At 40.2% G+C, this 288,358-nt stretch overlaps 1 protein-coding gene, 1 long non-coding RNA gene and 1 other non-coding gene across 4 annotated transcripts in view; 2 read left to right on the top strand and 1 right to left on the bottom strand.

The window, feature by feature from the left end:
* The window catches only part of LOC138834371 (uncharacterized), a 147,242-nt gene extending 39,681 nt beyond the window's left edge, over nucleotides 1–107,561 (top strand). Inside the window, exons 3-4 of one of the 2 annotated variants that reach the window (XR_011374088.1) lie at nucleotides 36,706–36,765; nucleotides 107,309–107,561. This is a non-coding gene — a long non-coding RNA (uncharacterized lncRNA). Of the gene's footprint in view, nucleotides 1–36,705; nucleotides 36,766–62,166; nucleotides 62,225–107,308 lie in introns of those variants that run through there. The other variant, XR_011374087.1, reaches the window with a different exon arrangement.
* LOC138834403 (U6 spliceosomal RNA) lies at nucleotides 4,454–4,558 on the bottom strand. The gene has a single exon (XR_011374092.1). It is a non-coding gene; the product is annotated as a U6 spliceosomal RNA (small nuclear RNA).
* A 36,443-nt stretch (nucleotides 107,562–144,004) lies between the features above and the next one.
* On the top strand, nucleotides 144,005–287,111 carry LOC138834386 (synaptic vesicle glycoprotein 2C). Its single transcript, XM_070033019.1, has 13 exons — nucleotides 144,005–144,120; nucleotides 175,180–175,858; nucleotides 207,588–207,768; nucleotides 217,637–217,788; nucleotides 260,016–260,149; nucleotides 260,592–260,681; nucleotides 265,680–265,790; nucleotides 266,425–266,513; nucleotides 272,011–272,175; nucleotides 272,835–272,968; nucleotides 274,774–274,977; nucleotides 275,421–275,580; nucleotides 285,187–287,111. The coding sequence occupies exons 2-13, from the start codon at nucleotides 175,279–175,281 to the stop codon at nucleotides 285,368–285,370; spliced, it is 2,184 nt and encodes a 727-aa protein (XP_069889120.1). The 5' UTR covers nucleotides 144,005–144,120; nucleotides 175,180–175,278; the 3' UTR covers nucleotides 285,371–287,111.
* The last annotated feature ends 1,247 nt before the right edge of the window (nucleotides 287,112–288,358 follow it).

Below are 288,358 nucleotides of genomic sequence, written 5' to 3'. Positions count from 1 at the left end.
TCTCATTGCAATCGGATTTAAGAGTTCTTTATGTTTTGGATACAAATACTTTGTCAGATACATGCATTTGCAATCTTTTCCTACCAAGACTGTGTTTTACTACTATTTTTTTTCCTAATAGTGTCTTTAAAAAAGCAGACGGGGGTGGGGGTGGAGGGGAGAGTTTGGGGAAGTGGGAAGGGAATGGATGGTAGGAGAAAAACAAAAGAGGAGGTAACAATGCTCCATAGGAAATGTACTCATTACCCTATTCATGTAACTGTAAACTCTCTGTACAGTATTTTTACAATTAAAAATATATGGACAAAAAGCAGATACTTTGAATTTTGATCATGTGTTTTGTAAATTTTTTTCCATTCATCATATTTTTTCCTTTTCTAAGAACTGCTTTTATCTAGGGTAAAATGGTTTTCTTCCAGAAATGTTCTAATTTTTGCTGTACATTTTGGTCTTCTCTAGTATAAAACAAACTTATAATTTCTCTTCACTGCTTTAGTCTCATCATTCAGGTTTTGAAATGCTGTGTTATCATTGCCATTCAGTTTGAAGTATTTTTTAGTTTCTTTTGTGATTTCTTCTTTCATCTATATGCTATTAAGATGTTTGTTTATATTCTTTCTACTTTTCTGTTACTGACTTCTAATTTAATAATCTTATAGTCAAAGAACTTGTTCTATATGCTTTAATCCTTTTAAATTTTGAATTAGAGCATACCATACATCTTTCACTGTTTTGATGAATGTTCTGCATACACATGAAATACATCTCTCTTCTTTTGGGGGGTTGTATTTTGTATATGTATATAGAAATCTTACATATATGTTATACATAAATAATATAAACAATCAAATTGGCTGGTTGTGTTTCTCAAATCTTCCACATCTGTAATAAAAGTTTAAAATACAAATTTCATTTATTAGTTACTGAAGGAAACCCACTGAAGTTCCAATTGTATTTGTGGAGTTATCTAATTTTTCTCTTAGTATTGCAACTTTACCTTCAGGTACTTGGAAAATCCAGATGTAGCAAGAGTTAGTTCTCTTGTCAGACAAAACAGGATGAAATATAAAGCAGAAAGTAGGTGTGATAAGACTAGCAAAGTGTTAAGTTACACCATTTTTGCTTTTCAATCTTAACCATTACCTGTGGACTTCTGAATGGAAGTTAGTTAGTCATAGAAAATTTGGTCTTTGTATTATTCCTGTCCTCCCAACTAACTTTCCTTGCCTTCAAAATACATGCATGCATACATACACATATACACATATACATTATTTTAAAAGAGATAATGATTCTATATTACTATGATATGCATATAGATGTATATTGATGACCCATAAAATTTTCCACCTTAACCAATTTGAGTGGATAGTTCAGCAAGTTAAGTACATGCACACCATTGTTCAATCCATCTGCAGAATTTTTTCATACCTATTAAAAACTTCCCACTTCCCCTTCCTCAGATTCAAGCACTCATCATTCTACTATGTCTATGACTTTGACTTTTCTAATGATAACTTATGTAAGTGGAGTCATACAGCAATTGTCATTTTGTGGCTAGCTTATTTTGTTAGCATGTCCTCAAGATTTATTCAGTTTGTAGTATGTGTCAAAATAAAAAGCTGAGTCATATATATGTACGTATATGATATATATCATATTTTATCCATTGAAAGTAAATATATTGTGTTGCTTTCCCCTGTTTGATTATTATGAATCATGCTACTATAAACTTGGGTATACAAATATCTCTTTGAGATCTTGATTTCAGATTTTTGGCTATAAATTTAGAAGTGGAGTTGCTGATTTACATGGTATTTCTACTTTAATTTTTTGAGGAATTTTTACACTGTTAAAATAGCAGTTGTACTATTGTATCATTAAGAGGGCACAAACACTTTGTACGGGCATTCTTGCTGTTACTCATTATTAGCTACTTGTTATTAGCTATTAATGCTAACTTTTAGCTATTAATATCAATTAGCTGATTAGAGTCCATTGTTCATTAGCATCCTTGTTAATACCTGCCATTTTCAGTTTTTTTTATTTCTAAGAGTTTTATTGTTTTAATTTTATTCTTAGTTTTTTATTTTTTATTTTATTTTATTTTTAAATCTAAGGTGGGATCTGTACCCCCTTCTTTGACTCTATGCTTAGTTTAGTGTCAAGCTGACTGTTCAGAGTATGGTGGAAATGACACCATATGACTTTCAAGGCCCTACATCTTTCACTTAGTTTTCTGGAAGAGTCACAGTTGGGCCATCATGCTGAGATAAAGCCTATACTTATCAGGAAAGCCCTGAACTCCTCAGAAGATCAGCTCTCCTGGGCTTCCAGCCCACGCAGCCTAAGTCTGACTGCATCTAGCGGGGAACTGAGCCAGAACAGCCTGGATGAGAACTGGAATTTTTGACACCCAAAATCAGGGAAAGTGCTGTCTTAAGCCACTGAACTGTGTGAACTGTCTTGTGGTACAGCTGTAGATACTTGACTCCATACCAAAATATTTTCCAGTTATGTATTTCTGTTATAGCAAAAGGCCCTAGAATTGAGTGGCACCAACACCACACTTTATTATGCTTCACAGATGCTATGGGTTGAAAATTCCAATGGCACAGGGAAGATGGCTCATCACAGCTCCATGCTACAGTGCTCCAGCTGGAAAAATTCCAACGCAGGAGTGACTAAGTGGCTGGGGATCTGAGTCACTTGGAGGCAGCTTTACTCACACAAGTTTGGGGGTTGATGCTGGTTGCTGCCTGAGACCTCAGCCATGACACAAATTCGCTCTGGGCTTCCTCACATTGTGGCGGACGGATTCTAAGATCAAGTTGTTCATGTCTCCAGGCCTAATCTTTCAGCATTACTTCTAGTCTATTCATGTGGCCTGGATTCAAGGGAGGTGAAGTGGATCCCATCTCTGGAAGGCACAAAGCTGAAGATTCTTGGAATCACTTTTTGAATAGCTACATGGGAAGGTAGTAGTTTTGGAACAGGGTCTGGCTCAAGATGACGAACTAAGCTATCACTATCCATATTCCACAGAAATAACTGTGCAAAATGACTTTTGTAAGTAGTAAGAGTGAGACACTGAGTGTTCATTATTTCTGCCTGGACTTGTAGGCTAGGAAGAGGTGTGCAGAGAAATAGTTCATTATTTCTAAAGGATGTGTTGTTCTATAGTGCATAGTGAAATGGAAATAGATAACTTCATAAAGATCTGATTTTACCTAGCCATAGAAATTATTTACATCACTTAAGGGAGGAAAATTCCAAAATTTAGTCAGTTTGAAAATACCTGCTACATATTGGAAAAAACCCACTACATATTGGTCAGATGTTCAACAGTTAAATTTCAGCTCTTTTAAAGGTAGTATTTTGTTGTTTGAGAAACTAGGTGTTATGCTAGGTGTTAAATAGGGCATTTTAATTCTGTCTACTGCATACTGTTTTCATCTAAAGTAATAATACATTGTTGTTAAGATACCATGATCAACGAAGTATTGACTCTAAGAATATAATTTTATTAGAAAGAATAAGGAATTGAGTTGTGAATTATATGTCTATTGCATTATTTTTAGAGTCTTTCTACCAAATCATTAAAATTCTGCCAATAGAGTGTTTTGAGTAGCTCTTGATATAACAGAAAGGTACTGTGTAAAGTCTAGTCAAGGAGGGCTGTCCCTGCTAACAAGGGTCACTTTCTGAAAAACTCTGGGGCCTCTTACATTTTTGTACCACAGCACACTGACATTTAATACCTATTGTAGTTACTTAACCTAATCACTGTACCAAAGATATAATTGATCTTTTTCCTGTAGGAGGAACATCAAATAACAATGCCTTAGTTTTGTACATCTCTGCTCTCTAATGATAGGCTGTCATTTTCAATAATTTACCAGTGATTACGAACAATGTGCGTGGGCTGAGTGTAGTTGCTTGGTAACCACCTTTTAAAACTTTCTTAAATGTAATTGCTTCTCTGCTAGTGAAGCATTGATCCTACAAATTTGCATGGGGCTGCTTTCTAACTAACTCAGCATATTAAATGTGCCATGCTTATTATTTTGGATCATTTGCCTTGTAAATTCTGTTAAGCTAAGCCATCATTGTTAAGATCACTGTCTTCAAACAAAGTAAGACTTCCAAATGATTATCTGTACAATGTCATTTTCCCTGTTTAACTGCATCCCTTCTCATAACTGCTTTCTTTAGAGCTGTGAATAGAAGGTTATGATGAATCATGAAGATCCTTGGGTTCACTTTCAATGAGCCTAAAATCACTTTATTATTTTAAAAATCATATTTTTATTATCTTTGGTTATAAAAGGGGCACAATTCAACATGTCAATTTATGAGCACGAGATCACACTCTCAACATTCTTCCCCATCCCTATCAAACAACTCAGTTTTCCTAGTTTCATAGGATATACCTTTAATACTATGACTGCATTAAAATATAAAATGCTTTACAAATTTGCTTGTCAACCATGCACAGGAACCATCCTAATCTCTGCATTGTTTCAATATTTAGTATATGTGTTGCCAAAGAAATCACTCTAAATTCTTTTAACAATACACCCTTAGTCTTTTCTTTCTTTCTTTTTGTGCTGCAGGGTCTGTGCACTGTCTATGTTTCTTTTTCTCAAGGCTAGTGTTCTACCACTTGAGCCACAGCTCCACTTCTGGCTGTGTGTGTGTGTGTGTGTGTGTGTGTGTGTGTGTGTGTGTGTGATTAATTAGAAATAACTCTTATGGATATGTTTCTGCCTGGGCTGGGTAGTTAGGATTACAGGTGTAAGCCACTTGTGTCTGGTCACACACAGTCTTTATATGTATATAAATCTTATGTGTCAGGTTTGTATCATATAAATATTACTAGTGCCTGCTATCTCCAATTTCACTTTTTCCTATTAATGAAACACATATTGCTATTTAAGAAATATGGCTTAGTATACATCTAGCATATTACTTTGTTTTTTTTTATGATTATGTCTGCCCATATACTGGCTGGTAAAAAGAAATGGTAAAATAATAAACCAGAATTCAAGGTGTATTTCAAATCACTAATTACTGTATGTTTCAATTCTACCTTGTATAGCTGCCCATCTTTTCCTATTTGACAGAAAGAATTTCTATTGGTGTAGGAATAGTTCACAACTGAGAACAAAGTTGACTTACTCTTTGATTCCAAGAATGTAAAGTTAATAGAAACTGAGGTCCTGAAAATATATTTGTATTTTTGACCCTAACCTTCAGACTTAATAAAAGATCTTTGTTTATTAATGTCATTTTATAATGACCAGGTCATTATTGGGAAGAAAAGCAATGAAGAAGGGCACAAGAATGGAGGGAAGAAGGGTGAGCAAACGCAATCATTATATTCAATGTGCGCTATGGAAAAATTGAATTATGTAACTTGAGGATAGGGATGGGAGGGAGAAATGGGCAAGAATGATGGAAGGGGTGAAACTGATCAAGATACATTGCATTCATAACCAACTCATGGAATGGAAACCTCTTTGTAAACTACTTAATAATTTTTTAAAATGATGACCTTCAAGGAAGAATAGAGTTTAGAAAGGAAAAGGAAATTAGAAATAGGGCAATAACCATATTTTTTTTAACTTAATCCATATGCCTGTCTCATCCTCTGACATCTTTCTCATATCTCTGGATCCTAGAGAAAAAAACCCAAATTAATTCTGGAACGACAGCAAGTCTCATAAAGAAACCCTTGGCTCCATGCTAACTTAGTAAGATGGAAGGTGGTGAATGTGGAAAAGAGTAGGTTGCAAACAATACTCCCCAATTCTTTCCGTAGATCCTGATTATCTGGTTATTTCTGGAACTTCATTATTGACACACAGGAGTTAGAAAAGAGTAAGAGCTGGTATATCTGCCAGCTTAGAAGTTCTGCAAATGAATGTTACATGTACTTCCAGTCAGGGACCAGATGGAATATAGCATGGAACCCCAAGAACAAACATCAGAGAGCAAACAGCGAACCCATGGTCAAGGGTTCTGAGCTCTGCCTAACAGCACTGTATACCCCTCCAGCCCACAGGACAGACAGGCTAAGCAGTACTCACCAGAAGATAAGGTGACCTCAGAAAAGTACATCCATAACACAGAGGCCATAATGCTCCCCAGGCTTTTCTAGGTCTTACTTACTTTCCCAGAGAGAAGGATAAAGGATGGGACATCCAAGTCAAAGATTTTGTCTGGTCTTGGAAAAAATTATATTAAGTGAAGTAAGCCAGGCCTAAAGAAACATAGGTCCCATGGTTTCCCTTATTTGCAATATCTAGTATATGTATGAGTCAAGCAGAAAAGGTCAGATAAGGTGATGTTAGGAAAATGAACCCTAAGATATGTATTTAAATGTTTTTTTTTCTTTCATGCATTTGCTTCTAACGCATTTATAAGATTATTTCTTTGTTGCTTTGTATGTCCTTCCCCCACAGTATAACCCCTGCTTTCACTGTATTTGATGTCGGTATAATTTGTGGAGGGGAAGGGGAAAAACAAGTAGTTTAAATAAGGATACAGATGGACCCATTGCAACAATGAGAAGTACAAGTTATCATGTCGAAAACGAACTTTACAACTTTGGTGGGGGGGGGAGTATTGGGGGGGCGGGGAGAGGCTGGAAAGGGATGGGAAGGGTAAACAAAGGAGGAGGCTACAATGCTTGATAAGAAACGTACTCATTATCTTGCCCATGTAATTGTAACCCCTCTGTACAGTATTTTCACAATACTAAATAAATAAATAAATAAAAAGATTTTGTCTGGTAAGTGACATGATTACAAGTAAGTCTATACTTCCCTGAGAAATTCTAGGAAACACCTATTTCAATGTTCTGTATTAGAAAATTCAGGGAAACAAATTTAATTAAGTTGTACAAGTAGGCAAAGAGAACTTATTTGCCCAGTGTTTAATTTATTCCCATGTGTCTCAGCTTCACACGTGTCAAGATAAGAGGGGTTAAGAGGACAACAATAGGAGTGGCAAAGGGATGGATGACAGATGTGCAGACAGGGGTATTGAAGTTACTTACTGTCCCATATGGGGCAGCCTTTGTTCAAATGCACCCTCTTTGTACAATCTCTTAATGATAATAAGAAATTAGATAAAGAAATAATGAAGGCAACCAGATGAGAGGGGATAAAAAGACTAGCTTCTCTGGAAACAAGCAGCCTTAGTCTGAATCCTGGCTATATTGACTGCCAATTTTGTTTGAGGGCAAATTGTTTGATGCTCCAAGTCTGATTTTCATCATGTGCAGAAATAACAGGCAACCTTATCAGGTTATCTGAGGATCTGCAATAGTACATATGAAAGTTTTGGCACATATTGTCTGTAATATAATTACAGTATTCCATGTTCTTGACCCCCAGTGCTCTTCTTTCACCTCTACCCTCTCACTCCATTCTACACCCTCCTCACATTATAAATGACTCTATGGAAGCAGAACTTCTCCCTTACATTCCTTTATATCCACATGTCTGGCACATAGTAGGTGCCAGAGTAAATCAGTTGGGATGGAGTTCTAGGGAGACATCTGAGAATATGAAAGCAATGTCTTTTCCTAGAATAGATCTCAGATCTAGAGAGAAGTGATAGTGGGTTGAATGAAATAGCATCTGATAAGAAATAGCAAATCTCAGACGAGCAGATTTTGGCCAGAGTGAAGGAAGCATCACAATCACACATACTTATAAGAGAAAATCATAAATCTATGGTCGGTATACAGACAAAAATCTTGAGCTATAAAAGATACCATTACAGACCTTTGTGTTTTCTAACAACATGTACATTTGTAGGGAAGTCTCTAGTTGTGTCTCTTGGGTATATTTTTGATGTTATAAAGTAGTTGGCCTTAGATGTTTGAAATTCACCAGATTGTTTTATTTTTAGTCTCTCTCTCTCTCTTTCTCTCTCATACACATACACACACTATCTCTATAGTTTACTGCATGCAAATTGAGTTTTGTTTGTGAAAAATGTAAAAAGAATTTAACTACATCACAAGGTCAGTACTAATGCTTTCTGAATCTTTAAGAGCTTGTAAAGATGAATACAATTTAAAAAGATTTTCATTTGACATTTCAAGACCCCTGTAGGTCTTTAGAATTCAATTAACCTTTAGTCTTGGCTCATTTATAAAATGGGTAACTGACCTGACCTCCTTGGAGTAAGAGCAAACTCTTAGAGGATAATGGGATTAGGATATAGTATACTTTCCCTCCCTCCTTCCTTCTTTCTTTTGTCCTATATTTTTCAAGATATTAAAGTCTTTTAAAATGCTATCTTTATACTTTTATTATTTTTATTATAACTTACATGTATGAAGGAAGGAATACTTGTCTGAAGGAAGAATAATTTTGAAGAGACTTAATGTCCTTAATGGGGTAAAAGATGCAGTTCAACTGTTTTTCTTTTTCTTTCTTTCTTTTTATTTTTTTTGGTCCAGTCATGGGACCTGAACTCTGGGCCTGGGCACTGTCCCTCAGCTCTTCAGCTCAAGGCTAGCACTCTACCACTTGAGCCACAGTGCAACTTCCGGCTTTTTTTTCTGCTTATGTGGTGCTGAGGAATCGAACACAGGGCTTTAAGCATGCAAGGCAAGAGCTCTACCACTGAGTTACCTTCCCAGCCCCTCAACTGTTTTTCTTAAAAAGTAATATTTGATTTTCATATGCTTGACACATGAGCAATATTCTGTGCACAAAATGTATTCTCTAATATTATGACATTATTTATCAATCTATAAATAATTGCTTTTCCTGGATGTGTTGTTGCATTCCTGTAATCTTAGATAAGCAAGAAGTGTCAGGGGAATATAAGGCTAGGTCTGGGCAAAAAGCTTGATACTGTATCTGAAATGTAAACTAAAAAAAAAGAAAAAAGTATCTGAGCCATGGTTCAATGGGTACAGAACTTACTTGCCTACAGTGAAAGAAATGTTCTTGTTTTTTGAGAAAAGTAAAAGGTTAATTCTTGGGTTCTTTTGAAAATAACCATTATAAGATAAATAAATACTTATTTGAAAACTATATTAATGTCATCATCCAATAATTTAGACCAAATATGTTGTGCTTCTTGTAAAGGAGTTCTGTAACCACAGGTAAGAAATATCTAGAGCCACTCCAGCTAGAAGGATCCTACCTGGAACCTCCAGAACCTTTGGAAGGTACACAGTCCTTCTGACACCTTATGTCAGACTTTTGGCCTCTACAACGAGGCTTTTGCTCATTAGCTGGCACTCTACCCCTTGAGCCACACTACCCTGCACCCTACAATTGTGAGAGAAGAAATTTCTGTTGTTTTATGCCACTCAATGTATGTTGATTTGTTGAATCAGTGTGATGGGGACTGAGAATCAGTAGACCATGAGTGTTGCAAATTTAGATGGAAAATAAACAAAATCCAAGATGTTTCACAAGGATAGTTTGTTTGTTTGTTTGTGTGTTTATTGTCAGTCATGGGGCTTGAATTCTGGGTCTGGACGCTATCTCTCAGCTCTTCAACTCAAGCCTAGTGCTCTACCACTTAGTCACAGCGCCACTTCAAGTTTTCTGATGGTTAATTGGAGATAAGAATCTCACACACTTTCCTGCCTGGGTTGGCTTTGAATTGCAATCCTCAGAACTCAGCCTTCTGAATAGCTAGGATTACAGGTGTGAGCCACTGGCGCTCAGCTCACAGGATAGTTTATTGCAGTAAGTTTGGACCTTCAGATATCCTAGGATTTTCAAGGTTGAACAAGAATGGAAGGAATTTGGCTTTTTTCCTGTTATTTTTTGTTGCACGGGTGGTCTCATACTGACCCATAGGGCCTGTTAACTCCAGATTAGACTCAGGCCTCAGATTCAACTTCATTTCCTAGATGGAAGTCTCTAGATGGGCCCAACCTTTATTGTCACAGCACTCCAACAACACCCCTAACTTCTATGTAACACTCATTCCCATTGTGATAATTTCTTTCAATGTCTGTCTAGAACCATGGTGAATTGTCTAAGGGCAGAGGCCTAGCTCTAGGGAGAGAAGCCAGACAAATCTTAATCATTATATCCCATTATCAATCCAGAGTCTGACATGCAATAGGTACTCAGTAAACACATCAACGAATAGAAAGTGAATCCTGCCTTACAGAAAGTGAAATTTGAGGCTTAGATTACTATTCTTAGTGGAATATTTGATGTGTCTTTACTGCAGATTCTTAAGAAACAGAGTTAGTAGGTAAAATGGGATGATAGACATAGAATAAATGATGAAGTACTTCTTTCTGTGCATGATTTGCTGTATTGAAATATATTTATAAACACATCAGTTCCAGTGATTGCTGAGATTGTGCTTTTCACTTTTGAGGATGGTTTATTTTCTGTCACTTCCTGTCATATACCTAGAAAAAAAAAGATGATACCTCCAAGAAAGCACTTACTTAAAAAATTACAAAACACATTTTTATTAGTTTTTAAAGACAAGATTTGAAACTATAGCTTCTTTTTCTAATCAACGATATAAAATTAGCTTTGTGAATAGGCCATCACTTTTTGCTTCTGAGATCAATGTGACCAATTTGTTACTATGACTACTCAACACTAGCCGGAACTGAATCCTTGAGTCTATAGCCAGCATAGACTGCTATTCAATTTTGGTAGATCACAGCTCCAGCTTCACAAGGTGGAATTTCACAAGGTGAAATAATTTTGCAGACATTATTTTGTGGCAGTAAAGTGTTCTTCTTCAAAGGTATTTCTTAAAAACTCTTCATGTACTAGATAACATTAGCTCCATGATAAATTATGTTCTAATAGTGCATAATCTAAGCTTTGAATACATGGCTGTCTAAATCTAAAAGACCAAATTCTTTTCATGAGACAAATTAGAAAATGGGCAGTTCTACTGCTCGCTAGAATGTAGAATACTTTGTCTCCCTTAGCAACAAATTTTAAAAATTCAGGCATAGACCTCACAATTTTCTTTATTTCTGTTACATGTGCCATTTATTTATTTATTTTGTACTGGGTAGACATTTAGTACAACATTGATTAAAAGTAGTAAGATAGGACATCTATGCCTTTCTTCAAGTTTTAGAAGGAATATATTTAATGTTTTTAACGTTTCATGTGAACTTAGCAGTAATTTAGAAAATAATGTATTTAAACATCTTGCTCTTTTTTTTTTTTGGGGTCCATCATGGGATTTGAACTCAGGGCCTGTCTCTGAGCTCTTTTTTCTCAAGACTAGCACGCTACCACTTGAGCCACAGTGCCACTTCCAGTTTTCTGGTGGTTAATTAGAGTTAAGAGTTTCATGGACTTTTCTGCCCAGGCTAGTTTTGAACCATGATCCTCAGATCTCAGCCTTCTTAGTAGCTAGGATTACAGGTGTGAGCCACCAGAGCCTGCCTGGCTTCCTCTTGCTCTTTAGTCAATATAAGTAACAAATTATGTAAGTGCCAAGATTGATTTAGTCTAGCATACAATACTATTATCTGTATAAATATCAAATGTATTTGTTTCCTTTTTATGGTTTTTACAGGCCAATATTAGATAAATTGTTATCAGTCTAAAATTATCTCTGTTTATTAAGGAGAAAATATCCATCTCTCAGCAGAGTACATACAACTAAGAATATGAGATTCAACTTCTGATGGATTATTAATGTTATTATTTATCATTTGAAAGCGCTCTGAGTAAAGAATTAGAATCCTGATTTATTCATCTGTTCTCTTGTTGCTTTACACATCAGGACACTTAAATTCTAGGAAGTTCAGGAGGAAAATCGAACACCTTTTCTCCAGAACTATCTTTACTCAGCTATATACCTTGTTAAATGTCTGTTTTACAAAATGTGTTATATTTGTAACACTTTTGCTTGTGTTACAGCATAAGCAGCTTCTCATTACTTGAAGCAACACAAACATTTCTCTGTTCATACTACTTGAAAAAAAAACCTAATTAACACATTTAAAATTAGAACCAACAGGAAACTAGTAGTTGCAGAATCCTTCCTTTACTCGAAAAGGAGCTTAGTGTGCTTTACTGTTTGTCTGCCTGTCTTCCTCTGCCCTAGCCATTCTCCCAAGACATTGAACCCCAAATGTCCATTTAACATGGAATAGAAATATTCTGTCTGTCTGTCTCTTGTGTTTGGTCTAAGACCAGGATGCAAACTCTGTACCTGATACTTTCCCTCATTGGCTAGCTCTCTACCAACTGAGGCACACCTCCAACCTTTAGACCTGTTTTGATGATAGGAGAATTGCAATGATTTTTCAATTTCATTTTGTTGGGTTTAGAGAGAAAGTATGCAAGCATAATGTCACTTGCCTATGCTCCACATGAACAGACTGACAGCTTTGGGAAATAAAGTTATTTAGCATTGAAACTTCATAAGGACAAAACAAATATCTAAAACCCAGATCAGGCCAGAGCTGAGTGCCTTTCTACCCAGGAAGGCCAAGGTGGGTGTCTGGCAAGTAATGAAATAGGTAGGAAAAATGAGCATTTTACAAATAAAGAAACTAAAACAATTTTTCATGTAGGCAAAATTAGCTGAACTTCAAAAGAACAAAAAATATTTTCTGTGTAAGTTCTTATCTCTGGGTACTTTTGACAAACTACTGATGGAGAAAATGGAGCTGTAAATGAAGCATCAAGGACCCATTCTTCCTTTGCCCTTTCTTAGATGAAGGACATCTGCATCCATCCTCGTTTTCCTATTGTGTTACACGACGATATCACAGTGTCTGACTAGATACAGAAAGAAGAAAACGTGATGGGTGGGAGGATGTACTGGTTTTTCAAGTTCCCCTGCCTTTCCACAATGCACTGTTGCTTGAGGAGTCAAACACATCAAACACTGTTGCTGTGACCTCAGACATCATCTGTTACACGGTGTGTATTTCAGACCATTTAGAAATTTGGTCTTTGTTCAGAACTAAGATCTGTCTCACATTTTTTATATCCTGGAAAACTGTTACCAAGGTGTGCTAGTAAATGTTGAATAACAAGTCTCCAAAAAAAGACAACATCCTAATGTGTAGAGCTAGCTATCCTCCATGGTGTGGGTGCTTCTGACCTGGCTATTTGCAGGCTGCTCATGTGATATCGCTGAACTTGAGGTTTAAAGAGATGAACACAGAATATATTCCATAGCATTTCCACCATATGAGTACAAGAGATAAGATCTCCAAATCATGGAGAGAATGACAAATTGTAGTAAAATTAGAAAATAATGAATTTTGAATATTTATTACGTTTGATTTTAATATGAGAAATGTAGAGGTAAATAGCTTATTTGCAAAGAGGCTGATTATTTCTGTACAGCATGTAACAAGTCTTGTTTTGGTGGGTTTCTTTTACCTGTGGCTTTTCCACTTTATTTTACATTTCAGTTGCTCTGGTTCTAAAAGATTTTTATGCAATGTCTTGGCTTCAGATTTTGTTGTTTTTAGTCAACGATTTGGTTCTGATTCATGTTGTTACATTAATTCCTGAGGTATTTTTAAAGGCTAACATTCTGATAGTGAAACCTTTACCTAACAAGATTTTGTGTCCAAATAGTATCCTGAGCAGATTAAATGCCATCTATATTTTTCTGTTGATTTATTCTTATGAATCAGTATGTTTGCCAAGTATCTTTAAAATATAACAGGCTTTCAATTTATACTAAATGAGGAATATAAATTTTGGACACATTTGACTTTCTGTTCATTATATAAAGAAACAAGTTATAAGTGGCCCTAAACATATAACTTTGAATTTTCCTGTTATTTTGCACAAAATATTTATAGTATCTTGTTTTATAGAGACACAGGAACAATACAAAGAACAACTCTTTCATACCTTTCCATGTTCTGCTTTATTTAGGAATAATACAAGCGTAAGCCTTTTTTTTTTTTTTTTTTTTTTGGTCGTGGGGGCTGAACTCTGGGCCTGGGTGCTGTCCCTCAGCTCTTCAGCTCAAGGCGAGCACTCTACCACTTAAGCCACAGTGCCACTTCTGGCTTTTTCTGCTCATGTGGTGCTTAAGAATCGAACCCAGGGCCTCATGCATGCAAAGCAAGCACTCGACCACTGAGCCACCTTCCCAGCCCCTGTAAGACTTTTTTCTATGCTTTTCTAAATGACTGCTGGTCCAGTGCCTATCATCCAATCCCCCATCCATCCCCCTATTCATCCATCCATTTAACAAACAGTACCTACTCTGCACCAGGTCCTTACCCCCTGTAATGACAAGCTGACATAGCAGAGGAATAGATTTGGGGCTTAGTAATTAGAATCATAGATACCCAAAGACAGAGAAATAGTCAACCAAAGCAGAACACTTGTTACACTCATTTTCCTTTAACAGGGAAATCTTAAAGTAAGGCTCAGGGTGGACATTCCTGAAGAATCTCTCTGGTCTCCTGTGAAGCTTGAGGACTGCTGCAGCAGCATCATTGCCCATAGAGAGAGGCCATAGACAAGGGAGAATTTTCAGTGACCATTATTACAGGAGTGGCAGCCTAAGGGGTCTAATCCACAGAAGGTTTTAGAAATGATCAATAGAACCTAAGTGTCTCTAGAGGCAAAATAGGAAGCAAATGACAGACCCATGCAGAGCCATTTGTACGGTGGTGACTGGTAAGCTGAAGGCAGTTGTCCCAGTAAGAACTCAAGATTCTTGTTCAGCGTTCAATTTTTTGAGACAACTTCCTTATCCGGAACCCATTGAATGAAGTGGTTGGGTCCTCACAAAGAAGAATGCCGCAACAACATGGCAAGTGCATTTCCTAAAGATTCCCTCACTCCTTCTCTATCATCACTTGCTAGGTAATTGTTCACTGGGGAAAGAGAAATGTATAAACATTTTGAGGGCTAGAAACGTGGTCTGACTTGATATTGGTACACAGAGACTAACATCAGGGGTCCATCATGGAAGTATCTGGCAGCCAGGGGAAACAATGGAATCCCAGCCCAAATGAAGTAACAGCCATTTGGACTCGTTTTCTTGTGAGGCTGTCACAGTGAGGAAAGTCAAAATGAAGCTTCTGAAACTTCCTTGGGTCACCCACCTCCTATTCAGGATAATGAGCAAAAGGTGGCTAGCAGAGTTGAAGGCCAGCTAACACACAAGTGGTCGATGGGGAGTAGGAGATAAGCTATAGGAAGACTCAGGGATTTTCTACTCAATAAAGTTTTCAGGGTCTCAGTGTTGAGAGGTATGTTAGATTATTCCTTCCAAATTCCTGCAGCTTGCATCTCCCTGTATGAGTAAGCTCAGGCCCTAATAGGCCTTATGGGGTCAGAAACAATGTATTTTATACCTCTGGCACATGCCATAAGTGACATGAGACACAGCCAGTTTTGAGAGGGACCTGGAGCCAGGAAAAGGTCTGTAGCAGGTGCTAGCTGTTGTGCAAGCAGTCCTGCCACAATGAGGTATTGGAGGTGGAAAAGGTTTACTGAGCTGTTTATGGCAAACTCAGAGGGAGAATCACAGCACAGACCCCTGGGGCTCTCGAGGAAGGCTCTGCTGTCTGTAGCAGACAATCACATGCTTTGCGAACCAGCTCTTTTATGCCACTAGGCTGTAGCAGATAGTAGCTCTTGAATATAGGGTCACAGTAATAATATGCCTGGCATTTTCTGTGTTAAGCTGGGTCTGTTAGATATGTGGAGAATACAGGTAAGGTCCAGCAGCAGTCCTTTATAAGACAGAACAGTCCATCTGGATGGTGTCTCAGCAGGGTGAAAGGTTGTGAGCAATGGTGAGCAGATCCCTATGTCAGCCTCCATGGATACATCATTGATGTTGGTTCAGTCATTGCAGGAGCCATATAAATTGTCCCATGTGAGCAACAGAAGGAAAACAAATCCCAACTTAGTTTACAGGTAGGCTAACTTTGCATGTAGGAATAGGCTGAAAAGGAACTGTAGTTTGTATTATGATCACATCTAGGAGTAGCTTTGAGGGAAGGAAAAAAGATTCAAATAATTGCCAGGGCATAAAAATATATGAGAAAGAAGAAAACATGGAATATGTCAATATATTTCAAACTTAAGGTACAGGTAGAAAAATAATGAGGAAGATTAGCACTAAATCATGAAATCTTGTATATAAGTCTTTTTAGAAACTGCTTTCCTATCTCTTGATAGGAAGGTATTTTAAAATAACAACAGCAACTCAGTAGGAGACTAATGTGAACATATTTTTTCTTTTTGAAATGAGCACTTGGGGGAGTAGTTCGGAGGGGGACAAGACTGGAAAGAGTCCCTGTATTAAACTGGGACCAAACAAAAAACAAAAGAAAACAAAACAACTTAATACCTTAACATGGTAACTGCTTGCTAAGGGAAAAATACGTTCTCTAGAAGTAAATTAACGAAGGAGTTTGCTCAGCTAGTCCCCATAAGTTGAGATTGAGAAGGTAAGAGTGAGAGGTGAGAAGGAGGTGGAGGTGCATATGGCTGAGGGTGGCAGAATCAGAGGGAAGTTAGACCTAGCACCATCTTGCTGCCCCAGAGGAACTTGACTATTGTTCCTTATACTACATCATCTGCCAGCCAGCACTCTCCTCTTCTCTGATTTCTTGTTTGTATTATAAAGCTTAGGTTTCATCTGAGAGATTCATATAATATTCATGAGCTTTTCCTTCTTGATTTACCAGAAATATTTTTTATCAAAGCAATGAGATCTAAGAAAGAAAATGAATAAAGCATGTAATTGTTTTCTTGAAAGTTTTAGCTAGAAATAACTCAAACTAGACATGAACCAGGCACTGGTAGCTCATGCCTATAATCCTAGCTACTCAAGAGGCTATGATCTGAGGCTCACAGTTAGAAGCCAGCCCAGGCAGGAAAGTCAGTGAGACTCTTATCTCCAATTAAGCACCAAAAGAGCTGAGAGTAGAGCTCAAGTGGTAGAATGCTAACCTTGAGCAAAAACTCTCAGGGACAGTGCCAGGCCCTGAGCTCAACCCCCCTCCCCACACACAGACATATAACCCAACAACAACGAAAAGGCATGATGGCTCATACTTGCGAGGCCCATTTGGGTACACAGAGCTTCACTCTGTCTCCAAAATGACACAGGCTAATGTTATAGCTCAGTGGGAGGGTGCTAACCTACCATGCCATAAAACCTTAAATTTGACTCCTAGCCCTGAAAAAACAAAACAAAAACCTGCCAAACACATTTGGTGTTAATTTCCCCTTCATTTTTCACATTTTCTTAAAACTCTTATACTTTATTTCCATACCATTGCTTTCTAGTTAACCTTGAATTCTATCAACAGGTCAAAAAAAAAATCAGAGCAATTGTACCTAGAGGTGAGGTTTTCTCTCAAGACACACACACACACACACACACACACACACACACACATAAACAGAGAGAGAGGGGGGGGGTCTGGGCAATTCGCACTGCAACACTTACCTGATTTGCCTGATTTCTCTCAGAGCCCAGAAAGGACCCCATAATGACTGTCAAAAATCCCTCTGGCTAGGCTCCTTAAGTAAACGAGATTCTTTTCTTTGTGTTCATAATGTATAGTAGCACTTCCTTCACTGCAGGCTAGAAAGAGATTAAAGGATTTCTGGACAAGAAAATAGTAGAGACTTCCATTCACATGATTGTAAAATAGCCAACGATAAACACCAGAAACTGCTAATAGAAATTATGAAATGGTGGTAACCCACTTGCCAGAACCTTTGTCAGTTGTGGTATAGATGGAACTTAGCTGAAGTAAGGAAGGGCCAGTATAAGTTAAGGATCTCAACTTGAAGACTGGGGCATCAAGAAGGACAGTTCTTGGCAGAACCTCCAACCCCATCCTATATTGAGATTTAATGACATGATGGGCTGGCAGCAAGTGACAAGGCAAGGACATGTACTCTTGGGACACGCCACACTTAGTGTGGCAAAGGATGATTTTATTCTTGGCTTACAGTAAACACAGACATCTGTTGCATACAAAGAATCTCAGCTGGCTCCTTGTGAGGACAAACTTGCCAAACAAAGAAATGGGGCATCATTGTAGCTAATTCCTGGCAGCTCAACCAACACAGGATCTCATGTCCAATCTGAGGACCATTCTTCCTGCTCTTACGGACCCTGGCTTTAGTTCTGGTTTACTGACTTGGGGCTTAATCACTCAGACTATTGGGTTATAAATGCATTTAGTGGAAAATTACACTGAATCCAAATCTATGACATCACTTTTTCATCTTGACTTGTCAGATTTGGACAAAGATCCAAATAATCTTTAAGAGAAATCATCTGAATCTCCAGAACAGGACAAGTACAGATGCTTCTTTAGGCTGAGCAGACAGGAAATCCCTTAGAACTATGAAAAGATATTATTGGTTAAAAAGAGATAGCCATGATAAAACACCAGAACAACAACTTTCTACGAACTATAGACTATTCAGAATAGAAGGTGAAAGGTTGTTTTTAATTTATCATCTTAACAAGACAGAGAAGAAGCCATTAGGTCTACAGAAATAAGCAAGGTGATCATGAAGAGCAAACCAAAGTCAGGGAAGAAAGCAAGGAAGAAGAACAGTTGACTTCCATAAAAATTTTTAAATAAATTTCAGACTGCTGTTGCAGAAAATTCAGCCAATAATGTGTATTCTCTGCACCTTCATTCAGGATTCAAAGACAAAAGGAAAAGAGATCTAAAAGAACATAAAAAACAAAACAAAACCAACAATAATTTAAAAATAGAAGGAAAGAGTGAGCCAGAAGATCTAATATGCATGTAATAGACATTCCAGAGACAAATATATGCAGTAAAGGAAATAATTTTATTTTTTCATTCATAGCATTTTACCATTGTAGTTTCCAAGTACATATGGCCAATATGTAACAACAAAACTATCTTATTTTTATATTTATTTTTTAAATTTTATTTTAAAGATGCTGTACAGAGGGGTTACAGTTACATGAGTAAGGCAATGACTAGATGCTGTACAGAGGGGTTACAGTTACATGAGTAAGGCAATGACTACATTATTTGTCGATCATTACCCCTTCCTTTATTGTTGTCACACTATCCCTTCCCTTCCCTCTCCCACATCTCCCCCCTCCCCGAAGTTGTAAAGTTTGTTTCCAATATACTGTCCCGTGGGGATCATTGTTGCAATGGGTCATCCTGTGTCCTTGTTTCAGCGTATGTTTATGTTTTAACTACCCAACTTGTTTTGTTTTTTCCCCTTATTTGGATGAGGAGTATTTCTATGTAAATGATTTTATCATTTGTCCTGAAGTAAATTCTAGATAATTTAAGTATTTGAATTATAAATAAAATTATTTAAAAGATAAAATAAGCAAATATATAATTTAGGTTTAGGTGAGCTTTTCAAAATACTAGTAAAGTTAGAAATCAAAGGAGAGCATTGATAGAAATATTTACATAAAATTAAAAACATCTGTACTTGAAAACTCTATGCTATAAAAAGCAAGATATGTTGGTAATTTATGCAACAAAAGTTATAAAACTGACCTAGCATATGTACCAACTGTAAATATTGGCAAAATATAATGAATTTGTAGAGACATGGATTCACATATAAAAATTGCAAGCACTTTTGGAAACAATGAGACTCTAAAGCACCAGTGGAAATTTAGACTAAGAACATGAATATCAAATTCACAAAACACATATGCAAGATTAACATATATAAAAGAAATTCAATTAAAATTCATTAAAAATACATCTAGTTAAAATGAATTTCACTTTTTACTAATTAAATTGACCAAGATTTAAAACAATCATAGCAACCAAGTCCCATAGATTCACACATTTCTCTCTCTGTGTGTGTGTGTGTGTGTGTGTGTGTGTGTGTGTGTGTGTGTGTGTGTGTGTGTGTGTGTGTGTGTGTGTGTGTGTGTGTGTGTGTGTGTGTGTGTGTGTGTGTGTGTGTGTGTGCCTGAACTCAAGCCTGGACACTATTCCTGAGCTTTTTTGCTCAAGTCTAGTACTCTTCCCCTTGAGCCACAGTTCTATTTCCAGCTTTATGGTGGTAGATAAAGTCTCAAGGACTTTCCTGTCCCTGCAGGCTTTGAAGCATGCTTCTCAGATCTCAGTCTTCTAAGGATTACAGGCGTGAGCCACCTGCACCCAGAAGATTCATACATTCTTATACCACAGATAATGATGTGAAAAAATTCTGGACAATAATTTTAAAATGTACTTTGAAAATCTCAAAATATTTTCAGCATTTGAACAAATCATTTGAGTTTTGGAATTTTGTTATTAAAACCCCCCAGAAAACTATAAGGCGATTTATTTATGGATATACATTCATTTTAGCATATTTAATATTGAAAATTAAAAGAAATCTTGGATGTCTAATGCTTCTTTTGAAAGTGCTTTTGTGGAGTATTTAATATAGTGAGAAAATGTTCATAGTCTGGATGAGAGCAAGAAAGCAAGCTGAAAATGGGAAGTATAGTTGACACTAACAACAAAACTTAACCCAATGATGTGCATGCTTTCTATGTGCCAAGAATTGCACTTCTGGGAACTCAGCAAGTTCTAGCTGTGTTCTCATTTTTGAAGCACATAAGCTGAGGGCCAGAGGTCTTAGATTTAAAGCTCCTTTGCTTTTTCAGGGTCCACTTTATATTATAAACTGCCTTAAAAATTTAAAATATACCCTTATTATCTGAAAACATCCATTAACATATTATTAGTGGTAAGCATATGCCAATTCTTTCTTTTTTTATAGGTTTGTTTTTCTTTTTGTGTACTTGTTTTGGGGCTTTAATTTAGGGCCTCTCAAGCTTTTTTGCTCATAGCTGTTGCTCTACCACTGAATCACATTTCTACTTTTAGCTTTTTGTTGGTTGAATGGAGATTTGAGTCTCTTGGTTTCATATGTTCAGACTGACTCTGAACCTTAATCCTTCGATTTCAAGTCTCCTGAGTAGCTAGGATTACAGGTGCAAGCCACTGGCAAATGAAATACCTTTCTTAAAACCCCAAATTAACTGAAACTAAAGCCCTAACCCATTTTCTTACTATCCCTAGCACACACCCTTTACCTAGTCCCTCATATCTCGTTTATTTATATAACAATATAAATTTTGTCCATGATGATGGTTCTCAGATACTATAAGATACTAAATAATTAAGGAGCTATTTCCAGCTAAACATAAAGCTACTGGCCATCCCACATGCCATAGTAGTTAAATGAGTGGAGTCAGGGGCTGAGTTCCAGTCCTCACTTGAATTTACCATCCATCTCACATCACACACACTGAATTTACTAGTTCAGTTAGCCTGAAGAACTTAGTCATATTCTCACCAAAATGATGGGACCAACAGTAGCTACCTCCTATCTTTGTTGTGAAGATTATGTAAGTTAATATAGATAGATAGATAGATAGATAGATAGATAGATAGAGATTATTTCCCTTTTCCTTCCTTCCTTCCTTCCTTCCTTCCTTCCTTCCTGCCTTCCTGCCTTCCTGCCTTCCTGCCTTCCTGCCTTCCTGCCTTCCTGCCTTCTTTCTCTCTCTCTCTTTCTTTTCCTTCTTTTCTTTTTCCTTCTTTCCTTCTTTCTCTCTCTCTTGTTTGCTTGCTTGCTTTTTGTTAGTCATGGGGCTTGAACTCAGGGCCTGGGTGCTGTCCCTGAGCTTTTTTGCTCTAGGCTAGAGCTCTACCACTTGGAACCATAGCACCACTTCTGGTTTTCTGGTAGTTAATTGGAGATAAAAGGAGGAGGCAACAAAATGGTTGATAAGAAATATACTCATTATCTTGCCCATGTAATTGTAACCCCTCTGTATGGTATTTTCACAATTAAAAAAAAGTTTCATGGACTTTCCTGCCCCTGGCTGGCCTTGAACTGTGATCCTCAAATCTCAGCCTCCTGAGTAGCTAGGATTACAGGCTCAAGCCACCAAGGCATGAACTGTTGTTCATTTTTAACAGCATAATTATTAAATATTTAAAATAAATTATTTTTTAAAGAAATATCTTTAGCAAAATGAATTCTTTCAGGTATATTTAAATTATGCTATGGTAGAATTGACTAGAAAGGCAACTGTCTGAATACTCTGAATTTTCACCACGGTACCAGTTAGTCTGGAAAATGGAAAATATACAAATTGGAAGAAATTTAACAAAGAAATTCATAAAGACTGGGGCTCAATAAAAGTGATCTTGAAACCTATTAAACTTTGGGAAGTGAAATCTTAGTCAAGAAGTTTTCTTGGGGGGCATACTGACAAATAACACCATGAATCCATCACACTCCCCAGGTATGAGCACCAACTTTTCAGACTCACCGAAGGGGATTGTGAAAATGGAGTACTTGATTGGCTTTACAGTGGCACTAATAAATTCTTGACTTTTGCCAATGTGGTAATTTAGGAATGATAAGTGGAACCTGCCAACAATGCCATTTTGCTTGATTGCACTGTAATTGCTTTTATGTCATTGATATCAAACTGTGCACAATTAGAGACTATTTTAACTCATAACAAATAATGTACTTTGTTTTTAAATGGAGAAATCACATCCTGCAGAAGCAACACCCTGTATCACCCTGTATTGGAGAACAGCGGCTTTATGTGTCCATTTGAGGAGTGTGTCCTGCTTCTAGTTCATAAAAAAAGACTTGGCTGATGTACCATTGTTGACTGTGTTGTAGACTTACCTACATGATGAACTTAAAACATAGCATAGAGAACTTATTGACAACAAACTTCATTTTAGCACACGTACCATATTGATTCTTCATTGTGCCATTGAAAATAAAAAAGAAACCTTTGTAATGTTTGAGCTACAACATAATACTTGAAAATCAAGACAACAAAAGGAAATAAACAATACCACACAGGCTACCTTGAGTATTTTTAATGCATTCAACTGGTTCATCCAAGAGCTGTCACACATACAAGGAATTTATGGTTTTCTTGCTTCAAAGTGTGCTTTCTGTGACAAAAACAAATTTTAGAGATTCCTAAGTAAATAATTCCCCCACAGCCCTTCCTTAATCCCTAGTTAGGGTCTGAGGATGCCTAATGTTTTACATTTATGGGGTGTTTTTTTAAAATTTTTCTGTGTGGCAACTTACTAAAATGATGTTTACCTCAGTTTTTCTTGGCTTTAATAGTGCCAGAAACTGTTTAATTACTTTCTATTTATTGACTCCCTTAATCCTCATGGAAACCCTCTAGAGTAGTGAGCTATCACTGTCATTTTATAGAGGAGGAAATATTTTATAGAGGCTGAGAATGGTTACATGACTTGTGGAAAGCAAACCCTTAATCAGCAATAGAGTGAGATTTGAACTCAGGAAGTCCGGCTCTCACAAATGGAGTTGTGAAGACTCACATCACAGTCTCTGAGAGGATGGACTGCTACGTGGAAGTCCCTAGATTGTCTCACTGAGAGAAGTCACCATATTTCTGCTTGGCGATTTTGCTATTCTTTGTGGACAGTCTGGTCACTGCCGTTCCTTTAGTTCCTTTTGTTCTGTGTCACATCACTGACTATGGGGGGTTTGACATAAGGTACAGACCCGCCAGAGTCATTTCTTTACAGATACAGTACCTAGATATGTTTTTCACATAGTAAGAATTGCCTACACTAGTAGATCATCAGTCTGTTGTCCTTTCATCAGCTTAAATCCTTTCAGAGATGAGGTGAGTGAAAAGAAAAACAATCAGCTCAATTAATCTTCTGACACGAATTTGTAGTAGGAATTATTATTTCCATTATGTAATCCCTGGGGGAAAAGGCTTAAGGAGAATAGGAAACAATGTTTGTAAAGGGAAGCAGTCCATATCTAGTCTTAGCAGCTCTGCTTCAATGCCCTGGTTTGAGCATATAAAGGCTCCTAGGAAGGTGGTACTGGGATCTTTAAGAGGCAAGGGAAGGGGTAGGATCTTTAAGAGGCAGAGCCTTGTGGTGGGGTTTGTAGGTCCTTGATGGTGTAAGGGAATGTGGGACCCTATCTATCGTCTCTGCTTCTGCTTCCGGGATCATGATGTCAACAACTGTTATTTCATGAACTTCTTTTTTTTTTTTTTTTTTTTGGTCAGTCATAGGACCTGAACTCTGCTGTCCCTCAGTTCTTTAGCTCAAGGCTGGCACTCTACCACTTGAACCATAGAACCACTTCTGGCTTTTTCTGTTGTGGTACTGAGGAATTGAACCCAGGACCTCATGCATGCAAGGCAGGCACTCTACCACTAAGCCACCTTCCCAGCCCTCATGAACTTCTTAGTGATGTGCCTGCCATCTTGCCAGAGGACAAACCATTGGGCTGCCTCATCTTGTACTTCAACCCCCAGAGCCATGAATTACACTAACTTAGTGCAAGTCAAATATGGCATGTTCTCTTTTATATAAGGAATCTAGCCCTAAAAATTAAAATATAGGCATATAAAACAGGTTCTGCCTAAGAGAAATTACAAGCAGCAGTGGCAGGACAAAAACAAACGATAGAAGATGGAGGTGAAAATGATTCAAGCATTTTCCATACAGGAGATGGGGGTGAAAATGATTCAAGCATTTTCCATGCTTCTAGGCAAATGAAACCATAAACTCTACTACAATTGTTACAAAAAAGATGTGGGAAAAAAGTGAGTGATGGAGGAGTGATGGGTTAGATCTGGGTACATTGTATGCATATGTGGGTGATTACAAGGAAACCCCTGTGAACAACTTTAGTACATGCTAATAAAAACTGAAAAAGAATATTTCTTCATAAATAGCTGGTATCAGGCATTTCATTGTCATAATGCGAGGCAGACAAATACACTGTTCCTATTTACTCCTCCTTCTACATTAGACTGCTTCTGGAGTAGAGGAGCTGGCAGGACTCTTTTGAGCTCTCTGACCAATCAGGGAGGAGACTGAATCCTGAAGAAGAAAGTAGGTGGTAGAACTCACAAGAGGACCAGCAAATACCTTACCAACAGCTCAGATTTCCAACAAATAGAAATGTCTGGAAGATCCATGATAGCCACATAATAGGTAGCAATTCCAAAAAAGAGATGGGTACTACCAAATGACTAACAACTTCGCAGGCATTAAGAACAAGGACACCCATTTGTGATGGGATGCACTACTGCGTTTAATGGGTGGAAGCAAGACATGAAGCAACCCCGTACAGTAAAATAGTTTCTTATCTGGTGACTATAAAACACATTCATACAAATCTATTTACATGTTTGAACACAACTCTGTTATGTTAAGGGCTCTATTCAGCCCTCAGGCTTCATAGTGCTTTTTTTTTTAATCATCAAAACTTATCATCCCAGTGATTTATGTAGTTTGAATTCCAGTGCACTAGGTGAAATACTGCCTTTCAAATTCCCATATTTTTACTACCAGAGTTTCCATTATTGGTGGAATTCAAGTAGGAAATAAAGTTGGAGATAGTTAACATACTCAATCTTACTAATACATTATACTTGTTTGTATAGAATAGAAAACAGGAAAATCAGCAAGCAACAACGTTCACATGCATACACACAAGCACAAGAAGAGCCCATCATTATTATGTGTAATGTAATGGAATTCTTTTACTTTATTTACTTGGCCTAATAAGCCAGCCCAACGCAACCTTACGCCAGCGAGATGACGGATACTCCCTAAGCTCCTGCACACCTCCTATCACACCACTTCCATAATATTGGCAAAATTCTTTCTGGACTCTTTCTTTTAGCTGTTTCTGCTCTAGGTCTTGCCTCTGTGAACTTAAATCATTTTGTTTAATTTTAACTAAACTTCACATTTTACCACACTTAGAGAAAATGCAGAAATCACGAATTTTTGTTGTTGTTGTTGTGCTGGTACCGGGGCTTGAAAATAGAGCCTAGGTGCTTGTCTCTAAGCTTTTGCTCAAGGCTAGCACTCTACCACTTGAGCCACAGCTCCACTTCCAGTTTTTTGATGGTTAATTGGAGATAAGAGTCTCATGGACTTTCCTCCCCCAGCTGGCTTTGAACTCTGATTATCAGATCTCAGCCTCCTGAGTAGCTAGGATTGCAGGCAACAATGATTTCCAGCACCCAGCTGGAAATCATGAACTTTTACAATGAAAAACATCCATTGAGAACAGAACATTACCATACCCTTGGAATCCCCTTATCTCTCATTGTTCTACTGTCCCAGACTAGCTGTTATCCTGACTTCTAAGAGCATGTTAGTTGGATTAGTTTTTGAACTTTCTATAAATAAAATCACACATTACATACTCTATCTGGCTGACTCTTGTTATATATTATGCTTATCCATGGTGTGAAATCTGTTATTTATCTTTCTTATCCTTATGTGGAATCTGTTAATTTTGAATAATCTGTTATGCAAGTAAGACAAGCTATATATTTTATCCATTCTATGATTAATGAGCATTTGAGTTCTTTTCAGTTTGGGTTTGCTGTAAATATTATTGTGTGTATTTTTTGTGCCAATCTTGGGGCTTGAACTCAAGGCTTGAGCTCTTTTGCTCAAGGTCAGCACCTTCCTGTTGGAGCCACAGCTCCACTTACAGCTTTTTAATGGTTAATTGGAGATAAGAGTCTGACAGAGGGGCTGGGAATGTGGCTTAATGGTAGAGTGCATGCATAGCATGCATGTGGTCCTGGGTTCAATTTTTCAGCACCACAGAAACAAAAAAAATAGTAAGAAAATAAAAAGTCTCACAGACATTCCTGCCTGGGCAGGCTTCAAACCTTGATTCTCAGGTCTCAGCCTCCTGAGTAGGAAGGATTACAGGCACCACCAGTGCCCAGCTTATTGTGTGTCTTTTGATGAACATGTGTGCCATTGTGTTGACTATATCCCTAGAAAATGGATTGTTGGGTCAGATATGTTCAGCCTTAATAGATGTTCCCAGAAAGTGTTCCAAAAAGTGCAAGTGTCAATTTATCCTTCCATCAGGAGTACTTGCCAATTCTTATTAGTTTATTTATACTTGTGGATGTGTAGAATAATATCTCATGATGGTATAATTTGCATTTCCCTTATGACTAACAAAGCTGAGCATCTTTTTGTTTATTCATTAGCTTTTTGGAAATCCCTTTTGCAAAGTGGCTATTCAATTTGTTTTGGCTATTTTTTCATTTTTAATTAAAATATTTATTGTCAAGGTGATGTACAGGGGGGTTATAGTTACACAAATAAGGTAATAAGTACATTTCTTGTCAAACTTGTTACCCCTTCCCTCATTTTTCTCCTGTTATCCCTCCCTCTATCCCCCCTTAATTGTACAGATCATTTCCAACATATTGTCTTGTGAATATCGCTGTTGCATTGGTTTTCCCCCTTGTCCTTTATCTCACCATTCTTTTGTTCCCCTTCCCTTCCCTAGTTCAGATATATTCCCTGTTGTCACTGTATTTGTTTTTGATATCCTGGTAAGGTATATAGTTTATGCATTTTATTAGCAATGTAACCTTGAGGAAATGATTTAATTTGTTTGAAGTTCAGAGGGTTTTCTTTTTGTTGTTATTCTTGTTGGCAGTACTGGGGTTTGAACTCAGGCATTTTTTTTGTTTTGCTTTTTACTACTTGAGTTGTACCTATAACCCTTTGTGCTTTAGTTTAGTTTTAAGGTAAGGTCTCACTTTTATTGAGGCCTGAACTTTGATCCTCCCATGATTCTCCCATCTCTGTGTTTTGGCCATTTTCCATTGGCTGTGTTTCATTAATTTTTCAAGTACAGTTATATTCTGAATTTAAGTCATTTATCAGATATATCTATATATTTATCTATATATTTGTTTTTCTTATATAGAAAATAGTTTAATCTATTTTATACCTCATAGCATTCCTGTGTTGTTTGGAAATGCTGTAATAAATTATTGTAGGGTACTTGGAGCATTTACAGTTGTGGAGATGGGAAAGCCCATGGTCAAAGGGTTGCCAATCCAAAGTCTGGAGAGTTCTCATTATCTGATTTGCAGATGACTTTCTTCTCATTGTATCCTTACATGGATAATAGGCAGCAGGAGCAGGCTCTGTGCATGTTTAAAATTTTTGTTATGTGACATACAGAGGGGTTACCCCTTCTCTGGCTCTTTCCCAGTTCTGTGCATTTTGAAAAGGGCACTAATCTTAGTCATAAGGGTTCCATCTTCCCAACTTAATTGTCTTCCAAACATCCCCAGACCCTAATATTGTCACTTTCAAGGTTTGGATTACAATACGTAAATTGGTTGTGGGGCCAAGATTCAAATATCTGCCTTATAGCACTATCGAAATGGTGTCTTTTTTTTTTGGTCGGTCATGGACTTGAACTCTGCCTGGATATTGTCCCTGAGCTCTTCAGCTCAAGGTGAGCACTCTAGCATGTGAGCCACAGCGCCACTTTTGGTTTTCTGGTGGTCAACTGGAGATAAAAGTCTCATGGGCTTTCCTGACAGGGCTGGCTTTGAACTCTTCAGATCTCAGCCTCCTGAGTTGCTGGGATTACAGACCTGAGCCACTTGTGCCCAGCTTGAATGGCGTCTTTTGATAAGTAAGTTTTACTTTTAATAAAGCCCACTATCATCTTTTCCTTTGAGTGTTATGTGACCTAGTAAAGAAGCTTGGACACACTCTCTCATACCTATAGTAAGCAGCTTCTTGGGAGGCAGAGAATAGGAGGCTCATGGTCCAAAGCAAGCCAGGCAAAAGGTTAGTAAGACCCCATCTCAACAAATAAAATTGTGAGGTGTAAGCAGGAGAATCTCGTTCCAACATTGGTTCAGGCAAAGACTGCTAGACTTTATCAGAAAAAGAACTCAAAGTTAAAAGGGCTGGGGCTTGCCTAAAGTGGTAGAGCATTTGCCTAGCAAGTGCAATGCCCTGGTTCAAACTCTATTACTGTTCAAACCCTTTTATTAAAAAAAAACTTAATATAATCATGATTACCTCCTAGAGCTTTTATCTGTTTTCACATAAGTTTATAATGCACTTGGAAATGTTTATTTATTTATTTATTTTTCATGAGTCTATCCAATTAATTAAAACCATTTACAAAAAAGGCTGGCCTTTCCCCCAGTGAACTATAAGGAAACCTTTGTCACAGAAGGCACTTAGATTTGCACAGGTTTGAATTCTGTTAATTCTACTACCCATACTCCCACCTGCTTTTGCCTTCATGAGTAAGGTTTCTGTCCTGTCTTCACAGTGCCAGACCACGGGCTTTCCTTTCTAGACTGACTTAACTAGTTCATTTTTATCTCCTAATATCTTGCTAGATGAAGAACTCATCTTTCTTAGGGCTAAGTACATGATACATCCTCATAACATATTTTATATGTTATGGTTTTCCCTATTCAGATCCTATTTCCTTTCCCTCTTTTCCTTTGTTTACTTTGAATAGATGGGGAATGGGAGTACAGAAGCTACACAACCTACCTTCACACTAATGCTAGGAGGAAAAAGCTGGCTTGCTTTCATGCTTGATACCTTCTTTGAAATCCAGAGCTTAAAGATCTGGGTAAGTGAGCAGGATTCAGTTCAAAGTCTGTAGCCAGCACACTGCCACTCCCCTAACATGCCAACAATTCCTGAGAGGAAGCATGAGCTGTTTCTGAACATCAAAGGGAATCAGTTACTGATTTTAAAGTCTTCATCTAATATATACAGTTAGGTATTTAGGAAGATTGACATGTACACATAGATGAGTGCATCCCAAATGAAAGTAGTGATCACCTATTATACTCTGCTACCTCTATAGTAGCTGTCATCGTAATTACAAGGGCATAGCAATAATAACAGCGGTTAATAGCAGTGCTGGGACAGCCTTGCCTCTCTGCTAAATAAACATGAAACTATATGTTTGGCTGCAGCACCATCACCACCACCCCTTTCTTTCCAGCTAGATTGTCCTGTCTAAACCCTCTGAGCCTATAGAAACTCCAAACTCACCATTGATATTATTTGCACTAATGCTTTGCTCTCTGACATTTTGAGAAGAGTTGCCAGGTCCTCCTTTATGTGTTTTCCATGCAGTATTTCACTTTATCCTTACAATAATCCCAGGTAAATGCTAGACTCTGTTAGCTTTGCCAATGACAAAGAGAGGAATTCTTCTGGTTAATATAATTGCAAATTCCAGGCACAACAGCCTAGGTGGCCTACAGAGCATCACGCCGGGCCTGGGAAAGGGCTGCACAAGAAGCTCTGAGGGGGAAGATTAGATTGGTAGATCACCTAACAGTTTTGACCATGAGGGAAATTGAACTGAGAAGCATTTTACAGAGCTGTTGTCACACTATGGAAACACTTTGGAGATCCAAGTCAAATGGAAAAGGTGATTAATTCCAGGAATGTGGGGTTAAAAGTGAATATGGAGGGTTGGGAAGGTGGCTCAGTGGTAGAGCGCTTGCCTTGCATGCCTGAGGCCCTGGGTTCGATTCCTCGGCACCACATAAGCAAAAAGAAAAAAGCCCGAAGTGGCACTGTGGCTCAAGTGGTAGAGTGCTAGCCTTGAGCTGAAGAGCTGAGGGACAGCGCCCAGGCCCAGAGTTCAGGCCCCACAACTGGACCCCCCCCCCAAAAAAAAGTGAATATGGAGGGAATATGATTATAATATCTTACTTGACCTTGGGATAAACTTTAATGATAAAAAATGAAGGAATTGAATATGAGTCTCACTAGATATGTGATTTAATGCACTCATATCAAGAGGACAGAATACAAAGATGTAGTTGGCAGCTACTGCTAGAGTTAATCTTTGTCCTCAAGACAACTCAACAGATTCAAAGAGAAACTCATAAAAATAAGTACTGTTTGAAACACACAAAGAAGGTAGTTATCAATAGAAATGACTATAGCAATTGAAAGTAACTGTTTTTCAGGAGTAGGAAATAGCTGTGAGGGAACTGGACAGAAGTACCATTTTTCATAATGAATCCTTTAGTACCATTTAAAAATTATGTACATATTATTATTATTTTGTCAGTCATGGGGCTTGAACTCTGGGCTTGAGCACTGTCCCTGAACTCTTCAGCTCAAGGCAAGCACTCTACCACTTGAGCCACAGTGCTCCTTCCGGTTTTCTAGTAGTTTACTGGAGAGAAGAGTCTCATGGAGTTTCCTGCCTGGGCTGGCTTTGAACTGCAATCCTCAGATCTCAGCCTCCTGAGTAGCCAGGAATACATATTATTGCATAAGTAAGTATAACCCGTTTAATAGGGATACAGGTGGGCCCATTGCAACAATGAGATGTACAAGTTGTTATGTCGAAAAACGAAGCTTACAACTTTGGCCAGGGGTTAGGGGGAGTGGTGGGGTGTGTGGGGGTGAGATGGGAAGGGATGGGAAGGGGAAACAGGATGGGGGGGGTGGCAGTGTTTGGTGGGAAATGTTCTCATTACCTGGCCCATGTAATTGTAACCCCTCTGTACGGTATTTTCACAATAAAAAAATAACAAAAAAAATGTAACCCAAAATATATTATTGGAAAATGCCACTCTCTAAAAATTAATAGGAGAGACAATTACATATATACTGAAATTATAATGGCTTCTATATGTGCCCATGTACACAGAGTATGACTAGGCTCCCCAAGTGTGGAGAGAGCTTTTCATGGCTCTTGGACACCTTTTTTTTTTTTTTTTTTTTTTTTTTTTTTTTTTTTTTTAAGGTATTGGTGTTTGAATTCAGGGCTTCCTATTTGCAAGTCAGGCACTTTACCACTTAAGCCATACATTCAACCAGTCATTTTTGCACAGCTCATTTTTGAGATAGAGTTTTGTTCCTTTTGTCCTGGCTAGCAAATCCTAGACATAAATCCTATTTACATTTCCCACCACAGCAAAATATAGCTTTTTCTGTTGAGATAGGGTCTCATAAACCCCCACCCCCTTTCTTTTTGGCTTGGCTTGGTTTGACCTGGAACCATGATCCTGCTGATCTCAGCCACCTGTGTAGTGAGATGACAGGTGTTCAACATCATACCTAGCTATTGGTTGAGAGGATGGGTCTCATAAATTTTCTTCACCCAAACTGTGATCTTCATAATCTCTGCCTCCCAAGTAGCTAGGATTATAGGTGTGAGCCACCTGGTTTTTGGACTTCTAGTTTTTGGACACAGCTAAATGATTTTTTTAAATCAACTTTTATTTTTGTCTGTTGATTCAAGAATATTTATATAGCAAACAGAATTAGAAAACAGTGATAGTATTTGTTTACCTCTGGGACAAAATATTCTGGTAAAATTTCCTAAGCTTCTTTTAAAAGTTTCCTAAGCTCAGATTACCTTCGCTGCAACTCAAACCCAAGTTTGTGTTTTGCATTACTTGTGGGATCTGGGGAGCGTGGAAGACCACATTGAGCATGAAGTTCATGCTGGCTACTGCCATGAGTGTAATAACCTTCTTTTTCCTTAACCCAAGAATCCTGTGTCTTCTTTTTTTTTTTTTTTTTTGGCGGTCATGGGGCCTGAACTCTGGGCTTGGGTACTGTCCCTCAGCTCTTCAGCTCCAGGCTAGTGCTCTACCATTTGAGCCACAACGCCACTTCTGGCTTTTTCTGCTTTATGTGGTGCTGAGGAATTGAACCCAGGGCCTCATGCATGCAAGGCAAGCACTCTACCACTGAGCCAACTTCCCAGCCCATCTGGTGTCTTCTGCCAACCTTTGTGAACCTGGAGCAGATTAGAAGCAGGATCACTATCTTAGATCCTTCATAGTTCAGCAGACTCAGCTGGCTTGCATACACACAATCAATGGGAAGTACTCTTGAACCAGCATTCTGCATGCATGAGAAGACAGTGGCTGAGGGATTAGATGCCCCATTCAATCCTATTATAAGAAGCTCTGAAGCCAGGATGGGTCTTGCAGTTTTCTAAGTGCAGTGAGAGGCTCAGGTCTTTTTTTGAAAATTGTTTTCATGGGCAAATCTTTGGACTTACTCTTCTCCCCGGATGGGGTTAGTTTTGGTGAGTCAACCTTTATCAGCTGTAGCGGGCCCAGGCAATCCCTCCCTCCCTGAGAGCTCCTAGCTCTCTCTGAGCTTCAGGCACCACCCCAGGTAAGTATCCTTTCATTTATCTCTAACTCAATGAAAAAATTTCTAGACATCAAATTCTCTTTTTGTTAAGCAAAGTCTCCTGTAGCCATTTCCCCTCCTTCCCATCTCAGTTTAAGACACCTGGGTGTTAACATGGCTTCCTCTCCGAGCTACCAGAGGAGCCTATAGACTTCCATTCTGTTGCCCTCACCCTGTGGAGGGCAGCTGCTTCCCTACCTACTGAGCAGAAAGATTCTTCCCAAATTGGATTTACTGAGCTAGTTTTTGTTTGTTGTTTCCAACCTCCTATCTGGACTCTAGTTTCTGTTTTGCTTGCTAAGATCCTGACTCCAGGCTGGTTCTAAGGCAGATATTTACCAAACATTTTCTGTGGTCTAGAAACTTACCCAGACATTTGGCATGTAAACAGAGATGGCCTACTTCACCAAAGAACTAGACCAACCTAGAGTCCAGCCAATCAACACATACTGACAGAGTTCCTACTTTGAGTGACTCTTTGTATGCATTTCTTTGAGACTCTTATTTTAGAATGTTTTCATCTGCAAGTATTATAGACATGATTAAAAAAATCAAAGGCCTACTATGCTGCCAAACAATCCAGGTTTGCCTGCAATGGTCATAGTTTTTGCATTAAAAATCCCATACCCAAGAAAACATTTAGTCCTGGGTGTCAGCCACCCAGAGCCTAACCAGGCATCTTGTTTCCTTCTTTGTGCATGACAGTGAAGATGGTACAGGTTCTTCTCTTAAAGAGGGTATCCTGGCAGCTCCTTAATGTCTTTCTAGAGTGGCATATTTAGAGGTTTACCTCCCACCCTGGAATGCATGTACTTCATCACCTTTGCAGCTTCTGGCTCACTGACCCTGTGTCAGCAGTGTGGTGAATGCTGTGGTGTGCATCCAGGGGGACATAGGGAAGTTCTGTAGTTTCCCCCCTCCAAATCCTCAGAACAAGACCTCCTTAGCTTTTGATGCGCTTACCATGAAAGAGCTTAGCTGCCATCTAACCAGTTTTCAGACACCCGTATTTGTCTACTGTCTATGCTGAGCCAAAACCAGAACAGCAAACAATTTTATTTTTCATTATCTATAAATACCAAAATTTATCATCTCCACTAAAATTGTCAGCTTAAAAGTATTGAATTGTTTTTTTAAAATAATGATAAATTTTATTCTACCACCATTGAAAATTGGATCTCATAAGTCATGTGCAGCTATAGAAAAATGTTAGAGCAGCATTTCTGTTCATCTCCGTTTGTTATGAAAGTCTTGACGATGCCAAAGGAAGCTTATTTACCACCGCAAAGAACTAAGCGTGCCCATCAATGTCACTGAACCAAGCCCATTCTATCTGCCACAGCACACGCCAATCACCAGACAAAAGATTTTGTACAAGAGAAGCAGACTATTCACTATCCTGACAAGTGTGTGGAGAAAAAGAGCACATCTCAAATCTGCTTCTCCAAGAGAGGGTTTGGGTATATTAACTAGCAGACGGTAGGGAAAAGTTATTGGATGTTAGGAAGTAACTATTGATCGGCGTGGGCATCAAGACCCACACATCAGATGTCTTAAGTGGATAATTTAAAACATCAACAACAAGCAAGTAACTAAGCAGGTGAAGTGGGTGTAGTCTAGAAAAGCAAGGACTTTCCAGCCAGGGATGTTGGCGTCCTCTTTTAATCCCAGAATTCAGGAGGAAGGATCAAGAGGATCATGGGTTTGAGATCTGCCTGCGCTATACAGTGAGACTTGGTCTCAGAAAGAGGAAAATCAAGTAACTATGAGTAGGTGAAACAGGTAAAATCTGGAGGGTTTATTCAGGTTTCCCCAGTTTCACCAGCACACTTCAATCAGGTAGCAGCATTGCTGTTTGTAACCTTGAAGTTCTAATTAACATGCTGTAGGCATGGTAGATCCTAAGATGAGCCAAACAATCTCCTTGCCATTGTTGAGAGGGATTTTTGTTTGGGGTTTGCTTCTGAAATTCAATTACCTTTCATTTTCCTTTGAAATAAAAATGCAAAATCTTACCATAGATTTCAATAGACTGACCCCTCATAACTCCCTCTAGTTCATTTCATGCTACTCTTTCCAATTTGACCACGCATTTTGTTTTCCCAAACAAATCTGTTTTCTCCTTATTTCTGGGTGTTTGTCTCTACTGCCTCCTCAGAATGGACAGCTCTTCCTTCGCTGTTGCATGGCTGTCTTGTTCTCAGCCTTCAGGTCTCACCTCAGTGGCTTCAATGACACATCTTAAGTGTCCTTCTCTGTTGACCTCATCTGAAACAGGTCACCTCCCACTGTCTTCTCTCTTTGACAGTGGAGGAGTTGAAATCTTTTCTGTCACAGTGGCTGCTTGGCAACACATTTTAAAGGTAGATACTTTCTTAAGCTATTTTAGTATGCCACATGTTGTTAAGAATTGTTTTTCTAGGGGCTGGGAAGGTGGCTCAGTGGTAGAGCGCTTGCCTTGCATGCCTGAGGCCCTGGGTTCGATTCCTCAGCACCACATAAGCAAAAGAGAAAAAAGCTGGAAGTGGTGCTGTGGCTCAAGTGGTACAGCACTAGCTTTGAGCTGAAGAGCTGAGGGACAGCACCCAGGCCCAGAGTTCAGGCCCCATGACCGGACCCCCCCCCCCAGAAAAAGAATTGTTTTTCTAGGGGCTGAAGGCATGGCTGAAGTGGTAGGGTACCAGCTGAGTAAGAAATGTTTTTCAAACATGTTCTTGCATTGGCCAGGATATCCTGTTACAAGTCACGTCCTGTCCCTGTTCTATTTTAACAAAGCAATAGCCTGTCAAACTCCATCATTCAAGATTGTAAACCTAAGCTCTGGCCAGTTGGAAGAAGGAGCAATACTGTGTTGGGGATTAAAACTTAGGCAGACTTCCTGACCAGTGCATTGGTTACTTGGCTTCCTGTCAGGAGCAAGCCTTTCTGCACAAGTAGAATCTTGCATGGCCTAGTTCCTTTTGAGTTGCTATCCTTTATTTCTATATGACACCCCGATATCCCAAGACATTTCCATCAGACAGCAACCTGCATGTGAGTTTCCTAGGATTTGCCATCACTGAAATTCTTTCAATTCTTTAAAAATTATTTTATTAGCTTAGTTATTTGAGGAAAGATTTCATTGTGCCAGTTCCATGCTTGTATACAATATAGTCTAATCCATACCCTATTGTTCTCCCTTATTCCTCTTCTGTTAGGTTTTTAAAAAGAGGGAGCGCAGTAGAACAGCACCACGCATATGGTATTCAGTAAGGAATAGGTTTATTCAGTAGACCTCCTGGGACCAGGCAAGGTTGGCATTCCATGCAGCTGGCAAAAGAGGGCGTCTGGCCCTGGGTTAAGCCTTATATAGGGTAGGGGCGGGGAAAGGTGTGTCCAGGTAAAGGGAAGTGGGACCAGGTAAGAGGTGGGACCAGGTGGAGAAAGGTGTGGCCACATCAGATTCAGATGTGACCTTAGCAGATGCAGATGTGACCTCTTCCAGGTGTCCCAGTTGCCTAGGTAACACAGGTACTGGGTGGGGTCTGCTCACCATCCAGGAATGGACCTTACACCTTCCTCATACAATTTAGAGGTTAGTTGTTCCATTCTCAAACAATCTCTTTGGAGTATCCATCCTCTTCTACCCTCCTTAGCCCAACTCTCTCACTAGCAACCCCTCAATATGACACCTGTTCCTACTGTTGCCATTCTAGGCTGTCTTCTGAGACCAAGCAAATGGACCAATGCAAACTTAAGAGCTGTACCTCCAAACTGTGAGTTAAATAAGCTTTCTTTCTTAATAAGTTAATTCCCGCAGGAATTTTGTTCTAGTAATAAGAAACTGATTAATACAATGATGGGGAGAGGCGGATGATTGATTCTTGTTTTGTTTCTTGCTCTTCCTGATGCCGTGTGGTGGGCTTAATATCATGATTTCTTCTGATTCTTTGGCACTTGGGTCAGCCCTCCCTCAGCAAGTCCTAAGTTTTTTCTGAAACAAGTCAGCAATTGTGATGAAAACTAGAGACTTTGAAACTTTTGTTATAACTCACACCAGACCACCAGGGTTAGCAGTGCTTACAGGGGAGAAACACAGATGGCCAAGGACACTGGCTATCTTAATCCTTGGCCAACTGCCTTTATCTTCCATCTCAGATTTCAAAGGGTATCTTTTTCTTTTTATTATTTTATTTTATTATTATTATTATTGGTCATGGAGCTTGAACTCTGGGCCTGAGCACTATCCCTTAGCTCTTCAGCTCAAGGCTAGTGCTCTACCACTTGAGCCACAGCACCACTTTTGGTTTTCTTGTGGTTTATTGGAGATAAGAGTTTCACGGTCTTTCCTGCCTGGGCTGGCTTTGAACCATGATCCTCAGATCTCAGTTCCCTGAATAGCTAGGATTAGAGGCATGAGCCACTGGTAGGTAGGGGGCTTGAACTCAGGGTGTGGGTGCTGTCCCTGAGCTCTTCTGCTCAAGGCTAGTTAGTGCTTTACCACTCTGAGCCACAGCTCCACAGTGAGTACATTTCTTTTCAAACTTGTAACCTCCTCCCCCATTTTCTCCCACTTTCCCTTCCCCCAGTCTCCCCACCCCCCCACACACAGTTATGCAGATCATTTCCAACATAGTGTCTTGTGAGTATCGCTAGTGTATTGGTTCCCCCTTTGTCCTTTGTCTCATGGTGGTATGATGGCTTTGGGGCTGCAGTACAGATAATTTGTTTCATTGAAGCCATTCCCTTCAGAGTGGAGCTGAGGAAGAGAAAGAGAGAAGTGCTCTGAGCATGGCTGTTTCTTGAATTAGCACTTCAGAAAGAGATAAAAACCGGAATTCACAGCAAGATCTGATCAATGTTCCCCTGGAATCTCACCCCCCCCCCCCCCCCCGCAAGAAGACCACCGAGAGTCAGACTCTACAGCTGTTTTATTTAAACGGGCTGCAGCTTGGGCCTCGTCTTACACTGTCCTACACTCCGACACAGCCAGCCAAGCCTAGGAGGAGAGCCCCAAGCTAAGGATTTGCAGGTCTTATATAGGCACACAATCAACCAGGTGTTTTGATTACCACCACGTGTTGCTTTGCTAGACAGAAACAAGCAACAAGTGGTGGTCACTGCCTCAAAACTTTAACCTTTCATTCCACCCTTCCCCCCTTGACTTATGTTCCTGAGCCTGTGGTTTGTTTTTTGAAGGGTTACTTGTAGATAAGAGCCCCATGGAGACTTTTCTGCTCTGGCTGGTTTCAACCCCCAATCCTCAGATCTCAGCCTCCTGAGCAGCTAGGATCATAGGCGTGAGCCATTAGTGCCTGGTTTCAAAGGGAATATTTAATGGAGAATGCTCTTCAGGCAAGTGATCACATTTTAGTAATAAAGTTGAAATATTTGTAAAGTAGATAAAATTATGTTCACTTAGGTCTCTAGGCTTATTTTAGGTAAATATTGAAATCACCATCAATTTTTTTTTTGGTTTAACAGTGATGATTAATCTGTAGATGAATTTTAAGTTAAAATAGAGTCAATACTTTCTAGGTTTTTTTTTTTTTTACCATTTTAAGCATTTGTGACCTATAATGTGCTTTTATAAAATTTAATTTAAATTTTAGAGTAGCATATATTAACAGTAAGGAAGTTTTATTGTGATAATTCCAAACATATGTACAGTACACTTTCAACAAATTCATCACCCCATTATATTCTAATCTTTCTCCTTCCTTCTCCATGTTTTTCAGTGTTTTGAAAACATTGTCAGTAAGATTGTGGCATATACAACATTATTTAACTATTCAGGGAATAAAGTTTAGAATGCATAGAAAATATCGTTCCTCTCCCTATTTGCCTTTAACAATTACAGAGGATTATGGTTAGCATGCCAAAAGATACTATTCTTTAACTTATAGATATAACAATAAATTCTAGTAATACTATTTTTTAAAAAAGAAAACATTATTTGTGTGTGAAGAGTGAAATGAGTTCATAGTGCTTTGAAAAGGTCTTTGCCACAGTGAGACCAAAGTAGGATACTCTTATGAGGGAAAACAAAGGTGCAAAAGCTTCTGATCATATAAAATAATATTTTATCAAAGAGGCTGAGATCTGAGAATCATGGTTTGAAGCAGGCCTGGACAGAAAAGTCCCCATGAGACTCTTATTGTCAATTAACCGTTCAAAAACTGGAAGTGGAGCTGTGGCTCAAAGTAGTACGATCACTAGCCTTGAGCAAAAGGGTTAAGAACAGAGCTCAGCGCCTCACTCCAAGCCTCACAACAACAACAACAAAAATGGCCCTATAACTCTGTAAATTTTTGACTCAATCTATTCTTGTGAGTTTCTCCTTTTCAACAAAATTATTGGCAACTGCAGGTTATTTCTAATGGCAGAATTAATAAACTTCATCTTCCATACTATTCTTTTACTCAAATACAAAGAAATGAAAGCCCCAAATTGTATGCATTAGGGAATACTCGGGATCTCCTGGGGAGAATAGCCAAAGATGTTTTATGTAAGCATGGATATGTTTAAAGTGTGAACAACGCATGACAGCTTGAGACAAAATTTAGGTTCTTTACAACTTACAGATGTTTCATAGATTGATGTCGTTTGATATGGTTTCAGAAAGTTAGGGAGAGATAGACTCTTCCAATTCCAATTCAGGTGATTATATTCCTGTGTGGACAAATCTCATTTCTGTTGGGGTTTTTGTTTGCTGGACAAACATTTGGAAGGCAAGAACAATGCTATCTTATTGACTGGGACTTATACCATACTTCTGGGCTGAATTACTTGGAATCAGGAATTACAAAGGTCACAATTCTGCAAAAGGGGCTGCAAAGGGGTTTAGGGTAAGCAGCTCTGAGAGGTCCTGAAATTTCTTACCTCTCATGCATGTTGATCAAAACTGTGAGCATGGGCTGTCCTCTGTCCACAGAGCCAGACACAAAGTTGATCTGTATGCATGTGCAGCAAAATAGAGTCCCAGATCTCAAGTGGTTTGTCTATCTGCATAATTTAGTGATTTGACTTTATGTCCTAAGCCATTACTTCTAGAATCGGCTCCCAGGAAAATGGTTTCCTTTACCATGTAGATGTAGGCAAACAGATATGAGAGCTGGCTTTCAAAATTTTTCACTTAAAGTGTTTATAGATAGTCTTGCTGTAATGAATAGCTGTTACCTGAGGACAATAGATCTTGGTGAGAATTATCATTCTTATAAATTCTTAACTTGGCTGGATACTGATAGCAAATCAAAGTAGATAGTTTACTTTTTCAAATGAAATTCAACTCTTATTTCTTTCTGATAAGCAAGATGATTGTAGGTAATTCAACTCTCCAAATGACTGCCAATGACAACTGGAAGTAACACATCTCTGCTTCAAAATGTTATCAGAGTACTATACTGGTTTTACTCCCATTTACTCTGGGGTCCTGCTATATGATACTGTGGCCATGAAGGAATGGGATGTTTTAAAGGACTTTTGAATGCTCTTGAATTCTCTAGTGACAGTGAACCTCTTCACCTCAGAAGATCTGGCCAGGAGACAAAGCAAGTTACTTTCTATTTTCTCCTTTGCTTCCATCTAGCAGCCATTGGTAGTGATCACATGAGAACAAAGGCTCATGAAATATAATAGCTCTCAAATGTCAAGCTTTTGGCTGCCAGCACCCTGCCAGAGTCCTTGTTCTTCTCCTCTAAGGCAAAGCAGTCTGATTAGTAAGCAGTTTGGCTAATACATGCATTAAGAAATGTGTACCCATGCCCATGCTGCGAAATAAACTGGAAAAAAATAAATAGCAGCTCCTTGGGCTGGCTTTGGTGTCTGTCATATTGCCTTGGGTAGAATTCTGGTGGTTCTTGAAATGTAATTGGCATTTGGATCTCTGAGCTGAGGCTGCAGATCGAATTTGAGGGCGATTATGGAAGAGAGGGGCAATTGTCTGTAGATGGGCAACCCAGCCTGTCCCTCATCTCCCAGTTGGCGGTGCCAAGGGGTTCTCTAGTTCACACTGTGGAGCTTCAGTCATGTCAAGGCATCCTTGGAAAAGGTGGTTTCCATGGCTGTCCTGTTTCTTTTCTTGAAGATGCTTTTAAAATGATAATACTCTAAAAATACAGAGCATTGTTCTGCTTAAACAGAACAATTCCATGTGGAATGCTATGGCTGAGTAACATATCCCCCAAAATTCACATCCCTCTGAAACTCCAAAATGTGTAAATGAACTCTTTGTGGATATAGTTAAGATAGAGTCATATTAGATTTTGGTGGATCCTAATTCTAATGACTGATGAGCTTAATGATGACAGACTCTTAAACATGTGGGCATGGGGGAAGCAGTCACACACAGGGCAATGGAAACAGTTATAGGCTGATGTCACTACACCAGAATCTGGCACTTTTCATCAAAGTGAGGAGAGGAGCATGGACCCCACTTTTTCCCTGTCTTCAGAAGGAAACCAACTAGCCCACATCAGATTCTAGACGTCAAATCCTGACCTCTAGAACTGTGAGAGAATAAAATTCCAATTTTTTTTAGAAATCCACCAACTCTGTGGTAATTTGTTGAAGAAGCTTTAGGAAACTAACACACGTCTTGCAGTCACTTGGGACAATGGCTACTTGGTGTCCTACACTGTACTAAAACAGAAATGCTGAACAAAAATTTTAAGATCTCTCCATACATGAGCTAGAGTTTTAATGAATTAGCATATATTAATAATACAAGGGAGTTTCATTGTGATCATTCCACAGTTGCATATAGTGTACTTTGAACAAGGTTATCTCCTTACCAATTGGCCTCACTATGACCCTGGACTTTTGTGTGTGTACTAGTAAGGCTTGAATTCAGGTCCTTGTGCTCTTGGTTAGCTTTGTTCTCAGAGCTGGTGCTCTACCAGTTGAGCCATGCCTCTGCTTCTGGCTTTTTGCTGGTTAATTAGAGATAGGAGTTTCTTGAGTTTGTTTTTGGGATTTGGTTTGGAACTACACTTCTCTGATCTCAGCCTCCTGAGTCTCTAGGATTATAGGCATGAGCTAGCAGATCCTGATTCATGTGTTTGGGCCCAAATGGCTTTGGAGAAAATAGTTACATGTAGACATACATGTACGTCACAAGTTGGGTTTGGTTCCAGCAGCCTTCTAAATCTAGTCCAAATGAGATTTCAAAGATGTCATGAGTCCTCTCAGTCCACCTGTAGTTTCTTTCTTTTTCTTTTTTCCACGCCCTCTCTTGCTGCAGATGGCTTCCCCTTCAGGGAACCACAGGGAACATGTGCACAGGCAAATCCAGTTTATTTTGTCCTCACAGGCACATCTTACAGCAGTGGTTCTTAACTGAGGTTAATTTTGCACCACCTCAAGGGACTTTTAGCAAGTTCTGGAAGCAGTTTGGCTGTCAGTACTGGGGCTTGTTACCACAGTCTATTGGGGATGCTGCTAAACACTCCAAATGCACAGGATGGTACAGCTTCAGAACAGACCATTCTCTAACCCAAAGAGCCAAAGGGCTGATACTAACAGAAAAGAGCTACTCTAGAGCATTTCTCCTGAAAGGGCCGGTGGAGATGTTCCAGAGAACTCTGGCCTTATTTGATCATATGCCCAAACTTGAACCAACCAAAGTGACCAGAATAATACCACCGGGCCTTATCCTAGGAATGGGGGAAAATGACCCATCTCATGTAGACCACACAGAGGAGTGCCCCCCTAAGGAGGTATTCTTAGGGTAGAAATGTGTGTACTCTCTATGAATTTGCTTCAGGAGGCAGGTGGTGGAACCCACACCCTTTTGCTTTGGAAATATTTAAAAGAAAACAAGGTGGGCTGGGAATGGAGCTTAGTGGTAAAGCACTTGCTTCACATGTTCAGGGCTCTGGCATCAATCCTTAGTACTACAAAAACAAATAAGAATGAAACAAGATAGTCTTGATCCTAGCACACCTGTGAATCAGCACTCAAAGGGCTCTATTATTGCTTCAACAAATACCTGTTTAACACCTGGCTCCAGGACAGGTGTAGGGAAGTGGACTTTATCCCTAGGCTCATTACACTATGCTGCCATTTGTAGGCCAGTTAGAGAGGAGCTGGATGGAGATGGAGAGATGGAGATGGTGAAGTAAAGTGAAAGGTGGAGAGAAGGAGGGAGGGAGAGAGGGAAGCTGGGGGAAGAATGACCCATCTTGAGTAAATGGAGCCCTTCACATCTTGTCATATCTAAGAGTACAAAATGTTAACTAGGGGTCTGGGCAGAAATGTCAACTAATAGTGTTAAAGTGGGTCAAGGTTGGCTCTAACCTAGACACAGCTCTCTTTATTTTTACATTTTAAAATTAACAACAATTAGTTGTACAGAGGATTCTGACATGGTCCATAAACACATAAACACAGCATGCCTTCATCTTTTATCACTCCCCCTCTTCTCCCTCCCCCTTCCCAGACCTGTCTCACAAACTTCATTGCTCCATTTTGACACATGCACATAAAGTATTTTGGCCATATTCACACGCCTTTATCTGCCATTAGTACTCTCAGTCCAGACAAGAGAGAGCCCCTCTGCACACAGTCATAGGTTATTTTTTCTCTCATTAAATATTTTTTTAAAAAAATTATCATAAAGGTGATGTACAAGAGGGGTTATAGGTTTTAAAAGGCAGAGAGGGTTTGTTTGTTTTGCTTCTTTAATTTGAGAAAAGTATGAAAGAAAACAGATGAAGCAAAATCTCTGAATTGTTCTAATGAAATGAGAGAAGACAGACAGATGGTGAAAAGTGCTTTGACGAAGACTAATATGGGAAGCACCTGTCTGGGTCTGTGCTCAGGTCTGAGACCTGTCCTGACACAGGCAGCCAGTCCCCAGCTTCTTCCCCTCCTAAGCTGGGAAAGGGTGCATTTGCATTACGTTCCACAGTGTAACTAGGTATGGCCTCTGACCTTGGCCAGTTATGCCAGTGTTAGCAAGGTTAGAAATGGAATATACCTTTAAAACACAACAGCTTTTTTGCATATATATACATATATATATATATATATACAAATGGCTCAGTTAAAGTAAAAAATTAATGATGTTTTTAGCATATTCATGACTACATGCAAGCATCACCACCGTCAAGTCTCAGAAGATTTTTCACACCTCCCACCAGCAGTAATCGTTCTCTATTTCCCCCCACTTTCCCAGCCTCAGTCAACTACCCCTCTCCTTCCTATCTTTATGAGTTAGCTACCCTGGATGTTTCATATAATGGACTAGCACACTATAGGGCCTTCTGTGTCCAGTTTCTTGCAGTTAGTATGTGTTTTCAAGGTTCATCCACAGTGTAGCTCATTCCTTTTTTTTTTTTTAACATTATTTTATTTTATTTGAGAACATACTGTACAGAGGGGTTACAATTACATGGGCAAGATAATGCATACATTTCTTACCAAGCATTGCAGCCTCCTCCTTTGTTTACCCTTCACCTCCCTTCCCAGCCTCCCCCCTCCCCCCACCCAATTATACCCCCCTCCCCCCCCCCACACCGACATTGTAAAGTTGGTTTTGACATGACATTTTGTACTTCTCATTGTTGCAACAGGTCCACCTGAATCCTTAAACGACTTGTTTGTCCCCATCTCCTCCACAAGTTATACTGACATCAAATATAGTGAAAGCGGGGGTTACACTGTGGGGGAGGGACATACAAAGCAACAAAGAAATAATCTTATAAATGCGTTAGAAACACATGCATGAAAGAAACGAAAACATTAAAATACATATTTAAGGGTTCATTTTCCTAACATCACATTATCTGACCTTTTCCGCTTGACTCATACCTATACTAGATATTGCAAATAAGGGAAACCATGGGACCTATGCTTCTTTGGGCCTGGCTTACTTCACTTAATATAATTTTTTCCAAACCTTTCCATTTCCTAACAAATGGGGAAATGTCATTCTTTCTGATGGAGGCATAGAATTCCATTGTGTATATATACCACATTTTCTTGATCCATTAATCTACTGAGGGGCATCTGGGTTGGTTCCATATCTTAGCTATGGTAAATAATGCTGCAATAAACATAGCAAGATCAATAGAAAGCCCACCGATTGGGAGAAGATCTTTACTAGCCATACAACGGACAAGGGTCTCATATCTAAAATATACTTGGAACTCAAAAAATTAAACCACCCAACAACAAATCCTCAAAGAAACAACTGCCCAATAAATAAGTGGGCGAAAGACTTAAAGAGAAGCTTCTCTGAAGAAGAAAGAAGGATGGCCAATAGACACATGAAGAAATGTTCAACATCCCTAGCCATAAAAGAAATGCAAATCAAAACAACATTGAGATATCACCTCACTCCAGTTAGAACAGCAAAAATCAAGAACTCTAACAACAACAGATGCTGGAGGGGATGTGGACAGAAAGGAACCTTACTTCATTGTTGGTGGGAATATAAACTTGTTCAACCACTTTGGAAAGCAGTATGGAGGTTCCTCAAAAGACTTCACATAGATCTCCCCTATGATCCAGTAATCCCACTTTTGGGCATTTACCCAAATGTTTACAAACAAGACCACACTAAAGCTACCAGCATAGCTCATTCCTTTTTATGGTTGAATAATATTCCATTATAGTGATGTACCATATTTTATGAATCCATTCATCTGTTTATGGCTATTTGGGTCATGTCCAGCAATGATGTTTATTAATTAAGTGGCTGAAGGTGCTGGTTGAACAAGTGACTGGACTGACTTTGTACCATGCTTTGGTGATCTGTGAGTCCCCCTGGCAGTGGGCTAGGAAGAGAAATACTTCGATTGACTGGTGACTTCGGGCTTGCTAAGTACTTTTCAGTCAGGGTGGGTTTTCCCTCCTCTCCTTGAAACATCTGGGTTTGACTATGCTGATGACTCAGGCCTTTCTGCAACACTGTCAGTGTTGTACTAACACTGTAGACTTATTGGCAATTTGGGGCTCCATCAGTCCCTAACTGGGCCTTTTTGTGTGCTAGAAAACCTAATTAGAGTTGCAGTATAACCTCAAATAACAAACTCCATTACATAGTTGCTGCATTTTTGTATAAAAACCTGTTTGATATTCAACACAATCACTTCCATGTTAGTGATTTTTTTTATTTTACTAAATTTTTTTCTTTTTTTATTGTGAAAATACTGTACAGAGGGGTTACAATTACATGGGCAAGATAATGAGTACATTTCTTATCAAGCATTGTAGCCTCCTCCTTTGTTTCCCCTTCCCATCCCTTCCCATCCTCCCCTCCCTCACCCCCCCACCCAATCTTCCCCGGCCCCCCCCCCCCCACCAAAGTTGTAAAGTTCGTTTTTTGACATAACGACTTGTACATCTCATTGTTGCAATGGGTCCACCTGTATCCCTATTTAAACAATTAGTGATTTTTATAGGCATCATGTTTTAGAATTGGAAAACTACCCAAAGTGATGCAGAATCCCATTTCCCTTTCATTTGCTGGCTGGGAGATAAGAAGGTGCAGGAAACACTATAACTTAATAACTAAGAATAGTGGATTCTCCCCAAACCCAGGTTTTCTGAGAAATCCTCTGTTCCTCTACCAAATTGGACCAAATACATTTCCACAACACAGTATGGCTCCACTGATCTCTATATAGCACCCTCTGTACCAGTATCTGGGGGCAAAATACACTGCTAGGACACTAATAGGACACTTGTCCTTCTTATTTAGAGACAAGGAAGAGATCTTTGTTCCTGCTTGCCTTTTCTCTGGTACCACAAGATATATTTACACTGTCACTTCCTCTACATGGGGGAGGTGAGTGGATTTGCAATCTCTGTGACTAATTGTACTTGCTGAGAACATGCTCTCATTGTTGTTGATAGGCTGTGGGAGTGCAAGGCCTGGAAAATGTAATGTCTGGGGGCAGAGAAAGACACCAGCAAGGAGCAAGATAACAGTGGGATCCAAGGAGGCTGTTGTGCTCCTGGTGGCATTTGCCTAACACTACCAGAGAATGCTACAATTCTTTCTGATTTTAGTCTCCTTCTATCAAACTACTGTTAGAAACCTCAGAGCAAAGGCATATTATAAATACAGAGTTCTCTCATTTTGAGAGGGCAGGGGTCATGGGTATTGAACTCAGGGCTACACATGTGCTGAGCTGTTACTATACCATGGGGCTACATCCTTCAACCCACATATGTGTATCTAATTTTTGTTTGGACTGTTAGTTTTGACTTATTTTTCCCTCTGAGACCAACCTATAATTAAAGCAGATGCTGTGCCTACTTCCTTATCATTTTCATTACCTCCAGGATGTAACATCTGTCTGATGGATTTTCCAGGGGTTTTCTGCATTTCTTAAGCTCTAGCCCAGGGCAGAGCAGGAAAAAAAAACACCTAGGAGTATGAGTTTCAGATATGGAGGCTGACAAATGCCTGAGTAAATACCCCAAATCCACACCTCACAGTCGAAGCTGTTCTGGGATATGGGTGTCCACCCCCCCCCCCCACAGTGTTCCCCGAAGAGCTAATGCCTTCTTTACCATAGGTGGGACTTCCTTGTAGCATGGCCTCTGTTGTTCCAGTCTAACATAGAGTTTTTTTTTTTTAAATTGTATTTTATTTTATTTGAGAACATACTGTACAGAGGGGCTACAATTACATGGGCAGGATAATGCATACATTTCTTACCAAGCATGCAGCCTCCTCCTTTGTTTACCCTTCACTTCCCTTCCCCGCCTCCCCCCTCCCCCCACCCAATTATACCCCCTCCCCCCCCCCACACCGACATTGTAAAGCTGGTTTTGACATGACATTTTGTGCTTCTCATTGTTGCAACAGGATTCAGGTGGACCTGTTGTAACATAGAGTTTTAAAAAGCATATCTTTTACTAATACCCATTATGTACACATTCACACATGCAAACATATTTTAAAAATTGGGAGAATTCAGGTGCTGGAAAGCAGGATAAGCACCAGACAGAATGTATAACATTTTTGCCCTTATTTTTTATATATAAAACCTCTGAAATAAGTTAGATATAGAATAGTGCCCAGGGTGAATTATGCTTGAAATGCTAGGAAGAGCAAAGAGAATAGAAACGTTTGCAAATGTCTGTGTACCAAGAGTTGGCACTAAGTTAGGCATGCTCACTCATCATTGTCTCATTTAAGACTCACAGCTTTGGAGAGCGGATAGTATTGCCTTGCTTTTCATCTGAAGCCATAGCTGGTAGAAACTGTAAATGTAATGTACCTGCCATTGTAACCAGTTGTTAGCACAGAGCCTGGCACACGCCGAACCATACATGCACACACACACACACACACACACACACACACACTTGTACTGGTTCTGGGGCTTGAACTTTGGGCCTAGGCATTGTCCCTGAGCTTTTTTGCCCAAGGATACTGTTCTGCCACTTGAACCATAGCTACACTTCTGGGGTTTGTGTGTGTGTGTGTGTGTGTGTGTGTGTGTGTGTGTGTGTGTGTGTGTGTGTGTGTGTGTGTGTGTGTGTGTTGTTTTGTTTTTGAAATAAGAGTCTCACAGACTTTCCTGCCAGGTCTGGCTTTAAACCACAATCTTCAAATCTTAGCTTCCTGAGCTTCAGATTATAGCCACAGGTGCATCACAAACAAATGGTATTTTAAGTAGCCTGTCCAGTGTCACCCAAGCCAGTATATACAGCTGGGATCACAGAACAACACTACTTAGGGGGGTTACAATTACACAAGTAAGGTAATAAGTACATTTCTTGTCAAACTTGTTACCCTTTCCCTCATTTTTCTGTGACTAATTAAAGATAAGAGTCTCATGGACTTTCCTACCTGGGCTGGCTTCAAACTGTCATCCTTAGATTTCAGCCTCCTAAGTAGTTAGGATTACAGGTGTGAGCCTCCAGGGCCTGGCTTCTATTTTATTTTTTTTAAAGTAAGATGGTGTGTCATCCCTGCAACCAAGTGGATGAACTTGTTAATCTTAGGTTTCTTGAATTACTTGGATTTCTTCAACTCTTTTTTTTTGTCTAACTTATATCCAAGTCAGAGAAATTAAGAGCCTCAACATATTGAAACTGCAAGATCAGGGCTCCTTGGAGTTTCAAGTTCAAATGGTCTGTATTGATCTCATTCAATTGTAGTTGACAGAAAAATAGTGATATTCACTTTTTTCAAAGTTATATGTAATTTGGGAAAGAAATTACAAGCTAGTGACAAAGATAGAAATTCTTGTCCCTGACCTTACCCAAACTCATATCTTCTCCAAAGCTAGCAGCTGCAGAAGAGACATTTCTATCCGTTTCAGTTCATTTCAATAAAAACAATTATCAAATATAATAAAACATTCTTGGAAAGACAGGAAGGATTCTCGAAATTACAGATACTATTAAAAGAACCGATGAGCTTTGCTGCAAATAATTTTGGCATTATTTACTTCACAGAATGATCCTCAATTATTAATTCTTAAACACATACATCACATCTTTTCCATTTTTCTTTTCCCTGCTTGGTGCCAGAGTGTTTTCTTGGCCAATAGTAGGATAAAATGGTCTGGCCAATTCTACTTTTTATCAGCATGTTCTATGGATCTAGTGGCTCTGAACTCAAGTCACTTGAATGGTGATGCTCTGTTGGTACACCCCAGCATGGCCAACAGCAACAACAGTCACACTGCTGTGGACCACAGTCATGCATAGATGCTGCACCCCAGCAAGCTGAAGGCATGCACAGCCAGACAGGGCCAGAATCCTTTGGTAAATAATCCTCACTCTGGGAAATAGAGCACAACATTTTAACATGTGAATTATTTGGGGAGGAAAAGCCTTCCTGTTATTTCCTTTAAATCTTTATGATGTTCCCTCCCATTCACATTAGACCAAGGGTATCAATTTCCTCTGGGAAAGAGTGTTTTAGCAGAGAAGAGATAAGAATCCATTTTGAAGTTTAAATGAGCTCTGCATTTGGAAAGGAAAAGTTTTAATTTCAAAAGCCTAGAGTTTCGATATTAAAAGACAGGCTTCAAAAGAACAGCGCTGTGGAAGTATTTCCATGAATACAGTACATTAGGAAGAAGATGTGGGCATCGGAGCATATTTTCCCCATTGGAAAGTGTGACTGTATAGTCAGTACCATTATCAACCTCAATCCCAGTGAATAGGAAAAGAATTTAGGCAAGAAGTGAATATAGTGAACATAGTGACAGTGATAGGAAAGTTTATTAAGGAAGGAATATGACAGGGAAAGGTGATTTTTTTTTGGGGGGGGGTCCGGTCGTGGGGCCTGTACTCTGGGCCTGGGCACTGTCCCTCAGCTCTTCAGCTCAAGGCTAGCGCTCTACCACTTGAGCCACAGCGCCACTTCTGGCTTTTTTCTTTTTGCTTATGTGGTGCTGAGAAATTGAACCCAGGGCCTCAGGCGTGCAAGGCAAGCGCTCTACCACTGAGCCACCTTCCCAGCCCCGGGAAAGGTGATTTTTATGTGTCATGATGCTATGGTAAGATGGCATTTCAGATTATTTTCAGTCATCCCAGGGTATAGACATTAGCATTAGGTTTCTAAATAGAGGAAGAATTAGGGGACAAATGTATGTATAGTTTAAGAGTCCCTCTTAACAGGTGTGGTCTCATGGGTCATCCACCTCCATTCTGGTTCTTAAGGATTCTAGGGAAATTATTGTCTGTCATCATTTGAGAGGAATAATTCAGTTCACCACAGATGACTTCCCTGGCTTCTGGTATAGACTGATCCTTATTAGCAATTATCCTCATTTGGGGTGATTTGTCTTGTAAGGCTCTGCTTTCCCTTAGAGGTTGGTTTTAGTCCTTTTTCATAAAGACGTTATTGATCTATCTTGTCTTTCTGGAACCCAGGGTGATTGCAAAGTGGCTGTGAAGAGAATAGCTTACAAACACAAAATAAATGGATGACAAACACAAAATAAAGGCAGAGATGGCAGGCCTCTCTCCTGCTTTTAGCTAATTTGTGGCAGCAAGAACAGTTTGAGTACCTGGTATAAATACACTTTCAAAAACTGAAAGGGAGTTGTCTCTGGAGGTAAGAACAATAGTATTACAAGATTATCTGTGAGAATTCCCTAGATCTAATGTAATGGGCTTAGGCCATTACACTAGTCTTAATTACAATATCCTCTCTTTGGGATCTCACCCCTTCATTTTAGCTTCCCTTTCCATTTCCCCATTGTTCAGGGTTAGCTGTTACCTATCAGAGAAGAGCTATAGGTCCTACAGATGAGTAGATTTGAAAGGTATATGGGTTGAATGTCTTCCCTAAAGTTTACCTGTTAGAAACTGAATCCTCTGTGCAACCATGTTGGGAGGTAGGACCAAATAAGAGGAGCTTAAGCCTGGAGGACTCTACCTTTATCAATAGATGAAGCCAAATATAAAAGGCCTCAAGCTTGCCAATTCTATCTCATGCTCAAGCATTCTTGCTCTTTTTCCTTTCGTTCTTTTGTTCTTTTGTTCTTTTGTTCTTTTGTTCTTTCGTTCTCTCTCTCTCTCTCTCTCTCTCTCTCTCTCTCTCTCTCTCTCTCTCTCTCTCTCTCTCTCTCTCTCTCTCTCCTTTCAACATGTACTTAAGAAGCTGCTTTTGCTGAAAACCACTGATTCTTTACTTGGAACAACAAATTAATTGAAAGCAGGATAAAAGCTAGGCATCCAGCCTTCTTTGTATCTATGTCCTTTGCGCTGAGACATTCTCTCCTCCAGTCACTTTGCTGCCATCTTGAAAGCCAAGACGTACCAGACAGGAGACCATGACTGGTCAAAGACTCTTACTGTTTCAAGTATCCACCTGACCAGTCTTGAGACAATGAGCTGCTTCACCTGCTGATTACCACTAGGACATGCCTGTGACAGGGTCAGCTTAATAATGGTGTACATCTCTCCTCTTGTTCTCATCTTGTCCTCCCATTTAAATCTAAGAAAATGTCGGTGCATGGAAGATGGGTTAAAATGCTACTTGCCCTCTTCTTGTGGCATCCTGTCTTGTGTAATATACCTCCTTTCTATGACCTCCACAATTTCTTGTCTCTTTATTTGATATTGGGGCAAGTGGAAGGATCAGTAGAGGTCATGAATTATAGGTCTGGGACATAAAATCTCCCATAACATCCTTCTACCATGCTATGACATAAAAAGAAAAACCTTGAGAGAAAAGCAACACCCTGATATTGGACTCTTACGCCTCCAAAATCAAAGCCAACCAATTCTTCTTTTATATAAATAGTTGTGTTCCTATTATCGCTGCACAAAACTGAGAAAGCAAGACAGAAAACACTCAATATTTATTCCCAATAAAGTGCACTGTGCACTTGAAAAATGCTGAGCCCAGGGTGGGCAACCAGAGGTGTGGGCATGTTTCAAATCATGGATAGATTTCAGTTTGTAACCACAGGCAAGATCTGTGCTTTGATTTCTGATGAAAGCCAGTCCAGGTGTCAAACATCTGGTGATATCACAGCAACCAGCATGACCTGGTAATAATAGAATAGAAATGGCTGAAATAAGCAGATGGTCTGAGGAAACCCACAGAATGCCTGAATTCTTCAGCATGGCTCATAGAGAAGCAGAATGTATATATATTTTTTCCTGCGGCCAAGAGTAGTGTGGGCAAAGTATCAAAAGCAAGTGGACCTGGAGAGAGCCTGAGGTCTGGCCAGTGGCAGAGCTGCTGCTGCCAGTCTGGAGGGTTGACAACAACATCCAGGACAAAGTTGAACTAAGGGAATGTTGGTGTAGACAATGGTGACCACAGACCAGACAGCCCTCCCCTTATTGCCATCCTGTCCTGCACCCACCTCAGTCTATCCTCTTACACATCTGTCCTCTAGAATTAAACTACAGTCTGAGCACTGGTAGCTTGTGCTGATAATCCTAGCTACTCAGGAGGCTGAGCTCTGAGGATCATGGGTTGAAGCCTGCTTGGACAGAAAAAGTCTGTGAGATTCTTATCTCCAATTATCCAACAAAATAATAAAAAAAAGCAAACTGAAAGTGGAAATATGGCTCAAGTGGTAAAGCCAAAAAGCTAAGCTAGAATGTTTGGCCCTGAGTTCAAGCCCAAGTACTGGCAGAAATAAATAAGTAAATACCAATATGGAGAAGGAGGAAGTGTGGAAAGTTTGATTGCATGAGATAATTTTCTACTATAGAGTAGGGCTTGAGGTACAAATTAAGCCTCGTTATTGAAACAGGAAGCAAATTGCAATTTCTACACATTGCATTTTAGTCTTCCATTATTCATTCAAGATGGTAATTATTTTAAGAAGAATACACTACATTTTACAAAATGTTGGCTGAATCTTAAAGCTCTGGAAGTCTTGACTATAGACAGATTGTTTGGATATTTATCAGAATTTTTTTCTGTCTTCTACTTGCAAAAATATTTTTTTAAGAATGTCTACAGATTCTCCTTAGCTTCTAGGAAAAAATAATGAAGAGAAGTTTAAGGAGACTTGATATACAAGCATCCCTTCCTTTCTCCTTTCCTGCCAAGAGCTCTTCTATCTTTTCTCCTACCCTGTTTTCCCTTCTACCCACCCTTCCCTTTCTCTCCTCCACCTGTCATCTTCTATTCTCCTTCCCTCTTTTTTCCTCTTCTTTCCCTGCAAGGTCTCCTTAGCACATTATGTCCCCCTCCAACCAGGTCCCTAGCTGATGGCACTATTTTGGAAGAGGTTCTAGAAACTTTAGGAGGTGGGTAGGAAGTAGGTCACTGGGGGTGAGTATTTGCTGGTATCTTGTTCCTGGCCCTTTCCTGTTTCCCTCACAGTTTCCTGTCAGCCATGAGATGACAACTGTCCTTTTCCCCATGCTCTCATTGCGAGGTTCTGCTCAAGTACATAGGGTCAATCAACCATGGAATGAACCCTCCTTTAGGTTATTCATGCCAGGTATTTTGGTCAGAGACAAAAAGTGACTAAGAGAGATGCAGCGTGGACATGCTTGGGAAGGGACCAGCTATATATGAAAGTAGACATTTTCATCATTCTCCATGTTATTTTGAAAAAAAAGACAAACGCTACCAATTTTTAGTTTATCTTCTTCTGTGAGCCTCCAGCAGCAGTGCTCTGGAAATTTAAGATTGAGTTCAGTTGAGGCTCACTGGTTCCATTAACAAAAAGAATTGTACAAAAGGTCTCTGTGACATATTTCCTTCATGGATCAGGAAGTGGCTCCACAGTGTGTATATAACTGGAACATTAGGCAGAATTCTCTAGAGGGTCTGTAATCCAGGGGGTTGCATCTCAAAATGCAATTTTTGTTCACTGACATTTATGGAAAAGAAAGATCTTGAAAATTGTGATATGAAAGCTGGAGATTCATGAATGTTTACAGTCTCCTAATGGCACATTTAAAGCTTGAGGGAGCTTCCAAGAAAATTTACAACGTGACTAGAGTCTACATTTAAAAAGTAAGACACTTCTGAGAATAATATGTATTTCTCTTGAGAATTATAGATATTTTACCTTTTATTTTAATTTACCTATTATTCACCTATTATTATACCTATATTACCTATTATTGAGAATAATAGGAATTTCATGGACTGCTTGCATTAATTTGATAGGGTGAAGTTATAATAATCATATAGTGTTTTTAATGTCCAATTAGATAGACTCTTTGTTTTAGGAATAACTGGCTTAGACACTGTGTCATTTCTTTCTTCTCTAATCATTTCAATGGCAATGGGCCATAGTAGCAGTGCCCACACCAAGACAGATGTTTTATTTTGGGGGGGGGGGTCCAGTCGTGGGGCCTTAACTCTGGGCCTGGACACTGTCCCTCAGCTCTTCAGCTCAAGGCTAGCACTCTACCACTTGAGCCACAGCCCCACTTCCAGCTTTTTTCTTTTTGTTTATGTGGTGCTGAGGAATCGAACCCAGGGCCTCATGCATGCAAGGCAAGCGTTCTACCTCTGAGCCACCTTCCCAGCCCCAAGACAGCTGTTTTCTAGTTCATGCTATAGTACAAAACTCTTATGTAGTCTTCAGTCTATCTGTTTTGAGACTCAGTCTTCTATGAAATGGGATGCTTGAATCCTGTATTTCCCAAGGTTCCTTCTTGCTCTAAAATGCCTTGTTTCAAAGTAGTGACAATAAAAAGTGCCTTTTAACTTACAGTTGCCTTTGCTTTTGAAAGCAATTAGCAATTAACTCTGAAAGTGTCTCAGCAACTTCGCTTCTTTGGCTCCACCTTCCAGACATACTCAGCATATGCCCAGCGATTGATTACAAATACTGTGGCAAAATTTAAATGTTATAAAATCATAAACATCAATAGGGAAAGAGTAATAATTATGGGTAGAACTATGAATACTATGGATTCTATTCAGCTGGTAAAAAATACCAAAAGCATCTAAATATACTCACAAGAACCACAGAGATAGATAAAAGATTCAAAAAGCAAGTTGGGAAAGAGCAAATATGAATATTATCATGCTTTCATTAAGAAATATATAACATTTCTATATGTGCAGGCATATAGAAGATCAGAGAAGATCAGATAGCATTTCTTCCCAGAAGGGGCTGGGATTGGCCAATCTATGGTGAGGAGATAAATGTTCTCATTCACAGGTTTTTTTTTTTTAAGTATATTTCTATATCATTTAGATTCTGTACAGTGACTGCCCATGCATGAGTTATTTTTGCAATGTTAAAAAAGAAATGAATAATTATGACTGCAAACCTAAAAATATTCAATTAGGTCAAAATGACAAGTTTTTGCATAGAGCTTCATGTGTACTACATATAGCTTTTCCTTCCTTCCTTCCTTCCTTCCTTCCTTCCTCCGTCACTCCCACCCTCCTTCCTTCACTTCCTTCAATCTCTCTCTATATCTCTGTTCTTCTCCTCTCCTTTCATTCTCTCTCTCTTTCTCTTTCTGCAGTTTCTTGGGGACTGAATTCATGTTAGGCAAGTGCTGTACCATATGAGCTATACCCCAAACCTTGCTTGTAGCATTTTAATTATGATATTATTGAGATATGGCCTTAGGGCATATTTTGTTGTAAGGAATAGAGGCCTATCAATAAATCATGAAGAAAATTAAGGGGATTATTGAAAAGATGAAGGAGAATGTTCGGATTCTCAAAATGTTACTTAGCCTCAGTGGAATTAAGAAGTTAAGAAGTTAGTCTCCCCACAATGCCCAGAGTTTCTTCTGCTGTTTCTTTCACACATCTTCACTCTTCTCTGTGACTAACCTTTTGTACTTCGTGTTTGTTTTCCATCATTTTTAGATCTATGATTTTACAAGCCTATCATTATATTAGGCTAAGGAAATTCTGTACAATACTTTGAAAGACTACTTTGTATGCATTTATTATTTTATTTTGAATTAATTTTCAACTAGTAATAATATTGAAAAGTTCATTCGTATATAGCTATGGTTTAGGTTCAGATCTTGCTACTAAAGTCCAGCCAAATTTCCTATAGAAAGAAGAGTTTAGACATAAGTTTATGGGCAGTGTATAACTTGGGGCAGGGCAAAGTTAAAAGATGAATTATTTCAAGAAAGCTTAAGTTCATATGGAAAAAAAACAATCTTCAGATGTTATGAAGAAAGAGAAGAGCTTACTTATGTGTTCCTGGCCAGGGTCTAACATGCTTACTCACTCTTCATTTTGCTTCCCCTTTACCACTTTGTGGGGACTATGCTGACTGAATCCTTATTGGAGGATTAAGAGCATCTCATGAGACAGAGATGAGAGGAGCTAATTACTTGTTGAGTAGTATGGCAAAGTTTTTCTTTGTCGTCTAACAAAATTATACTCCTCAATACCAGAAGTCTTTGTTTTATAACATACAATTGCTCATCAAAGTTAAAAACATGCTAAAATATGGTGGTAATTAATGAGAATTTGAGATTGTTTCATGATCTTTAAAAAAATATAGTAAAAATTCAAACCTTTTTTCCTATCACATTTGTGTAGGGACATGAAAAAATAATAATGCATCCTATTCCATACCATATGAAAGGAATGCCTTTCCTGTCCTAGTAAAATGTCAGGCTCTTAGTTCAGACCAGCCTTTAATGTTTTATCTTTTGTGCTTTCAATATGATCAAATATCTGAGAGTTCATCTAACATGAAGTTTTAATCTAGTGTCATTTCCTCTGGGACATCATGCTTGTCACCACAGTAAGTCACTTTCCTGACTTCTGTTGATGAAGTCACCCACCCTCAGCTCCTCTGGTAGCCTAACTAGGGCAGCAGAAATCCCCACCATCAATGATTTCTTCTCAAACTCCATTCATGTTTGACTCATATTTCATTTGATATGAATCATCATTTTGATTACTTTTTGTACTTTCCATTGTGTTGGCCAGTTTTCTTTCTTTTTCTCCACCTTTAGCTTTCAAATTTTATTTACAAAGTGTCCTATGTGTTTATCATTGGGTAACAAAGAAGCAACAAAACTATCTTCCTCTTAACTGAATAACAAGACTTTGCCAGAAGAGAGATGATTGGTCTCTGAGTGCGATGTGCATCTGTTATTTATATAATGATTGTGGACTAAATGATGGAGAGCAAAATTTGTACTGGTAACATCAGCTGTCACTAGGATACCACCTTTAAAAGGGATAGCTGGGAGGAGCTACAGACTCCAAAATATGAATCTTCTCTATTTTTGCCAAGGGAAGCATCTGCTACAGTGTGTCTCAGTTCTGGCCAGGGCTCATCTTAAATTTATTTTATTTATTTATTTTTTTAAATTGTGAAAATACTGTTCAGAGGGGTTACAATTACATGGGCAAGATAATGAGTACATTTCTTATCAAGCATTGTTGCCTCCTCCTTTGTTTCCCCATCCCATCCCTTCCCATCCTCTCCCCCCCATCCTCCTCTCCCCCCCCTCAAAGTTGTAAAGTTCGTTTTCAACATAACAGTTGTACATCTCATTGGTGCAATGGGCCACCTGTATCCCTATTTAAACGTTTTGTTTATTCCTTTCCCCTCCGCAAATTATACCAAAATCAAATACAGTGAAAGCAGGGGTTATACTGTGGGGGAGAGACATACAAAGCAACAAAGAAATGATCTTATAAATGTGTTAGAAACAATCACATGAAAGAAAAAAACATTTGAATACATATCTTAGGGTTCATTTTCCTAACATCACATTATCTGACCTTTTCTGCTTGACTCAGACATATACTAGATATACTAGATATTGCAAATAAGGGAAACCATGGACCTATGTTTCTTTGAGCCTGGCTTATTTCACTTAATATAATTTTTTCCAAGTCTTTCCATTTCCTAACAAATGGGGCAATGTCATTCTTTCTGATGGAGGCATAGAATTCCATTGTGTACATATACTACATTTTCTTGATCCATTCATCTACTGAGGGGCATCTGGGTTGGTTCCATATCTCAGCTATGGTAAATAATGCTGCAATAAACATAGTTGTGCTGGTAGCTTTAGTTTGGTCTTGTTTGTAAACATTTGGGTAATGTCCAAAAGTGGGATTGCTGGGTCATAGGGGAGCTCTATGTGGAGTCTTTTGAGGAACCTCCATACTACTTTCCAAAGTGTTTGAACAAGTTTACACTCCCAACAACAATGCAATAGGGTTCCCTTCTGTCCACATCCCCTCCAGTATCTGTTGTTCTTAGAGTTCTTGATTATAGCCATTCTAACTGGGGTGAGGTGGTATCTCAATGTTGTTTTGATTTGCATTTCTTTTATGGCTAGGGAGGTTGAGCATTTCTTCATGTGTCTATTGGCCATCCTTCTTTCTTCTTCAGAGAAGTTTCTCTTTAAGTCTTTAGCCCACTTATTTATTGGGCAGTTGTTTCTTTGAGGATTTGTTGTTGGGGGGTTTAATTTTTTGAGTTCCAGGTATATTTTAGATATGAGACCCTTGTCTGTTGTTTGGCTAGTGAAGATCTTCTCCCAATCCGTGGGCTTTCTATTGATCTTGCTAGCTATGTCCTTTGCCATTCAGAAGCTCTGCAATTTCAAGCAATCCTATTTGTCCAACCTTTCTTTGATTTGTTGTGTTTCTGGGTCTCTATTAAGAAAATTTCGGCCTGTGCCAAGGAGACCTAGGGTTTCTCCTATTCCATCCTGTAATGTGTTCAGAGTGTCTGCTTTGACTCCGAGGTCTTTGATCCATTTGGAGTTGATCCTGGTGCAGGGTGATATATAAGGATCTAGCTTTAGTTTTCTACAAGTAGTTAACCAACAGCACCATTTAGTGAAGAGGCTGTCTTTCTTCCATTCTATTTTTTTTAGCTCACTCATCAAAGATTAGATGGCTATAAGTCTGTAGGTTCATTTCTGGGTTTTCAATTCTATTCCATTGGTCCTGAGGTCTGTTCTTGTGCCAGTACCAAGCTGTTTTGATTACTATGGCTTTGTAGTAGAGTTTGAAATTTGTTATTGATATTCCTCCAGCACTGTTTTTTCTGTTGAGGAGCGTTTTTGCTATTCGGGGTCTTTTATTGTTCCATATGAATTTTTGGATTGCCTCTTCTATTTCCTCGAAGAATGAGGTTGGAATATTGATAGGTATCACATTGAATTTGTAGATAACCTTGGGAAGTATTGCCATTTTCACGATGTTGATCTTTCCAATCCAGGAGCATGGGAGTTTTTGCCACTTTCTAAGTTCTGTTTTGATTTCCTTTTTCAGGTTTTTAAAGTTTTCATCATAGAGGTCCTTCACTTCTTTGGTTAAGTTAATTCCTAGGTATTTTATTGTTTGTGGGGCTATTACAAACAGAGTTGCTTTCCTAATTTCAGCCACACTTTTCTCGTTGGCATACAGAAAAGCCATTGATTATTACATTTATTTTTTAATTATCTTTTTTAAATTATGAAAATACCATATAGAAGGGTTACAATTACATGGGCAAGATAATGAGTACATTTCTTATCAAACATTGTTGCCTCCTCCTTTGTTTCCCCATCCCTTCCCATCTCCACACCCCCCCCGAAAGTTGTAAAGTTGCAATGGGTCCACCTGTATCCCTATTTAAACGATTTGTTTTTTTTTCCCTTCCCCTCCACAAATTATACCAACATCAAATACAGTGAAAACAGGGGTTATACCGTGGAGGTGGGACATACAAAGCAACAAAGAAATCATCTTATAAATATGTTAGAAACAATTGTATGAAAGAAAAAAATATTTGAATACTTTTCCTGGGGTTCATTTCACCTAACATCAACTTATCTGACCTTTTCTGCTTGTCTCAGACATATACTAGTTATTGCAAATAAGAGAAACCATGGGACCTATGTTTCTTTGGGCCTGGCTAACTTCACTTAATATAATTTTTTCCAAGTCTTTCCATTTCCTAACAATTGGACAATGTCATTCTTTTTTAATTCTCTTTAAGTAGTTGTACAAAGGGTTGCAATTCAGCATGTCAGATTATGAGTACAATGCATCTTGATCAGTGTCACCCCTTCATCCATCTCCCCCATCCTATGGCTTATCATGAACTTTCGAGTCTTGGCAAGCACAAGTCTGTACATCTAAAAGACTTGGGTTAATTCCAGAGAATGACATAAACACATTCTTATAGCAACTACTTAGAACAACACATTTATAAATTGTTCATTCTTAACTAATTAATTCAACAAGTAAATATCCTATCTATCAGTAATAAAGACCTGCATTCGGCAGTTCTTTCCATTTCTTTTTCTCTGTCCTATTTCAGCTTTATAAAATATTAAAGGATATTGCATATGCATACACATAATTTGAAGAGTCAAATAGTTGTGTAAGGTTTGTTTCAATAATTAACAGTCCTCTGTGCACTATCTTCATTTCCTGTTTCTCAGAGGCAGTCAAGTGCAAACCTTTAACTGATCACTTCATTTTTAGTGCCCTATCTCTAAACCACATGCTTATATTGCTGCTTATGAAGCTGCTATTCACAATGAGATATACAAGACACTATGTTGAAAATGAACTTTACAACTTTGGGTGGGGGAGGGAGGAGTTGGGGAGGTGGGGAGGGAAGGGATGATGGGGGGAAAACAAGGGAGGACATAACAACGTTTGATAGGAGATGTACTCATTACCTTACTCATGTAACTGCTATTTCATAACTTAAAATAGAATTCTTAATACAAAGCTCAGTTTCTTAAAACTTTTTAAAATGGGAGTGAGGGAGGTGGAGGAGGGAAGGGGATAGGGGGAGAACAACAAAGGAGGGGGTAACAATGCTCAACAAGAAATGGACTCATTCCTTACTCATGTAACTGTAACCCCTCTGTACAGCATCTTTACAATAAAATAAAATTTAAAAAAACTTTTTAAAATGGACATTGACTTTAAAATGTCATATTTTAATAGATAAATCTAATAAAAGTTTAGATATGAAACATAAAATATGGTCTACATATAAACTTACTTCTCTATTATTTATACATAAACTTAACATATTTTATTATTTATAACTATAGTAAACATAATAAAGTATTTAAATATTAATAAAATATATCAACATATCTATATAAATTTATATATTCGGTCATTTGTTTATGCATAATTTTATCATATTGATTTTCTTTATTAACATATAATATCTGCACTGTAATAAGAAATCTAGTGCATTGCCATTTAACAAATGCTTGCTGTGAATACCCATCAGGATTCTCTGCAAATAAAAGATATTGTTTAAAGAATATAAAAATAGCTAGGTGCTGGTGGCTCACACCTGTAATCCTAGCTACTCAAGAGGCTGAGACCTGAGATCGCAGTTTGAAGCCAACTGGGCAGAAAAAGTTTGTGAGACTCTTATCCCAAATAAACTACTCAGAAAAAGCTTGAAGTGACTCTGTGGGTCAAGTGATAGAGCGCTAGCCTTCAGTACAGAGACACTCACATACAGCACCTGGCCCTGAGGTCAAGCTCCAGGACCAGCGAAAAATAAAAAGTAAAGATACAACCCTCCCCTTCATCAAAACTGCTGTGGTTACTTCTTCCAGTTGCATTTCCTATGGCTCTTTGCTCTTCTTTAATAATTCAAACTTAAGGTATGTATATGGCTGTCTAGCTAAGTTTCTGTTAAAGGCCCTATGTAAGATTATCTACCCACATGTAAGATTATCTACCCCTATTGCACTAAATCAGTGTTATAATGATAATGTGCAGCTTTTGGGATGTGCTCCTTAAATGAAAGAAATGGATCTCTCTTCCTCCTCCCTCTTAGTCACCTGATGGAATGCAGGTGTGAGGGCCCGGGCAGAAGCAACCAAGTTAGATCATGTGATAGAAGTTGGATGTGGAGCCATGAAGCAGAAGAACCGGGTCTCCAGCACCCTGCATTGCTCCCTTCAGCCTACGCTGCTATCTGAGTCAGGTATACAACAGAAATGGACTGTATTGGGTCAGAAATGGCCTTTTCCTGACTCTGTATCCCATGTGAATCACATTTGTATGCACATTTTTCTGCCATTCTAATTTATTATCACCAATTAAAGTATTATATCATCTTCAATTCCATGTTAACACTCAACTACCCTCAAAATAGAAACATATTCAAGCGTTTTTGTTAGTAACTTTTTTTGGTGGTAATGAACTTGAACTCAAGGCCTCATGCTTGTCAGGCATGTACTCTACCTTCTTCTGCCCTTCTTCCCATATTCTCTCTTGTCTTTCCTGCCTCCCTCCACTGGTCCCCTTCTCTTTCCCAAATAGTCTCCCTTGTACTTTCATGTCTTTAAAAAAATCTAGCTTCCACGTATAAAGGGAAGCATGCAAAATGTGTCTGAGTCTGATTTATTTCCCTTAAAATACTTATCTTCAGTTTCAAACATTTCCTGGAAAATGACATAATTTTGTTCTTTATGACTGAATACAATGCCTTGCTTATAGATACCACATTATCTTTACCCATGCATCTGTTGATTGGCATCTGTCCTGATTCCATTACCTGGCTGTTGTGAATAATGCAGATATTTATGTATGATGATTTACATTCCTTTAGGTATATTTAAGAAGGGCATAGTTCTATTTTAGCTTTATGGAGGAACTCCCTCTGATTTTACTTTATATTTATTGCCCTAAAATATAGAAATGAGTGAGTGCTAAATAGCACAGTGATCTCTATCAATACAATTAGAGAGTCTTTTGTTTCTGTTGTTAAAAGACTCATTTGGAGGTAGCAATACTCCTCTTAAAATCTACAAGCGAAAAACACTTAGAGATCTTGTCTACAGAGCACATGGCCCTGAGTTCAAATCACAAACTGCAAAAAAATTTAATAAAACTAAAAGTTAGTTCTTTATAAAGATAAACCTCCATCTGGACTGTCCAAGAAAAAGCATAGAAGATGCTTTACCAACATCAAAAATGAAAGGGGAAATACCATTACAGACCCTATTGACATTAAAAAAAAGATTTTCAGTATACATAAGGATTTTGTGGTTTTGCAATTGGATAATAAATTGTTGTAGCACCATTTAAGTAAAAAGACATTACTTTCCCATTTTGTGGTCTTTATATATTTGTCAAAAGGCAGTTTCCTGTGATTATGTGGGTTAATTTCCTAACATTTTAGTTCCATGGATTTACATCATTGTAAAAATAATCAGTCCCATACAGTCTTGATTACTCTAGCGTTCTGGTAAGTCTTGAAATTAGGTCATGTGAGTCTTCTAACTTTATTCTCCTTGTCTGTTTTTTCCCCTATATTAGGACCTTCTCATTACCAAAAAATAATAATAAAATATTACACAGAAATGTAAATGAATTATTGATGTACTTCAGAAGTAGATAAATACCAAATGCATTATCCTAAGTTGAAACAAGATAGTCTCATTATTTCATTTATGTAATATTTTAGAATATAAAAATTATAGGAACAGTGATTGCCAGAAGAGGAATTTGACCACAGAGTGATGAAACAATGAAAATTGGGGAGGAGAGTGTTGATGCAACTGGTCCATGTCTTATTTATGATTATTACTCACTTGTAAGAGTGAGACAAAGTATGCAATGAGTGACAGGTGCCAATTAAAAATAAAAATTTGAAGTTTAGAGTAACCAAAAAACTTATAATAGTGTTTGTCACTGTCCTTTTGTCTTTTCATTTCTTGTGAGAATCTGATTGGGTTTGCTTGATGACTATGCCTTACTTTCCAAGGTAGGGTATGGCTTTTTAATTGTATTCCAACAAAGCTGCCCACAAAATAGGGAGAATGTGGAGATGGCAGTGAGAATAAAGATAAGTACCCATGTTTTGACCTACAGGGTATGAAGACTCAGGGTGGCGTCTTCACTAGGCTTCCTTATTCCATTAAGAGCGGAGGAAGAGAGCCCAGGTTTTGAGTTGGGAGGTTATTCTGTGGCCGCTCTCTCGACATCCCTCTTCATCTCACCCTTGCTTTCTCTCCTGCAGTCTCAATGCAGGAACCAACTCTATTTAATCTATTTTCCCAATCCCTTCCTTTGGAAAACTTGATCCCCTTCTACATTAGGATGGTGTCATAGTGCTATGACTCTTCTTGTGTTTTGGATAGCCTGGCATCTCAGAGTCTGGCTACTGAGTGATTTCTTCTACACAGGTGTGGCAGGCTGTGTGGAGCAGCTGAAACCTGTGCTTTGCTTGTAGAGGGAAAGGAAGTGATGGATGTCTCGCTCCACTAGTGGCATTCACAGCTCATTTCCTCCTGAGGTACTGAAGGACAGCGTGCACCTCACTAAAGCATGTATAGTATTTTTTCTAGTGGCAAAAACAGCACATCTCAAATGAGAAAAGATCACTTCTTATTAGTATTTTTGAAACCTCTTCTTACAAAATAATCATCTTGGACATTATTGGACTAAATCTCATGTGTTTCCCCCTTGCTCTTGCTTTTACTAAGCTAAAATTACATTGTTTATGGCCACCAAAATTTTATGAAGACTTAGAGGTTCTATTTCACTCTATAAAATATCAGTGAGTAGTATTAATTTGTATTGACTGATTTACCTGCATAATAGTCAAAGTTACAGACACCAATTTTTATAACAGAACAATCAGGAATATCATCCTGGAAACACCCTTTCTAGAAGCTCCCATTTAGATGGAATTACTTCTGTACTCTCCCAGCATCCATTACCTACAGCTGTCCCATAGCTTTCCAAATTGCATTGAGCTATCTATATATGGTTCATCTACTGCATTAGACTAAAAACACATCTAAACCAGGACTTCATATTCGTAAGATTCCAAAGCATATTCAATAAGATGTAACCAGATACTATGTGTTTATTTATTCAATAAGTATTTATTGAACATGCTCTGTGTTTCCCACCATTCTTGGTACTAAGGATTATACCTCCTTGATGATGGAAAGGAGATAAGAGCAATGGAAAGGGAAAAACTTGGAGAAAATGAGGGAAGAGGTGACACTGTACTCATTACCTGGTCTATGTAACTATAACCCCTCTGTATGTCACCTTTACAATAAAAATAAATTAAAAAATAAAGTTTCCATTCTTTTTTAAATTTTTATTGTGAACATACTGTACAGAGGGGTTACAATTACATGGGCAGGATAATGCGTACATTTCTTACCAAGCATTGCAGCCTCCTCCTTTGTTTACCCTTCACATCCCTTCCCAGCCTCCCCCTGCCTCCCTACCCAATCCTCCCCCCCCCCAAAGTTTCCATTCTTAAGAGAGGAAAAAAGGGATGACCAAGTAGGGATTGGAGGCAGAGTTGGGGAGCAGAAAAACTGATCATATGTGTCTTTGAAAGTCTTACTTAGGATTGGCTTTTACACTGGCTTGATTGGTGGGGCCCATTGGTAGGGACTGGACAAGAGAGTGAGTAACATAACTGAGCTGTTAAATATACAGTAGACCGAAAGGGATGAAGAATGAAAGGAAGAAAAACAGTAGCAGGCTCTTTTAGTCATTTAAAAATTTTTATTAGGGGCTGGGAAGGTGGCTCAGTGGTAGAGTGCTTGCCTTGCATGCCTGAGGCCCTGGGTTTGATTCCTAGCACCACATAAGCAAAAAGAAAAAAGCCGGAAGTGGTGCTGTGGCTCAAGTGGTAGAGTGCTAGCCTTGAGCTGAAGAGCTGAGGGACAGTGCTCAGGCCCAGAGTTCAGGCCCCATGACCGAACCCAAAAAATTTTATTATTATAAATATGTACAGAGAGGCTATAGTTTCATAATTCAGTTAGAAGAGAGTTTGTGATGATTGTGCAAAATGGTAAAAAAAAAAAGGGGGGGTGAAAAATATTTTTAAATTAGAGGTTTCAATGATTTAGATAGATGATAAGAGAAGGAGTTGAGCATGATTGCCAAGACTGTAGCTCAAGCAACTGAAAAACTAACTTCACCATTTACTGAGAGAGAGAGAGAGAGAGAGAGAGAGAGAGAGAGAGAGAGAGAGAGAGAGAGAGAGAGAGAGAGAGAGAGAGGAGAGAGAGAAAGAGAGAGAGAGGAGAGAGAGAAGGTTGTGAGGAAAAGCCTGAATCTTGATGATGCCACCTGAGAAGCAGACCTTGCTAGACACTGTCAGTGTCTAAAAGTGAATATGCTATTCTCCTTTTTTGAAGTTTATTGAATTATAGAACTTATGGGTTATCCTACAAATCTAGTTTTTCATAGTGGAACACACTTAGGACATGAACATAATTGAGTTGAACTAATGCAAAAGATATTATGAAAAGAACACAGCTGAGAAATGGTCCATCACATCTGTGGTTAACAATTACCAAGTCTAAACAAGTTACCATTGGGGTAACATTTTACCCCAGCTAGCCTCAAATCACAATCCTCCTGATATCAACCTCCCCAGTAAGTGGGATTATAAATGTGAGTCACCATCCTGGAAAACTGTGAGTTATTTTATTGCTAAATATAAGCCAGATTTATGAAGATTCAGTTTCCTAAAACCTGAGAGACTTCCCAACTATGGATTTTTTAGAAGTATTTAAACAATTGTGATACCCTTGGTTTCTTCCTTACTGTCTGCTGTTATTTAAATATATAATCTTTACTGTTCAAGTTTTTTATGATATAGTCACATGGGCAAGATCAAATGAGTGATCCTATTTTTGAAATGATGAAATGAGATTTCATTCTGCCTCTCAGAACCTGTACTTCTCTATGTCTTTATAGTTTTGAGGACAAAAATTCCATAGGATGTTAAAGCTACCTTGATGATTATAATTTGGGTTCGAGCACATTTTCTCATCTACATGGTAGGAAGGATGAAGGAGGAAAGAATTTTATTGTCTTACAGAGAATTGAGGGGGGAAGTTGAGCTCATCTCTAAGATCTATCTTAGAGTAAGAAATTAATATACCAAGTGGACCTGGCCTGCTGCCTAATGTTTACTGTTTCCTAATTGGATGCAAACATGTCTGTGAATTTTTGGTGGCAAGCCAGCTGCTCGGTTCTCATTCTGGCTGATTAAAATGCTCTCAGTAGAGATTCTGTTCAGAATTGATCACTCTGCTCTTGCCTGCTGGGAAATGGGGACTGCCAGGCTTCTTAAGCTGAATGGAAAAATTATTCTATCTCAGCAAGGCTCTCTCATATCCAAGGTTTCTAAAAAATTTTCAAGAGTGGAAATCCTTTCCAGGTTGTTTCCCATACAAAGAAATTCCAGTCTGTCTTTCATGGGGTTTCTATGTCCAAGGTAAGAACTAACAAAGGAGATTCTGATTAAATATAGCTGTCTCAATTGATTGGCTTACCTGAACATGTAAAGATATTTACATGGAAGGAATTCTGTGAAACAATGAGAAAACTCTATAAGTGCTGTTTTACCTGTTCCTCTAAAAGCGGTGTAAGATTGCTGTGTGACAGTGGCTTATACCTGTAATTCCAGCTGGTCAGAAGGCTGAGATTTGAGGATTGTAGGTTGAAGCCAGTCTTGACAGGAATTAACAAGTAACCATCAAAAATGCTGAAAGTGGAGCTGTGGTTGAAGTGATAAAACACTAGTGTTGAGCAAAAAAGCTCAGAGAAAGTACCCAGGCCCTGTATTCAATCCCCAGGACACTCTCTCTCTCTCTCTCTCTCTCTCTCTCTCTCTCTCTCTCTCTCTCTCTCTCTCTCTCTCTCTCTCTCTCTCTCTCTCTTTCTCTTCACACACACACACACAAAGACAAAACAAAACATGGAAGGAAGAAAGGAAGGAAGGAAGGGAGGAAGGGAAGAAGGGAGGAAGGGAGGAAGGAAGGAAGGAAGGAAGGAAGGAAGGAAGGAAGGAAGGGAGAGAGAGAGAGGAAGAGAGAGAAGAAAGAAATACAAACTTGTAAGATGCTTATCTTTGATCTCTTACACCAAGTGGCTAGTGATTTGTTATCCCTGAAAGAGCCACTCATTCTAGATACGGATACTAATTTGTCCAACTTCAAGCTGTATTTGTACCTTCATTCTTGAGTACTTTATCCAGAAACTCAGAAAGAAAATTTCTCCAACAGAAATATCAGAACAAATATCTTGAGCCAATAACTGAAGGTAGTTTGTATACAAGTACTTCATACCCCTTAATTCTTTTTTTTTTTAATGTAATTTAATTTTATTTGTGAACATACTGTACAGAGGAGTTACAATTACATGGGCAGGATAATGCGTACATTTCTTACCAAGCATTGCAGCCTCCTCCTTTGTTTACCCTTCACATCCCTTCCCAGCCTCCCCCCTCCCCCCCAATCCCAATCCTTCTCCTTCCCCCCCCTTCTCCCCCCCCCCCCACCGCCCCGCACCAACGTTGTAAAGCTCGTTTTGGACATGACAACTTGTACTTCTCATTGTTGCAACAGGTCCACCTGTATCCTTAAACAACTGGTTTTTCCCCATCTCCTCCACAAGTTATACTGACATCAAATATAGTGAAAGCAGGGGTTATACTGTAGGGGAGGGACATACAAAGCAACAAGGAGATAATCTTATAAATGCGTTAGAAACACATGCATGAAAGAAAAAAACATTAAAATACACATCCAAGGGTTCATTTTCCTGACATCACATTATCTGACCTTTTCCGCTTGACTCATACATATATATACTAGATATTACAAATAAGGGAAACCATGGGACCTATGTTTCTTTGGGCCTGGCTTACTTCACTTAATATAATTTTTTCCAAGTTTTTCCATTTCCTAACAAATGGGGCAATGTCATTCTTTCTGATGGAGGCATAGAATTCCATTGTGTATATATACCACATTTTCTTGATCCATTCATCTACTGAGGGGCATCTGGGTTGGTTCCATATCTTAGCTATGGTAAATAATGCTGCAATAAACATAGTTGTGCTGGTAGCTGTAGTGTGGTCTTGTTTGTAAACATTTGGGTAAATGCCCAAAAGTGGGATTGCTGGGTCATAGGGGAGTTCTATGTGAAGTCTTTTGAGGAACCTCCATACTGCTTTCCAAAGTGGTTGAACAAGTTTATATTCCCACCAACAATGAAGTAAGGTTCCTTTCTGTCCACATCCTCTCCAGCATCTGTTGTTGTTAGAGTTCTTGATTTTTGCTGTTCTAACTGGAGTGAGGTGATATCTCAATGTTGTTTTGATTTGCATTTCTTTTATGGCTAGGGATGTTGAACATTTCTTCATGTGTCTATTGGCCATCCTTCTTTCTTCTTCAGAGAAGTTTCTCTTTAAGTCTTTCGCCCACTTATTTATTGGGCAGTTGTTTCTTTGAGGATTTGTTGTTGGGTGGTTTAATTTTTTGAGTTCCAAGTATATTTTAGATATGAGACCCTTGTCCGTTGTATGGCTAGTGAAGATCTTCTCCCAATCTGTGGGCTTTCTATTGATCTTGCCAGCTATGTCATTTGCCCTGCAGAAGCTCTGCAATCTTATGCAATCCCATTTGTCCAACCTTTCTTTGATTTGTTGTGCTTCCGGGTCTCTATTCAGAAAATTTCGACCTGAGCCAAGGAGACCTAGGGTTTCTTCTATTCCATCCTGTAATGTTTTCAGAGTGTCTGCTTTGAGTTCAAGGTCTTTGATCCATTTGGAGTTGATTCTGGTGCAGGGTGATATATAAGGTTCTATATATATATATGGATCCTTTTATATATATATATATATATATATATATATATATATATATATATATATAAGTTTTCTACATGTAGTTAACCAATTTTGCCAGCACCATTTACTGAAGAGGTTGTCTTTCTTCCATTCTATTGTTTTAGCTCCCTTATCGAAGATTAGATGGCTATAGCAGACCCCTTAATTCTAAAAGTAGAATAAATCTGGTCTGTTTTGTACCATTTCTCAGATTTCTCTGCTTGTTTTCCTTCCCTCTAATTGTGGGATTAATCACCATTAAATTAATTTCCAATTTGTGATGGAAATAGTTTATAAAATTTACCTTTTCTTAACCATGCACTGGTGGCTCACGCCTGTAATCCTAGATAGGAGTCTGAGAGCTGAGGATCCTGGTTCAAAGCCAGCCAGGGACAGAAAAGTCTGTGAGACTCTTATCTCCAATAAACCACCAGAAAACCAGAAGTGGTGCTGTGGCTCCAGTGGTAGAGTGCTAGCCTTGAACTGAGGAGCTGAGAGACAGCACCCAGGCCCAGAGTTCAAGCCACATGGCCACCACCACCACCAACAAAAATTACCTTTTCTTATCTGCATTGTCTTCTCTGTATCATTTCCCTGAATCTCCAAATCAGCTTTTTGGTCTTGAATCTATCTTAGAGTCTACTTTAGGAAGCCATTCAAGCCAAGACAATTGGTGCCAATCCCAAGACAATTGATGTCAAATGCAATTGTAAATAGATTCTCAAGATCAGATTCTGTAATTGGATTATTCTGTAGACAAGAAGGAACTTATTGCAGGATGCAAGATGGTGACAAATCCTGACATACTGAAACCTCGTAATTTCTCAGCTTCTTGTTAATGATGAATTACAATGGGATACAATAAAAGAGAAAACAATGACTTAGGCATCCCCCCTTGCACTTCAGATGTGTATGTGGCAATGTTAATTGTAGAGACTGTGGAGTTATATTGTTTATGACTAACTGCTTTAATGTATAGAAAGAGGAAAATTTCAGGCTAATCTAAAATGGCTACCAAGATTTCAAGTGACCATCATCTCTTATTGATAGAGGGTCATCCATGCTGACAATTAGGACCAGGATCTGATTATGAATTAGCAGAATTGTAAATGGGATCAATTCATAGTTCTAGCAACTCTCTCACACCCAAAGTCTAAAAGGAGTGTAACGCTGAGGACAAGAATTCTGAAAATCATGTGGATGATGTTGAGAACCTGAAAGTTCAAAATTCTCCTCTGGGACCCATATTGTTCTTCAGATGTACTCCATTGTTCACTGAGAGCAGTTTCTGCAGCCTATGAAACATGTAGTCTTCACATGGGATAGATATACCTCCTTAATACTTCCTATAGACTCATGCTTATATTTTTTTGACTTGTGTGTCATCTTCTTTCTCCCATATATTAGAATAGCAATGTATACAAGAGTGAAGTGGTATACAAGAGTGAAGTGGTAGAAGAGGTCACAGCCCATATTCATCTCATAATTGCAATGGATTTTGGACATACTCCACCATTGTTTTCCCATTTCCAGGCTACATAACTAATAATAAATAAAAGAATATGCTTCACAGTGAAAGAAATCCTTATGTTGACTCATTGACCTGTTGAGAATGATGAGAACGTCCCTAAAATTTTCTCTTTGTATAAAAATAGTAAATCTGGAGAAAGAATCCATTCTGACCGGAATGTTAGACATTTGTATTGTATTCTAAGACATAAAGGAGGCAGGGTGGTGGTTACCAGTATATCTTTACTTAATGAATCACAAAAGCTCTTGCAGAGAGAGAGAGAGACAGAGACAGAGACAGAGACAGAGACAGAGAGAGACAGAGAGAGAGAAAGAGAATTTGGTCACTGACTAATGGTTACTATAAACTTTATCAATGGTAGCTTATAGATTATAGAACAGATTGACATGCCTTTTTGGCACACAGCTGCTAATCTGGTGATTTTTGATACTTCAATATGCAATAGGAAGAAGGATCTTTGTGAATAGCTAGTAATATCGATTTGTACTCTTGGGCTCAGTCTTTGTTAGCTCTTCTAGTCTCTGTCATGACATAAATCTAAAATTGTTTTGATCAGCAAGGCATTCCATGTAAGCACAATGGTCAATCACAATGTTCGTGTTAGGTGAATTAATTGTGGGAAGTAGCATACACCAAATATTATGATTCTTGGTAAAATATATACTGCAAGGGTAAAATGAATCTGAGGGGGAAACTTCCTAGAAGTTTCCTTAGAAGCTCTCTTCTCAAAGGCAGGTTTCTCAGTAAGTTTACTCGTTTATACTCTTGAGCTTGCCATGGATGGGGTCTAATCAATTCCTGATATGCCTTCAAGTCACCTTCCTACTTGCCTCTGTGAAAATTAGTTGGTTTCTTTTTAGTGTTATGCTCTTTTCAGAAACCATATCCTTCTTAGCCCCAGCTTTATACTGACTTTTCTAGTGAAACTGCGCATTAAAAAAATCTGTCTGCTCTTATCTTTGCTCACAAGCCTCATGGTAAACTTGGCTAAATATATCTACACATAATCATGTCAGAGCCTGAATGTTGGGTTATCTTAAAATTTCCTCTGCCAGACTAGTTTGGTTAGCACATTGAAATTCAACCTCCCACTAAGTTTCAGGACATAAACAAAAAGTCAATCAAGTTTTTCCATCAGAATTTATCATAAATGGCCTCTGGTCCAGTTCCTGACAGAGTCCTCACTCTCATATGAAACTTCATGGCCGTGAGCTTCAGTGTCTATATTTCTATCATCATCTGACCGTCTGAGTTCCCACCAGAGCTGTTCACTAAGCCGAGCTCACAGCATTATGGGGCTTCTCTAGCTTACACACTTTTTAAATTCTTCTTGTAAACAATTCAAAGGTGAGAGAAGCCTGAGATCAGGTTGAGAGTGCGCAAGAACTCACTTTGCTGGTACGGATGTTCTGTTAGTTTTCTCATTTTGTGACTAAATATGGGCCAGAACCCAACTTAAGGGAGTAAAGATTTATTTTGCCTCATGGTTTAGAGGATTCAGATCATGGTTGCTTGGTTCCATGCATAGAACACCATGGTGGCAAGAATGTGCAGTAGAAGAGTTTCTTCATCTCATGGGAGACAGGAAGCAGAGAGGGAATGGAGTGATATAGACTTCAAAAACATACCCCTGATGACAATGACCTACTTCTTCCAGCTATCACCTACCTCCCCAAGTTTCCACCACCTTTCAAAAACAGTGCCACCAGCTGAGGATCAAGCATTCAACATATGAATCTGAAGGGAATATATTATAGCTCAACCATGATGGAAGAAAACTGTATAAATATGTATAAATATGCAAATGCATACATATAGACTCTGTTCAAGAAGTCTAATCTAGTGTCTATAGTTGGAAGAAATATAAACTGTGTTAGTCCTCAGAGAGAAGAGTAAGTACCCTTCAGAGAACATGACCTCATTGTTACTTCATCAGCTCTATTGCTTCCATACTTACTCTACCTTCTGTTAGTCCAAAGATAGAAATGCCTGATTTTGCCAATGTTGTTACTTCTTATAGAGGGAAAAGGAAGTATAAATCCAATTCTAGTCACTAAGAAATGAGAAATTGTACTAAAAATCAATACTCCTTAGAAGATCTGGAGCACCATTATTGCCTCTCTGACAAATTTGCAGAAATGTTTCTATTTTACTTACAGTAACTGAATTTGCTCTGAAAATTAGATTGAATGTTTGCTTGAGAGGGGCTCTGTCAGATTTTAGACCCCCTTTGCTTACCATGCCCCTTCATTATTCTAATTCTTCATGATGCTATTTTAATATGAGACCTTCAAGGTCAATCAAGTTTGTAATAAACAAGCCCTGAAAACTCAGAACTCAAAAGTATTTTCTGTAATAGCCATTTTATTGCAGTGTCTGACACTGCCTATAGCTTTGATCTTTTATGACAATCTGTTTCTGATACTTATTGCTCTGTTACTTATTGCATTTGTTTATAAACAACTCATTTATGCCTGCGTATGTTCACTTATTCATTCTTCAAACATTATAAAATGTGTGCTAGGGTAATAAGACACATGGAGTGTGGTCCCTGTCTTTCCTTGGGCTCCAACACCACATTACATACACATCTATCCTAGGCCAAACCAATAGACTGTATCTGTGAATTTACTGGCCTCCTAGGGACTCTGTTGTATTGACTGCTTCATGCCTCGTATTTGTGACCAGACCTAAACACAAATGGAAGCATATACATCATGCATCTAAACATTTGAAAGTGATCTATTAAGCCATCAGAACTTTAAATAAAATAGATGATCTTCTACTGTGCAAATATGATTTTCTGACCACAAAAAACTTTTAATGTGTGTAAAGCTATGGTTTCTATATGACTGAAAGATGGCAGGTATCAAAGATGAATGGATTTAATTATATGTTGCATGTGTCTAGGTTTTCCATTAAAGCCTGGCACTGTTCAGATAAATCATAAAGATGTATACTATTTATAAATTATTACATGTTTATCATAATAATTTATTTTTCTTACCTTCATTTTAGCAAAATCACTGATTATGTTGTTGCAACAACATTTTTAGATAATTGGTGCTCTATTAAAAGTAATTATCTCCAGGAATAAATATCAGAGGTAAGTGTAAAGTACAATTAGATTTTTTTTTTGCCAGTCCTGGGGCTTGAACTTGGGGCCTGGGTGCTGTCCTTGGGCTGCTTTTTTGCTCAATAGCACTCTACCACTTGAGCCACAGCATCACATCTGGCTTTTTCTGTTTATGTCGTGCTGAGGAATCGAACCCAGGGTTTCATGCATGCTAAGCGAGCTCTCTAACCAGTAAGCTACCTTCCCAGCCCTGAAATTTTATTGTTTTTATAAGAATATAAAGTGCAACAACAACAGAAGTTATTTGGGTTTTGACACTATTTCATTCAAAAATCACAAAACATAATTAATAAACACAAACTTTTAAAACATAATTATTTTAAAACTTAGAATTTAATTTCTGTTTTGAAATTTTAATCAAATACTCTTAAATATTATAAATCAAACCATTTTAATTCTAGTTGAATATGATAGTTGAATATTTTCTAATATTAATATACATTACTTTCAAGCTTTGTTTATATTTAGAACTAAGTATAATATTGTGGAAATGTATATTCATTCACTTGTCATAGCAATATTATTCAACTATCATATTTGACTTGCAATTACATTGCTCAAACACAAAGAGGAGCAAGAAATAAACACTTACTACCTCTTGCATTGAATGCTATTTAGGAGAAGGGAAGCAATAGGTCAATTTGTGATAAGTCTTTCTGCTGTACAGATCCTCACTATACCCTGAAACTGTGTTCTGCTCTGATATCAGCAGTGACAAAACCAACAATCCTACTATGCACAGTGCCATTTTTTGTTTTGAGGACATTAAGAGAGGGAATGTGAAATGTACTTTCCTGAGACCAAACGAATGTCATCCTGAGAGTGAATATTTACAACTACAGGTCATTCTGACCTAATACAAAGTACTAGGGCTTGAGTGACAGAGATAGCCATATGTATCTCTTACAATTTAGGAGTTTTTTTTTCAAATTACATGGCTTCATCTACATCACAGAGGGAAGACAGGGGCCTCTGTTCTTCAGATCCAAGGGTAGTAGTAATCTGTGTATATTCAGAGCTTGTCAGAGTGCTGATACGAGAGGATAAAATGAATATTCATTCTCATTTGGTTGTAACTGAATCTGACCAAGAGAATTTCTTGACTGATATAAATAAAAAGCCTGGACATAGATATTTAAACATAGCCATATTCAGAGTTTCAATGAATTGTCAGGATGTTGTTTCTCTGTTTCTCTCTTTTGCACTGACTTCATTTTTATAAAATGGCAAACATACCCAATTAGCTGTATCTCCTAGGCTTTCATACTATTTATGAGGTTAGCAATTTCAAGAGCAGAGTCTCAGAGCTAGTGTTCCCTAGCTCTGATCTGAGTGACTTGGATCATGTGCAAATCCCTAGCATCAGTTGCATAGGATGTACTGGTTTTATGGATGAGTTCTGAGGTACAGGGCCAGCCTACCCTTGAAAGCCAAGGGTCAACTTCCAATCCCACCTGGCCCATGTGGTCTCAGAATGGGAGGAAGTAGGCTCCAAAGGGACAAAAGAACTGCAGCCACAAGAAGAATGGGGAAATAAGGGTAGCTAGAATGTACCTATAAATCTGTAAGTAAACACACTGGGTAGTAGGCAAGGGGTTACAAATGAATTACCTGAAGTGTAATAGACTCTATGGAGACCATAAATAGTATAGTTCTTTAAAAAGACTAAATCAAAGCCCAACAAAATACCAAGAAACCATTTCTTGTGGGAGGGGAGAGTGGGGTCAAGGGAAGAGGAGTAGAATGAAGTGGGGAGCAGTCAGGCAATAATTCATTGCATATACCACAGAATTGATCAACATAAGGGAAGGGGTCGGTTGAAGGAGAGGTGAAGATGTGGAAGGGATGACACAGATCAAGATGCATTGTATAAATAAATCTCATCATCGAATAGCAAAAAAAAAAAATCAATATATAACCTAAAATTAAGATAAGTGAGGGAATGGTTGGGTTAGGAGAAGTGGGTGAGAATATTCAAAGGGGTGACATTGATTAAGATGCACCGTACCCATAAACTTTGTTGAATGGCAACTTCTTTGTACAACACTTAAATAAAAATATTCAAAGAAAAGGAGGAATGGGGAAAGAGTCTAGGACCAGGTCTTGAGTGACAGAGATATCCAAATGGCAAGTAAAACAAAACTGCTCACAAAATGCACTCAACAAATGTGTATTAAATAAATACCATCTACTAAGGAGAAATGTGAGAACAGCTAATAGCAATTTACCCATAATAGGACAAAAGATATGTGCTGGCTGGGCATGGTGGCTCATGCCTGTAATCCTAGCTGCTCAAGAGGTTAAGATCTAAGGATCACAGTTCAAAGCCAGCCTAGGCAGGGAAAGTCTAAGAGACTCTTCAATTAACCACCAAAAAAAGCTGAAAATGGAGCTGTGGTAGAACACTAGCTTTGATCACAAAAGCTCAGGGACAGCCCCCAGGCCCTGAGTTCAAGCCATAGAACTGGTGTACACACACACGCACACGCACACGCACACGCACACGCACACACACACACACACGATATGTGCTAAGGACAGGACACTTACAGACAGAAGACACAAAACAGGGGAAGGGGGGATGAAGAAGAATATAAGGTAAATACATATTTTATAGCTTTCAAATTATCTTATTTATTCTATAAATTACATGAAACTCTCCAGTTTTAGTTCTGTGACCATTGTTATTGAGATTCACTGAGTTGGGTTATAATTTGCATCAATTATAGTAGTCACTTTTTGTCTGCACATGCTATCTGATGGATGTTTGGAACTTTGACTCTATCCGCCCAATGGATATAATCTGAGCTCTCTAGATGTTTTTTCCTATAGGCTTTATATATCTATGATAAAGTATAATATATAACTTAGGCACAGTAAGATATTAATAATGGTAAGAATCATGGAAATAATTATTAATAGCTAGTAACAAAGTTAGAACAACATACTCTAATAAAGTTGTCAGCATCACAACTTTTGTGCTTCAAGGCTATTATTAAAAAACAATGGGGCTTGGTCCTTAGGGAAGTCATTTGCCCCTTATGCCCTATGAGGACAAGAGCCATCTATGAACCAGAGAACGGACCCTCACCAGACACTTGCATTTCCCAGGACCTTGATCTTGGGTTTCCCAGCTTCCAGAACATGAAGGGATGTCCACTCTTTATAAACCAGTTTCTGGTATTTTCTTATACCAGCCCAAATGGACTAAGAAGGTTATTATAGAATTAGAAAGTGGAATAAGTTGCTTCTCTTCTTGGTTACAATTATGACACATTTGTCATAGATTGAGCTGAGAGTTTTCCTACTATTTTATTATTGCAGGGGATACAGGAAGAATGGATATCTGGGCTTCTCAAGTGCTGGAAGATTGTCTCCAATTCTCCAGAGCAAATAAGAGAAATGAATTACTTAGTATACTTTTACTTGGCTATCAAGGATTCTCACAATCTGGAAGTTCTTTCTAACTTGTCAGCTTTGTGGAACAGTAAGAAAAGAGGCTAAAATTGTCACTGTGTTGCGCTTCTGCACAAAGCAATGTTCAGAAAAGGAAGCAAAGATGGTTTTAGTTGAATTCAACATGGCTTCCTGAACATTATTGGTAACCTCTTTTCAGTATAAACCATGTATTTAAAAACTTTAAGCTGGGAAGGTGGCTCAGTGGTAGAGTGCTTGCCTTGCATGCATGAGGCCCTGGGTTTGATTCCTCAGCACCACATGAGCAGAGAAAGTTGGAAGTGGTGCTGTGGCTCAAGTGGTAGAGCACTAGCCTTGAGCTGAAGAGCTGAGGGACAGCGCCCAGGCCCAGAGTTCAGGCCCCACGACTGACAACAAAAACAAAAAAACTTTTAAGAATTTATTTTTGTAGTTTTCTATCTACCCATCCATCTATTTATCTATTTCCTTATCTATTTGCACATCTAGCAACATAGCTGTTGAGAACTCATTTAATAAGAAATATACTGTAATAATTTATTTTCTTTTTTTCTTTGTTTTGGTGAGCCTGTTACTATACAAACAACCAAAAGGTCATGCTTCTTCAGATAAACCTTCCTTTTTAGATGATGAATTCTCTCTCTGTCTCTGTCTCTCTCTCTTTCTCTCGGTCAGTCATGGAGCTTGAACTCAGGACCTGGGCACTGTCTCTGAGCTTTTTTGCTCAAGGCTAGTGTTCTACCACTTTGAGCCAAAGCACCATTTCTGGCTTTCTGGTGGTTAATTGGTGATACAGTCTGAGTCTCATGGACTTTCATGCCCAAGCTGGCTTTGGACCGCGATCCTCAGATCTCAGCCTTCTTAGTAGCTAGGATTACAGGCCTGAGCCACAAGTCCTCAGCTTGATAGATTATTTTTATCAATGGAATATCAGCTATGTGTTAAAAAATGTTTAAGAGGTTTGAGATATATAGCAGGAGGAGCTAGACAGACAGCAGATAAGTCAGTAAAATATGTACTATGGAAAAGGAAAAGGCCAGGGCAAGATCATGAGAATGGAAGAGGCTGAAAGTTTAAATCAGGGGGCAGAGGGCAGCACTGAGATAAGAGTTAATGGAGGTCTTCAAGAGATGATTCAGTTGACTGTGACATGATTATGAAAACTTCTAGGACTAAAGCAAGAACTGTTGCATTGTATAGATTTGATGACATTAAGACACCGAAAGGTTAGGCAATTCATCCTATGCTGTGCAGCTAACAACATATAAAGATATAAAGACAGCCTGTTGTCAAAATGCTGGTTCTGAATTCTACAAACCACCTCTACTAGCAGTTTAAAAAATAAAGTTAAGGAGGAGAGGTGGGGTGGGAAAGCATCATGGACCAGATCATCTTTTTTTATATTCTAAGCTGCTCATGATGGAGAAGAGGCCTTATGAAAGATGTATTCTTTACATTTGTCTGCTGGCAAGCAAACACCAGGCATGCACACCAGGAGAGCACAGCTCCGTGGAGACTTGGATTTCCTGCCCCAGCAAACCCTGCAGTGAAAGTGCTTCCTCTGCCCTTGGCAGCAGCACTGACTTAACTGGAAAGAGAAGTAATGGAGTGTACACCACTAATGTTCCCTGAAATGTTCCCTTATTACTCGTCCCAGTTCCCCTCGTGCTCCTGGGCCAGACGGAGATGCGCATGCCCTGCCTGAGAGACAGAGAGGATGATAATGAAACTGAAAACAGCAAGGCCAAGAGAAATGTACTTGCTGTTCATAACCGAAACAGAAAACAACATAGAAGACAAAGGGGATTTTGACATCAAGTATATTTTGCAAATGATTATTGCAGACTTAGCTGTCTTCTTTTTTAATCTGTATTGTGGCTCAGAATTCAGGCCCGGAGCTCACTAGGCAGGCATTCTACCACTGAGCCATGCCTTCAGCCAACAGATTTCTTTTTAAGGAAACTACTAGAAAAGATGTCCTCCATATTGTGTGGAAATACCCTAAGTTTGGATGTTAATATTTCTGGTCACTTGGTGTGAATCTAGCAGTGATGAGTTGTTTACACTGAGACTTTAAAATAAGGTCTGAGTTAACTCTTTAGGAAATAAATCCAATGATTTAAAAACTGTCGTGAAAATATGAAATCCCTTGTTTCTAAAACTCTTACTGGCTAGATACACTTTTTAAAAGGGAGGCATATATTACTAAATCCCCAGCCTCCATTTTTGGGGGAGGAGGTTGTTCAGTACTAGGGCTTGAACCCAGGACCTGATGCTTGCTTGGCTTGCTTGCTTAGCTGGAGCTCCACCATTTAAACCATACTTCCAGCCCTGCTCTTGGCAAAGTTATTTTAGAGATGGAATCTCATGAACTTTGCTTCCCAGACTGACTTCATGAACCTCTAGATCTCAGTCTCCTGAGTAGCTGGGATTATAGGTGCTGATCACCATCATGATGGAATTTGCAACCTGACATGGAACAAGCCCTATTTTTTTCACAGTGCTATCTGATAGGCTTTTAGGATGAATGAATGAATTAATTAATTAATGAACAAATGAACAGGCAGGCTACCACTAGTAGTTTATAAAAATGAGTATGTCAATCTCAAAAGCAATAATCTTTGTATTTTTAACAGAAATATGCAAACATGAGCATAACGCTGTGGTGGAGACAATGCCCCTCAAATTTTCCATTCCTGGGCATATGGGAAAAGTCCCACCTGGTTAAATTGGGGTCTGTGTGATGAATCCTTGATTCATTGTCTGCCTTCTAGTCCAAAATGGGTAAGAGTGAGGAGTCTTCCCTATGCCCTCTCTTTTCTTGCCACAACAACTGTGGGTGGCATAGCCATAGATAGAGAAATGCTAATTAGTCCATGATGCAAGCAAGCAAGAGGTAACTTTGAGTTTAGCCATGGAGGTTTAAGTTTGTCTGTATTTTCTTATATCATATGTTACTAGTAATATTCCAGAAGTACAAAAGGGATAAAGCTAGATGGCATAAGCAAATAATTGGAAGAGGCTTTCTAGAAGCGTGGACATAGATATTTTCTTTTTCTAGAATAGCGATCCTGGGAAATGAAAGAGAATAAGAGGAGAGGTTGGTATGCATGTGGCATTTTTTTGGGGGGGGCGGGGAGGGTCCGGTCGTTGGGCCTGAACTCTGGGCCTGGGCGCTGATCCTCAGCTCTTCAGCTCAAGGCTAGTGCTCTACCACTTGAGCCACAGCACCACTTCTGGCTTTTTTTCTTTTTGCTTATGTGGTGCTAAGGAATCGAACCCAGGGCCTCATGCATGCAAGGCAAGCACTCTACCACTGAGCTACCTTCCCAGTCCATCATGAGGCATTTTGATTGAGTTAACATGATAGATACATTGTCCTGTTGATATAGTTGACATATGGCCATAGATTGGCATTATAAAAACCATATGGAACAGGATTGTAAAGCAGAAGAATTTTTGTATTGTCTTTGTCAAGAGAGATATTAGGTCTGCAGTAATTAAGTATGTGACAGAATAAATATAATTGATTTGAATGAATGACATGTCTAAGTTATACTGTCTCTTATTTGCAGTATTTTTTTCTTAGACAAGAATTTTGGGGAGTTTGTCACTATTAAAAATTAGAAATCATGAATGAAAATCAATTCTGATATTCAGGGAAAAGATCAATATCTAAACTCACTTTTTGCATTGTTATTATTGTATATATATTTTAAAACATATGTATTTAATTTTTTATCCTCTTGAATTCCATGGCAGAAGCTCAGGTTCAGACATCAATTTAATTTAACAGTATTTTAAATGGAACTCTTAGATTTATTCTAACAATTGACTAGCTTTCAAAATAAGCTTCTTTTTAACTTTTTAACTTTTGACAATTTTTAAGTTTTCTTAAGGACATGAGAGCCTCACTCTTTGAGAATGAAAGGAAATGCTAGTAACACATTAGATTCTTCCAAGCTACTTTCTTTCTTTCTTTCTTTTTCCAAAAATGTATCTTTGGCTGAAATCATAATCTGGGTTGCCATTAAGGAAATAGATCTCTACTCCTCTCAATTGGCCCTAAATGACAGCTTCTGCTAATGCTGTTTCCTGCACTCCTGGAGCTCCTTTTACCTCATTTTCAGTAATAGGAAAAGTACTAGCATGCTAAAGGACAGGGGAGCGCTCACACTTCCAGCAAGAGCTCCGCTTCCCCCTGTAAACAGGGAAAAGATAAATGTAATATGTGGATGATAATGGATTAGGTTTTTTTTCTGTACTGGGGTTTGAATTCCTATTTTTGCTCAAAGTTGGTGCTCTACCCCCCTTGAGCCACACTTCTGTTTCTGGCTTTTTGTTGTTTATTTGGAAATAAGAATCTCTTGGATTTGTCAGCAGGGGCTGTATTCCAAACTACAATCGGAGATCTCTGCCTCTTCAGTAGCTAGGATTATAGGCACTGGTGCCCTGCCAATGGATTACTGTGCACATTCCATCAAACCTTGGTTTTGTATTTTGGCCTTCATGAAGCAAGGTATTCTTGTGATATGTTAACACAGTAGTTGCCTTGGGTAAGGCAATTCAGTATTTCCATGGTTTACATTCATTAGTGTTTACTTTGTGTTAGATGCCAAAAGTTGACCCTCATCACCCTGGGGTGGGAGCAGGTTCTACAATACTGTCAAATCAGATGGAGAAAAGAGAGGCTTTGAAAAATTTGCCCAAGTCACAACCAGGCAAGTCACAGGAGCAGCAATTGAAGCTACAAAGACTTCCCCTGGAGCCTTTGCTCTTGGTATGAGAACCCACTGGTACCTGTGATGCAATGGCATTATCCATGACCACCAAATTCACCACATTCAGCCTTGTCCTAAGAGCCCTACCACTCCCAGTGTAGTATGTGGCCCTGAAGTGGTGCTACTAAAAATTCACTGGACTAACCTGAAACTCCACAGCCTTTCTATGGTCTTGCAGGCCTGGCGAGTTTCAAATATAGATACTGGGACTTCCTAGACCATAAACTGAAGCAAGATCACAGGCATGTATCCTGCAAAGCAATGTTTGCATGCATTGATGCATTGACACATGGGTTGTTTGGAATACTTACTAAATGAGGACAGCCACTATCATTCTTCAAGTCACTGTGGTATGTGTCTAAAAGGGTAAACCTGTGAATTAATGACATGAACTTGTGAACTAGGATCTCTATAAGTACATTTCATGTGTCAAGATCTTTGATCCATATCTATAGGCGTATTTTCAACTCATGAAGGAATTCATTTAAAACTTAAAGGGCGTTCAAAACCTATTCCTGACCTTTCTTGTGTCTCGTGCTACGTATGATAATGTTGTGCATGGAGTGAGACTCTCTTGAACATTCGCAAGTGCCATACAACAGTACAGACACCTTGGGGAGGGATTAGCATCCTAAAGCCTTGCCCTTTGCTTCCAAGAACTGGGATGGAAAGGATGTTCTGGTGTCTGGGAGTAATGCCTCTTTTAATTATGGTTGATATGCAGAGCCTTGGGATGCATGCATTGTGAAATGGAAATGGGGCTGGATTGGTGAGGCTCTAGGGAAAGCTTCCAAGCACCGCTGTCTTTGCACAGTGGCACAATACACTCAAGAGCTCCAAAGTTCAGTCTCTCATCCCTCACAGCCCTGCAGCTCACTTTCCTCTGGTAGAGAGGAGAACCTGAACTGATGCTTTTTAGTCCAAAAGAGGAGAGCTTAGCATCAGTAGCTGAAATCTCAAGTCATTAACTTTAAATCAACACAGCAAAAGAGCAAGGATACAAATTTATTTACTAAAATCATGCAATGGTTCAAACTAAAAATAATGTTTCAGGCATAGTTAGAAAATTTATATACAAAAAAAGAAAACAGGGGATAGGTTCAAGTGGTAGATCACTTTCCTCACAAATATAAAACTGTGAGTTCAAACACTAGCATGTTTCTTCAAAAAAGAAAATAGGATTGATACATTTGCTTAATAAGGACTTGCTTAAAAGCAGTGACCTATTATTAATTTGCTTTGTTTTTCTCCCTAATACCATTTTTTTCTTTCAAAGAAGTGTTTTGAGATTTCCCGCCCTCTTTCTTGAAGGAACAAAGCTAATCTTATATAACATAAGAAATGTAAAACTATGTTAAAAAACGAACTGTACAATTTAGATGGTGGAGGGGAGAGTGTAGTTGAGGAGGTGGGAGGGAAGGGATGGTAGGGGAAAAACAAAGGAGGAGGCAACAATGCTTGATAAGAAATGTACTCATTATGTACTGTAACCCCTCTGTACAGTATTTTCACAATAAAAACTTATTAGAAAAAGAAATGTGAAGATCATTTACTAAGAGCACAAAGACTTAAGTTTTTCATGCATTGTGTTGGCCAGGAGAAAAAATAGAAATTCAGATTCTTTATCAACTGTTGTTAATTCATAATTTTCTCTCTAATGAGATTTCAGTGAGGGGATGCAGCTTGCATTACAATCATGGTGTTTAGACTAGCCAAATATCAGTGGTTGCATTCCTTCCTTACAGGATTTTCAGAGGGGAAGACAAGGCAACACAACTGATTGGAGAATACTGTGATTTGTTTGTCGCTGTAATATTGGGGATTGAACTCAGTGCTTTCTAAGCAAGTGCTTTTCCATTTATCTATACCCCCAGTTTTTTACTTTTAGTTTATTTTTCAGACATAGCATTTCACTTTTGCTCAGCTGAGCTCAGACTGCTGATTTCTCTGACCTTTACCTCCTGAGTAGCTGGGATTATAAGGGTACACCTCTCCCTTGAGTCTCATGAGGTTTTTTTTAATTTCAAAATTCATGCCCAGATACTGCTTATAAAAATTAATTAGGCTTTCCTCAATATTTGAGGTAAGTTCAATAAATTCTTTACAGAACAAAAATATATATTAGAAACTTAAAATATTAAAATTATATGATTAATTGATATCGGGGGATATTTAACAAAATTAAAAATCCATATTCCTAATTTAAACCATTAGAAATAGAATTTTTTCTTAATTTGAAAACAGTTCTGTTGCAAAAGAGCAGCTCTACTCCTCTCAAGGAAACACCAGGTACATTTCTGGCTAATTCAATCCAGGTTGCTCACCCACACCTTCATTCCACCTAATCATAGCAATTTCTGGAAAATGCACTGCAAATGAAACAGAAATAAGAGGAATGGCTAGTGGAATTGAAAAGACAAGTATTTATGCACAAATAAGTATAGATTATAAGCCTAAGGAAATCTGTTGAATGAAAAATTGGAGTGTCTGTTGTGTTTGAACTAAACCCTAACCCTAGACCCAAACAAGAATGGAGCTACCTATGCTATGTGCCACACACCCCAAAACAGGTTTTATAAACAAGCATCCCACAAGCACCCACAGAAGGGCTCAGATTGCCTGATCTGACATAACCAGACAGTCTCCTCTGTCTTAACCCTGGAAAGAAAGTCTACTTTCTTTAGGCCCCTTTCTGCTTAGAAAGCCCAAATCTTCTGGTCAGCAACTTGCTGATTTATAAATGAGATTCTCCTTGATTCATAAATTACTTATAAAAGCTAATTAGAGCTTTATATTTCTGAAAGCTCATGTCCTGTAATCCTAGTTACTCAGGAGGCTGAGATCTGAGACCTGAGAGTAGAAGTTCAATATCAGCCCAGAAAAGACAAAATCTGTGATACTCTTATCTTCAGTGAGCCAGCAAAAACCTGAAGTGAAAGTGTGGCTCAAGTGAATAGTTAGAATGCCAGCTTTGAGCTTAAAAGCCAAGTAAGAGTTGAGGGGCCCTGAATTCAAACCCTTATACTAGCATAAGCAAACAAACAAAAAAGGAATTACTGAAGGTTCAAGCCAAATGTCCTTTGTTTATGTCGAGGACTAGCTACATAGCTGTCTTCAGAACTGAAAGAGAGACTCATTGAGATAAGAGTAGCTATGGAGAAGGAAATCTTGGCACGCTATCTTAGCAATACCCCTCCCATGCATGCTTCCTTAATGGGTAGACTGCACTTCTTTTCACCACTGGCCAGTCCTTTACATTATGCCCTCTTATCTATTAATATCCCTCCCCGCTGGATCATTACCTTCATATATAATTTTATTTGTCCCAATATAAATACATCGTGATTTCTGTTATCAATAATTCAGTTATGTGCTTAGTTGTTATTATGCATGCTGGCACAACACACCAAATGATGCAGTAGAATGGAGAAAAATTGCCAGATACCTTGGAATAAATGAAAGACATGCCAAATAAGAGAGTCTAGTGGTGAGACTGATCTCATGTCACACAGGACTGTCATTAAGTGGTCAAACATCAATTTGTCAGAAACTTGGAACAAAAATGCAGAACTTTCCCATCAAGAGCTCCAATGGTGGGGAAACAGTATGAGTTTAGAGAACAGCATAAAGATTGCAGAATGGATGGGCTGTGGCTTGGAGGAAAAAAATTAGAGACAATGAGTGGTAGCCCTCCTGCCACAATGGTACATGCCTGTAATCCCAGATACTTGGGAAGCTGCCAGGAGATCCCAAGTTTAAGATTAGTCTGGGTAAAAAAGGCAAGATCATGTCTCAAAAACAAGAAGCAGAGTTGAATTGAGGGATAGCTTGGTGGTAGATTACTTGCCTAGCCTGTGAAGGCTTTGGGTTCAATCTTCAGAGGAAGGAAGGGGAGGGAAGGGAAGAGAAGGGAAGGGAAGGAAAGAGAAGGGAAGGGAAGGAAGGAAAGAAGGAAACAAAGGACGGGAAGGAAAGGCAAAGGAAGGAAGGAAGGAAGGAAAGAAGGAAGGAAGGAAGGAAGGAAGGAAGGAAGGAAGGAAGGAAGGAAGGAAGGAAGGAAAGAAGGAAGGAAGGAAGGAAGGAAGGAAGGAAGGAAGGAAGGAAGGAAGGGAAAGACAGTGAGACAGAAAAACAGAAGAAAGATACTGGAAGTGTTGCAGTGATTTTCTCCGTGGCTCTGGAGGGCAGAGTACCTGTGGTAGCCAAACTTGTTCACAATCCTCATGACAAAGAGCCACATATAAAACTGAGGTAGAATATAAAACCACGGATCATACTTTGGTAATATTTCTGGTGGCCTTTATAGGCAATGCCAGTGTCCTACTCCCAATGTAGGAGTCATGTGTGCAGTGGCAGGGGGAAGGGCAGACTCTGGCCCTTGCCTTAATGGCAGTACTAATATACCTACCACAGCATCAAGATACCACCCAAAGAGAGTCTCTTGTCACTCCCTCTCCCCTTTCCCTTCCCCTCTCCTCTCTTCCTCTTTGGGCCTGTTTTAAGGAATTGCTTTATGCAATTTCAGTTGTGAGGACTGACTGGGCAAGCTGGGAGTCCCTGGGCAGGCTGTCAGGCTGGAGCTCTCAGGCTTTGCTTGAAGCTTCTACCTCAAGCCAAACAGATTATACACTGCAATTACAGTTACAAGATGCCTTCACAACAACACTCAAATTACTGTTCGATGGACTAAACTTGCCAAACTGACACGCAAAACTGACCATCACATCTAGAGCCATATAAGACTGAGTTTGGAACCAGATAGACTTACTCTGACATTATTGTTCATTCCAGGATAGGGTTCCACCTCATGCTCCAGTAAGGGCCTGCCTCATATTTACCATAAACACAAATAAGGCACTCAACCATTTGTCAGAAATGAAGTAAGGTATTCTTGCTCTGGATGGAGGTTAGACTAGCACACCTGTGCTGGAATTCAATAGTCAGTGATACTCAGATTTGCCTTAGGCAGTCCTTGGAAGAGCACACATGAGTGGAGAGGGATTTGTAAAGATTAACATGTGAAGTGGGCTTATTTATAGTATAGCATGGGGCTGCTTTAAAACTGCTTATTTGGTTTGAAAACATCTTTGCAATATTTATTTAACATGTTGCTCCAAGGGATCATATTATTAAACAAATGAATATGCCTATCTACATTGTTTGTAGTGTTTATATTGGTCACTCTGAAATGATTCTGAATAAATGAAGTTTTACAGTATATGATACTTAGAGAAGTAACAAATATTTTACTCATGAAATTTGGTTGGGGTTGGCTGAATAACGAATATCAGATCCTAACCCTCTGAATCTGTGAATGTGATCTTATATGGTAAAAGTTTTTTTTACAATGTGATAGGCTAAGGCTCTTCAGGTGGGGAATTAGCCTGGGTTATGAAATTGATCGGGCCCTATGAAATCACAACATGCTTATAAGAGAACATAGGAGAGGGTCAGATCCAAAATAAAATGAACCATGATGGGTACACAGAGACAAGAGTGAAGTCCTTTGAAGACAGAGAAGACTGAGGATATGAGTAGCCATTAAAAGCAAGAAAAGACAAGGAAGCCAGGCATTCCCTTGGAGCCTGTATAAGGAGTCCACCTTACCAACACCTTGTTGCTTGTTTTGTGAAGCTCATTATGGACTTCTACCTTCCAGAACTGTAAAAGAGTAAATATGTGTTGTTGTAAGCCACTACATTTGCAGTAACTTCTTACTGCAGTAATAGGAAACTAATATATTGATAGAGGATAGATTTAGTGGTTTAATGGTCTATTCTTACTAGGTTACAGACAATGTTTGAGAGCATTTTGTTGTTATTGTTGCCAGCACTGGAGGTTGGACCCAGGGCCTCACACTGGCTGGCTAGGCAAGTGTTCTACCACTTGAGTCACACCCCCAGTCACAGACAATCTTTCAAAGGCAGGGTCCAGCACTGTTGATTAGCTAACACCACTTCTATATGAAACTTTTTTTCTCCCGACCTGGAGATGGCCTTTGTTGGGAGAACAATTCTCAATGAGCCTTTTAAAGTTTCTTGGTGTCTTATATCTGTGCTTGCCCCCAGTAATCTTTTCGAGGTGTATCTGTAATGAAGAGTCTTCACAGAGAGTATCTCCCTCTGAGGCAGAAAAATGTGCTTGCAGTTCATGAAAGTAAAGATAATATTTCCTCTGAAGCACATACTGAGATGTGTGCTAGCAGCGGTGCTGGTGGCTCACTCTTGTAATCCTAGCTACTCAGGAGGCTGAGATCTCAGGATCATAGTTCAAAGCCAGCCCAGGCAGGAAAGTCTGTGAGACTCTTATCTCCAATTAACCACCAGAAAACTGGAAGTAGTGCTGTGGTTCAAGTGGTAGAGCGCTAGCTTTGTGCTGAAGAGCTGAGGGACAGCGCCCAAGCCCAGAGTTCAAGCCCCATGACCGACAAAAAAAAAAAAGTAGAGGCCTAGGCTGGGCACTAATGGCTTATGTCTGTAATTCAAGCTATTCAAGAGTCTGAGATGTGAGGATCACAGTTCAAAGCCAGCCTGGGAAGGAAAGTCCATGAGACTCTTATTTCTAATTATCAACCAAAAAGCCAGAAGTGGAGCCATGGCTCAAGTGGTAGAGTATTAGCTTGAGCAAAAAAGCTAAGGGACAGTGTCCAGGCCCTGAGTTCAAATTCTAGGATCAGCACCACAAAAAAAAGAGGATAACTGAGACCCTATTTTGTGATGCAAACCAACCAAGTTCTCAGCACCCACTGGACCTGCCTTTAAAATGTCTTGTTGTGACTGGGCTTTGGGAGGACCCAAGAAGTCAATGCAAATATAAAGATTGTGCTGCTTGCTTGTGAATGATAAGTCCTTTGCCTGTTCCACAAGTCTCATGCCTTCTTCTGTGTCCATGAAACTGTAACAGGATAGTTTGGTAGCTTGAATGTAAAGTAAAAATCCCCAGACTCTTTATTGTTCTTGATGCTTTTCCATCTGGGAGAATCTAGGTAATCGTTTCATTTGTGATATATAAATATCATGTAAAAATAGAAAACTGTTAATGATACATCTAAAGGTGGTTATCTTGGCTGCTCCATTAACATCTCCCCTTCCACTTTCCTTCTACCTGCAACTCAGACATGATAAAAGTTTTGCCTTCCATCTTGCCAAAAGCCAAAACACCAAAAATGACAGAAGAAGAAAAAAAAAGAGTCCAGGTGCCTCATGAAGTCTTTGAGCAGGAAACTAATCCTGGATCCCTCACTTCCAGACTGGTGATAATATGAATAAAAGAAAAATCCTCTTTATTTAATGTTGAACAAGGATTCTGAAGGCATCTCTGATCAAGTGTGATAACAATTAGTTCTAAGAGAAATATTTTACTCTGGCTCTTTAAACTTCCCTCTCAAAGTAAAACATAGTTTTGATCTTAATATTAATAATAACAATAACTCAAGGCTATTTAGAATAATAACTCAAATGATTTAGACAAACATAAGAACAAAGCAAATACTAGTCCTATCCTACTACAGCGATCACCACTGTTCTATATCAGTGAATGCTTTGTTAGTACTCTCAGAATAGACTGATTCCATGATTTGAGTTTTTTGTGTTATAATCTTAGTTCCATTGCCTATTAGCTTTGAGCTGAGGCAAGCTGTTTAAATAGTTGACATATCATAGTTTTTATTTATAAGATGAATTCAACAGTAACACCTACCTTTTGAAAATTATATTAGACAACATGCATAATTGACAATATACAAAAATATATTTAGCTCTTTACACTGAGCAATCATCCATTCAATGTTGTTATCATCCTTCCAAATTCTCATCTGTGCATTCATGGGCATGTATGCATCACATGTTTACCCAGATAGGAACATACACACATTTAAGTCCAAATAGGTTAGCACTTTGTTGTGGCACTGACACTTTTCTTTAAGCTTATTTTAGGAGAATGCTTCAATGTCAATAAACACATCAATGCTGTCACTTTTAGTGGCTGCCCAGTATTTCAGTATACTAAGTCCATTTTCCTTTATTTCTGATGCTCAATTAGGCTTTTTTAAGCTTCTCTCATTTTAAACAATGCTGTTACACATCATTTTAAATCATTTTGCACAGTTGTCATGCAAATTCCTTGTAATCATTTCTTAGAAATATAAATGGGTAAGAGCTCAGCTGGCATGGAGGGAGAGTTGAACCATACAGTGCTTCAGTTAATTAAAACTAAAATGAGCCAGTGAAGCCCTTCCACACTGACTAAGGTAGGAGAAGTCTAGAATGTAGGAAGTGCTGGCTTTCTCTTCTATTTTCCCCATGGAGTAGTGTACCACTTAAGGCCAGCCAGGTCATCACAGACTTGGAAATGGTTTTACCACTGTCCTGAACGGAGTCTTCAAGAAAATGGAACTTTTTACCTCCCAATGTGCCTCTTTGATTTAAAATTTTGTTTTTGAACTGCAGCCAATAAGAAACCAGCAAATACAGTGATCTACCTAAAGACAGGCTATAAATTTCCCTTCGCACACACAGATCCAGAGTCTTAGCTCAGAGCTAGAATGGCATCACAGAGATCTCAAAAGAAACTTTCTCCATTAGTTTCCTCCCCTACGTTGCACAGTTCAAAACTAAAGACCCTCTTCTTTGTTCTCTCATTTCCTATGAAGTGACTGTTCTTTATTGAAGGTGCCATGTAGGGAAAATTCTAGCCACCATTTTAAGCTTGTGTGTGTGTGTGTGTGTGTGTGTGTGTGTGTGTGTGTGTGTGTGTGTGTGTGTGTGTGTGTGTGTGTGTGTGTGTGTGTGTGTGTGTGTGTGTGTGCAGGTTCTGGGACTTGAAGTCAGGGCCTGGGTGCTTTCTTGTTAGGACTGGCTTCAAACTGCGATCCTCAGATCTCTGAGCAGCTAGGACTTGAGTTACTTTTCATTACAGTTTCGCCTGCATGATGTGCTACCTTTGTTAATAATTTTTCTTCTTGTTAATTTCTTCTGCTGTTTTAGGGATTGGTCCGAACTAAAACTCTACATTAGTTAAAGGGAAAATGATTTCTTTTCTCTTATGGGCTCTGCAGCTTCACAGACTCTGGGGTAGCAGGAAGGGTGAAGGAGGAAGACTAGGAGTAGAAAAGTACTGGCTATTGAGTCAAAGTGGAGGAAGAGTCATACGTCTTCCACTCTTCTCCATGAGGAAGAGGTGCCTAAAGAAGAACTCTGCTCAAGATTTTGCTTGGACAAAAGACCTGGGGACGAAGAAACTGAGGTTAGGAATGTGTATATGAAAAGCCCATGGCCTGAGGAAACTCAGACCTTGACTGGAACAGCTCACAAAACTTGTAATGCCCTGGCCATATACTTGAGCTGGTATAAAAATAACAGCCTTCTCCCACCACACCTGCCACATAAAGTTTTCATCATTGCTTATAGCCAGGCCTAAAAAGTCACATGTAGCTCTTAACCAGAGCCAGACTCCTCCAAAATACTGGATATAGTAAAGGTTATGCAGAGAATTTATACATAATATCCTCCATTAATGAGAAATGAACTCATTTGTCATCCACTTTCAATTATTGTTCTTTTTATATTTGGTAGCTAACAATGTTCTTCTATTTAGTCAATTTCTACTTCTTAGTCAACAGAGAAATTGAACACCTGTTTGTTTGTTCGTTTGTTTTACCAATAATAGATACAGCACAGTATTTCACCTTTTCAAATTGTCTGCATATGTGTCTTAACCATTTCCCTACTGACTTAGTTAAGTGTAAGCCATGTAGTGCACAAATATTTCTTTTTCTTTTGTGTATAGTGGAATGTTTTCTATGTTGAAAGTTTGAAAATGTTTATAAGTAATCTTCTATTTTTCTCTTATGGTTTCTGTCTTTGTTGCTGTTATTTGTTTTGCTTGATTTTTAAGACAGTCTTGCTGCTTTGCCCAGACTGGCATTGAATTCATTCTCCTCCTGCCTCGGCCTTCTGAGTACTGAGATTACAGGCAAGAGCCACCATGCTTGGCTTCTATCTTGGATAGTGTTAACTAGCAAGGCTTTATTTAATAAAAGGTTACAAAACTATATTTGTATCATTTAGCACTATCTTTGTACATATACTATACATATATATTTATATACACACATGTATGTATATATGTGGGTGTGTATATAATAGGTATATTTAGAAAGAGAGGGGTAAGGAGAGAGAGAGATCTGATAAAATATCACCCAGTGATATCATAGCTATCTTAATTTGTGTAGGTACACACAATAATGTTTGTATGACAATGCTATCATCTATTGATGCATTTCTTAGAATGTGTCTCTATCATTAAGTGACACATGAATATGTATAGTAAGCTACATACATGTATCATACTATATTACATCTATTATAATGTATGCTATGTACAATTAATACTATAGTACATATATAATGCATATGTCATAGTTTAAATATCATGTGTCCCTATAATACTATACATAGTATGCATATACATACCTGCACACACAGAGTCCTTTCTTTGCATGGTTTTATATATCTATAAAAATTTCAATCCCCAAAGTTTGTTTATGATCAGTTTCCTACAATATGGTTTAATTTTTATAGTGATCAAAGTTTATAAACTATAAGTAATTGCATAAAGTATAAAAGTTACTGCCATACCTCCCACCTACAAATTACTGTATAAACAACCAATTGAGGAATTGCTTGTGGCTAGTCATGTGTCCTTTAGAGTCTATCAGTAGCTGGTACTGCACACTGGCTCTTCAGTTAGCACAGATAGCTCAGCGTGCACGTATGCTATCCTTGTCTCCTAATGACAAGGTCAGGTGAAGTTTTGCAAAAATGAATAATTGAAAAGGGAGCTGGTAACCAAAGGGAAAGTGGAGCAGAGAAACAAGAAAGAAGACTGAGAGTGAACTGGGAGTTGAAGGTAAGGAATTGTGGATGAATTCACAGCTGTGAGAATGTCAACACTGCTGCTACTCAGGAGAGCTGAAGTCCCAGGAAGACATTGAATCTACTGACAGAAACTTCAAAAAGTAATGGTGACACGAAGGACAAAGGAGCCCAGAGGATCTACCACAAGTGAAAAGCTTCACACTAAAGGAATTCGTTGAGAAATTTCATGACACTGGAAGTATGAAAAATAAAACACTAGAAGTGGATCCAGACTTTAGAAAAGAAGAGCATGAAAATTTCCCATCGCATTGAGAAGATGCTTACTTTGTAACATAAATTATACAACAAGAAGCAACCACTGCTCAAAGTATTCTTGAGAGATCGGAATTTTAGAGTTTTTTTTGGGGGGGGAGGTCTGGTCGTGGGGCCTGAACTCTGGGCCTGGGCACTGTCCCTCAGCTCTTCAGCTCAAGGCTAGCGCTCTACCACTTGAGCCACAGCACCACTTCCGGCTTTTTTCTTTTTGCTTATGTGGTGCTGAGGAATAGAACCCAGGGCCTCAGGCAAGTGCTCTACCACTGAGCCACCTCCCCAGCCGAGATCGGATATTTTAGAGAAATAAGAAATAAAACAGTCAAATTCAGGGCTGGGAAGTGGCTCAGTGGTAGAGTGCTTGCCTTTCATTCATGCATGAGGCCCTGGGTTTGATTTCTCAGCACCACATGAGCAGAAAAAAAGCTGGAAGTGGCTCTGTGGCTCAAGTGGTAGAGTACTAGCCTTGAGCTGAAGAGCTGAGGGACAGGCCAAGTTCAGGCACCACAACCGACCAAAAAAAAGAGTCAAGTTCTTTTTTTTTTTTTTGGTCCGGTTGTGGGGCTTGAACTCTGGGCCTGGTTGCTGTCCCTCAGCTCTTCAGCTCAAGGCTAGCGCTCTACCATTTGAGCCACAGTGCCACTTCCGGCTTTTTTTTTCTTTTTGCCTATGTGGTGCTGAGGAATCGAATCCAGGGCCTCAGGCATGCAAGGCAAGTGCTCTACCACTGAGCCACCTTCCCAGCCCAGGAGTCAAATTCTTAATGTTTCTAATGTTTTCAGTTATACCATAGTATAAATAAGTGTACTACTTCTTGATCACTTACCACAAACAAGTAAGGCTTTTGATTTTCAACAACAATTTATAAATCTCTCAATTAAGTGATAAAGTTTTGCATTGAAAACAGGATTTTTCTGCCTGGTCTCAGGTTGTGTTGCCATTTTGATGATGGTACAATACTGTGCAAAGTGAAACACTGTGCAGCGTGAGTTCTGCCTGGACTTAGGGTGACAAGGAGACAAGAATGATACCCAGAGTAAAGACTCTTCTACCCAGAGAAGCAGTGGGAAGAGAAAGGAAAACCAGTGCACTTACATTAGCAGGAAAAATGGTGCCCAGGATATAACACTGGCCTACAGGATGAATGTGCTGCCAGTTACCTGGGAACACTGCTACTCAGAAAGCTCTGACCCCATAAGCAGTAGATTCAAATATAACATGTTCCTCTGAAGATCTCGTTTGGAAAAGTGGAAGTAATTTTTGGCTCTGGTTTGTGTGTTTGCGTCCTTGTTCCATTTCTTGGAGGGGAGGAGATTGTAGAGGTCAAAAATGTCCATCATCTTGTGTCGCATTAGTGCTGGGTCAGGGAGGTGCTACTTCTTATTCTGACACTTCCCTATGAAGTCATCCTAACCACTAATCTTGTACTGTGTGACACAATGAAACCCTATCAGTCTAATGTGTCCAGCACATCTCCCTTGGGCCAATAGCCAAAAATGGATTGATGTGCTGGACTAAAAGGTAATGGAAAACACAAAGAATTTTTCAAGCTAAAAGAGAAACAAGAGCAAGGAAGAAGCACAGTTTCTGTTAATGATGCTAAATGAGGACTTTTGCTTAAAAATCTCAAGGAGGCTCCACAGTGCCATGAAAGTGATTTATTAGGCCCGGTAAGAATTGGCTGAATTTAGCATAGTTATTGGATTTTAATGCCTAAAATAGGACTACTTCTATTCTGGGAAAAATAAAGGATCTGCAATGGTATACATAATATTTAAAAGCCAAATCATGCCTAGAATGTAACCAGTGTAGGGAGGAAGCAGAACAGTCAATGAGACATCTTAGACAAAAGACACAACATACATCCCTGGAATGAAGATACACGAATGGCAGAGACAGCCTTATTTATACACTCTTTGCCTCTCACTGTGGGGTCTAATTTGAGGAACTCAAAGGCCTATCTTATAAGATTTATATCCTCACTGAGTTCTTGTACTTCCTGCCTCTCTGCAGTCTTTCTGGATCTTCCTTTGACTGGCAGTATGACCTTGAGCAAGAAACTCAGACTTCAGCACTTCTTTGTTGCATAGGGAGGAAGATGGTCTCGAAAACACCATTCCATTCAATGGCTTTGTGACTCCCTAAAAGTCCACATGGAGAAATGCTTTTAGTTGGAGGAATTTTCAATATTAATAAGTTAATTTTTAAAAGATGAATTAAAAACTGTGTTCTAGAAAGGACTTAGAGTAATATACTAGGGTTCTCCAGGGAAACAAAACCAAGAGGGTACATAGAAACATAAACAAGGAGATTTACTGTAGGGACGGGCTTACAAGACTATGAAGCCCAAGAATGCCCACACACTATTGTATCTGAAGACTGAGGAACCAGGAAAGCCACTGGTACAATTTAGTTCAAGTTCAAAGGCCTGAGAACCATAGACCCACTGCTCTCTATATCACTTAAGGCAAAGGGCCTGACAACCAGGAAAGCAGATTGCATAACTTGCTGTGTGCATCAGGAGGCTGTGGTATAGTCCTGGAATTTCAGGTTCAAGGACTAGGAGCTGAGGAAAGGAGATGATTGATACCCTGAATGAAGGGAAGAACATCCTCCTCTTCCTCTTCTTTCTTGTGCTTCCCAAGCCCTCAACAGATTAAATGTCTGCCCACAATAGTGTGTCTATTGATTCCTCACAGGCATATAGTAATAGTAATACTAATAGTGGTTACTATCTATCTAGGCATTATATATATGTACTACATTGTATGTGTATATTATATGTGCTTATACACACATTATATAATGTATATATCTAGGCATTACATATGTATATATGTGTAAATACACACACACACACACACACACACACACACACACACACACACACACACACACACACACACACACACACTGAGTCTGATGCCTGAGAACCAGAAAAAAATGGTATGAATTACAATCTGAGGGCAGATGACAAAAACTTTCAGCTCAGGCAGTAAAACAGGAAAAAAAGGTGTGTGAATTCCCCCCTCTGCCTTTTATTCTACTCAGAACTGTCTTAATTCAATTGTGTCATTATAACAAAACACATAGACTGGGTAATTTATAAACAGTAGCAATTTATTTCTCACAATCCCAAGGCTGGGAAGTCCAACATCAAGGTACAGATAGACTTGGTGTCTGGTGAGGGTTGCTCTCTCTGCTTCAAGATGTTGCCCTGTTGCACCATCCCATAGAGGAGATGAATTTGTGTCCTCCCATGGAAGAATGGACCGGAGGAACAGATTCCCTTCCTAAAACCCATTAGGCACTAATCCATTGGTGCAGATAGAGTCTCCCTAAGACCCTACCTCTTCTTACTGTTACACTCAGGGTTAAGTTAATCTTGGAGGGAACAGAAGCATTCATACTATAGTAATACAATTAACAGATTCGATTGCTGTAATACGCCACTAATGCCAATGCTAATCCCAAATAAATATAGAAAGATTGAATTTGGGCATCTATGGTTCTGTAGAGTTGACACATGAAATCAATCATTCCAGATGATTACAGATGAGATAAAGATAAGGAGATATAACAACCAAATGTATTTTGTGATTGGATCCTAGATAATGAGATAGTTTTGAAGGCTACTAAGCAGTTGTACTTAAATTCCCTTCATCTATTGCTATTGAATTAATGTGGTTTCTTAGCTATGACGTGTATAACAGAGTATCCTGTTCATGAGAGATGTAAATTGGAGGATTTAGGAATGAATTACTGTGAAGTCTGGAGTCTATTTTCAGATTTGGTAAAAGGGAAGTGTGATTACATACAGTAGGGATATGGAGTGAAAGTGATAAACACTAACAGTTGGTGGTGCCAGTGTGGAATATACTGTTATAACCATTTCTCCATGAGCTTAAATATTTAAAAAAAAACAAAACAAAACATTCAAGCATCTTTCACTAAGCCTTTGAGATAGTCATCTGCTTATTGAAAGCAGGTTTCCATCCGATGTACATTTTTATCCTCCTCAGGACAAGCAGAGGCGAGAAAGCCAAGAGGGAAGCCACTGGAATCTGTCAACTCCCAGTTGGCATCACATACTTGTTTTGGCTATCTTAAAATCCCTGGCCTAGTGTTTCTCAAAGTGTGGCCTGGAAATACTGGGGCTCATTGTTCTGGTGAATGGGAAACCCAAGATGAGGGGCAAGATCCGGTGAGGGCTTTCTTCCTTGTCATCTCACAGCAGAAGGCTGCACGGCCAGGGAGAGAGGGAAGAAAGGAGCGGGGGGGGGGGGGGGGGCAGAGAACTGATACTTTTGTAAAGGAATCTGCTCCCGTGATAATGTCATTAGTTCAGTTCTAAGTGCAGAGCCCTCATACCCAAAGACTCTACCTCCCACAGCCCGGTGTTGGGGTTGTAATTTCCAACAGGCGAACATTGGGGGGGGGTCACATACATGTCACAGTCTACTCTGTGCTGAGGAAGCTGATTCACACACTGCTATTTCAGCAGATTTGTAGTTTGGTCCCTGACACAGACCTCTGACCCATTGCATTTAGTTTGTAAAAGAATCTCACCTCCATTCTCTCCCCTTCCTTCACTCACTCTCATTCCTCCACATGATTACTCAGAACACAGATTTTCCTGTTAAATGTATCAATAGCTTTCAGAGTAGTTTCTTCACACTGAGTTAAGCTTTTATATTACAGAGGGAAAGGGTGCATTCACCTAGAAATTCCAAGTGCAGTCAAGGAGTCTTGTGACTGTAAAGAGGGAGAGATTGATTGGAGTACAGTGTAAACATGTGGAAATGTTGACAATGAAATTGCCCTCTGTATAAAAAATATAAGCTAATAAATAGCAAATGAATTCGTATGTGGAAGAAAGAAGCATAGGCTATTAAGGATTGGTTGAAGACAGGCATGGACAGGAAGAAAGCACCCTGGGAGCTTGCTGGGTGATATTAGGAGAAGGGCCTTTTAAGAGGTGTGGCCTCTTAGGAGGTTCTTAGGGCAATTGGAAGCTATTAGTGAAAGGGATTGTGGAACCCTAGCTTCCTACTGGGAAACTTGACTTCTCCTTCCTGTATACACTCCTGCCTTGAAGACATAAGGTCCTCAGCAAAGCTCTGGTAATGGTGTGCCCATCCCTTCAACCTCTTCCAACATTGAGATTAAACTTTTCTCTTTAGATGAGCCTGCCTTGGGCATTTTTGTTATAGTTGTAAGTGAAGATAACCAAGAAACTAGATTAAAAAAATAACAAGACCTGTATGTTCTTTCTTTTGTATCACCTTCCCATTTCGTGTTTAAAAAAAAATAAAGTAAGCAAAGGGAATCTAAAGACAAGGTAGAAATATAGGTTATATTTTAGTCAAAATTCACAGCATTATTTTATGTGAGACAGCACATCTCAAGAGCTGATGGAGATGAAGTAAGATGAGTAAGTAGGCTTGTTCGTGCACTGTTATTGTAATAATTGACTTTTCAGAAACAAGAGTTTTTAGATTGGTACTAATAACTGATAACCTGACTGTTGTCATGGTGATGGTCTGGGGGACCTTAGAATCCTCTGCTTCATTTGTTTTGTGCATAGAAGACTCTGAACAGCAATGCCTTTTCCTTAGACAGCATCCTTAGGATTTAGGGGAGAATGGGAAGGAGTAAAAGACAGCAAAATGTGAATGGTGAGTAAATGAGCCTTACTAAATAAAATGGTGAACAACCCCAGTGCCTTTTGACTCTCCTCTGTGAAGAGTGTCCCACTGGGGTGGGAGGGCTTAGCCTCTGAATCAGGTAGTGGTGGGTCGAAACACCACACTTCCCAGGGATCTGAGGGATAGCTCTAGATGTATGGGGAAGAAATCAAAGGAAAAGTTGGGCAGACTGTCACCAACCTGGAGAGCCCTAGTAGAGAGGGAAAATTAAATGCAAAGGCCCCAGGAAAGAGCCAAATGAGGTGAGAGGGAAGCAAAGGTTAGGGAGAGCTAAAGGGTGGCTTCCATGGTCTTTGTGCTGACAGTAGACACTAGAGGGACAAGGAGGAGGAAGGAGCTGGTGAGCTTCAAACTCAGAGACTCTTGTTTCTTGGTCTATGATTACTGTTCCTAATGCTACAACAAGGAATTATTGACTCTAGTGTTTCTATCAGTCAGCAAAACCTTCAAACATAATGGTGTTTATGTTAACAGATCTCTGAGGTAGGAACTAGAGCCTTCATCACCAGGAAATTCTTTCTGATCTCAAACTGCACATTTCTCTCCTTGGCCACTTACCATAACTGTGAATACACTGGAAGCCAGCTAAGCTCTCTACAGATTTGTCTTCTCATTTGTAAAAGGGAAATTATGGATCTGGCTTTATTCGGGAAATAAATGAGCACAGGGCTTAGTCTTTGGCGCAGCCCAGACTTAGTGTTCCAGTGAACTTTGTGTTGCCCTTAGTAATAAAAGATCTGTGGTCCTGGGGTTTGTGTTACAAGGAAGCTCCTCATGGGATAGTTTAATTGTGTCCTTAGAGTTCTTAAAGATACTAGTGATCAAGAATTATAGAGAATGGACTACCAAGCGTGCATTGTATGACAGGCTCTTTGGTGTATACTTCACTATTACCTCCTTTTACCTTCATAATTATTAGTTGCTAAGGGAGGCAGGTACCTTTAGGAGCAAACTCCTATGTTAATGCACCTGCAAAATGTCTGCTCCTTTGCTAAAACATTATGATGCAAGCTGAGCATGCCCAGAGCCTTTCCTGTCTAACAATTTAACCTTTCAAACTTGTGCTCCATCATCTGGAACTTGGCATGCCAAGAAATGTGTCCTTCATCTTTTCTTCTTGAATTATGACCAAACTCAGTATGTTCAGGAATGTACCTTTCCTTAAAGTCCTCTCCTATATAACCCCTATATAACCCCTCTGGATAAAATCCCCAGTGCTTGCTCAGAAAGGGCTTTACTTTGGAAATAACTTTTGTATTCTCCTTACATGCTTGTTCCTGACCAATATATTTCCTTTGGAGAACTTTCTTCTAGTAATTCCATGTGCTTCTACAAGGTTCATTCATTCCCTAGACATGGCTCTTTATGCATCCTGATAACTAATACACAGGCAAGCTAACTGATCCAGCCATGGAGGTGTAGCTGAAATAGAACGGATTTTAGTCTTATGCTAGATCAGCATGCTGTTATTGGACAGAAAAGAGGAGGCTACATTGGTAGCAATCTTACCGGTGAAATATAAAACATGCTAATGGATGAATGAAACCATGCAGAGATGAGCAGAACCTCCTATACAGACTCCCCATTCCCATCCTTGTCCTCATGCAGGCCCTTCTCCATCCAGAATGATCATTTTTAAACTCAACTCAAAGCTGGATGCTTGTGGCTCCCGCCTGTAACCCTGGCTACTCAGCAGGCTGAAATCCAAGGAACAGGATTCAATGCCAGCTCAGGCAGGGAAGTCTGTGAGACTTTGATCTCCAATTAACCTGCAAAGGGCTAGAAAAAAGTAGACCTGTGTCACAAGTGGTAGAGCATTGGCCTTGACCAAATCTAAGGGACATTGCCCTGGCCCTGAGTTCAAGCCCCATTACCAGCACACACACACACACACACACACACACACACACACACACACACACACACACACTTCAATTCAGATCAAGCCATTTCTCTAATCAGAACCTAGTGTGACTTGCACTTCCTTAGTTCCCAGAAATGGCTACATGTCACACCATTTGTCTATGAAAATTGCAATGCACAAACTGTATTCCCAACATCATAGCTGAGGTGTCCATTGCCACTGATCACTTTCTAATAAAGTATAAAATTTTCTTGCACATTTAAGGTTTTGTCTATCTTGTCTTGCTTCTCAGCTATGTTCCCAGCACCCACCACATCAGTCATGTAGCAGGTTTTCAACACCCAGCTGATGAATTTGTATGCCATTTCTTGAGAGATAATCCAGTTGCAGCCCAAAATGGAATCAATGAGCCTCCAACCCTTGCCTCACAAGCTCGTTCCAATGTGCAGAGAGATCTGTAATTACCGGGAATCTGGCTACAGGCTCAATCTTGCCTTCCTTCACAGCTGCTTCTTGGGGTGGGCAGTCACTCACTGCGAATCATCCAGGGAAAAGACTGAATTATGACATTGCTTGCAAAGTGCAGCAATTTGCTTAAAATTGGTTAATGTGAGCGTTCAGGACTGTAAATCTTAGAAATTTTCAGATTTCTGTCTCTAGGGAATTTGTAGAATAACTTCCAGAGAGAAAGAAAATTTTCTCAAGAAATCCCTTTCACCTCTTTCTTTCTTTTTTTAACCTTTCAATGTCTTGTCAATCTTCAAGGAAAAAATATAGGAAATTAAACAAATCAAGGTAAAAGATCAATTTTAGCTATCCCAATGACATTGAAATTACTTAGGATTCTTTCTGTCACTACCATTAGGTAGACTTAAAAACTGCTTTGGCTGTATTTTCTTTGACAGCATACAGATGTTTTTTTTTTTTTTTTTTTATCGGTGGAGGGGGGGGGCAGGAAGAGAGGAGGGAATGGCCAGAGGGGGGAAAAGGAGACCACATATTAAAGTTCAGGTCGGCATAGGTCTAGGCTGTGAGTTACAAATGTATTTTTATGTCTGTGTGTGTTTAGCAGACACTTTATGAAAGTAAACTTAGGAAGGAGTGTTATAAAGGCAATTGCAAAAGAAAGTAATCAAGAGGATGAATCTGATTAATGATGATGTGTGCCATGCCATGGTAACATTTGTTTAAACAATCAACACACACCTATAACAGGAATGTAAAATAGGTTCTATAAAGGGGGGCAACTAGGGGCTGAGTACTACTAGAAGGAAAAGGGAGGATGAACAGAGTAGGTGAAAGAGGATCAATATAGTTGAAATACGATATATAATATATATGCATATATCTGCATAATTATATATTTATACATGCATATATATGGAAATTAAACAACTAAATCTGTTGAAATGGTTTTAGGAAGTAGGGAGGAGGGGTAATAATAGAGGGATTAAATCTGCTCAAGGTAACTTGCATTGTAAGAAAATGAAACTCCTTGGACAACTAATAGATGCTAATTTTAAAAAGACAAACAGAAGATGTACTTTGATGTGGACTGATAGCCTTAGGAAGCATCTCTTACTGCAGGGACCATCACCACTTCATCACCTTGACCTCAAAGCACAGCTAGAACAGCACATCCCATGGAGCAAAGCTGCCTGCTTTCAAAGAGCAGCCAGTGAGACAGGTAACAATAGACCCCCCTTTGCCTGCACTGAGATAGCAGATTATGTGGGTGGACCATACACTGTTAGTTGGAAGTGTGTGCTCACAAAAGTGGCTGTTTTTTCAATTTAGATAAGAAGGGCAGAAAGATACTGATAAAGAAATCGAGGGGTTCTATACATACACCCACACTTTTAATTCTCACAGCTAACTTGGAAGAGCTTAGCTAAAATTCAGAGATTCCCACACCATACCCAAGAAAATGGAGAGAAAAGAGCTACCTAAAACAAGGCCTGCTCTCTAAGATTCCCAGACACTGATTTCTAAATCAGTTTTGCCATGTGTTTGAGGCTTTAGAAGTGATAAAAAAAAACTTTGAAATAAATGCAAGAATTCATTTATCACTTGGAGCTAGGCTACCATCAACAATCTCATTTAGTCCTCAGAATAACTAATATGAAAGGGAGTGCTTGTATTCTGTAGATTAAGAAAACTAAAATTTAGAGAAGTTAGATGATTTCTTTGAGGTTTTAGTCTGCAACTGGGCCTCCATTCAGACCTATGTAACTCCTTGAGCATCAGATTTTAGAATATATTTCCTATTTTAAATGTCAGATCCACAGATGTTACTGTACTCCATAATTTTAAACTATACTCAATATCCCATGTATGGCTAAAAAGAAAGATAAAAGGAAAGTAATTTATAATAAATAATTTGCATTCAGATATGTAAATAGGCAAGCATGCCTACATTAGGAGACAGTGATGTCATCAAGTGCTTGCGTGTAAGTAGACAGTCATCATGTCTGTAAATATCACCAGCAATGTTGACATGGGTGACACAAATTTCTGAAATGGAAAACAATTTTTGATAAGGCTCTGAGCAAAACAAACTTCAACCTTTTCTCCATTTAGTTGTATTATTGAAAAGTGTAATAAATATTAAAGCATTTTAGATGTAAGAAATATCTTTGGATATATATAGAGACTTAGATTATGATCAACATGAAGGCTAGGCTAGCACTTTTGAATGTCAAGAGATGTGGTACTCCTACCCACTACATACCAGTAAGGTCTCTTTTTTCTCTCCAGTATTGGGAATTGAACTCAGGACTTGCAAGGCAGCTGATGCTGTGCCATTTAAGTCACAGCCCTTTTTTACTTTAGCTAGTTTTTAGATAGGATCTCACGATCCTCCTGAATGTGGCCTCCTGTGCAGCTAGGATGGCAGGCACAGGCCACTGAGCCTAGCTTGTTTGTTAACCTGAGAGAATGTGGTGGGGATGGGAGGGAAGGGTCTCACAAACAGCTTATGCTGGCCTGGAATAGCCATCCTCCCAATCTTTACCTCCCAAGTAGCTGGATTATAGGCATGAGCTCACCATGCCTGGTCCTCAATGAGTTTACTAACAAAAACAAAACCTGCAAAAAATCACTACCACAGAGTTTCAAAACACCCCCTCAGGCATTCTACCTTCATTAAGAATTGTTCTTGGAAGACAACTTTTAAGAGTTCAGACTATTTGGGGAAAAAAAAGAAAGAAAAGAAAGAAGCAACCCTAGGGGCTGAGGCATGGTTCAGTTGGTAGAGCACTAGACAATGAATAAATGCAGCAGGTACCAAGTTCAAGTTCCAGTCTAGGATCTGCAAAAAATAAAAATAAAAAGGAAAAAAGTTCAGAACACTTAAAGTATTGCAAAGCAAGGAACTATGCCAAAACGAAGTAACAACAAAAACCAATACCTGTGATTGTGTGTGTGACTGTGGGTATATGTGTTTGTACATACATGACAGTGTATGTGAATATATGTGAGGAAGCTTTCAATGTGTGTCCATTATCCATCTTCAGAGAACCTGGGTGCGCTGGTTTGTTTGGACATGGAACAGATGGAATATTTAGACTTGAAGAATTGTTCAAAAAATGCTATAATGCAATTGTACCGAGCTCTGGGTCTCACAATACCTGACTCTTTATAAGAGGTTCTGGCGAGCTGATTGGTTAACTCAAGGCTTTTGCACTAGCATTAGTTACCAGGTGGAATTTAAGAGACCCTACACCCTTTGGTTATCATACTACCTACATTTATTGCAGTCCATTTTACTGATATGATCATTCACTTTTTGCCAGGCATGGTGTCATATGTCTTTAATCCCAACCTTGGGAAGGTTGGGGCAGGAATACTGAGAGTCTGAAGCCAGCTTCAGCCAAATAGCAAGGGTCAGTGTCAAAAGCTTAACAGAGACATAGAAGATACACCTATAAACTTAAGTTGGTACAGCTGAATCAAGGGACAATGGTATCCACTCTGTGCTTTGCTCCTGGATACCATAGATGACAACATACATAACGTACTTATTGCTCGCCAAATATTACAATTCACTATCATTTTCCAGCTCTTCTCACAGTTAAGATTGGAACCATGTGACTAATTTAGGAGCATGCTCTGGGTAGAAATGACACACACATCATTACTCAATTGTAGCATAAGGTTTGAGTTCTTCATTTTCTCTCTTTCTGCCACAGCAAATAAGAAAGTTAAGTTCTCCCGGTAGTATGGCTACAGGTTGATACAGCCTCCATCCCTGAGTGACTGTGTAGAGCAGAGGTCCCCATGACTTATACTGAGCATGTTGCACCAACCCAAAATCCAGCTGACTGAAAAATAAAGAGATAAAGCCTTCTGAAATTGCTACTGTTTCTGCTGCCCAATCTATCCTTTCCTGCCCTAAATGATAGTTTAATCTTCATCTAAACTTTTTAATTTTGCTGGTACTGGGGAGTGAACTTAGGACCTTGTGAGCTCACTGGTCGGTCCTCCAGTCCTAATTTAATAAGTAAAAAGGAGCTAGTGCCCTGAATCATTTTCCCTTCACTTATAAATTCACTGCACTTTGTGCCACTCCTTAGTAGAGTCTGTGCTTTAGAGTATGTCACATGCTATGGACAATTTTAATATAGTATGTAATTGTCAATAAATCTGATTTTTGGAAATCTTAAAGAAAGATGTTTTATATTTATGGACTATTTCTTTAGTCGTTTTATTTTTAGGAAGCCTCTTCAATCATGTTATTGGCTTATGATAGGGAGGCAAACAGAACAAAATGTTAAGTGTAAAAGCTATTATAAATGTAATTGACTATGAAGGAATTTCCTAATAACACGTTACAACATATTCAACTAATGTACCTTGTGGTAAAATTATTTAAACAGTTTTTACACAAAATATTTTAAAATAATTTTGAGAATTGCTTTTACATGTAATCTAGAAACTACACATTAATAGGCTGTGTCTGAGTAGCCCATTAAATCTTATGTTTATTTCTTTTTGGAGATTGTTTCTTCCCTGATATTTAAAACAATATTATTTGATGGGAGAAACATGAGTATTAGAATCAGGATTAGACATATTTTAAGAAGCAAAAGGTTCTAAAAATGTTATTTACTTGAAAAGTCCATACTCTAGAAGTAGAGATTGTGGAGCTTTAATTTTAAAAATATAATTTAAATGATTTTTCCCCCTTATCTCTCATCTCTGATTTCCACTGAGTTGGCTTATTGTCAAAAGGCTTTTTCCTTTTGGTAGAAAAAGGAATTCAGGCGCTGGTGGCTCATGCCTGTAATCCTAGCTACATAGGAGGCTGAGACCTGAGGATCATGGTTCAAAGCCAGCCCAGGCAGGAAAGTACATGAGACTTTCTCCAATTAACCACCAGAAAACTAGAAGTGGCGCTGTGGCTCAAGTGGTAGAGTGCTTGCTTGCGCTGAAGAGCTGAGGGACAGCGCCCAGGCCCAGAGTTCAAGCCCCACGACCAAAAAAAAAAAAAAAGGAATAGATTCTAAATTGATGCTTTCAAACTTTCATACAACAAAAAAGAGAGGAAAAAGCCTTATAATTTTCTTCAGAAAAATCCACCTGTTTGTTTCTGATAGGTTGTGGTTGTATCATGTAACACTGCTGATTTCTTTTTATTTTTTAATTTGCAAATTTATTGCTCTTTTCCCAGGAGCATACTATGGGCCAGGCCTGGGTCCCATACCAACCTCCTCTGCAATCAAAACACTCATGCCATTTGGTTTGAGGCTAGGGAAGCGTTGGCTCCTTGAAGGTACTTTCACTATGATGAGAATGCTGCAAGAGTTTAAAGCAATGCATTTCCACCACAGATTTGGGCATGTTTGAATTTGAAACGTCTTCCTATCTCCATGACCTTATGTAAGTTATTTATTCTTTCTGAAACCAACCATATTCATCTGTACAATGATACAGATGGGAGGAGGAAAGCCCCTTTGGAGTTCTTGTAATAATATGATGAATAAAACAAGGTAAAGTGTCTTATTTAATGTGAACGACAGGAAGTACTCAGTAAATGGCAGCCAGAGTCCAGTTCCCTCGGTATTTATTAAAGAGTGAGTGTACATTTCATGTTTACGACTGCTGTGGTTGTGGAAAGCTTGACAGCACCCCTTGCCTTTTCCTCTCTTCCCTCAAAGAGCAAATCTCCTTGCCTGGCTGAGCAGAAGAAGGTGAGCCAGGCCATTAGCATCGTTAAATTGCACACCTGTGATACGCATCAAAGCAGCTGTGTTTATTATCATAAATCCACCAACCTTTCCACAGTAATTTCTCACTCATTATGAGGAGGTAGAGAGTTGTATTTTATTTGATTTTAAATATATCCCCTCTAATTGCTTCATGAGAAAATGAACTTGACGTTGGCCCTGTGCAACATTCATAGTCTTGACTTCCTTAGCTTCCCTAGAGACTCCATAGGCGTTTAGCTTTGCCTTTTGTACTACTTCTCTATTGAATATGAAATCTGAAGCCAGACAAGAGACTGCCATTCTACAGTACCATATATTTTGTTAATAATGATGAGCTAAATTTTGTAATCTCTATATTGAATATATTTTTTAAAAATAGCACTTTAGCATTTTCTCATTAATCTTCATAATGTAGTGTTTCTCCTGGAACTTCATTACTTAACCAATATGAAGACCATTTAACATCTAACTACCGCTACTCACTCTTAGGAATTCATTTTCATCTTATCCTGTTTTTGAATAAGAGGAAAAAGGGAAAGCTAAATGCAAACTCCTTCAAGTTCCCTTCCAGCTAAGTTTCTGCATGGGATTTAGACACCAATCAGATGCACTTGAGCACAATTTGGGAAGGGCTATGAGGGGAAGCTGCACATCTCAGCTTCAACTGGTTGTGTAAGCACAGTTAGGAGGGATGTAGATCCTAGAGTTTGGCCAGAGGCTCAGTGGATTGTGAGAGGTGTCTGTTGTTCATGCTAGTTCGATGGCATGGAAGACTTACATTCTTAGAAGGTCATCATTGTTCCATTGGTGCTGTTGTTCTGGAACTGGTGGTTTTCTGATCACAGAAGAGCCAGCATACCCCTAGGTAGCATCCTTTTATAGGATGGCCTTGAGAATTTCCTGAAAACTCATCCATAAGACTCTTCCTTCATCCATTCCAGTGATATTAAAACCAGTTGATATATTATAACAAATCTGATCCCATGTAAATTTGCACTGTGGACACTGGGTTATTTTTGCAACTTAACACTGCAATTTCATGAAAATTATATCCTCAATTGTTGATGTCCTTCATAAATTGAATTGCAGCTAGATGCAGGAATTAGCATTTCCTCCTCTAAAGAGTCAAAACAATTTCTATAATCATGACCAAAAGTCCTTTGGTTCTTTTCTAATCTCAAGAAGTCTGTTGTCTGTAAACTTTCTAATAATGATATGAATATAATGGAATTTTTCAAAAGTGGGAAAATAAGAAAATCAGTATATTTTGGAAAGGTACTTAGAGAAAGGGATGAATTAAGAGTCATATGTATAAGATATTGCCAGGTTATTTGCATTTGAAATCCAAATTCCATAATATAAGTGATAAAGATCAAGTCTACTGTTTTTCAAACTAATAATCAACTTTCCAATAATATGTTGATAATAATAGGACATCCCATAGTTTGGGAAGCTGTATTTTAGTGATATAATTTAGTGTGACAAAAGCCAAGAGGAGGAGGTTTAGAGAAAAGTGCTAAAGAAAGATGTTGACATGGCTGTTTGTGTAGAAACTTCCCATTAATTCAGAGAAGAAACTTTTGTATACGAGCTTTAAGATGTATTACAAAGGGATAATTGGTGCCTTGAAGACCAAATTAAACAACACAAATAAAAAAGAAATAAAGCTTCAGTTATTCTTTACACCTTGCTGGGTTGATAGAAAATCAAACTGAAAACAGGAAAATGTTGATTTGGGAATGTCTTCAGGGTTTCTGATCTGTAGTTGGGTTGGTTTTAAATGTAACACCAGATGTAATAACCCTCGATTACCCCTCCCTCTGTCCTGGGGGATTCTCACAAGTACCTTGAGGAGACTATGAGAGAGAAAGAGAGAGGAGAGAGAGAAAGAGAGAGAGAGGAGAGAGAGAAAGAGAAAGAGAGAGAAGAGAGAAAAAGAGAGAGAGAAAGAAAGAGAGAGAGAGAAAGAGAGAGAGAGTGTCCTTGGAAAATCTAATCAACAGTTGAGTTATTTAGAGGAAAAAGAAATGGAGTTTGGAAAGTTCCATGAGGAATATCAAGGTTTTTCTATATTCCAGAGGCCACTGAACAGAGTAATTTGGGGCCCATTTGGTGTACTTAAAGGGATTTTGATAGACATGTGAGGAAAGAAATGAGATTATGGTCTGCTGAGTGGTAAATGTAAGAAATTGAGACTAAGTATACACCCTCCTGAGAAGATAATAATAAAAGAAAGAATGATGGAGTAATTGCTTGGGCACTGTACTGAGGACATTTGAGGGTGTTCCTTCATGAAAAAGTGCCAGAGAAGACAGAGAAAACAATCTGACAAGTGCAATGAAGATAAATTATGCTTATAATAAAATGATGATTGTAATTATTGAAATAACATATATTCAAGTGCAATGAAGATTTCTTATACTTGCAAGAATATCGTTCATCTCTTTTCCCTTTTACAATTTCAGTATGTCCCCACCACTGCCATGTATCTTATGTAAACTAAACCAACTGTTGAAAAATGCAAAAGCTCCGATGAGGTAATATGTGCTCAAATGAGAGGAAAAAAATCTAAGGGAAAGCAAAGATAAGGTGCAAACAAGTGAGTGAAGTCAAAATAATATTGGGATCTGTAATCCCAACTACATGAAAGTAAGAGATTAAGAGGTCTGGGGTCAGGCTGGGCAAAATATTAGTGAGACCCCCCCCCCATTCAACCAATACACCAGGCCTGACTATAATTCAAGCTTTATGGGAGGGGATAGGTAGGTGGATCATGATTCAGGCAAAACCAAAAGACCCCAACCCAACATAACTAAGGCAAAAAGAGACATGGGTATGATTCAAGAGGTTCAATACCTGCTTACCAAGCATAAGGCCCTGAGTTCAAAACTCAAGTACTATGAGTGTGCAAGAGAAAAGGAGACTGACAGAGATAGAGAGAGACAGACAAAAGATGGTAGAGAAAGAAGGGTAGGAAAGGAAATAAACGAAATGCAGTATAAGGAGTAAATGGGAGTTTAAGAATCTGTTGCCATTCATAATTAATTCAATGTCCTTGCAAATTCTGAGCTACAAGATATGGAAACAAGAGTTTTGGGTTTTTTGGATTCTTTTTGTGTAGTGTGCAGTTATGTTTTTTCTTTCAATTTTCCCCCTTTGGCTTAACCCCTGTTGTCACTGTTTTTGATTTCAGTATCCTTTGTCTTGTATACAAGTTGATCCGAGTTGGAGAAGGGAAGGGAAATCACAGAAATGGTGAGACAAAGGACAAAGAGTGAACCAATGCCACAGTGATACTCACTAGACGCTGTGTTAGAAATAAACCTTACAACTTCAGGGAGAAGGGAGGGGTAGGAGAGAGGGAAAGCAGAGAAAATGAGGGGGAGGGTAACAATGTTCGACAAGACTGTACTCATTCCCTTACGTATAGCCCCTCTGTATATCACCTTTACAATACAAATAAAATTCTATAATGGAATTATTCTAATCTTGAATGAATGGCTTTAAGGACACAAGAATGTATGAGTCATGACCCAGATTAAGTCTCAAATAGTGTTCTCATTATGAAGCCTATATAGAAACCCACAGTTTAGTAGCATAAAACAATCTAAGCCTATTAAGGCTTTGTGGGGATTGTATTGCCAAAAATACCCCCCATCAACTCATAGTTTAAAAACCTAGACTGTAATAAGCTTGAAAACAGTCCCCAAGCTTGTACCAGCTGATAGGGCTGAACACCTCTGAGCTGGTCCACGCTATGGTAAAGACAATACTCTACGGCCTGTTTCAAGTGTGGCCATGGAAGATGACAGAGAAGGAAGAATCCTAAAAGGAAGCATTAAAGGTGATGGAAAATAATAGGAAAATGGAGCTCCTGCCTGAGTCAGGCCAAGGGCAGCCATCCATTCCAACCACAGGATACCTTCGCATGCCTATGGGATTTCACCAGTGTTAGGGCCATTGTATGTATCCCCTTCTCTACTTTTCTAAGTGTAAGTTGTTATGGCTATTCGGTCCTTGCTCTGCTGCTGCAGGCTGATGTGAGAGCATGAGGTGACTAGAAACCTGACTACTTAGCTCACAACTCATGCGAGGAGCCACATGAAGATCTGAGGTCAAGAGCAGCTCATCACCGGGACAGGCTGCACTCGGCAGTGGAATCAGTCACAAAGGGACCTTTGATTGTCCTGCTTGCTGGGGACAGGAGCGTGTTCTGTTTGTGGGAAGACTAGTAGGTTAGAGTATAGCTATCAGCCAAATCCCTTCCCTTCCCTGGGCAACGGTGTGGCTTGAACTTCCCCCCAAATGGGATAATGTAGCACAATTTATTATAAGATTTATAAGCAGATTAATTGATTTCAATTTTTTGTTTTGAATTTAATATGTTTTTTTCTGAATTTCAAAAGGTTGTACAAGGGTATGACAATTTAATGTGTCCATCTAAGTGGCTAGATCTTCCTGTTCAGAGTGTATTTCTTAGGGATTTTTATTTACCCTAACAAACAATAATGAAGCTTATGTGAAATAGTTTAATCCTTGAATTCATCTGTGTGTTTACTATCTCCACTCAGTCAATGACTTGGTTTGTTCTGCTGATCAAACTGGAAGAAGTGAATTAAATGAGTTAAGTGCAATATTTCCAAGCACTGAAAAGAACTAATGCTTGATCATAACAAATGAGTGTTCATTCAAGAAAGAAATTACATTGTTATGAATAGTATCATGTTCCTATTCAATTACCATGATATAGATCAATTTTTATCAATCCCAGCACTTACCTGGACAGCAATTCTAATGTCCCCTCTCTGTATGATTCACATTTATCTCTCCCATACCCAGCGCCCAGCAATATGTCTCACATATAGGAAAGGAACTGAGCTTAATTGGAAAATGTGAAATTTTGAGTGATACAGCACAAGACCAAGGACCTTTTAAGTATTTATTTATCTAGCAACAGTAGTTTTATTCCCTTCCTGGAAAAGTCATTTTATAATTGAAGGGACATATTTGCTGATGATTCATTTGAAATGTCTATATCTCATTTCATCCATTAATCATAATGAAGTTTTAATTTCATGTTTAAGAGGACCTAGAATAGTGAATCGTGATGAAAGTGTTTAACTAGCCTACCATTCTATTATGATGTTGAAGGAGAATAAAAGATATTTGGTCTTGTTCTTAAAAATCAAAATGAGTATTTTTCTCAAAATCATTGAGATTATTAAAGCTGTGTTGTGTATTTTTTAACTATTCTTATGTTATTTCTAGTTTTTGGTCTTCAAGGAAGGCATGACTAATTCCATAGAACAGAATGGGGATCCAAGGTGGAAATGATTTAATCCCATACCGTTTTGCAGTGAGGTAGAGCTATGCTGAGAGCTGGAAGATCACTGACAATTTTCCTCCTCTCACTCACTCCCTGGTCCTTAATGCTTAACAGCTGCATTAACTCAAGGGTGTCATTTAGCAGACTGAAGGATGCTTTGCTCTTCTCAGCATGTCTGGTATATCAACATATGCCCCCTTGGCCTCTTACCTCCCCAAGTTCCTACAGGTGACAGGTGCTTGAAGAATAGAACTGTACATACTTCAGAACCACCAAACCCAGAACCTGGGCCTCACAATCTTGTGTTTTCTCTCACCCAGACCATCTCATACCTTACAACAAAGTGAATTAGTGTACAGAAGTGAAGAGTAGTCCATTCAAATTCCTCTCTTTCCTTTATCCCAGCTTTAAAAAAAAAAAAGAATTCTCAGACACTTTTTCCCTTAGGAAGTAAAGGCTTGAAGTCAGCAACTATAACAGGGCCTTGAACTCTCTCAATGGCCAACCTTCTGTACTGGTTGTGATGTCATGAATAATTATTAGAAAACTTTCTGGTCCAATCACTCCCAAATGTGTCAGCACACACAAAACAACCTCCCAGTAAGCTTATGATTTCTGTTGTGATATTAACTCATAACTTTGGATATATGTGTATATCTAAAATTACTTGTAGGGCTGAGGATGATAGCTCAGTGGTGGAGTAATTGCCTAGTATCTGTGAGGTCCTGTGTTTGACATGTAAAACTACAAAAAAAATAAAATAAACAAGAAGTCAAAGGGCTCAGATGTAGCTCAGTGGCAAAGTGCTTGCCTAGTGAGTACAATATCCTAGGTTCGATCCCTGGTACCAAAAAGAAAAGGCAAAATAAATACAATTTTAAAAAGTCAAAAACATTTTTAAAGCCAACTCACAGCTGTTTGCTGGTGGCTCAAACTTTTACTGAAAGCTAGCTCTCTACCACTTGAGCCACAGGTCCACTTCTAGCTTTTTTGGTAGCTTATTAGAGATAGGAGTCTCATGGACTCTCCTGCCTGGGCTGGCTTTGAACCACAATCCTCAGATCTCAGCCTCCTGAGTAGATAAGATTGTAGGTGTGAGCCACTGGCACCTGCTTGAAAATGAATTTTTTTCAAGCATCTCATAGACTTCTAATTTAGCTAATAGAAATACAAGGAGTGGGGGAGTGAGGAGGGTATGTCTTCCATAACATTAACAACTTTCTCAAATAGGCAATGTTGCCACTTTAGTCAGTTTGGTTGTCAGGTTGCTAATCTCCTCCTTACTCAGGCATTACTTAATATATAATACTTAAGAAAATAGATCATGATAAATCTCACTGTTTTGGAGACATGGTCATGTCATGTAGCCTAGGCTTAATAATTCACAATGCTCCTGCCTCAGCATCCTGAGAGCTAGGATTACAACTGTGTACCACCACATCCACATATATCTTAGAATATTTCCTCAAGGCCTGTGTGTATGTGTGTGTGTGTGTGTGTATGTGTGTGTGTTTATGTGTGTGCACATACACATTTGCACATACATTTTGCAACCTCAATATTATTGATGCTTTGGGCCAGTGAATTCTTTCTTTGGAGGCTCTCCTGTTTGTAAGATGCTAGTAGAACTTTATTGTGATATGAAAAAATATCTCGGCTGGGAAGGTGGCTCAATGGTAGAGCGCTTGCCTCACATGCATGAGGCCCTGGGTTCAATTCCTCAGTACCACATAAACAGTGAAAAAAAAAGGCTGGAAATGGCACTGTGTCTCAGTGATAGTAGGCTAGCCTTGAGCTGAAGAGCTCAGGGACAGTACCCAGCACCAGAGTTCAAGCGCCATGACAAAAAAAAAAAAAATCTCCAGATAGTGCTGAATTTTCTTGGCGAGGGGTGGGAGTGGGGGGGAAGGACACTCCAGTTTGGTAACCACTAATATAGAGTAATTATTCAATCACTTTCCTATCACTGGAGATTCAGGTGGTTTTCTACTTTTTCTAACACTGCAGTAAAAATTCCTATGCAAAAAAATAGCTTTTGTTTCTGTATTATAGTTTAATCAGATGACTGAAGATCAGATGATGTGGCAGCATTGTCAAAAGACTGGCTAATGGCTTGTAGCGATTCACCCCGCTGCCACCACATCTGGGACCACTCTTGCTGTCAGTCACGGAAAAATGACCATCATAGTTTTGCTAGTCAGGTATACAGAAAATGACATCACAATGGTGTTTTTATTTCAATTCTCCTGGCTATTTATGAGCGTGTATTGCTTAGCTTTTCATGTCTCATGAAACACCTATTTGTATTCTTTGTCTCTTTTTATGGGTTACCTGTGTCTCCTTTTATCATCGAGTTGTTTGATGATAAATGGTTAGTAATATTAATTATTTTTCATAAGCATTACAAGTAGACAAGTAATATCTGTCTTTAAGATTGGATTTTAGATACAACAATTGTCTTTTAAATTTGATATTAGATGCAATATCCTCCCCCCTCTCATTTTCAGGGTCATCCTTAATATAAGGTAGCTAAAAGGTGGAGATTTGCTCAGAGTTGCAGCTTAGGGAAACAGAGCAAAGGCCCTTAAGGATCTCTGTTGGAGGCTTCCTCCTAGCCCAGCCTTGACTTCAGGGAGTTATTTTTCCCATTTTGGCTTTAGCCTTCCACACTCCATCTGTGCATGTTTACAACACAGGATAGACTCAACTTGAAAACTCAAGGCAGGGAAGTATAATAAAACAATCATAATACAAAACATCACCACTGTGTTTTCCTCACCCTTTCCTGGCAGTTCCAGCATCAAAAACAGTACTGGAAGAGAGATTGCTGTCCCCCTGGAATATCAAGGGGTACCCGAGATAGAGCAGATGGCTGTGGGGCATTCCTGGCTGGGAATTTTGCCAGCAAGCACTCAGTAAAGAGGTGCATAGATGGTCTGAGAAAGACAGCCAAGAGACTAATATGTTCAGCTAGCATAATGCCTTTTCACAAATGGCTGGGCTATTTATTCACAGCAGAAGGAAACCGGGCTTTTAGAGGCTCTGCCTAACACCTTAAGCATCATATTGCACTGCAAATCCCTTCCCTGGAAGAAAATGAAACATTCTCTGAAACATCATCACATCTGCTAAAATCCTGTTTCTGAAAACAAAATCATCCAAGTAGCTAGTCTCTGTATGAATACCTCTAGCCAACTAATTTCTACAAGTACAATTTGCAACACTATTTAATAAATGTCTGCAGCTCAAAACCTAGAAAAATGCTAAACTGTGACCAAGAGCTTGTATAATGGAACAAATAATATGGAAGCCAGATAGCACATTTCTGCTGCATCATTCTATTCTGTTTCTGCATTGCTTTGGGAAAGCCAATGAAAGCATGAACATATGCTAATGCCTGGACATTCTGAACATACATTGATACAAAATGGGTGACACACACTGGGAAATTTTAGCTTAGAGGAAAAAGAAGTGCTTTTCGGAAGTTTATCTGGATGACTAAGGCAGTGATTTTTCAACCAGGATAGTAGGAGGTGGGAGGAGAAGATATTTTAAAACTACGAATCTCATCCAGGATTCGGGTACATTCCTTTATAAGGCAACCCATCAACCACCTCCACACAAAGTGGTGATTAGGTAAGCCAGGTGGAAATGGGTGATACCTTAGGTCCGTTGGGTATTGGAGAAGATTGACAACTGATTATTTAAAATTTCGAAAAATTTTTTCAAGTAGGAATAGGTCTGACAAATTCACACATGTAAGTGTGCACGTAATTTTAGAGATAAGTAAATAAGAAATTGGCTCTTTGACAGGTCTAAGAAGACTTTGCTTGTAACAGTCCATTCATTACCATAAGCCACTAATACATCGATGTTTATTGGGGATAAAAATCAGCAGAATATCAGCTTAGTATTCAACCTTCAACCTGGCATCTTTTAAAAAGAGCTCTGGGCCAGGCACTTGTGACTCATATTTGTAATCCTAGCTACTGAGGAGGCTGAGATCTGAGAATCATAGTTTGAGCAACCTCAGGCAGGAAAGTCCATGAGACTCTTATCTTCAATTAACAACCAGAAAGCTGGAAGTAGAGCTGTGGCTCAAGTGGTTGAGTGCTAGCCTTGAGCACAAAAGCTCAGAGACAATGTCTAGGTCCTGAGTTCAAGCCCCAAGATCAGTGTACACACTCCCCTTCCCTCTTCATCCATAAAAGCTCTGGGAGGAACCATGAGGCTGATTCTGTCATCAGAACAGGTTTCTGAAGTGGGTGTGATCTTCACTTCAGTCTTGAGCCCTTTAATTCCAGAGACAGATTTCCATCCAGGAGACCTGGGATGGAGTTTCTATGGTGATTACTTCATAAGGTTGAAGGGCCAGGGAAATCATTTAAAAGAAAAATATTTTATTTTATTGTAAAAATACTGTACAGAGGGGTTACAGTTACGTGAGCAAGGTAATCAGTACATTTCCTATCAAGCATTGTTACCTCCTCCTTTGTTTTCCCCCCAAAGAAACATAGGTCCTATGGTTTTCCTTATTTGCAATAACTAGCATATGTCTGGGACAAGCAGAAAATGTCAAAAGCTATGTACATAGGACCAGATAAGATGATATTAAGAAAAATGAATCCCAAGATAGGGACACAAGTGGTTTTTGTCTTGCTTGCTATTGTTCCTAACATATTTATAATGTACCATGTGATTTTTTTTGTTTCTTGGTATGTTCCTCCTCTACGGTATAACCCCTGTTTTCACTGTATTTGATGTTGGTGCCTTGCATCTTGTATATACACTTCTCTAGCTTGGGGAGGGGAAGGAAAAAAACAAAATGCTTAAATAGGGATACAGGTTGACCCATTGTAACAATGAGATGTACAAGACACTATGTTGAAAACCGAACTTTACAATTCAGGTCGGGGGTGGGGGTGAGGGAAGGAGGGAGTGTGGGGGAAAAACAAAATATTTTAATAATTACCTATTTCTTTTCAAACATTCCAAGAAATTCTGAATAACTAAAAAAGGCTTTATTTCTTAATATATGTAACCATCAATTGACCTTGTATATTTTTTGCAAAGGATATCTACATAGTTTGTCTTTATTCAGTAATTTTCTAGCCAGACAAATTTCTTTGATCAGGGGCTTGTTTTCCTTTATTCTAATAAAGTTCCTTTTGGAAAAGTTTCCACTTTATGTATCTATGAGATAGGGATTGAGTAGCCACCCACGAGTTTTTGGAAGAAGCCTAAATAAGAGTCATTTGTTCCATGTAAGAATGATAATGATGCTGTGTGCATCAGAAAGGTCCTTAAGGGGTATGTGCTCCGCCCATCACTTCCATGGTTCCACAGGTCAACATCCACATGGTTAGCAGCTATATTGTGACTGGTTCTCTCAGGGCAATCTCACTGCGAAATGAATCTCTCTTTGAGTAGAGAAAGCTACTAAACCTTGTGTATGGATCTTTCTCTGGGTAAGACTTAAAAATAATGATATTTAACAATCAGTATGGTAGTATTAATTATTTCAGAAATCAACTATTTAAACATTTTCTTTAAATAAACTAAACAGCAAAGCATGGCTTAGGCAGATTATTATAAGTATGCAAATTATCTATCAGAGAGTTTTAGAAATGACTTGATGAATCTTCAAAATTGTAGGTATGATCTTTTGTTTGGCCTGTCATAGGTTAGGTGACGCCCTGCAGTTACAGGTAAAAAGGGCTCCATCAACCCCTTCTAACAACCTCTTGTTAGATGGATCACTATTTGATCCCTGGCTCTTCATGTGCTTTTGCAGCCAGTTACCAGGCCTCTGGCCTGCCCTTTACAGCCAGGTACACACCCGATACAGAAGCCAGCATGTTTTGAGTGATCTGGACTTAGAGAGCCTGTGTCTCAGATCCTGCTGGAAATGGCACCCACTTCGGCATGCCCTTGGCTCCTCTGACTTAGCTGCAGCAGAAGAGAGGCACTTGTTTCTTTTAGCTCTGCCACTGTTCCCTTGATCCACAACTATCTTCAGGGGTTGCTCCCAGGCCAGGTCATTTGCCTGTACTTGGGCATCAGGTGACAGGTGGTTTCAGGAAATCATTCTTGTTCAAGGTGCTGAATGCTTTCTCAGCATCTTCTAGTCAAATAGCAATTACATTTAAAATTAACCCACAGAAGACTTTCTGATAGATGAATATATTCAGTGTCCCTATTATGTGGGTCACACTGCAACAGGAGGCCCAATTGTTAATTGTCAGATGACATTCTCTAACAATCAGTTTAAATTAATGAGATGGCACATTAAAATTACATTGTTAATTTCATTTACTCTTTTTAAAAAGTGTTATATTCTTCATTATTGGTACAGAAGTGTTTCAGTACTTTAATAACTTGCTCAGGGCCTTTACCAAATATTTGAATTTTAGTTTCCCAAATGTTAAGGCCCAAGTAAGATAAAGGCAGTTTAGCCATTAGTTTATAAGATCCAAAGCAAATCTACTGAAATAGTAAATCTTTAATTACACTTGCTTCTGTTTTTCAAAAGCATTTCTAAAATCTTTTGACTAATGCAAAATATAAATATTTTTTATTAAATAATATCACTTGTAATTAGTGTTATTGGTTAACTGTTAACTGATACATAGAAAAATGTGATTTATCTAGGTGCAGGAACAATATTTTATTGTTTGTTCCTCTTCTAGTATGTAAACAGGGACCAAACTCTGAATGTGCACCATTTGTTGAATGAACAAATGAATGAATGACTTCTTAAGCGTTGTTGTCATTGAAGGTTGGGAATTGTCTTTTGTAGAGGAAACTGTGGTTTTTGAACTGTCTGGGTTTTGAGCAGAATCCTAGCATCTCTCTACACTTATCTGTCCTGTAGCCTTGGGCTTGTCATTTAACTTGTATGTGCTTCTGTTGTGTAGTGGTAATAATATTTATATTGCAGAATTATCATAATATATTATTAACAAAATGTGTAATGCTCCAGGCATATAGTAACAATGATACAATGTAGAAACCTTGTCATATTACTGATCACTCACATTATTCACTGAATATATTCTTTAAGGATAGTTCAATGTATCTCAGTACATAAAAGGAAAACACTCTCAATATACTGCAAACCAATGGGAAAAGGTTAAATTGGAATTAAACACTGTGGTTTGCCCAATTCTTAAATTGTTTGTGAAATATTTCTAAGAGAACTAAGGCTTTCTGAAGAGCAGCTCATATGGCATCATTTATTGGTGCTTTGTATTAATGGAGAGCCGGGTTAGCTGTGTATATGAAGTACACAATCAGTTCACTACCAGCTTTGCACTGGACATGCTCAGAGAAGCCCACAGGAAGCTTCGACTAGGTCTCCTTCTGCTCAGAATAAACAGCAGTGTAGCACAGATATTATATAAAGCTTCATTTCTCAAGGGTTCTCATTGTGATGTTTCTAAAATGATATTGGCTGATTCTTTTTTTAAATTTTAACAACTTCTTTATGCAGGACTAGACATTCAGGTCAGCAGTAGTCCACAGACCATTTTGAAAGAAATGGGACTACTTGGCTCAAGTCTACTGCCCAAGCTTGGTCAGCAGGGGCTCTGCTCAGTCCTTCAGTTTCTGTTTAGCTTTCCACAGCATGGACTTGATGGTTACCTGTGTCATAGCTCTGTACTTGGGCTTTTTCTACTCCTACCCTGGAAATGTAGCTCATGCTGAAGCACAGATGACCAATTAGGAGCCCCAGGAGGCATCTCATTTGCATGTAGTCACTACTGTAGTTGGTAAAGTTTCAGTACATAGAATAGAAAACATTTTTAAAGAGCTACATCTTGTTAGAAGCAGCTAGGTGTATGTGATATAAATAAATAAATAAATAAATAAATAAATAAGTAAATGTAGAAGTGCATGCATGCATATCTCCTTCTGTTGTCTTTTACATGAAGTATGTTATTGCTCTCACTGACCTCTTATTTGTATTTGGTAGTGATGAGTTAAGCAAGGGCACCCATTTTTTCCTTTCTCTTTATGTTCCTTTTAAGTTATAGAAATCTATAGGAGAATGGATATATATCCACATGACTCAAGGAGGGCACTGGCTGTACTTCTCACCACCAATGTCCTTCGTTTCTTATCTACACAAAAAGATGTTAGACTACTTGAGCTTCTTCAGCAAGTTATCCAAACTCATTACACTTCAATTTCCTCACCTAAACAATGACGAACACCTCACCTTGTCACTTGCTATATAATTAAATGATCTATGTGCCTGATATATATTAAATGTTTCATAAATACCAAAAGCCTTGCTTCAAAAGTATTTTTAATTTACTGTTTTTATAAAGGTGATGTGCAGAGGTATTATAATTACATAAGTCGGGTAATGAGTACACTTCCTTTCGTACAGTGTCTTCCCTTCCCTCACTTTCTCCTAGTCCCTCCCACCCATCATTAAATGGGTGTGTGGAGTTAATTCTAGTGTGTGTGGGGGGGGGCATGGACACTATGTAATGACCTTGACAGTTAGCCCATATTCAGAGGTGATCCATCATTGTGGAAAACTACATCAAGGTGAGGTCAAATGGAGTATATTCTTTTTTTGGGAGGGGTGCTGGACTTGGGGCTTGAACTCAGAGCCTGAGTGTTATCTTTGAGATTCTTTTTTGCTCAAGGCTATTGCTCTAACGCTTGAACCGCAGCAGCACTTCTAGCATTTTTGGTGGCTTATTGGAGATAAGAGTCTTACAGACTTGCCTAGTCTTACAGACTAGCTGGCTTTGAAGCTTGACCCTCAGATCTCAGCCCTCTAAGTAGCTAGGATTACAGGGGTGATCTACCAGCGCCTGCCAGAGTGGATTCTTTTTAAAGCCTCTTCTCTGCCAGGTACTTCACAGGTGTTCTTTGTTATCAAAATAACAAGAAAAATAAGAAAATTTAGCTTTAGGGATATCAAAAACTTTGATCTATATAATAAAAAACTATCACACCACTTTATCATGTTATCTCCCTTTCAAGTGTTAAAAGAAAGACCCAGATTAAGCTTGGTGAAAGTAAAAGAAGAAGCAATACATTCTGGAAGGGCTTTATGGAAGACTTTACGGAGAGGTATCATTTGAGTTGTATCTTTAAGAAGTAGAGGGAGACTGATCACGGAGGGACTCAGAGTATATATGATATTCATTTCATAACACTGATTATTTAGATCAAATCTCTATGAATAGTGTGTGAGGATTTTTACTATTGCAAATGGAAACCTTTGAAAAGGTTTCCTGCTGGATGGGAAATTATTTTTCTAATAGCTGCCTGAATGCTTCAGTACTGAGCATTGAAATAGGATACAAAGAAGATGTCTTGAAAGAAAGAATGGAGCTTCCAAGTCAGCATTTAAAGAAAAAAAGCTTAGGGCTTAGAGCTGAGAAAATCTCTCTAAAGAGAGTCCAGTCCTCCTGGGGGTAGAGGCTTCTACAGCTGTGACTCTGGCATCTTGGGGAAGTCTGCTGTATCATGTTGAGGTCTTGTTCAGTCATTCTGTGTTCACAACCCCTACCAGTAGCTTCCCCATCATGGAAACTGGGGATTGTTTGTTCAGGTCTGTCTTTATTCATTGTAATTTTCTGGCTCTTTCCCACTTCTAAATGTCTTCTCAACTGAAGGCTTGTATGAATTTGCCAAGGAATATGAGTTGAGATTTTTTTATTATCATTCCATGTACCTAAGTTTGGGACTTTTCTCCAATGTTTCTAATAATTTTTATATGCTTCTGATTGAAGATGTGTGTGCAGAAGTCACTTGAACTCAGAGCCTAGGTGCTATTGCTGAGATTCTTTTTGCTCAAGGCTATTGCTCTTAACATTTGCTCCCTAGCAACACCTTTGGCATCTTTGGTAGCTTATTGGAGATAAGAGTCTCACAGACTTGCCTGTCTGGTCTGGCTTTGAACCTCTAGCTTGATAAATTTTCAACGAAGTGAACACACTTCAGTAACCAGCACTCAGATTAAGAAAAGAAACTTCCAGCTGAGGGTAGTGGCTCATGCCTGTAATCTAAGCTACTACAGAAGTGGAGGCAGAAAAATTGAAGAACAAGTCTTGCCTAGACAAAAATGCAAGACCCTAAATGCAAAACAAATTAAAGCAAAATAGACTGAGAGTGTGGCACGTGCGATAGAAGGAGTGTGAGGCCCTGTCCCCGGTGATGTAAGAGGGAGGGGAAGGGAGAGGGAGAAGAAGGGAGAGGAAAAAGGGAGGGAGAGACAGAGAAAAGAAGGGCAGGAAGGAGGGAGGGAGGGAGAGAAGGGAGAAAAAAGAAGGGGAAGAAGGAAGGAAGGAAGGAAGGAAGGAAGGAAGGAAGGAAGGAAGGAAGGAAGGAAGAAAAAGAAGGAAGGAAGGAAGGAAAGAAGAAAGGAAGGAAGGAAAGAATGAAGGAAGGAAGGAAGGAAAGAAGGAAGGAAGGAAGGAAAGAAGGAAGGAAGGAAAGAAGGAAGGAAGTATCTCAACACCTAGGTACCCAGTCAAAAGCTTTTTTGCTCTTCACCAGCCACCACTATTCCTAATCCCAAGAATGACCCCAGTTGGACTCCTACTGACAAGGATTAGTTTTCCCTGATTTTGAATTTCATATAACTATAGCTGAAATCATAAAATCTATGCTCTTTCTTGCTTCTTTTACTCTCTGTGCTTTGTGATGTTCATCTAAGTGGCAGTCAATAGTTGTAGTCTGTGCCTTCCAAGACTGCAGTGCATCCATAGTGTGAATAGAAATCAAGGTTTATACAAGTTTTTCTGATTTGCAGATGGGAAGGAGAATCACAGAAATGATGAGATCAAGGACAAAGGGTGAACCAATGCAATAGTGATACTCACAAGACACTATGTTGGAAATGAACTTTACAACTTGCGGGGAAGAGAGTCAGGGGAGGAAAAGCAGAAGAAAACAAGGGAGTAACAATGTTTGACAAGAAATATACTCATTCCCTTATTTATGTAACTATAACCTCTCTGTAGATCACCTTTACAATAAAAAAATGAAGAAATCAAGGTGTCCAGCCACATCGGTGATTCCATTTGGATTGTTTCTACTTTGGGGCTAAAGCACTTAGCTGATTGCTTTACCTTCATGAAATTGAAACATAATTCATAAGAACATGATTAGGTTTTCTAATGTATACGTCATCATTATAAGCAAAGTCTAACTTAAGGAAATGATACTAAGAACATTTTGACCACAAAGAATGATAGATATGTGAGGCAGTGCCTATGTTAATTAGCTTGATTTCATGACATATATGTATATATGTATATATATATATATATATATATATATATATATATACTTCAGAACTTTGTGTTGTACATAAGTATATATGATTTTCATCTATTAATTTTAAATGAAATTAAAAGAACTGTTAAAGGTGTAGTGTGTGTGTGTGTGTGTGTGTGTGTGAGGCAGAGACAGAGAGAGAGAGAGAGAGAGAGAGAGAGAGAGAGAGAGAGAGAGAGAGAGAGAGAGAGAGAGAGAGAGAGAGATTTTTTATGTAGAGAAGGAAGACCATATTCAAGCCAGGGAGAGAAGTCTTTGGAGAAACTAAATCCACAATGCCTCAATCCTGCATTTCTAGCCTCCAGACTATGAAAAACTGTGAATTAATTTTTTAAAAAGCAAGGGGAGAAAAACTATCCATATAAGTAAAAGGCTATATTACTACTTTGAGAGCTTATTATTGATAAGAATTTTCCCCCAAAGGCTGGGTAATCGTCAACAGGATGATGGAAAAGGAGTCCCTGCCATAGGTGAGCCAGGAGAGAGGAGAAAACCCACTTCCATGCTGTACTGTATTTAATGAGCTGTCATTACACGTGTTGCTTTAGGTTGGAAGCCAGGAAGACCAGGTGGAAACAAGTTATTTTTTGTGGCTTCTTGAGTTTGACATTTTAAAAATACATTTTCATTATCTTTAAGTAGCTGTACGAAGGAGTTGTTATTTAACAATGTCATTTATGAGTGCATCTTGATCAATGTCACCCATGTCAACATCCTCCCTCATCCCTCTCAGCCTACCCTTCCCTCACTTTTCTTAATTTTTGTAGGAATTACACTGAATTTTGTAACTTCATTCTCCTCCCTTCCTTTCTTCATTTGAGTTTTTGACATTTTTGCTTTTAGTTTTGTTTCACACTCAATATTTTCCTAGAAGCAGCAAGTAAAGCTAAGGCTTCGGCGACTACTTGCCTGCCTTAGACATTTATTGTTGCTTAATTTTCATACCTCCTTTGAACAAAGTCTGCATAGTTTTGTCATATAGCTTTAGTAATATTAATTGTTTTTTAAGACAGAAAAAAGTATCAGGAAAACAGTACATCATACTCATGAGGAGCAGAGGTTTGGGAGCCAGCTGGCTAATGTTGAATCTTACCTTATAGTTCATGCTGCCACATGATCCATTGATCCAATTTCTCTACGCTTTGGCTTCATCTTCTGTAAAATGTGACCCATCTGACACCTACCTCATAGAGTTATTGAAGCATCTGAAATAAAATCTGGCACAGCAACACTTGACCAGTACTAGTCCTTGTTCTAAGTACTATCACTGATAGTCAAATGTTGTCAAATGTTTGTCAAATGTTGCCCAACTTATTAAAATACATTCTCGTAAAATGTGTGGAGTTGAAAAAAAGCTAAAAATACCTGAACAAATTGTACTCTTTATTTGGTCCCCACTTGGAGTGACCATCTTCGCTTCCACAAGTAAGCAAAGACCCAAGACGACAGTGAGACCGTCCTGGATGGGATCCAGAGTTCTCCCATCAGAGCCTGGGTAGCTGACTGGCTGAGATGAGCTCATGGAATAATAGGATTTTCTCATAAGGGTTACACTATGCACAGGTACAGCAACAGTCCGTCCTCCATTTGATCCTTGATTATTCATCCATTCCTTAATTCCTCTGTTGCTTTTTATTTTTCAGTCCAGGATTTACCACCTTAATATATCTTTCCTAATTGCAGATCAAAACCTCCAAAGCATTTAAGACTCTGGCACTAACACCTGTCTATAAAGTCCCATTTTTATTATTTCATTTTATCTGTTGTTCTGGAGTCCAAGTGCCCAAGGTCATGATACAAACCAAGTCAGAGTTATGCCAGGTGGAAGACTAAAATCAAGATGAGTGCAAAGTTTGGAAATGTATTTTTACTCATCAAATATAGATAGATATTTCTCCTAGAGAAAGCCACAGGAAGGCATGCATCCAGACTTCTCTGCTGTTTTCCTGGAAGAAAATACAATAAAGTAATATGCAGGCCAGTCACCAAGTAAAGTATCACTGCTTAGGACTATATGCAAATTAAAATGTTTAATATGAAACATATAACCAACACAAAGAATTATTAAACAATGGTACTGTGCAGCAAATGTAACAAATAAAAGGTATCTTTATAAAATATTCACACAAATAATTAAGAAAATGTAGGCCTTCATATTCAATGCATAAAAAAAATTCACAGAGAATGTCATATGACTGCTTAGCTAATATAAAAATAATGTTCAACTACTGTTGTAATAAAGAAATGGGTAATAAAATATAATAGAAAACATTTTTCTTACCAAATCAGTAGATATATGTAAGAGATAACACTCAGATGTTGAAAATGGAGGGGGTAATGGTCTAGATAAAGAATTAAATTGTATGATTTAACAATTTATATCATGGGTGTTTAAGACTTTAGGTGTCATGATTCCTCTTCTAGAAATCCTTGAAAATAGCCAAAGGGCTAATAAAATTTAATCAACAAAGGTATCTATCACAGCATTACCTAAATAGTGAAATGTTGAAAATGGCTGGGGATAGAGCACTTGAGTACTATGTGCAAGGCCCTGGGTTCAATCCCCAACACAGCAAAAATACAGAATACAAAAACTATCAACAGTGATAAATATGAAAACATGATTATGCATTCCATTCAATGCAGCAATGAGAAATGTCTATACAATTCCAATATAACAGAAGAACTTTGAACTAATGTTAAGTGAGAGGAGCAGGTCATAGAATAGAGCATGGATATGATCATGGAAAACTACATTGTAAACTAAATTTGAAAAATCCATAAACATGTAGGCATCACACAAAAGCCAGATGAAGTATATCAACATAGAAAATAGTGATCTATTTTCTGGAGGTGGTCTATATTATCTGTAATAAGGATGTTTGCCTCATATCAAAATATATTGTGTTTGTTTATTCTCTGCAGAGTAATGGGTGGTTGTATTTTGTCTACCTGAGGTCATGTGATTGGGGTATAGAAAGCATGCAAGTTCAGGACTTCATCCAGGCACAATTTCCCCCTGCAGCATATGGGCCTGAGGACCAAGTCTTGTACCTCAGAGACAGTTAAAAATTCAAACCATATGGGCTGGGAAGGTGGCTCAGCACTTGCCTTGCAAGCCTGAGGCCCTGGGTTCGATTCCTCAGCACCACATAAGCAAAAAGAAAAAAGCCGGAAGTGGCGCTGTGGCTCAAGTGGTAGAGTGCTAGCCTTGAACTGAAGAGCTGAGGGACAGCCCCCAGGCCCAGAGTTCAGGCCCCACGACCAGACCCCCCCCAAAAAAAATTCAAACCATATCCTAAATCTATAGTGTACCATGCTGTATGGTATATATTGGTATTATGCTAATATTAAAATATTAATACTAGATAATATGGAAATTTTGCAGTGACATTTTATCCATTTAACACTGAGGGAGAGATCTTTGAGTCAGAGCTTCTCTAACCATTTCATTTATAAAGTTACCTTAACCTGAAGACAATACAACATACCTTAATTACTGATTTTTTAACACAGGCAAAAATAGTAGAACACTCAAGAATTTCAGATGACTTTTGTGGCTTTTAAAAGTTCAAGCTAATATCTGTATCTGAAGACAGTGAATCTTTTCTGTTTTAGGTGTCATTATCTTTGCAGGTCACAAGTTTATGTCACATCACTCAACAAATCTTGATTGATACAGCTCTGTGATGTAATGTTAGTCTATGAAAGAGAAATACATTTTTTGTCCTGAATGTACCAGCCATCACAGCATATAGTAGATAATTCAGTCCTATGATTCCGGAGTTGCTTATGCAGCTTTCAAAGGTAGACTGAGAGAAAGTTAATTGACTCATGGTAGGGTTGATCATTTAACTCAGCTAAACTAGTCAAAGATCACTTAACGTTTTTATTCTCCACAATTATTTTATAGGAAATACTTTTACTATGAGTTTGTCCTTTACAATAATAATAATAATAATAATAATAAAAGATGTATTACTAGTTGCAGTTTGGAGCTACCATTTTGCTCAACACTCACAGTGAACTGTAGATTTTTGTTTTACTTTGTTTTCACACATTTATATATTGGATAAATATTTCTCTGAGCCAGGCTTTTTGTCTGGATTAATGCCAGGGGTACAGGTGCAGACAGGAAATTGGCTATGGAAGAAAGAGAGATACTGTGGAGGGTTATAGAACTGTCTCCATGGCTAGGCTAGGGTACCTCATTTGAAATAACTGAATAATGCAGGCATTATCTGGGTATCATGGAAAATTATGACCTGCTCCAAGTAGAGCACATTTTATTTCCTTAATCTACCCTGAGGTCCACATCATCTCTGGAATGAAGTCTTTGTGACATGTAGGTGCTTTACTACTGGAATAACACCAGACCTTCCTTATACACCCAAAGCCAGCCCCAAAGAAAGTCAGATGTATTTGTCCCAACAGGCACAGCTGACTATGTGTTTATTTCTAGGAAACAACAGCTTAAAATTTATTAAAAATGTTGGAAAAGACATACTTGTAGCTACCTATTAGAATATACATGTAGATTAAGAATTTTTAAGAGTAAAGGGAGAATATTCCAGCCATTAGCGAATACTATCTTTGCCTAGTTACAAAATTAAATTTAGATCAGAATAAATTTTGCAGGTGATTTATCTTATGAGTATGACTAGCAGCTGAAATTTGAAATTAGTGTCACAAAGCAAATCTCAACACACTTTCAAATTAAGTACATGTAGCTCCCTTATAATACTTTCCCATGATCTTATTCATCCATTCAAATTTGGAATGTTTGTACTGTGCAGGTATTAAATCATTTCCACAAAATCCTATCTTATAATGAACAATACAGTTTTTTTAATTACTTTATCAGCATCAAGTAACTGAAGTCATTTCTACATATTTTCTTAGCAGTTTCTTGAATGCTGGATTGGTCATCTTTATTTCCAACAAGGAACTTCATTTGGCTTAGTAAAGGACATGTTCAAAAGGGGATGAAACTTCCCTTCCCTATCCCTCCAATTGTATTGTATTTGGGGCATATTTACAGTTATATCTAAAATGAATACATAACAGGTATCCTTTCTCCTCTGGAGGCTCTTATTTTGGGGGATAAATGTATTGAAGCCCTGCCACCTGTTGGGTTAAATAGTATCCAAAAGATGCCCCCTAAACTTTATACCAATGTGTTCCCTCTTTAGATGTTTTGAGCAAATGCTCATCCAGACATATGCTAAAAGAGGTCAACATGCATTTGTGCAAAGATCAGCATGACATTTAGAGTATATTTGAGTTTAATTTTTAAAATCTTATTAGTACACCAATCAGAAAGTCGTGTTTAACTGAAATTATTTGAATGTTCCTGAATTTTCTTTGTCCCTGAGGCTAATAGTTTTGTAGGTCTTAACATTGATAAACCAACCTTCCTTCCTTCCTTCCTTCCTTCCTTCCTTCCTTCCTTCCTTCCTTCCTTCCTTTCTTTCTTTCTTTCTTTTTTTCTTTCTTTCTTTCTTTCTTTCTTTCTTTCTTTCTTTCTTTCTTTCTTTCTTTCTTTCTCTTCTTTCTTTCTTTCTTTCTTTCTTTCTTTCTTTCTTTCTTTCTTTCTTTCTTTCTTTCTCTCTTTCTTTCTCTCTTTCTTCCTTTCTTTCGTCAAGGTGATGTACAGAGGGTTTACAGTTACAAGTTGAACTTGTTACCCCCTCCCTTATTTGTCTCCCTCTTTCCTTCCCCCAACCCGCCAAGTTGTACAGATAATTTCCAACAGATTGTCTTGTGAGTATTGCTGCATTGATTCCCCCCTTGTCCTTTGTCTCACCATTTTTGTTCCCCTTCACTTCCTTAATTCCAGCCCTGTTTTTATTATGTTTATGTCATTGTATAAGTGAATTTCAATTCAACATATTGGTTTACGAGTACAAGGGATCTTGATCAATGTAATCTCTTTCTTCATTCTCCCTCCATCTACTTTAACCCCACCCAGCCCTTCAAGTTACCTGGCTCCATTTTCACATATATGCATTGAAAGTATGACTGTATTTGTACTTTTTATAATATGAGAAAGAGAGAATGAGGAGGGAATCTTAAAAGTAGTTATATGAACTTGAGAATTAAGGTCTGATTGTGCCTGGAAAAAATTGCAGTTGCACGATTTCTACTCCAGCTTCTGTCTGGGAATTTGACATGAAATCCTGAGAAATAGGCAAAGACTGTGGGCCTAGGCCAATATGAAGATGAAAGGACCAAAGGTATAAACAAGTTTCTCATCATGGCAGTTAGCCAAGTCTTTGGGGTTGCTTTCCCCCCCCCCCCCCCAGGGCTGAGGACCAAACCCAGGGCCTTGCGTGGGCCGGGCGGGCGCCCTTCCTCTGGGCTAAACCCCCAGCCCCTGGGGTTGCTTTTAATTAAACCCAAGTCAGGGCTCACAGAGGTATAGAGAGCAAAGTAATATCTCTCTTGAATTGCATTGACTTTTCTGAGCATGAGGCAGGTGTTCAGATTTACATGCCATAGACCACAGGGTCATCCCATCTGCATACCATGTCCCCTGCCACCCACAGGACCACCTGCACACTTTGCCAACTCCATGGATGAACGAAGGACCTGCTGGAGGTGGAGGGTAACATTAGTCCACACACTGGTCATGAGTAAATCTTAATTCAGTCTTAGTGTGCTCCTGTCCTTCCCGTCAGGGCATCTTTGCTTTACTCTATTGGCCCATGAGTTTGTGGAATTCCCTATCTTGCCATCTACCCTTTTTAGGGAGAAACAGGAAACACCTTCATGGTTTTCCTTACAGCAAAAGCTTAGATATGTGTCCTATATTTGGCCAACCCTAGGATACCATTGTGAAAAGCTTTGACTTAAAAGAAAAAAATGTGGGAAAGCATACACTGTGCTGCAACTATGGAAGTTGTGGGGGTGAGGGGGTGGAGAGCATGACTTTTTTTTCACTGAGGATTGAACCCAGGTCCTCATGCTTGCTAGGTAAGTGTTCTACCACTCAACTTTAAACTACAATCATTTTGTTTACATTTCCTTTTTGAGATAGGGTCTTACTAACTTTGTCCAGGCTGGCCTCAAACTCAAACTCCTCCTGCTTTTGTCTTATGAATAGCTGGAACTACAAGTGTATGCTACCATGCTGGGCTGATGTGCCTAGCTTTTTAAGGGCAACAGAAGTGGGATTTCTGGCCTTGTATCAGTAGTGGAGTCATGATATCAGTGCCCGCACTGATGGCCGTGTAGTCTTCACCACTGCTTCCCATGGGGTGGTTTGGGCAGTCAGTTCCCACTGTGTGGGCTCTAAACCTGGCCCTGCACAACTCGCAGAAGGTCAGTGGGCTCTTGAATATGCTCTGGTATAGTCCTGTCTCATAGGCTCTTGTTTATAACTAACAACACCAGGAGATACAGATAATCTTCTTTTTATAATGATATTTGTTTATAACTAACAACACCAAGAGATACAGATAATCTTCTTTTTATAATATTTTTATTCAACACTATAATTGTATAACTTTGACTCTGCCAGAGACTTGCCTTTAATTCTTAAAGAACTTTCCAAAGCTTTGAGTGTTTAAAAAACACACTTGAAGAGGTATACACAACTTTTAAAAGAGTTTTACAGAGTAATTGGGAAGTGTCTATGAGCTTTGTTGATCAAGAGGTACATAACCTAGGGGAGGGGGGATTCTGAAAAAAAAAGATACATAACCTATAAGAAAAGAATAAAGTGAATTGAAACAATAAAAGAGTGAGAATTAGGGAGGGAAATAACAGAAAGGCAGAGAGCAACAGTTTGCTGATGAGACAGCCCTCTCTCCATGTATCTGTTGTATATTCAATAAGGAGTCTTAACTGTGGGATGTGGAGGGGACATGACAGTTCACATTAGATGCTAGGAAGGAAGAGGGAAGTGTGGAGCAGAAATATGAGAAAGGATGGGAAAAGAAAGTAGATTCCAAATCTCAAAGTAAGGGCAACCCCTCACTCATGCCAGCTCCTCCACATATAGGAGCTGCCTCAGAGGGAAAACATGACAAAACAGACAAAAACCAACACAACACCCACTAAGAAAGAGTAAGTAATGTGTATTAAACATGTGATACAAACGGTTGCTTCTATTGGAGGGAGTCCACTTGCTTAAGGATCTCTATTTTAGATTTGTTTATTGCATAATCTTTGCTCCATACTTCCCCAAATCCACCTATTTGTGTACCTAGTAATGGGGTGTTGAGCTTGGTCCTACTTGGAGCAAGGCAGAGAGAATTTGTTTCTGGCTACTAGGAGTTTACAATTCAGGTCTGGGCAAAGGCTTGACATCTTTAGTTTTCTTCCCTAATCCTTCATAACAGAAAGCAAGTTTATATCTTGGCAGGAATTGGAGAGAGATGGTCAGAAGGTGGCGATCCACTTTCCCCTCACCTTTCCTCTTTTCAATCAAAATCCTCTATTAACTGTTATTTTCATTGCTAAAGTGATTTTAAGATCAAATACAAACAAATTCAAAGAAAAATGTACGTAAGAGTAATCAAAAGAACAACATAGAAAGCTATTCCCTCTCATTTTTCCTCGTAAGAAATGCTCTAAAAGAAATTCAAAAAGAAAAGCAAACCTTGTAATTTATTACTGCCTTTGATATTTAGAAAATTGGTTTTGTTGTTTTTGATAGGCTTGTTTAGTACTACACTTTCAACTTCACTGGAAAAAAATGTATAAATGTTTGGCTCTCTGGAATTATGGTATGTAACATAAACAAGACTTCAAGATTTGAATCTTTATTGTATGTAGCTTCAACAAATAAGAACATTATCCCATGCCCAATAAAATTTTCTTGGAACAAAACAAGTATGAAATTAAAAATAAATAAAACAGCAACCTATGACAAAAATATGAAAAAAATATTTGAAATGTTTTATATTGAAAGAGCTTGGGTAAGATACCTACACACCTATGAGAGTATAGCCAGCCAGAAGTCTTAGAAATCAAAGACTTGCTAAAGAACAAAATCTGTCGAGCTAGGCAGACAAATGAAGCATAATGGTACCATAGATATTTGGTAATAACTATCATGAACTTTAAATTTATTCTTTCTATTAGAAATGGTACCATAGATATTTGGTAACAACTATCATGAACTTTAAATTTATTCTTTCTATTAGAAGGAAAGATTTCATTTAACCATAAAATAATTTCCTAGTTTGAATATTTCACATATTTCAAGTGCTGCTACAAGGCATGGTATAAGGGGTGATCACATTGCATATAGAATGCTGGGCTTTTCTCCTGCTATAATTTGATTGTTTCTTGATGTATTAGGAAGTCTTTATTTCTAGCATCTGAATGATGTGCAAGATGTATCACATAGGTGTACGTTAATACTCTAAGACAGTCTCCTAATGTTAGATATCTAGGATGTTTCCTTTGTTTTGTGCTGCTGTAAGTAATACTGTGTTACACACTTTTTGGGCATTGTTTGTAGTGTTCCACTTAGGAGAGTCTTTGAAAGGGGGATTATTGTACCCAGCAATGGGATTGGTTTTAGAATTCTTGGTTTGTGTCATCTTAATGGTGGCATCTATTTATCCACACAGGAGACTAATGGAAGGGACATTTCGTAAGGTTTTATAACCAGCTTTCTCTGTTGTCTTATTTTCATGTGCTCCTGCCTGTTTTTAAAAGTAACTATATTGTGGCTGACATTATAGAACACACAATACTCTGTGTAGGGGTTGAGAAGCAGTCCACTCTGTCACTTATGGCCCCTTAGAAATAGTAGGAGAGAGACTGCTCTCAGAGTTCACTGTCAAGAAAAACCATGCCTTCATAAATAGCTGGCATCAGCAATCAGATGGAATCACAATAAATCCTGTTTCTTCTGTCACTGAGCACCAGGAATTTCAAAAGCCAGGCTAAAGCACATGTCCCTGCTTCGTGGAAAGCTTATTGTTTTACTTTATTTTGGTGTTGATCTGATTTTCTTTTCTTAAAAATATTCCTTATTTTATTAAATATATTTGTAACTTCTTAAGCCTTTAAGGAAGAAAGGTGTTTTGCAATGAAGCCACACCTCTAGCCCTTTTTTACTGGCTACTTGGAGACAAGAGTATTGCTTTTTCCTCTGGGGTGTGCCTACGCTACGATCTGCTTACTTTACACTGCTGTCACAGCTGGGATGATGGATCTGTACTATCACACCCAGCTTCTTCTATTGAGATAAAGTCTTGAGAACTTTTTTTTATTTCCAGCCCAAACTGGCCTAGAACTACAATCCTCCCAAGCTTAGCCTCCCATGTAGCTGAAGTTACAAGCATGAGCCACCAGGACCCAACTATATTCTTCATTATTTATATTTATATTCTGAACAGCTCAAGGGAGACATTTAGGCAAAACCTCCATCAAAAGATAAAATATGACTTGGATCAAATTAATGATTTAAAGAGATGTATATAACTTTGTGTGTATGTGAGTGAGTGTGTGTGTGTGTGTGTGTGTGTGTGTGTGTGTGTGTGTGTGTGATGCTGAGGATTGAACCCAACATATTGTATAGGTTTAGGCAAATGCTCTACCACCAAGCCACATTCCTGTCCCCATCTTCAACTGATGCTAAGAATTGAAAGAAAAGTTCTTTTGTTCTAATTAAATAAGGGATAAAGCACTTTCTGCTACCTCAACATTGATAAGACTATTTCTTACAATGTCATCATATACATGCTGTTGCTATAAAACAAATACATAAGAACAGTTAATAAAATTCGCAAAGTATGGAAGAAAAAGAGGCAAAGCATCTTTAGTACAAAGCTCTCCTAGATGGGCTGGTACAATGTAGATATAACAGCTGGCACAATATAGGTGTAACATTCAAAGTATTGAATGGACATATTACATGATTTTCAAATCCTTAATAGATACCTCTTAGCTTTTGGTAAGAAATGAGCAGTAAAAGGCCAAGAATCTGAGCTACAGATTTTCTATAGCAACACCATATGCTTTGAGAATCAACCAAGGAGGACCGGGGCTGCTGTCCTCTTACAGGCCATCTGTCTGACTTGATGGCCGCTCCATCTGTCTGAGCAGCTCCATCATCAGCCTAGCCCTTGCTGGGGCTGTGGGCGTCCTAGAGAAGGATTCTTGTCTCAGGGCGTCTCTCAAGGGTGTGCCCTTCCCATTCCTGCCAGCCTTCTGACATCTTTAGTTGTCACTGCTGTGCTGGAATGCGGAGCTCTGACTGGCACACATGAGCCCTCCATCCTCACATTCATTCCCCATGGTCCTGGCAGGCATGCCAGTCAAGTACCCTGGCTTACCATTCCATTTGCTACACATCCTTCTTATTTATTATTTAGAAGTACTTGGGTTTGAACTTAAAACCTTATATTTAGAAGGTGGGGACTCTACCAGTGAGCTATGCCCCCAGTCCTGTAGTCTGCTTCTTATTGATTGATTGATTGATTTTGGTATTGGGGTATTGAACTCTGGGCCTCATGCTTGCTAGGAAGACAGTCTGCTACTTGAGGCCTACTTGCAGCCCCTTTTGTATTCATTATTTTTGAGATAAGGTCTTGCCTTATGTCCAGGCTAGTCTGAGCTGTGATCTATGTTGCTAGGGATGATAGATGCATGCTACTGTACTCAGCCATTGGTTGAGATGGAGTCTCACCAACTTCAATGCCTGCACTAGCTTCAAATTAGGATCCCCTGACCTCCATCTCCCAAATAGCTGGGATCACAGACTTGAGCCTAGCTGTGCTGGTCATTATTGAGATAGGATCATGCACCCGGACTATAATCTGCCTATTTGAAGCTTTGTGCCATTGATAGGATGCAGACAGGTGCCACTGTGTCCAGCTATTCTCTATTGAGATGGAGTCCCAGGGACTTTTCTGCCCAGGCTCACCTGAAACCACAATCCTCCCAATCTCAGCCGTGTGTGTGTGTGTGTGTGTGTGTGTGTGTGTGTGTGTGTGTGTGTGTGTGTGTGTGTGTGTGTGTGTGTGTGTGTGTGTGTGTGTGATGGCAGTTCCAGTCTCTTCTCCCCTAAATTGACCCTGACCTCTGTTTTTTCTGGGACTCTAAGGTCTCACTACATACCTCTGGGAGTGCCGCCCACCTGCACTGACCCCTGAGTCCCCTGCTCCTCATTCCATCCACAACTTCACTGGGCCATTGTGAGTCCTGAGCCTTGTCTTATTCTGGAAATAAGGTAAGTTAGAAGAGGCTTTGGAAGTTGTATTTTACAAAGGTGACTTTTGGCATATGTGCCATGTTCTGGCCACATTCTGGTACTTCGTGGAAACTGATCTCTGTGGTCTCTGTCTTCACCAGTCTGGATTTGCTAAGAAAATCTAAACTGATCATTCTAGGAAATAGTAGGGAATGTTCTCTGTTACTTCCCATTGTCTCTAGCACAGCCAGAAGGAGTGCTCTTAAAATCTGTTTTAAGAATGTGCTTTTCTAATGGAAATCCTGCAGCACTTCCTGCTTTGCTAAAATGTCCCTGTACCTACATCCCCAGAAACACAAGCTAGCTCATTTCAGAGATGAGCAGCTTATTTAGAAATGAGTTTATAGAGCTTAAGACACCATCTGAGGTAGTTAGCCAGAGAGACAAGATAGAACTCCTCCCAAACTTCGAGGTCCACATTAGTGGTAAGACACCACTTCCTGTGAGTAAATGCACAGTATAGAAGCTTCTTCCTTACACTTCTGAGAGCCAGCAAGTGGTCTGTAGCCCAAACAGAACTTTTTATACAAATGCAGGCAAACTATAGCTTAAACCTAACACACAACAGACTTCCAGCTCCCTTTCTTGGAGTTGACAATAGCCTGGCATGAGCTGGATTTGACTTTATATCACTTATAGAGGTAAAAAGCTACCTCCTTAGGATTTGTAGCAAAACCCTGGTAATACATTGAGAAAGAGATATTAAGCTTCACTTGACCTCTCAAGTGCCATATAAAAGAACCTCGGGGCCAATTTATATACAAATGAGCTCATGGAAGATTTAATATCCACTTAGGATGTATTGTTATTCAGAAAATAGTTATTAGGATGCCAGAATCCTTGTCATGGGGTTGAGGGTAGTATGGGTGGGGAAGGGTAGTATTTTAAATACTTTTTGTAAGATTTTTATTGTAAAAATGCTGTACAGAGGGGTTACAGTTACATGGACAAGGTAATGAGTACATTTCCTATTGAGCATTGTTGCCTCCTTAAATACTTTTATTAGCAAGGAACAGCTTTCTTTATCTAAAGGTAGAAAAGGAGAAAACAAATCAGGTGAACTATTAATAAAAATGTTTCCATCATTAACATTCACAGTGCTGCCGCTTCTTAAAATAGGAAGCCATTTATGACCTAAAAGTTGGTCAGCATCAATATCTTCAGATCATGCTAAAAATAGAACTGAGCACAACTTCCCAAGAGCTTACTACATGCATATTTTAGTAGCTAAATCATATAGGAAAATGAGGGTGTCTCTTATTAAAGTAGAAAGGCTAAGGGTTAGAACACTAATTTAGAGCAGAAAGATCATACAAGACAAATTCTAAACATGGAAACAAAAATTTTCCCTTTAACAGGAAAATAAATTAATAGAACTCAAGGCATTAATAGACATGTGGTAGAATGTTAAAAAGGAAAATCAACCAGCGAAAACAAAGAAGACCCAGTGGGAATATTCAGATTTGAGCTATAAATCATTTGGATACAGATGATTCATACATTTTCTGTTGCACTTACAGTGGCAGCAGAAGTTATTGAAGGAAAACAAGACCTCAAAAAAGTTTAGAGAGTTTACTTTAGTCACAAAGGAGTCATTTTCCTGTTTTTTTTTTTTTTTATTTTGTCGGTCATGGGGCTTGAACTCTGGGCCTGAGTGCTGTCCCTCAGCTCTTCAGCTCAAGGCTAGTGCTCTACCACTTGAGCCACAGTACCACTTCCAGTTTTCTGGTGGTTTATTGGAGATAATAGTTTCATGGCTTTTCCTGCCTGGGCTGGCTTTGAACCATGATCCTCAGGTCTCAGCCTCCTGTGTAGTGAGGATTACAGGCATGAGACACCGGGGCCCAGCTCATTTTTCCTTTTACCTAAATCCAAAGAAAACTACACAAATGTAGGAAATGTCTCAGGAAATTGTCAGTGCTTTAGTTTTCCAAGTAAGTTTGAAAACTATAAATCTGTGAATCCTTCATATGGAAACTTCCTTGAAAACATCCATATTTTAGAAAACAAAGCTCAAGAAGCAATGTTGATTAGTTAAATATTTGAACAATTATTTGAAAGGCATTTAGCACCTCTCATATGCAATGTGTGGTGAGTGAAGAGTTTGTGGGATTTAACATTGTTCAAGATCTGATGTCCTTGTCCTCACAGACTGTGGTGCTACAGGAAATGAGACAGGATTATTTATAACAAGCTGGTAAGTGATGGGAGCTGTCTATACCGTTGAGCCTAAGAGCCAGCAGAGTGTGGCATTAAGGACATTTTTGCCTAGAATGGTTGGCCAAGGGACAGGAGAGAAAATGGCCATTGGTGTTTTAGGCAATAGATATAATAACATGAATAACTGCCCAGATTAGAGAAATTTGGTGAATCTTTGATGGTCTAAAATATCTAAGGTAAGGTTTAGATGGGAAATGCTGGCATAATGGGCAGAAAAGAAGCCAAACCTGGAGCCAGATTACAGGCACTTCATATGGCAGATTGGTTGGTATAAGCTTAGGATTTGAGTACCTGCAGTTCCCTGGGGAAATGATTCCACAGGAGGGAACATTAGACAGAGAAGGGAACAAAGTCCTAAGTGATAAATCTATAAGCCAGTGATTTCAGTGGGTATTGGGCTCCATCTGCCTTAAGACCCTTACATTATATGGAGATTGTATAGAACATTCATTAGAATTGACCTTCCACAAGCTAGGTACTGGTGGCTGTAATCCTGGCTACTCAAGAGGCTGAGATCTGAGTATCATGGTTTGAAGTCAGCTGGTGCAGGAAAGTCCATAAGACTCTTATCTCCAATTAATCACAGAAAAAGCTGGAAGTAGCACTGTGGCTCAAGTGGTAGAGTGCTAGCCTTGAGCAAAAGGAGCTCAGGGACAGTGACCAGGCCTAGAGTTTCAGTGCGCGGGCGCACGCGCACACACACACACACACACACACACACACACACACACACACACACACACACACACACACACACACACACACACCGCTCCACAATGAGGACACTGAAATCCTTAGTCGTTAGTTCCTGCCCTTCTCTGGTTGCATGGTCATGGCCCCAGTGTGCAAGCCCTGTGTGCCCACAAACTGGTCTAGCCATCCAGGCCACAGTTGTTCAATGCTTCTTCTGGAGGCAAAGGCTCATATGGTTAGACAGATGAGGTTTGTCTGTTATTCTAAGTCAGTTATTGTGCAATCACTGAGATCCTTGGGGTAGCAATTTGTCTACTCACAGCCATAATTCTTCTGGCTGTTTCAAGACCAAGTGTCATGTGACATGATTCCATGAGTCAGGTATCAGGGGCTCCTCTTCCTAAGACTGAGACCTCAAGACATCCTCTACATACATACATCATTAGCCACATGCACTAAAGCTAGACAATTGACAAGGTGACAAAGTTCTAGATATGTAGACCAAAGTACACAGAAGAAAAAAATTATATTCTCAAAAAGACAACCAGGGTTCAGCCATGAACAGCTTGAAGTTTTCTAAAATTCACCTATCTGTCTCTGTGTGTCTGTGTGTCTGTCTCTCTCTCTCTCTCTCTGTCTCTCTGTCTGTCTCTGTCTCTGTCTCTGTCTCTCACATTGTCAGGCATGGGGTTGACTCAGGGCCCAGGTGCTGTCCCTGAGCTTTTGTGCTCAATGCTAGTGCTCTACTACTTTGAGCCACAGCTCTACTTCTGGTTTTTAGATGGTTATGTGGAGAAAAATGTTTCATGCACTTTTCTGCCCAGGCTGGGTCTGAACAACAATCTTCAGATCTCAGCCTCCTGAATAGCTAGGATTACAAGTGTTAGCCACAAGAACCCTGTTCTCTCTTCTTTTTAATAAGAAAAAAATCCAGATATTATCTTTCTACCAAGAAAGTCTTTTTATGGGATTCCCTCCACCCAAGACTTCCATCTCTACTCCTGCACATGTTCCTAAATGACACAGTGCCTTCCCCTCTGATCTAACAGAGGAGTCTGGAGCCTCTTCAGATTCCCTTTTTCTGACCTTATGAAGGCAGCTTCTTCCTTGTCCATTTGAGCAGAAAGATTCTTCTAGGACTTGGGGCTTTTACTAAGCTAATTATTCTCATTTCCAGCCATCTAAACTCCTAAAGGTTCTCTTTTGCTTTCTAAGATCCTGAAGGCATACTGGCTTTCCGCAGTATGTCAAATACTATCTATGATCCAGGAACTATGCTGGACTTGTGGGATTGGACATATGGAGACCCCCTTCTTATTTTCTCTACACAAAGGAACTTGACACATGGTTCCACTCACATCAGGGAATGTTTGCAGAATATGTACTGAGTGCCAGGTCCTCCGATAGGACTGAAGGAGTATAAGTATAAAAAGGAAATTTATGGGTTGGGAATGTGGCTTAGTGGTAGAGTGCTTGCCTGGCAAGCATAAAGCTCTGGGTTCGATTCCTCAGTATCATATAAGCAGAAAAAGCCTGAAGTGGCACTGTGGCTTAAGTGGTGGAACGCTAGCCTTGAGCACAGAGAGGCTCAGGGACAGAGCCCAGGCTCTGAGTTCAAGCCCCAGGATTGGCCAAAAAAAAAAGGAAATTTATGACCACACAGCAGAAGTAGGGCTGCTCATACTAGCTTCCAGCTCCACTTCTCCAAAATTCACTAGTTTTTTTATAGCCTTTATTTTTTTCATTAGATCATCTCACTTCTGTGATTATACTTATATTGACTTATATTATATAATATTATAATGACCTTTGGTGAAGTTGTGTAGGTCACACCCAGGCAGCATAATATCAAAGGACAGAAATGGGACTTCTTTTCTTCATTTCTATTTTCAGGTTTGCATTGGTATCAATCCTGTCCCCAAAGCTCTTTACAAGTCTTCCTTTTGTGTTTTATAGGATTGTTTAGTATCTCCACGCTGACACCAATCACTAAAAAGAAACATGTAACAGACAACATATAATGAGGCAAACCCCTAAAGCATAGGGCCATGTGGAAAAGTATGGACCACACTTTGCTGTGGGAGTCAGAAGTCTGGATTTGCAGTTCCTAGAATTACAGAAGGAAGATGGTGGTTGAAGCCTGGTGTTATTGAGTTAGAAATTAAGAAGCACAGGGCTGGGGGTTTAGCCCAGCGGAAGGGCACCTGCCCGGCGCGTGCAAGGCCCTGGGTTTGGTCCTCAGCCCTGGGGAAAAAAAAGAAAAAAAAAAAGAAATTAAGAAGCCCATCCACCAAGAAGACTTACCTACTACTGCGGTAGGTAGGTCTTCACCATATAAGAACCCCTACCACCAAATGTACAAGCTAATCCAACAGCTGCACATTTACAATTAAGTGGACAAAATCTTGCAAGAATTGACTAGCTTCCTAAAAAGAAGAACCTGAAAGGAAGGAGAGATGCTTCAATTTTCCATTTGTTTTTGTAGATCTTAAAAAACCTTGCTGCAGAGTAAAGGAGATTAGCAGCACCATATCTGATAGAAAAGGACTGATGATTAATGACTCACAGTAGCAGAAGTTCCAAATAGATTATTTGGACATAGCAACGATCCTCCCGTCAAGCACCATCTCCTTCAGGGTACCTGAGTCTGTAGAAACTCTTATTTACTGTTGTTTGCATTGGATGTGAGGGATCAAGATGAGCTTTATGTGGTTTTTTTTTTTAATCACTTTTTTTTGCAATGCTAATTCACAAGTACCCTCATAGGGTCATATAATTTCTTTACAATTATATGATAACAGCACAGGCATTTTAACCTCAATATGAAATAAGAAAACACATAAAGAAGAATCCACGGAGTGCAGATGACAACAATGTTTGCATCGCCTGACCACTTAACACCACACTTGGTGGTAAATATCAAAGAACTAACGGAGACAACAGCAGGCTTTCTCCATGTTCTCCTCTCCACGGCCTCCTGTGAAGCGGCACAAAACCTAGCCAGCAAGCTGGAATCACAGCACCCGTCCTGGGTGGACCACCAGCCTCTCTGGGCTGGGGACCGAAGTCCGTGGACGTCTGCTAGCTCGTCCTCTCCAGCGCTCACATCCCTATCTGCGCAGCCCCGCCTTCGCCCATCTATTCCGTGGTGCAAATGTGTTTTCACATTTGCTCAGAGACTGTGTGTGAGTTCCACCCACTGCAGCCTATGCTGGCGCCGCGCTGGCTTTGTCTGGGGAGTCCACACTACAGGAGTAATGATTGCGGGAAAGGCACGCGCCGGTGCAGCCACTTTCCACCACCCGTGGGTTCCTAGTGAGCCTGGAGCTAGCCGGGTCCCGACGTCCTGGCTGCCTCCCGGGTGGGTGGCAGGGGCGGGGGCGGGAGGGAGGCGACGCCCTCTGGTGCCTGGACCCAGCAGGTGTGCAGCGGGCTTGGGTGTGGCCTCCTCCCGCTGGTGAGTTTGGGTCGCCCAGGCTGAGAGCGCTTTGGAATGAGAAAATCCAAGTTGGGGTGTCCAGCACGTTAGGGAAGGGGGTGCATGTAAAAGAACACAGCAAAATCCTTCTGGCTTCCCTTTTTCCTTTCCTTTCCCACCTAGCCCTCTCTCTTTTCTTTTTCTTTCCTTTTTTTTTTTTTTTTGTTTTGTTTTGAATACTGAGTAGTTTTCCCTAAGACGCCATTTCTAGTAACTGCGCTGAGTACAGCTGCCTGCCCCGACCTGGCTCGTGAGAAGCCCCCAGGCATCCAGTGATGTTCCTTTCCTTCTGCCACTGCTGCACCCCAAGTTTTCTCTAGCCTTCTAAGTCAACGTGGGGAGGCGGGGTGGATGGTCAACTTAGTCCTGCCTGGAGATGTCCTGAAAGCCAAGCCAAAGTTAGCAAGTCAGGCTCAGGCCCAGAAACGAGCGGCACCCCCTTACCCGCCCCCGCCACTAGCTGAGTCCCGCAGTCATCCTTTTCTGCTGTTTGGCTGGATCTGACCCGGGGCGTGGCTCAGCGCGCGCGCACAGTGTCTCCCCCCCCCCCCCCCCCAGTGACTGATTCAGGGCTGGCACCCCTCTCCCTCTCCTCCTTGCCATAAAGTTGGAGCCCCGACTGCTCCCCCAAACACCTGCCATTCGCAGTGGCTCTGCCACGCCGTGTGCCACGCCACGGCGGCACCTCAGCCCCGCGACTTCCCCCAAGCAAGCGGCGAGGCGCGCGCGGTGCCCTGCTCCCCCGCGCCGTGACTCCCTCCCCGCACAGCGTGTACTCTCGCCACACCCCCGCCCTGCACTGCAGCACGGGAGGGGGGACCGCAGCGTGCCAGCCCGGAGCCACTTTCCCGCCCCGCCCCTCCCCTCCCCTCCCCTCGGCCGCCACGCTCGGAGGAGTCACCACTCCGCGCGCTGCAGGGGAGAGTGGCAGACGGAGGCGGCTCGGGGAAGCCAGCGCGACCGGCGCGCGCGACGGCCACCGCGGCCGCAGTGCTGACACCACCCAGGGGCAGGGGGGTCCCTGGCGGCTGGAGCGGTGAGTACGGGGGTCCCCATAGCAGCCCGGAGGCTACGCGCCCCGCCAGATTTCCCTCCCTGGCCTCGAGGCCCCGGCGTGGTAGCCTGGGGAACTTTTTGCAGCCGTGCAGAAGCGCAACTTTGCTGGGTTTGGCTCCGGGAAAGCGGCTGCAGATCGCTGGGGGCGGCTGGCCAGCGTCGGGGGGGGGGGGGGTGCGCTCCGACCGGGCCGGTGGATTCTTCCCGCCTCCACCCCGGGGTGGGCTGGGGGTAGGTCGGAGGACGCGGGGCACTGTATCCGGGGCTTCTCCAGGGATGGCGGGTGGACAGCGGCCGGGACGCGGGGGTCTCCACGCTGCTTCCCGCGGGGTTCCGAGAGGCCCGGGGAGGAAAGCGGATTCAAAGCAGACTGCCCAGAACCCCTGCTGACCGCCGGACCCGCGCCCTGCTCGCAGCCTGCGGCTCAACTTTTCGGAGGGGCTCCGGGGAGCCGAGCGAGCCGCGGTCGACGCTGCGGAAGCCCGAAGGAAACACCGAGAATTTCCAAACTCGTGCACTGAAACCCGATGGGAGGGACGGCGGAGAGCCGGGAACCCCGCGGGGCCGCGGCTCTTTGTAGGAGCCCGCCTCGCTCCCCACCACCCCACCCGCGGTCCTCACCACCCTCCCACGGGGCGCTCCGGAGTGCGGAGCTCCGCCTGGCACCCCGAGAGGGGGTTCGAGGCGGGGAGCAGATCAGACGGAGGCCACGAGCCAGCCCACCTGGCATCTTCTCTGGGCGGCCTTTCCCTCCCCGCTCCGGGGAACCCACCCACCATACTTTTCTGCCAGTCGGCGGTGGGGCCCGCGTGCAGAAGACCTAGATGAACTTGGCTTGGAGAGACACCCGCACGCCCCAGCAGATGCCCCAGCCGGGCACGCGGGGACCTCACTCGCCCACGCGCGGCGGGGGAGGGGGTGGCGGGGGTGGAGGGGGAGGAGCTGAGTCACCGGGGCTGGAGGGACCGGCGGGATGCGCCGGGAGTGTGGAGGGGGCGGGGGGGGCGCTCGCGTCACCCACTACGCCTGCCAGTGATGCAAATGCAGCCCGAGGAGGGGCGGGTGCGGAGGGAGGGAGGGACGGAGGGTGGGCGACCGTCTCAGTCTGGGAGCTCGTGTGCTCGCGTGCGTCAAAGGCTCTGGGGTGATGGATGCCCCGCTGCGCACCCCAGCGGACGGCAGCTCTGGGGGAGGGGGACGCCCAGTGGGAGGAGACGTGGGCCGGCCGACTGCAGGGAAAGCTGCGGGCAGAGCTGGGCTGCTAGGAAAGCCCGGCAGGGCGGGCCAGCGACTCCGCAGTGCGTCGCAGTGCCGGTGCGGGGAAGGCGCTGCAGTGACCAGGGATCCCCGGGGGCGGGAGGGGGGGGGGGTAGGAAATGGGGAGGGGAGGTTGGGGAGGAGGGAGAGGCAGTAGAGATGGGGCATCTTTTAAGGCACCACGGCTGGGATGCCCTGATGGTTTCTTCCCTGGCTGAACGCGCGCTCCCTTCCTACTTTGCTGAAAGTCGTATTTGCGTGCAGTTCTTGTCCTCAATCCTGCAGGACATCGTGGCGTTAATCTTTCAAGAGTTCCCTCATTTTTCGATGGCAGTGGCAGCTTCAGAAAGGCCTCCGGCCCCGGGCAGGTTTTTAGGAGGAAAGCCTCAGCATTGGGCTTTGGTGAAGTTCTGTAGTTCAAGTCCTTTCCTTCACCATTCTTCTGGGCTTTAGGACAGAGACCTGTCCAAAGGGGGTTGAAAATGGCTTACAAAATGATGCACCACCTTCCTCTTTTGTAGCCTAAAAATGCGTGTTAAAAACACTACGGACAGTGTATTCCTTGATTTTCTGGAGAGAAAAATGACAGTCTTTTCTACTGGTTTTCACTGAATTGGACTATGTCCAAGGTGTGCGGCCAAAGGAATAAAGGGAAAAGAGGAGGCATAGAAAGGGGGAGGCAGAAAGCAGTTATGGAGAAATCCAGAGATAAGGAAAAAAATTCTTGATAATTCGGTTTATCATCTTTGAGTGAGAAACATTAAAAATAATTTTAAAAATTAACTGAGCAGCTTCTGTTGCCTTCCAGAATTGTGTTGAGGATGAGATCTTCTCAGAGAAGTTGAGAAATGGAAATTTTCTATGGGAGGGAAAAAAATTTATGAAATGAAGTCTCTTTAAGAGAAGAAAAAAGACAATGTTGTCTTTTACAAAATCATGGGCTTTCCCCAGCATTGTTTCTTTAATGAAATGTGGCCTTCAATGACAACAAATGCAGACAATAGACTTTCCCCTGACACTCTCGTATAATATCAAAGGCTACTAGAGAGAAACCATCTAGATCACACTGGAGTGGTTCTGGTGACATAGTAAAGAAATCCAACTCATTGACCCATTGACAATGAAAGTAGCTTCTCTGGTAGGGCCAACTTTTCCCCCTGAAAGCTTGGGTTAAAATTCAGCTTCTTATCATCACTATTATATTCCTTAAGAGTGGAAGAGACTTCAGGGAACAAGATACACTTCTCTGATTCACAAGGTTTATGGGAAAGGCATCATAACATGCAGCATATCAGGTGATAAGTACCAGAAATCCATGTTTTATCATTGAGGTTGTTCACTCTTACTCTTACACAAATGTGTTGATGGCATGCTTTATGAATAAATGCATCTGAGTCATCAACAAGCCTCCTTAGGCTCCCTCAGTTGTTTTTCATTTTCCCATCCATAATGGTACATTGGGGTGAGCAGTGAACATGCCCTGGTTATCCTTTGCAGCTCTACCTAGAGAAAAGCTATAATTTGATAGTGTACTGCTTCTTCCAGTGCTGATGAGGTTTCTGTCTGACAGGGTCTCACTGTCCATTTACATTAGGTCTGTTTATTAGCTGGGAGAGGCAGATCCCTGCCCTCGGCCTCCATCAATGTTGGTACAACATCACTACACTGTTTTGGATATTTGCTTTTCTTTGCTGGTTTCTTCATAATAGAGCAGCCAGGAAAGTGTTGGAATAGATAGAATTAGTAGTGTCTTTATGTGAAGCTAAGAATAGTAGTGGGATAAAGTCACTAGTTTAATTCTTGCTCAAATATGTAATCTTAATGGTCATAAAGACAGCATTAGTTTTTAATCCAAACACTTCCTTGTAATTAGAGCCAGATAGCAGTTGTTGCAAATTTCAATGGCTTCTGCTGTTGGGGAGAATTGAGTAACATAAAAAGGATCAGATGGCTTGGTCCTTTCTAGTTCTGATCTTCTTTTACCTTAATAGATAGAGAAGTATATGGTGTTTATTTTATATTTGAACTTTGTGTATAAGTACGGTATAAGTAGCATTTTTATTTACTCATGTTGAAATTTTACATGGAACTCTTGGCTCTGTTATTAGAGATGAAATGATCTATTAGATTTTGTATTATACCATTAAGAATATGGATAGCCTAATATTTGATTAAATCAATTTTCAAAACTTAAAAAATTTTCATAAAATCTTGTGGGTTTTTTTCTACTGGGGCTTAACTTAAGGGCCTGGGTGCTGTCCCCTAGCAAGGCTGGCAATTTACCACACCTACATTCTGACTTTTTGGTAGTTACTTGGAAACAAGAATCTTACAGACTTTCCTGCCCAGGCTAGCTTCAAACTGTGATCCTCAGATCTCAGCTTCCTGACTAGCTAGGATTATAGGTGTTAGCCACTGGATACCAAAGTTAAAAATTTTAATTTCAGCATAATAGAAAGCAGATAGTCAAATCAAGCAGACATGACATTCTAAATGTTTTTGATTGACTACCTGGTGCATATCATGCTTGCTATATCTCCTCTCCAGAGCCAGTATAGAGTGAAGATTCAGACTGGACAGTATAATTATGGGCTTCATCCTTCTGACAACTTTGGGCTTCTGACAGACAAGTCAAGAGTACAGTGAGATTTATGACAAAGAAACCAAGTGTTTTTCCTTATTATTTGCTACTATTTGAAAATCTTATTGAATTAGAATCCTAGAATAGCTAAGCTGATGAACAAATCTCAAACTGTCATGTGTATCATACTGGTGAAGTTGTTCCAGTGGAGATTTCTGAGTCCCATCCTAGATATTCAAGTCAGTGGCTCCATGGGTGGCCCCAGCCATTTATTATTCACTACCAAACAGTTTGAATGTTATGCTCAGGGATCATGCCTGCAAGTGCTCTTGAACTAGCATTAGACTGAATGGCAGGACCCATGTGTTGCTTTTATATCTGCTGTAGCCAGATATACCAGGCAGAAATCTCATAGTGGGAAAGGTTTACTTTGGCTCATGTTTTTAGAAGGTTCAATACACGGTCACTTGATCACATGTGCATGGACAGAAGATACAGTGACAGGATCCTGTGAAAGAGTTCTATGCCTCATTGAGAACAAGAAGTAGAGAGAGGGGATACAGGGAGGAGCCAGGCAAGAGTTTTAGCTCTCCGGGGCATATCTCCAACTAGACCTCACCCACCATCCTTCACCCCTTCCCAATAATGCCATCATACTATGAACCCAAAAGAGGATTAAACCATTCACAGTAGGTCAGAGTCCTCATGATCTAATCACCTCTAGAAACAGCCTCAGAAATGCCCTCAGAGGCATGCTTTACCAATCTTCTAGATATTTCTCAGTCTAATCAAGTTAACCATCATAGCCCAAAACACATAGACTTTCTAAGCTATGTTGTTCTCTTTAATATCTATTGAGGGCCCCTAGAAGCCCTTAGAAGAATCACATATAAGTGGGTGAAGACATGAAGAGTAACCTTTTCAGTAAAAGTCACAGGAGGAGTGAGTGAGGCAGGGAAGACAGTCATATAGATGATGTTAAAGAAGGGAAGGGTATGGGCAGAGGGAACTTTTTAGTGACAGGTCATGCCAACACCGTAGCATGGCCTTCAGAGCATGGGATGTGGCCTGAACTCTGTTCCCTTCTGGAGCCTCATTTTGCTTTGCAGAGTCCCCAGGCCACCTCCAAACTGTCAGTCTTCCCAACCTTACTGCTGCTAGATTAGCTACTTGTGTTCTTCAGATCCAGTCCTGGTTTTCCTTTGTGGAGAAGCCTTCACAGTGCTGATGTGAGGCTAGAATTCCCTTAATCTGGAAATGAAGTTATGAGAGGCAATACAGAACATTTGGGTAAACCATTAGTAAACAATGAAGTTACTTTTAGCCTACATATGTTCCAGATATTGCATGGGACAGTGTCATGGTCCATTTAGGCTGTTGTAGCAAGAGTGAAGGAATTCATAAGCAACAGAAATTTACCGCTCACAGTTCTACATGCTGGGAAATCCAAGTCAAGCCACCATCAGATTCCATGTTCAGCGAGTGAAGATCTTTTTCCTAGAAGTGCTCACATTGCAGAGGGAGAAGGCACTTCTCTTACAAGGCATTGACTGCCCACTTTCGGGGTGGTGGAGCCTTCTTGCTATAAACCCCTCCCCCAAAAGCCCTACCCCTTAATGTTATCACATTGAACCATAGTATTATCCCAGAATCACAGAGGCAGTCAAATATATCCTGAGACTAGGAAGATTTAGTTATGCATTACAAAAGTCCTGTTCGCATGGAGCACCATCCCTGAAAAGTGATCATAATCATTATCATCATAATAATCATGTTGAACTTAATTTATTATTAAGCTCATTCAACCATAACAGACCTGACTATACTGAAACATTGCTTGATGTTTATTTGACATTTAAATTTATCTGAGCATCCTACATTTTTGTTTGCTGAATCTGCCAATCTTGTTCAGAAACCTCATAGTTTTGATTTTGTCACATCTTTCTGCCTTTTTCTTTTTATCCATATATATTTTTATTGTAAAAATATTATACAAAGGGGTTACAGTTACATGAGTAGGGTAATGAGTACATTTTCTTTCTTTCTTTTTTTATTGTGAAAGTACCATACAGAGGGGTTACATTTCTTATCAGGGAGTACATTTCTTATCAGGCATTGTTGCCTCCTCCTTTGTTTCCCCTTCCCATCCCTTCCTATCTCCTCCCCTCCCACCCCGTGTGAGCCCCCCCCCCAAAGTTTTAAATTCGTTTTCGACATAACGTCTTGTACATCTCATCGTTGCAATGGGTCCACCTGTATTCCTATTTAAACAATTTGCTTTTTCCCTTCCCCTCCACAAAGTATACCAACATCAAATACAATGAAAGCAGGGGTTATACTGTGGGGGAGGGACATACAAAGCAACAAAGAAATCATCTTATAAATATGTTAGAAACAATCACAAAAAAGAAAAAAAATTGAATCCTTATCTTGGTTATCAATGGTAGTTTCTCCTCACTAAACTACAGACATGAAAGACAGGATTGAGGATAGTTTGCGTTTGTCTTATGTTTTGTTCTTAGTGTCTAAAATAGTACTTGTAGTACAGTAAGACCTCAATAAATATTGTCAAATAACTAAGTGACTAATGGGAGGAAAAAAATGAGGAAATGATGTAATGTGACCAGGCTTCTTGATCTCTCTGGGCCTTTTTCAGCTGACAAAAGATGATTTTTAGTTCACTTTTTAGGACTATGTATGAAGATCACACAGGGAATATATATATATATATATATATATATATATATATGTATATATATATATATATATTTACATATATATAAATCATGTTACCCATAGACAGTCATAGATAGTAATTTAAAAGATATCTTTTCTCCCACATTGTCTTGTAAAAAAGAGAATATTCCAAGGCTTTTTTTCTTTTGATGGTTCTGGAAACACCAAAAAACACTTGGTAGACATGCAGCACCCAGGACCAAGTTCCTAAGCCATCATTCCATGCAGTCACATCACACATGGCCTCACATTTATTTAAAAGGGTCCTGTGCTTTGTCTCATGCTCTGTTGTGTCACCTCCTGAAATTCTTTGAACAAGGGGTTCCACATTTGTCTTTTACTTTGGGCCCTGATAATTATGTAGCGGGTCCTGATTAACTCTATACATACCAATATGCATACGAATTACCTTTATATATTAATTTACCAATCATACATGTGTACTGCATGTGCCTATTCAGTCTTCATGATGACCTACACTTCTCATGATCATTCCTCGGGGCTCTTGTGATATTTTCAAGACATATGGCTTATGATCAACTAAGCCATCAGCTACCTTGTCTGATATTCTTTTCCTTACACTGTGCCTGCCTTTCCCTGCTTCCAACCATAGAGTGAGTGATCATTGGAGGGGGATGAGGAGCTTGTGGAATTCTGTCCCCATCTCACTCCTGTGATTGCTGAGTTAGGGCAGCTTTGAGTTCCCAGTCTGCCTTTGTGGGAATTCTAGAAAAGCCAGTGGCTCGCTTGATTTTCCAGATACTCTCCTCAATATTCGGGTTTCAACATCTGTAAATTCACACAAAATATAGTCATTAAGGCTGGAAATTGGGGCTGGGGAGGTGGCTCAGTGGTAGAGTGCTTGCCTTGCATGCATGAGGCCCTGGGTTCGATTCCTCAGCACCACATAAGCAAAAAAGAAAAAAGCCAGAAGTGGCGCTGTGGCTCAAGTGGTAGAGCGCTAGCCTTGAGCTGAAGAGCTGAGGGACAGCGCCCAGGCCCAGAGTTCAGGCCCCACAACCGGACTCCCCCCCCAAAAAAAAGGTTGGAAATTTTCTGAAGACAAATATTGGAGATGTCTTGTTCTTGGCTTTAAATTACTCAGCAGAGTCATGCGGCCTGGGAGTCTCTGCAGCAGAAACCAGCCATGTGCTTTGGCAGTGGGTAGAGAAGATGACCCACTTTGCCATTTCGCTCCGTCTAGCCTCTCCCAAAATACACTCATTTTAATGTCAGCATGCTAGGTTTTCTTTTTCTCTTGGCTTATGTACTTTTGTTCGTAAGTAACCTTCTGGTACTCCATGGTTTCAGTCTTATGGGGCCTTCACACATGACCCACACATGACGGTAGGTTATAATTAAAAATATAGTAACTTAATGTACCTTAAACTCATTGCTGGCTGTGTTGAAGAAAGAAGTAATTCAAGTATAATGATGATCATTTATGATCAATTTATAGCCACATAAGGGTAGAGGTAGAAATCAAGACCAACAGTACCATCCACAATCATTCCTCTAATTCTGCTTCAATCCTACTTACACAGTTTCAACCTGCTTGAGCGACCTTGTTATTTCTCGGAGTCATTGTTGCCTTACATGAGTCCCTGAAACCATAACAATACCATGTTGCCTAACCTGCCTCCAATATACCAGAATGTCCTGGCATCCTTGTGTTAATATTTTGTATGTGTGTTGATCCTGGTGCAAAAATTCAGAGCCTGGACACTATCCCTTAGATTTTATACTTAAGGGTGGCAGTCTACAACTTGAGCCACAGCCCCACTTCTGGCTTTTTGATGGTTAATTGGAGATAATTCTCACAGATTTTCCTGCCTGGGCTAACTTTGAAACTGCAATCCTTAGGTCTCAGTCTCCTGAGTAGCTAGGATTACAGATGTGAGCTACCAGCGCCTGGATATATGTGGTAACTTAATATCGTTGGAGAGATTAGAGTATGCAAGGGTGACACAGTGTTCTGTACTGTCTATTGTCCCCTTGATGCAAGCCTATTATTTTAGGAAATAGAAGTTGGTCTCAAATCTCTTCACGTGAGCTGAACTCTTTCCTAGAATACCTTTTCATCTCTCCCTTTAGGTATGTCCAGAGGGATCTGAGTGCTAAAATGAATCAACAGAATTTTGTACAGCATGTTTATTATATCATTCATTACAGTAGTGAAAACTTGTAAGGACTATAGATGTTTATCAGAAGTTGATAAGCTCAATTATGTGGAAATATTTTGAAGGTATGTTATAATAAAAATATAGCAACTTATTAGCCAGAATATATGATATATCTCTATTAAAAATAACTTGATCTATCTTTAAAAGTCTACAGAAATAAAGTGCAAACTGTGTCTTTTGAGGGTAGAATGGTGAGAATCTTACACTTTCACTATGTATTTCTGAATTGTTTGAGTTTCTGCAATCAACATATATTAGTTTTGGATCTATTAATATTAAGGTGCCCCTGTGATGTTACATCTCAGACATTTGTAAATATTAAACTTTTTTTTTGCTAGTCCTGGGGTTTGAACTCAGCTCCTGGGCACTGTCCCTGAACTTCATTTGCTCAAGGCTAACACTCTACCACTTGCGCCACAGTGCCCCTTCCAGCTTTTTCTGCTGATGTGGTACTGAGGAATTGAATGCAGGGCTTCATGCATGTTAGGCAAGCACTCCCTTAAGCCACATTCCCAGCCCAAATAGTAAACTTCTTTTGGCTAAAAAATCACTAGTGGTTTTTCTCTTTGCCAGGCAATAATGTAGGTAAGGTGACCTAAGTTGCAATAACATCAATTTTTCTGATCCTCAATAAAATCACCGTCATGTGCTGCATAATGATATTTCAGCAGGTGAAGTGTGGCATGTATGTTGCAATGGTCCCAGAAGATTTCTATTACTAGTGACATCAAAGTGATCTTCACTTGTGTAAGCTCATGCTATGACTGCCACCCGGCCCACATTCCACTGACCAGAGGTCTACATATGGAGGAAAGGTCCCCTGCCTCCCAGGCTGTACAACTTTCCAGCCCCCTTGAGTGTATTTAGGTAAAATAATTCTTTCTACTTATTTGACTTTTTTAGTCAAATGAAATTAAGTTGGTAATAAGATACTTGCATTAGTCTAGTTGGTGTTTGTTGCATTCATGGTGATTCTACACTTAGATACAAGCACTCTGGATTTCATTTGCATTTGAGAGTTGTTACACTAAAACATTTCCATATTTTAAAACATAATTTATCACTATTCTTTAGTTTTTGTCATTAGGGTATCATTCTTTTCTTATTTTGATTGCTAGGGTATTATACTGACATTTAAAACTTTTGTGCAGAGGTAGATTATTTTTTCTACAAGTATTGCTTGATAGGGTAGTATAAAATGTGTGTTAGTAGTAGACATTGTATGTGGCTTTAGGTTCTTTTGAATGTAGTAACTTGGGTTAGACTTGAGGGTGGAAGGAGACAGTTTGTCGCAGAGAGCCCTTCCATCTCAGCACTGTGTCTGGCCTTGATTGTGGAGAGTACTTGATCCTGCCTGCAGAAAGGGCATGTCTGCAGGGAATCAACACCTTTGTCATGTCTAGCTCTGAGGCTCACCTGAAACCCAAGCACTATGGAAGCTTTGGGCCCTGAAAGGATGGAGGGTTTTTGTTTTTGTTTTTTTTTGTGTGTGGCTCTAAGTTTTGCTTAATGATGACTAAAACTAGGAGCTTGTAGGGAAAGAACAAATGGGTTTAAAGATGGTTGCTCCAACAATAGAGGTACTACCAGTCAATCTGGTGCCTTCTTCCAAACGCTTTTTAAAAAATTCTGTTATACTTAGAGATGATTCCTGTGACTTCCTCTGCCTTGTTGTTGTTTGGTTTTTGGTGGGATAGGGATGGAGGTAGGGGAATGAGGGAGCCTCTGAGTTGCTTCCAGAAGAGATTTTTACAAAAGATGAACTGAAGGCTATGAATATTTTCCTATCAAATTAAACTGATTTAAGGATAATTCAGAACGAGTAAATTAGAAGACATTGGAAGAGTGATCTAGGACTGAATAAGAGATGCCTTTCTTTGTGCTTTTTTTGTTGTTAATGTATGTTTGGAGTATGGATAAGGCCATCTCATTCTTTATCTGCATGTGCAGGAGATGGTATTGTGAGGGCAGAGCACTCTTTATTTATTGATAAAAACATTACAGCTAATTGTTTTCCAAACATTCATTAGTGATGTAGCCTTTTGGGATACAGATGTGTATGTACAAGAAGCTTTGATTATATTCAAAGGCAGTAATTGCAAAGAAAACCTAAATAATCAAACAAAAGCCCTGTAAAGGTTCAAGCAAGCCTGTGGAAAAAGAACGGTAATTAATATAATTAAACGTGAGATGCATAAATCCAGGCCAAGATTAAAGCGATGTTTTGCAATGGATAAGTAATTTATTTAATATCAATTTGAGTAACAAATTCCCATGTCATTATTTCCACATTATAAATTATTATTTTATTATTGTACATTGGTTGCTTTGTTACTTACATTTAGTGTACCCTAAAATTACACTTAATAAGGTTTTCAAATAAGATGGAAAAATAAAGCTCATATGATCCCTGATCTGCTAGATTAGAAAAAGGTTTTACTTATTACCAGAAGTATTTTTTGATATTATTACCATACACATGACACACACAGGACATATTATCATGAAATCTAAAAATGAAGAATATGATCTGTTTTTTTGAGGGGTTTTTGGTTCCAAATTACAATATGATGAAAGAAGTGACACTGATCAAGATGCAACGTATTCACAAACCACATGTTGAACTGAAACCTTTTGTATAACTACTTAAAGATAATTAAAAAATTTAAATGTGGTAAAGTACATACTTGAGCCTTTGAGGTTCCTAGTGATGTTTTTAAATACTTGTACTGAAGCTCCTCTTCTTTTGCTCCCCTCCCCTTTTTCCCTCTCCCTCCCTCCCTTCTCCTTCTCCCCTCCCCTTTCCTCCTCCCCCACTCTCTTCCCCTCCCTCCTCACCTCCATTCCCTTCCCCCCCTTCTCTTCTCCTTTCTTTTCCTTTCCTCTTGCTGGTGCTGATGGATGATGACATGTTCACTTGGGAAATTCTGACATAATTAAATCCCTTCTCGGGGTCTTCTGGTCACATTCATTGTGCTTTTCTGCTTGGAAGAGTTTTTTCTCTCCCTGACAGGATGACTAACCACGGGTTTTGGTCCGGCTGACATATGACAACACAAGACTGTCTTTATAACAATTTTCCCTGTATCTTTGATTGACAGCATTGGAAATCAAGATGTCTAGCTTCTTGCTGTGTCAGCTTCTCAGGCCAACCATGGAGGGTGGCCTCATCCTGAAGACCATGAGATTCAGTCAATGAACTTGAGCCACCTTCTAGTAACTGTGAGAGGGACTGAGATCAGTTCTTATCATACCTGGTTTTCCTTCTTTATGCCAAGATGAATTTCTCATTCAGAATTCTAACTCTTATTCTACGAACTGATGTGTGCCTGTATGTGTGTTCCCTAGGCCAGGAGATTTCTTAGGCCTCAGAAGTAATGCAACTGGGAATTGGTGATCAGATGTATTTTTTGGCTCTTACTCGACTTTTTAAAAATACATTCAAGGTCATTAAGGCACATCTCTGTCAGCAAAACGTCCATAATATTTCATTTTCAAAATGCTTTGTCAACATTTATAATGTCAGTTAACCATAAAATTAGCAAAGGTTGTTAGCTTTGTCAAATATTAGACCAACAGGAAAAGAAAGAGCTTTAGATAAATCATGAAATTTATTTTTCAGTCCTGCCTGGTTCACATACAGTTACCTTTGCATCAACTAGAGGTCAATCTTAGTTATTTACTTGCTTATTAGCTTATAAGCTACAGCTATGCTTCATAGTGTATAATCAAAACTTCAATTAATACATTTAGCACCTGTGATTGCCCTGCTTATTATACTCATTCCTATGAGACCACAAAAGGTCTGTAGTTTATCTGAGATAACAAGACAGTGAGGTGATTTAATGACTATATTTTTTAAGTATTAAAGGGTAAATGTACAAAATGCCATTCTTACTTCTTCTTCTCTTCTTAATGGGCTAGGAGGAAATATACTTAAGTAAATAACTGACATATTTTAATGTAATAGAAATTTTAATCAATTGAAATCACATCTGTAGTCCTGGCACTAGGGAAGTGGAGACAGTGGGTTGAAGGTTTGCCCCCTCCTGGGCTACATAGTGAGTTCTAAGACAGTCCCTAGGAAGAGGAGGAAAAGAGAGAGAGAATGATTGCAAGGAAGAGAGAAAGATCGACTTCAGTCATCTCTCTTGTGCAAGGGATATGCCATGCTCTTTAGGAAAAATGAAATGGGTGATGGAATGCAGTTTATGATTGCCAGAAATGTTCAGACCTGGGCTGGAAGGCTCAGACAACTGATATACGCAGCAGGAATTCAGGGAAAAAAAGGGGAAAAAACCCCTCCAGCATTTCATGAGGGCATGAAGGCTGCTGTAGGACATTTACTTAAGACAGATTCTCAGACTCTGTGCCACTAACACTTGGTACCAGATCAGTTTTTGTTTGGTAGGGCTGTTCTGTGCATGATGGGATGATAAACAGCATTCTGGCCTCTGCTTACTAAATGTCTAGTACTTTTCCCATCAGTAGTTATAACCAGAAATGTCTCAAAACATTGTCACATGTCCCCATAGTGGAAGTCGGGGCAATGTACAAAAAAATGCCCCAGTTCAGGACCATGGACTTAAATAGCAAAATCCAAATTATGGAATCAGCTTAGGTCCATCGTTGGGGGAATGGATAAAAACACGCGGACATCTACAGAGTGCGTGCTCATCCATGGTGAATGAAATCATGCCATTTGCAGTAAAGTGGATGGAACTGCAGATCACCTGTTATGTGAAATAAGCTAATCCCATAAAGACAAGTATCATATGTTCATTCTCATGTGGAATTTGGGTGGGGGAAGAAGACGAAAGTGTGAGGGAACTGTTTAGAATGTCAGATCCTTAGAAGGTAGACAGGGAAGGGGAAAGGGATAAATAAATAAGAAAGAATAGAAGAGGGCATGAATACAAAATAAATTATGTGTATGGGTGTCATAATGATATTCCTTACTCTGTGCAATTAACATATGCTAATAAAAATTAAAGAAACCTTTTTTGGTGGTGGTGGTCATGGTTCTTGAACTCAGGGCCTGGGTGCTGTCCCTAGCTCTTTTGCTCTTTTGCTCAAGGCTAGCCATCTGTCACTTTGAACCATAGCTTTACTTTTGTTTTCTGGTATTTACTTGGAAATAAGAGTCTCACTGACTTTCCTGCCTGGGCTGGCTTTGAACTGCAATTCTCAGATCTCAGCCTCCTGAGTAGCTAGGATTATGGGCATGAACCACCAGCACCCGACTAAAGAAGCCTTTAAACGTGACTTTAGAGATATGGCTCAAAGGGCAGTTAGGTCTTATCAGACAAACATAGGGAGATGCAGGTTATTGAAGAAAAGGGAGTTTTGTAAGTGGGTGCAGAAGTGGAATGCACCTGGGTACTGTTAATCTGGGAGACAGGTTGTATGAGGACCAGGACAGGGACAGTGGCTGACTGATCTGAGTGAGGCCAGGAGCCTCAATAATCAGGTGCACAAGTTCAAGTTCGAGTTGAGTCGAAGTTACATTGATCAGAATTGCACATTTAGGAAGATGAATTTGAAATCCGGGTACAGGGTATAGGAGAGCCTTGAGCTGGATTTATCAGTTAGGGAGAACCAGTTTTATTACTTCAGAGAGATGAGATGTTTTTCTGTATTCATTCTGTAAAGCCATCTGCTATGAGGATTTACTACCTATCTACTAAGCGCAGGGCACCGCTCCAGTTGCTGGAGGTAAAACCTTGAACAAGACAGTCTATGTTTTGTAAAGGTTACATTTTGCTAAGATTTGTAATAAAATTTATTATCATTAAGACATACTAACAGTTTTGTGGTAATGAAATTGCATTTACATATCAACATTTATCAGAAATCTCATTAAATTGTCAAAATATAGAGGTAGAATATAATGTATATTTTCACTCTGGACAAAAGAAAGAATATTTTTGGTTAATTTATGGAGATAATTTGGACCAGTTCTTTTGAAAACAATGTAGCAAACTGAGTATGATGACATATACTTGTAAATACAGTAACTGAGGAGACAGAGAGGTAGGAGGATTGCAAACCAAGGCCAGCTCCAGCAAAATTAGTGTGAGACCCTATCTGAAATGCAGACTAAAAGCAAAAGTGCTGGTGGTATATCTGAAATGGCAGAGTACTTGAGGCCTTGAGTTCAATTCCAATACTGCAGAAACAAAAACCAAAACAAAACCTAAACTAATGGGTCAGAAAAAAAGAAGAAGAATAAAGAAGACAAGAAACATTTTCAGGGTTCCCAGCAAGTGCCAGCTGTGCTCTGGGGACATTGGCTGTGTAGTTTTTATCATAGCCACAGGCCAGGACTCCATCACTTTTCACATATAATACCCTCCTGGGTAACAGGTCCTGTTAACTCTCTGGTCTTTCACCTTTCTCCCCCTTCAATCCATTGTCTACATGAATGACCTTTGTACACACTTTTTTTTTTTTTGTCAGTCATGGGCTTGAACTCTGGGCCTGGGCATTGTCCCTCAGCTCTTCAGCTCCAAGCAAGCAGTCTACCACTTGAACCACAGCGCCACTTCCCGTTTTCTGGTGGCTAATTGGAGATAAGAGTCTCTCAGACTTTCCTGCTCCCAGCTGACTTTGAACCGCAATCCTCAGATCTCAGCCTCTTGAGTAGCTAGGACCTTGTCTATTCTTATGGTAAAAACCACTATTGGCTCCCTCATAGTGACCCACAATGAGCTTTCTCAGGTCTGGAGATCAGCAGGCTCTCCACTTTGCTCACCTTTTCACAGCTCACCCAATTAATGCCCACTGGTCCTTGATACTTCACCAAAGTATTTTCCCTCAGGAAGTCTTCCCAGGTCTGATTCGGGTGTCCTTCTAACCTGCAGCTGAGGCACTTTCTCCTTGCCAGTAGCCATACTCCCTTGCCTGGTGCTGTGATTGATTCTTTCCTTGTGAGGCTCTTGAAGGTCCACCCTTGTAGACTGAGAAGGTTGACACAGAGCCTGGCACAATTGATCAATATGGTGAGTGAATCTGCATTTTAGAAAAGACTGAATCCACCTAGAGCACATTATTACTTGCTCAAGATCATAGAGGTTGAGCCAATGGCTTTGTGTTTGTCCAGCTCAAGCACCTGAGTTCTGTATATCCACCAAGGGACTAGGAGTATTCTGTGGAACCATATAAGAGCATTATAGAGACTCATTTAGCTTAGATGTTTACTTGTAGGCTTGTTAGGAGATGTTCAATACATTTTTATTATTAATCCAATAGGAAACGTAACGCTGGCATTGGCAGGCTCTTATTGTTGTGCCTCTGTGATTATTACCAGTGTAGGACAATCATGGTTTGAGTCCTCTCAGCTCACATCCAGCCTTAACATTTGGGAAGAGTGAGATTTTGTTTGGTTCATTAATATTCTATTAGATATTTACACAAGTGCTTTTTGTGACAGCACCTGAGATGCATGACTGCCCCCTCCCTGTTCTAATATTCATCTGCAAAGCCATATAGTGTAAGAGAGCTATGGAGTATGAAATGATGCATAATTAAAACTGTTGAAATATTCAGCATGTTGTTTAATGTACTTCCGAAATGACAACCACTTTGATTCATTATTTAATGTGCTTGATTCAGTCTTCATGCCTTTTTGTCAATACTGAAACGCAAGAGGACAAGCAAAAGAGGATTTAGTTATATAATTCACTCTTAGCACATCCATGGTTTAATGTCTAAATAGCACCAGTTTTTATTTGATTATATAAAAATTTAAGAAACAGTTATAAAACAACATTTCAACTAATACAATGCTGAAATATTCTCAAAATATTAATGGCCCTTCACTGTCTGTCTTAGATGGGTATGCAATGATTATTACAGAGAGAGAGAGAGAAAGAGGGAGGGAGGGAAGAAGGAAGGAAAGAAGGAAGGTAAGGAGGGAGGGAGGGGAAAGAGAAAGAAGGAAGGAAGTAGAAAGAAGGAAAGAAAGGAGAAAGGAAGAGAGAAGAAAAAGGAAGAAGAAGAGGAGGAGGAAGAGGAGGAGAAGGAGGGAGGGAGAGAGGGAGAAGAAAGAAAGAAAAGAAAGGAAGAAAGAAAGAAAGAAAGAAAGAAAGAAAGAAAGAAAGAAAGAAAGAAAGAAAGAAAGAAAGAAAGAAAGAGAAAGAAAGAAACAGAGGTAAAACAAGTCCTATTAAGGGATGGAATATGGGTGAGTGCTAGTTGGGAGGAGGGGCAAATGGAAATGGTTAAAGAGAATGAATATGGTTCAAATACTTCATGTTTATGTGTGAAAATCAAGCAGTGAAGCTTGCTGAGACTGGCTTAAGAAAGTGAAACGGAGATGAGGGAGAGTAATGGAGGAAGTAAGTCTGATTAGGATATGTTATATGTATATATGAACATGTCAAAAGAAACCCTGTGTACAACTAATTATGCTAATATTAATATGGGAAAATATGAACATTTTCTGCTTCCTTGTACTAAATATTTAAGGTCAAAATAATGCTGATCATGAAGTAGCTCTTCTAGAATGTGGTGAAAAAGGTTGTACTTTCCAGTTCATCTTATGCGTCCACTATTACCCTATTACTAAACCCACACAAAGATATCACAAACAAGTAAAGCTCCAGCACAGAGGCAAACCTATGAATTAAACAATACAATCCAGCACTTTGTATTTATTCATGTATTTATAAAAGAGATACTACATCATGGCCAAATGTATGCTGGGAATGCAAAAAATGTTTTAATATTTGAAAATCAATCACCATAACAATCTAATAGAAAAAGCATTTGGCAAATATTAACAGCCATTATAATTTTTTAACTGTCAGCACATTCAGAATAAAGGGCAACTTTCTTAAAAATAACTACAGAAAACATGAAACTAAATACTAAGAAAAGGCTGAGTACTTGTCCCATAATATTGGAAACCAGAGAAGATTTCTGCTTCACCCACTCCTAGCCAAGATTGTATTAGAAGTTACAGCCAGTGAAATAAAACAAGAAAAGACTTTAGATTGGAAGATGTAACTGTCTTTACTAACAGATGATATAGATATCTATTTGGAAAATCCTAAATAACCCCCACAAAAACCTCACTAAAACTAATATACAAAAAGCCAATCCCATTTGTACTCGCAATAAACAGTTGAAAACTCAAAGTTAAGAAAACAGTACAATTTGCATCCAATACTATAAAAATTACTTGTAAATCTTACACAATATGCACTATATCTATGCTATAACCTATAAAATATTGACAAACAAAATCAAAGACTATCAATCAAAGGCTATTGTATCCATGGTTTGGAATACCTGATATGGCAAAGATGTCAGTCTTCTTTAATTAACTAACTAATTCAGTACGTTTCAATGAATACACTATATCTTGATCAATGTTACCCCTTTCAACATTCTCACCCATCCTTCCCCTACTTAGTTCTTTTCTCATTCTTCTTATTTTTGTAGGATATACATTGGATTCTTTCTTGTTGTTGTTGTTGGTCGTGGGGCTTGAACTCTGGGTCTGAGCTCTGTCCCTCAGCTCTTCAGCTCAAGGCTAGCACCCTACCACTTGAGCTACAGTGCCACTAATGGCCTTTTCTGTTTGTGTGGTGCTGAGGAATCGAACCTAAGGCCTTGTGCATGCAAGGCAAGCACTCTACCACTGAGCCAACTTCCCATCCCCTTCTTCTCCTCATCATTTCTCTACTCCTTTATCCTTGACCTCACCCTACTCCTTTTGAGTATTATCCACTTTTTGGTATTTTATTCTGATTTTGAAAAATGTCACCCCTTTCCTAAATCTCTCCTAGTTTTTCTCTCCCATCCCCACCCACAAGTTGTATAGTTCATTTTCAACATAGTGTCTGGTGAATATAACTGCTGCATTTTTTTACCCTTTGTCCCATCATTTCTGTACCCCCTTGCCCTCCCAAAGACAGATAAATGAACAAATGAGACAAAAGGAAATGAAAACAAAAATAGCAACAAAGAAAATATACCTTTTGTTTACATATTTTGGAGTTGATTTCGATATTTTCTATGATCAGGTACACATAGCTATTTCACCTTTGTGTTCATCTCCTATGAGTACCTCCTTTTATATCACATTTTCTTGATCCATTAATCTACTGAGGAACATCTGGATGAGTCCGTAACTTGGCTATGGTGAATAGTGCTGCAATGAATCTGGTTATACTGGTGGCTTTACTGTATCCTGGTTTGTAATCTTTTGCATAAATGTCCAGGAGTGGAATTGCTGTATCAAGTGGCAACTCCTTTGTACAACTACTTAAAAATAATTTTTTAATGCTGGTTTGAAAAAGAAGAATCAGGGGCTGGGAAGGTGGCTCAGTGGTAAAGTGCTTGCCTCGCATGCATGAGGCCCTTGGTTCGAGTCCTCAGCACCACATAAACAGAAAAAGCTGGTAATGGGTCTGTGGCTCAAGTGGTAGAGCACTAGCCTTGAGCTGAAGAGCTGAGGGACAACACCTAGGCCCAGAGTTCAAGATCCACGACCAACAACAACAACAACAAAAGAATCAGGCAGACACTAATGGTTCATCTCTGTTTCTAGCTACCCAGAAGGCTGAGGATCAAACTTTGAAATCTGTTTAGGAAGAAAACTTCATGAGATTTTTATCTCTAATTAACCATCTAAAAGCTACAAGTAGAGGTATGGCTCAAGTAGTAAAGTGCTAGACTTGAACAAAAGCTAAATGAGAATGTAAGGCCTTGTTCAAGCCCCAGTACCAGTGTGCTTTCATGCATGCACACACACACACACACACACACACACACACACATATACACACGTGGACTCTAATATATAGATATATAGATATACACATACATATATATAATTATGTATGTATGGGGAAAAAGAACTACATTAGTCAGAACAATTTTAGAAGAACAAAGTTGAAAGACTCATACTGCCTAGTTTCAACTCTTCCTCTAAAGTAACAGAAATTCAGTAGTCAAAATTCATGGTAATGCTTAGTAACATTGATAGTCATGCATGCTAGTTTCAGTATTTAAGGACTAGAAATCAAACATCAACAGCTTTGGAGAGATATTTTATGCATGAAGAAAACAGGTGAGCACCTGTTAAATCATTTGTCTGAGGCTATAAAACTAGAGACAGTGATGGTGGAGGTGAAATTCAATCTTTATTCATAGTTCTGTGCAGTTTCCATAATTCATCTCTCTGATTTTGTTTTAAATTGTGTGTTCTTTTTAATGTTTAAAGCATTTCTCTTTATTGTACATTTTTTTATTGTACAGTGGGGTTAACATTACATGAGCAAGGTAATGAGTACATTTTCTATCAAGCATTGTTGCCTCCTCCTTTGTTTTTCCCCTACCATCCCTTCCCTCCCACCTCCACAACTTATCTACCCACCTCCCCGCCAAAGTTGTAAAGTTCCTTTTCAATATAGTGTCTTGTATATCTCATTGTTACAATGGGTCAACCTGTATCCCTATTTAAGCATTTTGTTTTTTCCCTTCTATGCCTTATAAATTTCTACTTGAGAGACTTGAATTTCAAGGATATCCATTGGATTTGTTATGGAAGGCACTGGGAGTATATTTGTTTCCAATATGTTTGTTTAACTCACTTGCAAGAGTCAACAGAAAAGTTGCCAGAGGGGAGGACAGGATGTGTGGTGTCTATGTTGCATGGTGAATATTTTATACATGGCTGCGCTTACACGATCACCATTTACTGTCTAATAGCAATCAGTATTGACCAAGTTGCACATGTAAGGAGCTGGCCGAGGTGCTGAAATGCTGAAATGCCTGGTGGGTCAGATAAAAAGCACTGACAGCATTTGCTCAAGTTATTTGATTTTGGAATTGAAACTAAATCTAGAGGACAATTTTCAGTTCTTGTCTTTTTTGTCAGCAATTTTTGAGACAGTTCTAACTATTAATATATTGTTTCTCAACTCCAAGCCTACTTTTCTATCTTCTGTTTGTGATGCTGGAAATGCTTCTCTGCACCTAGATTTATTTTTCTGCAGGGAAAGGGTATTACTGGTGTTTGAATTTAGAGCCTTGTGCTTGAGAAGTCTGTCTACTACCTGAACCGTACTACCAGCCTTTTCTTGGTTTTCAACAAGGTTTCTTTTTTCAGATAAGGTCTTACTTTTTTTTTTTTTTTTTTTTTTTTTGGCCAGGGGCTGGCCTGGACCATGATCTTCCTAGCTATTCTTCTCCACTATCTAAGGAACAGACATGAACCAACATACCTGACTTGCTGGTTGAGATAGGGTCTCACTAAAATTTTTTCCAAGGCTGATTTTGAGTCATAAGCCTCTGCTTTCCACCTCCCAAGTATCTTAGATTACAGGTATGGGCTATCTCAGCTCTGTAACCTAGGTTTCTCTCTCTCTCTCTCTCTCTCTCTCTCTCTCTCTCTCTCTCTCTCTCTCTCTCTCTCTCTCTCTCTCTCTCTCTCTCATAGGTATTCTACCACTTGAGCCATACCTCTAGCCTTTTATTATATTGGGTATTTTTATAAAAGAGCCTCTAGCTCCATGATCCTCCTATTTGTGATTCCCTGTATTACTAGTAATGACAGACACACATCACAGCACCCAACAATTATGCTCCCCAATAATTGGGATAACCAGATCATACCACCACCCGTAACCACTGGTTGAAAGAGAGGTCTAGGAAGGCTTTGAACTATGATTATTTGGTCTCTGCCTCCCAAGCAACTAGGATTGCAAGCCTGAACCAACTTGATTACCTGTAGCCTAGATTTCTCAAATAGCTCTATGTTAAGCTCAACCTCTAGGAGAGAGTAGAGGAAGGCTGGGAGGCTGCGGGGGAGGGGGGTAAAGGGAGGAGGGGGAGTCCTGAAGGCTTCTTGTTGACAGCTGATGTTGTGAGTGGCATGCCCTAGATAACCTTCCTCATCTTAAAGAGGCTCTTTCTTCCTACTGAAGTAAATGATCACAGTACATAGTTTGCCAGCAAATGCATAGCTGGCCTGTGGGCTGAATGCTGTCCCCTAGAACTTAAGAAAATGACTTTCTTTAGAAATAAGGGTGGAATTAGGTCAGATGAGGCCAGTTTGGTCTGGACTTAGGGTGAGTCCTAAGTCCAATGACTTCTGCTTTTATGAAAAATGATGTGAAGATGGAGCATAGATTGAAGCAATGTATTGTCAGCTGAGAGATGCCAGTGATTACTAACAACCATTCGTTAAGAGAGATCATGGGACAGAGTCCCTTCGTGGCCTCCAAGGGAGCAGGGTCCTGCTGACATTGTGATTTTAGCCTTCTAGCTTCCATATTGTGCAAGGATAGACTGTTGTTTTAAACCACAAGGTTTGTCGTTATTTACATGATGGTCCTAGGAAGTGACCCATGGTCACGTAGCCCCTCTCACAGTCACAAGCACAAGACCACTAGAAAAGGGTCTCAGACCCACAGAGTCCCTCCTTGGATCCACAAACCAGCTGAAAGCCCTTTACTTTTCCCAAAGTCTAACCCTGCAGTTCTATGGGCCTTTCTCTGAGCTTATTTAGAGGCCCCTCCTCCTAAGCTCATACCATTGCTCCCCCAGGCCAGAGGTGGCAGATTCCTTTCATTGAAATTGTTACCTTCATGATACTTTAGAATTCTCTCTTCACTTTTTCTGTTATCTGGTCAACTTCAGAATTATTTACAGGAAATTTTCTCCTTTCAGTCTCCTGGCTACATCCCAACTAACAGAGTAATCCTGATATGCATTCATCATCAATTTCCTGTGAAATCACACACTCTGTCTTCCTCCTTCTCCGTAGGTAACTTGACAATCTACTTACCAACTCTTCTGCCTACCTTCTTAACCTTTGTGAGCTGGGCTGCAACCTCCTCCTCTCCTCTAGTCTTCTCTCTCCTCCTGTTTTCTCCCCATTTCCTTTCTTCTCTGTCTACACGTACTCTCTTGATGATCTTCTTCATCCTCATGCCTTTAAAATCCCACTCTGTGCTGTTGGGTCACAAGTATCTACTTTTTCCCCAGACCTCTGACTCTTGAAGTTAACTATGAACTCATCCCTCCTTTGGCTGTTTCATAGACACTTTAATTGGTCCAAAACCTGGACTCCCAATCCCTTCTGCATCCCACCAACCAGATGCTTCTATATCCCACCCCACCTCAGTAGATGGACAAGATACCCTGCCTCTGACTCTCCTTGTATCTCCAGCATCAAAGTAGAACCAGAATCTGATTTCTTATAACCTCACTGCTGTTCCATACCCTTGCCTGAGCCACCAAGTTACCAAATCAGTCTATAACTGCCTGGTCCTCCATAGTCCATGCTTGGCGTAGAAGCCAGAGTAATGCTCCAAGTGATGTCAGACCTCACTCCTTCCCTGATCAAGTCCCTGCAGTGGCTCTACATCATACTAAAGAGAAGGTCATGTGCTTACTACTACCTTGCATGCTTTACATGATATGTTCTGTGACCTTTCTGAGTTCATCTGCTATTCCCCTTCATTCTGTCCCAACCACGCTGGGCTCCTTCCTCCTTCATTCTGTCCCAACCACACTGGGCTCCTTCCTCCTTCTCTAATACCCCACACATCCTCCTGACTTGGGAGTTCCTGCTTGTTCTGTCTTTTCTGCCTTAGGCATTCTTACTTGTATGTCCTCTTGAGTGCCTCTCACCTCCTTTAAGTCATTGCTTGAATTCCATCTCTGTAGCCATCACCAGAATTTTGGGATTAAGCGTACTCACCCCTCCTTGCTTTATTCTTTTTGTCACCATATAGAGAACCTCCTAATAAACTATGTGTGCTATTTTAGCTAACTGTTATTATCTTCTCCCCTAGCCAGAACAGAAGCCTCACAGGCAGGGATATTGCTTGTCATTGTTGTAACTTGAGTGCCTAGAATAGTGCCTGACATAGCAGAAAGTCAATTTCTATCTACTGTATGATAAGAATAATAGGTCACCTATAATAGCTCAGGTGATTATGCAAGTAATTTGCAAAAATGAGTATACAGAGGAATTAAATACTGTCAGAAATGACTAATAATTTAACAGAAAACACACAATTCCAATATTTGGCTTCTTATGAAAGTTAATAAGCAATCCCAAAATGCATTAATTGTCTCATTTTGAAGTATCATAAGTCAAGAATATCAGGGTATTGCAAAATGTGAGGATTTTTTTCTTTAATTCAAACAATTTGAGAGTGATAAGATCTTTTTGCCTTTGTGAATTCTAAATGCTTAATATATAGTAACACCAGTAATATTCCATTGACTATGAAATAAACACTGCCATGGAATAAACTGGCACAAGAGTCAGGGTTTTTTGCATACATAATTAAAATATAACAATCAAAACTCTTATAGTTTTCAGATTTCTTTTCAAGTGATACTATGTTTGGTGATTAAGAATTAATTACAAACCTGGAGGCTATGCCTACAATCCTAGCTACTCAGGAGGCTGAGATCTGAGGACCATAATTCAAAGACAGCCTGTACAGACAAATTGAAGATTCTTATCTTCAACAAACCAGCAAAAAAATTGGAGAAGTAGCTCAAGCTGTAGAGTACCAGCCTTAAATGGAAAAGGCTAAAGTAGAGCATCAGTCCCTGAGTTCAAGCCCCAGTACTGGTGAGCACATGCATGTCACAAAAATACACCACACCACACCACATGAATCATTAAAATCTGGGTGGTTTGAGAGCAGCCTGGATAGAAGAGTTATGAGACTTCATCTCCAATATTACCAGCAAAAAAAGGGCTGGAGGCGTAGTTCAAATTATAGAGTGCCAGGTGAGCAAGCAAAGACAGGCAAGCATGAACTGCTGCTTTCAAACCCTGGTGCTACAAAAATAAAAAGGATTACATATGGTAAAACTAAAACCATAGAGAACCCAGAGCAAAGATGATATGCAAATCAATAACAGTTTTTATTTTTAATAACTATAATTAAACTAGATAAGGAATATTTTAAGAGCCATTAAAGGAAACAATTTTCTCTAGAGACTTAATGTTTACAGTATTCTGTTAAGATCAATCATTTTAAAATGTTTTATTCTTGAAAGCAGTAAAATATCTACTGATCTTTTTAAACTTTGCAATATACCTAACTATGCAAAAAAAATCACAGTTCAAGGAAAGGTCATTCACATTTAGTTTACACAATAAAGTAGGAAAATGTTGAAGATATTTATTTTTCAAATTATGTTTGGGGAAGTGTTTGCCTACACAGAACATAAGGAACCATTTCAGGGAGGGCGGGGTGGAGGATGGGACCTGTGATTGACAGATTGTGTAAAATCAACAAAAGATCAAGTAATGTGCTCAGCACCACATAAACAGAAAAAGCCAGAAGTGGCACTATGGCTCCAGTGGTAGAGCGCTAGCCTTGAGCTGAAGAGCTGAGGGACAGCACCCAGGCCCAGAGTTCAGGCTCCAGGACCAGCAAAAAAAAAAAGATCAAGTGATGTGTAAGTAACAAGGGTTTGAGTTTTTTTAAGGGACTTGGAAAGCATGTGTGAACATTATTTTTAAAGAGTAATATCAAAGATATATGTATAATTAAACAACATGAAAATTAATAAAGTAATAAGAGATAAAAATGGGACTGTGTCCCCATTTGGGAAAAAGAGGACAAAAAGAGGAGAAAAGAAACCTGGCACAAAATGCCATGATGAGTGTATGGGAACAGAGTGTGAGGATGGTTGGAGACAGGGTGAGATCAGAGACACTTGCGAGATCTGCAACACTTGCAGAAGTTGCTCTGGGGAAGTTTTGACTTCTGTATTTCTATGTGAACATTGGAAGCACAGTGCTTTTGAAATTCATTTCAAGAACTAGCACAGTGTTTGGGGGCCTAGAGAAGACATTTTAAGCCACAGTAACTTGAGTCAACTCTAATTTTCCTATAGAAATAGGGTAACAATGAAAGAGTTAGCATTTTATTGTCAACACGGAAGTTCTCTGGGGAAGTAGCTTCCCACTGCATCATAAATAGCCTAATGAAACTGCAAAAAGGACCAGGGAATGACAATGAGAGGACAATGTCTTAGTGTGTGTTCTAGGGCTCTGGGGTACATGACGTTTGAGAGAAGATCAGAAATAACTGAGGGAGGGAAGCCAGAAATGATCTAGGGGAAGAGCATTCCAGATAGGTGGAACTGCAGGAGCAAAGATCCTGAGGCACATGGGTCAGCATGTTAGAAGCCAACAAGTCTATCTGGAGTGAGAAAGGAATAGTGAAAGATGAGTCAAAAGAGGAGCCAGATCAGGTCACATAGGATCAAAGGTTGGGGAAGGAATTCTCTGAAGGGATTTTACCATACTTTTGGAAAGGGTTTCTCTGGCTGCTATGTGCAGAAAAAAAAATCTCTAGTGGGCAAATGTAGAACCAGGAGGATGGTGGAGTTGTGGGGTAAAGTGGTTGCACTGTCCAGGTGACACACAATTCTAAGCTGGGCCAGGGAAGGAACAAACAGCAGAGATGGAGAGAAAAGGATGAGTGATTCCAAGGTATTTGACCATAAAGTTCACTATTTATTTTTTTTTGATAAGCATTTAGAAAACATTTCTTGGAAAGGAATTTTGGAAGACATCATTGTATGTAATTAAATGCCAAGGTTTCTTTCACTCTTGAAAGAGCTTGTATATTTTGTGTTGTGGTGCTAACAATGTAACAATGTGAGCAAGTAAAGATACCTACAAGTTAATGAGAGAAAGTGAACTCCTTCCTCTTGAGGATATGGTCCACAGGGAGTTATGCTATCAGCCCTAGGACCAGGATAGTGAGAGAAAGCATGGGGAATCTATGTTACTTCTGGTACTTCTGTGTCTAACAGTCATGTGTACAAAGGCTCTCAGTCGATGTTTGTGATGTCTTTTTTGGTTTTTATATTTCAATCTATGCTGCATTCTTGCTGTGTCCTTTAATAAGGAAGTCCTTACTTTCTCTTTTGCTTGGCCAGCTTCTTCTCTATCACAAATGCCAGCATCCAAAAAAAATATCAGCATATAGGTCTTTTCACATTGTAGGCCAATTATCTGTTTGTTGAATGATGAGACTAAGTGGGACATCCTTGGAGTGAAGGGCCATGCCTCTCACTTCTGGCTGGAATAGCCTATTCCCTGCTAGGGACGGATGTAAAATAGCTATACTGTGTCAGGTGGAGTGTGCAATGTTCACCCAAGGTGACCTTGGACACTAAGAATGGGATGAGCCAAAACATGTCCCTGCTCTTAAAGAACTTGGACACTGCTGTGGTGCATGGGTGACCCCTGGATTCTCTGATGTCACTATCACTGGGGGGTCATCTGAGTTCATATGTGCTGTGTAATATTCCATAGTGCACAGGGCAGGCTTTAAACCAAGGAGTCCCTCCTGTCCCCACAGCTAACTTATACTCAACTGCTGAGCTTGAAATTCTACCATTTATGCATTTCTTTTTCAACCAAGCAATGAAGAAAGGAATGCCTCCAAGAAGTACTTTTAAGTGATAAAAAGAAATTTTATTTGAAAAGAAAAAACAAAACTGAGGGGAGGGCACCATGACTTCTTATGCTGCTTTTACTTGTACATAGACTTGTGCTTTCTTCCTCAAAGTTTCTCTCCCTCTCTCCCTTCCTCCCTCTCTCTCTTTCTCTCTCTTCTCTCTCTCTGTCTCTGTCTCTCTCTCTCTCTCGTGCGTGCACTCTCTCTCTATCTTTCACACACACACACACACACACACACACACACACACACACACACACACACAGTCCCTGGCACAGTGAAAGTCTGCCTAGATGTCTTTTCAGCACATAGAGATACTGTACACCAACAGATCCCTAGGCAGGGCTTGGAACCCTAAGTACCCCCAATGCCCCAGTTCTCTCACTTTTCAGACAGGGGGAGTCTTATACCACACAGCTGCTTGGTCCCTGAGCCACAGAGTGCTGGCTGGAAGAGTGGGGGGGAATCATTCCAGGGAGGCTCTGGTGCTTTCTTTCTAGAAGCCACAAGCAAAGGAAACAATGAGTAGAGCACCCCAGGGGACAGTGCCCCCTAGGATTTGCCACCAGGCTCAGGAGCTGCTGAAGTAAACAAAGGCAGCTGCTTTTGTGGCTATCTCCAGGAACCCTGAAAAATGAAATGTTTACTAAGTAAAACTTGGACAAAGCAGGAGGAGAAAATATATCATTTCCAGACAGTAAAGGGGAGAAAAGTGGGAGGCCAAGGGGCCCTGTTTCCTCCTCTTGTTGACATTCTGCAAGTGAACTGAGGTCCAGGAAAAAGTGTCTCTCTGTATTCAATTTACTAGGAATGAAGCAGACTTACAGCTGGCTGTGCTTTTAAATTGCATCAAAATGCTGCAAATAGGTTCATTACATTGCCCTGGTTCCCCCCAGGCAGGGCAGGCAGACAGACTGACATTCTTTTTGGACCTTTCCTTTGTAAGCTGAACTTCAGGGCGTGGAGCTCAGCATTGAACCCCCTGCGATCTGATCTGCCTTTCCTTAGCATTGTAACTCCCAGACTCCCAGCCACGCTACCACACTGGGGGAGGGTACTACCACACTACCTAATGACTAACCAACAGTTGGTCCTTTCCCCAAAGGAACTCCTCAGCATTATCACTGCTGGGCAATAATTCTATGGATAAATGACACTCTTCTTTAATTCCAAATAAATTGGCTTTCTTAGGGTAGGTACTATATACTGAATTTTCCCTTTGATGTCATTTGTTACTGCAATGCTGCTATTTCTTACTTTGCATTAATGTCACCAAGCTAGTAAGAGGCAAAAGCTAGAACTCACAAACAGGATCACTGTTTATGTCTTATAATGTAGGTCATTTTAATGTGTCTGGGACACCTGTTTACTCAAAGGATGGCGTGGTGTTTTCATGTAGGGTTTGGAACATGCATTGTTCCAGTGAGAATGAAAAGTGGGAATAGTTTAAATAATTGCTCAAAAAACAATGTTTGGTTGGCCCCACAGCTGACTTTTACACACCCAAGATAAACAGTCTAATAGATCAAGAGGGCCCACTTCTTTGTCCACTACTTCCAATGATAGGTGAGCAAAAGAAACAGAAACTAGTGTTATTTCATCATAGCTCTGAGGAGAGCCTAGGTAGATGAGAGGTGAGAATAGGTAGGTGGTTACAGGCATTTGTTCCACATACAAGGTACAGCTGAGAGTTGGGTGTTTCTCTTTAATTTTGCTGTTTGTACATAGGATCTTTTCCTCCAACTGTTCTCTTCCTTCCTAAAACCTGTCATTAACCACACTAAGTACAAGGTGCCCTGACTTTGAAGTTGTCAGTTCATTACAAGATGATTACCTTCAGAATCAACATGATAACAAGTGTGAAAGAGCAGAGCTAATAAGATGTAGAAAATGAATAGGCAACGATTGCCCAGGTTTGACAAGTAGGACTCTAAAGGAAACCCATGCTTTGATCTCCAGACTGTATCTGTCTAGCTCTTGTGACTTTCTGCTACAGTTTAGTCATCGTTTCCTCCCAAGGGTTTGTGTGCAGGAAGCTTGGTCTCCAGCATGTGTGGAGAATCTGGAAGAGGTGAGCCTAGTGGAAGTTATTAGGTCATGTTGCTCTCATGGAGTGATTTTCTTCCTGTGAGAAAGGGTTATTATATAAAGAACAAGACTTCTCTAGTCCCTTGCTTCTTGTCTTCCTACATAATCTCTTCCGCATGCAGCCCTTTCCCTTCCTCTTTGCCAAAATATGATGCAGCCATGGGGTCCTCACCAGAAGTTGAGCAGAGGGATTATCTGAACTTGGGCTTCCAACAGCCAAAACTGTGAGCTATATAAACTCTATTTAGTGCCCACCTTCAGGTATTTTGTCATAGCAATGAAAAATCAACTAATGTACTCCTCTTCCCTAAAATAATCTTAGAATAAAACACAAGGAACCTTCCATGGCTTTAGTTTGACTGCAGATTACATGATGAATTCTCATTATCAAAAATTCTTGGGTCATCTTTCTGTGTTGACTTCCAGTTTTCTTGTGATATATTCAGATGATCATTAAATACACATTTGTATTTTATACTGGGTATGCAAAGAAAAGAAGTGACCATTAGATATGTCAATATTTTCCAAGTTCCCAAACTTAGGAACTTGGAAAATTAATGATGAGTGAGAATGATGTTTTTACTTTTATGTTATCTAGGTATAAGGATAGATATTAGCTCATTTGAGCCACAGGAAGACACAACTTGGTATACAAGTGAGATATAAGTTATTATATATAAGGTCAGCTTGAATTTAAGGAGCCAAGACATGGGGGTCTCTGAATGGGAGAGAAAACCACACAATGGTCGTGGAAGGCTGCAGACTTTAGTGTGTAAGACAGTAGCTTAGCGGCATGGCAGTAGGATAAAATAGGAAAGTGTGTGTGTGTGTGTGTGTGTGTGTGTGTGTGTGTGTGTGTGTGTGTGTGTGTGTGTGTGTGTGTGTGTGTGTGTAGATTAAGCCCTGGTGGTCTTACAAGACAGGGTTGATAAAGTACATCCCATTGGATTAACCTGTCCCCCCTGGCCTGGGGATGGTCTCTGAAGGGACAGACATCCATGAACAAGCCATATGTTCTAATTCAATGACTATCAAGTGCAAAATCATCTGATGCACTCTATCAGTCTCCTATCAGTACAACTGCTATACAAGGGGAAAATAATCATTTTCAGTTTGGGGTGCCTTTGTCTCTGTTACCATTTGTAAGAAGCAAATCCATAAAGTCAGGAGGACACCATAATTTGTCAAATAGAGGTATGGTTTAATGGCATTGGATAATGATCTGCTTGCTTGCTTTTTTTTCAAGGTCCTATAGAGTTAATTCTAATATTGAGGATTTGCTTCTGTAGTGTGTGTGTGTGTGTGTGTGTGTGTGTGTGTGTGTGTGTGTTTGTGTGTGTGTGTGTGTGTGTGCATCAGTATGCATGTGTTGTGATAAAGATTAGTTTTTTCTATCAGAGTATAATAGCATTTTGGAAGTAAGTGTGTTGGGTGCACTTATGAAGGTATAAAATGCTTTGTTTCATTCTCAGGGAATTCCATATAACATTGCTTATGTACAGAAGTCCTCAACACAGAGCAATAATAATGAGAACAACAATAACAACAATGAAAACCCTAGCTACTTCAGGAGCCGATCACACTTGCACAGAGAACCTGCCTAGGCTGCACAGGGTGCAGGGGAGGCAGATCCTGAGTCTGTGTGTGAGGCAGGAAAAAGAGACCAAGACATGATGGTAGAAGAGACATGGGGATAATAATACACCTCTCCTCTGGCTCTTCTCTTGCAGTTCTATTCTGAACCCTGAGTTGATGACGCTATTGGGGCTGAGCCGCTGAACATCGCTGCAAACAGTTCTGGTCTTCTGATTGGCCACAGTGGAGATAAGATGGAAGACTCTTACAAGGATAGGACTTCACTGGTGAAGGGTGCCAAGGACATTGCCAGAGAGGTGAAGAAGCAAACAGTGAAGAAGGTGAACCAAGCAGTGGATCGAGCCCAGGACGAGTACACCCAGAGATCCTATAGTCGCTTCCAGGATGAAGATGAGGACGATGACTATTACCCCCCTGGAGAAACCTATGATGGGGAGGCCAACGACGATGAAGGCTCCAGCGAAGCTACTGAGGGCCATGATGAAGAGGATGAGATCTACGAAGGGGAGTACCAGGGAATCCCCAGCACGAACCAAGGGAAAGACAGCATCGTTTCGGTAGTGCAGCCCAAGCGGGATGAGTACAAGGACCGCCGAGAGCTCGAGTCAGAGAGAAGAGCTGACGAGGAGGAGCTGGCCCAGCAGTATGAGCTGATCATCCAAGAGTGTGGCCACGGCCGTTTCCAGTGGGCCCTCTTCTTTGTCCTCGGTATGGCTCTCATGGCAGATGGCGTGGAGGTGTTTGTCGTTGGCTTCGTGTTACCCAGCGCTGAGACAGACCTGTGCATACCCAATTCAGGATCTGGATGGCTGGGTGAGTTGTATAACTGAAAAAAGTTTCTAGACGGTCGAGTTGTTGAGCAATGGTGTCATGGACAATAACATTGCTTTTTCTTCCAACTTAATTTTTTGTTGTTGTCGGTCATGGGGCTTGATGCCTGGGCCTGGGCACTGTCCCCAAGCTCTTGGGCTCAAGGCGAGTGCTCTATCACTAGAGCCACAGCGCCACTTCCAGTTTTCTGGTGGTCAATTGGAGGTAAGAGTTTCACCGCTTTTCCTTCCCTGGGCTGGCTTTGAACCGCTATCTTCAGATCTCAGCCTCCTGAGTAGCTAGGATGACAGGTGAGAGCCACCTGCGCTCGGCTTCAATTTCATTTTTTATTAGGAAAAAAATCTTAAAAGTAAATAATTGTACAATTGACACCTATATATAAACTATATCTATATTCTGTCATTTTTATCTCTTACATATCAATACAGCTGATTTTTATGCACTTTAAAGTAATTTGGAAGCCGGGCACTGGTGGCTCACACCTGTAATCCTAGCTACTGAGGAGGCTGAGATCTGAGGATCACCATTCAAAGCCAGCCGGGGCAGAAAAGTCCATGAGACTCTGATCTCTAGTTAACCACTAGAAAACCAGAAATGGTGCTGTGGCTTAAGCTGTAGAGTGCTTGCCTTGAACTGAAGAGCTCAGGGACAGCACCCAGGCGCAGAGTTCAAGCCCCATGACCAACAACAACAACAACAACAAAAAGTAATTTGGAGCAATCTATTTTAAGTTATATTATTAGTAAGTCATATGACTTAATGATTGAGATACATTCTGGGGATTACATCAGTACATGATTGCTGTAGGCTGGCATCATGGAATGGTTCTAAACAAAGATGACTAGGGAATCACTAGGCAATATGATCTCACGGGACCGCCACTGTATATGTGGCCTGTCCAAAATATGATCACGTGGCACACTGGTATTCAACATGACTAGACTTGCATTGGTTTCTTCTTTATTAACTTCCAAGCTGTCTGCTCCTAAAAGTTACTTGACAATTTCTAAATGCAGAGATTAATTCTCTTTGATTCTAACAAATGTCACTTAATTTTTTATATAATGCTGCAATTTAAATGTTTCTCTGCTAGTATTTTTTCCCTACAATCTATGTAAATGTCTGCTTACTTTTTTCACTTAGCCTTATCCTTAAAATATTCTCAGGGTGACCTAAAAATACTTTCCTCAAAATACGTACCTTTGTGTTGAAGCTGGAAAAAGTCCATCTTATCATAGGATATAAAATCAATTTCAGATTTATTAATATCTAAATTATATTCATTTAAAAATACTATGCCCTCCCTGTAAAATATCTAGACAGTAGATTATATTTTTAAATTAAAATTTCCATGTATCCAAGATTCTCATTCATAAAAGTGTCATTAGCATCCCAAATTTACGCAAAGAGAGAGAAGGCAAAGAAACATGTACATAGAGGAATATCCCCATTAAGACCCCACCTCAAAAAAAATCAGGAGAGATTTCAAACCCTTTTACAAATTTCCCTCCATGAATACGTCTATGTGTATAAAAAATAATGACACTAAGAAATTTTATGTACAACTAGGCTTGTCATTTCCTAACTTTTCTCTTTAACAACATAAAACAGATGGTCCAGAAGAGATTTGTCTTTTTTTTTCCTTTAATAACTTCTTTCTTTAGTATGATTCTCCTCTAGTATTTGTTTCTTTATGTTTAACTGGGGGAAAAAAACAAACATGGATCTATAAAAGCAGACTGAGGAGTCCAGTGGGAGTCAGGTGGGGAGGGGCATAATTTGCATTTTTGTTGACCCATTTGTGTGCTCAGACATCAAAATATAGACCTCAGCATACTTTTGAAGAGAAACTGTGGTCACTCATCAATTTGATCAGCCTAGCAGATCCGTTTTGTTCCTATCCCTGTATTTGGTTTCTGTTTATTTGCTTTTCCCTTTAGTGAGCGAGTATATCAGGGTTAGGCTGGATATCAACATTTTTTTCAATATTTTGCTAAAGGAATATATCAGCTCAATGTTTCCTGAAGATAGATCTTAGAAATTCATCCACATAGATATTTAATCATTGCAGGCTTAAATTGATGCCAGCTCTACATTAAAACATTATGGAAACACTGGCCCTCATGCCTTTATCTCCTGGATGCGGAACGGAAACATAGCACACTGGGTTCTCTTATCAGTCTACCTGCCAAGCTCAGCACCCTGATGACATGACACCCACAGGTGGCATTCGGAAGTATAGATAACACAGCAGGGCAATAGAAACCCAGACTTTTTCATCTGTCCATAAATGTCGCCTGCTTTAGTGAATTGAAAATGTGTCCCCAGGAATGTGTGGCTTCATTTGATGGTTTGAGTCTCCCAACAGAAGCATTTTAATGGTTTCATATCCATGCTTTCAGACTTGCATTTCAATTATTTTTGCCATTGTAATTTTGTTCATAATTGCATTCTAACAGAGTATCTTTAGACAAGCATTTAAGTTGTTTTGCCATTTTCATTTCATCAGTTAATAGCTTTGTAATATAATTACCACACCAAGTCACAGCAATGGGATCAAAAAGCAAAAAGGAAAGATGCATGACCCGTGTTTGGTGGCATTTTGTGGAAATAGGTTTTCAAAATTGTTTGTCATTTGCTACTGAGAATTGAGTCATTTTCCTCAAGGAAAACCAGGAATAAAAATATGACCCAATTTATGTTTTAATTATTGAGGAGATTGATCTTCTTTTTGTGTTTGCCAGGAGATTGACGTCAAGGTAGCTAGGACATATAATGTGTGCAGGTGTCTGAGTTGATGGCCTGGATGGTTAGATAACATTGTTAATTGGGCTGGAAGAAGTGAGAGTAAATATTTAATTATCTAATGATCTGCTCTTTGGGGGAAATAACTGCTGTCACTTTAAGATAATCCATTCTTTATTGCCAAAGTCTATTTATTAAGCATTTACAGTGTGTACAGCACAGTATTAGCATAAGACCTAATAAAACAATGAGAAGAGGCAAGATTTCTTTGTCCTAGGAAGTTATAGTTTAGAGTAGAGAAATCACATATGTGTGTCCATTACCAGAATAAGGAAGCAAGTTATCTGTAGCTAAAACAAGAACTTCAAGCAGGGCAAGTTCATTAGGGATAAGATCCTGGCTGAGACAGTAGGGAGGACCAGATGTGGAAACGATTCCAGAAATTGCCATCAAGATTTGGTCAGCTAAAGGGCAGTGCCCAGGTGCTAAGTTCAAGCCCCAGTAGTACGGGCACAAAAAAGAAGAAGAAGAAGAAGAGGAAGAGGAGGAGGAGGAGGAAGAGGAGGAGGAGGAGGAGGAGGAGGAGGAGGAGGAGGAGGAGGGAAAAGATCTATGAGCCATGTGCTAGTGGCTTATACCTGTAATCCTAGCCACTCAGGAGGCTGAGATCTGAGGATTGTGGTTCGAAGCCAACTCAGGTGGGAAAGCCTGTGAGACTTGTATCTCCAGTTAACCACCAGAAATCTGTGGTTCAAAGTGGTAGAGCTCTAGCCTTGAGCAGAAAAGCTCAGGGACAGTGCCCAGGCCCTGAATTCAAGCCCCACAATTGACAAAAAAAAATCTATGTACTGAGGGATATAGAAACAGGTCTGGATTCTCAGCCCATGGTAGCAGGGCAGGGTTCTCTCATAAATCAGGCATCTTCCCTCCACTGTTGAGGAGTAGGTGCTGGTGGGCGCACTCTGTGGGAACACAACTGACCTGGCTCCTGCTCTCTGGCTGGTGAGGGGGTTACAGTGGGTTCTGAGCAAGAAGGACATGTGAACATTTCAGGCTCAGCCCTACCCTGGTTCTGGCCTATGACAGCAGATAAAGCTCTCTGGATGCTCACCTTCCTCTCCTCCAGTGGAGGACCTGGTGAGGGGCTTGTTAGGGGACCCTGCTCTGATCTCTTTCCCTTTTCATCAGAACAGGCTCAAATTCATCTCTGACAGAATACAATTTGTGTGACTGAAAGATCTATGACCTAACAACATTTTAGGCCTCTTACCTGGAACATGGGTGGGTTCACCTGCCACAATGGTTTGAATGCAGAATTCATAGACATGTTAGGGGGCACTATAAGGAAGACTGAGATGATTCAGGTTCAGAGTTTATCTTGCCAGAGGAGTCGTGATGCTGCCCAGCTTGTGGTACTTCAGTGATATAGACAGACATGTCATCTTAGAAACCATTAGGAGACCTGGAGAGTTTTCATCACTTGCCTGGTCGATGCTAGCTACTGGCTGAACCCAGCTATACCACACCCATTGTAGCTCTTAATTCCATGTTCAGTTCAGTTCCCTAACATTGTCTTTTCAAGTCCTCTTGATTAAGCTGTCCTTTGAAAGAATATTCTCAATTCCTAATGAAATGACATCACTTTGGTATCTCAAGCTATAACCTAGAAATTCTGGGTTTGTTTGTGAATTTCAACAATGTAATTGCATACTGAGCTTAAACATTGTTCTCCCCTTTCAAAAACCTTAATGGAATGTAGAACTTGCTTTTGGTATTTATAGGATGTTCTTAGAGGTAACAATCACAAATGAAGAATTTGATTACCTCAGAGAATTAACCTATAAATTCAGCCCACAGTGCAAAATCATCTTAAAGAGACAGAGTAGCAGCCAGGCACTGGTGGCTCATGCCTATAATCCTCGCTACTCAGGAGGCTGAGATCTGAGGATCACAGTTCAAAACCAGCCTGAGCAGGGAAGTTCATGAGATTTTGATCTGTAATTCATTACCAAAAAACCAGATATTGGGCTATAGCTCAAGTAGTAGACCACCAGCCTTGAGTGAAAAAGCTAAGAAACAGCACCCAGATTCTGAAAAAAATTAAAGAGAGGGCATACATGCCCCGTGCAAAAAAGTCTTGGTTTGTCTGTCTTGTTCACTACAGTATCTTCTCTGCTCCTATCAGTGCCTGGCACATAATATCTCAAAAAATATGTGCCAAATACATGAATGGTGGTCTTGGGGAGACTTTACTGGAGGGAGAACATGTATAGAGCAGGAATGTACCATTTTGAATGGGAACTCATTAGACTTGGAGGAATGTAAAAGTGTAGACCACTTCTCAGTACAGCTCAGCATTGAGTGCTCTCTTCTAAGGATTTTCCCTAGCAGATTTCACGGAGGGATGGAGAGAGAGAGAAGGGAAGAAAATTGCCAAAGGTGCCATAGCCAACATGGGTTTATTGTTCATCAGTCTTTTGCTTTTTTTAATTTTTTTTTTTTTTGCCAGTACAGAGGTTTGAAATCAGAACCTTGATCTGGCTTAGTTTGTTTCTCAGCTGGTTTTCTATCATTTGATCCACACCTCTGGATCTACTTTTCTCAGTCATTGTTGTTGTCGTTTTGGAGGAAAGGGGGTCTCATAAACTTTTCTACCCAGGCTGGTTTTGAACCTCAACTCTCCAGACCTCTGCCTCCTGAGTATCTAGGATTACATATTTGAATCACCAGTGCCTGGCTTCCATTAGTCTTGGTTGTCTACTGAAAATCTGTTTCTGAAAGACAGATCTGTTTTTGGTGTGCTGATATCCCTGATTTCTCAGCAATTTAAGTGTTGGATCTAGCCCAGAAGCAGGACCAGAATGTCGCCTGCATTTTGGACCACAACTTGCAAAGTCATTTGAGTTTCTTCTGTCTGCTGTAAGTCCTGGTTTTCTTTTACAATATCAACTATATTAGCCAGAGCTGATGGATACATTGGGCAAAAACAGTGGTAGACCAAGAACAGCAAAGCATTATAAAGTCTATATTTGTACCTATAATTGGAATTTCATTTGGCAGCTTTTTAAGATTTTTAGTAGCTTTTGAAATTTTTCTTAAAAAATATTCCTAATTCTGCAATAAATACAGATGTTTTTTGTAAATTTAGGCTGGATTGTTGGATAGTGGACCAGTGGTTTGCATTCTACTGAACACTTTCCTATCAACTGCATGGAGCAGATGGGTATTCCTGTAGCTTCCATCAATAGCTACAGTAGTTACCCACCAAAACGCTTTCAGCATGTAATGTGCGACCAGCATATTTAGGCTCTAGGGACATGATAGTGAAGAAAATAGAAAGATCTCTCTGGGAAGACTTTTCTTTCTATAGTTTTTCTCTTGGATACTAGAGTTCCCTCTCCCCTCCTATTTGCCACTGACAGGGAAGAGTTTCCTTGGGAGTCAACCTGAACCTTCACACCTCAACGTCTCTTTGCATCCTTCTACATATTCCTCTATTCCTTTAGGTATTAATGAAAGAAGAAATATCCTATTGGGGTTCCTAGCTGCTTTCTCCAGAGAGAGCTGTGTCTGGTTTTCTGGAAATAACCAGCTCCAAATTTCTGCGATCCCCCTGCCTCCATCTATGAGTTGAGTGTCCTGTCCACTAGACTGCATGCAGACTGTAGTGCTCAGCACACAGTGCCCAGAATCAGGGCTGTTAGAGGATAAAGTCCCCGCCCTGTGTTGCTAGAAAAGCCAGCATGTTCAAGCTGGCCACAAAGAGTAGTTATACAGGGATTTTGGTTTTTCCTTTCAACTTTATTCTTTTTTTTTTTTTGTCGGTCATGGGGCCTGAATTCTGGGTGCTGGCGCTGTCCCTCAGCAATTCACCTCAAGGCTAGTGCTCTATCACTTGAGCCACAGCGCCACTTCCAGCTTTTTTTGCTTATGTGGTACTGAGGAATTGAACCCGGGGCCTCATGCATATGCAAGGCAAGCATTCGACCATTGAGTCATCTTCCCAGCCCTTTATTCCATTAAAAAAAATCATTTGCCATCTGATGGAGCTTTGGTCTCTGTTGTGAAAATGTCCTCTGGCTCTCTTTAAGAGCCTCTTGGATGTCACATTGATCCTAATGAGAATTAAAATGTTACTGACTCATCCTATCCACCAACACTAGCAAAATCTTATTTGGATTCATTATTGCCAAATTGCAAAGGAAGACAAAACAATTTATTTTGCTCCTATGCCTTATTTCTCCTAATCTTTTGCATTTTCCTAAGAGGAGAGGGGTCAGGTATGGTAGCACACAACCCTCATCCCAGCTATATGGAAAGAATAAATAGTAGGATTGTGGTCCATGCCAGAGGGACCTTATTTGAAAAGTAATAAAGGAAAAAGGATTGAGGATTTGGTCCAAGTCCCTACCAAGTGTAAGGATACCATAGTGCCCCCAGCGGAGAGGAATCACATATCAATGGAGTTGAGCCACATAGTTTGAAGACTCCTCCATGCAAAAGGAATCATTTCCACAGGACAAGAAGGGAGCAGAAGCTTGCTAAGAGGCGTCATTCTGGTACTAGGAGAGCCTCATGCTGAATGGCCTTCTACCATCCTGAGAGTCACTGGGTGTGACCACCGTAGCCAGACTCCAAACCCAAAGGCTGTTTTCTTCACTCTTGCATCCTGAATCCCTGTATCTCTAGATCCCAGGCTCTTCCCGGATGAGGATTCCGATTGCACTGCAGTACTTGCTTTATAAAACCTTACTAAGCCTGGACTCTCCACAAGTCACTTTCAGATGTGTCGTCAACTGAGAGAATTTGTTCCTGTGGACTGTGGCTTACATAAGGCATTCTGAATTGTTAATCATCCAATAACCAGATCACATCAAATAGAAATAATTCAGACCTGTAACTTGATTTTCAGATACCAATATGTAATCACACCCTGTCATAGGAACTCTCACGTATCAGTAAGAGCCTTGGCAGGACCTGAGCATCCCCCAGAATGCTTCAGAGAGTGGGAAGCTGCTCAGTTACACTCATCCTGAAGAATTAGTCTCATAAATCACTTTAGTGAGTATTCCTGACACACATACTTGCAAGCTGGCATTCTCATCTTATTCTTAGAAATTTCTTTGGGGCTTTTAAGACTGTTGAAAGAAAAGTCTAAGAGGCCCCTGGGTATACTTCTTATCTTCAGTTTCAAAACCAGACCCTTAATTGACTAGAAAAGGAGGAGGAAACAGTGAGTTCTTTCCATTTACAAAGGATTCAGTGTAAGGGAACTTGGTTACAGGAACAATGTACAGATCTTTCAATTATTCTTATATCTCTCAGCTTTGATTCTAGTTAATGTACTTATAAGCAGAGCAGTAGAGCTCTGCTCACTTAGCACTTTGACATTCTTTCACCAAAAACGTTTTAGAGAGTTAATACATTCAGTTGTGAGCCTTAGCACTTGAATATATCCAGTTCTTTGCTTATTATATGAAAATAATGCTCCAATTAATATTATTAAAAGGACTCTTGGGGGATATACTCCTGACATTCTTTTTTTAATGGAATTGAAATTGATATTAGCAAATGAAAAATATGTTAGTTCTTTTTTCAAAATTATTAATGAAAATAACATTAAAAAGAAAAGAATTCATTATGAAATATGGATTAGATGTCAGAATTGCTAAGCCATTTAGGGCTGGCTGTGTAGCTTAGTGATAAGTACCTGCTGACATGGCTGAGATCCTGGATTCAATCCAGAGTACCAGCCCCCAAAATAGTTAAAATGGTAAGTTTTAGATTCCACAAATTTTAACACATATGAGAGAAAAGAGAGAGAGAAATTGGAAGAGAAGAGAAAGAGGAAAAATAAATAGAAAGGAAAAGAAGAAAAAAAGAAGTAAAAGGAAAGTCCTTTTGTAGGTGGTTGGGCTCTAGTAGTACTTCTCTATGATGGTATCACTCATTTCCTGTGTTTGAGGAGATGGTGGACTGATGATGTGTTTACACAGATAAAAATGGACTATGAGCATCTTTCCCTACCCTTTGTGCAGAGCTAACATGACTCAGGGTCTGAATAGATCCAGTTCCTTATCAGTGGCAGCTGCTCCTGAGGCTCTAGGATTCCAGTGTAATACAGGTCTTACTTTGTTTCTCCTGGTTGGGCTGTTGACTTCCTGTTGAGCTTCCTGGAAGTAGAAAGTGGGATTTGAGAATAAATGAATTATTCTACTTGAAAACTAGAAGGAACAACCCTATAACATTTGTAAGTAAATTTTAGTTCACTTGGAGTCAGATAAATAATCAATTAGATTCTTTACTTCACTAATGTAAACTTTTGTTCAGTGAGATGTTTGTCAGGTAAATTAAGCTTACCTCTGCCACAGCCAAAGCTGTTCTTGTTTGAGCTGATTTTTAAATGGAAATCAAAAGTGTTTTATACACTTTTAAATTTATCATATCTAATTTATCATAACTAATTTATGATCAGTCAGGCTATTCCTTTTTTACTCTTTACATTTCTCTCCTACATTTCTTTTTGCAATGGTCTTATTGCTGCCATTTGAACTGCACCTAACTCTTTTCTGGATTCTTGGTGCTTTGGTGGAAAAAGCTAAATGACTTGCTCCTAAAGAGTTACAGGTTAAATCAGAGAAAATAGCTATTGGATAATTGCTGAACTCCACTCTGTGTGGGGGTGGGGGTTATACTATACTATATATCTGGCAGAGTAGTCTAAGACATTGAAAAGTTGGATTTTGTTAGCTCCTGTTTATCTTTTTCCTCCAATTGTAAATAGCTCTCTGTAAATAAAGCTATAGTGCTCAAATCTACACTCATGAGAAGAGTCAAGTCATAAACTTAAATTGTTTTTATGGGGAAGGGCAGGGTTTAGAAAGTGGTTTAAGGATTTATAATTAATATAAATATAGATTTAAGGCCTTGATATTTAAACTCCCTTATACTTACCATGCCTTTTCCATTCATCCTCTGAACTCTGCCCTAAGGAGTCTTTGTGATGGAGACTCTTGTCCCTACAATGTGGCTCTGTGGCCAGGGCTCTGGAAGCCTAAGGTCAGATTATGTCCATGGCTAGTTAGGATATAGGCTCATGTAAGTGCTACATAAACTGGTCTTCTTTATTTTTTCACTTTCATCTACTACCCACCCCTCTCCCAGATAGTCCAAGGGCAGGGCTGGTTAGGATTGCCAGATAAAATACAAGATTACAATTAAATTAGGGTGAGAAAAGAAATGAGAGAATTGTTCAGTGGCCAGTGTCTAGTACCTGTGCATTATGCAACTCTCAGAAATTTCAGAAATTCCAGATCTGGATCAGTATTTCCAAGATATACATGTGCAGACATGGGACCTGAGGATGTTATTCATGTGTAGGGTTGGGCACTGCTGACCTGGAGTGGAGCCTGACACCTTTCGTGTTCACAGGCTCCCAAGGGGGCTGAGGTTGCAGGTTGTAAGCTTCACTTTGTACCCTTCTGCTGTAGCACTTTGGGCCTTGTAACCCCAAAGCAGCAGCATCTCCACAAGTGTCATAGTGAGAGTTATAAGTAATATTGTGATCTTAAACAATTGGATATAGACAAAACGTATTTTCATTCAACAACCTACACTATTGTTTATGTGGAACAGGTGATTTATGAGTCATTTTTTCATCCCTTCCCATCCTCCCCCCACCCCCCAATCCTCCCTGCCCCCTGCCGCACCCCGCACCAAAGTTGTAAAGTTCGTCTTCGACATAACGAGTTGTACATCTCATTGTTCCAATGGGTCCACCTGTGTCATTTTGAGGAAATTTTTTCCAAAGTAAACATCAACAATAAAGGTATGCATGTTTTTCTCTACTAAATGGATATTGACTCTTTTATGCTGCTCTATCTCATCCACCATGGGAGGATTGCAGTATCACCACACCACGTTTACAGCTACAAATCCAAGCATGGACTGTGGTCAGGCAGAGAACAGTGTGGTTCTCTCAGTGGGAGTTGCTTCTTCGTGCCAGAATGGTTAAGATGGAATTTTAATGTGTCTCATTCAGTGTGTTTCCCTTCCAGCCATGTGAAATGAAATAGCTTTTCTCTGAGTAGCTTAGTTTTCTCTGCAGAATCTAATTGGATCTGAAATATCAAAAGTATAACTGTACCCAAAGAGCTGGTTGAAAACAGAGTTGATCAAACTATTCACAGGGATGAAGCCCTGCTGTAGGACTTAGTCTGGCATAAGCACACACACCCAAATGAAGGCAGATTGTATTGGAAGCAGATTATATAGGTGATTAATTATCTATGTATCTTTCTGATTCATATGGGTAAGATAACTAAAAGTGGTATGAGAGGTGTCTTCATGGAATCATCTTTCAAAATTCACTACTACTCACCCAAAACAACACCTGACTATCCATTCATCAGCCACATTCTTACAAAGTCCCTGCAAGACAGTCGTCTGTCATGTGACAATACAAAGATCAACCAGATACAACTTTGTACACAAGACACTTGTAATCCAGATGGTGCAGGAGCCAGAAGAGAGAGATTCATTATGTTTCAGGAAGGAGAACACTAAAGAAGGGCCTGAGGACAGTGTGGTATTAGAGCCAAGCTTTGACTGTGGGTAGAATTTGGAAATGTAGAGATGGGGAAGGAGTCAAGGTGGTCCTGGGAGACCGAACAGACTGAGCCAAGGCACAGATGCTTGAAAATCTTGAATTAAGTGTTACGAACATATCGATTTTCTTCAAGTGAAACATACCTAAAGGTGAACAATTGGAATGGAGGGCTGGGCCTGGCTGTACATGCGGAGCCTTAGGTGAATTTGTTCAGGTGTCAATGGGGAATGGCCAGTGTGTAGGCAGAGGCCTGGTGTGGAGAGAAGTCTTAATTGGAATGGATTGGAGAGGAGTGAGTTGCAGATGGAGAATCAGTTAAAATAAATCAGAAATAGTCCTGCCAGTAGGTGACAAGGTCCTGACCATGGGAGAGGGGCTGAAGAGGAGAAGAGTACTGTCAGTAAATCCCTGGAACTTAACAACAGATGAGCTGTGAGAGTATGGGGGGAATGTGCCAAGGCCGCTGAGGTCTCAAGCCCAGGTGATAAGCCTATGAATGGACAGGCAAGGGGAGCCACATGTGGGAAGGGCAGTGAGGTTGGGTGCACTGCAGCATAAGGACAGGCACTATGCGTATCACACAAGCTGCAGGGAACACACAGCGGAGCCTGTGAAAAGTGATGCTCAGTGAATTTTTGTGGTGGTTATGATTGTGGATCATGGGGCTTGAACTCAGGGACTGGGCACTATCCTTGACCTTTTGTGTTCAAGGCTAGTACTCTACCACCTTGAGCCACAGCTCAAAGTATTTAGGTGACTAAGATAAGAGTCTCATTGGCATTCTTGCCTAGGTTGGCTTCAAACCACAACCCTCAGATATCAGCCTACTAGAATTACGGGTGTGAGCCATCAGCGGCTGGCTTTCAGTGAAATTTTGTTTGACATAGCAACCAGGCTTCTCAGGAGACCAAGAAGAGGGTGTTATGCTTGGGGACTAGCCCTAAACATTTGAGAAATATTGGAATAGAGTGCAACAGAGCCTGCAGGAACATATGTCAAGTTGGAGGGGAAGATAGGAGAGGGATCTTTAGAGGATGCTTTAGAGGAGAAAATTGTCAAATAAATGGTAGCCAACAGAAGAGCTATTTCAGAGAGTGGGAAGGATGGTTTCCAACTACCTGCTAAATTCAGTAAGAATGTATCATTTTTTAAGGAAAGGAAATAAATCTGTGTTTTAAAAAATGATATAAGATTCTTTGGTATATATTTGTTTGGGATAGTACTTTTACGAGTGTAATTAGTCCAGAAGCTAAAAACTATGCTAGTCATTTTCTGCAAAAACTTTCATATCAGCGGCCATTATCCAGCACTTCCACATCCCTCGAGCCCATGATCATCTGTATCCACATAGGAGATACACACAGGAGAAGAATTGACAGAACCTGAGACCAGGGACAGCAGCTACTATCTCACTTCATTTAGTTTTTCAAATTGAAAGTGTTATCAGTTGCAGGTAACTCTGGATTTAAGAATAAGTTACGCTTTGCTGACATGTTAACACTGAGGTTGTCAAATAAGTAATTACAAAAGCAGTCTGAAATTTCCCAGGGCAGATATACAGAAGGGGAAAACTGACAGGATCTTATGTTACAGAAAATTATAGGGACTTTAAAATTAGCAAACAAGTTTAGCCAGCCTATTAGTTTCCTGGCATGCCGTAACAAAGCACCGCACGCAAGCTAGGTGATACAACCAACGGAAGTTTGTTTCTCATAAGTATGGAGGACAGAAATGCCATGTCCAGGTGTTGAGAGTCCCTCTGAGTAGAAACTTTCATTGCTTCTCCTGGCCTAAGTTTGCTGGTGCTTCTTTTGGAGTTTCTTGATGTGGAGATTCATTATACTACCTCTGCCTCCATTGTCATGTGGCATTTTCACCCACTGGGATCCTCCTCCCTTCTTGTAATGACAGCAGTAATGTTTCACTATGAGCTTTTCTTAACAGATTCCATCTGCAATGTTGCACTGGGAATTAGAGCTTCAACGTTTTTTTGGAGGTGACTATTATTCAACTCGTATTTTTTTAAGATGCAAAAGTTACCAAAATTAATTGTCTATACACTATCAATCTAAAATGATATTAACGATTAATGTGATAGCATTAAAAAGAATAAAATACCTTGAAAAAATGTGCCAACAAGTCAAAACTTATTCTCTGAGGACTAATAAATTGCTGAGGGAAATTGAAGGCATAAATATGTGGTAAGATATGTTCATGGATTGAAGACAATATTGCCAAGCTAGAACTACTCCTGAAATTAATCTACAGACTCAATGTGATCACTGTAAAAATCCAGCTGGATACCTTACATAAATTAACATGCCAATTCTAAAATTTCATTTAAATTTTCAGCTCTAAAATTCCTGGGGACTTTTGTTTTCAACAAACCTTTGTTTCAACAACCTTGACAAAAATTAAAATATGAGGATCCCAAAATTTACATTAAAAAAGAACTAATCAAGACTATGGCATTGGATCAAAGTTAGACAGTGTAGATCTAAAATTGAGCGTCTAGAAATAAAGACACATCTATGCCAACTATGCCTTTCAACAGGTGCTAACTCTTTCTGGTGTGTCTTTTTGTTTTGTTCTGCTTTGTTTTTTTTGTTGGTCATGGTATTTAAACTCTGGGCCTAAGTGCTGTCCCTCAGCTCTTCAGCTCAAAGCTAGCATTCTACCACTTGAGCCACAGCACCACTTCCAGCTTGCTGGTGGTTTATTGAAGATAAGAGTTTCACAGCTTTTCCTGCCTGGGCTGGCTTTGAACCTCAATCCTCAGATCTCAGACTCCTGAGTACCTAGTGCTGTCCCTCAGCTCTTCAGCTCAAAGCTAGCATTCTACCACTTGAGCCACAGAACCACTTCCAGGTTGCTGGTGGTTTATTGAAGATAAGAGTTTCACGGCTTTTCCTGCCTGGGCTGGATTTGAACCTCAATTCTCAGATCTCAGACTACTGAGTACCTAGGATTACAGACATGAGACATCAGCACCTAGCTTAGTGTGTCTTTTTGACAAATGGCATTAGAAAAATTTGGATAACTGCAGGCAAAAGAATGAGGTTGGACCTTTATCTCCTACCGTAGACAAAGAATGAGTCAAAATGGATCACAGACAAATATAAGAAGTGAAAGGATGGGAGGGGAAAAACAAAGGAGGAGGCAATAATGCTTGATAAGTAATGTACTTATTACCTTGCTCATGTAATTGTAACCGCTCTGTACAGTATTTTCACAATCAAAAACATTTAAAAAAAAGAAGTGAAACTAAAGAACTAGAACTCTCAGCAGAAAATGAAACCTTCATGACTTTTAATTTAGCAAAGTATTCTTAGATATAACACCAAAACACAAGCAACAACAGTATAAATATATTTGGCTTTATAAAATTAAAACTTTCTGTACTTCAAAATATACTACTGAGAAAGTAGAAAGACAGCCAATACAATGGGAGAAAAATCTGACAAAGGACTTGTATCTGGAATATAAAAACAATTCTTAGAAAACAATAATGGTGAATAGAAATGAGCAAAGGGCTGTGACAGACATATCTACAAAGATTTCTCATGACCCACAAAGCAGGCTAACAAAACATTAGTCCTCAGGAAAATCAAATCTAAACCTGTATCTTTTCCTGTATACTCAGATAGCTACATCAAAAGTCAGAGAATAATAAGGACTGACAAGGTTTTGGAGAAATCAGACCCCCATATACTGCTAGTGGGAAAATGTAAAATGCTGCTAAACCAGTTTAGAGAAAGGCTGTCCGTTTCTTATACAATTAATCATAGAGCTATCATATAAGTCAATAATTCCATTTTAATTATATATCCAAGAGAAATCAGATTAAAAAATCCATCCAAACACTATATAAATGTTTATAGCCACATTATTTGTATTGCCTAAAAGGTGGAAACAACAAAAAGTGTCCATGTGTGGGTAAATAGATAAACAAAACTTGGCATGACATCAGGACCAATGGAATAGAATTGAAAACCTAGAAATGAACCTACAGACCTATAGCCATCTAATCTTCGATAAGGGAGCTATTAAAATATAATGGAAGAAAGACAGCCTCTTCAGTAAATGGTGCTGGCAAAATTGGTTAACTACTGGTAGAAAACTAAAGCTAGATCCTTATATATCACCCTGCACCAGAATCAACTCCAAATGGATCAAAGACCTCAGAGTCAAAGCAGACACTCTGAAAACATTATAGGATGGAATAGGAGAAACCCTAGGTCTCCTTGGCACAGGCTGAAATTTTCTTAATAGAGACCCAGAAACAACAAAACAAAGAAAGGTTGGACAAATGGGATTGCATGAAACTGCACAGCTTCTGCATGGCAAAGGACATAGCTAGCAAGATCAATAGAAAGCCCACAGTTTGGGAGATCTTCACTAGCCATACAACAGACAAGGGTCTCATATCTAAAATATACCTGGAACTCAAAAAATTAAATCCCCCAACAACAAATCTTCAAAGAAACAACTGCCCAATAAATAAGTGGGTGAAAGACTTAAAGAGAAACTTCTCTGAAGAGGAAAGAAGGATGGCCAATAGACACATGAAGAAATGTTCAACCTCCCTAGCCATAAAAGAAATGCAAATCAAAACAACATTGAGATACCACCTCACCCCAGTTAGAATGGCTATTATCAAGAACTCTAATAACAACAGATGCTGGAGGGGATGTGGACAGAAGGGAACCCTACTGCATTGTTGGTGGAGTGTAAACTTGTTCAACTACTCGAAATCAGTATGGAGGTTCCTCAAAAGACTCCACATAGAGCTCCCCTATGACCCAGCAATCCCACTTTTGGGCATTTACCCAAATGATCACAAACAAAACCACACTAAAGCTACCAGCACAACTATATTTATTACAGCATTATTTACCATAGCTAAGATATGGAACCAACCCAGATGCCCCTCAGTAGATGAATGGATCAAGAAAATGTATACACACACACACACACACACACACACACACACACACACACACACACACACACACACACACACACACACACACACACACAATGGAATTCTATGCCTCCATCAGAAAGAATGACATTGCCCCATTTGTTAGGAAATGGAAAGACTTGGAAAATATTATATTACGTGAAGTAAGCCAGGCCCAAAGAAACACAGGTCTCATGGTTTCCCTTATTTGCAATAACTAGTATATGTCTGAGTCAAGCAGAAAAGGTCAGATAAGTTGATGTTAGGGAAATGAACCCCAAGATAACTATTCAAATGGTTTTTTTCTTTCATGCGATTGTTTCTAACGCATTTATAAGATGATTTCTTTGTTGCTTTGTATGTCCCTCCCCCAAGGTGTAATCCCTGCTTTCACTGTATTTGATGTCGGTATAATTCGTGGAGGAGAAGGGAAAAAACAAATGTTTAAATAGGGATACAGGTGGACCCATTGCAACAATGAGATGTACAAGTCGTTATGTCGAAAAACAAACTTTACAACTTTGTGGGGGAGGATCAGGTAGGGGAGCAGGGCGGGTGGTATGGGAAGGGGAAACAAAGGAGGAGGCTACAATGCTTGATAAGAAATGTACTCATTATCTTGCCCATATAATTGTAACCCCTCTGTACGGTATTTTCACAATAAAAAAACACAAAAAAAAAACTTGGCATATACATTCAATGGAATATTATGCTGCCATAAAAAGGAATGAAGTGTAGATATATGTTTCACCCTGAATGGACCTTGAAAATATTAGTTTAAGTGAAAGAAACCAGATCACATACTGTATTCTTTTTTAAGAATACTTTCTTATCCTTAAGTAGTTGTACGTTCAACAAAGCAGTTCATGTATACAGTATGTCTAGATCAATGTCACCCATTTCTTTTTTATAGACATTTTTATTGTTATTTTGAAGGTGATGTACAGAGGGATGTCACCCTCTTTCAACAGTATCATCCACCTCTCCTAACCCATCCATCTTCCCTTGCTTTTCTTAACTTCAGAGGGCTTGTATTGAATTTTTTGCCATTTCACAAGGCAGCTTATATAATACATCATGATCTGTGTCATCCTTCAACATTTTCACCCCTCTCCTACCCATCCCTTCCCTTATGTGTTTTTTTTTTGGTCGGTCACGGGTCTTGAATGCTATACCTGAACACTGTCCCTCAGCTCTTCAGCTCAAGGCTAGCGCTTTACCACTTGAGTCACTGTGCAACTTCCAGTTTTCTGAGTGGTTTATTGGAGATAAGAGTCTCACAGACTTTCCTGCCTGGGCTGGCTTTGAACCGCAATCCTCAGATCTCAGCCTCCTGAGTAGCTAGGATTACAGGCTTGAGCCACCTGCACCCGGCTCTTATGTTTCTTAATTTTGTGGAATATACAATGCATTTTTGACTGCATTCTCTTCCCTTCCCCCCTTCATTTGTCTACCTCTCTCCCTTTGCTCCCTCCTGTTGCAAGTACCCATTTCCTGAGATATCCAGAACAGGCAAAGCCATAGACACAGAATCTCCATGGCGAAAGATGCTGACAGGCATAGGGTCTTTGTTTCGTTGTTACTTTTAATTTCAACAGGTGAAAAATAGTGCCTTATATATGCCAGGCAAATGCTCTAAACCTTAAGCCATGCCTCCAGTCCCTTTGTTTGTATTTTGTTTTTGACAAGACCTCTCTGATTTTTCTCAGGCTAGCTTAAAATTTGAGATCCCCCTGCCTCTGCTTCCCAGTAAAGTGAGATTACAGGCATGTGCTTCTATGCCCCACTTAAGATTCCTTTTTGAGGTGATATTGGTTGTATACTATTGAAGATATTCTAAAACTATTGACTTTTATTCTTTTAGTGACTAAATTGGACAGCATGTGCTTTAGATCTCAATAAGGCTTTTTCTTTTTTAAGCAGACACATAGGGTTCCTCAGGAAATTGGCTTGTTTTATGGTTAAACCAAGTATGGTTATACATATTCTCTGCACATAATGCATTTTAATGACTAAAATCTAACAAGAAGGTACTGGGATCTTATCACTTAGTTCTCACATTTGAAATCAACCTATCACTCCATTCCCTCAGCTGTAGCCTACATTTCATGCATTGAGCATTCTACTTTGGCTATTTATGGTCTTTAGACTGATTCTCTTAGATAAGTTTATATTGGGAAAAAAGAGGCTATTTTCAGAGTAGTATACTCTATGTGCCAATAGGTTAGTAAGATTATTGCAGCAGCAAAGATAAATTTTTTAAAAAAAAATACTCATTGGTTTCTGGACCCTGGTGTTTCATGCCTGTAATCCTAGCTACTCAGGATGCTGAGATCTGAGGATCAAGGTTTAAAGCCAGCCCAGGCAGGAAAGTCTGTGAGACTCTTAACTCCAATTAATCACTAAAAAGCCAGAAATAGATCTTTGGTTCAAGTGGTAGAGCACTAGCCTTGAGCACAAAAGTTCTAGAACAGTGTCCAGACCCTGAGTTTAAACCCCAAGACTGGCACCAAATAACAATAATAATTAAAATAATGATAATCATCATCATTGTATCGGCATGGTGATGGGAAAGAAGATAATGTCAGGGTTCTCCTGGCCTGTGTCTTAATGGCCTTAGATGAGACTGATTAGTATGAGAAGAAACCCTCCAAGCTGTGTTCTGTGTTGTATAGGTGTGTTCTTAATATTCATGTGAGCTAAAGGCAGATGGTATTAGCTCATATTCATGAATGGGGAAACCCAGGATAAAATAGGGCAAATACTTTTAGGTCCTACTATGTGACTGATATAGTTCTAAGCACTTTATTGTAAGAGTTACCTCGTTTTATCTTCAGAATAAAGTAACTTATAAGGAAGGTACAACTACTCAGCCTGGTTTCCAAATGATGAGACTCTTGACCAGAGAGGGTATTAATTTTTCCAAGGTCCCATTGAAGTTAAGTGTCTGAAGTAAGACAGGAACCCATGTGATCTGGGTCCATTGGGTGACTGATGTTCATTAGTTTTCAGACCCAAGAAGTAACATCCAAATCTATTCATTGAATTGTGTGTGTGTGTGTGTGTGTGTGTGTGTGTGTGTGTGTGTCTGTGTGTGTGTGTGTGTGTGTGTGTGTGTGTGTGTGTGTGTATGTGAAAGTTAGACAAAATAAATCCCAACCTGGAAGAAGCACTTCTATGTTACAGGATAGGAAGGGAAGGACCTCTGGGCTGAGACAAAGAAACCAACTTCTACTCTCAAGGCAGAAATCACAGAATGCACGTTTATGGTGTCTGTGTAAATGCATCAGGAGGCCTCTAATTGCCTCCTCTTTACCATAGCACCCATCATTTGTGAGGCTTAGTTGGGACATGCTGGAAGAAGGATCTCTGAGTCTCCTGTATAAACACACAAGTGTCTTAAATACACCTGGACCTCTTGAGCCTGAACACAAACCACTGACTTCCAAGTAGAATCAAAGTCTTTAGGCTCAATGGCACCTGCTCTCAGCCCTGCCTGGGGAGGGCTGGATCTTCACTTGCTGGATGGTTCTTCCTGCCAGTGCAGCCCCTGCCAGCCCTGTCTGACTCATCCTGTGGCCCAGTCTATACTCCTGATGACACTGAGCACTTGGCTTTCATGCGTTCCCCATTCTTCCTCTAAACTATGATGCGAAACACTTCTGTTTCAAACACCCTCTGAAGCCTGTTCCTTTCTTCTCCATCTCCTTTCTTTACTAATTTGATGTGATCTATACCAAGCCAGAATTCTCGGGGTCAACTTCAACTCTTGCTTGTCTCACCCATTCAAAAACTTGGACTTTGCCTACTAAAAATATCTCTAGCCTTTTCTCTCTTCTCCAAACAGGCTGCTGCTGCCTTAGATCAGGCTGCCATTGCTTATCCCCAGGGATACTGGGGTTACCTGCACAATGATATTCCATAGGCTGGTCTTTCCAGAGTCAGAACTAGAGGGTGATGAGAGGAAGCTACTAGCTGGGATTCAATTAAGGAAGCACCCCCCTGTCAGGGCTGTACAAATGCAGAGGAGGTACTGGAGGTTGAGGACCTCCTTAAATGTGCTTCAGGCCTTGGCTGAGTACCCTGGTCTTCAGGCCCCTCTCTCCTCTCCCATTCAAGCTCTCCCTCATGGGGTGCCTTCTTCTCCTTGAGTAAAGATGATGTCCAGCCTATTTTTCAGTTGCCCAAAGGATAAAGCACCTGAAACTTGTCTCTAACCTCTTTTCCTGCTCTGTCTTTGTCACTCTTCTCCTGATGCTGAATTTTTTGTTCTGTGCACCCTGAACCACCTGAAGTTCCCCTGTGTGCTGTGCTCTGACCGCTTATGACCACAGACTTGGAAGAGTTCCTTTTACAGGGAGACTTCTGGTTCATGGTTCCAAGCCCAGCACAATCATACTTTCCATGTAAAACCTTACTACACTTCCTAAAACTAATTAAGCTGCTCCCTCCTTTTTTTCCCCTTTAGCATAATGTACTAACTTTAATTACAACATGTGTCTCATTCTGTGGTAATTACTTCTTGCGTGTTTTTAATCTCCCAGGGAAATGAAGGTTCAAAGCCCCAGCTTCATATGAGAATGGCATGGGCAGGTTTTTAAAACTATTGCCACCTCAGCCACCCCAGACCTGAGGCCACGCTTGAAGCCGAATCCCAGGCTGTGGCCTGAGCATCTGTGTTTGAATTTTCTTTTCCTAGCTCTTCAGGTGAGTCTATTGGACAACCATATCCCAAACCACCCTGCGCAGTGAGCTTCTGGGAAGGAAAGGCCACATCCTGTCCATGTTTATGGGTCTCTCCTTCCTCTCTTGTCCATCATACCTGACAAGAACCCTGGCTTACAGCAAGAGCTCAATCCAGAGTTCAGTGATCACTAGCTCTGTTTGTAGCATTCATGATGGAGATCAGTGAAAGTCTGGTTCAGCCGATTGGTCCCTTTCATCTCCTCACAGGCAGGTTGGAGTAGGGGAAGCTTGCAGAGCAAAATGCCAGTCGTATGGAACAGATACCATAATGAACTGCAAAGTGACTTGATGTTCTTGATTTCTAAAACTTGTGGGTTTTGTTTTTTTAGTGATTTGAATACCAAGTGGGTTGAAATTGCTTTTGGGGGTGGGGGGAAAGGAGTAGCAGAGCCATACACGTGAAAAAATATTTTGGTACCCTTTCCCACCTACAGGTCATGTTGTATCCTATTTGAATAAGCACATTAGAGAACCAATTGGGCTTCACTATTCAGACTCTCATTGGGACTCTTCTATTGTCTGCTTGCTCAGTGGATTTTGTCAAGATGTCTTTGGCCTTCATATGCTGTTTAGTGTCCAGGTGGACTTAGGTAGCACATAGCATTGTTATTTGGCACAGCCTCACCTGTCTCTATAAGCAGCCAACTTTCATCTTTGCCTGCACCAAATACTTTTTTTTGTTTTCTTTTGTTGGCCATGGAGCTTGAACTCTCTCCCTCAACTCTTCAACTCAAGGCTCATGCTCTACCACTTGAGCCACAGCACCACTTCTGGTTTTCTTGTGGTTAATTGGAGATAAGAGTCTCATATACTTTCCTGCCTGGGCTGGCTTTGAACCCTGATCCTCAGGTCTCAGCCTCCTGAGTAGCTAGGATTACAGGCGTGAGCCACTAGCACCTGGCACCAAATACTACTTTAATGTCACTTTCCAAATGTGAATGTCAGAGATATGGTAAAGACTACATCTGATATTTACAGTTCTTTTTAGCTAAGGTGAGCTGACTTCTGTTTAAACACTCTCCTATGTAAAGTAGAAGTAGGCCTCTCTCCTTTGTTCAGATGCCTTTGGTGTTAATACTTCCTTTGGTTTTGTGAAGGTCCATGGGTATTTAAATAGTGTGTGTGTGTGTGTGTGTGTGTGTGTGTGTGTGTGTGTGTGTGTGTGTGTGTGTGTGTGTGTGTGAAAAGAGAGCTGTCTTTTGGGTTTTAAAATCCAGAGTCTTTTTAAAAAAATTATTGAAAAGGTAATGTACAGAGGGATAATAGTTACTTAATTCAGGAATTGAGTATCTTTCTTTTTGAACAGTGTCACCTCTTCCCTTGTTTTCTTCCCTCTCAACGTCCCCTCCCGCCAAGTTATGCAGTTCATTTTCAACCTAGTGTGTATTCAAGTATTTTCTTTGTAGAACTTAAGATGAGGGAGGCCATAATTCTCATTTCACTTCCTTCACAGTACTAGAAATCTCTCCTTTTCTTCTATCATCTCTTACTGTTCCCTTCTTGTTTTCTCCCTTTCCCTCTTTCCCTTACCAATCTTAATTTTGTTTTTTCCCATTTAGTCCCTGAGAAGCCCTATGAGATTGGGACTATTATTAGCCCCATTACACTGAGGAGAAAACTGGAACACAAGGAAATTAAGTAACTTAGCTAGGACCTCTTGGCCAGGGATGGGAGAGCAAGGACTTGGATCTAGGTCATCTGTTTCAAGGCGTGGGTTCTTAACTCTTTATTACCTGGCCCAAAATTCCAAGTGCTAAAACGTAGCATGAAGAAGATGATTTATAACCATCTCTCCATCTCAACCTCCATTACTTGAATATTGGTTTATTTACTGACACTTTTTCCCCCAGTCCTGGGTCTTGAACTCAGGGCCTAGACACTGTCCCTGAGCTTCTTTTGCTCAAGGCCAGCCCTCCATCACTTGAGCCACAGCAACACTTGTGGCTTTTTCTGTATATGTGGTACTGAGGAATCAAACCCAGGGCTTTATGCAGGCCAGGCAAGCACTCTACCACTAAGCCACATTCCCTGCCCTATATTGATACTTTTAATAAAACAATGTACCAGAATAATAAGTACTGAACTTGAGATTTTTGTTTTTACATTATTACAAATAATTCAGGTACAGAATGCAAAACTTTTTGTGGTACTAGTAGGGTTTGAACTCAGGGACTTGTTTTTCCTAGAGCAATAGAAGTTCAAATCAGTAAGGTCAAACCAGAAAATTGTACACTGAAAGGACATCCTGTAGTAAGGGAGGTAGGAGAAGGAAGAGATAGTGGGAGAACACCAAAGGAAGGGGTAACAATGCTCGACAAGAAATGTACTCATTGCCTTACTCATGAAACTATAACCCCTCTGTTCAGCATCTTTACAATAAAATAAAAAAAAATTAAAACGAGGACACCCTGCAGCCTTCTTAGCATTGAGTGGGGAGCAGGGCTGAGGCAGCTGAGAGCATGTGTTGTCCCTGAATTCAGCAGTCCTGTTATAGGCTGGCCAAGGCAAGTCCACAGCTCGCCACCCATTTGTAAGGTCCAGAAACAGGGGAAGCTTTCATTTCACTGCAGTGGTATCTACCCACCTATCCCCAGCCGGCCGAGACAAAGGGGAAAGTCTAGGCCAGGCATGCAGGGCCTATCAACAATACAGCCTAAGCGTTTGGCATAGGAGGAAGCTGAAAGACTTGTTTAAGGTCTTATAACAAGGAGAGAGAGACAGAGAGACAGAGACAGAGACAGACAGACAGACAGACAGACAGACAGAGAGAGAGAGAGAGAGAGAGAGAGAGAGAGAGAGAGAGAGAGAGAGAGAGAGAGAGAGAGAAACTAGAACTAGTCTTGGAATCTCAGCCCTTACTCCATAGATTTTTCCAGTATGGAATGGAGGTAAAGGCAGTATTCCTTCAAAGAAACTAACAAAGGGAGTTTGTGAATCCTGAAGTTGACCTTAGGGAGATACTGTTTTTAGGGTGGGGTGGATGTTGGTTACTTCATTGTTTGTGTGAAATGAAAACTGGCTAAGTAGTGTGAAAGGAGAAATTATGATACCTGTCAAATAAAACAGCAAGTCAGGCTTCATTCAGGAATCATTGCAGTAGATTTTTTTGTACTGGGGAAGAGAAGTTGGACTCAATTCCTAATACAGGAAGGCAAAGTGAGAATTTATAGCCAAGGACCAGAGTCCCAAGGATCCTGGAATATACAGAAAATTACTGAGAGGTAACATCAAGGTAAAAGGAATTCTGGTGAAAGCAACCTAACTGGATTCTTTTTGGTGCTAGTATTGCTGGTATTGAACACAGGACCTTGTACTTTCCCTTCACTTTTTTGCCCAAGGCTGGCATTCTATCATACCTCTATTTTCAGTGTTTTACTGCTGGCTAATTGGAGGTAAAAGTCTAGTGGGAGATTTCGCCCTTTCCTGCCTGATCTGGCTTTGAACCTCAGTCCTCAGACCTCAGCCCCTTGAGGTCTGAGCCACCAACACATGTGACCTAACTGGATCCTTGATAAGGCAGGCTTGGGTGATTAAGCATTGACTGAGAGATGGTGGAGGTTAAGAAACCTGATGAAAGCCAGGCGCCACCTATAATCCTAGCTACTCAGGAGGCTGAGATCTGAGGATAGTGGTTCAAAGCCAGCCTGAGCAGGAAAATCTGTGAGAAAACTGGAAGTGGTGCTGTGGCTCAAGCGGTAGAGCGCTAGCCTTGAGCTGAAGAGCTGAGGGACAGTGCCCAGGCTCAGAGTTCAGACCCCACAACTGACCGAAAAAAAAAAAAAGAAGAAGAAGAAAAGAAACCTGATGAGATATCAAAGATGATCAGAGAATACGGTTTCTGACTTAGCAGAAATCTTGTTCAAATTGAGCAATGCAGAAATGAACACAGATAATAAAGGTCAAGACTTTGTTGAGAAGAAAGGTCAAAAAGCTTGACTGGATAGTTTTTTCCCACCACAGGACAATTTTTATCAGTGGGCCTCTACCAAAGGTATACCCCAAATTCGTTGGAGAAAATTCAACTTTTGAGAAAATAACTGCACCTATTTATTGCTATAAGACCAACACCTAGAAAATGTTGAGCAAAATTGAGAAATAAAGATATTTTTAAATTCTGTGGTAACAGACTAGATTATATTTCTTATATTATGCCTAGAAATGTTACTGTTATACAAAATTAATCATTTTTATTACACATTGATGTAAAACTTCTATTTTAACCTAAGCAAATCCTCATATAAAAAGCAAATATGAATACTGCCTCATGGAAATTATTCCTCCATGAATTCCGAATATCACCATAGAAAGGTTTCCATTGAAAATCAGTTTATAAATAAGAAGTGCAATAAATTCTAGAGTCATGCATCAGCCACAGAAAAAGTGCTTAAAACAATTTTTAAAAACCAATGGGCAAAAAGTTGTTAGGAGAAAAAACATGGTAGAACATTTTCTAAAATTGTTCTATTTTGTTTAAATGTGGTTTAAAATGATGTTGGAGGGAAAATATGACTCCTTCGGGGACTGTCAGAGGGAATCAAAGGCAGCTTAGCAATGAGACAGAAATGGAAATGTGATATTTATCAGGGGAAATGAGGGTATGATTAAATAAAATGAAGCAGCCCCTTTGTTAGTAAATGCCTTAATCAGGAGGCTATGCTTCAGGTCTTTTCATCATCTTCTGAAGACAGAAAGGTGGAGCTGGCCAAGAATGGCCTTCTCAGAGATATGAGAAGAGGAGGTTAAGTTTATTTTGCAGGTTAGGTTCAACCCCCTGAAAGCTGGGCTGCATTAAAATCTTCATTGTACTCAGAAAAGAATCTGAGAATCACAGTCAGACCTCTCTCCCAATTACTCTCTTGGAACTGAGTTGGAAGCATACCTCTAGTCCTAAGGAAAACAAGTCCCAGGGCAGGGGAACCCTGTTTAAGAACACAACTTACTTGGGACCTTTTGTGATTCCATAGTAACAATATCAAACTTCAAACTGTACTACAGAACTATTACTATAGCTTGGTACTCACACAAAAACAAGCCTGAGGACCGATGGAACAGAACAGAATACCCAGAAGTAAATGCAGGCCTATAACATCTAATATTTGATAAGGAACCAAAAATATAGCCTAGAAGACAGGCTAATCAACAAATTGTGCTGAATGGGGAGTGTGAGGGGACTGGATATCCACATGCAGAAAACTAAAACAGATCCCTATCTATCATCTGGCACTAGCATCAATCAATTCAAAATATTTTTAATGTAAGAACTGAAACCATGAAACTATTATAGGAAGGAGTAGGTGAAACATTAGGACTCTTTGGCACAGGGAAGAACTTTCTGAGTAAAGATCCAGAAGCACAGCAAATCAAAAAAGACTTGATAAGTGGTACTGCATCAAACTAATGAGTTTCTGCATGGAAAAGGTCATAGCTAACAAGCTAAAAAGACAGCCTAGAGAATGGGAGAATATTTTGCCAGCTATCCATCAGAGAATGCCCTAATATCCATAATATACAGAAAGCTTAAAAAATTAAACCACTAAAGAATCAACAGCCCAAATAACAAATGACCTGATGAGCTAGAGAGAAGTAAAAATGTCCAATAGTCACATGAAGAAATGCCCAACACCTCTGGACATAAAGGAAATGCAAATCAAAACAACACTGAGATTCTGCCTCATCCCAGTTAGAATGGCCATTACCAAGAAAACTATTACACAAACTGGTGAGGGTATAGCCAAAAATGTGAATCCTAATACACTGTTGGAGGGAATGTAAACTTGTCCAACTGCTCTAGAAAATAGTATGGACATTCTCAAAAAAAAAAAAACTAAACACAGAATTACCCTGTGATCCAGTAATTCCACTTATAGGCATTTATCCAAAAATATTACAAACCAGGATACAGTAAAGTCACTAGCACAATCACCATAGCCAAGATATAGAATCAGCTTAGATGCCCTTCCATGGACAAATGGATCAAGAAAATGTGGTGTAGGAGCTGGGAATGAGACTTAGTGGTAGAGTGCTTGTCTAGCATTTGTGAAGCCCTGGGTTCAATTCCTCAGTACCACATAAACAGAAAAAGCCAGAAGTGGCTCTGTGGCTCTTAAGTGGTAGAATACTAACCTTGAGCAAAAGAAGCTCAGGGACATACCCAGGCCCTGAGTTCAATCCCCAGGATTATCAAAAAAGAAATTGTAATACACACACACACACACACACACACACACACACACACACACACACACACTGGAATTTTACTCATCTATCAGAAAGAATGATGGTCCATTTGTAAAGAAATGTAAAGACCTGAAAAAAAATTAAGTGAAGTTAGTCCAATTTAGAGAGACAAAGGTTTTATGTGTGGAAGACAGGAAGTTATAAGCTTATGCATTACGTCATATACTAGAGTATACAAATGTATTTACTGAACTATGGTAGATTCAAAGGGGAATTCAAGTAGTATGATTCCTTAGAAAAGCAAAGTCAAATTCAACAAAATAAACACCAGGAAGGGAGTACCTGAAAGGGGTAGGTAGGGTCATGGAGAGAGGGGAAGACAAATGAAGAGGAGAAGAAGGGGAGAATGCATTCAAGAATTCAGTGTATATCCTACAGAATTAAGAAGAGTGAGGGGAGGGGCAGAGAGGGAGGGATGGTTCCGAATGTCGAAAGGGATGACATTGATAAAGATGAATTGTATTCATACATTGCTTTGTTAAATGGAAACTATTTTGTTCAACTATTTAAACATAATTAAAAATTTTTAAATACACCTTCTATTTACCCTTTTGAGCTCTCCAACTCATCCAGGAAGATCTTCCCTAACTCGTGTCTTTAAAATTAAAAATATCCTAGAGCCTGAACCTTCGTCCCTCAAACAAGAATAAGACAAATACAAGATTTTAAGTAAAAAAAGTATGAAAAACATACACGTGTAAAAGTATATTTTTTATTCAAGTGTGCACACACACAAATCATTTGGGAATCAGACTCAAGTGAAAATTCTGTCAGTAAGTTCCAAATGGACTTCAAACTCTTCAGTCTGTGGAGCCATGTGGTCTAAAAGTTGCACTTTGAGAACTGAGGATCTGAAAGACCTGATTTCAAAGTCTTGAATCTCACAGTTTTAGTTCTCCCACTTTATCAAACAAAGAGTTTGAAATGAAGACCATTTTCAATTCTGTCCAACAAAAGCATCAGAAGTCATGGAGAGTGGAGAAGGCTGGTGGGTGCCTACAGCACCTCTCTGGTCTGAGTCCTCAAGATACCTGATTACAACACACTGAAGACAATATGCAAACGTGAACACCAACAGGCAGGAAATACCATTTGAATCCTGACAGTCCCTGAGGATTACAGTTTCCTTCATCTTGTGCCTTTGCCAACATTCAAAGGTTTCACTTTAATTAGATCACGTGATCAACAAATGAACATGCTAATTGTAATGTGCTTGTTCAAATATGCTGTTATGGAGGCTTAATTCTTCCTATAACTTGCCCAGTGGAACAGTCTAATTACCAATACTAATTAGGCATAGTCACCAAAGATTATTATCCTTAGATCTTAGTCATAAAAGTGGAGATACAGCTTGATATTACACTTTTTTGTGATAAACATGTCTGCTGTTGAGGAATTTACTTCTATCTAGAAATGTCTAATTTTCAGATCACCCTCAGCGCCCCCTTCATGAAACCTTTCCAGAGGCCACATTGGAATTAGCAGCCACCTCCCACCTTTTGCTCCTCTTTAGCCCTCCATGGGGATATGGCTTCTGGATGGGCTCAGGATTACTTCATTATATGCTTGTTTGTGTCCCTTACTGAATTCTGAGCTGCTTAACCATCCTGATGGGGCATAAAGAGAATGTGGGGAACGTAGAGCCCAGATGTGGAAACACCGCACTTAGCATTCATCTGTTCTGGTCACAGAACCTCAGATGGACATGGATGGTTCTGGCCCAGATATTCCCTTCTAGCTTCCTTTCTGATAAACTACTCTCCCCAAATTATGAGTCTGAAAATCCAAATTCCTTAGGATAATCAGAGGAATGTGAGAAGCTGTGCGTGGCTTTCACCAAGGAAGTGTACAGGAAGGACCTGGATTAACTATGCCTGCCCCATATGATTGATGTCAAGCTAACTCTCATATCTAGCTAGAAAGCCTATTTCCATAAACTGCTTCTTGATTGACATGTAATAGGTGTTTCCAAAGTAAGCTTAGTGGAAACAACAGTGGTAATATTCAAAATAATTAGTTACAGGAATAGTCTGGAAATCAGAACAGCTCCTTCATAGCACGAGGCATTGCTCTGTGGCCCTAGAGCTTAACTTTTAGCTCTCAGATCAAGGAGAAACCCAGGAGGCCCCCACGGGAGTGTGCAGAGATGTGGTGGGCCTGGGTCCCTCCAGTTGAGTGGCAGTGCTGGGACAGACACCCAGGTTCTTGTCAGAGAAACATCGCTTCTTTACTCTGCTTTGCCAACTTTCTGTCAGACCACCTGTATAATCTCACTGAGCCTCAGTTTCTTCCCACTTTGCAGGATTTTGGTGATAATTAAATGAACCCACGTGTGGTATATTCCTGGAAGAGTGCCTGGAATAAACAAATGCCCAGTCTGTATATATGGTACCAGGTGCTCTTGTTTACTACCATTAAAATACAGCAAGAGAAGCTGGATATGGTAGCACATGCTTATAATCTCAGCAGTTGGGACACTGAAGCAGGAGGATCAGCTTGGGCTACACAGGGAGACCCTGTCTCAAATAAATCAATAAGTAAATAAAGTAAGTAAGTAATGCAGACACTTGTCTCGATACTGTAGTATAGTAATGATTGTGGGTTACATAAGAGAATGTGAGTTAGTGTTGCTGTCATGTGGCTTACTTCTGTGGAGGAGGAGAATAGCAGGATTTAAGGGGAATGGGGAAGCTTTGTTCCTGGACCTAAAGCTATAAGAAAGCCTTCCTTCCTTTAGATTTCAGTAGCTATATAAGCTACTCCTAATCTTTGGGAGCTAATTTTCTGATTTTTTAGCATTTTTAAAGACATGGACATTATTGTGATGAAGCTTAGCTATCCATGATCTTCTGAAAGGTATGAGTAAAAATCTTGAGCTTCTTAGCCTATGAATAAAAGAGCTGCTGTGTATGCATTTCCCTGGATGAATCTGTCTCCTTTGACAACTCCTTTGCACTGTGCTGATACATTCTTTAAACCATCATCTGGATAGGCATTGGGTCTCATGATATGCATATCTCTATTGAGAAGGATGATCTGAGTATAGTCAGTCCCATGATACAAAGAAAAGTAGGCCATGCAAACCCAGGCAAAGTAGCCACCCATCTCTGCAGTGCTCCCGTGCAACTCAAATCAGCTTGGTTTTGTCTTACTTTACAATTGCGTTCAACATTCACCATTCACTGTGGCTGTGTGTATTCAGCAATCAGTCATTGAGGTGAGGGTCCCAAGGCCTTACCAGAGTTTCCCTTCTGAGCCTCATATTCACTCATTAACTGTGTGGCTAGCAAGCTAACTTGGGGTGGGAGTAGGGGTGAGTGTCTAATAGACTATTCCTCAAACGCATCTAAAGCAATAAATTAACTGATGGGTTATACCTTCTTACTTTAAGACCAAAGGATTTAGACAGACTGTGACTTTGAAAAGAGTGCTTCAGTGAAGCAAAGGGAAAAGGTAGAAATGGATGGAAGATGAGCTGGCAGCTTCTTGAATGCCTCATTCAGATATCACAAACTTCCCAGAACTGATTTTGTTATTTCCCTTTAGATAGCTGACAAACTCTTACAAATCCCTCTGAACTAGCATTTGTCACACCTAACATTTCATCCTGACAAAGATTTTAGACTGGGCTTACTGGGGTAGGAGAGTTCCTGGCATTTTAGAAGAAAATGTCCCTTAACAGTGACAGCGAGATGAGTGACCTCTACCTAACGCCTTGTTTTCTATTTGTTTCCCATAGGAACCAAAGCCAACTATGACAAACTTCCTAAACTCCTAAGTGTTCTCTGACGAGCAAAACTAGACACCCCCTACTTTATCTTTAACTCTTTGTCAACTCTAAGTCCACCTTCCCCAGTTCTCAAGGAAAGATCAGGCCTTTCAAGGGTGACTAGAAAGAAAGAACCCACAGAATATTCTGGAGGGGTCTTTGGGGTCTGATCTCAGTTCATGGCATCTGCTTCAGGCAGGTACTCAAAGCAATCTGGGGTCCTCCTTTACCCAGGAGCCCTTGGCTTGGACTTCAATCTCAGCTTTGGCATAGTGCTACACTGGACACTCATACCAAACGCACTCCATTGAGTCAAGTTCCAGGATTCCTCTGTGAGAGATTTCTAATTCCTATCCACTGTCTACCCATCCCCACAGACTAAAATGGAAAAGTCCATATGCAAGCAATGGTGGAAGAAATAACTTCCCATCACCCTTTGCAATTGACCATGGAGGTCAAAGGCATCCAGCAAAGCTTCTTTCCAATTTGAAGCTGATTATTATATTCTGAAGGGTAGGTTTTTTAAGTGGGGATTTCCCCCATGCAAAACACCAGAGTGTATTTTGTTCCTTGTTCATTTGCTGTTACATGTGCCATTTGCTCCCAACTTCTGATGTGTTTCTTTGTTTTCTGTGTGTTGCAGGCAGCATAGTGTACCTCGGGATGATGGTGGGGGCGTTCTTCTGGGGAGGACTGGCAGACAAAGTGGGAAGGAAACAATCTCTTCTGATTTGCATGTCTGTCAACGGATTCTTTGCCTTCCTTTCTTCATTTGTCCAAGGTTATGGCTTCTTTCTCTTCTGTCGCTTACTTTCTGGATTCGGGTAAGGTTTTCTCTTTCATTTTTATAGTAATATATTTATTCATAATTGTGCATGTTCTTTGCTCTGGAAGATCTCATTACCAAGAAATGATCTCCTAACATATCTACTCTATTTTGGGGGTCTACTCTATTTTAGAAGCTATAATGTTGATTCTTGGAAATGTAATGGTCAACCATTAAGTTTGGGCAAGAAGTGAAACATGAAACATACTTCTTGCCTTGTGGCTCATGTGTTTTGTATTGACTGCTAGAAAGTTGGCATTATTTTAAGAAGAATGTTACTTCCAAGGCAGAGAACATGCATACATGTATGTTTCTTTGAAGGCTTACATTAGAAAGCGCTTTACCTACTATGAACCCATTAAAAGTCTAAAGTATGTAGGTATAGTCTTAAGTCTAGGATTACAATGTCTCAAAATAACCATGATATTATTGATCTGTGTTACCTGTGTATATTTAACTAAGGAAGAAGCCTGCTTTTTGAGATGTAATAATATTTTCCACGGTAAATTCCTGATTTCTGTTGAATTAAAAGACACTGGGTTATTAGACAAAGATGGTGACATGAGAGCCAATGATGCCATTTTCTTTAAAAAGATGAAGCCCTTATTACTTCCCTGAGTCCACAGCTTAAGAAAACTCCTGATTACAGGAGTAGGGGAAATTTCATTTTAAAAAAAAGGAAAATGATTTTCAAATATTAATGCTTGAGAATTTTTTCAAGGTATTGCTAGACATTATATTTTAAAAATTGAGCTGGGTGCAGGTGGTTTACACCTATAATTCTAGCTATTCAGAAGGCTGAGATCTGAGGATAACATTCATAGCAGGAAAGTCTGTAGGACTTCTATCCCCAATTAACTAACCAAGAGTGGTAATTAGAGCTGTGGCTCAAGTGATAGAGCACCAGCCTTGAGCCCAGGCCCATTTCAACATTATTACTACTGAAGCCAGAAATTCGAATACTCAAGCTAGAGATCTTAAACAAAAGATCATGCTATATCTACATATTTAATCAGTTCCTTCCACCCACATCAGATGCAATTTTTAAACTGAGCACTGAACAGTGAAGGAAAGATATGATATGATGTTTCTTTGTGGGCCTGTAGTTCTCAAACCTCCAACAACCCCATACATTTGCTTTCCTTCTGCCTTTGAAATTTCTTTCTTTTTATAATTTTGAAGTTATTTATCAATTATTATTATCTTTTTTTGGGGGGGGGTCTGGTCATGGGGCCTGAACTCTGGGCCTGAGCACTGTCCCTCAGCTCTTCAGCTCAAGGCTAGCGCTCTACCACTTGAGCCACAGCGCCACTTCCGGCTTTTTTCTTTTTACTTATGTGGTGCTGAGGAATCGAACCCAGGGCCTCAGGCATGCGAGGCAAGCGCTCTACCACTGAGCCACCTTCCCAGCCCAATTATTATTATCTTTAAGTAGTTGTACAAAGGAGTTGCCATTCATTTTTTTTATTGTAAAAATACCATACAGAGGGGTTACAATTACATGGGCAAGGTAATGAGTACATTTCTTATCAAGCATTGTTGCCTCTTCCTTTGTTTTTCCTTCCCATCCCTTCCCATCCCTTCCCATACCTTCCCATCCTCCCCCCCACCCCCCACCCTCACACCCCCCACCCCACCCCCATCCCACCCTCACCCCCTGCCCCGGGCCAAAGTTGTAAAGTTCGTTTTTTGATATAACCTCTTATACATCTCATTGTTGCAATGGATCCACCTGTAAGGAGTTGCCATTTAAGAAAGCAGTTTGTGAATATAATAAATCCTTGCTCTTGCCACCCCCAAGAGCACCTCAGTGGTGACTCCTACCACATGTCTGCCTGTTTCTTTCTCTCTTCCACTAGCCTGTCAATTCCAAAGGGCTGGAAATGCCTGTTGTGTTGATACAATTGGCCCTTGGAATCTGTGGGGCATTGGTTCCAGGACACCACATGGAGACAAAGTCTAGAGATATTCAAGTCCTTTATGCAGATAGCCTAATATTTACACATGATGTGCACACATCCTCTCCTATGCTTTAAATCATCTCTAGATTATTTCCAATACCTAATATTATATAACTGCTAAGGTTTTAAGTTATGAGAGAGAACTCTACTTACTCTGTAGGTTGTAAATAACAATCATATCATTTATAAGGAGATAATGATTTAAAAAAAAGGCTGTACATTTGCAATTATGGACAACTTTTTAGAAAATTTTCAACCCATGGTTAATAGATCCAAGGATTTGGAATCTCTGGCTAGAAAGGGCACCTGTGCTGTTTAATGGCCTGGGAGAAGATAGGCTAGTAAAAGACAGCAGTGAGAAGCCTGAGCCTGCAGACCTGCGGCCCCGGCTGGTTTTCTATGATGCTCCTGGAAGTGAAATAGGAAGCCTAGCAAACTCCTACTTGAACTCTGTAGATTCAGATCAAGTGATTGAAAACTAATGAGTCAAAACCAGAAAAGCATGACCCCTCCGTCAATTCCCAAGCCAGAGCCACTTTACAGACTCAGAACCCTTTGAATGAGAGGGAGATCACATCCCCATGAGAAAGAATGCCACTACACTGCCAAAAAAGATGATTCTGTTAATATTTTTCCAGCCTTCCCTAAAGGGATCAAAAGCCTTTTAACCAGGATGATGGTGCTTCAAGGGAAGTAAATCAGGCCTCTCAGAGCTTACTGGACACTGGCTCCAAACTGACATTAATTCCAAGAGACACAAAATGTCACTGTGGCCCACCAAATAGCATAAAGTCTTTTGGAAATCAGTGGCCAGTGATATTTTAGCTCAGTTGTGTCTCAAGTGGACCAGGAACTGAGCTACTGGCTCCATTGTGCTGAACTCCACTGTTCTGGAACACAGCATCAAGAGACTTGCCGAGTGGCTGACAGATACTTACTCCAGGAGAGCACCTGCCCCTCCATTCCACTCACAAAGAATTTTAGCACATGGAAAAGTTCTAGGTTGTCCAGCCCTTCTATTTGTGGTTTAGAATCAGAAATGACTCAGCTAGGAGTTACATTTTATTTAAATTCTCTTAACTTGCAACTCCATAGTAAAAAACAACAACTAAAATAAAACAACCTGAACATTGTGGAACCAAGGCTTGGATGTCTTGTTGGTGTTTTTGCTATAGCTCATCTAGTTGCTCTGCTAATAAAGCTCTCTTGGTAGCCCTGCACCATCTTCCCAGTTCTGCACAAAGGGGCCTGGAAGAAGGGCTTATTTGGGGCTTGTTTTAGATTGAGATTTCCCTGAATTTCATTGTTTCCAAATATGCTTTCCTTTTCATTTGTTTGTGGGGGGTTCTTTGTGTTTGTCTGTCATAGCAAGGTCTTTGTGTTTGTCTGTCATAGCAAGGTCTTAAGCATGTGATCTTCCTGCCTCAGTTCCCCAAATGCTGAGATTACAAGTGTGCTCCAACACACTCAGCTTTGTGACTTTTCTCCTAACTCATCAAGTCATGAGAATGTCTTCTATGAAACATGAATGTCCAGCTGCCTTATTCATTCTGGGTGACTTTAAGTATTTATTCCATGCAAACACAGATTTCCTTGTCAGGGATACCAGTGCTGTGTGGGAATGAAGCACAGGTCCTCACCAATTACTCCTTTGTCTTTCACTTTCCTAAGTGAATCTTACACCAAGAGCAGACACATCCCTCCCTCTTTAGTTACAGCAAATTAGAAAGATGGGAAATGGACTTGGCACCACTGATTCATTTTCATCTGTCCCAGAATTAAATTATTTGTTTCCAGTCACTGTTAATTATGGGAATGATAATGCTTTGGATGCCAGGCAGTATCAGAATCAGGAACTGCTCACTGAGGACCTGGCATTGCTAAGCATGAAGGTCAGGAGGAAAACAGAAGAGCAACGGGAATTAAAATGAAATTTCTGTTCAGATTTGGTAGTGTGCATCTGTAGCTCCAGCTGCTCAGGAAGTGAAGGCTGGAGGATCAAGAGTTTGAGGCTGGCCTGGGCAGTTAGCAAGACCCTACGTTAGAAGTAAACTACAAGTGGAGGGCTGGAGTGTGACTATGAATGAAAGGAGTATAAAATAGTTTCTGTTGAGGTGAGAAACGGTGGAGAGATGAGAACAAAAGTAGAGGGGATTGGAGTTGTTGTTGTTTTGTTGTTGTTGTTGTTTGGGTTTTTTAAGGGGAGCAAAGCAGGGACACAGAAAAGGAGGGATAAAGGGTGAAAAAATGCAACCATGCTCTATTCAGCATACACTATGTGGGAAATGACCTATATAACTTGTGGGCAGGGATGGTGGGGGGAAACTGGGGGAAAGAGAAGGAAGGAATGACATTGTCCAAAAAAAGTAATGTACTCATTACCTGACATGAAATGGTCATCCCCCTGTCTGGGCAACACTATGGGAGGGCAAATGCATCTAAAGAAGTATTTTATGCACATGTGTGAAAACAGAACAATGAAGTCTGTTGAAATTGTTTTTATAACAGGGAGAGGGAATGGAGGAAAATGGTAGGAGTGGTGAATTTGATTGAGACACATTGTATGCATGTATGAAAACATCACAGTGGAGCCCCTTTGTACAATGACCATATCCTAATAAAAATGTAGTAAACAAATAAATATATGTGATAAAGAGGTAGCTCGTCCACAAAAGTACAAAACAAGAGAACAAGAGCATTTACCTAGTGTGTATGAGGCCCTGGGCTCAACTCTAGTACAGAAAGAAGGAGGGAGGGAAAGAATGAAGCTGGAAAAGAAGGAAGGAAGGAGCAAGGGAGGAAGGGAGGAAGGAAGGAAGGAAGGAAGGAAGGAAGGAAGGAAGGAAGGAAGGAAGGAAGGAAGGAAGGAAGGAAGGAAGGAAGGAAAGAAAAGAGAGAGGGAAAAAAGGACCAAATTATGTTTACAGAGCAATACATTTACAGATCAATATTTTTTAAATAGCTGAAGGTTTCTACCAATTATTCTGCTTACACTTGACATAATATTGGGGGCATTAACTGCTTCCTGTATCAAGGAATATTTTTATTGTAACTTTGGAAATTAAGAACCAGTGCCACCCCTTTAGCATTACCAGTGGGCAGAGAAAATGTCCTGTCCTTGACTCATTGGTGAGTTCCATTCCTAGTGAGTGTGCTTCTCTTGATGGTTTCTGGGCCTTGCAATTAATGCAGCACCCTTGGTTTCTCTACCAACCTGACCTGTCCAGAAATGGTTAGCCGTGCTCTTTTGTCTCAGCTCAGCACAATGTCCTCAGGAGTTGTGATAGCCTGTTTGCTCTCCTAAAACAGATGGTGATAAAAAAAAAAAAAAGGTCCACCTTTGGGGCTGCTACTTTGATTTCTTATTTCTGGCTCCAATCAATTCATTAACACACAATGAATTGATTCTGAATTGCCATGTAATTCTCCTGACAGCTCAATGTCTTCCCTTCTTTCTGTTGATTCTGAGTAATAAAGGATATTTTTCGTGCAAGTTATTTGTAATTGTGATTCCTGACATAGACTAAACCACTCTCTAGCCTTTGTATAAGCTCATAATACTTGTCCTAATAAAAGCTGCCAAGGTTGGATCTTGATGGATTTGGTTCTGTGTTTATCACCTGTAAAGAGCCATGTGGATTTACAGTCACTACCTAACTTTCTCCTTAGTTATGTAAAATGTCCCACTTCCCAATAAAGATGGGTAATAAAATATAGAGGCAGAGGATTGTTTGATAATCACATGAAAAAAATAAACTAGAATAAAATTATTCTGTGTTACATGCTACTGGAGAATTAAAACAACCTCAGTACTAGTAGTCATTAGACATTCCATAATTTCTCCCTAGCATTATGGCATACCTCTAGCCATATTGAGGAAATTATTCTTTCTTTCTTTCTTTCTTTCTTTCTTTCTTTCTTTCTTTCTTTCTTTCTTTCTTTCTTTCTTTTTTGCCTTTTACCTCCTTCTAAACTTCCCTTTTCCTGAACAGGCAGTGTACGTGGCAATTTTCCATTACTGTAATGAAATACTTGAAATGGTCAACTTAAGAAGAAAAGAGGTTTCTTTGGGTCCACAGTTTTGGAGATCTTAATGCATGGTTGTTGGCTCTCTTGCTTTAGGCCTGTGGTTCAGCATTGTATCATGGCAGGGAGGCTGTGGTAGGGCACGCTGCTCACCTCATGTCCTCTGGGAAGTGAAAAAAAAAAAGGATTCAGTTCCCAATGTGCTCTTCAAGGATGTACTCCTCCATTATCATTATCCCTCCTACCAACTTCCACCACCTCCCAAAAGCTCCAAAGACTGGGAGGGACCAGGCTTTGGGAAATTTATTCAAGCTAGGGCAGCCAGCATGAGGTGCAGAGCAAACAGAACCCACCAAGCTCCTAGGTCAGCTTTGTGCAAACACTAATCTTCTCTGTCCTCCATTGCCTAGTGGGCTAATTTAATTTGACTATGTCTCACATTTCCCAACAGATGAGAAATTTCATCTTGGAAGCTGACTCATCCTTTGCACTACACAATATCCCACTCATGACTTCGTTTAGATTATTGAGGAAAATATGTAAATATAAACTGTGACCTTAATCTTAAAACTTACTTTTTTTAACTTTAATCTTCCTGTATTTAATTTATTGTTTAAGTCCTGTTTACTATTTGTTAAAAATTCAATCCTAAACCAGATAATCTCTGGATTATCTTTTTTTTTTTGACAATACAGTTACTTCTTCCACATTGGGTGATATGTACATACCCACTCATTCATAATGGCCATACGTCACAACTATCATGTATGCCTCCTCTCAAATAAAAGAACCCAGATATAACATGCCCAACTTGAAAAGGTAAATTATTAGAGATGTAAATGAAAAAAATCAAATACCTATTTATAGAAGTTTCCTGATTCATCAAGCTCTATATACATCTAAGCCACATGACAAAATTAATTACTGCTTTCTAAAACTAATATTTTGTGAATATTTTACTCAAATTTCTTGAACATGTTTTTTCAAACAAGGTTTTCGGTATCCTTAAGGACACATTTTGAGGCATCAACAATATTCTGTAGAACATATTTATGCATTTTTTCCATTTAAGTTGAAAATTTTAAAGTCACGTACATAGTAACTACTGAAAAAAATTCAAACCACAAAAATATTTTAAAAAATAAACTGTGAAGGGGCTGGGAAGGTGGCTCAGTGGTAGAGCGCTTGCCTTACTGCGGAGTCTAAGAACAGAAAAATGGTGGTTTGAGAAGAGAAATTCAGAAAGCCCCATGGCACCATACCCCGGTTCACTGGCATATGTTTATCATCTCAAGCTCTAGAGGAAGCTGAGATTGGGAAGACTGGGGTACCAGGCCAACCCAGGCAGAAGAGGCTCTGTCTTCACAAAGGGAAACCGGGTGCAGTGACACATACTTTGTCATCCCAGTGATGATGGAGAACCTAAAATAGGTGTATCACAGCTAAGGTACCTCCCTGGACAGGAAGCAAGAATCTAGCCTTAAAATAACCAGTGAATGGCAGCATTGGTGATACAGCTCAATGGTATTGCAGCATTCTAGTAAGCATGAGGCCCTGAGTTCAAACCTTCAATTAACTTGAAACAGCAGCATGTACCTAAGCAGATTTCAATAGTAGCTGTTATTATGTAATAGATCCACTATTACATAATTCATAAGCTTTCCATATTTACTGGATTATAAAATATAAAAGATAAGCACTTTATGCCTTGCATTATGAATTTTAAAATATGGATACCTGACTCCCATTCTTAGCAGTCTTTGTATTTTGGCTAGAAGATTCTTTTGGGTGGGTTGCTGTCTTAGCCATCCCAGCCACTGTAGGATGTTTAGCCTTCTCCCTGGCCCCTACCTACGTGATGCCTTTAGCTCCTCCCTGAGTTATGCCAACCAAAATTATCTCCAAGCGCCACCAAACACTGTCAAGGGTGGGGCAGATGCAGGGAGCAGAAGGGTGTTGAAAACTCAACTTTATTGAAAAACTACTGACACGTGGACATGTGAGAACTTATATTGACACATTTAAAAAATCTCTTTATGTTGTTTCAGAAACTAACTTAATGCAAGAAACAATATCACCAACAAAAAAAGTGAGATGCATTAGCCTGTCTCATAAAATATTTAGATAGAATAACAGTAGGAAACTTCCTAAAATCAGTTAACTCTGGCGCTGTATTGTAGCAGTTGTTTTCTGCCCTGGATACTTCACTATAGAAAACAAGTTATTGTAAGCCAGGAGAGCCTTTGGCCTTCCCTCCTGTCCAGATATTTTTATCCATGATCAGGATAGCAGCTACATTTTTCCTGAAAGACACATAGGTACTTTGGAAGCTCCAGGAATGACCAATGGGATTTCACAGTGTCCTCTGACCAGTGTTAAGTTAACCCTCTCCATGATAAGGACCACTGGGACATCTGGGTAAGAGGTGACCACAGACACTAAGGTGGAAGGTCCACGGGAATTCTTTGGGAGCTGCCCTTCCATCCCAGTATCCTCAGCCTCTTGTGTGGTCTTAGTACTCAGGAAGTGTTGATTGACATACTTTTAAGTTATCAGAAGGCTCCACGATGGAGTAAACACATTTTACTCTTTGACATCAAATTTGTTTGAAATGTCATTTACATTTCAATGTAATGTGATTTATATTATAGAAATCTAACACAAATGAAGCAATAAGATACCTTTCAATGATATCACCAGAGGCTCTCTCTCTAACCTGCTATGTGGCTGTAAATTTTAAAAATATATAGACATATTTAAGAGTTCACATATGTTTGGAACAGATCTCGCTGAAGCTATGATGAAATCCAAAGCTCACCTCCCTAGAATGAACGGAATTTTGATTCTCTAGACCCTTGTTTCAGAACTCCTCACCTGAGTAGAGGTCACTCAGTGGATATGTTATCTCTGACCTCTAGTGGAAGGAAGCATTATAGCCCATTCTCTTGGTGTATACTTGATGGTGTCCAGATGATTTTCTCAATATCCTTGTGTTTGCACAAACTCAGCTGTGGTGTTCATTGGATGAGACCAGAGCCCATCTAAGAAGTTGCCCTGTTGATTGTGTGTTTGTCAACGTATTAGCCTGACAGGGCTGCAGGACCAGCTGTGCTGGGGTAGCAATGGGTACGGGTTGCAGATGGTCCCCTGTGGGTATTTGCAGCTAGGTTCAAAGTTCTTACCTCATGGGCAGAACATAGTACAGTCTCTCTCTTTTTAAATGAGCTAGTTAGAATATTCAGTAGATACCACCATATTATATATTCACTTATTTTTATTTTATTTATTTTATTATATATATATATATATTTTTTTTTTTTTTACAGTCCTGGAATTTGAACTCAAGGTCATATGCTTACTTAGTTTGCTTGCTAGACTGGTGCTCTACCACTTGAACTTGGTCTCCAGCCCTGGTTTTTACTAGTTATTTTGGAGACACATTTGCTTTGTGAACTTTTCTTCCTGCTTTGAACCACATTCTTGCAAGTGTCAACCTGCAAGAATGGATTACAGATGTGATCCACCACTAATTACATCACTCAATTCTTGTAACTTTTTATAAATAACATACTATCCTGAGTAGAAAACTCATTTGACTCTCAAGCTAAACTGTGAACCACACAAGTAGGGCTCCATTACCACCATTTAACCATACTCACTAATTGTAGGTTTGAGGTTTTTGCAGGGAGGAGAAAAATGGCACCTAATATTAAACATTGAGACTACACTATTAAAATTATAAAATGATAGAAGAGCCTCATTCTTTCCTATGCTGCGTGGTGACAGGAATGTTTCGCTGTAGTTTGTTTTGGATTGCCCTTTGCTTCTCACATAAACTGTCCAGATCCCAACTTCATGTGTTCTCTGTGTCTCTCACAGGATTGGAGGAGCCATTCCCACAGTCTTCTCCTACTTTGCTGAAGTGCTGGCCCGGGAGAAACGGGGCGAGCATCTCAGCTGGCTCTGCATGTTCTGGATGATCGGTGGCATCTATGCTTCTGCCATGGCCTGGGCCATCATCCCACATTATGGTAAGGAGCTAGCCTTGCACCAGCCAGGGGATATCTGGTTTTGATTTAGTTTTCACATCCACCTCCACTTTCCTCTCTTCCGCGTGCTGTCTTAATGACAACTCTGTGCTCACCATGTTTCTCATTTGCGAGTACCAAAAGGATTTACTTTGTGTATAAACATCTGTGTAAAGCAAGAGAATGTCAGCTGGTCCTTTATGTATAGAACCTTCTTTTATATATATATATATGTGTGTGTAAGAGGAAAAGTCCTTTACTGTATACTCTTACAACTCTCCTGGTTGCCCAAATGCATGAGAATGTTTTCCCCCACCAACCAGGTCTTGAACTTCACTCAGTTCCAACACTATCTGTTTGAATTTAAAGTCCTGTCCTGCAGATTAAAGATGCAAATCCACAGGACTATACCCCTTTACATGCAAATTCCAGGCCCAAACCTCTGGAACTTCTGACTGACCAGCAATGAAGTTGATCTTCCCATAGTCCTTGCCTCCTCTTTGAGCTCCATCATTTGCTAGAATGGTTCACAAATCTCAGGGAACCTCTGCACTTGAATTTTCCAGTTTATTTTCAAGACTATCACAAAGATGCATATGAGCAGTCAGATGAAGATGTACCTAGGGTGAGGTGACCTCTTGTCTCTCATTTTAATGTCTTGCTTGTTTGGCTGGTGCTTTACCACTTGAACCATGCCTCTAGCCCCTTTTGTTCACTTTAGTAAACATTAGAATTGACTAAAAGACAAAGAAAAACCAAAGGAGGCATGGACAAAGTAGTTTATTTTATATCCCATAAGACTTGGGAAATTGCAAGACTGGTGTGAGAGCTCACAATGGAGAACCCTAGATCCTCTGCCCACACACTCTAACAAGTAGGCCAATAGGCAGGAATGCCCAAAATACAAAGGAGGTATAAGGATATGCCTTAAAGGCTACCCAAATCCATTTATATCTCATTGAGGAGAACTTTAACCCACGACCAGCAAAGAGGGGTAAGTTGGGCTAGAATGGAAGACACAATTACTGTCTATGCTGCCATATCTCACTCTACCTCTGGAGAATCTATTAAAAATATATTTCATAATCCATTTCAATTCACCCTCTGTATTAATTAGTTTGGGAATAAAAATAACAGAAAATAGGTCTGGTTCACTTCACTAGAACAGGAATTTTTTAAAAGCTATTGGGCAGCTCACAGAATGGTTGGGAAGGCCTCAGTAGCACCAACAATAATAATAATAATGATTTTGAAAAATGGATGACAATGGATGGTGAGGATACAGAGGAAATGCATATTTCATGGGTGGCTGAGGGAACACAAAACAATGCAGCTACTATGGAAAATACGTCAGCAGTGTCTTAAAGTTGAAATATACACCTAACATCACCCAGCAGCTGCACTGCTGGGAAGAAATGGAAATGTATGTTCATCTGAAAACTTACTCACGATTCTTCAAAACACCTTTTATGGTAATTGCCGAAAACTACAAACTTAAATGGCCTTAATACAATAGAATGCTACTACCAATGAAAAGAAAGAAATAAACAATTCAATAATGTGTGAGCCTTTAGGATATATTTCTGAGTGCAAAATCTAATTTCAAAGGATTATTTATATGACATTTGAGGAATGGAAATATACGAGATGGAGAACAAGTTAAGGGTTACCAGGGCAGCATGGTGGTCAGGGGAAGGGCATGCCTGTGGCTATAAAGGAGTCACATGGGGAAGTTCTTGGTAGGCTACATCACTACATAGGTGATAAAGTAACGTAGGACTGTATATGGTTGGCCCTTTGTCCTCATGGGTTCCACATTTATGGATTGATCAAGTATGGACCAAAAACATTTGGGAAAATGCACCTGCACTTCACATCTACAGATATTCTTCTTTTTTGAGGGGGGAAGTCCGGTCGTGGGACCTGAACTCTGGGCCTAGGTGCTGTCACTCAGCTCTTCACCTCAAGGCTAGCACTCTACCACCTGAGCCACAGCGCCACTTCCAGCTGTTTTTTCTGCTTATGTGGTGCTAAGGAATCGAACCCAGGGCCTCATGCATACAAGGCAAGCACTCTACCACTGAGCCACCTTCCCAGCCCATACAGATATTATTCTAAACATTTACCTAAATAGTATGACATTACAACTACTTACATAATATCTGCACTGTATTAGGAGTTCTAAGTAATCTAGAGGTGATTTAAAGTACTCAGGAGGGCACCTGCGGGCTATGTGCAAATACTAAGCTAAGGGCTTAATCATCCACAGGTTTTTGTATCCAAAGGGGCTTATGGAACAAATCCTCTGCAGATATAGTTTTATACCTGTGCTAATATCGCATGGTACTTTCCTACTTTCAAATTTGTGCTATGGTTCTATAAAATTAGCCATTGAGGGAAACTTGGTCACCTGTACATGGGATTTCTCTTTGCAACTTCACATGAATTTATGATTATTTCAAAATTGAAAGTATAAATAAACTTTGAGCAATACACTTTGGAATATAATTTTCCATATATTCTATCACTTATTCTAACAATCTTGAGAAACAGCAATAGTGTTATTACCTTTTTTTTTTTTAAGGGAGTACTTGTTGCATAGAAAAATTGTCATTTCTCAGCCAGGTACCAATGGTTCACACCTCTAATCTGAGTTAGTCAGGAGGCTGAGTTCTGGGGATTAAGGTTTAAAGCCAGCCTGGGCAGATTGTTATCTCTGACCAGCAAAAAAACTGGAAGTTGAGTATGGCTCTAGTTGTAGAGAACCAGCATTAAGAGGAAAAAGCTAAGAACTAGCACTCAGGCTCTGAGTTCAAGCTCCAATACTGGCACAAAAAGAAAAGGAAAGAAGCTGAGATCTGAGAAACACGGTTCAAAGCCAACCCATGCATGAAAAGTCCATGAGACTCTTATCTCCAATAAACCACCAGAAATCCGGAAGTGGTACTGTGACTCAAGTGGAAGAGTACTTGCCTAGTACTAGTACCTAGGCTCAGAGTTCAAGCTAAGAAAGAAAGAAAGAAAGAAAGAAAGAAAGAAAGAAAGAAAGAAAGAAAGAAAGAAAGAAAGAAAGAAAGAAAGAAAGAAAGAAAGAAAGAAAGAGAGTAAGAGAGAGAGAGGGAGAGAGGGAGAGAGGGAGAGAGGGAGGGAGGGAGGGAGGGAGGGAGGGAGGGAGGGAGGGAGGAAGAAAGAGGAAGGGAAGAAGGGAGGGAGGAAGGGGAAGGGAGGGAAGGAAGGAAGGAGAGAAGGAAGGAAGGACGGAGGGAAGGAAGGAAGGAAGGAGGGAGGGAGGGAAGGAAGGAGGGAGGGAGGGAAGGAAGGAGGGAGGGAAGGAAGGAAGGAAGGAAGGAAGGAAGGAAGGAAGGAAGGAAGGAAGGAAGGAAGGATGGAAGGAAGGAAGGAAAGGAGGTAGGGAGGGAGGGAGGAAGGGAGGAAGGGAGAAAGGGAGAGAGGAAGGAAGGAAGGAAGAAAAGAAAGAAAAATGGTCATTTCCCAAAGCGATACAGATAATGGAAAAGTAGACATTAGAAACAATCCTCTGATTCTTCAAAATGAGCTTCAGACTTGACGGAGTTAAGATGTTCCCAAAGAACAGCAAGGGAAGGGGGTAACAGTGCTTGACACGAAGTGTGCTCATTGCCTTACTCATGTAACTATAACTCCTCTGTACAGCATCTTTACAACAAAATAAAATTTAAAAAAAGAATCTCCCGAAGGCTGACACAGAGTTTGTCTGGAGGGCTGTCTCTCTGGTGTGCATTAGTGGCTGTGGCAACCATTCCCCTTCCCTTATCTGTTTAGGTGATGTAGTGACAGGCTGGGCCAAGCCTTCAGAGGTCTAAGCCTACATCATTTGCCTTAAGAACAATGGCTGCAGAATCTTTTTCTTTTTTTTTTTTTTTTTTTTTTTGTCATGGAGCTTGACTCAGGGCCTGGGCGCTGTCCCTCAGTTCTTCAGCTCAAGGCGAGCACTCTACCACTTGAGTCATAGCGTCACTTCTGGTTTTCTGGTTTTATTGAAGAGTCCCATGGGCTTTTCCTGCCCAGGCTGGCTTTGAACCTCAATCCTCAGATCTTATCCTCCTGAGTAGCTAGGATTATAGGTGTGAGCCATCAGCAGCGAGCTCATTTATTTTGTAAATGATCAATTTGAAAACTTCATAAGAGACACAAGGTCTTCTAATTTTTTTACATCACATGCCTTATGGCCCACTGTAGAGTAAATCCGTACTTGACCTTTGATTTCCATCAAAAGCAGCCTGAGATCTTTTGCTCTCCTCTCCTACAGCACACAATCCATCCTTCAGGGCCCATTGCCTACCTTACTCTCCTTACTATGCAGAGAATTCAAGCTCTGTCCAGCTTCGGGCTACAAATTTGCATGTCCCACCAGTATTAGTCTGCTCAGGTTCCCATTTTTAAAAGACTGTTGGCTGTGAGGCTTAAATAACAGAATTTCTTTTTCATAGTTCTGGAGGCAGGAAATCAAGGTCAAGATGGCTTAGATGGGTTCTGGTGAGGTTCTTCTCTTCTTACCTTGCAGCTGCTTTTTTGTTATGCCTTCACATGGCAAGTAGAGGGGGAGAGCTGTCTTTTTCTTCCCCTTCTTATAAAAGAAGAGGAAAAATCCAATAGGTCACAGTCCTCTTATATTAGGGCCCCATCCTCGTAACATTAGCTTCATTACATCCTTATAGACCCATCTTCTGATCCATTGATTATTGGGAGGGGAAGTTTCAACCTCCAAATGTTGGGACATTCAATCAGTCCACCATACCACTCACTGTGGCCTTAAAACAAGGGACTCTCTGGTTACCAGAAAGCACCCTCCACTCTCTGAAGGCACTGGGTGCTATTTGTTTAATTTAATATTTTCATTGTTTGATATCTATTGCCAACCTAACTGGATCTTTTTCTCAGAAATAAGGTCTTGTTAGATTCTGTAAATACATAAGGATTCTCCATCTCCTTTATGTGTACATTTCTATATTTGGAAGCAGACAAAATACATGTGTATATATCAGAGGGTTCTTTGGAAAGAAAAGTTCTGAAAATATTCTTGCTGGGCTGAATTCATCATTAACCCAATTAGATGCCTTATTCAAGGCCTACAATTAGCACCATTACTAAGTCTTGGTAACTAACTGCTGTGCTTCTCAATTAACTTCCACCTGGAGAGACATAAAATTTGTCCTCACTTTCTGAAATGTTTCTCATTTTGGTATTATGACCATTCTTTAGATTGCCACGAATGATCTTGAACTGGCTTCGAGGGAAAGAGATACAGTTTGGGGCAAGGTAAAGAAATCTTCCCAGCCGGGCATCAGTGGCTCATGCCTGTAATCCAAGCTACACAGGAGGCTGAGATCAGAGAATCACAGTTCAAAGCTTGTCTGAGAAGGAAAGTCTGGGAGTTTCTTATAATAAACTACTTTTAGAAAAAGGCAGAATTGGCACTATGGTTCAAGGGGTAGAGCACTAGCTTTGACCACCAGGAGGCACAGCCACAGCACTCAGGCCTGGAGAGCAAACCCCAGGACTAGCACCAAAAATAAAAGATAGAAAGTAAAAGAAAAGAAAAGAAAAGGAAAGAAAAAAAAGAAGGAAAGAATTCCATCGTACCTTAACATAAAAGTTGCAGAAAGTGGTGATTGTTTTTCTCCCTTATGTATGATGGGGTCCCCAAAACATCCTCCCTTAATTTATCCAGATTGTCATGGCAAAAACGTGTAGAGCCACTGATCTGTTTTTACTGTAAGACTGTTATTTCAGTCAAATACTCAGATTTGACCTAAGGATTCCACACTTGCTAGGGAGGTACTCTGCTGCTCACCACATCTCTAGCCCTTTTTGCACTGGTTAGTTTTGAGATACATCTCACTTCCTGTCCAGACATGTGCCTAGATCACATCTTCTAGTTGTAGGCTTCCTGTTGTAGCTAGGATGGCAGGTGCACACTGCCATGCCAAGCCTCTTTCTATTCAGAAGAGAGTCTGTAGACTTTTCTTTCCTGGCTGTTCTGAAATCATGACCTTCCCTATCTCATCTCACCACTTAGCTTAAGATGATAGGAACATAACATGACTCTCGGCTACAGGTTGAGAAGGGGTCTTTCTGCCCAAGCTATCCTCCTGTTCTTAGCTTCTCAAGTAGCTAGGATTACAGGCATGAGCCACCAGCATTTCATTTATAAGACATAAGCCAAACTTTATTTTTTACATAACCTACCAGCAAGGACATTGGTATTAAATAACCTAGCATTTCCCTATTGTCCTATGGTGTCATTTAGTGATTACATTGTATGTGGCTGCCCCATTTCGAAATCAAGTTGACCTTTGCTCTGTGTTACTTCTAGAGGATCTCAAGACAGTCCAAGGAGATCTTAGCAAATGTGCCATTTCACACAACTGGGTCACACAGAAGTACCTGTGTGACTAATTCCCTGAAAGGCATAATCAATGGCCTGGAATGGAGTCTTAGAAGAAGAGATCGAGATTGTTAAATGGGACAACACTTAAAGTTAAAATTATGACGGGGGTGGGGGAATCTGATGATGCAATGGAGCATCTCAAGTTTAGAGGATAAACTTCAGTTCAGGAATTGTGAGTTCCTTTCTGGAACTCTGGAGCACGTTTCTGCTTGGGAATTAATTGTTGCGTTGACCGCATGTTCCTCTCGCTCAAGCTCAACCTCAAGAGGAAGACCTCCGTGCAGCCCCTCGCTGTGGAATATGCAGTGGGAGTTGAACAGGAGGACACTTACACGAGGTTGGAAAATAGCAAGCCTGTGTGGTATGGGAAGAACAGAGATATGGCTCAAAATTTGGTAAATTAAGGGAAGCAAAATACAACAAAAGAAAATATGAGCTCGAGCAGAGTGGATGGTGACTCTAGAACTTTTTTTTGGGGGGGGGTCAGTCGTGGGGCTTGAACTCTAGGCCTGGGCGCTGTCCCTCAGCTCTTCAGCTCAAGGCTAGTGCTCTATCACTTGATCCACAGTGTACTTTTTCTGTTTATGTGGTGCTGAGGAATGGGACCCAGGGCCTCATGCATGCCAGGCATGCACTCTCCCACTGAGCCACCTTCCCAGCCCTAGAACTTTATTTTTGTGCCAGTACTAGGGTTTGAACTCAGGGCTTGGGTGCTGCTGTTTAGCTTTTTCACTCAAGGTTGACATTCTACTACACAAACCACATCTCTTGTTCTAGCTTTTTAGTAGTTAATTGGAGCTAAGAGTTTGGGCTGGCTTTGAACCTCAATTCTCAGATCACACTTTTCTGAATAGCTAGGATTACAGGTAAAAGCTACTCGTGCCCAGCTGTGGCTCTATATATTAAACAAGAAAATACTTTTGTCTAATCTAGCTGTGGTGAAAGAGGTGGGCTGTTTCAGCCAATTTTGTGTTCCTTACCCCGTCTTCCCACGGATGACTGGCACCTGCTAGGAAATCAGTTGAAGGCCATATTTTTCTCCATCCAAATTATCCAGCAAAGAAGTGGATTCTAGGACTTTGTCTCCATTACCAATAATGGAACTGAGTCCTTATTTAAAATACTTGATGAATGGCATTTATTAGGCAAGCCTTCTGTGCCTGGCCCTACCCTGGATGTGGTGGAGCGTCCCAGACAAGATAGGAGTCGAGAGAATTGTCTGGGCTGGTGACAGCAAAGGCCAGCACCTTGCTGCTCATGCTCCCTGTTGGGGCCCATTGGTTGGAAGCCCTCCTTCTTCATATTCTGTGATGGACTTGGGAGGTCAGCTTGCTGGCCTTCAATTCCCATGTTCGTAGCAATAGAGATGGTGATATTAGTTAGAGGAGGTGAAGACTGGAGAGGAGTAGGACAGAAAGGGAGACTAAGCTGTGAGGAATCACAGGAGTCCTGGCTTCTTCATTTGGTTCAACAGTTTAAGACAGTAATGGCTAAGGACTTTGCTGACTTCAGGTAGCATACACAAGTGAAAGTTATTGTATCATTGTTCTTGGTAGCTTACCTGTAGTGAGTGCTTTGTTAAGTGAGTCCCAGGCCATGATGGCAGACCCCCCCACCCCCATACACCTGGTCAAAGGCAATAGCTTCCACTTAATTTTTTATTAAGTACTCTTGAGCTGTGAGGTTATTTGTTTCCTCCAATGAAACATCCTGTTCCAGAATAGGTTCCTATCCTGGTGGTGGTTGTGGCTGATGAGGCTTGCAGAGAAGGAAATCACTGGGTTCTAGTTGCAGTTGCTATTTCCCAGACCAGTGAAATCCTAAGGACCTCCCCCACCACACATCACCCACCCAAGGCTTTATCATTGCAAAGCTGCTGCTAGAGTACTGTCATTGGGAGTGGTTCTTTAGGTTTTGGGTTGTTTTTATTTTCTCTCTTTTTTCTAGCCTGTGATTCATATTTGATTTCTAAAGCATCCTCTCCATAGTCTGTGCAGACTTCTCAAGAGACTGAGACTGTTGCTCTGCTTAATGTGTCAGGCATGGGCTAGCTACTGTTAGAAAGGATCATATCCCACTGTTAAGAACCAACTCCAAGGCTGGGCATCGGTGGCTCATGTCTGTAATACTCACTACTCAAGAGGCTGAGATCTAAAGATTGAGGCTCAAAGCCAGCCTGGGCAGGAAAGTCCATGAGACTCTTTATCTCCAATAAAACCACTCATAAAACCAGAAGTGGCACAGTGGCTCAAGTGGTAGATCACTAGCCTTGAGCTGAAGAGCTGAGGGACAGGGCCCAGGCCAAGTTCAAGCTCTATGACCGATGAAAGAAAGGAAGGAAGGAAGGAAGGAAGGAAGGAAGGAAGGAAGGAAGGAAGGAAGGAAGGAAGGAAGGAAGGAAGGAAGGAGGAAGGAAGGAAGGAAGGAAGGAAGGAAAGAAAGAAAGGAAGGAAGGAAGGAAGGAAGGAAGGAAGGAAGGAAGGAAGGAAGGAAGGAAGGAAGGAAGGACTCCAGCCAAAGCAGATTCACTTGAACAATTCTCCAAGAAGTCTCTCAACTTGGTCACGGTCTGAAAGGCACTGAAATGCAAGGTTCACAAGTGAGAAAGCAGAAGAGGAATCAAAGTGGCCCTAGCATTTGTCTGTGGCTCACAACAGAGAAACCTTAAAGCAAGAAGCACTGCAAAGTCAGAAAATTAAGTCTCAGGTTCACATGCTTGATGCTGTATACCATGAGTCATGGTAGGATGTGACAAGGGTGGAAGAATCCAGAACTGAGCAGTGAGACAGCAATGAAATCATGAACCTGCTCTGCAGATGTCTATGATTTTGTGTTTGGAACTCAAGGATCAGAATTGGGGAGAAATAATTTCTACTTATGTGTTGGCAAAAAAAAATCGGTTTATGTTTACCTCTCTTTGTTATTGCACTGTTCTTGCAAAAAAAGAGATATTTTAATTCTTCAATTTTTACAGCTATCCCATGAAGTAAATACCAATGTCTCCTGCATGATACAGGCAAGCGAAAGGAGACTAAGAGAAGTTAGGTGGCTTGCTCATGGTCATGGAAGATCTGGATTCCAGAACCACCTCTGCACCACACCTACAAGGCATCACACTCTTGATGGCTCCTCTCTTTTGCTTCCTCTTCTACTGGGCTTGCACTGTGGGGCCACTGGTACTCAATGCAGCCCAGGCACAGCTTTGTAAAAATCTCTCCAAGCTCAGGGACAATGCTTTTCCTCTTTTTGTCCCAGGATAAATACCTCAGTGACCTAGACAGGACAGCAGTTTGATCTAGAACCCATATTTGTATGAATCCTGGCTAAAAGTAGAATCCCTACTTCCTGTGTCTGCTAGGCATAGGCATATGACAGAGGCATGATGACCATTCAGAGACATCCCTGTCCTTGCCAGACTTTTAAGAGTCATGTTTGGTGTCATTTGAGAGTCTGAGGATCTCCATTAGACAGACGAAGTATACTTCCAGCTTTCAAATTTCTTCCTTCAGCTTAAGCAATTACAAATGAGTTGTGAAGTGGAGGGGGACCAAATGTTTCCTCCAAGCAGACAACCCAGTCTCTTGGCTCACTTATTTGCCATTTGGACTTGGGATGCAAGTCTTTTACTAAAGGGGTTGGTTACTAGAAGCCTCATCAGCTGGCCCTCATTCCTTTAAGACTCTCACCTTTATATTTACCTGCCTCAAGTCCTTTCTTTGTCACTTTCAAACCCCTAAGTTCCAAAGCTAATGTGTAGTTAGCCTCTAACCTTGCTTGTTTAGGGACAACAAGATGGCACCCATCAAAGGAGAGAAAGAAAAGATATGTGAACAGTGGCCTTATTCCATGGGGATCAAATGCAAAAGCCAAAGCCTTTCCTTCTCAAAGCTTTGCTAAGGTTGGCACACAGTGATTGACAGCTAAAAGTGAGGAAGATACTTGACTGAGATGCTTCTGAAGTACATTCTGTGGTGTGGTCATTCTAGAGAACAACTCAATGGTATTTGCCAAAATACATAACCATATACATGCTGACCAAGCATACTCCACCCCTAATACATGGAAAGAGAAATGCATATGTAAATTGTAGGGGCCATGCATAAGGTGTTCATAGAAATGTTTCTTGGGAAAGAAGATGGGGCAGTTTGCCTGTCCATTATCAGGGGAATAGCTATGTACATTAATTAGAAACAATCCTGACAATGTGCTATATCATGAAAAACAACTGGGTGAAAAGAGTAAGAAAATATTGAGGACTAGTTCTTGTCACCATTATGTAAAGGAGAAGACATGTGGCTTATGTTTACAAGGATGTATTCACATTCCAATCAACCAAGAAAGTGGTGGGAAGGAAGGAGAGTGGGGAACATTGATAAAAGGACTAAGTAATGGTGCACACTATGAGATAATGGGCTAGTGGGAGGGTAATTAATTCAGCCTGAGGTCAAAAAGGAAAAATAAAATGTCAAGGTCTTTGTTGGAGTTCATTTTAATTATTCATTTATGCAAAATTAACTGAGCATAAGATGTGTAAAGAACAGAAATAAAGTAGTGGAATGAGTTCTAGACTAAGAATGAGAGACCTTTCCTTGAACTGCTTTGTGTCTCTTGGCCTTGGGGTCTGCCCCTCATTAACTAGAAAATGTTTACTACCCCCTTAACTCTACCATGGCATTCTGGGGTCTTTGTAAAGGCTGGAAAATAGATCTCTAGCCAGTGTAGTAATGTCTCTACGGAGTGTAGGTATAGTCAGAGGAAACTGGAACCCGTGAACACAACACAGCCATAGTCATTTCCAAGGCCCCCAAACACCCCCACAGTGTTTGGCTTCTAGCCCTCAGAGACAGAGATGTCACCATTCTGTGTAACAGATCGATCACCAAAGCTTAGTTTTCCCATCTAATTTACAATCTGTTTACTTGGATAAATATGTAAGATGGTGGACTGGTTGATTAGCTTGATTTAATCATTTCATAATATAAATACCCTGTATACCAAAGCAGCATACAGAGGTCTAGAGGTTGTAGTGGTAGAGCAAATGATTAGCATGTGTGAAATTTCAGCACCAACATGCGTGCACGTGCATTTGCACACACACACAACATCACTCATTATACATCATAAACATATAATATATAAAATAATTATGTGTCAATTCTTTTAAAAGACACAAAAATTAACCCACTGATGCTACTGCAGCCCATGGTTTATATGGTATCTTCTGGTTTGGGGAAGTTTGTTATTTAAACTTGTGGAGGGTGTGTGTGTGTGTGTGTGTGTGTGTGTGTGTGTGTGTGTGTGTGTGTGTGTGTGTGTGTGTGTGTGTGTGTGCACGTGTGTGTGTGTGCATGTGTGTGTGCACGTGTGTGTGTGCGTGTGCGTGTGTGCGTGTGTGCGTGTGTGTGTGTGTGTGTGTGTGTGTGTGTGTGGATTCCGAGGCCTGGGTGCTGTCTCTGAGCTTTTTCGCTTGTAGCTAGTGCTCTGTCATTTGAGCCACAGTTCCACTTCCGGCTTTTGGGTGGTTAATTGGAGATAAGAGTCTCAGCCTTTCCTGGCCATTCTGGCTTTGAACTGCATTCCTCAGCTCTCAGCCTCTAGAGTAGCTAGGATTACAGGTGTGGCCCACCAGCACCAGAATAAAATGTATTTTATGTCACAGCCATGAAGCTTCATTAATTCCCAACATGGAAGGACAAGCTCCACTAGGGAGGCTCTGTGTATATAATCTTGTAAAACTTCTTCGTTGTTTCTTTAAGGAGTTATACATTGTTATAAGCCAGGATGTATACAGGCCAGGCGTAGCAGTGAATTTTTTTAAATAAGCTTTTTGTTGTGAAAATACTGTGCAGAGGGGTTATAATCACATGAGCAAGGTAATGAGTACATTTCTTATCAAGCAAAGCAGTGGATTTTTATGCTATAGCATCTGATTCAATAACTACTTACATATAATTAAACTAGTTATCTAGAAACACCTACATTCTTAGAAGTACCTCGCTGCAGTAATGTAATAGTTACCCTTTTATTCTTACAAAATTAAATATATGTATCAAAAATCATACTGAGCCTTATAGTCATGGTTACACCAGTCTCTGCATGTTTCCAAAAAATTATGACTCTGATTCCAGAGAACAATTTCAAGTACATGCCCCTTTTATCAAACCTCTCATTAATACTTTCAAGGTTTGCCTGAAATGGCCATATGTGAGATCTGGCAAATGGCCAATGGAAAATTTTTAGCAATAAGAATCCAATGCTTTGTGTCTTTGGTGGACTACTTTTCACATTGGAGGGAATCAAAGAGATGAAGTTTTATTCTGATACATTGTTGTGGCTTCTCGATGGGGGAGAGATTTTAGCAGCAAATCGCAAGCTGATTTCAGTCTTCTGTTCCCGCTGGCTGCCTACATATCACAGTGCCAGTGCCCCAAAACAAAAGCACCCTAGCAGACTGTGAGAGCATCGTAAATCAGAATTTCATCGTAGGAAAGAGGTTGTTGATTTGCTCACTTGAGTCCCCTTCTCCCTCTGGTACACACTTTGAGGCTTCCTTTATGCAGGATATTGTAGCCAATCAAAAGGGCAGCCTGTGCTTACCTGATTTATAGTAAAGGTGATGTGGGTGAGTGATTTCACAGTGCTCATCCGGCAGTGACTGTAATCGGGAGATAAAAGCCAGAGCAGCTATGCACACTGGCCAAGCTGCATTCAAATTATTTACCACATTTCCTAAGGCAGGGACATTTGATTACTTAAGATAGAAGGACTAACATAGTTAAAGGCAATGCATTCATGTTTCAATTTGCATTTAAAGCCAGCTCACATTCAAATCGCTCTAGCTATTAATTTAGCCTTTGAGAAGCATACCTAAATGTGAGTTAATTTATATTTTTCTATAAGAGAATCTTTAAAAAAGACAAAATAAAAGGAGATTTATCCATACAGAAAAGGGTGGAGAAGTAAGAAAATAGAAATGAGGAATGCAATGATAACAGACACAAAGTCAGGAAATAAATGCAGAGATGCAGCTAGGCACTGGTGGCTCACATCTGCAATTTGAGCTACTCAGGAGGCTAAGATCTGACTAAGCCAGCTCAGACAAATCCATGAGACTATTATATTCAGTTAGCCAGCAGAAAGGTAGAAGTAGAGGTAGAGAGCTGGCCTGGAGTGAAAAAGCCAAATGAGAGTGAAAGACCTTGAGTTCAAGCTTCAGTATTGACATTATGAAAGAAAGGAAAGGGAGAAAGAGAGGGAGGAAAGAGGGAGAGAGAGAGAAAGGAAGGGAAGGAAGGAAGGAAGGAAGGAAGGAAGGAAGGAAGGAAGGAAGGAAGGAAGGAAGGAAGGAAGGAAAGGAAGGAAGGAAGGAAGGAAGGAAGGAAGGAAGGAAGGAAGGAAGGAAGGAAGGAAGGAAGGAAGGAAGGAAAGGAAGGAAGGAAGGAAGGAAGGAAGGAAGGAAGGAAGGAAGGAAGGAAGGAAGGAAGGAAGGAAGATGCCACAAAATGTCTTGGCAGCAAGATGAACAAGGCTTTGTTTGATTTCCTGTGCTGTTTTGTTAGGGGGTTTTTCTAAGGTATAATATGCATTCATTGGTGAAGTGTTCTGTAGCAGAGCTAACAAAAAAACCCACTAAGGTTGGGGTCTAAATATATTTATGAAGAGATACTGGATTTACAAAGAAACATAATAAAAATCAAATCCATATAATTGAATACAAGCAATAATGTAATATGGGTAGTGCAGCTGAAGCTGAGGACACAGAATTTTGTCATTGAGGTGTACTGTGAATGCATATATTGAAACCTCAGGCTATCAATTTCCTATGGCATCTATTTAGTGCAAAAAATTACTTAAGACAAAAACAAACAAGCATTAATAAAACATTTGTTGACTTAGCTACAGATCCAGTAGCAAACATCATGATTTTTCATGTCTACATTTTTTTTCTTTTCCATTAGCTCAAATACACATTTTGTCTGGTTTCTTAATTGTGTCTCCTACAGTTGAGCACAATTCTTCTTGCATCTTGGTAGATTAAAGTGGAGAAGAGACAGTTGGTGATATGCGCTGTCTCCATTCCATCAATCCTGAAATATTTGTATATTTTAGAAGACAGACTGAGCCAGGCACTGATGGCTGATGCCTGTCATCCTAACTACTCATGAGGCTAAGATCCAAAGATTGGATTCAAAGCCAGCCCAGGCAGACAAATCTGAGAGACTCTTATCTCCAATTAACCAGCAGAAAGCTGGAAGTGAGGGAAGTGTGGCTCAAGTGGTAGAGCAGCCAGCCTTGAGTGAAACAAACAAGATTTTAAGGCCTTGGGTTCAAGTCCCACAATTGGTACAAAAGAAAGACTGATTTTCATCTAGAAATCCTTGCTGCAGAGATAGGTTCAGGGATTCATGTTTCCTTACAATGGTGCAAAGCCTTTTTGTCAGCTAAACCATTTGTTCCTGGGATGAAATGAGATGGGGTGACAGATGTTCATGTACCATGTCAGCAGAATACTCTAAGACTTTTAATACAACTCCTTTCTTGTCGAGCAAGACTGGCTCTGTGGGACAGCAGCTTTTTAGTCTCTTCAGAGCTTCAGAATACATTTGATCTTTATGACCTAACTTTCAAAATTAAAGTAAATATGTTCATAGTCGTAAAACTTAAGGATAATAACTTTCACCACTTGGAGTTGTTTCCCTCCGTGTTTTCTTAATTACATAGAATGCCGTTTCTCCCTTGCCATAACTGATACACGTTATCGAATTCTATACACTTAGCATAGGGCTATCCTCGCTGTATAGTTATAATATACTGCAGTGAGGCATGTAAATTAATCAGAATTTACATTGTCTTGACTCCTAGCCACGTCATATTTGTGTGTGTATGCACACACACACACACACACACACACACACACACACACACATGGATCCTGGGGCTTGAACTCAGGGCCTGGGACTCAGAAAGTTTTTGTGTTCAAGGATAATGCTCTACTACTTTGAGCCAGAGCTCCATTTCAGTTCTTTTGTTGTTAATTGGAGATAATAATAGTCTCACAGAACTCTGTCCCAGCTAGCTTTGCCCCTCAGCCTCCTGAGTGACTAGGATTACAGTCATGCAACACCAGTGGCTTCAGTTTGTGGGGTTTTAAAAATATATATATAATTGCTTTCTCTAGAATTTTTGTCTTTGCCAGTCAATAATTACACTCTTTTCACTTGCCCAAATTTCTATGTGCATTTCACATTTTTCCCATGTCTGCTACAGATTTTTTAAGCATAATGAAACATATCAGGTGAGCTATTTTTCCACTATGTTTTTGCAGTCATTCCTTTGGAGTTCTCAGTCCTTCTATATTTAAATTTTGCTGCATGTCTGTCATTCTGGAACTTCTCTTCATTGTTCTTCTGTGTTGATTCACTGTTTCTGGGATACTTGAGACCTTTGACTTATGCTTTCCTTTTGATGAAGCACAATCTCTAACAAGTTCCTTAAAAAAAGTTAAACAGAGCCAAGCACAATAGCATGCTTTCTTCATCCCAGCTAGCAGGAGGCTAAGGTCAGGAGGATTGAAGTTCCAGGGCCAGCCTAGGCAGAAAAATCAAAAAGATCCCATCTCAGCAGAAGAAGCTGAGTGTAGTGAAGTATACCTATCATCCCAGCTGTGGCGGGAATTGCAAAATAGGAAGAGAGCCATCTAGATGTGTGCCCAGGCAGAAAAAGAGACCCTAAGTCAAAAATAACCAGTGGAAAAAGATCCAGAGCTGTGTGGCTCAGCCTAGCAAGCATGAGCTCACCTTTGAATGCTGGTACTGCAAAAGAAAAGAGGAAAGGAATTAAAGGAAAAAGAAATGAAGGAAGGAAAGGATAAAAAGAAAAGAAAAGGCAGAAGTTTTCATTCGTCTGCTTTGCATTATTTGGTCTTTACATGGTCAACAGTCTCTATCAAACCATATACTAGATTATTAGCATAGCTGGAGATAGAATTCTAGGTTGTGACTAATTTTGCTTCAGGATGTTTTAGGATACAGCTACAATATTGTCTAACAAACTTGTTCTCTTTCCTGGCTGTTCCACTGTTGTTCCCTATAGTCCATCCTCAACATAGAAGCAGAACGGTACATCCTGCCATTTTCTCCCCTCCACCTGCTGTGTCTTCTTATCACACCTGGAAGTAGCTGAGGCCTACTTGGCCCTGCTTGCTCTGGTCCCTGGCAAGCTTCACATGCTACCCCTGTCCCTCACAGGTGACCGGGCAGCCTGGCTGACCTTTCTCTGCTGTGGACACAGCAAACACATTCACTTCTGTGTGCATTTGCACATGAAGTCCATTTTTCTGGAACCTTCCTTCTTCAGATATCCCTAGAGATGACCTCTTCACCATAGTGAAGTGCCTGCTCCTTGGGAACTATCCCAAGCTATTTTACTTGGAGCCCATCCATTCTATCTCCTTACACTGATTTATAATACACATCAACAACAACCTCTGCAATTAGAATAAACACCATATGAGCAGGAACTTTGTCTTATTTAACGTTAGGTCTCCTGGAGCCTGAGACAGAGACTGTCATGGCAGTCTCCATAAAAATATTTGTAGGTCAATATCAAATAAAGTATCTGTGAACTGGGGCCTAGCCTACGTATGGAATGTCTCACTCATTTGACAAATATCCATGAGTACCTGTCATACACAAAACATAATTCCAAAGCAAAAGACAAGACCTGTTTCTGCTTTCAAGGAGACATAGTCTAGCCCAGCACATTGAAAAGAATAGAATATAAAGCACAAATGTAATTTAAAATTTTCTAGTAACCACATTAAAAGTAAAAAGAGCCAGGTACTGGTGGCTCACACCTGTAATCCTAGCTACTCAAGAGGCTGAAATCTGAGGATTGTGGTTCAAAACCAGCCCAGGCAGGGAAGCCCGTAAGACTTTTATCTTCACTAAACTACCAAAAAATCCAGAAGTATAGAATGCCTTGAGCAAAAAGCCTAGGGATAGCAACCATCCCTGAGTTCAAAACACAGGACCAGCACCAAAAGAAAAGAAAAGTAACCTAGAGGCTGAGGTACCCATGGCTCATACCTGTAATACAAGCTGACTCAGGAGGCTGAGATTTGAGGATCTCAATACAAAGCCAGCCCAGGCCGGGAAGTTTGTGATAATTTGTTTTTTTGTTTGTTTGTTTGGTTGGTTGGTTGGTCATGGGGCTTGAACTTGGGCCTGGCGCTGTCCCTCAGCTCTTCAGCTCAAGTCACTTGAGCCACAGTGCCACTTCCGGCTTTTTCTGCTAATGTGGTGCTGAGGAATTGAACCCAGAGCCTCATGCATGCGAGGCAAGCACTCTACCACTTTCTCTGAGCCACTTTCCCAGCCCAAGTTTGTGATACTCATTATCTCCAATAAACTACCAAAAGAGCAAGAAGTGGAGCTATGGCTTAGTGGCAGAACACTAGCTTTGAGCAAAAGAAGCTCAGGGATAGTGCCCAGGCCCTGAATTCAAGCCCTGGGACCAGCACACACATATACACACAGACACACAGACTCACAAGACACACACACACACACACACACACACACACACAGCATTTAATTCTATTGGAAAAGATATTGGAAGTTAATTCTATTAGAAAAGATACTGAAATGATATTGGAAAAGATATTCTACATTCTTTTTTTAGTACAAGGTTTTCAAATCTGACGTGTTTTTATAATGTATCTCAATTCAGATGCAAGTTTTCATTGCAAATGTATAGTTTATATTTAAATTTCAAAATGCTTATAGTTGAAAATGTAGTTTCATATGCAAGTTATTCCAAATCCAACCATTTTTTGAATAATTTAATTCTCTAGAATTATATTTTTTTTAGTTTCAATTCATTAAAAGCAAATAAAATCCTTCCTGCAGGTCCTGAATCACAGTGACTCTGTTTCAGGGATCCAAAGCCACGTGTGATATTGGACCACCCAAAGGTAGCAGCACAGGAAACATGTGTGAACACAAAGTAGACATACTCATAAAGAGATAGATGAGGCCTAAACACTGCTGTCATTCATACATCCTCTTCCTCACAGAAGATTATCTCTTTAAGATTCAACTCAGCTGGGTGCTGGTGACTCATGCCTGCAATCCTGGCTACTCAAGAGGCTGAGATGTGAGAATCACAGTTCAAAGCCATCCCAGGCAAAAAAACAAAAAACCAAAAAGCAAAAAAGCTCATGAGACTCTTATCTACAACTAGCAAAAAGCCAGAAGTGGAGCTGTGTATCAAATGCTAGCCTTGAGAGAAAATACTAAGGATGAGTACCATGATCCTAAGTTCAAGCCCCACTACTGGCACAAAAACAAAAACATGGTAGAGAGGGAGGGACAGTGGGAGGGAGGGAGAGAGATAGGGAGAGAAGTGAATGACCAACCAGAAGGCAAAATGATGAAACCCTAATTCTGTTAGGATGGAGAAGCCAAGTGCGGAGGGAAACCAAGATAGTACAAGGACAAGAGGCAGAGAAGCACATAGTTTATATGTCAGGTGTCATATACTCCTAAGAATTCAGGAGGATGAGAGCTAAAAATAGAAGCCACTTTGATGGGTGTCTACAGAAATACTCTGACACACCTAAGCTCCACCGTTTTTCACAAGTTCATAACTTCAAGAACATCCTGGTCTTGGATTGTTAGGCTGTGTAAATCTGTGAGTAGATTGGATTCCAAGGTCTGGGCCTGGTTTTCATGTTTGGTCAGCTGTAATTTCTTCTAGCTCCTGCAAACCTCACTAATAGCAGCTCTTAAGTCTGCATGCTAATCGAAATGGTGAGCGATCTGTAGATTTGTAGCTAGCTTGGGGCAATGTATGATTTATGGCCATTTGATCTAAAGATATTCAAAGGATGGAATTATTGGAGCCAGGAAGAGAGATGTGATTAATCAAAGAAGACAATTTACTAAATGGGCTGCTAAAACACGCAGTAAAAACTAAAACCGGGACTCTAGTTCTGTCCTCTGGTGTGTGTGTGTGTGTGTGTGTGTGTGTGTGTGTGTGTGTGTGTGTGTGTGTGTGTGAAAGAGAGAGGAAATTTATTTCATTCATGGCATAGTTTAGCCCTGTATGAATTTGAGTCTTTTCATTTCCCAGTATATTCTTTTATGTTATAAGTTATGGGAGTCTGTGGTTCTCATCTCCAAAAGTACTCTGCCATTAAGCAACCAGCATACACACTCCACTGAAAAGGATATACTTCTTAGAAAATGAGGAAAGAGAGCGAGGAAGGGAGTGTGTAGAACTACTTTGTACAGACCCAGCTTATTCCCAACAAAGCAAGACATAGCAGCCACTTCCCTGTCTATGGGCACAGAGACCCCATCCCCACATTTGTGACTCTTCTTACTCCAACACACACACACACACACACACACACACACACACACACACACAAACACACACACACACGAATGGGCTGATTAAAAATGGGCTTGCCTAACACATATGAGACCCTGGGTTCAAACCCTAGAACAAAAATGAAGCCTTTGTTTTTCTTCAGCACTGGGGTTTGAGCTCAGGGCTTCACCCCTGCTAGGAAGTAGCTCAACCATTTGAGCCATGCTTCTATGCCTCCAATCCTATTTGTTCAGGTTATGTTTGAGATAGGGTCTTGCTTTTTGTCCAGTCCAGTGTGGATTTCAATCCCCTCTTTATTGTCTTGTGTATAGCTGGGATGAAATATCTGCCTAGATTTGTTTTTTCTGTTGATATGGGGTCTCATGCAGGTTGTTTTTTTTGTTTGTTGCCTCGGCTGATCTGGAACTATGATCCTCCTGATCTCAACCTCCTGGGATTAAAGGTAGGATTATTGGTGTGAGCCACTGATGCCCAGCCCCTAATGCCATCATCTGCCTATGTCATGGTTTAAAAAAAAAAAGCAGGGACCTCTTTCAGTGAAATTAGTGGAATAATTGTGAAATGCCCACAAATATTGGACCCACAGATGAATGAGATAGAAGCTACTAAAAAAATGTGGCATCCCTACTTTTCCTCTGAAACTGTCTATTGAGGAAATAATTACAAATGATTCATTTGCTGAGATATATATTTGATGGCCTTTGCAGAATAGAAACTGGACAGAGATTAAAAATCCACAACTCAGAATCCGTTAGCCTCACCCGTGTTTCAATTTCCCATTGGTAAGATGCCAACGATGCTGATTAGCCTTGAAAAATTAAACAATTAAACCATTATCGGTACTGGGGTGACCTAAGTCAGTACTCAGGAGGAGAGGGAATAATAGCTAAGCCAGACAATGACCGCCTCATGACTTGCTGTGTGCAATAGATACAATACTAAACTTTTGCAGGTAAACATTCTTAATTAAATAGTATTTCCCAATGGACCTATGCTTTAATTCCTACACAGTTTCTGCCTATTTTTTACTAACCTGTTATTATCACTCACAAACAACTTCCCCTTCATCCATGTGGAGATACAAGTAGACTTTGTGGAGCACAAGAGAGAGAGGGGAAAAAACTCACATTTCTGGAGTGCAGCTCATTTTCTCCTACTTATTAAAGTGTGCTTACCTCAGCTGGGGAGTTCTTACTGCTGGCCTGCCTGGTCCTTCACACACTAGCACTGAAACTGCCAAGGGGAAGAGAGTAAGTAACAACATCTGGGAAGGAGACAAGTAGTCATTCTGTGCCCTTGAATGTTGCTGAATTTAAGCCAGAATTTTCTTTTTTTGATTGAGGACTAAAAGTGAGCTTTTCTGCATCAAAACTGAAAACATGTAGGAGAAAAATGAGGGAAGGGGTAAGAAATGTCCTTATTACCTTACTTGGGTAACTGTATCCGCTCTGTACATCACCTTAACAAAACAAAACAAAACAACACCTGAAAACATTTAAACCATCCAAAGCCCCTCCAATGACGTTATCATTAGCTTCTAAGGTTGAATTTGCAAATAAAAGACAACATGCACGCTGATGCTTTGTAAACAAGTAGCTAATAAAGCATGAAATGCAAGGCAACCTCAGCCAGCCCTCCCCACCTTGATAAGGTATTTGATGTCAGTGATTATGCAGTGCCACACTGAAGGGAGAAAATTAATTGCTGAACCCTGTGGAGTTCTTTGTTCCAGGATAGTGATGGTGTCGTTGTATATACGTCCCACTTGCTTCTACAATGCTGCAGAACTGCAGATAATCTCAAGGGAAGAACACATTAATGATTGTGTGCTTTGGCCTTTGCACTCATTTTAGCAAATGATCATCTGTGATCATGGGGATGATTAGCATACACGTCCAAAAAGCATCCATGCGGGTGTGCCAGGCTGCCACAACAAATAGCAGAGTGGCCTAGACAACTAAATGCATTTCCTCACCATTGCAGAGGCTGAGGTCAAGGGCTGGCAGGTCTGAGCCCTTCTGGACTTGCAGGCGGCCATCTTCTTACCAGGTTCTCATGGGGTTGTTTCTCTGTTTGTGTTTTCTGTGTTCTGATCTCTTCTCCTTAGAAAGACCATATTGGATTAGGGCCCACTGAGAGGACCCCATTTTAACTTAATCACCTCTTTAATTTTGTATCTCCAAATAAGGCTGCCATAGACAAATCTGTGAAGAACACCATTCAACCCCTAAGAGCAGCCATCTTTGCAGTCTAGTACCCTGCCCATAAGAAGTGTTTAAATGAATGAACAGAAGGAAAGAAAGAAAAAGAATCAGCCCAAAGTTCCTGAGAGAAAAAAGTGGGTATTAGGACAAGCAATGTAATGGTGTGGTGGCTCTGCTTGGGCAGCTCAGAGAAAGCAGTGTTTTGTTGTTGTTGTTGTTTCAAATAGCCCACATCACTTTTAAAATCATCTCTGTGAGGATCGGAGATGAGAGTACAAAGGTGAAAGTTCTCCATGACAGTTTCTAAGGTGGTTATGATTCAAGGCTGACTGCAAGTAAGCAACAGCTGCTCTGCTGTTTTGCCTTCACAGAAATTCTTAGGTGGCTCCTATGTTTCTGTTTACTCCAGGTTCCATTGTTATTTTTAACACAGTCTCACAAACAAAAAAATGCCTTGGGCCAGTGGCAAAATGTTTATCAATTTTACATTCTCCCATTGTCACAGAATTTATAAGATTAAAAAAAAAGACTGTGGAAAGTAAATTAGGGGGGAAAAGCATGATGCAGCCTTGACAGCCTATAAATATTTAACATTGGCTTTGAAAAATATTACACTATAATTTCAAGCCAATTTGAGAAACGTCTTAATAAGATTTGTGGCCTTTGGTTAATCATGTTAATTCCAGCAGCTGCTTTTATTTGGTCAGTAAGATGACTAATTTTTTAAAAATTAATATCCTTAAAAATAGGCAGGAAATATATTCCTCTGGTTCCGAAGACATACTGAGTTTTCCTTAATGTCGGAAGACAGTGTGAAGCCGTTGTTTCCTTGCCCCACTTTTATGAAAATGTTGACAGTCTGGCAAGATGCTGTGTTTTCACGCAGAGCCTTAGCAGCATTGAGCAAGCCCTGATCGAAGTCTGCAAAGCCATGGTGTAGATAAATGTGAGCGAGAGACAACTCAGTCACTCATATGGCAGTTCAATTTGGTGCCACATTCGGGGTAATGAGATTTTTTTTTTTCAGTGGTGGCGGCTCAGTATTAACCCTCAGTGGGTTGCTGTGGCATTCACAACCCTTGGTCTGTGGGATCATCTTGTGACCCTTGTTCCAACTCACTTCCTCTGAAATGAAGCAGTCAAGTGTGCAAATCCAATGGTTGATGATTTTCAACTAGTCCTAGCTAGTGTTTCAAGGGTCATCTCTTTAGGAAAGCAATGTCAACAGATGCGCAATCTTTTCTCACCGTCTTCTCCACATTATTTTGGTGTTCTTTCGTTCCAGATTCTGTTTTGCCTTTAATAGGATCAACAAATACCCAAACCTAGCTAATAAATTAAATACTTAATATGTTGTTATTTAACTTTATTTTGTTTCTTGCCTATGTTGTTTTTTCTTTATTTTTTAATGTTTGTATTAACATACATCAATAATTCAATGAGGGTTTCATTATTTCATTTCTACATATATATTAAATATATCCCAATCAATCTTTTCCCACCATCACTTTCCCCTCCCCCCCTTTCTGTTGCTGTAGATTAAACCCAGGGCCCAGCACATGCCAGGTAAGCATTCTGCCACTGAATTTTACCCTCAACCCTTTCACATATTTTTGATGACAACAACAATAAAAACAGCTACTCAGGAGTTGGAAATAGGAGGATCCCAGTTTAAGGGTATTGTGGGCCAAAAGCACAAGACCCTATCTGAGAAACAAACTGAAAGCAGCAATAGGATGGGATGTAGCTTAAGTACTAGCACATTTGCCTAGCAGGTGTGAGCCCCAGGACTCACTCCTAGCAGGTGTGAGCCCCAGGACTCCCTCCCCCCACCAAAAACAAAGCATAATTTTTAAATACTGTGTTAAAATGATCTTGAAAGCTCGCCCCTCTTCTCTTGTAGTTTATTGCTGCTTTTGTCGTTCTGCCTGGCTATGACAATTACATTTGTGTTAAATGAACATCCTGTGGAAATAGCATCCAAACCTCCTCTTGCTATTGTTTTCTAGATGCATTAAACAGGTTGTATTGGATGTAAAGGACCATGTGTTCACTTGGAACACAGCTATGGTCACTTCCCACATGAGCGCTCATGGGATTGACTCACCCCATTCCACCAAGGGCAGCCACTCTTATGTTGGATTAATGTTGTCAGCATTGACTTGTGTGGTCCGTGTATGGAGCTTGGAATGAAGGAGGGACACGTGACACTAACTACACTGCAGTGGCATGGTAGCAGAGAGTTAGAGCATCAAAAGCAGCTCCTAGTTCTTTTTGGCTAGACAGGCCTGGCTTAACCTCCCATACCATCATGTGGATATTTCTCTTCCTTCTTCTTTGTGTCTTTTTATGAAGGGTGAAAAGGACATCTCATCCACAAAAGAGCAGCCATTAGCCTGTAATGATGAGGACTCTTGGTTTATGCTCTGAAAAATGATGCAACGTGTTATAAAAAAAAGCTTCAAAACACATTTTTAATTTAAAAAGTGTTAACTTGATTGATTATGGGATGCTAATTGTAATAATAGCTCCATCAGTATAATTTTATCACTTAGCTTGGAGACATGGGATTTTTTTTTTTTACATTTTAGAGATAGATACATGTGTTTATTGCCAAAACCTATAAAAGGTTGACTGATAAAATCATAAAAGCTTGACTCATGTATAGAAATATACTTTCAGTTAGAATTCTGTAGGATGGAATGGAATTCAAGTTCAGGGACAAATGGGAATCCTGCAAAATTTCCTGATGATCAAGTGCTGATGGTTTAAGTGGTTGATGACAGGTTCAAAAATTGCTATGGTGTTGAGATTCTCTTGGACCCAGCCTCAAAAGTGACTGAATGGTGAATTCACTCTATCTTTCCTCTTTTGGGAAATGAAAGTATAACCACTTCCACACCAGAACACAATTTCAAGACAAGTACCAACACTGAGCCCTGTTGGCCAAATACATACATATACATATATAAGAGGCAAGAAAAAGGCTAAGAAAAATGATAGAAGAGATGAATATAATCAAAGTATATTGCAAGTGTGTATGGAAATGTTATAATAAAGCCTCTAAATTGTGTAGTTAATAGGCATTAAATTTAAAATGTTGGGGGGGGGGGAAGTGACCGAATGGCCTATTTAAAGATGTCATTGTTGCTGAGTACCAGTGGCTCAAGCCTGTAATTCTACCTCCTTACAAGGCTGAAATTTGAGGATCACAGTTCAAAGCCAGCCCAGACAGGAAAGTGCATGAGACTTTTATTTCCAAATCAACCACAAGAAAGTCAAAAGTAGAGCTGTGGCTCAAAAGTGGTAGAATTCTAGCCTTGAGCAAAAGAAGGTCAGGGACTGAATTCATGCTCCAGGACACACACACACACACACACACACACACACACACACATCATTATTTACAATATGCCAGGCAATTTACCCTTAGCTGTCAACAGATGCAGAGCATTGATGTCAATGTGATGTTAGTTTAAGAACACCAGAGAGGAAGGACTTCTCAAAACTCCCGGGGATTAGATGAGTGTAAAATTTAACTCTGTCCTCCCTAAGAAGATTCCACAGGTATCCCTAATAAGTTTGAGGCTTCTTGGATGGTTCTGTTCTTATCCTATCTGCTCCTACCCACAGAAATCTTACCAGTCCCATCATGAGAATTTCATCTTTATGAAATAATGTTTTAACATATTTAATATCACCAGGTCTTTCAGCTTTACCTGCATGCATCATTTAATTTAGATCCAGTTGTTGAAGATAATTCAACTTCCTTCCTATTTTTCAAATACTACTGCAGAATAGTCTCACCAATTTTTAAAAATCAAACTGCTTCCCTCATCAGACTTGGCAGGAAGTAGGGATATAATGCATCTACCAACATAGCCAGCCAATTAGGCAGGATATCAGCATGAATGTGCCTCTGTTTCTTTCATGCCCTGAGAAAAGTGGCGAATGCAATACAGGAGGCCTAACTAGATAGGTATAGCCCAGACAGGGCTCACATCTCTGTAGTTGGCTCTGTTTATATTGTTCCCTCATCTTCTTATGACTGGACTCTTTAGTGTGGAAATTCCCAGTCTGTAAATGTAATGTCTGATGTCTAAACCTTCAATTGGAGATACTCAGATTGCCTTCAACATAGAATGAACCAAGACTCAGACTTCAAAGCCATTTTACTGTGTGCTAGCTCAGTAATACAGCATGTTTATTTAACAAGCATGAAACCCTGGGTTCCATCCCTAGCAATACACACACATACACCGCCACTACCACTTCCCACCCCCACCAGCACCATCACTACCACCAGCAGCGGCAGCACATCCACCTCTTCCATCATCCAGCTCTGCAGCCCTGAAAAGGCAGTCTTGCTCTGATGTCTCTACAGAATCTGGAAGAAAAGGACACAAATACCATGCACTGGCAGGATGGGTTTCCTTTTCAGGAATTGAAAGCCTGATAAAGGAGAGGAAAACCAAATAGGTACTGGCTTGTTTTATGCGATAAGGGCATGGACTCCTGCTTTTATAAGTTCTGATCTGTAGCCATTGCTCCTGATGGAATGTGTTTGATTCTCTTGGCTATAGATCACCAAAGCTGCCTTGATACCACCCCACCACCACCACCACCACTGCCACCCCCACCCGGCTGCCCCTGCCTGGGTTTCAGGCTTTCCCAGTCTTTTTCTGTCCCTGAGCACCAGGGGAATCCAGGAGTGCAGCAACTGATTTAGCTCGCAGACCTGCTCAGAAGTTCCCTGCAGACTCAAGCAAACCCTCTAGGAAGAGCTTTTATGGAGCCCCTGAGTCTCTGGCTATCTTTGTGCTCAGGCTGCCCTCAAGCGTCAACTAGGGCTCATCACAGTTTGTTTGTTAGAACACCCTAGGAGAGACGCATTTTAGCTTTGTGATTCAAGCCTATATTCCTAATTTTTGCCAGAAGCTGTCTCTCTGCCTTTGTTACTCCTGAAGATTCAGGTCACCCAAGGCCCCTAATCTATTTAAAAACGCACTTGGATTTGTCTTGGTACAAATTGCACTCTGAGGGAGAGCAGTTTCCAGGAAATTCACTTCCCAGCAGGATTCTTGCCTGCTTCCAGGTCTTTTCAAACCCCCCTCCACTTGAAGAGGTCACAATAATTATCTTTAGATACCATAATAAAAGAACCAAACGCTAGCTTTTCTTTGGTGTATGGGACTTGTCAGACTCTAACGTTGCATTTGAACTTCTGCCTTCTCATTGGTAAAGACCTCCGACACCCGAAAACCTTTGCATTTCTTTTTGTCCTTTCAAGTTTCATCTTCATTAATCTACCTCTGTTTAACACATGCCTACATGTTGTTTATTTACGTGATTTGTCAAACTCTGTGCATTCGCAACTTTCAGAAGCCCACACATGTTCTGCTGTCTTCCCAAACTTTCAGAGCCACTGATTTAAGCAGAAGAAATTCCTGCTTCTTTATGAATCTTTCCAATTAACATAGGATCATATTTAGGAATCTCCACATTCATTGTTACTGCTGAAACTCAATCTTCTCTACAGCTCATGTGTGTGCATGTGTGATATATGTGCATTGTGTGTGGTGTATGATGTATACAGTGTGTGATGTGTGTGTTTGTAATGTGTGTATGATATGTGCTGTATAGGTGATGTGTGTGATTGATATACATGTGTGGTCTGTAGACAAAACGTGTGTTGTGTGGCAAGCTGTGTATCTTATGTTTGATGTGTAGTGTTTGTGTATCTCATATGTGTGTGATATGCATGGTGTATGTATAGTATAGATTATGTGCATACTGTATGTGCAGAGTGTATAATCACATGGCACATGGGCAGTGTGTCATGTGTATACTATGTGTATGGCAGTAGACTGAGTGGATTTTGTGTGGTTGTGTGATGGGTGTAATATGTAAGTACAGGATAAGTGGTGTGTGTATGTGTGTATGTATGTGTGTGTGATGGATGGGCATGTATCATGTTTGGCACATGAGAAAGACGTAAAAACCCATGTTGTATTTCTTTCCATTTGTTTTTAAATAGCATATATTTGTGTAACTACGCCACAATAAATACACACCCCAATGTTTTATAGGTAGACATTTCAGACATATCAAGGTTTTTGAAGGTGTCTTTTTGTGGAGCACACTAGACATCCTTAAACAAATCTGTTTTTTCATGGTAGTAGTTGGGTTTGAACTAAGGCTTTGCACTCACTAGGCAGTCACTCTACTACTCAGCCATGTCTCCAGCCCCTTCCTTACACAAGTCACCTCCGCTTGTGGTTTTGTTTCTGCTGGAAAAGACCCAGGAAGGGAATGACCAAGTCACACAGTAAACTCATGCCTATAAAATCATTTGTTCTCCAACATTGTGCCTTCTTCTACTCCGCCCATCATGTCTGAGTTACCCATGGCCACTGGTGAGGAGGGAGGGAGGGTACATGAAATGGTATCTCACTGTAATTTTAATTGGTGTTTTCTTGAAGATAGATGATGTAAAACAATGTTAATTCAATAATAAGACTGGTTTCTTAAATCCTTACTCCTTTTAATCTACAGATTTCAAATGGCTGTTTCCTAAGTAAGTCTTAACTAAGCGTCCTATGGACCCTGTCCGAGAGTTAGATCTTTGACCACTAGGATAGGAAGAGCATTTGAAAGAGTTAAGGAGACACATGGCCCACAGCAGAAAGGGACAATTACAAATAGTGTATTTTCTTGTCCCACAGATTTTAATTCATCCTTCTTTCATGTGAACATTTGGGAGCGAAAACCGCAAGCAGATAAATAAAAGATGTGCTTGAGAAGTCATGAGAACCTAACAGAGCTCAGGAGAGGGAAAAGTCTCTGGCCCTCAGTCCTGTCAGGAGGTCACAGCTGAGCAGCCACAGTCCTGCTCAGCACTCGTGATAATCCTCTCCCGCCCATCCTTAACAACAACCCCATCTGTAGAGAAGAGAGAACAGACCTAAATTGGTTATGTCAAAAGTTAGAAAAGGGGCTGGGAAGGTGGCTCAGTGGTAGAGTGCTTGCCTTGCATGCATGAGGCCCTGGGTTCGATTCCTCAGCACCACATAAGCAGAAAAGAAAAATAAAAGCCAGAAGTGGCGCTGTGGCTCAAGTAGTAGAGTGCTAGCCTTGAGCTGAAGAGCTGAGGGACAGCGCCCAGGCCCAGAGTTCAGGCCCCACCACTGGACCCAAAAAAAAAACAAAATTAGAAAAGTGCTATATGACCCCCAATTCCATATCTGGATATAGACTCCGAAAAATTGAAAACAGGAGGAGTAGCTCACATCCATAACTTTCAGTTATTTTGGAGGCAGAGGAGGAAGATCATAGTTCAATGCCAGCCCATACAAAAAGTTAGCAAGACTATTTCAAAGAATAAGCCAAGTGTCAGATGCATCCCTTCGAAAAATAATTAGTGTAATAGTCTTAATATTTGTTTTCTAAAGTTGATACTGTGGGTTATTTTTGTGAATAGCCTGATGTTTGGGACCTTTTTTCTCAAAAATAAATAAATAAATAAACAAGCCATTATTAAAGCAGAAATTTGGAGAGAGAGAGAAAAAAAAGAATAACCCAAGTGTAATAGATCATGTCTTTATTCCAAACTACATGGGAGGCAGAAGTGGGAAGGTGACCATCCAAGGCCAGCCTGGGCAAAAATACAAGACTCCATCTAAAAACTTAACACACAAAGGACTGGGATCATGACTCAAGCTGGAGGGGAGGTCCTGTATTCAGGCACACACACACACAAACACACACACACACACACACACGCACGCACACACACACACACACACACACACACACACACACACACACACACACACACGAAAGCAGGACTTAAGAGATTTATAATCATGTATTCACAGAAACATAATTTTCAAGAACCAAAAGGTAGAATCAACCTGTTTTGCCTACAGATGCATGGGTAAGTGGAGTTGAATATATCCATACAATGGAGTATTTTTTGAAGTTAGGAAAATACCTAACTTTCATATGAAATGACACATTTTTTTACACAGTGAGAACGGAAAGGAGTTACTCGCAGCTCAGGGTGGTCTGTGGGCTGCAGTTTGCACTTCTGCAGAACTGGTGTGGTGTAATGACAAACACTGCAGTCTCTCTGCTTCCACATTTTACTGTCTTCCTCTTTGCAGCTACCCCCCAGTCACACATTACCCGCTGTTTTCTAGGGCATTAATTGCTTCTGTTCACTTTAAAGACTGTTAAAGTTTTCCATTTTCTGAAAATCAACTTCACAGTCCTACTGATCCTGCTGATGGTAGCTCTCCATTAGAGTAGCTCAGTACTAAAACAAGCAGCCCAGGAGTTCAATGAAAACCTAGTTTCATCACACCTAAAAGTGTAGTGTGTCTGACGCCAGACTTTTGGTTGGCTTTTCCAACAGTTTTTATTTTAGGTTTCTTCCACCTTGTGGCACTCACTACCTTCTCTGGACTCTACACTCTTTTCCTTCAACCATAACAAAATGATAGAGAATGGAGGACCATACAGGGATTTTATGAGCCAGATTCTGTGTGCAGGCACATGTTACTTTGACCTACATTTGCATGATAGTAATTCCACCATGCTTACACTGAACTGCAAAAGAGGGAGAAATGATAGCTATTTGTATGTCCAACAGGAAACCAGAAGTGATTTGATAAATGAACATCCGGTCTCTCTGCTGCATTTTTCTAGAACCATTTGTTGTTATACAATGCTGTTTCTTCAGCTCTAAAACAAATCAAAAGTCTTCTTTGATGGCTAGTTAGATACAAACTTGGACTGGTAAGCCTAAGCCAAATGTCCTAAGTAGCCATAGAGTTTGGGAGGTTTTTCAGACTGTCATCACCAGCAAAACATATTTTATTTTTCATTCCCTTGGAAATGTGGAAAATGTCACCTGCAAAACTGATCATGAAGTTTCTATTTCAGGAAGCATGAAGATAGTAGGTTCACAGTCATAATGGTCATCAGCAAATATTTTCTTGGGGAAGGTGGAAAAGGAAGAAAGGCACCTCTGATATAGGCTTCAAAGGACCCCAAGTAACCCAAGTAAACAGAAACTTCAAAAAGATTAGCTTTTTAAGACATTGGTGGCTCATGCTTGTAATCCTAGCTATTCAGGAGGCTGAAATATGAGGATCAAGACTAGAAGCTAGACCAGATAAGAAAGTCCATGAGACTCTTCTTTCCAATTAGCTTCCAAAAAAACAGTGGGAAGAGGCAGAATACTAGCCTTTAGCACAGAAGTTCCGGGGCCATGCCCAAATCCCTGAGTTCAAGTCCCAGGACTAGCACAAAAAAAATTAGACAAAAATATTATCTTTATACTAAAAATATTTGAAAAACAAGGAAATTTGCTTACTAATATAAACTACTAAAAAGGAGAAAAATGTTTGAAATAAAGTAATAGTAGAAATAATGATTATTGCTATTATTAATTCCTATGAGCATATTTACAATAAGAGTTGTCATAGGAAGTACATCTCTAAATCTTGGGGAACCTTAATAAATAAATAGAGTATAGTAAATATAACCTTATCGAAATGTCCCTTACATTCAGTTAAAAGGCAGAATTTAATCCTCAGTCTATTTAGCAGGTTCTAAGACATCAACAGCATTCATTAAGCTCTTTGGTTATTTTCTTTAATTCCAGTCCTAAAAAAATTAAGTGAATTCCTGACATTAATATTAAATACATTGTATCTGTTCTGAAATAACAATATTATTAACCACTTAAAATATCTAGCATTATGTAAACTATTACCATAATGTTGAATTACTATACAACTTCAAAAACCTAAATATTTAGAAAAGATGTTAATGATACAAGATATGCTTTCAACTGAAAATCATGAGCTATCACAATCCAGTTTTCAACCTGCAAGTAGCAGATCATATGCAACAGAAATACATTCTATTTTTTTTAAGTTTTAAAGTATTGCATGGAGTTCAAGCATTGCAAACAACTATTTGGTCTGTTGAGTTATTTTAAATAACAGCAGTTATTTCAAATATCTAGGGCCTAGTAAGTAATCATATGCATATATATTATATGCATATTACATATGCATATAATACAGACACCAACAATTATTAATTGATTATGCTGAATAACTTTCACTTTTGTAGTTTACCAAGAATCCCTTTAGTTCTTGCATGGTACTAAAGGCTTTGTCAGGATAGATTCGAGTTACTTGTAAATCTACTACAAATAGCAGTGAGAATCTCCAAACGGATATACACTGAAAATTTTTTTCCATATATGCTTTCAGTGTCTCATATAACATATCAGAATCTTCAATGGCTTTGATTGAGGGTTTTTTTGGTGGTTTTTTTTTGGGTGTTTCATGAATTACTCAACCTATTATAAATTCCTCAAAGATAAAAATATGCTTCTTCAAAATTAAGGCTATCATCCAGCTCACAGATCTTTCCAAAGCATTTGTCCAGCAAACCTACATGAGGATGCATCCTCTTGTGTCAAGGGCCCATTGTCTTGTTTTTCTACCACGGCAAAATTACAAACTAGCATACCTTCTCTAAATACGTTTTTCTTTCTTCTAATTAACAATTGCTTATCCTGTGACCATGAGGGAGAATGAGCTGAATGATTGTTCACGTGATCTTTCCCCTCCTTGTTAAGGAGAGTGGTGGACGATTTCTGTAGTGGTGATTTGTCTTTGTTGACTGAAGAGCATTATGAAATGTGCAGTGGTGCCCGGCCTCTACCATCCTGCCCCAAGAGCAATGAGCAGAAGATTCTAGGACCTGAGCTAAGAGCAAGAGCCCAGGGGCACCTGCCTCGGCCCTTGGCTGCTTCCCACAATGCCATACATAGAATCATTTTATTGTTAGCACTGAACACTTATACAAGGTTGTTTCATTCTAAAATGTCCATTTATGCATCATTTATGCATTTTATGCATAAATGTATGCCCATTTATGTCCATTTATGCAATGTATCATGATCAGAGGCATCTTCTTCATCCTCCTCCCTCCTCCACACGGTGGGTAGAGAAAGCAATGAACTTTAGTAATGAAGCAGCCATGGGGGGAGGGGGAAACTAAGGATGGAAAGGAACAGCAAGGGTCTTTGGAGGCCAAAAGGGAGAGATCTGGAAAAAGCTGCATCTCAGAGTTCTCACAGCAAGATAGGGGGAAGCCATCAGATGGGAAATGTTGTACTTTACCAAAACTCCAGTGGGGGAGGAGAACATTTCTTTTTATTCTATGCTAGCTTTACTTGTTCTCCAAGGTACATTTTAAAAAAATAGGAGAAAAGTGACAGCCTCTGCTGACTAATTTTATAGCATAAAGGCAAAGAAGGAAAAAAAGGAATCAAGGAAGAGAAAGATGGAAGGAGGGAGGGAGGAAAGGAAAGAGAAGGGGAAGGAAGGAGAGAGGAAGGGAAGAAAAGGGAAGGGAGGAAGGTAAGAAGGCAGGCAAGCAGGTAGGCAGGCAGGGAAGGAGGGAGGGAAGGAGGGAGGGAGGGAAGGAGGGAGGGAAGGAGGGAGGGAAGGAGGAAGGGAGGGAAGGCGGGAGGGAGGGAAGGAGGGAGGGAGAAAGAAAATTATCAAAAGAACTTAGAACTTAAGAGGAAAACTACCAACCAAACTAAACATTTTCATAGGAATGAAATGTATTTTCTTCTAAAAGTCTACTTCCACCTTGTATTTGAAAATGAAGCTTCCTCAAGGTTTAACTTCATGAAGTTAAGCCCCACTTGTAAAATGGATGGCCACAGTGACCAGTTCACAGCAAAGATTCTCAATCTGGATATTACTGACATTTGGACTGGATCATTCTGGTTTGAACACAGGGCAGTTCTGTGTACAGCATTCCTGGCTTCTATCCACTGTTATGAGTTACCACATGTTTTATGTACTTATATGAGTTATTACATATAGACACCATTATGAGTTACTATATTATTAGGAGTTACTATTATGCCTCTAGTAACACCTCTTCCCCAAGGTCATGACCATCAGAACTGTCTGCAGACATTGTCAGATGTCTGCTGAGTTATATATGCACCAGATTTAGCAAAGAGGAATACAGAATGCTTAGCTAAATTTGAACTTCTGCTAAACAACAAATAATTTTTTGTGTATGTATATCACAAATATTGCAGGTCATACACACACACACACACACACACACACACACACACACACACACACTAGTTCAAGTTTAACAAATACCCTGTACCACATCTACTTACTCTTCTAGTGTGGACTCTGGGCTTGTTGATGTATTAAGCAAGACTGTGTGTGTGAAATGTCTGGCACAGGTTGTATGGCTGTAAATATTCTAAGAATCTGATGTATGCCTTGGATCTGCTCCACCTATGTCCCTTCTAGAGGCCACAGGAAATATCAAGTCTTCCTGTTCTTTTCAAACCCCTCATCAGCATGGGTGTGCTGGCCTGAGGAAAAAGGGAGCCCACGTGGGAACCTGCTGGTGTGGGAACTAGCAATCTGACTAAAGCTGGCTGTGCATCTCTCCCTGCCAGGGCCTCACCCCGGCCTGCCATACAGTGGTTTGTTACTGTGGGTACACTGAATAATTAGATCATTTCTCATAAGCAGCAGCTGGAGAAGGTGATGTTGAATGAAAAACTGCCGCATTAGAACCAGACTGAGTCACTCTGGGTTTGATTTTTCTGGCGCCATAGCCCTAAAAATCCATTCCCCAGGACGCACCCAGACCAATCATTTCCACAGTCGGTAGCAGCCAGGAACTTATTTGAGGGCCAAGATTAATGGCCCAAGTAGTCAGACTTTCCAGAGAGCAGAGGTGAAATTTAACTGTGGGTAGATGCCTGACGTGTTGAAGCAAAGGCAAAGGGGCCGGGGAAGGAGGAGAAAGAGCCCTTGAAAGTCTGCTGCAGGGTCATAAATCAGGGATGAGCCTCAGGGACTCCATCTCTGCCAACCATTTAATTGATTTAGGCTACTCAGTTTCCCCTTAGACAATCTGAATGAAAAAGAATGCTTTAAATGTGTGTTGTAAGAAGTATCTCTTAGAGTTAAATAATGGCTAGTTAATTCTTGCGTGTTTATTTTTCCAAAAGGGAAGTCTAATTTTTATTTGGGGAAGTATTAGGTTGACTCATTAGAAAATGCATCTGTTGCTCTAGAGGAAGTCCCTTTTCCTACCTGGCTGGCAATGACAACTTTTGAAATCTGGTCAGAGTTCAGATGAGGAAGAGCAAAGGGGAACAGAACCACCCTGTGTCCCCCAACGCAGACTGAAGAGCGCCTGCATGCTTTTATTTGTGCATTCTTGTTAGTATGTCTTGATGGATCACCTCCAACTTCCAAAAAGCTGCAAGTGTGCCAAACATCAGTGGCTCACGCCTGTAATCCTAGCTACTCAGGAGGCTGAGATCTGAAGATCATGGTTCAAAGCCAGCCCAGTCAGGAAAGTCCATGAAAATCTAATTTCCAATAAACTATCAGAAAACTGGAAGTGACGCTGTGGCTCAAGTGGTAGAGCACTAGCCTTGAGCTGACGAGCTGAGGGACAGCGCCCAGGCCCAGAGTTCAAGCCCCATGACCGACCAAAAAAAAAAAAAGCTGCAAGTGTATAGCAAAATGTTTTTGAAATGAGGTTATAACAAACAGAGAAGGGTTCTGGGATATGTATACCTGGGATGTGCTCTTGTGGTGGGGTGCAGAGGGACACACAGGAAAAGCATTGTGACTCATATCTTGCTACACAACAGTGGGTTCTCAGTTTTCAAACTCTCTATCACTTTTCAAAATTTAACTCTCTCACTTTATGTACCCCCTAACAATCCCAGTAAAGATCCCAAGTCATTTGGGAAGCTTCTAAAAGGCAATGATCAGAAGGATATTTTCTTGGATATAAGTAGCAAGATTGGCAAATGAACTAATCTTCTCCCAAGCCATATATGTCCATCTGTTTTTCTTGGAGGAGGAGTATAAAATCCCCTGCTTGAGGCACCAGATCAGGAATTAGACTCCTAGATCACTGTGGATACAAGCCCTCAGTCAGAATATAATTTGTCTGAAGTAGTGACCAAATTTGAAGGGTCATTTTGAACCTGAATCATGAGTTAAGTAACTGATTCGGCAGGTTTTAAATGATTTGTTGTGGATGAGAGGGTACAAGGTAAGAAATTGCTGTACGTCAATGAATGTGCAGCAATTGTGATCTTTGGGTGCAAACAGCACTTGGATGAGTTCTGTTGTCCTAAGTCTAGGAATATGAGAGTCGTGTGTGTCGGGGGGCTGCATGCACACATTTTCCATGTTAAATCAGAACTATGTGAGTCATGCTTTTCCAATAGTTTTATGATGTTCACTAAAGGTCTATACCTCTTTTATCTCCTTTTTCACCCATCCCCCACCCCACATATGTTCATTTATTTGCTTATTTTGACAAATTGAGAAGGAAATAGGGAAAACATTGCTAGTATCATCTACAGAACTTCCAACTGCATCTGGTTAAGCCTTGAACTGACATGATGCTGGAAGCTGACTACCATGACCTGAATGGCTAACCAAGGACTAAGGCCTCATGTGTCCTATACAGTACTTACATTTAAAACCATTGATATGTTTAGAATATAAGTGGGTTTTTTCTGTAGCAGTAAAATATGTAATTTATCTGATCATTGGTCCCTTTCTAAATTTTTCTCATGAGAGGAAATAAATTTCAAGACCCTTTTTTTTCTTTTTTGGTGCTGGTTATGGGGCTTGAACTCAGGGACTGGTCCTGAGCATTTTTGCTTAAGGCTAGTGCTCTATCACTTGAGCCACAGTTCCACTTCCAGCTTTTTACTGATTAATTGGAGATAAAAGTCTCATGGACTTTCCTGCCAGGGCTGACTTTGAGCCACAACCCTGATAGTTCAGCCTCCTGAGTAGCTAGGATGACAAGTGTGAGTTACTGGTGACTGGTGTCTGGCTCAAGCCACCATTAAAGAGAATGTCAGTTGGCCTTATGCCTCATGAAAAAAGACTACAGACAAAACCATATAAGTGGTTAACTTCTTATCTACTGAGCCATAATCTCCTGGAAAATATGTGCAGGTTTCTTTTAGAAGATTGGATCTGTGTCTTGCACCTAAAATCTGCTTTCTTGCCAAAGATCATTCTGTTGATTCCACATAAATGACAATCCATGTAAGACCTGCAAACCATGGGAGAGCTTTTGGGACAGAGCTCAGAGAAAAATATAATCTGTATATTGCCTACTTTTTTAATTCATTTTTTATTGTAAAGATACTGTACAGAGGAGTTAAAGTAATGTTAGTAAGGTAATGAGTACATTTCCTATCAAACATTATTACCCCCTCCTTTGTTTTTCCTCGACCATCCCTTCCCTCTCCACCTTCCCAACTCCTCTTCCCCACCTCCAAAGTTATAAAGTTCGTTTTCAACATAGCGTCTTGTACATCTCATTGTTGCAATGGATCAATCTGTATCCTTGTTTCAGTATTTTGTTATTTCCCTTTCCTTCCCCAAATTAGAAAAATGTATATACAAGATGGTCAGCACTGGAATCAATGCATTACCTACTTTTGCCTTGGCACCTTAAAAAAGAAAAAAAAAACAGTCAGGCAACTGACCTTGATTATTATGCGAGACACATCACACTCTTACTAGTGCCACAGTGATTAGAGGTGGGCCGTAACATCTTTCTGTAATACACTAATTGAGTCCTTCCTTGCATGGAATTTACATTATCTGTAGATAAATCCCATAGCATGACAGTTTAATGAATATTTGAATAAAGTCCAAAGGACAATGAGAACCATCAATGTTGTAGGAATCATATTTTTAAGACAAAAAAGGCCCAGTGCCAACCACAAGGTTCATTTAAAACAATCCCTTTGCCTAAAGACACATGAGGATTGAAAGGAACGACCAAATATGGCTCACTGGAGCTCACCTTCCTGTTCTTCACTCCACTTTTGGGTTTTTCTGTGGTGTAGACTTTGTGCCATCAAGTGGAGCTCAGGAGGGCTCCTGATGGCTCATTCTGAGTAATGAGGGTGATTGGTATTTCACTTCATGCTTTTACTAATTGAGAGTGGTATTTTCAGTCTGCAAAGCACCTAAAGGGCTTTTCTTAAGACCCTTATAGTGTCTCTGTTCCATTTGGGCTCCAGGGTAAGGACCATCAGTCTTTTACTCTGACAGCTCCTGTCCTGAGGGAGAAAGGATGCCCTTCCACACCCGCCCTCTCCTCCTTTCTCCAAGTCAGCTGCTGATATTTTCAACTTTTTTCCCCTTTTCCTAGGGCTTGTAATCAGGGCTTAGGTGCTGTCCCTAAGCTTTTTTTGCTCAAAGGTAGTGTTCTACCCCTTGAGCTTTTTTTGTAGTCAGTTGGAGATAAGAGTCTCATGTCCAGGCTGGCTTGGAACCAGGATCCTCGGATCTCAGCCTCATGAGTAGCTAGGATTACAGATATGAGCCATTAGCACCCAGCTATCTTCACTTCTTAAGCACTGGTTTTAGTTCTGTCTGAGTTGGACATTATAAACTTGGAACTTGTTCTCTTTGTTGAAAGACCCAAATTAGAGGAGAAAATATGTGGCTAGAACTCTTTAGAAAAGGTTTCTTGGGATGAACAGATAGCTCCATCTTGTCTGTCCTCTGTGCTTCTTTCTAACCTCCCCTAGCAGGAGTTGTATTTGTCCTGTCAACAAATCTGCCCTTTCTTCTGGCCCTTCACCTCATCTAGGGAAGGGGGAATCAGTCTGACACATTGCAGTGGGTGCATAAAGGCACCCAGTAAAAGTACAAAAGAATGAACAAAAGGTAAATGAAGATATTATTAGGCCTTTGGGAAATGCAAATTAAAATCATGATGAGCTCTCTCTAGACAACTACTGAAAGGGCTAGTTTTTACACTGGCAAAAATAGACAGGAAGAAAATACAGCATCTAGACTCTCATAGATGACAGATACAGCCACTATGGGAGACAGTTGGGCAGTTTATTTGTTGGTTGTGGTTGTTGGTTTGCTTTGCTGGTACTGGAACTTGGCTTCTGAGTCTGGATTTCTCTCTCAGCTTCATTGCTCACAGCTGGCACCCCACCACTTGAGTCACCCCTCTAGTTTCCAGTTTGGCAGTTGCTTATAAAGCTAAATAGAAACTTTTCATATGATCTAATTAACCTACATCAAAATATTTACACAGAGCACATCAACCTGTATGTAACGTTTTAGCTGCTCTATTTATAATCACCCTAAACTGGAAACATTCCCTGCAGTGAGTTGATATATCAACTCTGATACACTATGCAGTGGGATAGTACACAGCAACGAAAATGAACAAACCACTGATAAATGCATCCTTTTTGTGTGTCAGCAATGTAATCTCAAATGTGTTTTGCTACATAGTCCATTCATATGGCATTGTAGCAAAGACAAAACTACAGGGTCTAAAATGTGGATGATCAGAAAAGAAAAACACTACAGGGTCAGAGAAGAGATGGGTGGTTGCAAAGGATCCTGCATAGAGGAAGAATTCACTCCAAAAAGAGAGCAGGAGTGAATGTTCTGAACTGATAGAACTGTCCTATGTCCTGATTGTGATAGTGGTGGCATAGCTACAAATTTGTCCAGTCCATAGAACTATGTTCCTAAAACGAGAAATACTTTCTCTGTATCTAAGTTAGAATTTTAATTTGAAAAAAGTAAAGCAAGGTTATTTTTCTGCTGTGTGGATTCAGGAACAAAAGAAAGGAAAGGAAAAAGAAAAGAGAAAAGAAGCAAAGATAACCCGAGTCCCAATAGTCTTGGTAGCCTGCAGTGATTGTGCACATACATGCATATGCACACACAGAGTTTTTGTGTGTGTTCATTAAGCAAACATTTAAAGAGCTGCTCTTCTGGGCCAGGGCTTTCTTAGGTCACTGGAGAGATACTGATGAGAATTCATGGCTCCCACTTTCTTGGTGGAGAGAGATAGATAAGAAACATGTAAACAAATAAATGTTAGTTAAATAATGGTAAGTATTGTCTAGGCAATAAGACAAGCCTAAGTAATAGGGTGGAATTCAGTGTGGGCCTCACTGAGGAGATGACTTGAAACCAAGTCTTAGAGGTGTTAAGGAAACAGCTGTCATGCAAATATTCAGGTAGAGCAGTCTAGGCAGGAAAATAGCAAATGGAGAAGACTCCTGGGGGACCACACTAAGGATGAGATATACCCAAAACAAAGTAAAACCCCTCACTTCAAAACTCAAAAAGGCTATCTGAAATGCAAGCGTCCTTTCAAATGCATGTCTGTGCTTCTAGGGGATTTTTAGAAAAGCATGGCCCAGTAATGGGATTATGTTCTGCATTCAGAAAAACCCAAAGAGGTTGGTGGACTGGACCACAGGAACTGTAGGACCAGCTGGTAAAGATGAGCTTAGATAGGTGGACAGGGATCAGCTCATGTAGTCTTATCATAGTGTATGATTCCACGTGTATTGGTAAGCTTTCCCCCATTGACTTTCTTTATATGTGTGTGCTGGTCTAGGGCTTGAACACAGGGCCTAGGTGCTGTCCTTGAGCTTTTTTGCTCAAGGTAAGTAATCTACCACTTGAGCCACAGCTCTATTTCCAGTTTTGTTTTGTTTTGTTTTGGTGGTTCTTTGAAGATAAGAATCTCACAGACTCTCCTACCACAGATCTCAGCCTAAATAGCTAGGATTGCAGGTATGAGCCAGTCACCTGGCCTTTCATTAACATTTTTAAAGGCTGCTATAAGAAAGGAAATTCATGGAATAATTAATTTAGCATTCCTCATATTATCCATATATTAAGCTCTCATAAAAATATTAATGGATGATTAATATAGTATGTCATTGCTATCTATATCTGGTCAACAACTCAATGAGGGAATGGACACTCACATAGGGCCATATAGATGCATGGTTCTGTCTTGATTCTGGTATATGACTCCAGTTATGTGGTCTTGAGGAAGTTGATGTCACGTCAAGAATCTCAAGAGTCTCCTGAGCAAACAGTGAATAATTGCATGGCTCTCCTGGGGATGGGTTGTGCACTACCTGACTTTTGCTCACAGAAGGCTTTGTAAATGCCAAGCTTTGTTACAAATTAAATTTCTTCCTCATCTAATTCATCTGTGTCATTATCTATCTTCATTTTTTAAGCTGGCTTTGATACTGTTTTTCCTTAAGAACCCTGATGGAATTTTGCTTTCAAATATTTCGTAGTCATTCTAAACACTGGCTAGCTTTTTTGTTCTTGAAGAGATTTATGTTTGCACCCCATTGTGGTTGTTTTTATTTGTTCTAACAAAGTTTCTGTTTTATTGTATCTAGCAATTTAAATTTTCTCTTATAAAATTTAAAATTTCTTCAATCTATTCATTAGATGGTATGTAACAACACAGATAAAACTGCCAATTCCCGATAACTGTACTGGTTGGGTGCTAGACAAGAAACCAGTGACAATATTGAGGAGAGTTTAATATCTGGCAGTGTGGTTTAGTGATAGAGTGTCTGCCTAGCAAGCACAAGGTCCTGAGTTCAAATCTCAGTACTACCGGAAAAAAAGAGTTTAATAAGAGACTATTCACAAAAATGAAGGACCTGTTAAGAGAAACCAACAATGAATCAGTGACCTTGGATCTCCTTTACCTCCAAGGACCACAAAGGAAAGAGTGGCTAAAACTGTCCAGGAGCTGGGGTCAAAAACAAATCCAGGAGCTGCCAAAGCCAGCCAAGGGAAAGGGAAAAGAAGCCAGGGAAGTCACAAGCAACCCCTTCCCCACCCTGTTCTTGCTGGCTTTCCTCTATTGAGTCCAACAAGGAGCCAAGTAGGTGGTACAGTCTCAGAGGGCCATTTCCTGGCACACAGCAAGGTGAAAGATGGTAGAGAATGATCTATGAGAGCCAGCAGAAGAGGCCTAGCATGGTGACCTACGGAAAATATATTCTCCAAAAGATGATATTGGCCTTCTGAGATGTGGCTGTACATAACCCTACATGCACTCTGTCCTTAGACCCTACCCTTCCTAACAAGAACCTCCCTCACCAGCTCTGTGATAGGGGCCGTAAGTAATTGCTGTGGCTCGTTCCTTGTGGATGGTACGAGCTGTCTTGTACATCTGTGGTGAGACCCGTAGAGTGCCTTTGCCAGCTGCTTTCTGACAGAGCTTTCCTTCGCTCTCCTGTGCTCCTTCTCCAGGGTGGAGCTTCAGCATGGGCTCGGCTTACCAGTTTCACAGCTGGCGCGTCTTCGTCATCGTGTGCGCACTTCCCTGTGTCTCCTCCGTGGTGGCCCTCACATTCATGCCAGAGAGCCCTCGGTTCTTGCTGGAGGTAATGCTGATTATTACAAATACACAGGTAGCATTCTTACATTCCAGTGGAAAGAGTCCTTGATCATTTAAATTTGACTCTTTGGGAGGTATATATTCCTTCCTATTATGGGAGCTGTACAGAGCTTGGCTTCTTATAAAGGCATGCTTTAAACAACGTGCATGTGCAAAAAGCTGCTTTGTAACCAGAAAACGATCATGCTCATCCTTAAAAACAAATAACTTGTTCAATGAAGACGCCATGGACTTACAGATTCTCAGGTGCTGCTTTCTAATTAGTTACAGGCACAATCTTTGAACTGCGAATGCATTCACTGATATCCAAATAGTCTGTATGTTTCCAGTGGGACATATCTAAACACAGTGGCACAGGATGCTTGCTGGGAAATAATGGAGTACATTATATTTGACTCCTAGCCCATCACTATGTGTACATTTCTTAGGTTGGAAAACACGACGAAGCCTGGATGATTCTGAAGTTAATTCATGACACCAACATGAGAGCTCGGGGACAGCCTGAGAAAGTCTTCACGGTGAGTCTGCCCCGCAGAGAACATGTTTTCTGTCCATTACCAGACTACACATCTTCTCAGCTCTTCAAGTTCTACAGTCTTTGTCATAATTACTCAGTCCTGCCATTTCAGTGCAAAACCAATCATAGACATTACATAAGCAAACAGATGTTAAGTTCCAATAAAACTTTATTTACACAGACAAGCAAAGGGATGATTTGGGCCCATTGGTTGCCAACCCCTGCCTGTGCCTGTCTAGAACTTCGGAATTCTGTTGCTGATTCAATGATAACACCAACCTGAGAGATTGAATTGGGGTGGAAAAACTCATCTCAGACTTATTTTGACTCCAGACTCAGCAGACAGGGGGTTTGATTACAGGGACCACCAACAGATTTTCCTTACTTGCTATTAGAGGAGATCCTCTACTCCATCTCCTCCCCACTGACATTTGTTTCCACTTTCTTCTCATCCATGTTCAGAGTACCCCATGGTCTCTGAGGAAAGCCAAATGTATCTGGGGTCAAACCAGAATGAGTTACTTGCTTGCTTTGTGACTTAAACAAGTAGCATCTAGTCCTGAGCTTCAATTTCCTTGTCTCCAAAGTAATTATAATAATGACTAATTGATAGATTTGTTGAAAGGGTGGCATGAAATATTGTATGTAAATCATTTAGCATTATATCTGGCACATAACAGCAAATATTAAAATATAGTCATAAACATGTTTGTATATACATGTGGGTGGAGCAGTCAGAATACAAAGATAGTTTATGAGGAGACAGGAAATAAAAGAATTTTTAAAAGGTTAGAAGTCTTAGAATAAGAATAGGTACATTAGTTTATCAAATTAATAAAAATAGCATTTTTTAAAAAGACAAAAATGGTCTCCCTGGGTCAAAAGCTAAGATCAGCAATATATATTTTACATGAGATACACTAAAAATTTAGCCTCATTACTGAGAATCTGGGTCTCCAGGCTCCTGGTGAAGTGACCATCCACTGATTCAAAGGCACACATTCATAACAGTCCCATAGTTCTTTTCTAACATGTCAGGAATTGTCCATCATCATTCTTTGGTCTTAACAGGTGTTACTACACTAAGTAAATCAAGCTTTGGTGGCTCACGCCTGTAATCCTTGCTATTAACAAGGTTGAAACCTTTTATGGTGGTGGTGGTGGTGGTTGCAGGGCTTGAACTCAGGGCCTAGGCACTGTCCCTGACCTTTTTCACTCAAAGCTCACGGTCTACCACTTTGAGCCACAGCACCACTTCCCAAGGTTGAGATCTTAAGATCACAGTTTAAAGCCAGCATGGGCAGGAAAGTCCAAAGGACTCTTATCTCCAATTAACACCCCCCCCACACACACACACACAAAAGCAGAAGTGGAGCTGTAGCTCAAATAGTAGAGTGCTATCCTTGAGCAAAAACTCCCAAGATAGTACCCAGACCCTAAATCCAAGCCCCAGGGCCAACACACACACACACACACACACACACACACACACACACACACACACACACACACACACACACTCACACAAGATACTTAGTCAAATCATAAAATTATTTACTAAAACTTTTCTTAATAAACAAGTAGGAAAACAGACTAGAAAATCAAAGAAATGTAACTAAACATAAAACAAATCTCTGGGTTTCCAAAACAAATCTCTGGGTTTCCTGTTAGACAAGGCAAAAGTCAAATTTAGTGGATTACAGTGATTTTGATATAAAGTAAATGCAGATGGATCCAAGTTTCAGGAATAGTAGACTTTAATTCTTTTTTTTCCATTTTTAATATATTTTTTATTGTAAAGATACTGTACAGAGGAGTTACAGTTACATGAGTAAGGTAATGAGTACATTTTCTATCAAGCATTGTTACCTCTCCTTTGTTTTTCCTCTACCATTCTTTACCTCCCACCTCTCCAACTCCTCCCCGCCCCCAAAGTTGTAAAGTTTGTTTTCAACATGGTGTCTTATACATCTCATTGTTACAATGGGTCAACCTGTATCCTTATTTCAGCATTTTGTTATTTCCCTTCCCCTCCCCAAATTAGAAAAATGTATACACAAGGTGCAGGGCACCAGAATCAAATACAGTGACAAAGGGGTTATACCATGGAGGGAGAACTTACAAAAGAAACAAAAAAAATCACATAGTACATTATAAGTACATTAAAAACAACAGCAACAAAGATAAAACCTCTTGTATCTCTATCTTGGTGTTCATTTCGCTTAGAATCGTGTGCTTTTCCTCGGTCCTACGCAGAGCATTTTGAGGATTCCAAATTTTTCCAAAGATTCTTGGAGAAATGTGTGAGAACTCCTAATTTCTCTACATTCTTTATAGTTCTTGTTTAGACTTTAATTCTAAAGTGTGAAATGTTTATTCATTGGCCTTGTAAGGGATAAGTATAAATGATGAACAGCATAAATATATATTGAACAGTATAAGCAATGTTCTCTTCAATAACATTTTTCTGTACAGAGGAGTATTTTCTCTTTTTTTTCTTTTTCTTTTCTTTTTTTTTTTCCGTTGGTCATTGGGCCTGGGCAGTGTCCCCTCAGCTCTACAGCTCAAGGCTAGTGCTCTACCACTTGAGCCACAGCGCCACTTCTGTCTTTTTCTGCCTATGTGGTACTGAGGAATGGAACCCAGGGACTCATGCATGCAAGGCAAGCACTCTACCACTGAGCCACCTTCCCAGCCTCAGATGAGTATTTTCTATGTGGCCATTTATTAAATAAATATTTAATCTGAATTTGGTAAAGGAAGGCAGCCAAGTGAACCAGAAAGGAAACCCAAATGCATGACTTTGACTTGATGAGGTTTAATATGAACATAAGGCACAAAAGAATCAGAGACTTATTTTCAAAATGTATCTCTATTACCTTACATGCATGTGCAGGGGCACACATGATATAAGACACATGCTAGTTTCCCATTCTACCAGTGGCACACTGCTTTAAGGATAAAGATAGAAATCTTCATTCTGGGGTTGGGAAAGTAGCTCAGTGGTAGAGCGCTTGCCTTGCATGCATGAGGCCCTGGGTTCCATTCCTCAGCACCACATAAGCAGAAAAATAAAAAGCCAGAAGTGGCACTGTGGCTCATGTGGTAGAGTGCTAGCCTTGAGCTGAAGAGCTGAGGGACAGCACCCAGGCCCAGAGTTCAGGCCCCATGACCGGACCCCCCCAAAAAAAAAATCTTCATTCTGGCCCCAAAGACCTACCAATCCAGTCTCTGACTACCTGGGGATCCTTTCTACAGATATACTTGTCTTAAAATTCCTCAGACCTAACCCTCAGCCTGGCCTGACCTCTACTCTTCCCTCTGCCTGGACTGTCCTTCCACCTTCTAGTTATAGTTTATTCTCCATGGAAAAGCCAGTCAACTTAATAAAATAGGAGGCATGGGATTTGGGGAAGGAATGAGTGTTTTAAAGCTTTTGATATATGCAGTCATACAACAGACTAAAAATGTTCTTGTCTAACATGCACTAAACCATAAGGAGAAATCTAAGATTTTCAGTGGCTTATATATCCTTACAGTTGTTAAACCTTGGAAAAGTTGACTGGGCGTATGTATAGCTCAGGCAGCCGTGTGTCTGCCTAGTAAGTGAGAAGTCCTGAGTTCAAATGCCTGTAGTGAAAAACAAAACAAACACCATAAAACCTATGATCCTAACTACTTATGAGACTGAGATTAAGAGGATCAGTTTGAGGCCATCCTGGACAAAAGGACCCCATATTAAACAGTAAAAAGCTGGACACATGCCTATTATACCAGCTACAGGAAAATAGGCGGAATGCAATCCAGGCCAGCTTGAGCAAAAAGGAAGATCCTACTCAAAAATAAGTGGGCTGAAAAAGTCTACTTTTCCATGGAGGCATGGCTTAGGCATTATATCCTGCCTAGCAAGTATAGAGCCCTGAGTTCAAACCCTAGTACAGAAAACAAAACAAAAACATGAACCATCCTGTGAAATGATCCCTGACTACGAAGACCCCTCCATGCTATCTCATTTCATTTTTGTTTATAAAAGGTATTTTTAAGATGGGCTGTAGTCTGACCTGATGATTGAACCTTGGTACATTTTGAAGATGATCACCTCTGTGAATATCCAGTCTCAATACCTGTATTTCACAATACAATTGCCATTTAGGATGTTGGCAGACTCTCTAGAAAAATCTACTCAAATCCCAGATGGGGTAATATGTTTATCTGAACTTGTCCATGATTCTCAGACTTGCCAAAAACAGGTCAAGGATGGTTAACAGGAAAGGCAAGCCACCACCAAGTGCTTCCCCTTTGTCCTTGTCTGGGTTCTTTTGGTTGGGAGCATTGCTCTCTTCCTTAGTAAAAGGAGGCTTTCATAGCCAGAGGTGTGCTTACACATTGAACCTCTGTCCTTTGTTAAATGGATGTGACTCAGCGGCTAGCATTGAAATTTGCAAAAGAAACTCACCTACTTCTTGCCATATGGCCCCCACACCTGTGGGGGTGTGCCCGCCAGCACTGAGTTAGGCTGGAGGAGAAGGAGGGAAGGGCAAGGGGGTACTGTGGCATACAAATTAGATAGGAAAGCACTGTAAGAACAATGGTTAGGGGGTCAAATTCATCAAATAAGTACACTCCTCCACAACAAATATATTGCATGCAACTGTTTTAATCCAAGAAATACAGTCTGAATTCAGAAGATGATCTATGCTCATGTTGACCTGGTAATGTGGGTCTTTGTAGTAATGAGTCAGAGACCATTTGGGGTTTCTATCATTTCACTACAAGTTTTCCCCACTTCCCTATTTCCTGTTACTCATTCTTACTGGGTTCCTTTAGGTGCTGATTGCATCTTAGACTTATGTCAATTGTCTCATATATATAGATGGAATGATTACAAATATCCCTCATTTTTTTATTGGACTTAGTTTTTGCCTACTCAGATTGTGAGCCTAAATTGAGGAACCTCAGAGAAGAGACCTCAGCCCTTGGCACTCTGTTCTCTCTGCAGGTGAACAAAATCAAAACCCCTAAGCAAATAGATGAGCTGATTGAAATTGAGAGTGACACTGGAACATGGTACAGGAGGTGTTTCGTTCGGATCCGCACAGAACTGTATGGAGTAAGTTTGAGTTCTGCCCCAACACACATGTCAACTTCTTGAACTTGGAAATGGTCAGGAGAGAGGTTTACTGTACCTGTCTCATCAATAGTACCTCCCCTCCGTGAGGTTACCTGACTCCCAGACTAGGACCAGGCTAGTAGATCCCTTTAGAATCAGACCCATTCAGGGGATGTGTCAGGCCAGAGTTGGGGCAGTGACGTCTTGCCTTGAAGACTTGTTGCCTCCAAGAAGCTGCAAAGCAGAAATTCCAGTGTTTGTGGTTCCTTGTGGCGTTCAGATACATTTTATGTATTTATTTATTTATTTTGCTGGTTGTGGGGCCTGAACTGTGGGCTTGGGTGCTATCCCTCAGCTCTTCAGCTCAAGGTTAGCATTCTACCACTTGAGCCACAACAACACTTCTGGCTTTTTCTGCTTATGTGGTGCTGAGGAATGGAACCCAGGGCCTCATGCATGCAAGACAAGCACTCTACCACTGAGCCATCTTCCCAGACTACTTTCAGCTACATTTTAAGTTGAAATGAATTCAGCTCAACAAAACCTCAGCTTTTTATAATTTGGTGGCAGGGGTATGTGAAGAGGGGTTGTCTCTAAAACTGCATAAGAAAACTAACTCTCTAATATTCCACAGATCTGGTTGACTTTTATGAGATGTTTCAACTACCCAGTCAGGGAAAATACAATAAAGCTAACGATTGTGTGGTTCACTCTGTCCTTTGGGTAAGTGATATTTAAATTCTTAGCAAATAAAATGTGTTAAATGTCACAAATTCACTCCCCATCATGCTTTCTTCTTACACTACCTGCTAGGGAAGAATGTTTAGTTTGGTTTCTGCTTAGATCTATACAGTTATGGCTTTATAAATAAATTGTGTTATTTTTAATCTAGTCCAAAAACCATGTTGATAAACCAGTAGTACTTGAGAAGTCTAATAAGGCCCTGTGGCTGTCCACCAACCTCTCCTCTGCTCAGCCCTTTTACGCCAGTCTGCTTTGAATTTGTCAGGAGTCTTTATCTCAGGCTTTTGCCCACCCTCCACTAGGGACACTTCTACCCACCTCATTCCCTCACCTCCTTTAGTTCCTACTAGGTGACACCTTCGCCACAACTCTGTTCCTAAGCACACATGTACCTTTCTTCCTTCCATCCTTCCTTCCTTCCCTCCATCCTTCCTTCTTTCCCTCCTTCCTTCCTTCCTTGTTTGCTTCCTTCCTTTCTTCTTAACTACCTTCCTCTCATTGTAACCCCTCTATATTCCTTATTCTCTTATCAGTGTTATTATCCCCTATGACACTTCTTTTAGGCAAACTCTTCTTTTTTTAATTTTTATTTATTTTTTATTGTGAAAATACTATACAAAGGGGTTACAATTACAAGGGCAAGATAATGAGTACATTTCTTATCAAGCATTGTAGCCTCCTCCTTTGTTTCCCCTTCCCATCCCTTGCCTTCCTCCCCGCCTCCCCCACCCAAACCTCCCCACCCCACCCCCCACCAAAGTTGTAAAATTCGTTTTTGACATAACGACTTGTACTTCTCATTGTTGCAACGGGTCCACCTGTATCCTTATTTAAATGACTTGTTTTTCCCCTTCCCCTCCACAAATTATACCGACATCAAATACAGTGAAAGCAGGGGTTATACTGTGGGGGAGGGACATACAAAGCAACAAAGAAATAATTTTATAAATGCGTTAGAAACAATCGCATGAAAGAAAAAATTTGAATACATATCTTAGGGTTCATTTCCCTAATATCACCTTATCTGACCTTTTCTGCTTGACTCAGACATATACTAGGTATTGTAAATAAGGGAAACCATGGGACCTATGTTTCTTTGGGCCTGGCTTACTTCACTTAATATAATTTTTTCCAAGCCTTTCCATTTCCTAACAAATGGGGCAATGTCATTCTTTCTGATGGAGGCATAGAATTCCACTGTGTATATATACCACATTTTCTTGATCCATTCATCTACTGAGGGGCATCTGGGTTGGTTCCATATCTTAGCTATAGTAAATAATGCTGCAATAAGCATAGTTGTGCTGGTAGTTTTAGTGTGGTCTTGTTTGTAAACATTTGGGTAAATGCCCAAAAGTGGGATTGCTGGGTCATAGGGGAGCTCTATGTGGAGTCTTTTGAGGAACCTCCAGACTACTTTCCAAAGTGGTTGAACAAGTTTACACTCCACCAACAACGCAGTAGGGTTCCCTTCTGTCCACATCCCCTCCAGCATCTGTTGTTATTAGAGTTCTTGATTTTTGCCATTCTAACTGGGGTGAGGTGGTATCTTAATGTTGTTTTGATTTGCATTTCTTTTATGGCTAGGAAGGTTGAGCATTTCTTCATGTGTCTATTGGCCATCCTTCTTTCCTCTTCAGAGAAATTTCTCTTTAAATCTTTAGCCCACTTATTTATTGGGCAGTTGTTTCTTTGAAGATTTGTTGTTGGGGGATTTAACTTTTTGAGTTCCAGGTATATTTTAGATATGAGACCCTTGTCTGTTGTATGGCTAGTGAAGATCTTCCCCCAATCCGTGGGCTTTCTATTGATCTTGCTAACTATGTCCTTTGCCATGCAGAAGCTCTGCAATTTCATGCAATCCCATTTGTCCAACCTTTCTTTGGTTTGTTGTGTTTCTGGGTCTCTATTAAGAAAATTTCGGCCTGTGTCAAGGAGACCTAGGGTTTTTCCTATTCCATCCTGTAATGTTTTCAGAGTGTCTGCTTTGACTCCGAGGTCTTTGATCCATTTGGAGTTGATTCTGGTGCAGGGTGATATATAAGGACCTTGCTTTAGTTTTCTACAAGTAGTTAACCAATTTTAGGGAAACTCTTCTTTACTCTGCATATAAATATAAAGCTCTGACTTCCTGCTTTGGAAGATTAATGAGATTTGGAGTCTTAAAAGATAGATAGATGATAGATAGATAGATAGATAGATAGATAGATAGATAGATAGATAGATAGATAGATACACACACACACACATACACACACACATTCCTGACCTACAACAGGGGCTCAATAAATAGGTACTGACAAATGAATAAAACAACCTTAGAAGTATTGTAAAAACAAGGAAATAAGGAAGGAGGGGAGGGGAAAATGAGGTTTAGTTGCTAACACTTGAAATCTTCACTTTAGAATGAGTATGTCTGCCGCTTCAGAAAAAAGCAATGAGATGATGCACTATTAGAACAGAAGGATCTTTGGGCATCGTAGCATCTAATTGTGACATCATAATTTCCATGTCTTAATTGATATAAATTAAGATAGGCAAGTTACCAAAGTGCTGGATGAGGTGTGGCATGGGAGCAGGGCCTGTAGGGAGAAGCAGGCTACTAGAAGTTCATGCTGATGTGTTACTTGGCCTGCATTCATAAGTTGAGAGAGTTGGTTTAGAATATTCAAAGTCATTCTAATCTAGTTTCTAAAAATATTCATTACTCTTAAAGGGAAAAAGGACTAAAAAGTGATTTACATTAGGTGCCTACTGTGTTAAGAGGGAGTTAGGTACAAGAAGACAAAATAAGTTCAAGGGAAGTCTCATGCTCAAGGTGTGAAGGGTTCCTGGAGAGTCATTCTGGGTCACATTCATTGCTGATCAGATTTTCAATTTTATGACTTCTATATCCCTGATACCTCAGTGGTGCCTAACATTTAAGAGACAGTCAGCAGACTTTTGCTGCGTAAGTAAAGTACTAGCTAAACCTCCTCCACGTCCTTGATGTAGGTGCCAGGGTAATATCTTTCCCTGGTTGTTGCCAATTTTAAGTTTTCGTGACATCCACGGTGCATCCTTGAGTCATTTGTTAATGGTACCACCGCCACCACTGTAACTGACTCACAGTCTATGAGAGCAGGGGCTGAGGCACAGCTGGTTGAGGAATGCTGATGACAAGGACATGAAATGATAGAAATGACTCATGCTGTCTTCTGAGCCCCTCAGTGTCATGGGCACTTCACATACCATTCAATATGGCAACCATACAGGGGAGCTGGAGTCTATCTACCATTATCCCACTATTAAGAGGTGTGGGAAACTAAAGCTTAGCTAACTAGTCAAAGTGAAAAGTAGCAAGACTAAGATTTGAACCCTGCAAACCCCTCCTTCCTGTACAGCAAAGTGTCACTGAGGATAAAAACTAGAGCCGGGCTTTCCGAACCAGATACATCTGAACACTCCCCTGGGCCTTCCTCTTCCAGAGTCTCTGTTTATCAAGTCAGAAGAGAGCCAAGTTCAGGGGTACTGATCAGAGGGCTCTACTTTGGGAACTATCACATTAAAGCATTATTGTCCAATAGAAATATAATCTGAGTCACAGATGTCATTTTAAGTGTTCCAGTAACCACACACACGCATACACAAACACACAAAGGTTAGAAGAAACATAAAATTAATTTTATTCAACTCATTGTCCTCAAATAGTAGTATTCTAACACATAATTGGTATGAAAATTATGAATGAATAATTTTACATCTTTTTTTTACATTAGCCTTCAAGATCTCCTGGTATTTCATGCTCATAGAATGTCTCACATTGGCTAGCCACAGTGTCACTGCCTCAGAGTCACTCTAGAAATGACCTGGATTTTCAGATAGTTACTGAATATTCAACATTGGAAAATGGGGCTCTGCTCCAGGTTAACAGTTTCACAATAATAAAGGAACCAGGAAAGATCATCCATTCGCGAGCGGTCATTCCTGGGTCCCAGGAGTTTGGACCACTAATCTAGGAAACTGTTTCTCAATCAGCCTGTGACAAGAATGACATTAGGATGTCATGTGTCTTAGAGTCCATTTGCGCTGCCATAACAAAACACCTGTGATCAGCTAAGTTATCCATATTAGGCATTTGTTATTCAACATTTCCAGAGCAAGACTTGGAACCCCAAAATCAAGGTACTAGGATGTTTGGTGATGCTGAGGGCTTGGGCTCTGCTTCCACATCCTCTGGGGGTATGAACTCTATGTCCTCACAGCATAGGAAGAAAACGAGGAAGAAGGGAGAAGGAGACAGCTCCTGATAATAGGTTTGAACTCAGGGCCTCACCTTTGCGCAGCTTATTTGCTCAATTCATACTCTACCACTTGAGTCATGCCTCCAGCCCAGCTTTTTTTCTGATTATTTTGGAGATAGAGTCTCACAAACTTTTCTGCTCAGGCTGGCTCCAAATCTCAGTCCTCCGGATCTCACCCTCATGAGTAGCTAGGATTACAGGTGTGAGCCTACCTTCTACACATGTATTTTTTTTTCTGTATATACTTTTATTGTAAAAATACTATACAGAGGGGTTATAGTTACATGAGTAAGGTAACGAGTACATTTCCTATCGAACATTGTTACCTCCTCCTCTGTTTTCCCCTACCATCCCTTCCTTCCCCATATCCCCAACTCTTCCCTTTCCCCACACACCCCCCCCCAAGTTGTAAAGTTCGTTTCCAACATAGTGTCTTGTACATCTCATTGTTACAATGGGTCAACCTGTATCCTCATTTCAGCATTTTGTTATTTCCCTTCCCCTCCCCAAATTAGAAAAAAATGTATATACAAGAAGCAGGGCACCAGAATCAAATACAGTGAAAACAAGGGTTATGCCATGGGGGAAGAACATACAAAAGAAACAAAAAAATCACATAGTACATTATAAATTCATTAAAAACAATAGCAAGAAAGATAAAAACATGTGTGTCCCTATCTTGGGGTTCATTTTGCTTAGCATCATCTTATATGGTCATATGTACATAGCTTTTGACCTTTTCTGCTTGTCCTAGACATACCAGGCATAGATCCTATGGTTTCCCTTATTTGCAATAACATATATTACTCTTTATTAAACCTTTTCCTGACTGCCCTATTTCTTAATATAACATATTAGGATCTAAGACTCAATTTGGAAGGTCATATTCAGATCATAGAACTGTGTGTGTGTATATACAGAAGGGGGTTCTTTCTGAACCCCCTTTCTTTGTAAAGAAAGGGCTCAAGAATTACACACTGGAGTTTTCCAGCTAACTCCAACCTACCTCTTGAGCTTAATTTTTGTAGATAATCTTGGGTCGGGGGTTCAACAACCATAGTGTAATGGTTTATTCAACAGTTACAAGGAGTCGTTCATAACTGGAATTACTTCTCTAGTATCCACTACCCATCTGAAATGCTAGGACGTATGTGCCAGAACCTTTATAAACTCACATTTTGTTGTCTTTGCAGGTACTATGGATTATCTGTGTGGTTCCCTGACGTCATTAAACATCTGCAGTCTGATGAATATGCACTGCTAACTAGAAATGTGCAAAGGGATAAATATGCAAATTTCAGTATTAACTTCACAATGGAAAATCAGATTCATACTGGAATGGAATACGACAATGGCAGGTCTAGAATCTTTGATCTAATTTAACTTGCTACCGAATCACACAAAGCTGATTTCTTACTAAGATTCAGTGCCCTGAAACCTACAGTTGTGCTTTTGTTTTAGTGTGTACATCCAGTCATTTTCAGGTAGAATTTCGATATTCCTAACTGGGCTTTAAATCTACTCACCCACATCAGTTACTTCACTTAAACTTCTAAAACTGAGTTGTTTTACATTTATTAAGCTGGCCTTTGACTGGTGTGAAAAAAATGTAGCATCCTCAAGAGCAATAAGAGTAACTTAAGGGCTGGGGGCGTGGCTTGAGCTGTAGAGCACCTGACTAGCAAGTGCAAGAGTCCCTGCGTTCAAATCCCAGTAACTGCAAATTAAAAAAAAAAAAAAAAGTCACTGTAAAGTAAAGAATATTGGAAAATAAGATGCAAAGTAGAGTTATTTAATTTAGAGAAGAAACCTGAAATCCAGCCAAAGGAGAGGACATACAGGCACAAAGAGCTTAGAAAATCCAGCAGTCAACATTTCTATGATTAAGAAAGTCTAAAGTGGGGATGTCATATCTTTAAACTTGTTTGACTTAGCCGTGAACTCCACTGACATGAATGTGTGTGTGTGTGTGTGTGTGTGTGTGTGTGTGTGTGTGTGTGGTGTGCATGTCGAACAGATTCCTAGGAGTGAAGTTCAAGTCCGTAACTTTCAAAGACTCCGTGTTTAAGTCCTGCACCTTTGAGGATGTGACCTCAGTCAACACCTACTTCAAGAACTGCACCTTTATCGACACCATTTTCGACAACACAGGTAGGTGTGGGCTTCGCATGGCTCCTGCTGGGGCCTTTGCGGAGGGTTTTTCTCCTGGCAGAAATGTGATAACCCCGTGACAGTGTGGCCAGATGTCTAGACTGAAGCGTAAATGAACAAGTTTCCTGAATGAGGCTGAATCAAAGGTCTGCTTGTATTGTTTTGCCTTGCCCAGGTTCAAAATTGGTATAAAAAATCTCATTGTGGGTAATTTTTAAAGCAAAGATTTCTGTAATAATCCAAGTCTCAAAATCTGGTGTTCCTCTAAGTCAACAACATGTGGCTATTTAATGGGACATTAAGTATAATGTTTTAGCTCACTCCATATACATCTGGGAAGCTCCCTAAAGAAGCAAAGGAAGAGAACAGAGCATCAATTTAACACCATGATATTCTATCTCACACCACGGGTCATCAGATACTTCTTATCTCGTATAGTTTACCCAATATTTGAGTTTTAAAAAATTAAGAAATTTAGCCAGGTGTCAGTGGCTTGTTCCTGTCATCCTTGCTACTCAGGAGGCTGAGATCTGTGGATCAATATTCAAACCCAGCCCAAACAGGAAAGTCTGTCAGACTCTCATGTCCAATAAATACTGTAACTTTTTTTGGGGGGGAGGGTCTGGTCGTGGGGCCTGAACTCTGTGCCTGGGCACTGTCCCTCAGCTCTTCAGCTCAAGGCTAGCACTCTACCACTTGAGCCACAGCGCCACTTCCGACTTTTTTCTTTTTACTTATGTGGTGCTGAGGAATCGAACCCAAGGCCTCATGCATGCAAGACAAGCGCTCTACCACTGAGCCACCTTCCCAGCCCCAGACTGTACTTTTTTTAAAAGCTAACAGTAAAACTGTGGCTCAAGTGGCAGATGCTAGTCTTGAGCAAAGAAACTCAGGGACACCGCCAGGCCCTGAGTTCAGTCTAATGCTAGCATACACACACACACACACACACACACACACACACACACACACACACACACACACACACACACACACACACACACACACAAATGAGGCTAGAATGACAGCTTTCTGCTGGCACGGAGATCTGTGTCTGCTCTGCCTTTTTCATGTGTACACAGGAGCCAGCTCTTCTCAGTACTACGAGAGAAAGCCAGCAAGTGTCTTTGCTTTTGTAAACAGGGTCACTGATCACCCTCTTCTAACCACATGACCTCAGAAGACCAGCATTTCATTATTTTATTTTTCTGATAGACCATAATAACAAAAAAGATGCAAGTCCTCTTACGTAGACCCAAATTTAACCCAATTTAAACAACACACTGAATGCTAGTGACCTTCAAGTGAAGCTGACTCTTGTCCCTCCGTGGATTCAGCCACATGGACCTGAAATTGCAGCCTCAAAAACCCAAGAACAGTCCCAGAAAATGACCATCCACGGCCAATTCATTAACATGTGTGCATGTGTACACACACACACACACACACACACACACACACACACACACACACACACACTTAAAACAAAGAGTAAGCAAGTAATCTAATTAATAATGGCCAATTACAGAAAGTCAGAAGATAATTGGACTCTTTAGTCTAATTGATTCCTTATTCATTAAAGATGCCCCATCATTCTACCTCTTTTTATATACAGTATCAAGCTAGACTTCATTCATGGCCAGGAGAGGATATAAAGTGTCAAGCCAGCACAGGGCCTAAGGTGCTCAAAGAATTTCTAGTACCATGAGGCTTTATGAAATTCTCCACAGGGTTTCTGATACAGGTGCTCACCTGTTACTTCTACCTGGCAAGAGTTTGATGAGTTGTCTTTGCTGTTTCTACAGATTTTGAGCCATATAAATTCATTGACAGTGAATTTCACAACTGCTCGTTTTTTCACAATAAGACCGGATGTCAGATTACTTTTGATGATGACTACAGTGCCTACTGGATTTATTTTGTCAACTTCCTGGGGACACTGGCAGTGTTGCCAGGAAACATTGTGTCCGCTCTCCTGATGGACAGAATTGGGCGTTTAACCATGCTAGGTAGGTACTGGGGTTCAAGGAAGGATGAGAGTGGTGCCTGTTTCTTTCTGGGCTCTCTGTCCCTTAAAGATTTGCAGTTCAGGAGGAGAAACCCTTACCTCTTTCATTAGGATACATCTCTAATGAAAACGATGTCTAATTACATTTCATTTGAGCAATTGCCATGAGTTAACGGACTGAAAAACTAATTAGGTGTAACTAATGTATATTTTTCCACTCAAGTTGTTGGTTAATGGGCTCTATGTATTTCATACTTGCTGCCTTCAGAAGTCAGTGAGAGGGTTGACCTTTCAAACAGGTGAATGTACTTGGACTTGAGATTTATGGAGCCCAGTCAGCAGCTTCTCCATGGGATTGTTTTCTGGAGCGATCTCAGTAACTCAAAGGTCCTTGCTTGCTGAGATGACAGGCAACACTCAGCCTTCTGTCTGTGTTGTTGGCAGGTGGCTCTATGGTGCTTTCAGGGATCAGCTGCTTCTTCCTTTGGTTTGGCACCAGTGAATCTATGATGATAGGCATGCTCTGCCTGTACAATGGATTGACGATCTCAGCCTGGAACTCTCTCGATGTAGTTACTGTGGAGTTGTACCCCACAGACCGGAGGTATGTTGAAACGGGCCTCTAGGAGAAAGGGGCTCCAAGACACTGGCAAATTGTGACAAAGTGAACCCAGCTGCTGCTTCCCCCAAGAAAGTAAAAACAAAAAAAAAATCGGAAAAGCCATTAGCTCATGCAATTGTAGGTTCTACTTATATCTCTTGAAAGGAAACTAATTCCTAGCAATAATTAATAAGGTAGTGAAGGCGCTGAAGAAATTGACTTGTCTCCATGAGGTAATTTGTTGGCTAATGATAAGAAGGAGTTGTAAGCTTTTGGTGAACATTAGTAAAAAAAAAAAATTTGTGCTGGTCCTAGGGCTTGATCTCAAGGCCTAGGTGCTGTCCGTGAGCTTTTTGGCTCAAGGCTAGTGCTCTACCACTTGAACTATAACTCCACTTTGGCTTGTCAGTAGTTAGAGATAAGTCTCCTGGACTTCCTGTTGGGGTTGGCTTTGAAACATGGTCCTCCTATCTCGGTCTCCTGAGTAGCTACGATTACAGGTGTGAGCCACTGGCACCTGACTGAAGATTAGCATTTAATAACCTACTTTGGCCCACATGTTGTAGAGCTTTCTAGTCCTAGGAGGGTTATTACCCCCCACTTGCAGGTCTCTGCTTGAGCTCTGAGTTTAACAGATGAGTGCCTAGAATATGTCTTTTGACTTTCCTGGTCTATTGGAGGAAAGCCCAACACATTCCAGATAGCTGGAGGAAATTTACTCATCCAGTCCTAAAATGAAGTCACAACTAGTTTATAATTCCTATCAGCAAAGGCCTAGAATGTAAGGCTTTGGGCTAGTGCTTTACAGCTGAATAGTTAAAAGCTGAACTGATGCTCTGTTTCACCATTTGACATGGGCTTTTTACCACTTCCTACCTTATATTTCATGCCCAAGTCTTAAGCTCTGTCTCTGTGTAAGCCTCTTATTGGAGTATTTTGCAGAATTTGGAATATAGAGCAGGAGGGGTTTTCCCTCCTGTAGAATACTGACTTGCTGAGTCCCCAGTGCTGGCCCTGTTCCTTTGGTTTATTGGCCACATTCAGGAGCATCTTTTCCTGGGTTTACAAGAACCCTAGAAGTCTTGCTGTAGAATACCGCCACACTCACAAATCCCGGATGTCTCCTTGCTAAACATTTTCATTCTGACCCTAGTGAGCTTCTATGCTATACACAGGCTCTGGAAACCATCTGAGTAACATTAGTTGTAACACAGTAGAGCTCATAATAAAGCTACATAGAGATGCCAGAGGGAAGGAGAATTGTAATTGCCAATTGTAATTGCCCATGACCCTGAACTCACGTTCAAGCTGACACCTGATCCTGACACAGGCCCAGCTTTGATACTGAGGCACTCACTAGCCTGGTTGAACCTGAAAGTCAAGATAAGTGGCCCCAACTATAAGGATCAGAGAGCCACAGAGACCCTCAAGTGGCCTATGCACCTGTTTATTTGGAGACACTCACCTGTCCCTCTTTTCCACTCTCATGGGTTGGTGACCACATGCCAAGTGTTGCCTTAATGGAGTCCTAGGATAGCTCAAGTCAAAGCAAAGGTCATCTGGGAAGAATACCAAGGAAGACAAGACTGTGTAAAAAGGCTGAGGACGTGCCTCAAGTGGTTGAACATTTGTCTGGCAAGCATAAGGCAATGAGTTCAATTCCCAGTACTGAAAAAAGAAAGAAAAAAAAGAGTAAGAAAAAAAGAAGAAAAGAAGTAATGATAGGTTGAACTAATCTTAGTCACCATTCACTATACTTCTCCCGCCCCTTCCCCGCCCCTGCCCCGTGGGGCTTGAACTCTGGGCCTGGGCACCGTCCCTCAGCTCAAGGCAAGTGCTCTACCACTTGAGTCACAGCGCCACTTCCAGTTTTCTGGTGGTTTATTGGAGATAAGAGTCTCATGGACTTACCTGCCTGGACTGACTTTGAACCACGGTCCTCAGATCTCAGCCTCCTAAGTAGCTAGGATTACAGGCATGAGCCACAGGTTCTTGGCAACTATGTCCATTTTTCACCTCCCTTCTTTTCCCTTACCCCATTGTGGTCAAACTCCAAAGTCAGAAATGAAGCCACTGTGGTGTAGGCCACATGATTGGCTCATCAGGGTTGAGGCTTGCTATCCATCATCTAGGCAGTGGCTCTCTGCTGCCACCATGTGACCATGATGCAGTTTCACCGGCCACGCTTCCTGTGCCTTCCAGTCTGGGGACTTGTCTTCCCCCCCATGTAGCTTATTTTAGGCAAGGAGATAGTAATGCCCCCAGCCTCCCACTGAGGCCTCCAATGCTGAGCAGTCAAAACCAGAAGGCCATCTCCTGGGTGTCTTTCTTTGGGCAATGTGATCCTACTTTCCCTGGCCACTGGCTGCTTTCTCCCCTCACTCTCCTGTGTGTACCCTTCAGACATAAGGATTTTAAAATAAAACCCCAAAGGTTTCTATGTAGTGCTCCCTTCGAACCTGCCATCTGCCACTGTCACCCAGAACTCTGGGATTTGCTAACAGCAAACCTCAGCCCGGAATTAGTCCCCCTCAGGACAGCTCCTGTGTAAACAAAGAAGGGCTCTCATTTTCTTTCCAGTACCCCCTGTAATCACCACTCTCTTGCTGACCAGCTGTGTGTCTGTCCAGGGAAAGACTCAGCACAGCTGTGCCTCTGTTCTCTCAGATGAAAAAGGAGGAACTTGAAATAAATGGCCTCTCAGGTCTTCCCTTATACTTCTAGAATTCTCCTTGTCACCATCATTATCTGGTGTTCTATAGTGCAATTTCTTTCATTCTTCCTTAAATACATTCTCCCCCTGTGATCATAAAGCAAGATAATCACTTATTTTTTGGAGATCATGTTATAAAGAAATCTTTCAATTATCCTTACTAACTAATCTATGTACTTCATCATCTTACCTTGCTTTATTTTTTGCCTAATGCCATTTCATCAATTAGATGTTTACATTTAGGTGTTTGATTATGTATTGTGTATGTTTATATTTTTTTTCTTTATATTTGATTTTTCTTCATTTTACCATTATATATGTTTACACACTGGTCATTCAACCAATGTCAGATTCACTTTGTCTCTGGAAGTTAGAAGTGGAAGTTCAGGCTGGGCATGGCACTACATACCTGTAGTCCAGTGACTTGGAAGACTGAGGTGCACAGAAGTCTTGAGTCCAAGAGTTCAGAGCTAGCCTGGGAAACCTAGAGAGATTCTGTCTTAGGAAAAAAGAAGTGGAAGGTGAAGGGGTGGAGAGTGTATGTCCCCTATCCCCACAGCCTTGTTACTAGGTGTTGGATTACAATGGGAACAAAACCTGCCAAATAGACAAACAAGCACAGAGCAGTCATTTAGCCTGAGCTACAGGAAGTGACCTCATCATCCACAGGTACGAACCAGCCCTTGCAATAAAGCATCATGGGTACATGACAGAGGCAGCAGGATCACCAGGCTTGGGGCCCCATCAGGCCACTGCCAAGTCCTCCTGAATGAGGAGCTGCAGGTCTTGTGGGCTCTAGGATCTAGTCTGCACCGAGTACTGTATCACAGAGTTGAGGTTGCGGGGCCCAGGACATGGGTAGGGACAGCTTGTGATGCTGCATAAAGAACATCCTATGAACCCACGGCATGGCTGGATCCCCCTCATATCACTGATGGATGAACCATCCTCTCCATGCTCATGAAGAAGCCTTCTCATGCTGATCTCCAGAATGATAGCCAAAGACGAAATAGCCAATCCCAGCCTGTCCATTCCTGATTAACCTGCTGTACATTCTAAGATAATATTTCTTAGGGACAATTTATCTAACACACTGTTTATACTGAAGTGTTTTTTATCTCTCTTTTTATTAGTGTACATGAATTGTATGAAGTTTTCACTGTACTATCTCCATACATATATATACATATCTTGACCAAATTCACCCCCTCTATTACTCTTGCTATGCTGAAGTACTCTTTTGTAATTTTTTATTGTTATTAGAAAGGTGATATGCAGAGGGATGTGGGTTTTTTTTAATTTTTATGCTGATGAACTTTTTTTTTTGGTTGGTCATGGGGTTTGAACTCTGGGCCTGGGCACTGTCTCTCAGCTCTTCAGCTCAAGGCAAGCACTCTACCACTTGAGCCACAACACCACTTCTGGTTTTCTGGTGATTTATTGGAGATAAGAGTCTCACCAACTTTCGTGCCTGGGCTGGCTTTGACCTGCTATCCTCAGAATCTCAGCCTCCTGAGTAGCTAGGGTTACAGGTGCAAGCCACCAGTGCCCAGCTTATGCTGAACTACTTTTAAGACAAATCACCACCCCACCATGTAATGTTAAGTTGGAGATCGCATCTGAGGCCAGCCCAGGCAAAAGCGTAAGACCCTGAATCTAAATCTGAAAAAAAAAAAAAAAAAGCAAAACTAAGAAACAAAAGCACCTGCTCTGAGTCCAGCAATGGGGATTGCTGACAAGAAGCATCAACTCACCTGGTAACAGGATGCACTGCTATGTGGCTGTGTTCACAGGCCTTGGCCTCAGATGAACTAGGAGTTGCTACTCAGTGCCAGTACTTGCTTGTCCTATAATTATGTATCTTGGCCCAGGCCCACATTTCCTAGCTAGGTTTACCCAATAAATCATAAAACACAAAGCCTTCCATTCTTACCTGTCGGCAAAGATTTGATTTCAACAGGAATGAGCAACAGGAAGCCCCTGGATGGTGGGAGTAGGAGGGAGATGGAGAGTTGCTTTGGGCCACGTCCTCTCTCAGCTCACAGCTCATGGGGAATTTCTTCTCTACGTGTGTGAGGGGGAGCAAGGCAGGGTTGGGGAGTGGAGTGGCCAGGTTGCCTCTCGTGAAGGAAGATGCTACCCACGTGAGTAAGGCAAATTTTCCCTATTTTTAAAGTTCAGAAAGCAATTGAATCCAGTCTACTCCTTAAGAATACATAATTAGTTATGATTATCTCTAAATAGTTGTTCAAAAGAGTTTCCACTCAACAGAATTCGTTCTTTTTCTCTCAGCCTAGTAATACCCGTTAAAATGCCAAGTACAGCTGAGTGCTGGTGGCTCACATCTGTAATCCTAGCTTCTCAGGAGGCTGAGATCTGAGGAGCTCCATTCAAAGCCAGCTCGACCCAGAAAGTTCATAAGACTCTTCAATTAAGCACCAAAAAAGCTGAGGCTCAAGTAGTACAGCACTAGCCTTGAACAAAAAATGCTTGAGGACAGAAAACAAATGCCCATTACATTCTTTTTTAATTTTGCTGGTCCTGGAGCTTGAACTCAGGGCCTGGGCACTGTTCTTGAGCTTTTGATCTCAAGGCTACCTCTCTATCATTATCTAAGCCACAGCTCAATTTCCTAAAATACCCATTACAAAAGCCTATCTCCAACTTTTCTGGAAGACCTTAGGAAATTCTTGAGTTTACCTTGAGTGTGGCAGGCATCCCTGGGCTGGTCCTGGGAAAGGGTGCTCCAAGGACTGGAGCTACAACAAGGACTACTGAGCCCCCTCCAGAATGGAACATGGAGTAAAACATGCCCATGCCAATCCTAGTGCCCCTGAGCCTGTAGGGTGAGACTAGAGGAGGTGCATGGAGTAGAGGAGATGCTTCAGAAAGGGGAGACATTTCCCTTGGCAAAAACCAACAACAACCATGAGCTGGGAAATGCACCCAAAGTAGGGAACTGGATGAATGCAAGAGCAGGAAGGAGAAGAGGAAGGAGGGGATGGCTTGGGTGGGATCCGTTCCCTCTCTGCTCTTCCTGAATACAGCATACAATGCTGCCTGATCTTCTCTAGCAGAGAGCAGTTCTGTGTGTGAGAATCTACCTTTAACAGGTAGATTTCATGGGCTGAGCCTACATCTTCTTTACTGCAAGTCTTCTCAAATGAAATGCACCACTTAATTTTTCCCTATTAATGTACCTATGGGTGAAGTAGCTATTCAGCCAGACTTTTCAAAAATGTTTGACACATGCCAGGCACCGCCCTAGGCACTTCGAGTATCCAGTATCCTTTTCGTCTCAATACTGTCAAAAACACTCACAGCTGGTTTGGCACTAAGACCAGGAGAAAAAAAATAGAAAAGAAAGACATTAGATGAGTGAGGCCAGATATGACGGTGCACACCTGATATCACAGCTACTCAGATTAGGAGCTAAGGCATAGGATTATGGTTCAAGGCTACCCTAAGTAAAAATGTTAATGACAGACTATCTCAACAAACAAGCTAGGGAAAGGTAGCTTGTGACTGTAATCTCAGCTATTCTGAAGACAGAAGAAGGAGGGTCACAGTCTAAAGCCAGCCCTGCACAAAAAGCAGTAAGATCTTATCTGAAAAAATAACTAGGAACAAAAAAAAAGCATGGCTCAAGTAGTGAAGCACTTTCCCTGCAAATGTGAGGCCAAGTTCAATACTACCTTCTCCAACCCCAAAAGAGAGGCTAGATGTGTGGACAATGCTTTTCTCAGTCCAGAATGGAGTCGGCAGTTCCCTTTTCCCAGCCTCCAATTAAAACATAAAACAATGTAAATAAACCACAACCCACTTAACCAGGCAGTCTCCTGAGAAGCTACCAGGTAGCCTCAATTTGTGGATACTACCCTACCCCCCCACCCCCCCCCGCCCATTGGCTAAGTCTAAGTTCCCATGTCCCGTGCCCCGTTCCACACCACACCAGCAGGTCATCGTCTGGGAAAGCATAGCTACTCTAATTCTACAGCATAGCCAATGCCACGTGGGTTATTCTGCAGTATCAGCATCAAGAGACTTCTTCATGACAGCACAAGGTTTTCATTGTGCCTATCAGCAACACATACACGGCTGATTTCCCTAGCAGCACCCACTTTTGCCTTAACACCACAAGGTGTAACTGATACTTTAGGAATCTAAAATCTAGAAACTAAAATGTACTTTAAAGCTGGGGCACGGGCTCACACTTATTATCCTAGCTTCTTGGACAGCTAAGATCTGAGGGTCACAGTTCAAAGCCAGCCTGAGCAGCAAAGGCCACAAGACTCTTTTCTCCAACAGTTTAAAAAAAAGCCAGAAGTGGAAGTTTAGCTCAGATGGTAGAGCTCTAGCCTTGAGTGAAAGGCTAAGCAAGAACACGAGGCCTTGAGTTCAAGTCCTAGTACTGGCACCAAGAAAGAAAGAAAAGAAAGAAAGAAAGAAAAGAAAGAAAGAAAGAAAGGAAAGAAAGAAAGAAAGAAAGAAAGAAAGAAAGAAAGAAAGAAAGAAAGAAAGAAAGAAAGAAAGAAAGAAAGAAAGGAAAGAAAGAAAGAAAGGCTAAGCAAGAACATGAGGCCTTGAGTTCAAGTCCTAGTACTGGCACCAAGAAAGAAAGAAAGGAAGAAAGAAAGGAAGAAAGAAAAGAAAGAAAGAAAGAAAGAAAGGCTAAGCAAGAACATGAGGCCTTGAGTTCAAGTCCTAGTACTGGCAAGAAAGAAAGAAAGAAAGAAAGAAAGAAAGAAAGAAAGAAAGAAAGAAAGAAAGAAAGAAAGAAAGAAAGAAAGAAAGAAAGAAAGAAAGAAAGGCTAAGCAAGAACATGAGGCCTTGAGTTCAAGTCCTAGTACTGGCACAAAGAAAGAAAGAAAGAAAGAAAGAAAGAAAGAAAGAAAGAAAGAAAGAAAGAAAGAAAGAAAGAAAGAAAGAAAGAAAGAAAGAAAGAAAGAAAGTTTAAAATCAGTAAAACAAGCTTGTCTGAAAGACCTACACAGTGTATGATTTCAAGTAAATGACATCCAACTGTGGAGATGAGAGACATGGAGATGGTTGGGGTAGGAGAGGGGACGAAAAGGTAGAGAACAGGTGATTGAATTTTATTGTCGTGTACAGAGGGTTTACAGATACAGAGGGTTTTTTTCAGGGCAGAGAAACATTCTACGTGGTTTGATAATGATGGCCATGTGTCATTGCATATTTGCCAAAGCCCAGAGAATATTCAGTATCAAGAGTGAACCCTAATATTGGCAGAAAACATCAGTTACTGATAATGCAATCACTCACCAATATTATAATTATAATAAATTCACCACATCCGTGCATAAAGAGAGGAAACCGGGACAATTAGAAACCGAAATCTGCTTAGATCCTAAGAAACCAGCCAGAAGCCATTTCAGCCTTGTAGCATCATCTCCATGGAGATGGGGGGGGGGGTAGTTGGGTGCACTTTGGTACCCAACCTGCAGCTTCCAGCAGTTTTATTTGAAAATGCTTATCAGTATATTAAATCTCCTTATCTTTCTGGTGGTTATTTTCTTTTTTTATTATTTTATTGTAAAGATACTGGTCAGAGGGTTACAGTTACATGAGTAAGGCAATGAGTACATTACTTGTTTGGTTATTTTCTAACAACAAAAAAACAAAAACAAAAACAGGAGAATACAAAACTAGCTCGCCCTCTTCCCAAGAAAGCCCTCATTCCATTCCATCCAATATTCTACTTTCTCTATTCTCATTCCAAACCACTGCCTTCAGCAGACCACTTCCTCTGCTCCCTCAGTTTCTTAGCCAAAAAGAAAGTCTATTTTCTCCCCTCTATTAAGAGTATTTTACCCAGTGAGGTCATCGGCAGTACATTAATACAGGCACTGAGTCCCTGCAGCTCAGGGATACGCAGTGATTTCTTTCCAGTGGAGTGTGAAGAAGAAAATCAGCACAATTAATTGCTCAGGTTGTGAGGGACACATATCTAAGCAAGGATACATAGTTGCTATGACTTGCCAGAGGAAAAATCCAAACTTACTACTTTACAAATCCAAGGAAGGTGCAGTTCTAAATGCACAGAAGATGCATTTCCTTTCTGGTTAAAAGAAAAGAAAAGAAAAGGACCATAAACTTGCCTTGCTTTGAATGTACCTTTCATACTCAGTGAACCCCAGTGAGAACCCAAAAGAAGGACTAGCATCAAGACAGAAGAAAATTTATATTTTCCTATGATGTCAGTGAGAGATCACAATATGAACAAAATTTAGTTTCCTGCCCAGAAGACCACAGTGAGTCCACTCAATACATTTACTTTGTCCTTTCCAAAGAATACCGTAAGAAATGGGATGAGGGCAGAGTGGGATGGTAGTGTAATCTCATTTACTCATGAGGCAGAAATCAGAAGGATTACAGTTCAAGGCCAACATGGGCAAAACATTAGATCACATCTTGCCAAAAACCTGGGGCTAGTAACTAATGCTATAATTCTAGATAATCAGGAGCTGAGATCTGAGGATCAAGGTTCAAAGCCAGCCCAGACACACAAATCCAAGAAACTCTTATTCCAATTAACCATTTAAAAAGCTGGAAGTGGTGGTGTGGCCCAAGTGGTAGAGAGCCAACCCTGAGCCGTAAGAAAAAAAAAAAAACAACAACACACAAATGAAAGTACAAGGCCCTGAGTTCAAGCACAAAAAAAGAATAAATAAATAAAGAACAATCAAGGAAACAAGGAAGTCAACAGAAGGCTGTACATCTTCCTAAAGGTTTGCCGATAAGCATCTCATATGTGCTCCAATGACATACAACACAATGCACTTGAAAATTACTCCACAGGCCATGTGCATGTAAAACTAGAATCTTGGGGATCTAAGACCTTGCTGAATGGTGCCCATCTTTCTTTCCCTTACAGAGCAACAGGCTTTGGCTTCTTGAATGCACTCTGCAAAGCAGCGGCCGTCCTGGGAAACTTAATATTTGGCTCCCTGGTCAGCATCACCAAAGCCATCCCCATCCTGCTGGCCTCTACTGTGCTGGTGTGTGGCGGACTCGTGGGACTGCGCCTGCCTGACACACGAACCCAGGTTCTGATGTGATGGAACAAAAGCCATTCCTCTGTGTGTGTCCCTCCCCTGCCCTGAGTCACCTCTGCTCACTGGCTCAAGGCTTCTGATTTTTTTTTCCATACATAGAAAGGTGTCCAAGTATCAGAACACTCTCTGTGTGTCTCTCTCTGTCTCTCTCTTTGTATCTCTCTCTGTCTCTCTCTCTCTCTATCTCTTTCTGTGACTTAAAATGTGGATGCACATCATCTTTCCCCTCTTACGTGACTCGGTACTGGTTTTGTCATTTTGTTCTCTCTGTGCATTGTTGTTCTTCCTAACTGTGCCGCTCCATCCTCCAGAACAGTCAGTAGGAATATCTCTGAAGTTGGCTGGGCTTCCCTGGAATTCTGCTTCTTGGAGATTAGAAGTTAGACAGTCAGTGCTAGTGTTCTTACAAACAAGAGCCTGCTCCTAAGACAACAGGAACAGAAAATGTAAGTGGGCATATTGCTGCATTTGTGCTGAGGAAAGAGATTTTTTTCTTTGGTCAAACAGAGTGATATTTCCTGTTTACTTAGAAAAGAACACCCAGCAATTCTCGATTTTATAGCAGGGCCTCTCAAAGAAAACCATGGGGTATATGCTGGGCTGGGTGGGGCTCTTTCAAGCAAGACTGGAGTTGACTGCTGACAGGAAGAACAAAGCCTCTGTCAGTTAGCAGGAAAAAAAAATGGGCAAGCTACAGAAGTGAGATTTCTGACAGAGAGCCCGGATATAAACTTCTGACAAATCTAAGAGAAAAGAATCGTCGTATCTAGGAGTGAATGTGGCAGATGGTTCTGAATGCTTGACAGCCAACAAATCAGAGGGATCTTTTGCCTCCGTTTACCCCTCCCCCTCAGGCTATCATAGAACTTGCTAGAAAGTCTCTTCTTAAAAAAATTATACCTGCCTGCTTGATTCTACTATTCATAAGATATTCATGGAGATTGTGGGTGGACATCTAAATTGTCATTGAAGAAGAAAGTCACATCTAAAGCCATTTGGAAATGCAAATTGATTCTTGTTTCTGTACATCTTTCCTGAGAGGGCTTGTTGGTGAAGGTAGCGTAGCATTCACCTCCCTGGCTCCCATCACCAAAGTAGGCCTGGTCCTCCACCATCCCTCAGGCTGTGGCTGCTTTGTTCCAAGTAGGATCCCAGCCTGCCTGCACTCCTAAGGCACTACCTGGCTTACAGTACACCTCTCTGGGTGGCCATGTGCCTGCTTGTGTTACCTCTGGATTCTGCCTGGGCTCAGAGGGAAGAGGTCAGCAGGACTCTCCCAAGGGCAAGTGGTCAGCCTCCAGGCCCCCACCCCGCCTCCAGCTTGTCCATTTTACATATCTTCTTTGAAATCTGAAGCCTCCTTGTAGATTAACAGCCCATGACTAGCAGCCAGGAACAAATCCTGGATTTCAACAATATTCCTTTTTAAACTGCTTATGTCTTTAGAGGGTGATCTTTGTTCCTTATGACAGGCCACAGTCCTGGGGTGTCCAGAAAAATAAGCAAACTTGTGTTTTGCTTTAGAGTTGCCCCAGCGGTTCCCTGGGCTCCCCACTTCTCCTCCTCCCCCTCCCTGCCAAGCCCATCTACCTCACCCCTACCGCCCATTCCCTATGGTCTTCCTGGAACTCAGATTCTGTGAAAAGCTCTTGCATTGACATAACCTATTAATCCACCTTTCCTCTCAAGTAATTCAAGAGGCAGCCTGGTTTGGGGGAGCAGGGGTGGCAGGAAGAGGTTAGGTTTCTGGGGATACATATATGCTCCAAGCCAGAAAAATCAAATTGAAATCTACAAAGACAACGGGGGGGGGGGGGGAAAGCAATGAAGTCTAGACATGATTCCTTTGGAAGATACCACCAAAGAAATAACTTACGCTCGCTTCTTCCTCCTGTCATGTTCCAATGGGTTTAAACACACAAGAACATGCATGTTGTGTTGCTGTTTTTTCTATATGAGCTCATTTCCCTACCTATCTATTCCTTGATTTCTTTTTCTTTAAAAATCACCTGAGCATGTTATTTGGTTGAATGTTGGCATGTACTGAATTATCGCCATCTACTCATCCAAAAGGGAAGTAGACGTTTGCATGGATGTCTCTAGGCTTTTGTGATAGCTGATTTTGCTTACTAGATTTTTCTTTCACGTTGAACATGTCTCTATTTATCTATCATAGGGTCTAAATGCATTATCTATCTCCCCGGCTGCAAGGCATTGTTATTGACAAATTTTGAACACTAAGTTGGGTTCATGTGGGATAAACCAGCAGAATCTTTCCTTCATGAGACCTTCCATGCTGTGTGTCTGTCACAAGAGCCACCTTTGTCTTCTGTCACCTCACCTGAACTCCCAGGTGGCCCAAGAGGGATCTCTTCTAATCTCCTGGACAGTCTGTGGTCACAAACCTTCTTGGTCACCACCTTTGCCATCTTTGTTCACTTTTCTCTGCCCCTTCACAGTGTGTGTTACTGTCTAGTAGAGGGCTCAAGTTGTTTGCCAAGCCTGTGATGAGACCTGCAAGGCTCATTCTGGTTTGCCTAGAGATTAAGATACAACCCATGGAACAGAAACTCTGTTGTCTCAGTGGTACCTGGATGGGCAACTACCATCTCCTTCCATCCATCGTAGAAGGCAAAAGGAAGCTGGTGCAAGTTGAGCCACAGCTGGGTGCTGGTGGCTCATGCCTGTAATTCTAGCTACTCAGGAGTCTGAGATCTGAGGATCGCAGTTCAAAGCCAGTCCAGGCAGGAAAGTCCCCGAAACTCTTATCTCCAATAAACCACCAGAAAACTGGAAGTGGTGCTATAGCTCAAGTGGTAGAGCGCTCGCCTTGAGCTGAAGAACTGAAGGACAGCGCTCAGGCCCAGAGTTCAAGCCCCACGACCGAAAAAAAAAAAAAAATGGAAGCCACAGTCAGTCCCACTTGCTCGGATATTTCCAATTTCTTTTCTAACCCAACAGTTCCGCCACTGCCCAATGGGATCAATCCAA

This window comes from Dipodomys merriami, unplaced genomic scaffold (assembly GCF_024711535.1).
Source record: "Dipodomys merriami isolate MVZ:Mamm:240054 unplaced genomic scaffold, mDipMer1.0.p SCAF_213, whole genome shotgun sequence".
NCBI classification, from domain to species: domain Eukaryota; kingdom Metazoa; phylum Chordata; class Mammalia; order Rodentia; family Heteromyidae; genus Dipodomys; species Dipodomys merriami.
Note: the sequence above shows the minus strand (reverse complement) of the source record. Positions and strands in the feature narration are given on the sequence as shown.

What these genes read in the sequence shown, in the direction of transcription:
- LOC138834386 (XM_070033019.1), top strand. Translation starts at nt 175,279, where the DNA reads ATGGAAGACTCTTACAAGGATAGGACTTCACTGGTGAAGGGTGCCAAG. An exon ending in GGCCATCATCCCACATTATG is followed by an intron (nt 217,789 to 260,015) that starts GTAAGGAGCTAG and finishes CTCCTTCTCCAG; the next exon opens with GGTGGAGCTTCAGCATGGGC. An exon ending in TGGTTCACTCTGTCCTTTGG is followed by an intron (nt 266,514 to 272,010) that starts GTAAGTGATATT and finishes TTGTCTTTGCAG; the next exon opens with GTACTATGGATTATCTGTGT.